At 40.3% G+C, this 288,358-nt stretch overlaps 6 protein-coding genes and 4 long non-coding RNA genes across 19 annotated transcripts; 5 read left to right on the top strand and 5 right to left on the bottom strand.

The window, feature by feature from the left end:
* Positions 1-2,093: 2,093 nt before the first annotated feature.
* On the top strand, positions 2,094-6,493 carry smim13 (small integral membrane protein 13). The gene is made up of 2 exons (XM_042435636.1): positions 2,094-2,585; positions 5,138-6,493. The coding sequence occupies exons 1-2, from the start codon at positions 2,510-2,512 to the stop codon at positions 5,326-5,328; spliced, it is 267 nt and encodes an 88-aa protein (XP_042291570.1). The 5' UTR covers positions 2,094-2,509; the 3' UTR covers positions 5,329-6,493.
* Positions 6,494-13,336: 6,843 nt separating this feature from the next.
* On the bottom strand, positions 13,337-45,181 carry nedd9 (neural precursor cell expressed, developmentally down-regulated 9). The gene is made up of 7 exons (XM_042435243.1): positions 44,902-45,181; positions 29,860-30,279; positions 18,664-18,762; positions 17,305-17,442; positions 15,308-16,492; positions 15,078-15,167; positions 13,337-14,354 (listed from the first exon to the last, which is right to left on the bottom strand). The coding sequence occupies exons 1-7, from the start codon at positions 44,911-44,913 to the stop codon at positions 13,806-13,808; spliced, it is 2,493 nt and encodes an 830-aa protein (XP_042291177.1). The 5' UTR covers positions 44,914-45,181; the 3' UTR covers positions 13,337-13,805.
* Positions 45,182-73,931: 28,750 nt separating this feature from the next.
* On the bottom strand, positions 73,932-76,644 carry LOC121912534. Of its 2 annotated transcripts, none has more exons than XR_006100081.1 (4): positions 76,272-76,644; positions 75,952-76,080; positions 74,121-74,149; positions 73,932-74,023 (listed from the first exon to the last, which is right to left on the bottom strand). It is a non-coding gene; the product is annotated as an uncharacterized LOC121912534 (long non-coding RNA). The 2 variants fall into 2 exon arrangements; XR_006100082.1 differs by having other exon boundaries at positions 76,528-76,644.
* A 16,969-nt stretch (positions 76,645-93,613) lies between these two features.
* LOC121913091 lies at positions 93,614-97,796 on the bottom strand. Its single transcript, XR_006100208.1, has 3 exons — positions 97,476-97,796; positions 95,262-95,342; positions 93,614-94,530 (listed from the first exon to the last, which is right to left on the bottom strand). It is a non-coding gene; the product is annotated as an uncharacterized LOC121913091 (long non-coding RNA).
* Positions 97,797-107,087: 9,291 nt separating this feature from the next.
* Positions 107,088-119,671, top strand: tmem170b (transmembrane protein 170B). Of its 3 annotated transcripts, none has more exons than XM_042435756.1 (4): positions 107,088-107,202; positions 107,492-107,929; positions 115,381-115,551; positions 118,111-119,671. In XM_042435756.1, the coding sequence occupies exons 2-4, from the start codon at positions 107,755-107,757 to the stop codon at positions 118,239-118,241; spliced, it is 477 nt and encodes a 158-aa protein (XP_042291690.1). In that variant the 5' UTR covers positions 107,088-107,202; positions 107,492-107,754; the 3' UTR covers positions 118,242-119,671. The 3 variants fall into 3 exon arrangements, with proteins under 3 accessions (XP_042291690.1, XP_042291689.1, XP_042291688.1); XM_042435755.1 differs by having other exon boundaries at positions 107,088-107,319; XM_042435754.1 differs by having other exon boundaries at positions 107,088-107,319; positions 107,427-107,929.
* A 26,556-nt stretch (positions 119,672-146,227) lies between these two features.
* On the top strand, positions 146,228-204,793 carry hivep1 (HIVEP zinc finger 1). 5 transcript variants are annotated; one of them, XM_042436207.1, is made up of 9 exons: positions 146,228-146,586; positions 151,098-151,233; positions 190,967-191,020; positions 194,148-199,954; positions 200,063-200,196; positions 200,326-200,501; positions 201,308-201,409; positions 202,176-202,708; positions 202,999-204,793. In XM_042436207.1, the coding sequence occupies exons 2-9, from the start codon at positions 151,194-151,196 to the stop codon at positions 204,103-204,105; spliced, it is 7,953 nt and encodes a 2,650-aa protein (XP_042292141.1). In that variant the 5' UTR covers positions 146,228-146,586; positions 151,098-151,193; the 3' UTR covers positions 204,106-204,793. The 5 variants fall into 5 exon arrangements, with proteins under 5 accessions (XP_042292141.1, XP_042292138.1, XP_042292136.1 ...); XM_042436204.1 differs by lacking the exon at positions 146,228-146,586 and adding an exon at positions 148,256-148,505; XM_042436202.1 differs by lacking the exon at positions 146,228-146,586 and adding an exon at positions 148,256-148,542.
* Positions 189,318-201,365, bottom strand: LOC121913554. 2 transcript variants are annotated; one of them, XR_006100321.1, is made up of 3 exons: positions 201,277-201,365; positions 200,358-200,487; positions 189,318-189,483 (listed from the first exon to the last, which is right to left on the bottom strand). It is a non-coding gene; the product is annotated as an uncharacterized LOC121913554 (long non-coding RNA). The 2 variants fall into 2 exon arrangements; XR_006100320.1 differs by lacking the exon at positions 189,318-189,483 and adding an exon at positions 193,995-194,153.
* On the bottom strand, positions 201,354-262,991 carry LOC121913555. The gene is made up of 3 exons (XR_006100322.1): positions 262,818-262,991; positions 256,815-256,940; positions 201,354-201,437 (listed from the first exon to the last, which is right to left on the bottom strand). It is a non-coding gene; the product is annotated as an uncharacterized LOC121913555 (long non-coding RNA).
* On the top strand, positions 208,370-211,880 carry edn1 (endothelin 1). Its single transcript, XM_042436208.1, has 5 exons — positions 208,370-208,827; positions 209,088-209,238; positions 209,665-209,814; positions 210,071-210,175; positions 210,814-211,880. Exons 1-5 carry the CDS (start codon positions 208,767-208,769, stop codon positions 210,950-210,952), a joined length of 606 nt encoding a protein of 201 aa, XP_042292142.1. The 5' UTR covers positions 208,370-208,766; the 3' UTR covers positions 210,953-211,880.
* A 9,256-nt stretch (positions 262,992-272,247) lies between the features above and the next one.
* si:dkeyp-92c9.2 (uncharacterized protein LOC571482 homolog) lies at positions 272,248-278,828 on the top strand. Of its 2 annotated transcripts, none has more exons than XM_042434490.1 (2): positions 272,248-272,591; positions 273,583-278,828. In XM_042434490.1, the coding sequence occupies exon 2, from the start codon at positions 273,797-273,799 to the stop codon at positions 274,787-274,789; it is 993 nt and encodes a 330-aa protein (XP_042290424.1). In that variant the 5' UTR covers positions 272,248-272,591; positions 273,583-273,796; the 3' UTR covers positions 274,790-278,828. The 2 variants fall into 2 exon arrangements, with proteins under 2 accessions (XP_042290424.1, XP_042290423.1); XM_042434489.1 differs by having other exon boundaries at positions 272,248-272,769.
* Positions 278,829-288,358: the final 9,530 nt, after the last annotated feature.

Here is a 288,358-nt window from a genome sequence, read left to right as displayed (position 1 = left end):
GACCTGATCATGTTTGCTCCCCTCCAGCAAGAGGCTGATGTTTATCAAGACAAAAACCTCTCGCCACAAGAAAAGTTTCTTTCCGTCAGCAGCCGGTCTCATCAACAAGGCCCAGGACCCCCACTGACACGGACTCTATCCCATCCATGGACTTATATTTGCACATCTGTGATTTTTGATCTAACGTTGCGTGTTACATTAATGCAACTTATATTATTATTATTATTAATTGCACACTGTATATACTGTTTACACTATTTACACTATTTCCTGGTCAATATTTTGTATATTTCATTTCATTCTCTTCAATTTAAAATTAAAAAACCTGTAGCAGCTCTTCTCGCTTTACGTATTTTTACTGTAAATGTCTTTCTTTCTTTTTTATATGCGTATTATATACGTAATTTTGTGCACATTTTGACTGTTATGCACCACAACACCGAGGCAAATTTCTTGTATGTGCAAACCTACTTGGCAATAAACCTGTTTCTGATACTGATTGTGGTGCTCTAATGACCTTTGAAGGGAAAATCTCTTACTCATGTGCAGTTTCAGAAAACAGGGTCATCAGCCACACCTACAAACAGATATCCTGAATAAGAGAGTTGTTGCTTGAGAAAGTTTCAGCAGCATGTTTGCAGACCTGAAGAGGTTTGACTCCCCCTGCTGGATGTAGAACAATCCTGCTGAAATACAGAAGTGCAACTGTTCCTTTTTACAGTGTTGATAAGGTACATACAGTATGTAGGGCTGCAACTAACAATTATTAAATTATCGATGAAAATCGATTCGAAAATTAATCTATTATTTGGTCTATGAAAAGTCAAAATGAAGTAAAAAACGTCCGTCACAACTTTTCAGAGCCCAAAGTATAGTAAGTCCTTAAATTGCTTGTTTTATCCAACCAAAAACCCCAAAACATTTAACTTACTATCATGTGTGATAGAAAAAGAGCAAATATTCATAATTCAGAATCTAGAACCAGCAAATGTTTTGCAATTGATTGATCAATTGTCAAAATAATCGCAGATTAATTATCTTTTGATCGATAAATTGATTAATTGACTAATCGTTGCCGCTCTACACATATGTACAGTGAAGATAGTAGTTGTGGGAACTACACTGTAAAACAGAGTTATTATTAACACTACATAGACAAATATTGAGATAATTCTCCTTTATGCTCATTTTGTTATTCTGAACTCATTTATTTTTCTGAATACATGGTTTCATTTTTATCTGCTTTTGTTTTTATATTTGTTTATCGGTACATATTAATAAGACAACAGTTGATGATTCCTGCTTGAGTGTGTATGTTTTAGTGGACAACTTTTACCTCATTTGAGAGGTTAATAACAATATCTGGTTTAAGAGTGTAATTATCAGGATGACAATGAGTCATAGCACTATTTTGACCAAATTCTATATTCACAAATCAAAATTGTTAAGAAAAAAGCCAAACTTTTCAGAGCTGATATCAAACGATGCATTTCCTCTATACTTGAAAGTACAATTTCATTGTCTTTTATTACAACCTTTAGTCCCCCTGGCGTGTTTGTAGACACAAGATGTGTACAACACTGTAAACTTGTTGTATACTGTATCAGTGAAGCTGTTTTCAGTGGCGTAGCCAGGCAATTTTTCAATGGGGTGGCACAGAAATCACTAGCCTATTATATGAACATTAAAATGCATCTAACTAGAAAATACAGTGAATCCAACATTTTTTCTTATTCCTGCAGGTAAAGTAACAAAGAAACTTACACTATAGGTACGAAGTACAAGCTTAGTTTTTATTCTGGGTAATTTCATGTAATTATTGTACTTTCTATCATGGTATTTTTGAGATGTATGAATAACTTAGTACTGTACAGTGCAGCATCGTGTGTCCACGGCAAATTTCCTTCTGGGACAATAAAGTCTTATCTTACTATTAATACTAGTACTTCTAATATCAACAGTAGTAATATTAGAGGTGGAAAAGGAGATCATGATGATAAGACAAGATATTCCAGCACTAAAAGTAAAACTGTAAAAAGGGTGACATCTTAAATAAACTACATTACCCACAAGTCAAGTGGGTCATGCGCAGGCGCAGTGAGTCAGTGTCATGACGCTGATTTTGTTGTCTTAACCCAGTTACTGTACTGCCTTGTCTCATCTGTGACAGCAAGCAGATACATGCAGCAGTTATGTAGCTCATATAAGAAGGACTTTACCCCGTTGTGACCGGCTAACGTTGGCTGATGTTACGGTCCTCTCCGGGCTCCTTCAGGACCGTTTGTGAAACTGCCGCACGTCCGTTAGTCAACCAGACAGCTAACTCAGCTAGCCACACGCTAGCAAACAAGCTGGTGTGAGTTTGCGATGTGCCGCTGTTTGTTTTTCTGTCCCTCTCGTCTCGGATAGCTTCCTAACCGAGCTACATCTTGTGTATGGTGTTAAGCAGAAAAACACACCGCTATCACCACCTGAGGCTGCTGTAGTTGTCGTTGTCGTTGCTGTCAAGATGTGGCAAAGTGTCGGACTCACACTGCTGGTCATTGTGGCCACACTTGTCTGTGCGCTGCTCTTCATGCTGTTCGGTGAGTTTCAAACACAATAACCTTGATGAGTGACTTACATAACTCTGTCTCACCATTGTCCTGACTGGGGTGTAGTAAAGCCGGGGTCACTTTTTATTTACATGCTAATAAGAGACTGCGACACACAGTAAATTAGCTTAATGATTCTGTTTAAACATCATTAAAGGCACAGTTTTCCTTCAAAAATGTTAAACTTTTCCTTGTAAAGCTACCTTAAATGACAGGTCAGAGTGTATTGAATGTCTTTGACTGACAAGTTTCGATTTCAGTAAAGAGTTTCTATTTTTATCATGTGCTGGGGAGCAGTCAGACCATAACCATGTCAGCTTCTTCCCCCTCCTTCCCCTCTGCATGTTCTAACTGATGTGAGCTTTAAACCCCGCTAGAAATAAACACGTTTCTGTGTCAATCCGACGTTTGTTTATGTTAGATTTTGTCTGTGTACATCAAGTTCATTTTGTAGTCTCAGTCCAGCCTGAGACAGACAAGACTGCAGGTGGATGTTCGCTTGAAAATGAAATGATATCAGAATGAGTCATCTTTACTGGCCAAGTGTGTTTACGCATACCAGAGAGTTTGACTCTGGTTTAGTGGTTCTCAGTGTACTTACACAGAATAACAACACAACATTCTTCAGAGGTACATGTGAGGAATATCTATATATAGGTGAAACAGTTTCTGTGAACTGTAAACAGGATACAGGTAGTGCAAAGATGTGAAAAGTGCTGGGATAAATATTAAATGGTAAAAAAAAAAAAAAAAAGTGAAATGTTACTAGGGCTGGGTGATATGGACAAAATCAGACATTTTTGATCAAATACCTCAATACTGATATTGTGACAATATTGTAGTCTGTTGTAGACTGTTGGTGGTTTCTAAGGGTGCAACGGATTGCAAAACTCGCGGTTCAGATCATATCATGGTTTCGGATTATTTTTCAGATCAGCAAAAAAAAAAAAGGGTGACAAATATAACTTTGCTTTCCATATATTCTGTAAAACATGTAAAGCAAGGAACTTTTTGCCCATGGTCTTAAATGAAAACAACATTTAAGATGTCCAATGTTAAAATATATAAAATATTCAATACTCAATCGTTAAATTAAAATGCATTATGAGGCATGATACCTTCCTCCTTTTAAACATGGTAGTGAATGAAACAATTGCCTTTGTCCACATCATCAAAACTTGATGATAACTTACAAACATAAACAATCAACTGTGTTCCATTACACCACTGGTGCTTTCACAACATATTTACACGATGAGATTTTTGATGAATAATCATCAGTAATGTGGATATAGTGACTAAGTGGGTAAAAGTAAATAATGTAACAGCTAGAACAGTCTGGTAAGTTCAGAAAATGACATCACTTTACTGTAATGCAGCCTTTAAAACCAGGAAAAGACAAAACTTATGCCGTATCACGATACTACAATACCCCTAGATGTTACTTTATATACATATAGTAGGTGGTTATGTGCAGTATATATAGCCTGTGCAAACATACAGTAATTAATGAAATGTATTGCACATTTTGTGCGTATACACTATGTGTATTATAAGTACGGTGGGTATTATAGAGTTACAGTGTTATTGCACAGTGCCTCAGTTAACTGTTTATAAGTGTGACGGCGAGAGTGAAGAAACTGTTCCTGTGTCTGGTGGTTTTGGTGTACACTGTTTGGGACAGCTCATTTATTTATTTATTTATTTATTGAGCAGTGGTGTTCACTCCTCGTCCAAGTGAGCCCTAGCAGCGCTATTTTCCATCTCTCCTTTTTACGTTTTACTTCTGACAGATCTTTGAAAAACTTACCACTGTCAAAGTTGCAACTCTGTTTGGTATCCAGGGGCCTGTTTCACCAAATTCGCAAGATGCGAGTTTCGACTTGCAAGATGAGATCATTTCCTCTCATGTTGATTTTGACTTGTCTAACTAATAAAAAAAAACAAATAACAAACTCTATACTTGCAACACATGCATGAGCATGCATGAGGATTGTAGACCTCATAAATCTATCTGAAATTTAAGAGCGACAGATGTTTGTGAAATGGGGAAATTGCAACATTTGTGATCTGCGTGTAAGCAGTGCTCGCAGATCGCTTTAGTAAAACGGGCCCAAAGTATCTTTAAGAGACGTATTTTGTTTTGAATGACACAAGAAAGATGCAAAATACGCTTTTAGGAATAAAAATATAAAGTAATAGAAATTAACACATATTGCGTATAGTAATACTTTTCCATTTTAAGTACAAATTGAGCAAGGACGTTGTATGAGGCTACCATGTTTGTTTGGCTTGGGAAAAGGGGTTAAAAATCGTTTTTATTGTGCAGTGGATGGAACATCTTTTCATCCAGACGAAAAGAGTCTTTGAAGATTCTGGGAATCATTTCAGAACAGCGTCAAATGTTTTTAAACGGCCTTCTGGGTTTTCAAAGATTTGTGTGTATTTATTTTTCATAAAAACAGATGTTTACCTCTGTGACTCAAATGGAATACTTTCTCTTTTTTAAGAGTGTTTTTTTTTCCCTCTTCTTTACTCCTCAGGTTGGTATGTAGTCTGGCAGCTCTTCTTGTCCAAGTTCAAGTTCCTGCGCGAGCTTGTCGGAGACGCTACCACACCGCAGGCTGAAACTCAACCGTCCGAAACCAAGAGCGAGCGCGCACCTAATGCACCAACACGAAATCGGCCCCGGACTGCACGCCAAAGAGTTGCCTTTCCAGAGAGCACTTCATAGATCATCCAGGCACTTTTTCCTCCCACTGGCCCTGCGATCTACACTACACAAGGAGCTCGTGGACACTCGGTAGTCACAGTCAGCCCTTCTTCTCTTCTTTTATCTAACCGGGCAGATCTCCTGGTTTCAAAGGGAAAAGCCATTTACAGTACTGTCCATTTCTGAATACCACCTGTTCATATGTTTAATAATGTACAGTCGTATGTATGGAGCACTGACTCATGGTCCTGCAATAGTGACGGCCATCTTTCACGAGTGGCCGAGCTGCTTCCTGCCACCTGTGTGGAGAATGAAGATGCTCCATCACACGAAGAGAAACAACGTGTTAATTCTCTTTATGTACATGTTCTGTATTTTTAGCAAAGTAGGCAGATAACTGTTAAAAACTATAAGCTCGTCTACATCATTTCAACAAGAACAACTGAAGATAAACGCAAAACTGAAACAGTGATGTGTACAACTGACAACTTTTATTATCTTTAAAACATAACAAAGTGCAATGAAAGGAATGTTTATGCTGTCATTTAGTTATTTCTTGCACAGTATATGTATTATGGAAACTGTCTCACCCAGTAGATAATGCCCAAAGCTTCGTAAAAGGAAGATGACGAATGACAGGAACTCATTCCAGTTGTGTACAATGTGACACTTTTCTTGCAACTTCTCCTTCGACCTTTTTTATAGACTTATACTTGAAGAGTCAGGAGAACGTTTAAAGGAAACGACTGTTGTTAGCTCTCTGGTGTTCAGAAGCTGCTACACACATCGTTAGCTGATGTCCTGGAGCAACGAAACGAGGCTCCCCTGCTGCAGAAGACTTGCCCGAGAGGTGTCTGAACCCTCTTCCCCCCCCCCCCCGTGCCTCTGTCTGTACCAGTGCCTGTCTAGATGGCATCCACTGTTTGTTAAACGGCCTCTTATCCTTTTTATAAAGCCGGCGGTAGTTTGAATTCCATTACAAATCAAAGCTGACCAGAGTCTAGTCAATGTTTATGTAATACAGTCTCCCTCCAGGTTAAACTTATGTAACTCTCGCACCTTTTTATCAGCAGTGATTTTTTTTTTTTTTTCTTCAGTGGAGCTGTAGCTTCAAATAAATAATGCCATAAATATGTTGAGCCCTGTCCTGTTTGCCTCAAGTGGAAAAGTTGCTGTTATTGGGGGGGGGGAAAAAGATGTAACTGTACATGTCATTATTTTTTTATATTAGCTATAAATTCCCTGTAAAATAAAGACACAAAATGCATCATAAATTGCTTCTTTCTACACATACAAATGGAAATAACCATGTTTAGCCACTTGGAAAATAATTTTCATGATGATGATTTATGTTCATAAATTCTTTCCAGGTGGTGCGTAACAGTAAGTACAAAAAATAAATCATTCTCAGTGCTTTTATTATTATTTTTTAAGAGCAATTTTTATTGGTTTTGTGTGCGTACAAGAGCTTCTGCAAACATACTCAAATGCAGATGTAAAACAATGAAGTAATCACACAACAGTGGTGCATTAAATCATTTAAGTATTACATAAGTTTCCTGTCCCTCCCACATGAAGCCCACCGACTGGCTCAACAGCTATTCCCTAAATATCCAAGCGATTCCATTAGTGTTCATCTATCTATAAAGGACCAAAAGAGACCTCAAAGATGTAGTTCATAGTACCACAAATATGACATAAATACACTGTAATGGTTACAATAATAATGGTACAAAAGTATCCTAAACTAGAAAGACAGAGGAGGATGGTTAAATAAATCACAAAAAGGAAAGTTATCTTTGTGGTCTTCCACATTAAGGGGTGTATGTGGGTTCTTGTTGTACAGTAAAAAAGGGGATCCAGATCCTCATAACTCCTTTTGAGTGTTTATTTCTCAAATTTCAAGAAGCACAGTGTCTCTAATCCATCTTGTGAAGTTAAGTGGAGACCAGCACTAGAGAATAATCCTTCCAGTTATTAATGAACAATATCTAGACAACAAATGGTCTTCCTCAGGTGAAGGTGAAGGTAAGAACACACCTATATGAAGTAGATGAGCTGTGATGACACACGTTTACTGGAAGTGAATCCCCTTATCCCTCCTAGTAACGAAATGATTGGTCATACTGTCCTCACATGTATCAATTACCTAATTCACAGATGATGAGTTCTGTGTCATCCATGTAGAACGAAAGAACCGACGTCTTTGGACACGTTTCACCAACCAGACTTGTTGCACAAACCTGGTGTTTTTTTAGATGACCACAGACGTTGTTGTTTGTGTCATCTTGAACAACTCAAAGTATTCCAAATATCTGGATTTGTTAAGATCCTCACTGGTGTTGTTTGGGCCCCTTTTAGAGTTTGAACACATGGTGGCAGTATCGCGCCGATAGAAAACAGCTCAAAGGAAAATGCTTCACAGTTTAAACAGCACAGGACATGTGGGTGTCACTTTGGTCTGTTATCTAAATATAAAGTAGGAGGAGGAAGTGTCTGTATTAGATTTTGACAAGTGATGATCTTCAGGTCTGTAGACGAAACAAGGACGGTGTTCTAATATATAAAAATCGTGCTTCAAATTTGGTTTATTCGTCCAGTTTCCATCAGAGAAGGGTTCATGAAGTTTCTCTGATAGTCTGGAACAAGCTATGCAGCTGTTTTGTATTGTTTGTAAGGATTTCTGTGACAAAAACAGATGCTAAAACAATAAAAATACTAAAAATAAAACAGAAAAAAGCACAGAAACACATGCCCTGATTCCTCCACCAGCATGTCAGTACTCTTATTTCAAATTGCTGCCATTAACTATACAGGTCTCTATGCAGCAAATTGGTCCTCAAGGGTCATTAGCTTATTCCTGAACTGCTCATACTTAATGTGGTGCAATGATGCAATGATTACCAGTGCAAACATGCAGAGTTACAGTCTTTTAATACAGATTTATTTATTGAGTTGGAAAGTTTGAGAAACAGAAATGTTAAGCAAGAACTTAAATACCCTACTGACACTGTTAAAGTTCAAATGTATTGAATTTCCCCACTGTGTGTGTGGTTTTAGACCCGTTTCTGTGTCAGTCAGCTCTTTTTAAACTCAAATTAGCATTTCACTCACAACTGCAGCGTAAAACTATGAGAGAACCGAAAAGAACACAGTCAAAGCTAATTAAATACACAGAAGAAATAGGTCTACAATATTTAAAGTATAGTAACTGATACATTTGTGGTATGACTCAAATGTTGAGAATCCATTCCTCCAGAATGTCCTTCCTCTAATGGAAACAGATGCAGAAAATTAAGAAACCACCCTTACTGTAAATTGACTTTGAGGCTAACCTTCACTTGTAGTTTTATTCATACTAATGATCCTTCAGATCTGGCAGAGTACATTTCTGCCTGCAGCTGGGGCCTTTTTCAGCAAACGAGGCCCTGCTGAGCTCAGACAAGCTGTAATTTCAGAGCCTGCAAATACTTTACAGGAAATGATTGTGGTAAGCCAAGGAAATGACATAGACTCTCCAGCGCTCTTCTAACTCTGTATATCTCCAGCGAGAGCCAAGCGTCGCTCTTTGCTCTTGTTGTTGGCTAAAGGTATTGCACGTTGCCTCTCTGATGACCTTTGGGTGTTTGTTCACTCGACAGACAGGTGAGCAGCTGACTTTTTGATTGCTGCTGTTCGTGTATATCACTTCAAGTTTCCATCTCAGCAGTCCAACACCTGTTTGCTGTTTCTCAGCTCGACTAGACAGTGTCTCATCGGGGAGCGTGCGGGAGACAACTGCTTCAGGGGATTGGGGCAAAATGCAGCTTCAGCTCCCAGTCTCTGCAGCACCTTGCGTAGTTGTGTAATTGTGGTAGACCAGAGACAACCATTTATGAGATGTTTGGCACGCTGCCCCTAGTGACAGACGTACACAGAAGCTTCTGCTGCTGTTGAGTCCAGGACTGTGGGTTCTGGCCCAAGTATCAGAGCTGCCAGGACTAAAATAGCTCATTGATTCACCAAGCCCTGTCAAGCTCAGTCTGAAGCGTTAACATTAGCCAAGCTGTTACTCTCTCTTGTTTAGAGCCACAAGGTGTCCTGAGATCTCATTATTACTGCCCCACAAAGACAAAAAGATAGCTAAACAATGAGATATATCAAGTGAAAGCTAGTTGTTGAGATAGTCACAGCTAGCCTTACAGTAGCTAAAGCTAAAGCTACATTTATTAATAGATTTTTCCCTAGCTGTTGTCTGTAAATCCATTTTGATGAGACAACATCTTGGTAATTCAGTTAGTTATTCCACATAACATGCTGCTAAGCTTTTGACTCTAGTGGAATTCATGCAATGTAGTGTGGTTAATTGGCTACCATTAAATTTTAAATTAATTATTTTGATTTTAATACAGATATTGACAGTTAAAGCAAAGCAAAGAGATATATATAGAGAGATATATAAGTGAAAGGTAGCTGTTAGCCTTAGTAGCTAAAGCTAAAACTAAATTTACTAATTGGTTGTTCTCTATTTGGATTTGATTGAGTTTGATAAGACACTGCGTAACCATGGTTACATAAAAAGCCTGCAAAGATATTTTAATTGCAAATGTAACTGCTTAGTCACGCTTTACATGATCTCTTTTATTTATGTTTTAGACACTGAAACAGTGCCATGGGGTCACTCAAATCGCTACTAAACATAAGAGATTTTAAAGATTATTTGAGTACATGTGGTAATTTAATTAGTTATTCCACATAACATGAGGCAGTAACTAAGTCCAATCATTATGGCGGGAAAAAACAAAAGCTAACTCCTGCTAAGCTAACTAGCTTAACAGTCACCTTTTGACTCCAGTGGAATTCATGCAAATAGCGTGGTTAACTGGCTACCATTAAGTCACACATTTTGTATTTTGTACGCTTGTATTAAGTTGTAAATTAGCCTAATGAATTACTTTAATCAAAATAAAGCCTGTTTTCTTTGACTTTATTAACAAACTAGTTAAAGTAAGACAACTGAAAGGACACATTTTATTAGTAGATGCTGCATTTTCCCTTGTGAAGTATATCCAAACGTAGAATATAATACATCTTTTAGCCATAGTATGCCCTTACAGATGAAAATGTCAAAGTCCCCAGGTGATAATTTTGAATGATTTTGGTAATTCCCTGACATTTTACCTAGTGTCTAGACCAGTGTAATATATCTACATTTACTAGATAAACTGGGACAAAATTTTGTTCAGACATTCATGGTTCTTAGAAGATATTTCGACTTTTCCTCTCTTCTGAAATGTCTTGATAACTATTGGATGGATAGCCATGAAATTTAATAGCCTACACACAATCATGTTCCCCTGATGAACTGTAACAACTGTAGAGATCCCTCAATCTACAAGCACCATCATCAGGTCATAACTTTAATTTGTCCAATTCAGTTTATGACCAAAAAGCTGCAAAGCTCCATCCCATAAGCTTCAGCTATACTTTGTGTTTTGTGCTAATTAGCAAACGCTAGCATGTTACACAGTTTGCCAACCAGCCTGAAAACTTAAACCAATTTTCTCTCAATTTCACTGTGTCTGTCATTGCTGCGCTCTTCCTTTGTAGGGCCGATTAGCAGAGAATAAGACAGACTTTTAAGATGGATCTGACAACTCCTGATTTACCGTGTCTGTCGGCGACTTGGGTTAAATGGGAACCCTTTTAAAAAGTCATTGCATTGCAAATTCCTTTCTTTCTGATCTCCCCAGAGAGCACAAAGTGGAATGCAGTGGATAATAAAAACAGTTAGATTGCTTTTAAGTGCCAGCCAGTGTGAGCCTGAAAGATTTTTAATGAGATTTTGTGATTGGGAGCTGAAGAGAGAGAGAGAGAGAGAGAGAGAGAGAGAGAGGGAGAGAGGCACAATCTCACTGTGGTCATGAGTTTCTCTTCATCACACAGTCCTATCTATCTATCTATAGAGCAGCTTCTCCACAGGGAGACACTACATTTCACTCAGATTATAATGAAAGAAAGAAAAGAGGGGCAGGTGAAGATAAGGAGAGAAGAAGAGAAAACACAAAGGGGCTGCTTTTAGCTGTATCATTTAGTTGTACACACCCAAAACATACAAGTTCCCGAGAGGCTCCTGCAGAAGACGCCCCGTCACTCTTTACATTTTATCAATTCACTACACTTGAACCAGAGAAAATGTGCTGCAGCTGATAGGGTCACTCTGAAAAACCACGTTTCTCACGGTCCAGAGGACATGTGTAGCGGTGTCTCATCCTCCGCTTGCCCCTCATTATTCTCCATGTGTCATATCTAATGTTCTACACGCAAAGTGAAGAATTATTTGGCAGAGGCACCTCAGAAATCCTTTCAGTCCCATCTTTAACGGACCCCTTTTTAAGATTAGAAGGTACAAATAACTCTGATCAGATATGACTTGAAATCAAAAATATCCTGGAGGAGTCCACGAGGATTTGATTGAGTTTGACAAGACATTGGGTAACCATGGTTACGTAAAAAGCCTGCAAAGATATTTTAATTGCAAATGTAACTGCTTAGTCACGCTTTACATGATCTTCTTTTATTTATGTTTTAGCCACTGAAACGGTGCCATCAGGTCACTCAAATTGCTACTAAGCAAAAAAAAGATTTATATTTGAGCACGCAAGTCGATTCTTGAGCTTGTAAATAGTAGTTTGACAAAAATAAATAAATAAATTAAAAAAAACTTAACTTAAGGTTTTAGCTATTTTTTTTCCTGGAGCTCCAAACGCCACCCACTTAGGAAGACTGTGAAATGTGATTGAAAGCTCAAGAAAAAAGTTCCATCTGGAAGTCCGAGGAAAAGTTACATCAGGACATTACAGTAGCAAAGAAATCATAACTCAAGGTCTACTGAACAGCTTTTATATTCCTGGAGTTTGACACGACCGCTGTACAAACTCTATTAGCTGATGAAGACAGTGAGATGTGGCTGAAAGCTCCGGTAAAAAAAGATTTATGTTGATTGTTAAAAGTTCATCATTCTTGACCTTGGAAATAGTAATGTGATAAAATAAATTCTTAACTCAAGGTCCACTTTTTTAAGCTTCTTTTGTCTCCACTTAGGAAGACTATGAGATGTGGTTGAAAGCTCTGGAAAAAAATAGACGTATAGGACTTAAATTTAAGCGTCAGAGTTAATTCCTTTTTGAAGAATAGTAGTTGAACACACACACAGAAAAAGGTAACTTTAAATCCACTCGATAGAGCTTTCTCATAGTCTTCATCAGTTTAAATGTGGAGTTATTTTGGGTTTCAGTGTCCCTTAATTGCCTAAACATTGTTTCAAACATGTTACCTTAATATGAATAAACAGCTGATTAGAGATATTGGCATGAAACTGATCGATATTTGCACAAAGTAACGTCTATTCTATTAAATGTTTTGCTGCAACTTAATTGTCTCCTCACTTTAACTGTGAATGTTTTTGTCTCTGTACACTTCGTAGTTACTGTGGTGTACATAGTAGGAGCATAAGTAGTGGTTGTTTTTTCGTGCTTCATCTTGTGTGTGGTAAATTTTATGGTATTTTTTTGAGGTTGCTTATCTACACTGTGCATCTGTTCTTGTACTTCTGCAGCTGTGACATTTTAAGTTTCCATTGTGGGATCAGTAAAGTTCATCTTATCTTAAATAAAGTTAGCCTTTTTAAAACTTCTACAAAAAATAAAGACTGTTAGAAATAAACTGATCAATTTTGTTAGAGACCAAATTCAATTAAATATACACTAGTCCCAATCAAGCTCTCCTATGTTAATCTAGACAGTCGGTGTCAATATTTTTGACTAACAGGAAGATGTTGTTGTTGTTGTTGAATGTTTTCAATGTTTAAGTGCTGTGAGAACCACAAACTGAGTCTCAAAGGTGGATTTACTAAAACCTGCAAATTAAACAGATCTGCATGACTAGATGCCACGAAAAGTAACATTCTGCTCTCTCTTTGTGCTCCCCTGGAAATATTTCATTTTCTATAACAAATCTGTTATGTCAGAGAAATTAAAAGACACAGTCACATGATTACGAACAACCCTTTACTTTGTCTGTGGTGAGAATCCACACGTATTGACATTTACGAGGAACATTTACAAGATTTACTGTCACACACCCAGCAGTAAAACATATAGACGATATTCTACAGGTGAAAATGAAACAATCTCATAAGGTGCTTCATAATATGCAACAGGAATGTTATGAAAAATGTCCACATGATCCTACAAAGACACCGATACTGCATCTACATTTATATTCATACCATAATATAAAACTATCTACACAAAAATAGAGCAAATATTTACAGAACAGAGACTATTTACAACATTCAAAACAGGCTTAAAGACAAGAGAGCAATATACATATACATATACATATATATATATATATATGTATATATATATATATAAACTGTAAATATATATATTTATGCTAGATTAATGTACACATGGTGTCTGTGGTGAAATGTACAGGAGCAACATGGCTGGAAATCACAAATTAGCCATTTGAAGCAACTGTTCTTTGAACTGCTGTGAGTGATGCGAGAGATCAGTGACTCTGTCCACCATCTCCTGGATGGCAGCTGTGTTTGGGTAGTTCAGGGCGGCCATCTTGGTCGCTGCCACCACCGTCTTTAACAAGTCACACAACACGTTACTGGAGTTCATCACCCTGTTGGCCACCTCGGGAGCCGAGGCTTGCCTGGACAGAGTGTCTCCGATGAAGACCAGTTTGTGGGCGCTGAGGATAACGAACTTGCTGTGCGCCACAAAGATGCGGGGAGGCTGCCCGGCGCTGACGCAGCTGAAGAAGGCGTCCACGGCGCTGAGGAGCGTGACAAAGTGTTGCTCACACTGCTCGGAGTAGAAGCCGAGCAGCTGGCGGTCCCGTGCGCACACATGAGTGGAGGGCGACAGGGCGGACGAGGAGTCCGACGGGGAGGCCGAGGTTCTACCTGAGTGTTGGTGTGACATCCACTGTGAGATGTCGTTCTCCACGGGTTTGATCACTTCCTGTTCCAGCTTCTTGAACTGATTGATCTGTGAAGGGTGACAGGATGTAGGTTATTTTCCGACCTTGCTTATTAGCATGTGCTGTATCTTTTTGATTTTACAGAGATAAATCGTAGGAAGTCATGCTCTAAAAAAACGCAGCTAATATTAAAATTCTGCCCTTTTGCTGGATCACAGACAAAAATAGAAATCCATTTCAAACAATAAAAACAGGAAGTGTTCTGGGCAGTTACACGACCAAAAAGGTTTATCTCTCTTTTTAGTTATTGGGTAAAACTCTTCTATAAGCCCTCCTGGTTAGCATTTATAAGTATACATTTAATTAACATTTAATAAATGATTTATAACACACTACAATGTAGTTGTAAGCAGATATACATGTTTATTAATGTATTTTTTACCAACTATAACTGTGAAGACCCATAACCAGTATATTAACAGTTGTAATAGTCTAAAATAATCTTCACAGGAGAAGTTATAATTGTAAAGAAAATCCTTAATAATATCTTAATAAAAGTCCTTATTTCTGCTAAAACTATTTGTTAAATGTTTATATAGCCTACTGTTTGAAATAGAGGAAGTTAAAGTAAAGGATTAACTTTATTTGCTATGTGTAAGAGTCTTTGCACCCAGCCAGTCAGCAGCTGTGTGTGTTTAATGATATGTTAAATGAATATATGAATATATGTGACTGATAACAGAGATAGAAGAGCCACCCTCATCACTGTAGAAACAAAGAGGAAGCCTCACCTGTTCCTGGCCGAGCTGGTTTTGACTCTGCTTGATAATGTTTTCTTTGTCCAACAGCTCCTTCTGCTGACGTTCGAAGTCATCTTTGCCCTGTCGAGGAAGACAAGGAAGTGAGAAAAGGCATTCAAATATAGAATGAGATCTACTCTCTATGGTGTAAAGTTGGTGGGAATAAAGCAAATAAAGGAAACGTGAAATACTGAAAAACAGAAGGGCTTCACTAATCTTACCTGTAGATGTACGTAATCGTAGTCCTCCATCCAGCTTTTTACACACTTCTCACTGTTCATATTGTCTTTGTCTTGGCTGGAGGGCACAGGGAAGGGCTTGGTCTGGCCCCCGTAGTTATCATTGTCTGAGGAGGGGGAGGTGAGCGGGTGGATCATGTTCTCATCAGGTGTGCTCCCGATAGAGAAAGACCCGTCCATGTGCGTCCGCCTGAACAGTAGCTCAGCGCTGCTGCCTATCGTGGAGGCCAGCTGCTTGGCGTCGTCCGGTACAGTCCTGGAGACCATGACGAAACGGTCCAGGTCGTCGCTCTTGTTGTGGTGCTTGGCGGCGGCGGAGGCGGCCAGAGTGTTCAGAGCCCAGTTGCAGTTCTCCAGGACTTGGTAGATCTGCAGAAGGATCTGCTGCGAGTCCTCCAGGCGTCCAAGCTGCCTTCTCAGCTTGCTGTGCAGGCTGGAGTCTGATAGCGCTGTAGCGTTTGCTGCAGCCCCTCTACCAAACACAATGAAGTCCCCCAGAGCTGCCCGGACCCTGTCTAGCACTGTGCGCACATCGTTAGCATGGCGCTCCATGAAGGGAAAAGTCCTCCAGTGAGGGGATGCCGCCATGGAGTGTAAAGCCCCGACTGAGGCCTCCACAGCCTGCTGCAGACGGTACAACCTCTGCACAGCAGCGTCCAAATCCAGAGCCAGACGGCCCTCAGAGCTGGAGCCTGTGGAGGACGAGGAGGTGGACATGCTGCTGCGTGTGCTGCCGGTGCTGGAGAATGACAGACGGTTCACGCCGTCTGTCACGTCTCCGACTGTGCGAGCATCCTGAGCAGGGATGTCGTAAACTCCTTTGCTTCCGTCTCTGTCAGCGGGCGAGGTTCTGTGCTGGGAGGGCTGCATGCCCCGGGGGATGTCGTATACGTCACTGTGACTCTGAGACCCTGCTCCTGAGTGAAGGGCGGGTGGAGGTACGTCATAAATGCCTTCATTGCCGTTGGTGTTTGGGTGTTGGTGATGGGCAACAGGCTCCACGCTGGGGGGGAAATCATAATGCGACTGGGGGCTCTGTGTGGGTTTGGTGAGGACGGGCGGCGGTACGTCATAGATACCCTCCTGTTTGTGCTTGAGAGGCTGCGGGAAATCGTAGTTTCCCTCCTGGAGGGCGGGGTTGGTCCTGCAGGGAGGCACCGAGTAGACCTGTGGGCGAGGACAATCATTAGTTTTACAAGCAGCTCAAATTCACAGCAGCATTAAGTCAGCTGATTTTCGCCGGATCAAGTTTGTACAGCAGCGCTGCAGTTAAAGATTGAGGAAGTGAAAGACCTTCTGGCTCGTGTAGATACTATATTTGAAACCTCAAAGTTTCTGCCCTTGATTCCTTCCTCTAATGCAGCGTCAGAGCGCAGAAAAGCTTTAACCTCCCACTCACTGTGTGTTCTGGCGTACATGGCACACAGCATGTTGGGAAAGCAGCAGGGTGAATAAAATGGTGGCCTGTAAGTGATTTCCATCATCCTTGAATTGCACTCTTAGACAGGCCTGCCCCAAACTGTAATTAGGAACGACGCAAATAACAGGTCCCAGCATATTTCAGGTTATTACAAACAAACTGATGGCTCTCTGCCTGGTTGGGTCTGGAAGTCTGGTGAAATCTTAGAGGGTCTGGAAAGCTAACAGTTATGTCCTTGACTTTTTTGTCCCTGCTGGAGAGTTCAGACACAGAACCATACTCATGGAGTTTTGGTTAAACTCTCCTGGCAGGCAAAGCTTTCATTTCGTGCAGCCACAAGAATGTCATAAATACGACATTTGACGTATTATTCATTTATTATAGACAATTAAGAGAAATACTAGGAACTGTATCAATAAACATAAAATAACATTTTCCGGACACAAGCGGCTACCACTTCCTTAATTCAACTTTATTTGACTGAAATAAACGATGTGTCTGACTGATGTTCCTTTTCATTTTGGAGGAAGATCCACTAACTGTTGAGATGTTCTCTTACCCCTTGTGAGGAGGGAGGTATGTCGTAAATCCCTTGTGTCCTAGGGTCCATTTGAGACGGGGGCACGTCGTAGACTCCCTGGTTTCGGGCACCGCCTTGCTGTGCAGAGAACATCTGACCAGGCGGAATATCGTACACCTGAAACATGAAAGTCACATAAGATAAACATCAAATACTGAATAACAAATTATGCTTAGTGAAAAAGTTACGGAAACAAAGAAGTGAAAAACTCTACTAGTTTTACTTCTGTAGAAGAAGATAATATGTTAACTAACATCAGGACCGCACTGCAAGTTTTATCAATTTAACACAAGATGACAAGACAAAACTGTAACCGTCAAGGTTCTTTTTCTGTAGAAAATTAGGTCACTGCAAAGAACAGGATATGTGGTAGATCAGAATAGGAAACACATTTGAGATCAAAAGAAAGAGACAAATTCTGAGTTACTGTTTGCCTAAAACTATTCTCGCTCTGTTGTTGATTACTGTCATTTTTGTTTTTTTTTGACTGATTGACAGCTGCGGTAGATGGAAACAGAAGATGAAACTAAACAAAAACACACAAAACAAAAGTATTTATGTTTTTATACTGTGTATATATCATACCGGTGTGTTTGCAAGTTGCATTTTCTTAACGATAGATCATGCATACATCATATTTTTGGATTTCTCTTACAATTCCAGGCAGCAATTGGCTTCCATTCATTTCATTTAGCAGACTCTTGTTATATAATCATCACAGTAAAACCTCAAGTCTGCTACACTTTTGCCAGCGTTCCACTATCTCTGCAAGTTAATGCACTTTCATTTTGCAGTACATTATCTCAAAACAACCCACCAACTTTGACCTGAAATATTAAGCAGACTTAATGTTTGCTTTGTGCGATAACACAAGTAAAGCGAAATTTCAAGAGGTCGTTAAGTGGTTTTGTGGTACAGAAATGAACAGAAACCCCCAAAAAAAGCTGGAGACTGAGAAATGCATTTAAATTATTAGAACAAAGCAACGTGTGAAGTTTGTGGTAAATGGGCTAAAACGTGCAAAACCACTGGTATAATTGTTGAAAATGAAAGAAAAACGATATCAAGAAAAGTCTGAATAAGTGCAGTTTGGCACTTTTTTATCATAAATTTTTATCTTGCATGTGTTACTTATTTTATTTTATTATTTTTTGTTCATGATTACAAATGAGTTCTGTAAGATTTTTTTTAAAAAAACAGCCAAAATGTAACATACATCCATTTGAAATCAAATCAAAATGTGCAATGATAATTATTATTAGATTTAACTTATTTTCAAGTAGCCAGAATAGGTCATACTGTTATACTGTACATGCTGTGGGAATATGAGACACCTACCCCCTGTGATCTACTGGGTGGGACATCATAGAGGTCCTGCTGGTTGTGCTGACCGGGGCTGTAGGTGTAGGACTGTCCCACTCTGGTCGGGGTCACCACCTGTCCAATCACAGCAGGGGGAGAGACAAACAATCAGGGCTGCTGTCTAGAAACGACACCTGGGGCACAGCAGTGTGCTCGAGACAAATGCTCAGTATCACAAATTGCAAACACACTGCTCCTCTCCTGCCACCCATCTCTTAGACTTCCGTACATCTGTCCTGGATCTCCGTTGTTTTGCCTGTTTCTCATTCCAAGTCCTCAAATGACCCAGCAACAGTAAGTGAGTGCAGTTGAGGCAGATAGATACTGACAACAGAGACATCCTCCCTGTTTCAGTTTATTTGTGGAGAATCTAGCGCACAGGAACCTGGAGCAGCACACTAAAGCAGGATCCTTCGTCAGGAAGTTTACACTCAAAACAGTCAGACTGTGTATCTTTTGCTAAACAGTGGCCACAAATGACAATTACAAGAGTGAATTCCTCTTAATTTCTCAAGATTTTCTTGAGTCAATTGCTTTAAGGATTTCAGTGGGATGTTCTGGTGGTCTCAGGGTTTAGTGTGCTCACCATGTAATCACAATGTCCCTGGATTGAGTCCAGCGGGGGACTTTTGCTGCTTTTGCTGCATTCAACCCCCTTATATTTCCCTCCTTTGACTGTCAGCTCTATACTGACTATATAAAAAGGCAAAAATACTGAAATAAATACCCGAAACGTCTCCTGCAAAGTACTGTGTTTATTTATTATCGAGATAAAACCAGTGAAATGTTTATCTGTGACAAACAAAACCTGCAGTGTAGAAAGTCAGCCAACTGTCTGAGTAATGTCAGTTACACAGCAACAATATTTATCAAAAGTTTGCTGACATAAGCGAGAATTAGTGCATATTAGCTAATGGTCATACCAGACAGCAAAGCCCCTTGAGTGCAGTGTGTTTTATTGGTTATTTTTTATGAGGAAAACTGTTTTTTTTCCCTCCTTCTTTCAAAAGTTATAGTCCTGCTTTAAAGGTTAAAAAGCTAATATATTGAGACATTTTGTGACTAAAGCTGGCTAACATTAGCTCGCATTAGCTACTGGTCATACCAGACCAGATTACATGTATTTTTCATCTTTGAAATGTTACAGTCATTTAAAAGGCCTAAAAGCTGAAATATTAAGCAAGAGAAAGTGATAAATATAGAACTAAAAATTGAGTTTGATGGGTTATATTTTTAGCTCTACTAGAGAGCAGAATAAGTCACAAAAAAACCAAAAAAAAAAAAGAAAGCTTAAGTGGTGCATTTGAGCTATAAAACGCGTAAAAGTTTTTATTATAGTACTGGCTGAAATATGAGTTTTAAAATCCAGGAATATTAGCTCCTGGCGAAGTAATCATTGGGTCGTTGGTACTGATGAACAACCCACTTAACATTTTGTGCTGTAGGGATTTAATGCACCTTTAAAATATTTTACACTGTGGTGCAGACAGGCTACAGAATAATGGTGCGATTACTGCTTGGAAAACAAAACACAAAACACATTTCGCTTGCTTCACCTGGGCCCGTGACATTTCTGCCCCTGTTAATGTTTTTTATCTCATATTCCCCTCTCTTTTCCCGTCAATGCTAATCAGTCCCTCCACACCTCCTAATCCCGGTGTTTCCATCCCCCCCCTCCTCTCCTCTCCTCTCCGTCTCTTAGCCCCTAAAAGCAGAGCTGCAGACCTCCTTGCTGCGTCAGACAGACAGAGGAATGCTGGGAATGTCCTTCCCTGAGCCCAGTACTGCTCCTCTGCCCCCACGCACCACTATCGCCACACTGGAACGAGCAGGGTTCATTAACAGGGCTCGAAAATAGGAACCATACGCATGGCTTCCTGGCAGAGGGGAAACGTCTCCAGGGAGGTATAAGACTTTAGTCCCAGCATCCACTCTTGAGTCGCCGTATAGCCGAGTTAATATCCTAATACCATCTCTCATACTGCACAGACATTTATCGGAGCGTGAGCAGTAGGAGCGGTAACCTCAGCCAACTCAGAATAGGATTAATGTTTCTGAGGAAGAGGCAGAGGGGAGGGAGGAGGGGGGTGGCTGGTTTGTAAAAGAGATTTATGAAAAAAGGTAACAGAGGTGGAATAGGGGAGAGTGAGAGGAACGGAAAATGAGAGTACGTCGCCTAGTATGGAAAGGAATGCCATTCATCTGAGCTGGAGTCTGACTAACAGTAGTCCATATGGTTCTCATAAGTCCAATCTGAAACAAGCCCATGGTGATTTAAGGTGTTCATTGTTGGCATTCCTGTCCGTGCATGCATCATCCCAGCAGGCCCGTGGGGTCAGAGCTGAAACATACACTGCGGGCTTTAAATGCGTCAACTCGGCTCTGAAATAAACCAGCGGAGGAATAAATAGCCTCGGCTGCTTTTGGCTCTTCTCACGCACTGTCGCTCGTAGACTCTGGGCTGTTAAAAGCTCTCAAAGCATGTAACCAGACACAGCAGATAGCGAGCTAGCTGTTCACAAAGTAACAACAAAGTGATGCTCGGTAAAAAAGGTCACTTTAGCTTGGCTGCTGTCCCCGCGGGTTCGAGTCTGCGCGCTGACGATAAGCGGGGATGTCTAGGCTCGGCTGCCGTATGCAGATGGCAGCGAGGTGTCTGTCAAAGACCTCGGTGACCTTTTTCCGCAGGTACATGTCATTGCTTTGAGTAGCACTCTGCTCATCAGTGGCTCCTCTCAGCCGCCGCCAGATGCACACTACTCATTTATTTCCCATCTCCTCCCTCTGTTTACCCAGCAGGCTGTTGCTGCGAGGCCGCCTCGGCGCTGCTATAATTGCTGGTGGGTAAATATTTACCGCGTCCAATGAGGTCGGCGCTTTTCGTGGCGGCGGTGGCAGAGAGAGAGAAAGAGAGGCGCGGCGATGACATCATGAAGAGCCAAGGCGACTGAGCAAACATTTGTTCTCACTCAGGTGATAAAGGCTCTTAGGATTCCTTCATGGAGGAGGCAGAGCAAACCGAGTGACTGAGGAGGGATCAGGTTTAAACTAGTGCCCTGAGGAGCCAAATAGAGGCCTTGTTAACGCTCCGACGCGTTGCGGTGAGTGACGACTTACGGCTCTTTCAGCAGAATACCGTGTTTACTTAGCATCCTGGCAGGCTCAGGTTTTGGCAGGTAGGACTTTTCAGCTTTACTTCAGATTCATTTGAGAGGTGTCGTCATAACGTAAACAACTACCTCATAGGCTTGTTATACACTCAGTTTTTTTTATATATTGCACAGGCAGCACGTTTTACTGCATTTAATCTGAGCAATGATTTCACTCTAATCTCATAATCTTATCGTGATGATATTATCTTATGACATTATTGTTCAAAGTCCAAATTCATAATTGTGAGTTTCTGTTTCACACATAGTTTGATCTCACATAAAGTGTAAATATAAAGCTGAAATGATTCATTGATTAATTATTAATTAATTGAAGATTAATTGGCAACTTTTTTGATAATTGTCCTGTTTAAGGCACTTTTAAATGCAAAAAAATGTACTTGTTTCAGCTTTGAATATTTTTTGAATATTTGCTGGTTATCTTCGTCCTCCGTGACATTCAAATTAATCTCTTTAGGTTTTGGACTGTTGGATAAAAAAAAGCAATTTGAAAATGTCAACTTGGGCTTTGGGAGATTACTGAAATGGATTTTTTTTTTTTTTTTACTATTTTCTGATTGATAATGAACATAATTGTCAAAAGTCTTTGCTTTGAACATCAGTTTGACTGTTTTATAGATGATGTTTGCTAATATTTGCCATATCAACAGACGACAAATAAGTGGAGGAACATACAGTAAATAACGCAAATACTTCCACACACAGTCTGATGAGTATGAAAATGATGAAAATCATATGTTATGGACTTTGCAGATCTCAGCCCAGTCAACACTTATGGAAGATTTTGGACACAGCTCTCAACCACCGTCATCCAAACACCAAATGAGGGGTTATCTTTTAGAAGAATGGTGTTCATCCATCAGAGATCTATGCCAAGATGTAGTGAGGCTGTTCTGGAGGCTTTATACAAGTTTTCTTTTACCTATCTGCACATCAAATATCAGAAAACATCTGTTATGATATTGTGATTATAGTCGCCCAGCACAGCCTTGGTATACTTTAGCCCAATTGTGTGTGGGTGAGTAATAGCACCTGTGTGTGGCGAGTCTTTATAGGAAATCATCATTTCACACCCTTTCATTGGTAACTTGCTTGCTGACATGAATCAACAACCCTAATGAGGCTTTTCCACCAAAGATCAGCTCATAAAAGACGGCGATAATGACACTGCTGACAATGTGGCAACTGCCCTCTATTGAATTCAATCCATCCATCTCATTACTCACACCTCCTCATCTCCTTTCTTTTGCTGCCACCTCTCCTGCGCTCTTATTCATCTATCTGGACAAAGTCAACCTCTGCCTGTTTCCTACCTTCAGCTCTGTCAGCACAGCGCTGTTGGCTAACCTTTTAATGATTGAGGGTGGGCAGCAGAGAGACCCAGATAGAGACACCCAAGGGCACAGGGGAGAATGAAATCTAAATCACCAGCTGTGGCAAACTAACCGTGCTATCAGTCACGTATTGGTTGATTGTGTCACTTTCTATGTGACTGCATCTCCTAAATGTAGGGTGTTTTCTGCTCTGTAATAACCTGCCCTTCTTTGCTTTGCTGAATCACAGTACAAAGACGTCTCTTGCGGTGCTGCTCGATAACATTCCCCTCCACCACTTGGAGCTGCACCAGCCTATTAATGTGCCAAACTAATTAATGCAGGTAATTAAGTCTTGAATCCTGCGAGGCCTTCAGCCATCTCCATAACACGTCCAAGTGGCTAAACCCAAACAGACAGCGAGCTTAATGAGGAGCATTAAAAGAGAACACACTGATTTTAGCACGAATGAGGATCATCTGTCATCCTCTCTGATCAAAGCGGCTTCTTAATCCTGGGGCATGATTATCTAAAAAGACGTAATGTAAGAAGATGTCTAGCACTCATTGTTTACTATCTAAGAAAGCAATATCATGAGACAATCCCCTGAATTCTAAGAGAAAAAAAAAGAGGATAATGTGTAATGAGAAATGTTTTGAAAGACCCCTCAGTATAAATCTTACAGAGTCTACAGACGTGTTAGCAGCTCTGTGAGGCTAAACTTAGCTATATGCTAATGCTAGAATAGCAACATGATCACAGTGACAATGCTAATATGCTGATGTTTAGCAGGTATAATGTTCATGATCTTAGTTAACTGTGTCAGCATGCTAACATAGCTGAGGCTGATAGGAATGTCATTAGTTTTGTTTTGGACACATTCAAATTTTGACCTGATGTTGCCACTAAAATAAATGTTAAATGGATTGTCAAAATTATTTCAACTTATCCTGAGAGAGACATGAATCATGACATGATTTCACTCAAAACCATAAACGTCAACCTCATGGTGGCATTAGAGGAAAAGTGAGGGCCTCATTGAAGTGATTAGGATTCACCCTGATGGACCATGAATGTCTATTTCATAACAATCAATCTAATAGTTATCTCAGTCTGAACCAAAGTGGTCGACCAACCAACCGACCGCCTGCCAGACTTCACCGTCCCAAAAGATATATGCTGCTAACATGGCTGAAAACTTTCCTGTCTTTTCTCCTCCTGCTTTTAGTAAAGTTCATCACAGACTCTGTTCTGAACTTTTAAGGGGGAAAAAGTCCTCTCAGTATGTAAAACCGCAGAGCAGATTACTTTCGGTGCAACTGATTTATGACCTTGCCCCTCGGTCAGATCTCATGGGCCAGCGATTCATCACAACTGTGACAATGGCGAGCAGACGAGCGTCTGAAGGAGTTGGCTCGCTCCAGGAAGAAATAACTCACTTATCTGGAGCTGAGATCATTGTGTGCATGATTAGGCAGCGAAAATATGGCCGAGGCAAACAAACAAGCCATTCATTACAGACAACCTGGTTAATTCCAAACACAGTTTTATCAAGGTAAATGGCACACCCTCGTAAGCCATAAACAGTTATCAGACCACTTCCTTGAGTTGTGTGGGAGCCTATTAATCCTTTTGTACTTCTTTATGGCACTACTGGATCTATGGGTATGACACAGTAAACGGAGGAAATGCCCATACAAGGAGCAGATCTCATGAGTCAGGAAGTGAGGAATGAAAAGGCCGTCTGGTAGGAGTAGATAAGAAGCTCAGCAGAGATCTTTGAACTCTGAACCCAACCCATCTTTGAACACCGTGACCTCAGCGCCTGAGTCAGAAGGGGAAGCACAGAGGAAGCGGGAATACCGAGGAGTGAAACAGACACACCTTTCAGAGCCGGAGAAGAAAGAGGAAATCAAGAGCAGCAGTCTCATTGGTGATAAGAAATGAGCTTTTAAGAGCCGAATGATGAAAAGGCGGCACAAGGCCTCCATGTGAGAAGACTCTTTGTGCGACCGAGAGCTCCAGGCATCTGTCCCACATGGTCCCAGCTCGGAGGCCTTGAAGGGAGGGCAGCTGTGGAGCTCTTTAGCTCACCCTCCCAGGAGGGTTACCCAAGGACAAGGCCACAGCATCAAACCAAACAGCCAGAGAGGCAGAGAGCGCCAAACCTCAGTATGCCTTTATATACCAAAGCCCCACACCACATGAAGAGAAAATATCCAGTCACCAATCTGGATTTGCACTGTGGGGCTGGCATGCAAACCCGAGGACGCATTCTGGGGGATATATGCAGACAAGAGTGCACGAATGCATGACTGTACACGCGCATACACACACACACATACATGGTGAGGAACATATAGGAACCTTTCTCTGTGGGAGGGGAGGAAGGCTTTAGCGTAATATGAGAGGGGATTATCAGTCTAGGAAGCCTGCATCAGTCTCCATAATCATTTGGGAAACGAGTGTGCGAGTGTGTGTCTGTGCTTGAATGCACTTGACAACAAGAAAATGGCTGTTTTCCTTCAGCGCCATCGGCTTTTAGCACGTTACACCGCACACAGCGTGAGTAAACACTCGCGGCCTGTCATCAATACTGCTCCGCAAAGACAAGCAGTAGTAAACAAGACTGAGTTTGGTGTTTTGAAGAGCAAAGGTCAGGGTTTGGGTTTCACATCAACAGAAATGATCCCCCCTTAAATGCTTTGACGCAGTAAAGAGCGCTTACAGAGTTACAAACTGGGAGGAATGACTTGTTTGTTTGTTTTAATGATATCCTCAATATTCCTCAACATAAAAACACAGTAGTGTCCAGGATAATTTCACAATACAATGGTTTTTATTATGATTATAAGTGTAGTTATTTTAGCTTTGGGAAATCATGTTTTTTCAGTCAGTCTAACACTTTGTAACACACATAAATTCATCATTATTAAACACGTTGCACAATTCATATCAGGGTCTCTCTGGTAGAGTTTAGAGGATTAAAACTCAATTTAATTTAAAAATAAATGATGTATTGAGGTCAACTGTAGACTGAAGTTAGTTAAGGTTATCTGTAAGAGACTGAATACTGTAGATGTTTTGAAAAATTTAGAGTAGAGAGAGAGAGTTGCTATTTCACATTAAGAAACAGAGAGTCATCCCATTTGCTCTTTGATGGATTTAGATAAAAAATTCATACTGAAGCTCACGCTGGTCTGCACCATTTTATTTTTCTGCTGAATGTTTTTATCAGGTTTCTATAAATCATAATCTTCAACTTCTGCTCTCTCATGTCAAAACAACTGGATGTTTTTTTTTTTTTGAATAAAATGCACTTTGGGATAAACTCAAGCTTTTTCTCTTTGAGGTTTTAATTAAATAACCAGATATTTTAAAATGCAGTTTTTCATATTTTATACTGAAGATTCAACCAAAACAGTTTCATATCCATCCAAACCGTGGAAGTGCTCCAATTGCTGGTCACGCAACAACATCCACTCAGGAAAAGAGCAGGACTAAAGGTAAAAAGATTAGTCGATTAATTGATTTGTTGGTAGAGAGAGAATTTGGGGACATTTTAGAGTTGCAGCTTCTTAACTGCGACGATTTATTGTTGTTTCTTCTCTTATATTATAATAAACTTTTGACTTTTGTACTATTGGCCAGACAAAAATATCAAATCTGAAGATAAAACCAAGGACTCTGAACTGCAATTTTTCACTATTTTTGAATGTTTTCTAGACCAAACAATAAATTGAATAACTGAGAAAATAAATATTATTTGCAGCCCTAAGGGGACGTCTTGAACCCCCGAATGCCTAAAATAACCTCCCATTTGGCAGCAGTATGTAGCAACAATACTTGCTGAGTTTGTCTTTTCCTGTGTCACCGCAGTTATTGCTGCTTTGGCTTAAACAGGACTGACTGTGTCCACAGGGACTGACGGTGCTTCTGTCCAACAGTCAGACGTCACTGGAAAACAACAGAGCCTTGTCTGGATTCCTGCAACTCACATGTAGACCCAACTCATAGAAATGAATGTGTACGTCTCACACACACACACACAGAGTCAAAATCTTTCTGTTAAATAGACAGGAACAACCACTGAAAATTGCACCCACTTTGATAACCACAGATCGGGGGGAAAGTTAAACGTCCCAAGACTTAATTTAATCTCTCCAATAATATGATTACAGCACAAAACACACTTTCATTAGAAGCACATTTAATTTTCCATGTTATCACCTAAGCCTTTTTAATACCAGTCCTCAGTTAAGCCTTGCAGCCTGTTAGTGGAAAAGAGAGGTGTTGGTTGACAAGGCTGCTATGTGTGTGTGTGTGTGTGTGTGTGTGTGTGTGTGTGTGTGTGTGTGTGTGTGTAGGTTGATTAACAGGTCTCTACTCTCAGCCCGCTGGCTCTGACTGACTTTATCACAACCGCTCCTGTGCAGTGAATCACACAAAGTCCTCTAAGCTCCCGGTGCCTGCTTCCTCGTATTTACCTTCTAAAATGCACACCTTATCTCGTTTCAAGCTCATTTCAATGATGGCTGAAGCTGATTTGTTAAGAGAAAAAAAAAAAAACACCCCAAGGATATCAAAAGCTCATCCAGCGTATAATTACTATCTGTCTCCTGGAGGGATGATCTGGTCTGAGGTGCTAGAACTAGTTAAGCGGTTGAATAACCAGGGAATTTCTCTTTCATGTTTGAGCACATTCTGCTAAAGACGTCCATTTGTGGTGAAGGATTTGTGGTGCGTTAAAAGCAAGACTATGAAACTATGAAATAATGGCCGCTGTGGCCATAAGTGACAGTTATTGTTAAGGGTTTATGATAAAATACATAATAATAATAATAATAACAGTTGTACAAGTAGAGAAGATTAAAAGTTAGCAATGCTAGTGACAAAACCATAACTAGCTTAACTTTGCTAATATTAGCTATGAGCGACTGGCAGACCAGTTGCTTATGGTAGCTAACGTTAGCTAACCCAAGAATGCATTTTACAGCTTGTAAATTCAACTTTTTGTACATAAAAAGGATGTTGTGTTAATTCATCTTTCAAGAGTTTCATAGTCACACGTTAAACCAGCAAAACTGAGAGGTTGTGTGTTTTCCTTGAACGTTTATGGATCAATATTGTGTTTTAATTTTGTTATTTTTGTCTATTTTTATTTTGATTTATTGAACTTTGATTTAATTTATGTTTTTATTTCTTCAGACATGAAATATTGCTTCTTTTCTATATTCTGAAATCGTTGCCACAACATTACAGCTTCATTTGCGTTGTGCGCCCTTTTTCTACGGCACTGTTTGATTTGTGACAATCACAGAGCCTGCACACTGAAGAAGGTATTGGCTAAAGCATCTATGGTTGTTATTCTTCTGTGTTGTAAATAAATAAAACATAAGACTACATTTTGTTGGGGTAATTCCTCTGCATGTGTTTCATAACAGACTCGCTGGGAAACTGGTCATCTCTGTGTGCTATAACGGGCTGTATTTTCTAGGAAAGTCTGAGATATATATGCTTTAAATGATATACCATCCAGCCAATAAAACAGCACATATACATAATGGACTCACTGTTTGGAGGATTGTATATATAGCTATACTGCAAATGACGAAGCCAAGTGTGTTTGTCAGTGATCCTTGGCACATTTAAGTACAGAAAAACCTACTTTCAATGCAGCTGGTCTCCACCAAAATCCAAAAAAACAGCTTTGTGCTGTTTGCTTTTCCACGAGTTCTTCCCATATTCACTGCCTTTCTGTGGCTTAGACTGGCTCTGCTACACACAATGTGCCAATATACAACTAAAGCCAAATGGGAGCCCAGCACAAAAACACTACCCTGCTCTGTGGTGAGCGCCAGGCCCGGCACACCCTGTCCACATTTCACATCATAGACCCACAATCTCTCCGGCCTCACTGGGTTCTGTGTGTGCAATCACACTGATGAGAGTCGTGGCAGACTGGAAGGATAACAGGTCACGGTGTAAACGTGTAAATGCCATGTCCTTTCACCTCTAATACCCGCACTTGCCGGCGCAGACCACGCCCATCAGAGTTGATGTTATGTTTTAAATCCGCTCTGATCCGAAAGAACTGTCTCCGGAGGTCAGGGAACAGACCAGCCTCCATCTTCTCTCTTTCTGTAAACCCTCTCTTTTCCTTCATTTTCTGCTTTTCTGTGCCTCAAACCTCCTTTATACCGCTGTATTTGTAGAATAATACTTTAATTGACCATTGGTTTTTAAACTCAGTCAAAGTAAATGTTGGAAAATCTAATTACATACAGAATTTCTGTTTTCTATCATTATAAATGCAATATTCTGGGATTTTTGGACTGTTGCTTGAACAAAACAAACAATTAGAACAGGTTAACTTGGGCTCTGGGAAACTGAAATGGCATTTTTTTATTTTGACTAAACCACGGATGGGGTATCATGTGCCATAGAGAGCCAAAAGGCTGCAGGTTTTCATTACAGCCAATCACTCCAGCAGGTGATTTCATCTGGTGGGGTCTTGTTGGAATAAAACCCTGCAGGCTGCTGCCTCTCCATTGTGCATCATTTGCAATTCCTGGACTAATCGGCTTATAAAAAATTTAATTGACAGATTATCTGATAATGAAATGTGATTAGTTGCGGCTCACGGCAAATGCAAACTAGAGTCTCCTTTCTTGCTCTCTTTGTCTCACCTTGCTCGGCGTGTTATCAGCAGCTAGTGTGCTCCTCGGCGGGACTTGGTAGATGTCTTGTGATGGAGGAACCTGATAGATGCTCTGCTGGCTCTGCTGCTGTGGACTCTGCAGGGACGGTGGCACCTGGTAGACCCCCTGTGACCCCGAGCCAACCTTCTGCTGGTAGGCCGCGCTCTGAGTAGGAGACTGGGCGGCGGCAGCAGCGGCGGTTGGCGACTGGGCGTCAAACATCGGCCCGATCAGCAGCTTCAGGCGGTTGCCCGGGGCGATGCCTTGGCGGCCATGCAGGGAGCAGAGCCACCAGCCCTCCAGGCCGCCTGTGTTCTGCTCAATGACGGTCAGGATGTCCCCTTTCCGGAAGGCCAGCTCCTCCGGGGACTCCGGCATGTTGTCGTACAACGCTTTGGCCATCAGGTTCTGCAGAAAGAAAGATCAGACATTCATCAGTCAAAGTTCTTTGCTTCATTATAACAGATAAAAGGAAGAAGCAACAACAACATTTGTCAGGTTTCACTATTACTTTAGTATTCCACTAAAGGTTAAAGGAATAGTTTGACATTTTCACTTTCTTGCTGAAAGTGAGATGAGAAGATGGATACCTCCTCTCATATCTGTCCAGTACAGCTACAGAGAGCAGTTGGTTAGCTTAGCTTAAAACACAGACTGGAAACAGGGTGAGAACAGCTAACCTGGCTCTACATAACCCACATTTTTACACTTCTCAATGAATTAGATATAACATGTTAATAAGTGAGCTTTATAGGTGCATTTTGTTACCTTTGTACAGAGTCAGGCTAGCTGTTTCCCCTGTTCTAGTATTTATGCTAAGCTAAGCTAAGCTAACCAGCTGCTGGCTGTGGCTTGTATCAATCTACTCTTCTGACTCTCTGCAAGCAAACAAATAAGCGTAGTTCCCAAAATGTCCAAACTGTTCCTTTAAGACACTTGTGTTGACCACCGTTGACCGTGCCTCTATAGCAGTTTAAAATGCTTTGATGAATGACATGCTGGTGAACTTCTGTCTGCACATTAAATTACCATGCAGGATCGCATTAGCCCTCAGCTCTACACCAGATGTCTTTCAAACCAATCTGAACTTGATGGGATTTTCTCAGCTTGCGCCCTGCTTCAGGGCACAGTTTACCTAAAGGGCCAGTGAGGGTTGAGGGATAATGACTCCAAACCGCAGATTTTGGAGATAGGAGAAGCCCTGGAGTGTGCCACTTTTGTGTGTGAGAGAGGCATTTACTACTAATTGCCTCGGTAAATGCATCAATCTTTTTTTTCTTTAAGCCTTTATTCATCCAGGGAAGGAATTAACTGAGCATTAATACTCCTTTTCAGCGGCTTTATACTCCCACAATAACAAACATTGCCTCCTGGGAGCTTCCCAGCACAACAGTCCTGTACTTTCAACCACGTACAGTAAGCTCTATATAAACAATTAGGGATTAAGTGCCTTGCTCAAGGGCACCTTAACATTAGATACTGAGGGAAATGTGTGTTTTTTTCATCCAGTTTTACCAGCTTATCTCTGTTTCATGCCAAAAAACTCTCTTCACCAACTTCTGTAATACCACCACCCTGTCAGATGGGTTTTGTAAAGACAACATAAAACACATCTCGTTTGTTCAGTTATAAAAATATCTTATAATGAAGATGATTGAAGCTGCGGGATTGAAGCCAAAATCTGCTTTTCGTCTTCATGAGCTCATCTCGCAACAGAGTGGAGCTGGATTAAATTCACTTGCATCAGATAAAACAGGATTCCTAATAGGACTACACACTACATGTGCATTTGTATCAAAAAGAAACATTTCTACAGTGTGGGGATTATCAGAAAGATGTAAATAACTTAACTGTTTGAGCATCTGAATACAGCGTCTAAAAAGAAAAGTAATCCATGTCGGTTTCACTCATCTTCCCCAGTAGCTTTGTCTTTTTTTTTTTTTTTGCTCCGTGCTATTAACACCTCACCCTTCTAGCTCAGTGTGGGAATCAGGAAGCCCAGTATGTGACTGCCACTGGTTTGAGACTTTCTTGAACCCTCTTTGGCCTTCCTCTTTCCTACCCGGCTTAAATCAGGCAGTTCCCATGTGAAACTCTCTCTGCTTGTAACATCGTTATCTCTCACTGTGGGCCTGGCCTCCCTGGCTATTGTCTAAGTACACTGTCAGCGCCATTAGCCAGCAACACACGCCGCACAATTACACACCCACAATCACCCCCCGCTACCAACTAGCTGGCCTGCAGGCCCGCAACAAGTTCGATTGTGACCCCAGAGGTCATCGTCGCCCCAATGACAGCGTACTTGCCTGTTTGCTCATTCCAATAATTTGATCAAGGCTGGCAGAGTCATCCATGCGGAAGCAAAATGCTGATTGCTGTGATTACTACTGCTGCTCGTTTGAATATATTTGTTCTAAGAAATGATTGACGAGTTTAAAGCAGCTTCCTGTACGCAGTGACACCCACCTGCTGTGGTTAGCACTTGTGTTTAATGATGGGAGGAGAAATTAACTCACACAAACAAAAACACCACGTATCATGCTACTCTGTTGTCTCCTTTGTCCCTGCAAATTACTGCTATAACCACCTGCCAAACCAATGCCAAACGCCACTTTCACCAACCACAGGCATACGCATCACAAAGCAACGAGTGCACTCGCACACACACGTGTAAAAGCTAACAAAATAAACACCTTTATTCGAGTGGGCATGCAGCCCGGCTACGCTTTGTGAAGATAAAAGGCTGGTGGAAGAAACTATGAAATAGAAACTGTGAATTTGTCTACTAAACCACATTGAGATGGAAGATATCTGCACTCAAATGTGTCAAGTGTGCTCAGCAACACATTCACACAAACATATTCGCCCTTTTATGTAGCCTCGTGCAGATTGAGACTAATTTTAGGACATACATTAACCCTAATGTTTTGTTTGAGACGCTGGGCCCTCTTTATCAGCTCAAAACGACACACTTAACATCATTTAATAACATTTATACTTCCCTAATTTTATGAGAACTGCTTATAAAGACGATTTTGAACTTGTTTCAAGAGTCTGCTACAGAAAATGATGCTTAAATCTGCATATAATTAATGTTCATATGCTCGACATCTGTGATTGACATTTCTTTTTATGCAATACTCCCAAATCCCATATTAGTCATCTTGGAATTCTGTTACTGGAGTTTTTTTTTTAACAGTTTGTTCATAAGTGGTCTAAAAGGGGTCTAACTGACCATAAACATACAATGCAAACAAAAGGAATATATATTTATTTATGCACAGTACCAGTCAAAAGATTGGACACACTTTCTCATTCAAATTTAACATTTAAAACACAAAATACTTCCTTATTATATCCATATTTTGTCACCGTCATCAAATGTGCATTTTGTGGTGCATTTAAATTCTTGTTTACATACTGTACTGGGTTTTAATAGAGTCAGATGAAAAAATTGGTTCATTTTGTGATTATCGTCGATATTTATTTTTTTTTACACACACAGCAGTGGGATCTGTGAGAATGATGAGAAAGTAAAGGTGATGTCATCAAAGCGCAAGGGTTAATATCATGTGCAAAAACTCAGCAAACATGCACAGATAGTATCATCTGCTGCGGTAAGTCTTAAGGCCACAAAGATCCCCAATAGAATCTGTTTGACACATTTTCACACGCTTAACCCTCATTCTCACTGCGGTTTGCTTTTATTGGGGCAGAGCTTGTGGGTAGGTTAACATACAGATTGTACAAATGGAAATTTTTATAGCACCTCGACCGACAAAGAGAAGATGGGTCAGAGTAGAGTCCAAACATAGAAGCTGATCGTGATTGTAAAACTGCTAAACTTAAGCACCGTGAGAAACACAAACATCACCCCTAATCATATCGAACAAACGGGTTGTTAGCGGTATTGGCTGAGAGAAGCATGCAGATCCCTTTGAAGTGATGCAAACGGGGGAAGACTCAGCTCCTGTCGTCTTGTTTTTGTTTGCTTCAGTCCGCCGCACCGTTGTAATCGGAGCAGGTGAAACTGACTATTAAAGCGGGCGTCAGATCTCTGGCATAAACACTGGTTAGTCACAACACGGTGACTCCATCACTTGCCACTGATCCTCCTATAAACACATGTGTTTGCCATTTGTCAGTGGGCAGGCACGCGGTGGTGGGGAGGGGGGGAGGGGGGGAGGGGGGGAGGGCCCCTTCTGCTGCACCCACAGATGAGTGCGAGCTTACAGGAAGCTATCGATTATAAGTCAGTGAGGCGAGAGGCGTTGTGCCACTTCCTCGTGTAAATATGACACCTGACCTCAAATCGTAATGAGATTCACAAATGCATATTTTCTACTATAAGAGGCCTCCCACATTTAATATATAGCAGTAGAAGACATGCGATATTAAATACATATCTGACATATTGAAATAACAGCTGTATCTACTAAATTTTGATTGTAAACTATCATGTTGAAAATCTTAGATCAATAGAAATGATATGAATGACAGCTTAGCTGGAAGAATGAGACAACAGAAACTGATGTGACGCCATCAGTTACGTCCTTCCGCTAAAGGATAAACAATCCGCTCATAGTGGAGTTTCGTTCTGACAAATGATCTTTGGCTGGGTGCAGATGCCAGCTTGCAGCGAGCACACAAACCCAACAACAGACTAGTTTAATTTGATTATCTTGATTAACCGGTGCAAGCAATGGTAAGTAGAGCAGTGCTGCAACACAGTCGAGCTCAGGAAAGAAAGGATCAGCATTTGATGGGGTTTATTTTAGCCAATAGCGATCCATTAAAACATGTCTGGATCGTCCCCAATACAGATTCTTAGGAATTGATTTGGGACATTTCTAGTCGCTGTGATCAATCATTATGTTGCTGGTATGTTAAAGATGAAACTGACCTATTTACTTAAAATAGATCAGGTCCAGAAGAAATTGAATCTGTGTTTTTGGCTTAAAAGGAATTATAAAACTTTCATATACATGTATTTTTTTACTAAAGGGGTCTCCCAGGTCTCATACTGCCCTCTGCAACATCTGGCTTCAGAGAAGCTCTCACGGCTGTGTATGTTTTTGTTGTTTGAAAGCAAGAAATCACGCAAAGCTGAGCTGTCCAGATCCGCACCTGGAGCACAATATACAGCCCCGAAGACCCAGCTGTCGGGCCCCTCCACTCTGAACCCCTCTCTGCTCTGGGAGACGTCGATGACTCACACATCAACAAGGCTTTTTCCACCAGCGTCTCGCCTAAAAACAAACAGTACAAACGTCCTCTCATTTGTGAGGAGAGCCTGTGCTGACCATTCCAAAAATAAAAACGGTCTTACGTAACTTCACCGCCTGCTAAAACGGCCCCACCTTTGCTTTCAGTAAGAGCTCTCTGGGTGGTTTTGGCTCAGCCTCTCTAGGGTACACATCCATCTAATAATAATGAAGGTGGCTTTGGCTAAACAAGCTCACAAATACTCAAATTCCCCTGCTACTGCAGCCAAAAACACAACCACACCACAGCAGAAATCCGCGTCCCCACAGCAACGAGAGCGGCCTGCTTTCAAAGAGACAAGGATGTTTTCAACCCAAACAAACACAACCTGCTCCCAAAAAAAAAAAAAAAAAAAAGTGGTACGCTCCGACTGTGAGAAACATCATGCACCTCGGCAGCGGGGCCGGTGTGAAAATTAGGGCCGTACCACTGCAACGCGTGTCCCGGGGTGGTTCGCAGAATGGGTGAACCAGCACACTCATTTGGCCTCATTTCACATGGTTAAATATAGAAAATAATTATAGTAATGACGATAATGAGGACCTGATGACTTTTACGAGCCGTTCCTCTGAGTGCGGCCTGCTGCGGGTGAGAGCCAGTTCAAATAAATGGGCCGTGTGAAGGGCTCTGGGTAGGAAGGGCTCATGGGAAGCGGTTCAGAGCTCAGAGTACATGGTAATTTCTTCATTTGGACAGTTTTCAGGAAGGCTGACCCACTGATTACAGCCTCTTTATAAGCCCTGCCAGTGGCAGTGTATTAACATAATTACACAGCAGGCTCGGTGGAACTTCACCTCCTCTATTTCTGAAAAATTCTTGTGGAAAAAGCAGCATGTCACAAGTTTTTCATTTTAATACTCAGCACACAGAGAGGCATGATCCAACACATTCATAACCACTTCACACTGATTGATTGATGTCTTATGTAAGCAGTTGTAAATCAATACATACAACTATGTTAGAGTGGCGTGACGAGAGTTGTAACTAACTATAATCAATCAAAAGCTTATTCTAGCCTTGTGATCATCTGACATTGATTGGTTACATCATAGTTTACGTTTCTGGCCAGCACAGATCAGAGCATAGATTTGTTGGATAATTTGTTTGTTGGCATCATTTTGTTTTGTGACCAATTGTTATTTATCTCTTTTCCTTTAACCACAAGATGCAGCATATAAAGTTCCTCCGAACTGGTACACGTAGGTCTATTCATTCTGCCAAATACTGCATAAAAGACTATTGTATCCAAAGTATAAATACAACACCCACCACCTTCCTCATCACATTTGTGATTCACGAGCTGCAGCATTGCGAGGAAATCTCCACACCCTAAAACATCTAAACAGCAACGGCATGACAACTGTACTTCAACAGGATACTATGTGCAATGTTGCGTCTAACCACACTGCAAGCTGTGACAACCGCCAAACGCTCAAAACATCTCAGTTTGAGAGCTGACATATATGTTTAGTCAGTGAATATGTCTGACTAAAACTGTGTCATAATCATGGAATTTCCCTGAAAATAAAGCAAAAAAAGTATAAATCTTCTTTAGAGATAAGTGTCAAATCTCAACACTTTCACAGCTCTCATCTTGCTGCTTGTGTTTGGGCAAAATTTAAATATGCACATATTTCTATATATTAGCAAAAATGGCTAATAAGCTACGACAGCTTCCTCTGTTTTAGACTCACCGCAATTCTCTGTTCCCTAAAATGTTAGCACTTGCTATTCATGTGTCAAAGTTTACCAAAGTTGAACTTGACACAAAAAAAAAGGCAAATCCACTCATCACAGTGATACCATTGGAATGATTTTATTTATTATATCTTTTATTTTTCGGCTCATTGTTTTGGCTTCCATCTGTAACATAACCATTTTCATTCACTCTCATTGTTGTTTACACCAGAGGCAGACAGCTGTTTTCACCCAAATAGGCTCTAAAAACCAACTGTACGCTACCTGCCCGGCATCAAACGACAAACAGACAAAGTTAGCGATTAGCTGGTGAATATTATGAGGCTTTGATAGCAACTACAAAGTCAGTAATTTGCCTTGGGAGTCAGTAGAGAGCAAAACATTGCTAAAATGAGAGTGAATATATCTGCATACATTCATCCTGTGGCCCAAAACACAAATCCAAAAGAATGCTTATGCTGCTCTGTATTGTAAATATGTCGCTGTTTGCTATCAAGTTTGCAATTATCAGCGAAAAAGGTGATTGTGTCTGTATTATGTTGTGTTTTACCCATTTCCTGCTGCCCATAAGTGGCCAAAACAAATCAGTTAACACAGGTTAACACAGTATGGGTAGTGAAACTCACGTATCACATTGGCAGTGTATCAAAACACTCCAGATAATACCCTCCTTACTCCTTTCATTCCTGTCATGGATACAACAGGCGGAGTCATTCCACCACTGTGACTTTGGACTTTTGTTGAATTACACACTAAAGCCAATGACACGTCAACCTCCGTTGATTACAGCTGTAAGAAATTCAGATGAATTACGTGGGCAGGATACAAGTGCAACACTGTGCTGTATGCCAGTTGATTAAGTCACAGGAAGTGGATTTGAGTAACTTTTCGGGTTAAAATTACCGTTGTACTTCAGCTCCTCCTCAATCTGTCCATTCATCATAGTTACTTTATTTCTTTACTGTCCCATAAAATACAAGGTAACCTGACATGACACCCTCCTCTCCTCTGTTTCCATCCCACTCCTTAGCCTGCAGTACTTCCTGAAGAACCCAAAACGATCCAGGCTACGACCGACCTAGTCTTATCATTTCACATCTTGGACTCCCTCGCTCTGCTCCTGAACACCAAGTACAACCTATAATTAGCCGTGAAAGCCACACTGGAGATATTCTCTCAAAAGTGTATCAAATTCTGTGAACTGGAAGGGCTGCTGGGGGAGCATATTGTGCAACGTTGCCTCTCATATTCTGCCAAGTCATTCCAGGACTGTCTGAATGGTGTGAAGCAGCATGAAGAGAAAGTGTCCTTCAAACTTATGGTTAGCATCCACAGTGCTGAAATATCTGTGAGCAAAGCCATGAATCACTGCAAGCTGACACTGACCTCTGACCTGAAAAAACTAATTTACTGCACCTACAAGAGTCACGGATGCATCAGCAACAAAAAAACAGCAGTATGGATGGTATTCATGGGGCTCCGGCCAAAAAGCGCTCAGTTTTGGCAGAGGAGAGAGGTGGATTATTTCCAGCTCGGTGTTGATGCCAAATGAGGGTACATGAGGGCGTCTCAGTAGCCCCCAGAGACACAAACTAATCCCTCCAGGGGGGTATCAGCCAAGATGTGAAATATGTTTCATGGTATCTTTGCAGGGCCACATTGCATGGTTTTACATATAGGAATACCCAATGAGATGGAGATTCACTCCAGTGTCCCCCCAATTTCACGGGAAGCAAAGATCTCACAGACACAAAAAGACGAACAACCGCGCATGTCGTCTTCCCCCTTTAAAACATGAAGGCTATCTTTCAGATAAAGGGAGAATCTTTTGTTTATTGGAGGGAAAGATCACATTTTTAACACTTTAGCACTGCTAAAAATAGCTACTGATGATGTGCAACACATTTTGCTTTCTGTTTTTAGTTCTAGATAAGTGGTGAGAGGTTGAATATATGACTAATATTTCTTTTCTCGATAAATCATTTGTCTAAAAATAGTGAAACATTTCTGTTGTGATTCCTTAAGAGCCCACAGTGATGTCTTCAAGGGTTACGTTTTTTTCTGATCAGCAGTCCAAACCACAAATGTATGACACAGAAAAGCTTCCAACTCCTCAAATTTGGGATGCAAGTATGTGCCATTTCTGCAGATTCTTTCCACAATCAATCGATTCATTGCTTGGTCTATAAAATGTTTAAAAAATAACCATCAAAAGTCCAAAGTGACGTCTTCAAAATGTCTTATTTTGTCCGACAAACAGTCCAAAACCCAAAGTTATTCAATTTACAATGATATAAAACAGAGAAAAAGCAGCAAATTCTGACATTTTTTTAAGCTGGAACCAGAGAATATATGGAATGTTTGCTTATTATAAAGTTATCAAAATAGTTACAATTATTTTTTCTTAATTGTTTTATCTACATGTGACATCTTGCTGATTTAATTCCTGCAGCTACACTGGAGTTTAATGACAGAAAAAATCTCAGATTATCCAAAATATCAACAGTAAACATCAGATATTCGTGTCATTTGAAGGGATTCCTTCTTTTTTATTTTTCACCACAAACATTCAACATCACACAAAAGGAAAAAAAAACCAATTTCTCCACCAACAGTAGCCTAAGTGAACCACAACAATGCTGCCACCACTCTTCTTCTGCACAACAGATGAATACACTGAGCTCATAGCTGCTCTGTTAGAGCTGCTGAAAGGCATTATGGAAAATGTTGAGTAACACATTACAGCAGAAGAAAGAAAGTGGGTACACCAAAAAGAATACTTAAACATTCTTAAAATATCTTAAGGAAATGAATAAAGATGGATAAGTAACAGATTTGAAGTATGTGACAGAAGGTTTTTCCTCAGTCAGGGTCAGAAAGCAGGATTACAGTGAACTGACTTGGAATCAATTTCAAGTATCTGTTGAGTCACCTTTGAGTTGTAGGGCTCTGAATGGATCATTTTGTCTATAAAATGTCATAAAACAGTTAAAAATGCCCATGTAGGTCTTCAGTTTACTATCAAATACTGTATATGACAAAGAAAAGCAGCAACAGCTAACATTTAAAGGTCCACTGTCTAGAATTTAGTGGCGTCTAGCAGAACAGACTCGTCAGAAATGGAATACAATATTCATAATTATGTTTTTATTAGTGTATAATCACCTGAAAATAAGAATCGTTGTGTTTTCGTTATCTTAGAATGAGCCCTTTATATCTACATAGGGAGCGGGTCATCTTCCACGTAGCCCGCCGTGTTGCATCACCTAAAAAGTAGCCCAGAACAGACAAACCAAACACTGTTTTTACGTTTTTTTACGAGTTTCGCGGCCACCGTAGGTTCTCCTACAAGCTCGGAAGGGGAGGGGTACTCGGTTGATCTGCGAACTCACCGCTAGATGTCACTAAATCTTATGCACTGCTCCTTTAAGAAGCTGGAACCAGACGATGACTAAATGTTTTCACATTATCTGTTATCAAAATAGTTGCTGAATAACTTTCTGCCGGTCATCTAATCAGTTAAATCGACTTATGGTTTCACTTCTGAGATGCACGTACACGGCTACATCACATGATCAGCCATCTAACAGTAGTCACTGATCTACCTGCTGGTTTATGACGCGCACAAGACCTGCAGCACACCAAAACTAAATTGCTGACCAATCTCCAAACAAATCACAAACAACTAAGTATGTGCTGCTGTTGTATTTAACACTTTTCTTCCCCGGTGTTCCCAGCTGTCAAGCCTCCTCTTATCTGCTGTGAGGACAGAGTCTCCACAGGGTTGAACCGAGCTGACAGGAGCCCGATACGTCTTTGAGAGATGACCCTGCAAAATAGTTGGCATTCTTCAGGGGAGGGAAGGGGAGTCAAGAATTATTTCCGCTAAAAGGTCAAACATGGAAATGATTATATGCATTGTTGCTGATGTTGGGCAGTCTCTCTCTCTCTCTCTCTCTCTCTCTCTGTTTTTTTGGGGAGGGGGGGGGACTGAAATGAGCACACAATGTAGTCTGTCTCCCCGCTGACCGTTTTCAAATGTTAATGGCTGGCTCACGGTGCGAGGGCTCAGCAGGGGGGTGGAGGGACCGCTATTCATGGTCGCTGGGGGAGAAGCTCTTCACGCTCACTGAAAATCTTGCACAGGAGTAAACTTGGGGCAAAGAGAAAAGAAATTCACCACTGAGAACGGCAAAAACTCCAAAACATCACAGCATGATAATAAGAAAAGTTTTTAAACAGGCCGTGGGATATATCAAACGAATAAAATTACAAGGTAGAAAAAGCCATTTCCGTGTAAAACTCACAGAGGATTCACGAAAGGGTGATCATTACGTGCAGGTTTTCTCTGAATAAACTCCGTTCCTCTTTCAGGAGAATACAAATGTCTCTTTCTAGAAGTGTTTCTCTTTCCACACAATGCAATCCCTGCACAACCAAACACGCACACAAGCACAGAAAAGAAAAGACTCTGGTATCCTGGTGAAAGCCACTGCCAGACTCATTAACAATGTAAAGGGGCACCTTGAAACAATCATGTGCATCTTCTGAACAACCTTCCCATGCACATGCCTGGAATGCTCTCATTCTCACGGGGCGCTCCTCGACCTCTCGGCTCCCATCCCCCCCCCCCCACCTCCCCATATACATCCAACTCTGTTTGCCCTCTCGTTCCCCCCACAACTTCCTCTCCCTTTCATTTTCTGCAGGCCCTTTCAGCATCAGAGATCCTCCTCCTCCCTCCCTCCCTCTCAGAACAATGTCTGCTTCGCTCTCCTCCAGCTCCCTTGCTGTTGGACCAGTGCCTGGAACCTGAACCCATAAAAAAGAAACACTGAGGAAAACACGCACACACACACATATTGGCCAGAATATGGGTTCACCTAATCACTCTTCACTGTGGTTGTGAAGCTATTTCTGCAATGGTTACATCAGCTATGAAAGAATGAGTTAAAAGGTTGTGGAAGTCTCCGAGCGAGTGTGTGCGTAAGAAGGATTTTTTCCTTATTCTGCACCAGAAAAGTTATGTCTGAACACTTCAAACTGCCTCAGGTATCATCTCTTTCTTTCTTTGTCTGTCAGGCTCTTTCTCCTCAGAAATCCCTGGGCCTCACTAACGCTGTAAGAGATCCATCTGTGTGCGGCCCCATCAGAGGGATTATACGCATTAGGTGACCTATGGAAGACAAGCCTTCCCTTCACACCTGAACACCTGTTGGAAACCATCTCTGATGTCAGAGAGGAGGGCAGCGTCTGGCCAGACTGTGGCCACCTCACCTCGGGGCATGCGAGCGGGCGCCAACCGACCTCGTTAAGCTTCTGTTGAAACATTACCACTCTGTGAGGAAAGAAGTACTTAATATAGCTGTAAATAATTCATTGCAGCTGAGATCAAGAGCGAACGCAGAGATTTGAGAGGGGACACGGTCAACTTTGCAACTATTTCACAAATCTAAAACAGACAGCTGACCCACAGGAAACTCAATAAACACAGCAGTTACGCTGACGCAAAATGTGTCATCTAACGAGGGGACAAGGCCTCCTTGGTTGCCTGATTTCCCACCTTCCTTCTCCCTTCCTGCCACCCTCCTTTCCTGTGGCAGTGTTACATAATGCAGATATGTTTATCATAAGCAAAGAGCCCTGGCTACATAGTTTCTACGCTCTCACTATCTTGCCTGAATGCGATAGGGAGGAAAGAGTCAAACAAAAGAAGTGGAAATGCAGTTTTACGTCAGAGAGGTTGCGCACTGTGCCGATTTAATCTCCACAAAGAGATAAGAGCTTGGACACGCTGGTGTTGATCAGATTTGTCAATATCCACTGATCAATTTCCTTGTTTAGGATGAAGGCAGTGACCAAGGAGACCTGGTAACAAGTGTTTCCTCACTAAGATCACTGGCCCAAACCATCACCATAACCCTTCACTCTGTTCCTGCTTTCTCCGCTCTGTGAACTGTATACTTAACAGGACAATGAGTCAGTTAGGACCATGACGCACATACACAGCGCGCACGCCCACCAATCACAACCAAACCCTCCTAAACAGTGAGACCAGGCCCAGTAGACGCTGAGGGACGGGGAGGAAAAGAAACCAAAATTGCACTTGAACTGTGTCAAGTCCAGAGTCTGAGCCAAACTCCTGGCAAGCAACAACTTCACACTTCAGAAAACAGCCAGTGAAAAGCTGGAGCCACTGCCCTAAAAAACCCTGAATCATCCAAATATTTCGCACAGCTTTGCATGAGGGAGCACAGTTTTTGCTTCCCTAATATGGTGAGACACAAGTACACGTTGCTAATGATGAATGAAACAAAGCTGGGAGATGACACTCTCTTGCTAAAACGCTCTATGTTCCCTAAATAGTGTTAAAAGCTCAAAATCATTTACACAGCTGGAGTCCAGAGAGGTGAAGGATCATCTTCCCGCTATCTGTGTCCAAGTAAAGTCCAGAAAATTAACCGAATTAAAGTTCAAATCACATCACAAGTCAATCCAAAGCTCCCTGGGCTTCATATGATGCTGACAACAGGCTGTAACATCTCAGCAGGCTGTCATCACAAGATAAACCCCAGTGACTGACAGCGAAAGACAAGACAAAGACCCTGATTGGCTTGCGGAGTCAAAACACAGTCTGAGAGTTCCCATAGGCCACAATAAACAAGGCACCCAGCAGATATCATAAGGACATGATTCATTTTTAAGTGAAAGTGTCAGTTAGAGGGTAATATGATGATATACGTGAAACAAGACGGTATAAAGAGGATTGTTGTATCGGTGTGATCTTGTTCTGTCAGGCACTTAATTCAATGGATAATCCAAAAAACAAACACACCTGTCTGGTTATTTTATCCATAAAACAGCTACTCAATTGAGCTTCAAGTATAAAGTAAGTACTACATCTCAATATAAGACAGAAATAGACAGAAAATCACTGTAGGGCAACTATTTTAATAATTGAATAGTCGTTTAAATCATTGTTTCAGCAAAACTGGGCTGGTTCCAGCTACTCAGATTTGAGGATTTAATGTTTTTCTTTGTCATACATGACAGTAAACTGAACATCTTGTGGTTTTAGACTCTTGGTCTGATAAAAACAAGACATTTGAAGACGTCACCTTGGACTGTGGGAAATTTTAATCTGCTGTTTATCACTATTTTCTGACATTTCATAGACAAAACGATTCATTGTTGATAAAACTAATCGTTTGCTGCAGTCCTGTGTGATATAACACTACATACTGTGTGTCACAATATCAGATCTTATCCATATTACCCAACCCTAACCTCAGCTAAGGTTACAAACATCTATAAAATGTAAGAAAATAGTGAAAAATGCCTGTTACGGTGCCTTAAAGCAAAAAAGTAACATCTTTAAATTGCTATGAACAGCTCAAAAGATATTCAGTTTACTGTCATAGCAAATCTTTTTGCTATGAAAATATGACTAAAATCGATTGGCAAAAGATCTTTCAGCTAAATAAATCAATAGCCAAAGAATAGAGAAGCAAGAGAGGTCAGTGAAGAAGCACAGGCAAGTGCCCATGTGTTTTTTATATACCTGCTACTTGCTCATTTGACGTTTTTTTTCGGGCTTTGTCAGCAGCAGGGATAGTGGAGGGAGACTCTGAGCTCAAACGATGAAATGAGTAAACAACATAATAGTATTTCGGTCTCTATGTATACTTCTTTTAAAAAGGTGGTGCACAGGGGAATGAGGGATAGTTGCATTTTCACGTATATTTACGTCCCTGTGATTGTAATAAACGTACAGATACAGGTGAGACATTAAAATAAGTCTCTGTAGCCTCAGAAACACACACATTAGAAGACACACATATCAACCAGAAACATCTCTCAAAAAAAAAAAACCTGACAGCGTCCTTATTTCACCGCTTCTGTTAAGTGCAGTTTCACTTTTAATCATCCCGAAAGCTTTCATATAAGTAATTAAACAAGGTGATAAAGTTTTAGAAAGCTCACCCACTCTTCTGACAAAAAAAAAAGCAGCTCTGTTGTAATGTCTCCCAGCTTTACAACAGTCCAACCTGAATCCGTTTGACTTACTTTGTATTTCATCTTTGCAGCAGCTCTTCTCTCTCTCTCTCTCTCTCTCTCTCCTCTCTCTGTGTGTTTGACTCCAGAAACAAAAATAAAAAGGGGTGAGGAAAATATCCGCTTTATCGCACCAAAGAGGCGCACATCTGAATATCTGCGGACTGAGGTGTTTTCTGTGCGGTTAACAAGCCATCCAGAGTCTTCATAGACGGAGAAAACACTCAGGCAATAATCTCTGGGAGTCCAGACAGCTTCTCTCTACTCCTCTCTACCATCAGTCCTCAACACATTCACGGTCTACCTGCATTTGCATAACGAGCCGCTGATTGGTCGAAAGAAACACTAACCCCGCCCCCTCTGTCTATCCTCCTCCCATAGTTCTCCTGCAAGTGACGTCATAAGTACGATGAACAACAGTAGATTAGATCATCAGCAGAAAATGTGGATGTCGGTAACTCCAGAAACATCTATGCAATTATTCTTCTTTTTGGTCGTCATGTAATCAATGCCTCTTATGTGAATCATCGTTTTAAATTCTCATATTGTCATACTGTTATATTGCTACTGTGACAACAGGAGTAAAAAATCTGTGGGATATGTTGTTAATTTTCTTATTTTATTGGGAAATATGTTAATTCACAAATGTGTGTATGTTCCCCAATTCTCTTTCCCTCTTTTCTTGATTGAGTTTAAAGGATAGGTTCACAATTTTTCAAGTCAGGACCTCGAATGAACATTGAAATAGGTTTGTAATTATTCCTCCTGTTCATACTGACCATTAGAAGATCCCTTCATAATCCACTTACAATATAAGTGATGAGGAGGGGCTCCGTCTGTGCAAAAATGTATTTAAAGGTTTATCTGAAGCTAATATGAAGCTCCAGCCGTCCAAATGAGTCACATCAAGTAGATATCTTTCAACGTCACAGTCTTTTTAGTGCCAAAGTCCCTCTTGTTTGTTATTATACTTCCACCGCAGCTCAACAGGGAAACACAAAGAGGGAATTTGATGCTAAAAAAAGACTGTAAATGTGGCAGATATCCACTTGATATGACTAACTCAGACTGCTGAAGCCTCATATAAGCTTGAGATCAACTTTTAAATAGCTGCGTGGGCACACTGTGGATTTTGGCCTCCATCACTTACACTGAAAGCACATTTGAAGGGGATCTTTAATCGCCAGTATGAACAGGAGGAATGATTTAGTTAGCTATCTGAAAAAAGAAAAATGAAGAAACTTATCAATTCCCAATCGCAGCTGAATCAAATCATATCGAATCGGCTTTGTATCTCAGTGTGTTATCGTTACCAATCTATCTGTATTGTTTTTGTTTCGACTCATGGACGATGATTTTAGATACGTATCGAATCATCTGAGAGGGGAAAGATACACACCTCTAGTCTCGATACCAAATTTCTAAACCACAAATTTATGTATACATGGAGAAAAAACATTCACAATGACACATATCATGGTCTGATGTAGCATAAAACAGGAGAACATAACAGTCATCATGATATCAGTTAATTTTACTGCATGTGAAGAACGCAACAACATTTTTGAAGGGCCATTTTTTTGATTTTTTAAAAAATAAATAATTGGTAAAATTTAACCTGCGACACCCTCTATGTATAAATATGTATCATATGCACACATTTAAAAAAAAAAAAGTTGAAATATTTCCATTTCTCTATGTATGTAAGGGTTAAATCTCTTGAGTTAACCCTTAATTCTCTTGTTCATACAAACAATGGAAATGGCAACAGATCCTTAAAACATTATAAAAATATGCTCGATGAAGCCTCTGAGGTCAAATAAATTGCCTTCTTCTTATCTATTTCCTTATTATTTTTAAGATTTTTTTATGCATATAATTATTTACCATTTTTTAAAATTTATTTTAATATTTTTTTGGTTTTTCATTTAGTTATTTATTTTGTTTTTATATCTAATAAATACTTACATCATGAATATGTTATCAGCACTCCTGTATTATACTGTGTACTTGTTTTGTACCTGACGTCCTATGTACTGTTATTGTTTGAATAAAGTTCTGTGAAAAAAAAGAAGAAATCATCTGTAAATTTTTCCCCATGAAACATTTATGACTGACTTGAATTGCCAAACATACATTAGGTTAAGTATGTTTAAATACTTAATTTCAGCGATTACATGTCAGGAAGTTTTTGACTTGACGATAGAGGAAAAAAAAAAAAGAAGCTGGTTGTTTTTCTGAGAAAAGTGAACCCTGAGTATGAAGGAAGTCTGATTATGCAGCATTTCCTTCTGCACAGAGAAGTTTCCGCTGGTTCAGAAGAAAATTACAACACCACCCAGTACCTAGAGTTTTTTCTTTTACCTAGTATAAATAAAATAAGACACAAAGTGCTGTAAGCCGCCCTGCACACTTTCCTTTCCTGCAGAACTCTGGTGACCTGAATATGTAAACATCAATAACTGGCGTCAGTTTACAAGTGAGAGAAGCACGAAAACAAGACATTTGTGTTTGTTTTCAGGTGAAATCACATCTAGGTACACAAGACAGAGATGAAGGGATACAGCAAAAAAGTGAGGAAAAGGTTTGACCTGTTGTCTTGGAGCTGTATTTTCCATCAAAAGACTGTTATTGCTGCTATATCACAGACATGAAATGCTCCTCAGAAACAGAGCAAAAAATCTAAATTAACTTTGAATCAATACTAAAGGGGCACTGAACTCCAAGGAAGCAATTTACTGGTCTTGACAGATCTTTTTTTATAAAAACTACAAATGGCAACAACTGCTTACAACTTGGTTTGACTCGATAAACATGAAAATTGTACCTGTAACTGGTGCAATGCATGCTTTTCAAAGACATGTATCTTGCACAAATAAATGACCTAAATCTAAAGAATTTAAATGAGACGTATTGTGGTTTATACTGTCGTCACATATTGGCAGTAGTGGGAGAAGTTAATATAGAAAAACTACAATGTAAAATGACTTGACTATAGTAAAAAATAAAAAATCAGACGTGGGTACTTGGGTAAAAGTACCAAAATATTAGCAGCAGTGTATACTTAAATACTCATTGTGAACAGTAGTCTCTTACAGAGTGTTAGACTGTTAATAAGTTAATTGTAAGCAGGATTTTAATACTGTATCTGGTCCACACGAGTCTGTTGGGGTTTTAAAACAATGATGACTCACATGCCATGAGCTTATCATATGTCTTATAACTTCAGGGTGGCAAAGTAAGTAGTTTCTATACATAGTGGAGTCATCAAAAAAAAAGGCAATGAGCTCTTGTGCCTTTTTTTGGATGACTTCATCCTCTGATGTGCACCATGACCTTTGGTGTTCATGGTGGAGTAAAGTTATGATGACACAACTCAAGTGAAGTACATATACCTCATATTGTGATGAGTAAATGTACTTTGCTTCTCTCAGTCTCTGCATAAAGATAAATAGTCACGTCTACTCAGAGGTAAACTGCTAATGCAGCAACAACTAAGTTAAGTTAAGTTTCAACATGATGACATAATAATGTAGCAAAACACTTAATGACTAAGTTAGTTATGGTAACATGATATCACCTCCTCCAGGAAAACAAATCTAATGCTTTTTGTCTTTTCTTTAAAACCATGTAGTAGATTATATTACCTTATCTTAAAGGTTATTTTAAGTGCTCACCCTGACCGGAATGAAGGCAGAGCTGATGATAGCAGAGATGTCACCTCCGTGCACCCGGCTCGGTGTCTAATCGAGGTGACAAAAAACACCCAAGCTGATCTCTGACAATCCTTCCTCTCTCTGCAGCACCGTGATCACACCTCTTCGATGCACACGAGCCGTGTCTTTGCAGAGTATCAGCTTTGTATCTCATAAGATACAAACACAAAACAGGAAACAAGATAAGAGTCCTGGTCTGCTTAAATTTTTTGCTCAAATACAGGCCCGACGTGGGTTTACCTGTTTGTTATTGAGCCCCCTGCCTGCTATCACAGCCGCTTTAAAGAGGCAGAAATCGCCTGTAATTAGCCTGCCTCTCATGTGTTTCCGAAAGCTCTAATTTGTGTCAGCTCATTTATCACAATCACAGAGACCGTAACAGCTCTCATTGTCCCTGGTGAACAGTCATATCCTCATATGAATGCCTCTTGTAAGGGCACTCAAAACACTCGTTTGTGTAATATACACCATGCCCAGCTGGAGCCCATTCTCTAGGCCACAAGTGGGTACGGGGTCTATTCTTTTCTGTGTATGGCATGTGATTATGTGCACACGAGCACCTGTTTCCTATGACAAACACAACTCATTTTCCCATCTGTTTATATCAGCGCTTGGAAGAAAACAGCCTGAAATAAGCCAAAAAAAGGCTGTTTATCCCCTTTTCACAACATTTGGCAGGATTGGATCAGTCCATTAGTGTTCAATCTCCAGTGGCGTGTCATTTCGGATGGTTTTAACTCGAGCCTGACATGCATTATCAGCTCGTTGGTAGAAATGAGAGGTTTAGATTTAGAGAGTGTCTCGTACGGAGCTCCAGCATTGCAAAAATCGTCCACGCCAGCTTGAGTTACAGCTCCAAATCCTTCTTTTGAATCTCAGTGGAGAAGTCAAACAATCAGTGGGCCGGGGGAAGATTTGTATTGGCATCTGAGCTTGAGCGGCGAGCCCCCCCCGGTCGCCATGACAACTGCCACCATGGCGGCAATATCCGTGGTCTCACACCTACTGTATTACATGAGCAGAAAGGCAGCCAGTCTTTATAGGTGCAGGGGTCTTTCAGAGTTATTATGGCACATTTCAGCACGGAAATAGCCGGTAATAGAGCGAGTGAAAAATGAGCCGGCCTCCTTTCATCTCCGCCAGGTGCCTGTGATGTTTGGGTTACATAAGCGCCCCTGCAGATCTGACCCCAGGTTTAACAGAGGGCAGAGCAGCCATACATCTTCCATAAGTGGAGATCACAGGGCTCTGTGAGCTACGACAGCGTTGCCTGAAGCAGAGATCCTCGCTGGACGGACAGAGGCAGGAGGTGGCGGCGGCGGCGGTGGTGGTGGTGGTGGTGGAGGAGAAGCCTGACAACAGCTCCTCTGTGCAGGCCGGACCGGAGGTGGCCCCTCACCGCTCCCTGTGAAACACTGTCCCTCAAACTCTCGCAAACCAGCTCAGGCAGATTTATGGGACCACCCCCCTCACCCCTTCCCCCACCTCCACCTCTACCACCACCCTTGTTGCCTAACCCCACAGCCAGCGTTCAGACAGGCGGAGGCCCCCCGCTCGTCTTCAGTGTCTCCTTCTTTGTGCCCTGTGACCTTGTGCTGCCTTGTGGCCCAGCAGCAGCAGAGAGGAATGCACTGAACACACAAGGAAAGGGAAGACGAGTGAGAAAATATAAGTCTGACACACAGTGGGGGTCATTATGTTTTTGTACCCTAAAGTTTGAGTAGATGCACCTTAAAACTGTTGCTTAAAACAAAGCAGCATCTACTTGGGACCCTTCATGACAAGAAGCATGAGCACTTTAATTTATGGCTTTTTCATGTAAAGCATGTATTTCACAAAAAAAACACAAAAAAATTATAGATAAATTTAAGTTAAAAACAAAAACAGCAGCATTTTGTGTAACAGAAATATAAGTATCAGTCATTTGACCCCAATACTCTTCCAAAAAAAACATTTTCTCTTTTACCAGTGGTGGTAACTAGACATGCAGATAGTTTTAGTTTTATGAGTTTAGGTTTTGAGAAATCCATTTTTTGAGATTTCTGAGACCAACCCAATACAATGGAGCTGTATTGAATTTTGTTTGTGGTGCTCAAAACACTGAAATTTTACATAGAAACTGAGCAGCAACATCTGTTTTCAGAAACAATCTCTCATTACTGCTCGCCATGAACAGCCTTCTTTACCTCCAAAGAAATCACTCCCTCATTAATCACTCACTACCTCCCTACACGCTCAACAGTTTACCCAGTTGAGATTTTGCTTACTTAGTAATAACCGTCATTTTGTGTCATCAGTTAACTGTATGGGTCACACAATTTCACATTTATAAAATGCAGCAAATTGTCTGGGAACTCTGGAAAGAGATGTTGGTGTTGATTTTTTTTTTTTTTTTTAGCAATTGCCAGACAAGAATGTTGACGTCCAGTGCCAAAATTTTAAAAATTGTGGCTGTCAGCATTATCTGCACACTGGCAACTATGAAATGGTTATGTTTAAGGAAAGATCATGGTTATGGCAAATAAACTATGGTTGATGTTCAGCAACTAAAGTCAAGCAAAAAACTGTAAAACAGACTGGTTAAGGATAATAAAAAGATGACCATTAATAGCAGGTCTGTGACAGGATAAGATCCCTGGTCTCCTGGATCAAAGTCTAACTTGCTACACACTCATCCATCACCCGACCTCCACACCTAAATCTTGCACTACTTCCTGCATTGGCAGTGAACGCTGTCATCAGATGTAAACCGTGAGGTGCCGCATTGTTCAGTATGGATGTAATTCCTTGTAATACTGGGCTGCATTTTTCAATCCTGTGAACACCGCAAACCAAATCTCATTCACATTCTTTGTATGGGATGGAGGCAGAAATCTCTCATAAAACCAAAATTATCAGCATGACTCGATACCACAAAGTTAGAGAGAAACTAGTTTGGGGTTAACTGAGGCTAATTGGAATAAAAACAGACTTTTTATGGCCACAAAAAGGACTGGACACACTCTCATCCATGTGCCTGAAACAGAAAACAAAAGACAAGATGTGCTTATGCAACTGGAACAAGTCTGATCCTCCCTCAAACTCAGAACTGTTTACTTTCCCTTTTCCCATAAATGCTGGGGCATTTCTGACAAAACACTGTTGCCCTCTGCTTTGAAACGACAGACTTGCCTCAGGTATTTATTTTTTGTCTTATTCCTTGGAAGATGAGTGATGCAGAGCGGTTTAGAGAGAATCTGACACTGAATTCCTGAACTGAACTGGGTGTACAGTACAGCAGAATCACTGATTGAGTCATGTATTGTGTTTAAATGCTTAATGAAAGTCAATAAGTCCACAGAAACATCTTGATGCAATAACTCTGTTGCACCAAAGTCATGACATCATGTCGGGTTAGTCTCTCTTACACTAGCTTCTGTAACTCATTGCAAGCTCTCATTTCTTTTATCTGCCTTTCTGAAAAAAATGAAGCATGTTCCTGGAGTTTACTTTCCAAATTCTAAGACCATCGAAATCCACTACAGCAGTTGCTATCAGAGAGATGTTACTACAAAAAAACTACAGCCTCAATTAAAATAACTTACTTATGTCACCGTAAATTGGTTTTGTCCATATCCATAAAACTCCCCAACACAGTCTTTGAAACTTGTAACTAGTGTTAATCTCTGCTGTGTGAAGACTTGTACAGCATTTGCTCCTCTCTGTCCTCCTTTTATTACAGACATGGCTGAACTCGCCTCAACACCTCCACTCGCTCATGGACTCTCTCTTCCGTCCAGCCGATACATTTAGCCCGCAAACATCTAAGACTTATTAAACATCTAGGCTGCTAAAAACATAAACATAGAATAAATGATATATTGTTTTCCGGAAAAATCCCGTCCTTATCTAAACATATGAAGTGAGCCACAAGGTTGTGTTCCAAGGCTGGATTTTCAGGCCTTGTTCTGACTGCCAGCCCAAATCTGTTTTTTGGCATATCCAGATTGTATCCAGATTGATTTTAGAAAGTCGGGACAGCAAAAAACCACATGAAATGCGATTTTTGCAAACCGGATCCAAGCCACATTTGGAGGTGGTTTGAAATGTGATTCCAATGGGATTTCTACAGATGTGTCTCAGTCCGGATACTTTGGCCACTCAAATTGGATTTGAAAGTGTCTTTTGCGTCACTGACAACGCAACACACAATGACGACGTCAAATCCAGAGTGACGGAGGTGCATCAGAGGCGGCTGAGCAGAATCCATGCTGCTCCTAGTAGAGCGGTATGGAGGAGAACAACAGTCCATGGACAGACGCTGAAATAAATAAAAGCCGCATCACCAGCGTATGCAGTTATTGACACCTACGATGTTACCACAGCAACCCATGCAGATAGGTTGGTGATGTCTGGACACACAAATCCGATCTGATGACTTGCAAATAACAGTGTGAACAGTCCGTCTTGAAGATCTGATTTGAGAAACAAACCTGATTTGCCTGCAGTCTGAAGAAGAAGAGTCAGACGTAGAGATCTTCACAGGTCCACTTGGTTCTTCGAAATATATCTCAAAATCTCATTTATTAGCACATTTGTTTAACCAGTACACAAAAAGAAATTTAGAAATTTAGGCTAGCTGTTTCCCCTGCTTCCAGTTATGTTAAGCTAGGCTAATCACTTGCCTCCTCCAGCTATGTATTTAATGCACACATGTGAGGTGTTGAACTTTTCATCTAATGCTTGGCAAGAAAGTGAATAAGCGTATATTCCCAAAGTGATTCTTGAAATAATCCTAAACTGACATCTGGCTTTTCAAGTCGTCATGATTTCCAAGTCTCTCTAAAGTGTAAAAACTACTCTCTGCTGTGTTTAATGTTCTGAGTCACACTGCTCAAACATTACAGTAGATTGATTTCCTTCTGCATCATTAGCTGCATTAACCAGAGATCAGAGAAAACAGTCACAGCACTATAGCGCTGCAACCTTTAGCAACCGCTCCAAGGCTCCAGTTTGACCGACCTCACCAACATGAAGGGTTTCATTTACGTCTGATTGTCACAGTTGTATTTCAATGACCTGAATAGCTCCTTGTACGCGGCTAAAGGCTTTGCTTTATTTGGCCTTCAACTTGGCAGTGATAAGTGATCCACAGTCGCTGAAAAACAAGGCCATAAAAGTCTGTATTAGACTTAGATTGTGCTGCACACGTAAACGCTTACTGTGAACGTGAATTACTCTTAACCGGGTGCCAAGGCCATCTTTTAAAACCAAGAGTTCAATGTTCACTCTGTTTTTTGTTTTTTTTTCTTCATATCCCTCTTACTTGTTCATTCATTGTACATTGCCTGGGCACACCTTCCCCTGTGAGTAATTTGCCTCTGGATTGGTCTTGTATTCTGCTGCAGAGCCAACTGTTCATCATTCTGTCACCAGCTACTGCAGGATAATGCTTCAGTGTCAAGAGCAGTTTTAAAATTCAGGCGACATACAGATCCCTGCATACAGCAGAGCTTTATTAATGGAAACAAGAGAGGTGAAAAATCCCTATTTTGCACTTGAAATGTGAGGACACTGGAGTCATACATGTAATATTGACACAGTATAGGCAGGCTCAGGTCTTGCTCCCAATCATCCACTTCACTGAACAATGAGCCTGTATATGTGTCACTCAATCCACAGCAGGAACAGACTTTTCAGTTAAATATTTGGTTCCAGACATTTGGTGACATAGAGGCTACCTGCAGGATTAGTTGGTGAACATTACCTTCAGTTATCTTCTTTCTCTTTTTTTATTGCTCCTTTTTTATCGCTCCTTAAGATGTTGTTATCAGAGTTCAATGTTCACTTTTTGTTATCAGAGTTGTATCAGAGTGTTTACTGATAGCATTTTTGCGGCTCTCCTCTCAGTTAATTTTGCCATATTCTTCATTACTGTGGATAAATACCTGCTGTACATTTAAATTTACGCTAGTTCCGCTCAAGCACTCTTAGCTCTCGCCTTCTTTTAGTGACTTTTCTCATTGATCCTACAGTAGTTAGTTATTTTAGCTCAGCAGTTAGCTTAGAAGCTAACTTAGCTAAGCAGTTAGCGATGACTCTCTCTCCCTCTCTTCCCGCTCTCTCTTGCTTGGTGTGTCATATGTTTAGTTATTCCTCTGCCTCCTTTAGTGATAATGGTAGGTGTAATAAATGTAGTTTATTTACAGTGTTGGAGACTAGTTAGCCAGACCCAGTAGCCGGTGCGGGCTGATCTAAAGCCTTCAGCTATCAGGATCCTCTCTTTAAGATTCGGAAGACACCCTCTCTACATTTAAGAATAGGCTTAAAACTTTCCTTTTTGATAAAGCTGATAGTTAGGGCCAGCCAGGCTAGCGTTGGACCAGCCCTTAGTTATGCTGATATAGGCCTAGACTGCTGGGGGACTTCCCATGATGCATCTGTACTCTCTCCATCTTCTCTCCATCTGTACACATTCATGTACCATTAGTGAATGTTACTAAGTTGGCTTCTTTCCCAGAGTTTTTGTGCTTTCTTGTCTCCGGTTATGGACGTCGAGGGCCATGGTGGCGGATGGTGGCGTGGTCCTGTGCATGTCCTGCTTCGACACCTTCTCCTGCTATTATTGCTATTATTACTACTAGTCATACCTCTATTATTATTATCATTGCTACTGTTATTATTGTTGTTATTATGCTTCTCTGTGTGTCTCTCTCCTCCCAGTCCCCCTCCCTCCTTCTCTCTCTCTCAACCCAACCAGTCAAGGCAGATAGCAGATGGCCCACCTAGAGCCTGGTTCTGCTTGAGGTTTCTTCCCGTTAAAGGGTTTTTTTTCTCCTTGCTGCTATTGCCAAGTGTTTGCTCAAGGGGAAATTCTTGGGTCTCTGTAAATAAAAGAGTACGGTCTTGACCTGCTCTGTGTGATATGTGACCTGAGATAACTTTTGCTATGACTTGGCACTTTATAAATAAAAATTGAATCAGGATTTTACGTTATTTAAAGGTGGAGTCAGTGATTCTGGAAAAAGATTATTAATATTTGAACTCAACAGCCAAACAAATACAACCCTCCCTTTAGTGTTCCCTCAGAAGCGCCGCCATCCAAGGCATCCATATATCTCTGTAGTACTGTAGCAAATGTGACAATAAACCTGTCAATATTTAGATAAGTGTTGAAGCCAAATACTTATCTATGCCAAAATCTAACCAGAGGAGTAGCTTATCCTATTTATTGATAACATTGTCGCTAGTAACTTCAACAGTAACAGTAACTTATACTCTACAATCAGTGATACATGGAACAAAGAACAAGGAAGAAAATTCATGTTATTTAGATTTTCTTCTTACTGTGGTGTAATTCCACAGAAGAGCACATAGGCGAGACAAGTAACAGGTGAAGACGTGTAATTCAAAGTGAAAGAATGTGAGGTCTGCTATCAGAAGTAAACATTTTTATACCAAGTTGGAAAGGTGATATCTCCCATGTTGTTTGCGTTTCATTACTATCATCCATTCCTTGTGGGCCAGGACGTGGAAGAGGGAGAGTAGCAGGCAGAAGCAACCTCTGCCTTTTCCTCAGTACAGTACTTGCCCAGTGCAAGTACTGGTTCCAGCAGCCTGGAACCTGGCGAGCTACAGTGTGTGCAGATGCTGCAGGCTCAAAGACTTGCAGCTGAGCAAGTATGTTGCCTTGCTTGCTTGAATTATTTCACCAGCACTCTACATAAACACCCTTATTCAGTGAACTAAGGCCCACATTACATCAATATAGCAGTATTACCTCTGGAATGACACTGGCCCCACATGTAATATGAAAACAACTGTATCTGGTCATAATAAAAAAAAATTGTTTTAACTGAGACTGCATACAAATTACCAAATGTTTGCATTGTTGTTGGTTCTGTTATGTTTTTCCCATGTCATGTATTTTGAATGTAATAAACACAGTTTACACCGTATTCATGCCATGTTCTATTGAGTCTTTAGAAAGGAGACTTTGAAAAACGTTATGATTACAAACAATGTGTCAATTTCAATATTTATTATGAATACATTTTCAATAAACAGAACCAGAAAATAAATAAAAAAGAAGTATAAAATAGAAACAGAAAAATAAATACAAATAAAAGTAGGGAAATACAGTAAAAGTGCCTACACCCTGTTAGGAATGTATGCTGTGAATTGGCCCTGGGGATCTGGGTAACGGTCGCAGATGTTCCATACACAGCAGCTTGGTATTACCACTCTATGTCCATGACCAAGTGCAACACAACAGTACAACAAAAGAATACAACACACTGTCTATAGGCTGTGTGGCTGAACTGCTGGTTGCTCTAACCAGGGTTTGGAAGGTCATGTACAGCCCTGATATCGTTCCAGATCCTCCTGGCCAGTCTTAGGACCCCTTCTTCCAAAATGTAGAGGGCCGTGTGCAGCAGGTGTTGGGGGCTTGGCCGCAGTACTTCCTCTCAATGTCGGACGGCATCTCCCTGCATCTCTGGCAGACACATCAGGTTGGCTGACCCTGGACAGGGTGGGCTGTAGGGTCTTCAAGTGATGGAGGAAAGTAGGTCAAACATCATGCTTGGGTCTCTTATCAGACAAGGCTGCAGCAGCTGATGAGATAGCAAAGTTCAGGCCCTGAATTCTCCTGAAGTGATGAAATTAGCTTTCTTCGTTACTCTCACCATTTAAGTAATTGTACACCTTGAGTTTCAAATCCATTACTTTTGTAACAGACCTGTTAGCCGCTGCTCAGCATCACACACTTTGTGAACTGTCTTGATATGGGACAGAGCTCCAGCTCTGTTGTTGTGTAAAGAAGGCAGGAAGTCAGCCACGTTCAGTCCACTGGGCTCGCTCCTGGTGTGGAGTATGATTTTGGTTTTGCCTTGGCGGTGGTGACGGGAGGCTGAGGAGGTGGCAGATTGTGAGGTTAAAGTGGTCACAAAAAGAGGTATCAAAAGCCAAATATCTAATTTGAACAGTTTACGTCACCTTTCAGACAAAGACTGAGAGCCAATGCTTGACTTGGGCAGTGGCGATGGTCTACGTGTTCCAGCTTTATATGATGTGGAAGTGGATGCCTCTTTCTCATAGCTGAAGCAAAACAAACATTAAAGAACTACACTGACCTAAGAGAGGACCGTAGCTTTGTAGCTAACAAGGACAGTAATGTTATATAGCATAGCATTTCAAATTATGCATCAATCTGAATAATCTCACTATGTTTGCAAACTTGTGTTTTTAGGTCTTCGTGGCTATAAAACTCTTTGCAAACGTTGTACAGACAAATTCGATGATATAAAGTGAACAACGACATAGCAAGTAATGTAACTAACGTTAGCTAGGTTCAAAATCAGCTAAATATTCAGAAATGACAGAGTTGGAGAGAGGAGTGCCGGGAGAAGTTTGTTATGTTGGAATACAGAAAGCGTAACTTAGTTTTATCTAAAACATTTTCTGAGTCATGGCTGAATATTTAGCTTTTCCTTGAGCGAGACTTGGTTAGACCCAATGATTAACAGACTTTTCAAGTGAAAGGTAATGAAAAACGTTTTATTTCTCTGTACGGTCCTTTCCAGTTTGTTGTCAGACACTTATGATAACAATCTGTAACTCTGTAACTGGAGTAACTGTTTCAATTCGTGATGCCAGGGCTTTGCTAATGATTTTCGTGTCTGTGTTGATGAGTGATCGCTTGATGGGGGTCTTTATTGGGTTTTAGGAAAAGAGAGATTGTAGGATTTTTGTTTCATTTCTGCAGTTAATCTGTTGAAAACGAGAACTAGAGTTTCCCAGAAGTGTTAATAGAACTCAGCAGGTAAGCCATCAGGTCCTGGTGATTTATTGTTGGTCATAAGTTTGACTGCATTGTTGAATTCTCAAGTGCATTTGCTTGGTCTTCAGTAAGTTGTGCTAAATCAATATTGCTTAGGAATGCACCAGTGCCTTCTTGGCTTGGTTTATGTATTAATGAGTATAAATTGGTATAAAAATCTTGGAAGGTCTTATTTGTTTCCTCAGATGTCTGCATGATCTTCCCTGCTGAGTTCATAATCGTTGGTATTGTTCTTTGTTTCACTTGATTTGGTTGGCCAGGTATTTTTCAGATTTATTGCTGTATTCAAAATTTTTGTGTCTGAGTCAGTGTAGGAGGAATTGAGTTTTTCTATTTGTGTGTTCATTCAGTCGTAATTTGTATTCCCATAAATCATTCTGGATCATTCTGTTTGCGAGAATGGTTGATATTCCAGGTGAGGGAGACGGGAGCATGATCGCTAACGGTAATGAGGTGTATTAGTGTGTCTGAGATTTTGGAAATAATGGACTTACTGCTTAAAATGAAGTCAGTGTGAGAGTAGGAGTGATGAACTGTTGAAAAGAATGAAAATTCTCTAAGCAATCAGGTGTTTTTAATTGCCAAACATCACCAAGACCAAAAAATACTAATGAACTGTTTAATTGTTTCTGTGGATTGGCAGTTACGTGTACTGTTTAAATTGTTAAACCTGTCTACTGATGAGTTCATGACTGTATTAAAATCTCCTCTGATTATTGTTTGGGAGACAGACAGATTGGAGAGAGAGATGTGGAGCAGTTTGTACTCCAACAGAGAAGGATTAAATCAAAGTGACACAGCTTAAAGGTTACGATAGCTTCCTCCATTTTGGCGCTCCGTTGTCTCGAAGGTCAGCGCTGTTGAGACAGCTTGATTTTGGGAACATTTCAGACGAAAATCAATCAAACTGCCCTAAAACTAGAGTCTCTCATTCCCCCCCTGGAGATTTCGAAGCTTTATTATCTGATGTTTTTTTATGACTCTTGTAACTGTTTTTATTAATTTTTTGTTGATTGTGGCTGTCTGGCCTTAGTTATGTTATTTCATTTTTCTGTTTTGTTTTGTTTTCTGATAGCGTGCTTGTCTTGTGCAGATTTACTTCGTCCCTCGTGAGTGAATCCACTAATCAAGACAATTAGATGATTTCGCTGCACAATTTCCGTTGGTATACAGTATCTCTCTCAGCTCTCATGAACCATTTCTCCTCCTGATATGAGCCCTATCCCTTTGATAAGACGTCTAGGATGTAGAGCCAGGGCTGTGATTTGAGGGTGATGATGCCTGATAACGTGTTGACACTCACATTTCTGCTGTGAGCGGCTTCTCCGCCTGGTTGGGAGCACGATAAGACTTCCAGTTGGCAAGGTGACAGACTGAGCGTATTGACCCCCTCCGCTCTCTGTCTGATTGGAGCATTTGTGTTATTCTGGCATGTGGTTGAGTGTGTGTGTATGAGCGTGTGTGTTTACTGTATGTGGTGTGTGTTACGGGGATGTGTGAGCACACGCAGCTTTAATCAGGCCACTAATCCTAGGGTGCTTTAGAGCAGCAGCATTGTGGGAGTGAAATGAGACTCTAAATCAAAATCTTTGTGTGTCATTTAAAGAGCTGCAACTAAGCTTAATTTTCATGACCAATGAATCACTGTTATTTTTTATATTTAATCTAATTGTTTAGTCTTAGTGATCTAGGAGAAAGCAGAGAGAATATGAGGAAACAATTTTGTTGTTGATGAATCTTTTATTGCCAAATGGGAGGCAGCAAAACCTGCTGTACACACAAATTTAATATTTTACCACCTTATATGGTGAACATGTTAGCAAACTGTGGCTAATTTATACACTGAGCAGACATTTAGCAACATTAGTATTCACTTAACAGCTGTGTTTCTGTTCACGTGATGACTAAGTCCAATATTCACTCTCCTTTCAGCTCCGTTTTGGTCTCCACCAACTCATGAGGAAGATATCTGGCACTTTTATTTGCTAAATGCTCCACTATGTTCAGCAACTAGTAGTTAATTTTGATTGTCTACTGTTTGGTGCTGGGCAGGTAGCGTACAGTGAGTGTGCCAGAGCTTTTTTTTTTACTGTAAACTGCTGCCTGCTGTGACTGGAAACGATCCTACAAGAGAAGTGAAAGTGAACCCAAACAGTAAAGTTGTGGCTGTCAAACCAAAACTGAAAGACACTAAAATGCTCTGTAACTCTGAGGGGAAATGGATAGTTGAGTGGTAATTATCTGAGTTTTTCACTACTTCTTCTTTCACATTACACATAGTCATTTAATCCATAGTTATAAAATATTGATTGGAGCAACTTTAAATTATTTTCTAATTGAGGGGGATCACAGGCCAGAGGAAGAAGAGAAACCAAAAATAAAAGGAAACAAACAAACAATCCAGTTACCAAGAAACAGGAAAAGAGAAGGAAACAAAATGGTAGCTCTGTACTGCAGACCATCCTGGCAAAACACTACGAATGAAAAAGTCAAATTGAGCAATTGTGGTTTGAATACAAGAAACCATTTAATACCGTTTTTAAGTTCAAAATGTTCCAAATGTCAATGTCTGTAATTTGTAGTAACATAGTAACAATATTGTGCTTTCTGCACAGTTTAATCACAGTAATGGCTGCATTTATTTTGTGTTTTAGTTATATCGTCATAGTGCCTCATACAGTACTCTGTGTACTCTGTGCAGTTTTTATCATCCCTTTAAATTTTATAACATAGCCAGCTTTTTTCCTTCATTCAGTTTTAGTTAACTATATGTGTATAGATAGAGTAATATACTATATATATATTTATTTTACTATGTATACTAAGCATCTTTGGCACCGAAAACTCCTTCAGGATGAATGACGTTCTTTATTATTCATTATTATCTTAATCAAAAAATCCTCACACCTATGAAGATGGAAGCAAATGTTTACTTGATAAATGACCTAAAGATGATTAATCTATTATCAAAATTCTTTATTGACAATTATTAATTTTGATGGACTAATCGACAATGGCTTCAGCACAAATATCACCCCATGATACATTATATAAACATGTTCTGACTTTATTCTGTGTTTATAATCTTATTTGCAGACAAGTCTAATCTGGTCATATTCATTCTATTCGCTGAATTCCATATTTGTATTTCTTCCTTTATTTAAATGTGTGCCAAACGTTTATCTGGCCGTGTGATGGATCCAGCACATTTGGACAGCTACTTTCTGGGGCGAGCTGTCCGGGGCTTTGAAACAAAGCATGGAGAGAAAAACATAGTGGTTTTGGCTTTGCTCTGGTGGTTATTTATGGAGAGGATCCATCCATCCTTTTGTGCTCTGCGGGCAGAGGCGATGCGGGTGGGAATTCTGGGAAGTGAAGGATCTAAACGCAGCAACAAACCCTCCCCCCTCTCCGAACCCCCCTCCCAACATGTTGGTGGACGTTGAGGACCGCCAGTGCCTCTGGCTTTCAAAATACGGCCCTCCAGAGTGCACCCGAGCACACACATGCTTAAATATGCACAGAAACACACAGAAAATAAACACAATTTAAAGAGGGATTCCTGACCTTTGCCTCCTCCTGCAGTACTGTTACTCACCATTTTGTTGCAAACGGCTCTCGGCCAACTGACCTACTTTAAGCTTCTTCTGACTGCACTGTACACATTAACCTTTTCTCCTTCCTGCTTTATTTAGCCAGCTCTTCTCATGTTCACTATGGTTTTGCTTCCCTGTGGCCATACCTGCATGCAAAAGCTTTCTTAACATAATCCTATCAAAACACAATCGGAACAAAGCACGATCATACCAAAGGGCTTGAGCAAATATCTGAATATACAGGAAGGAAAGTCAATGATACAATGTAAGCCATCCGTGATGGGGTCTTTGTGTGTGTGTGTGTGTGTGTGTCTCTGGTATGGCTGGCGGTGCACTGAAAATGGGGTTCTGGTTTCCTGCATACCCTGCTGACTGAGATGAATGGGTGTAGTGTGGGTAGTTTCTTAATGAACTCATAGCAGGGTGTAGTCTGGGCTGGCGGATTGCTCAACACCAAGTCTGGAGCGTAACGCTACAAATCTAATTGTGGCTGCTGAGAACGGGGTCTGACTGCTCTGATTGCTTTCTGGTTGCTGTTGTCAGGACAAGGAGCTCTGCCCAGGATCTGCGGCTGAAAAGCAAAGCGAGTTTTTGGCTTACATATGGATTTGGTGTTGGCGGGGTGGGTGGAGGAGACATGATGAGACACAGTGAAATGAGGGACATTTCTGGTATTAACGATGCAATGTTTCTTCAACGTGAAATGGAAACAAACAGATTACATCAACCAGCTGTAGGACTAAAGGCTTTGATAGTATGTCTGGAACCACCCAGAAGGTCACGCTATCTGTTGAGCAACAAAGCCATAAAAAGAAAACTATCAAAAGTGAAATTGAAATTGAAGTACTCAAGTACCCCTTCATCAACACCACCCGTCATATGGTATTTTTTTTTATTTCTTAAACTGTGGTGATGTGTTTTTGGATTTTATGGTTGTATTGCTTAGTTTTTATGTTGACTGTCTTGTGTTTCTTTATGTTTTCTTTGTCTTTTAACATCTTTGGACCATGTTGGAAATATGTGTTTTCACTTTAACATGTTATCCCTTGGATTTTTGTTTTTATGTCTGTAAGCCATAAATAAATCATATCATGTACAGTATATGTTCCAAATGTGTTTCATTTAAATTTATTTTAAACTGAGGGTTATTTCAAGTTTGCATTTGTACCACTAATGGTAGGAGCCAGACACTCCAACAATTACTTTAGCGAATTGTTTACTTCTTTGCTTGTTTGCTAATTGGTTTTCATGCACACAACCTCAACACTGTGTTCAGGTGTCTATTTTTTCAAATTAGCTCAGCTACTCCACAATCTTTCCATGTACCAACTAACCCTGGTTAGGAATCACTGCTATAAAGCGTACATATACCAGGCTAACATCCTGGTGGCCTCCGGTTTTAAGACAATGACCATGTAATTGCAGTGTTCCCATTTTAAGTCTGGCCAGAGAAATCTCTGCTGTCCGCTCTCAAATAAAGACATTAAACAGTGTAGCCTTGTAAATATTGCAGAACTTTTGCCGTGATTTGCCCGGACCAGACACATTTTTGCGATCTGACACAAAAACCTCAGAGTCAGCGCAGAATCTGTCCTTGTACCCAACAGGACGGGTCATCGAGTTTTAGTGGTTCAGTGTGTTGAACTTGCTGCAACAGTTTTCAAACACTGAGTTTTGCGTAGACAAAAACAAGATGCATTTGTAGTTCGGGCACCTTGGATATCAATCTAAGACAAGAGATAAAGAGTAAAAAACAGGAAAAAAAAACACACACATTGACCAAAACACACATGGTTTCAGTGAATATTGCAATCACTTCTAAACTGGAACAACCTTGTAATCAGTAGGTTGTGTGCATCCACGTCAACATGACAACCGCCTGTGACAAAAAATGTGTTAAGACATTTGAAGTCTTGCGCTAACCTTTAAACTCGCTTTGTTAGCAAACACACACACATGCTGGCTATGTTGTTAATGTTAAAATGTGACTACAAGGGAATGGATATCCTTCTCTTCAGTTTTATTGAGGGAAGATATTTCATATGTGTTCCCTTTCTGACCTCATCCTGTTTTCAGTGGAAGCCTCGGTTTTCTGCGCAAGTGACTACCATGAAAACACACAACTGCAGGCCATGAGCACATTAGCTAGCATTCAAAACAGATGTTTACAACAAGGCAGTGATTGTTAGAACACAATAATCAATCTGATGTTCCAGTGAGGAAATCTCAGCGTCAACAACTGCACAGATACAAAACAGGTCTTTCCTATTCTTCTCAAGACGGCTGCGTTTTATATTTAGAAAGTCAATCGGCTGCTCTCAAGTCACTGTTGCACAAGAGTAGAGGACTTCCAATATGGCTCCCATCACCTGAAAGTCCTGTTTTTGTTCCTCTCTTTCTGAACCACACACACACACACACACACACACACACACACACACATATGCACAAACACAGCCAACTTGTGGTCAGCAGTTCGATCCAGTTTCTGCTCTCGGCCATCCGGAGTGGTTTCATCTCAATGCCATGTCCCCCCATGCAGTCAGAGTCAATCTGAGTGAAACAGCCACACATACAGTAGTTGTACACGAGCCTTCAGATTGAATATGTATAGTTTTTGCAGAGTTGAGCAATGTGGCTGCTCCACAAAATATTTTTAGCATGAAGTTTGGAGCTTTTTACTTTTTCATATAGTTAATTTGGTTGAAAAATGAAGAAGAAAAAAAGAAACAGGAAAGTGGAACAGTTTGTGTTTCTGACTATAAAAACTGGCAGTACAAATATGTAGGATTAAGACACAGAACTAAAAATAAAAGTTCTTCATTGCAGAAAAGATCAATTGATTTAATACAGTCAGTGTCCTCTGATACCAATGTATCTCCAAAACATCAACTTTTATGAGCTAAGGAGAACAGCTCTGCTTTTAGCTTTACGATGATGCATTTTTTGAATAATTTGCTCAAATGTTGTTTTTTTTGAGAAGAAACCTTGTACCAGTCACTTGTAATATAAACACGTTATGCTTCTTTTTGTCCACATATAACAACAAATAAACCATGCATATACACAATACAAAACTTAAACTGGGAACAGTTTCAACAGACTCATAACACAAAACCTCAAATCCGCTCGTACAAAGCTTAAACAACAACAGACATTCGGTGGATAAATCAGTAGGCTTTTGAATGTTATATGAAACATTGGACATTGAAAAAACATGACAAAGAAAGGGCAAAAGGGAACTATCAGCACAACTTGCAGACCAAGTCGTCTATTTAAGCCTCTAAAGGTTTAGAGGCTTAAATAGGCAACCAGACAGGCAGCAATAGCCAATCTGAGGGAGGGTTATCAGCAGAGGATGTCTTTCATCAAATCATCAACTAATTGGGTGTGGATATATAAACAATACATATATATATATACACACACACAAATATATGAACTCCTATTACAGTCCTTCTATAAAGTGAATTCTGAAATGTTGACTCGCTGATGAAATTTTTTATAAATTTGATTGCTGAATGATTCCTCCCCTTCTTTTTCTATTTGAACGTCTCTTTTTGATAATTGTCCTTATTTCTTATATCGGATCCAGTAACTATTGTTTTTTGTGGATATTTTGAGATACATCGTGTGTCTCATTTACAGCCTTTAGCCTTTATTGTCATTTCTCAGCATTTAGATACATTGAAATGAAATGTGTCCTCTGCATTTGATCCGTCCTATACACTGGGAGCAGTGGGCAGCTGTACTGGGCTCCCAGGGAAGCGACTTAGGGTTCAGTGTCTTGCTTAAGGACTCTTCGACACATGGACAGGGGGAGCTGGGGAATTGAACTGCCAACTCTGCGTTTAGTGGACGACCCGCTCTGCCTTCTGAGCTGCAGAAATCAGTGTTTTCATTAGTAATGGTCAGGTGTTTGTGATTTGATTCGCTTTCTGATTAGTTGTTGCTTCCTGCGGCTCAGTAAAGCTGTTGCTTCAGATCGTGATTTAATGCCTGTTGAAGGATTATGACAGAGACATGATTTACCGCCGACACTATGCACAAGTTCATGCACGAGCCCGAATGTTTCCAAAATGATTCAGAGTTGCCTATTTTTATTTATTCTTTGTGCATTTTTGAACATTACCAAAATAAAAAAGGGCTTTTATGAGACACCACAACCACATTTTTCTAATTTCTTTTCCCTATGATACTCTAAATTCTCCACTTACAAAACTAATGCCCGCCAGGTTTCTGTACCCTCACACGACAGGAACATTTCCAGAAACTTTTACCACCTCAGATTGATGCTGTCTTCAAATTTCCAAGTAACAGATGCTGTAGAAGAGACAAAACCTTCTCAGCAGACGAAAAAGCCATTGGTGGAAGAATGTGCACAAGGCTCGCTGCCTGACTTAACCAGCCATTTGTTTTTGCTATTGAGTTCATCTGGGCGCAGGAACTTTAAGTGATGTTTATATTTGTATTCCTCTGGCTCGGGGGAGCAGCTCTGAGTTTTAATGTGGGTGAAAAATGTGCCTCACTGTAAATCATTTCATATTCCAAGTCACGGACGAAACAACTGGAACTTGAGTCAGAGATGAGATGTGTTGTGATCCTGGGAAATGGTGCTTTGTAGTGTTATTCTTGCATGAATTACAGTGTATGGAAATCTATATCGTGAGCTATTTGGTCAACATATTTTTTCCAAAGCCTTTTTCAGCTGAACTGCAATGAATATACACATTGTATAGTTTTTTTTTAACGAGAAAAGCTAAATCCTGCATAAAAATGACATAAAGAAGAATGCAAGGTGCTAACCTTTTGTGTCAGAGCCATACACTTCTGGTTTCTACCACTGTTGGTGAGGTTATTGCACTGAACAGCAGTGCAGATTTCCCTATTTAGCTACCTGGGGCTAAAGCAATTCCACCGGAGCTGGTCCCTGAGCGGACGACTGGAATGAAAACAGGGCAGGATACCAACTCGAACGTACGGCCGCTGCAGGGTATCCAGCTCCGCTCCTGACCTGATATAACCTGCCTGCCTGCTTGAAGCTCCCCTGGGGCTTTCGCTGATGCTTCTCCACTGCTGCTGAACTCTGCCCGCATCCCACTTCACCCACTTACTCAGACCTCATTTCATCTTGTTATAAACACACAAACCGTGTGGAGGCCAGAGGAGAGCCACGGTACGGCTGTGAGGAAGGAGAAAGATGTTTGTTTGTGAGGGAGAAGAGTCCTGCGGGCACGCTAATGAAATCTCCAGAGGACTGTTAGATGTTTTGATTTAAAAGGCGGCAATCTATATTTACCGTAGTTTATTTGATTGTATGATCATTTCTATCTAGAGACTATACAGTAGCTTTCTTATACTGTAATAAACTGATTTTTAGTGAGCCAATGAATTCTTCTGCTACCTCTCTACAGTCAAGCACAGTCGACTAAATATTATGTTTTATTAATAAATGTACTGTATTTTATCCTATGTGTAAACACATGAAAAAGGTTTAATTCAATCACAATAACTGTGTAATTCTACTCTACTCTGTATGATAGTACTACTATATATATTTTAATATAATTAATATATTTTACCCAGTTAAAGTTTGATATGACTTTAGGATCCAAGTATACAGGATGTTACAGGATGATATACATAGCTACCAGAAGATACAATCATGTCCTCTGTCCTCTAAAACATGAAAAAAGGTAAATATGTTTACTTCTTTTTTTTTTAATAGCACCAAATCATAACAGAAGTTACCTCAGGGCACTTTTCACATAGAGCAGGTCCAGACCGTACTCTTGATTTTACAGAGGCCCAACATTCCCCCATGAGCAAGCACTTGGCGACAGCTGCAAGGAAAAACTCCCCTTTGACGGGAAGAAACCTCAAGCAGAACTGGGCTCTAGGTGGGCGGCCATCTGCCTTGACTGGTTGGGTTGCGAGAGAAAGAAGAAGGGAGGGGGAGAATGAAACACAGAGAAGCATAATAACAACAATAAGAACAATAGCAATAATAGAAATATGACTAATAGTAATAACAGCAGGCGTGGGCATCAAGCAGGATCATGGCAGCACAAGGGTCCACAACCATGAAGCTCATGATCCATAACCAGGCGGTCCATGACCCCGATCCATAGGAACCTGTGAGACGAGAAAGCACAAAAACTCCGGGGAAGAAGCCAAGTTAGTAACATGCATTAATGGTGCATGAATGTGTCCAGATGGAGAGGGAGAGGAGGAGAGAGGAGCTCAGTGCATTATGGGAAGTCCCTCGGCAGTCTAGGCCTATAGCAGCATAACTAGGGGCTGGTCCAAGGCAAACCTGGCCGGCCACTTGACTAGTTTTAAGCCAAAAAGTGAATTAAACAAACACCATATTTGTATTCCTGGCTCCTTTCTAGGAGAGTTAAGACTTTCATGTAGCAAATGAAAATGTACATAAAATATAATTTAACAGTTATGAAGCATCCAAAAATCTAAATAATTATAAAAATAAAAATAAAGAGACCTTATTTTGGGGTGTGTTGGGGGGCCTGGACTCATAACCTCAGTCTTTCTATCACCAAATTACAGATTGTAACTTACACAGTAAATAATATTGACTTGACTTCACTAGAGAAGTACATTCACTTGCAAACAGGTGGGTCTTTTGAGGTCAAATGTCAGTTGATGGCATTGCCGTCTGACAATCGGCACATCTGAGTTTTTGAAGTAAAAATAATTTGATCACAAACTGCAGCTGCTTCAGCCGAAAGAAAGAAAGAAAACAACAAAAACAAACAAAAACTGTAGAATGATTTAACCCTTAATGTTAATATTCTGATGCCTCACAGTGTCCCTTCATAACATCATTCATAATTACCTCATCGGCCATAAATGAATGGATGATTAATCCTTAATTAAGCTTTCAGAGAGCAGAGAGAGTGTATTCTTTAGGTTTTTAGGTTTATCCATGGAGAATAACATTCACAATTACATTATATTATGGTCCAATGTTACATAAAACAGGAGATCAACCATAATGATTTGAATTCATTTTATTGAATGTTAAGAATTTTTGAATACTCTCTAGGTATAAAAATGTGTATCAGCTGCACAGAAATAAAAAGTTGATATTCTGGGTCACTTTAAGAAAAGGTGAAGGGTGTTAAAGGTGTTTTTACTGCTCTCGGATGTAAAAATGGGTCAAATTTCACTTGAACAGTATAAAACGGTTTTAATGTCAAGAGAAACAGCCTCAAAATTCATGACAAGAAAATAAAATCCACCTTTACAGCAGATGTTTAATAGCAAAAGTCCTGTTTAATGACACGTTTAACCCTCGTACATACTGCATGAATCCCGTCTGTGTTTCTTTGTTGTTTTTTTTCTCCATCTTTTGATGTTTTTGATTGTATTTGCAATTTCTTTTTTGTATTACGAAGGACACTGTTGGCTTCCTTCCCATCCACAAATGGAGCCTAGCGTTGTTCAGGCTATTCACCTTTTTTCATAGCTGACATTTTGACGTGTCATAGCAGGAAAGGCACAGATGGAACTAATAACATTAACAATGGCTGTTTTTTTCCTGCTGTGACAAGTCAAAATGTCAGCTTTGTTTTTTGGAGGTTTTATTTTTTTGACCATGATGTTTTAAATGTGCAAACAGTTACACAAAGAGATACACTTGTGAGTTATGCAATGAATTACTGGTGACACACTGCACCTTGCCTTCACATCCATCTCATGAAGCAGGCGTTGTTGTTTGGACTAGCCGCTGGACAAGCCCATGTTATGTTTGTTTTGTTGGTCTGCTTGGCACATTGGAACAATAGAAAGTTTATCAGGAGAATTTCCTATTCTCATATTATGCAATTCTGAAACTGGAGGTGTGCCGAGGGGAGCCACAAATGGCCACGTCCTGTTATAATAACAAGTCTGGTGAGCCATTCTCTCACATATCACTGCCACTCTCTCCCCTGCCCTCGCCTGTTTTCAGCCTACAGGGGCGTTTACTGTATATCGCTGTCACACCGCGGGTGGATTTGTCTGTCATTTGGGATACAACATTCCCATTATAAAAATGACCTGATTTAGTTCAGAGCCATGAACATGATTTAAGTTTGTTGACCGCAGTCCTTTTTTTGTCCGAACCATAATTCATGTGGTAAAGTCTTTATTTTAACTTTCTCTCTCATCTCTGCATTCAAAACTGGTTTTGGTGTTCCCTTCTCCTCTTTCTCTTGGTTTTTGTTGTGAGGTGAGGACGGCCGTATTTCATGCTGACAGCTCTGTCGAGGTATGGTACAGCAATACCACCACGCCCTGCAGTTAGCTCAGTCCTACACAACAAAAGACCTCCGTTTAGGGATTATACTGTACAGGATGTAGTTGACTCTAAACAACAGGGCTAACCTTTCACTCTCCTTGTTTGTTTGCTGTAGTTCATCTCCAGTGAATAAACACAGGAGCAACTTGAGCTCTTTTATAACCGAGCTCCACGTCAATGGCTGAAGAAATTCAAAGAAATTCTTAAGGTAAAAGAGAGGACGTTTGCAGAAAACACAAAGTGCTGTTTGGATGATGTTTGCTGTTTGTGTAGGAATATTAGAATCTCCACAATCTAAAGAACAAATCTGCATTGTTGTGGACGTCAAGGGAATGACGACAACGTCAAACAAAGGTTTTCTTCTCTTCTCTTGTGATCCATTGAGTGATGAACGTTCAGACTCATGACTCTGGCACACAGCTTAAATTGTTTGTTGCTCTGCCATCTAACAAGCCCTCAAAAGGACGGCGTCCATTGAAATGGGAAAATTTCAGCTGTTTTCAACACAACTAGTGTCGAACTTTAAAATTTCTCACATACTGAGTCCTTGTCTGTGTTGGTCAAAAATATCACATGACTGGTTGTGTTTCTATGTTAAAAAAACAAACACAAAAAAAAGCTCCTCTTTAGCTCTTAGGATTATTGAGGTAATTGGAACCATTTGATAAAATGAATCAGATTACAAATTAAATGCAAATTTTATTTAAGAGGACAGCTTTGTTATGGGTTTAAAAAATTAAGTAGGGCGCATTAGAACAGACTTCACAGCTTGCTAAAGTTAGCCGGGTTAAGACTGACGTTATCATTCATATCATAATTTTCTTATTGTCAACAAATTCCATAAAAAGACCAAAATCAATCCTCATACCTAAAGCCCATTTGTTCCTACTAAAGATATAAATATGGCTACAAACATCTACTGTAGTTTCATGAGGAAAAAAAGGCTAAATAATTAAAACGGCCGGACGCTGTAGCAAACGATTCTCATTCATACATTTATTATTTTCTGCTCTGGATCACAACACATTTGGTGCTCTGAGTTTTAATGGCAGTATGACTGTGTATGTGAGACTGACTGATTTGTTTTTAGTAGTTCTGTAGTACAGAGGAATAAGCTACTCTACCTGTACATGAGGCTTCAGCTACACAGACAACATATCATAGAAGGATCATTTCATTTTATGTTTTGGTCTTTTAATGAGGTTTGTTCACAATGAGAAAAATATAACAAATCCTTTATTTTGCTATTTGAAGCTTTCTCATTCTTTGAAAGCTTTTATGAAAATGTATTTGACACACACACATACCAGCGTAGCGCTCATTAGTCATTCCTGGATCTTGTGATATCAAACCACAGACGTTCAGTCAACCTCATCAAATATGTAAGTGGACTTACAGCAGTGAGGGGTGAACTCTTCTCTAATGCTACTGGTTTTAACTTGTTTGAGGCTATAGCAGAGGCTTTTGAACTGAACCTCAGGGAAATCCAGGATCTTCACTTCCAGGAACAGGGGTCACAGACAATCCTTGATCCAGTAAGGAATTTAATTGAAAGTGTGTGTCTATTACTATGGCAGCCAGCCTCCAGCCTCTGAGCCCTCTTTAACTCAGTGAAAACTCTCATTCAGCATTTCTTTCATCTTTCTGAAAAACCGAAGCATGTTCCTGGAGTTTACTTTCCATTTTCTAAGACAAATCAGTCCCGCTACAGTACTTGCTATCAGAAATGAAACATGTGTGACTTAGTAGTTAAACAACCAATCAACAGCTCCCATGGAAACTTAACTTGGAGTTTCAGCTCGTTTCTGCAAATACTTCCATCTGCATTAAAATGCCAAAACATAATTATTCTCTTACATGTACAGGCGACAGATGAGCAAGTCAGTGACAGAAAGAGGAAGGTGATAAATGGCTACATTTAACTCTAAGCAAGCTATCAAAGTAGACAATTAGGAGAATAACACTCACATGAAGCCGTCCACCATTGTTGTTATTGTCGTTGTGTTTAATCTTCGTCCTCTTCCAGTGAAACGCCATTCAAAAACAATGTGATGCTGCGCTATCTGTCACTATCTGTTATGTCACTGATATCACAGCATTTCTACAAAACTCCATTTTCTGTTTTGGAAAAGCTGAGTTTTCAGGGGAGAAAAACATTTTAGCCTGGACTGAAGGCCAAAACGGAAAGAAAAAGATAAGATACGAATTTAGCCAGTTTATAAACCAGCTACATTTGTAAACCATGTCCGGTTTTGGTACTTCTGTTATCGTAACAGAAGTTCATTCCTCTCTGTCCTGCTGTTATTACAGTCATGTCTGAACTGACCTCGAGCCCTCGACTCACCCACGGACACACATCTGTCCAGCCGTTCATCTGTGATGGTCTAGTGCAGCCGTTCTCAACCAGCCTCAGCCCTTATTTTTATATCTAAATGTGCTCAAGAATTCACATAAATAAAAAAATGCATAATTTCAGTGACCAGTTACGTTTGAATATCCAATCACTACACATCATTAGGTAGAGACAAACGTGTTTTGCCACTGTTAGCTAGCTAGCTTTCTCTGTGGATCCTGCCTCAGAAGACATGTCTGTATCCACTGTGTTGGGAAATGAACTGATGAACTACTAGCAGACAGCAGCCTGAAGCTTCAGCTCACACAAGTTGACCTTGCTTCATTCTGGATGCTTGGCTGCCAGTCAATATCCCTCTCTGTCAAATTTCTGTTGTTTTTCACCACCACCTATTTATGTGAGTCAGGGGTTTCCATTGTGACTGTCACAAAATCAAAGACAAAGAACAAACTGAAAGCAACTTGGAAAGCTACTCTGCGTGTCAGCCTCTCATCCATCTCACCACGACTTGATCTCATTATTTCCGAGAATCAAGACCAAGTGTCTCACTGAGGGTAAGCAGAATATTTATTTTGGTCATTGCAGCTGATAGTGGCATCACTCATATTTACAGCCCAGTTTTTTTTGTCACGTTACATTAATTTTTTTCATTTATTTGGGAAGGTGGTCCTCGGAAATTTTTTAACAATCAGAAGTGGACCTTAAGTTACAAAACCCCTGGTCTAGGGTTTATGGGAACTGCTGTTTGTCAAAAGCCGTGAAAAAAAAAACAGAAATATGGAATAAACAGGTGTAAATAAATGATGTTAGATTACCATCTTTGTTTAAACATATGGACTGAACAACTTAACATCCTGTTGAGAAATGATGTGAACAAGGGCTGGATTTTTTACTATTTACAGTACTACAAATGTGGGTTTCACTTCTCTATGGCAAGTTAACTTTTCTTTCACTGCAGCTGTTGTTGGGTCACTTGAATTCATGTTTTCCTCTTTCATGCATGCAAATCAGAAAACGACACAAAAAGGCAGCAAGAGCACATTTCTATTGTTTTACGAGACAAAGATGCCCTTTGTGTACAGCCACTTTTAGTTCACGACATCACAAAGATAAAACCACCTTTTGTTTTATGTCTGCTCAGCCCATTTCATCACATCAAATCCAAGAGACAAGCTACACAAGCAGAGAAGTGGGTCATGGCAGCTGTTTCCCAACCAGACGAGCCCCTCTCGGCAAAGCCCAGCCAGACTTCAGTCCCACCGGCACGACAACCTCAAGCCTTTTCCACTGCTGCTACATTTGGGTTAGAGCTCCGAGGATATGATGTCTTTGAAACCTATTCTCTATCTTGTCATGGAAATGGGGAAAAATCAATGAAATATTGGTCAGAGCTTTAACAGGAGGGAGCAGAGCAGAGTGTGTGGAGGCCTGCGAGGATTCATACCTGCTCCCCTGCTGTTCTCACATCCGTCTCTGCAGAACAGAAGAACAGATGCAGCTTTGTTTTACTGAGCTGTCAGGATGTCAGAAAATTTTCTGTTCTTCACTTATCGACTGTTTACTCCTGCCTACATTCAGTTTACAGTTCTCACAATCTGTTACCATACGTAATAACTTTAGTTTGTCATCATTTTTTAAAGTGCAAATTTTACAGTGTGAAACCAAGCTTGAAATTAACTTCTGCAACAAACAAAGATACCCAAAATTTCACCCCACATTCTGGCAGTGATTCTCTTTCCTTTGTGTGGGTAGCAGTTGACTGACAGCAACCAGTGTGAAACATAATGAAGTGCGCTGATACAACAATGCAACTTGAGCACAATGACATGAGACGATAACAGAGGAACCAAATGAAGGCTTTATGGTTATTGTGATGAAATGACTTGCTCATATACTCTGGCTCTGGCTTTGGAATTGGTTTTTTATTATTGTGGTTGGTAAATATTAGGGCTGCAGCTAAGTGTTATTGTCATTATCGGTTGATCTGCTGATAATCTGTTCTATAAAATGTCAGAACGTAGAAAAACACCCATCAAAAAGTTGCTGGATGACATCAGATGACATCATCAAATGTCTTTTTTTGTCTGAGAAACAGTATAAAACCCAAAGATAATCATTTTATTATCACACGAAACAAAGAAAAAGCAGAAAATCATCACATTTTAGAAGCCGGACTCAGGAAATGTTGAAATGAGTAATTGATTATCACAATTGTTGACGATTAATTTTCGATTTACGATTAACTAGTCATTTCAGCTCCACTTCGGAAAACTTGTGGTTTTGGTTTTTTAATTGGATTTGTTGACAAAAGGAAAAGCATCAAATATCATCAGACCTATCTGTTTATTCTTGTGATAATCATAAGTTTACAATGTAAAACAGACAAATGCAACAAATCATCACATTTGAGACGGTCGTAGTGAGGAATGTTTTGCATTTTTGCTCAAAAATGACCCAAAAATTGATTATCAAAATAGTTGCTGATTAAATTTCAGTTGACTAATCAATTAATTAGTAATTACATCATTTCATTTAATATGAACTTATTGAAGAGAGTAAAAAAGTTCTCTGTGCTAGCTAGCAAGCAAACTCTTTAGCTTTACTGTATCACTAAAGGGACATTGTTCAGTTTGCTCTTTTGTGAAGCAATTACTCTCACAGAGGGTTAAATATGTAAGTGAATGGTGCAGCACAGCTAATAGGCTACATTAGCTTCCTTAATTGAAATTCACGTGTCAAAATTTAACTCAATAATAATAATAGAGGCTCAAACTTAAAAATAAATGAACCAGATTTATTGGGAGAATGCAGGTGGAGTTTCACTCTGACTCGCAATAATGGCAATTAATTGGATTTATTCTGGACACATGGCCTGTACATATGTGTGTGTGAACCATTGTATATATACTGGGAAACCCCTTCAGCCTCAGGCTTACAGCTGAGGTCACTGACCCTGTATGTCTGATGCACAGTCGCCGTCCCAGACAACGTGAAGAGCACCCGGGGGACAGCTGAGGTTAACAAAAACGTTTTCACTGTCAACAAACTGAAGGCTGACGCCTTCATGCTGTGGCTTCTTGAAGCAACATACAGGTGATTTGAACACTGACCAAAACAGTTCATCCAATCTGGCTAAATTGTTTGATGATGCAACATAGTGTTACATCAGAGTCCTTCCTCTGGATAATGATGATAAATCATCTCTCTGTTATGGACTAAAGCCCCATTTCAAGGTCACACGCATGCAGAAGAGCAGCTGTCTGTTTCGGACTTACCTGTGGCGCCTCTCCATGTTATTTAGGAAACACCAAGAGTTTGTTTCAGTGTAAACTGCGGGTGTACAGTTTCTGTCCAGCTACAGAAGTTTGATTATCCAGATCCTCAAATGACCTTAGCCTTTAGATCTGATAAAGAGGAGAAAAAAAAGTGTTTTGTTAGTGTGTCAGCCATTAATGTCACAAATATATCAGTTTAGAGTTTGAGATTAAGAAACCAGATACTTGTTTTCATTAAAATGTTAATTTATTGACATTAATTTGTGTGCAAAACAGTTAAATTGTACTTAAAGGTGGAAAGTACAGCACATATAGTTTACCCTGAAAAAGGTGGCATATTAATCACTCAAAATTCTTAGTAATTTTTGAAACAATGGATCCTGGATTGTATACAGAGGCAGACAAAAGCTGGCGTCTCATTTCTTGTCAGCAATTCTCAGTTTTGCCAGCTGAAAAGACTGTTGCTGGTGGATTAAACAGCCATATAGCTAGCTAGCTATTTAAGCTAATGTTGTACTTGGATGTTTCCAGCTGACTCCAATCACTTGTATGCTTAGGAAAAATGCAAAATCATACTGTTATTTTTTCTTCTAACACAACCCTTTGGCTTGTTAGCTTTTATGCTTGTTTCAGTTGCAGTTTTAAGGTACTAGCTGGAGTGTAAACTGCTGCTAATGTTAGCCTAATCTCAGCATCCAGAACTGGCCTCCACACAGTGGGGAAATACTACACCGTGGATATGCTAGTTGTGAACGGGCTTTTATTATAAACTTAGTAGCCAAACATGCTCACGTTTGCAGCTTGCTCTCAGAAAACGTGCACAAATACAGACGAAATGAACACAGAGTACAGACAGAATACGTATTTAATGTTGAGCACTAATGAGCCTTCACTGAGCACACGAACAGACTGTTTAATCAGTTATTCACAGTTTTGCTCTTGTACTTTGGGTTTTTGAAAGACTAAAAAAAGACACTTTCCAAACTCTTTAAATGGCGGGTTTAGTGAAAAGTTAATAGGTTGGTTAAAGTTTCTTAATTCAAATCTAAACACAAAGGCCGCAGTACAATACTGCTTTCCTGGCCATCATCTGAGCTTTAATGTCTATACACAGGAATGTGCTTCATTTACTGGTTGGTTTTACTGCAGAACAAAACCGAAGAATAAGCAGTTGGTTTTGTGTTTGACCTCTTTGTCACATAAGAAAAGCCCATAGAATTAGCGCAATAAGATGTATTAACAAGCTTGTTTCCCATGTACTCCTCTGCCCTCTCAGCAGCCCATTAGCAGGAGCAAGCAGCGCTTAAAGAGGGAAACCAAGAATCCTTATGTTCATCCAGCGTGAGTTCATGCTGGAAACCAGTAGCTTCTGATAGTAATCCATGGCATGGCTTTATGCCTGGTGGTGGGAGTGTGTGGTATCATTGTTTTTGTAGGAGGAAGGAATTATGGTGCAGTGCCCTGCTGCTTAATTGAGGCCTCTGAGTTTTTGATTTGTAGGTATAATATCCAACAGATTTAACTGCATACTTACTGTGCTGCTTAACTTTCAAGTCATCGTCAAGATGAGCTGATTTACTAATTATGATTAAGATTAGCTTTGGTTTTAGTCTATCAGAAGCTACAAACAAATGCTGGTTGATGGCTGATTCAAGGAAGAGTTATATAGTCAGCACTATGGCAGGAGAGTGAAAAAAGTAAGATATCTAACCCTGACCCTGTTGTAAAAATAATCCATGTACAACGCAGTGGTGCCTTGAGCTAAAAACTAACATCAGCATACTAACATTTGCTAATAAGCAATAAACACAATGAGGCTAATGGGATTGTTAGTTATTAAAATTCATCCTGAGGGGGACATGGATGCCCGTACCATATTTTATGGCAGTACATCCAATATTATAGCTATTGAGACATCTATTTTAAAACCACAAAAGTGAACGTCATGATTGCACAAGAAGAAAAGTAAGGGGATCACCAAAGTCAGTAGTATTCATCCTCTGTGCGTCATGGATATCTGTACCAAATTTCGTGGCAGTTCATCAAATAGTTGAGATATTTCAGTCTGGATGAAAATGGTGGACCGTAGAGCCATGCATAGCTAAACTATGCCTCAAAGGGGGGTGGGTGTTAACGGGTTAAGCAATAGGTTGACTCCACAATAGAGACAGTGTCTATTGAGCCTTTCTCTGAAAATACACTCTCTGATCTGTGACAGTAACTCACTCTACATAGCAAAGCAGCCAGTCACAGGATGAGTCTGGCACAGTGGTGTTAAAAATTCACTTCCAGAAATCCGTTTCCTCAACACGTCTTGTTTCTGTACTGGCATCTGGTGTTACAGTTGCTAACACCTGTTAATGTAAGTATAAGCACACACTCACACATTCAAAAAAAAAACAAAAAAAAAAACCCACATACGCAGGCCCTGTGAGTCTGCAGCTCCACTGGAAAATAAAACATCCCCATTGTGCTGAAACATAAGATTCCTACTTTATATCAAGAACCAGACTTCTGGTGTTGTGCCAGAGGGCCTCATTAGGTCCCACTTGACTGAACAAACAGCAAAGCAGAGGTTGTAAATCCCCCAAAATGCAACGTCAGCATTGATGTGGTGGGAAATAAAAAGATGGTTTAAATTATTAGTCCCAGTTCTGATCATCAAAAATGACTATTCAAATATAAAACAAACAACCCATAATATTTTCAGAGTTGCTATTGCTGTCTAATTTAAACAACAGTGACGGCAGGTAAGTTTGGTTCAGCTGGTGCTACATCACTGAATGTAGGTTTAACTATTAAACAAAGACCTTCTTAGCACAAACACATGTCTTGCAGAAGAACTGAGCTTGTCTCAGGTGAAAAAAAATATTTCTGTTGCGGTTTCTCTCTGTTAAGTTATATGAGCCGCAATCCTGTTCAACTAAGCTGAGGTTGACTGTGAGGGACTCAGCGCAGTGCTCGTTTTGAGGCTGAAATGTCTGATGGTAAAAACACCTGTTGAGCCGTGACGGGCTGAGCTGAACTCAGCTGAACTGAGATGAAGGCCAGCTGTGTGTCAAACAAGAAATCCATCCACTTGAGTCCATGTTAACTGGCTTTTGTTGTACTTAGTGGTCTCCACATTACTTTATTTAAGAACGAAAGAGATCCTATTTAGTATGATTTGATTTTTTTTATTTTTTATGAATTACTTGATGGTTACACAGTATTTTGAAGCTTTCATTTATTTATTTATTCACATGCTAATATTTAGCTGTTGTCCCTTGGCCAGATGTTAGATTATCCATTAAAACAACAATAAAACAAACAGTATGAACAATTAAAACAGAGAAAAAAACAGGCAAAAACATGAAACAGCTGTAGAGAGTGAAGTGGGAGACATGCAAAGTATGAGAATGCAAGCAATGAATACTAAACAATGTTAAGCAGATAATCAAGCAGTTAAAGCTGTAATCATATAACATTACACAAGACAGAAGTGAAACAACATGAAACATCAGAACAGAAGAAAACAGGCAACAAGATGAAGCAGCTGCACAGAGGATAAAAAGCTAGAGAGGGGTTGAGGCAAGCAACATGGAAAATGTGTACAATGCAAGCAATTAACACGAAACAATGTGAAGCAGACAATCAGCACAAGCAGTTAAAAACGACTTACTGCTTTCGACTGTCAGTAAACAAATTACTACATAAACAGGGGGGGAAAGTAAGCTTTTTGCTAACCCATAGCAGATGGGAAATATACATACAGTATATGGAGTGCGAACCAAGAGAAGAAAACAATGGCATCTAGAAACAAGCTGGAGCACAGCAGGGAGAGTAAGAGCAAAAGGAAAAACAGCCGAAGGAGAAATAAAGACGATAAATACTCTTAAGTATAGCATGATGAAGCCATAATCAGTCTGAAGAGAGTACAAAGGATTGCCGATCACTACTTATAACTCAAAATTGACTTTCAGCACGTAATTTGGAACAAAAGCTCCGCACTTTTTCAGCTCTTCAACAATGAAGGTTGCTTGTTAGTGTTATGAGTTATTTTTTAAATTTATGACTCTTATTTAGCTTTACTCAAGTTTGATGTAGTTTTTATTGAGCATAAATGTTAATTTGTGACCAAATAGTAGTTTGACAAAAAAAACTGTTGAAAGCTTTTTCTGGAGCTTTCAACCACATCTCACAATCCTCCTCAGCAGATGGAGATTGCTCAGTTGTTACTTGGTAAGGTCATGTGATGACAGTTGAACTATCTCCATGACAACTGAACTGAAGTTCCATCCTCTCATCCATCACTGCAGTTGAAAGCTCTAGAGAAAGCTGGTAAAGAGACCAAATATCTTTGGTTGTATTTGTGTTTATTCACATTTTTTGACTTAAAAAACTGTCATTTCTGGGAAAATTTAATGTGCAAAAAAAAAAAAAAATTAATTTACCATACTAAAGATCATATCATATCTGCTGTGACTATAATGACCAAATTTAACAGATCATTGCCAAAAACATTTTCTGTTGAGCGAAAAAATTCAATGTTGGCACATACAGTATAGCAGATGTTTTCACGGTCAAATACATACAGTATGTTGACATTTGCTTCAAAAATCCAGTATCAGATTAGAGTTAATTATCATACCATGATAAATACATATTCACTGCACGTATCTATTGGATCTCTGCTTTAATTAGCAGGATTACCTCTCACGCTTCCAAAAAGTGAGGCCTGCGAGGAATAGACAGGTTGGTAAAGGTCATGGATTAAACCACCTGAGCTCCTAAAGCTGCAGCTCCTCCGGCAGCACCTACAGTACAGAGCTGACAAGCCTGAACCTGGCGTAGCCCTTTCAGGTAAACTCCCGCGTCTGACGTGAGAGCTGAAAAATGATCTCCCTGCGTGCTCCAATCCCTTCGGCCTGAATTGAGGAGTGAGGTGGTGTCCGGTTTCCAGTGTTTCATGCAGGACAGAACGTACCAAAGCCTCTCTGCTCTGAGGTTCTGTGGGAAAACAGGGAACAAAATGCAAGAGCCTCACCCCCAGTGAAGAGTGTAACCTGAGAGTTAAACACTTAAAGCACAAGAGGTATCAGGTATTCCCACACCTTGTTAAAAAAAATGTCCTTAGGGATAGTAGTGGGGTCACAATGAATAAGCATGACATATGCCACTGTGCAGTTAATGAGATGTTGACTCATGTAGCCAAAAGACAAAAAGGTGGTTGTTCAGGTGGTGAGTCCAATGACTAATGACTGATGTAATAATGAAACATAGGGAGAATTAAAGCTATTAGGCCTCATGACACGCAATAACTAGATTCCTATTTACACCTCTGGCTTCAAACTGCAGGAAAACAGAAGGAGAGGTGCTCTTAAAGGGGACATATAATGCCTTTTCTGGTTTTCTGTCATTTTTATACTGTTATGATGTCGGATATCTATGTTAAACATGGTCAAAGTTCCAAAACTTTGCTAAGGTTGTTCCATGGGCTGTTTGCAGTGTCCACAAACATGTACACACAGTATGTATTTGAGAAGTTGATGTTTTGGGTAAAGTTAAAGAAAAAGTGGTGAAATCCTACTGCTGTAGGTTGTTTCACGGTTCGTTGACGTAGCCTCCAGAGTGGCAGGAAGTTGGCCAGTATCAGTATAAATATGGAGTTTTTTGAACCGTAAAAAAGAGCCCCAGAATAAAAATATAGACCTGGAAATGTGTCCTCTTTAACCCATTATGACCTCAGGTTCCCTCTAAAAAAAACCATTCTAAAACCTAAGGCATTGTTTGAAAATAACCTCCTAAAACCTGAGGCTAAGACAGGCTAAGAGTGCTGAAACAAACAAACAAACAAAATTGCATCCCATAATGCATTTTGCGTTCCCCACATATATTTCAGTGAATCACAATGCATTTCATCAGTCATGTGTCTTGAAAACGATGACAGGAAAATGCGCTCACGTTGCTTCCAGCTATAAAGGGAGAGGCACGCAAATGTTGCACCCAGTCTCAAAGGGATATATATACAAATATTAAAAAATGTGTTAAATTACTCTTGAATGACACTACACGACTTCAAACATGTTTACCTGTTGCTGTCCAGCCGTCTGCAGGTTAGCATGACTGAATCCTGGTGTGTGAGAGGCAGCACAGGTACGCAGTTTAAGTTGAAGCATGCAACTAACCCTGCTTTAAAAATCACGCTTACCCCCGAACCCCGCAGGCTCCCTGACCCCTGACCTCTGCACTCAACACCTATCTCACAGACAGCTCGGCTTCCGGACAGTCCCCGGGGATTCGTCCGCAGACAGACCGACAGCACAACATGTTCTCAGAGCTGCCGAGGGACTGTAAAGCAAACGTGAGCTGACAGCGCTGCATGGGGAGAGTTTTTGTTTTAAGGGAATGTGTCCTGTTAAGAAAAAACACATTACATACGTTCTTTCTGTGCCTCAGGACAGTTCAGTCAATACTTGTGAACATGCACCAGTCTGAAAGCTGGATACTACACACCTAACCCTTGCGCCGATGTCACTCAGATGTAAAATCTGGCACAACCATGTTGATGATGACTGGAGTGCTAAGCTTGTTTACTCATGAGGTTTTTGTTTTTCCAGGTCGTGCACCCAAATGAAGTTTAAATTCTGGTTTCTGATGTGTCCCACTGAGAAGTTCAGCAGGGTAAAGTCGTAAGAGATTGATGGAACTGTTTCTTGATGCACTAGCTGCCCTTTTCCTTTATGAGTTCTCGAATCAAAGGTCAACTTTTTAACAAGCTGATTGGATAAACAGTTTTTTTGTGTTTTGTTACATTTACTTGAAGCTACAAATCCTGTCAACATATTTAAGATGGGGATATACCAGTATCTTCTTTTAAAATAATAGCTGGGGGGGACTTAATTTGTTTACTTCCTAAGAGTTAGATAAGATTGATACCACTCTCATGTCTGTATGTTTAAGGGGCCTGAATACTCCGTCAGAACTCCTTGTGAGATGGTCGAATAGCTTCGGAAAACTACATCATACAAACTAGTTCTGATCATAAACTGACCTCAAGTATGGAGCTGGATCCAGGAGATAATTAGCCCAGCTTAGCATAATGATTGGAAGCAAGAGCCACCTACTTGCATCTCTGAAGCTTACTTATTAAAATAGTGTACCTTATTTTTTAAAATCATACATGAACAGTTATGTAAAAACAGCAATTTGTGGATTTAGAGGGAGTTACATGCTGTAACTATTTCTACAATATAGTAGCCTAAGTGTTCAAAAGTAAATATTCTCAAGAAAGGGAGTGTTAAGTAGTGATAGTAGAGAAATGACAGGTTTAGATGGATGGAGCAACAAAGGTCCCTGGACAGATTTAAACAAAGGATCCGACCCAAGAACAAGTGAATCGAGATCCGACCGTGTCCAACCTGGACTAGCACAAGGAAATATGTTGTGTTTTTTTTTTATATTTGGCAGAAGGAGCTTCTTCAGGACCATCTTCCTGTGTTTATGTTCTTGGTCCCGCCCCAGACACATATCTGACCAATGAGCGGTGTGAACGTTCTCACGTGGCTGGCTGTGACGCATTTTGGTTCGCTTGGAATTTTCTCTGTGTGAAAATAAACCAAACCAAACAGAAAAACGCACCAAGTTTACCAACTCATCCACCGAGTTGGACCAGAGCAAAGAGACAGTTTTGTATCATCACCTCACAACTGCACACTGTTTCTATGGTTGATTCTCCCTTCCTATAACTATGCAGACATGTGTTACCTCATCATCCAGCCTTTGGTTCAGCACTCACAGACTGCCACTTACTCCAGCAGACATTACATATGTGCAGTTTATCATTTGACAGAAGACTAGCCAGTACTTCACTAGATTTAGTAGGTCTAGGTTTAGTCATTGGGGATTTAACATGGAGCAGGATGTGCATGGAAACCAGTGAGCCCTGTGGGGTAATTGATGGAAATATTCAGTGTTGGAGGAGTGTCAGAAACGTCAGGAAGAGAAAAATGATTATTGAGAGGCTCATGTCTGTGTTATTTCCATCTGTGTTGTGGTTCATCCAACAAAAAGCTCTCTTTAAATACTGGCATGATCTAACACACCTGGTATTTAGCAGCAAGAATAATTAAAGGGGACCTATTATGCTCATTTCCAGCTCTATATTTTTATTCTGGAACTCCACTAGAGTAGCTTTGCATGATTCACAGTTCAAAACGCTCCTTACCCACTCACTTATACTGGCCCTTTATGCAGTTCAACCTCTGTCTCTTAACATGCAGTCTTAGCTCCTGTCTCTTTAAGGCCCCCGTCCCGATGAGCTCACTCTGTTCTGATTGGCCAGCTTTCAGGAAGCCTGCTGAGGAACAGCCATATCAGAGTTGTGTTAAGTTACCACCGATGAAAACCCAACATTTCCTGCTTTACTGCTTCATATTAAAAGCTTTTAAATGACTAAATAACTGGAGACTTTTACTGTGAAGAATTTGCTGGAAATTAGTGCATCATGTATGCTTCATACTGAACACTGTCCTGTTCAATAAATTAAATAATAAAAAAAAAAAAAGAGCTTTGTTCGCAGTGCTAAAATCTGGTCAACACAACAAGATATGGAGAAATTTGGAGCTATTTGTTCATTTGGATCAGTTAGAAATAATGCAGGGAAGAACAGTACAAGCAGAAACAGCCACAGTGATGATGATGTTTGATGAAAAGCTGCAGACGACCAGCACAACCTCCAACACGTAAACTACTTATTTTACTTTGCCATGCTGTGTAATGGGAAAACGCTCACAGCGTGGCAGCTCGACTCGAGTCGTGGCTCAGCGCGACTACCCCCAAAAGAAATGGAAAAATGCCATAATGTTAGCAGAGCGGAGCAGTGAACTTGCGCGCTGTGTGTGGAGCAGATGACCATATAAAGAAATCCGTCACGAGCCGTAGTCAGTTTGGGCTGAAAGTAGAAAAAACTGTTGTAAATACATACCTCAGTATTTGACACTTTGGTCACTTTTAACATGAATATACAACATTGTAACATTATATGACTGAAAGTAAGGGAAAGCATAATATGTCCCCTTTAATTATTAGTCAGTCTGGTGGTGGGAAGAAAAAGGAAGAAGAGACAAACAGAGCAGCGGTCTGTTGATTCACATCACTTCTCGTTTCCTTGGGTGGAGACAGAGAGCTTGTTGACCATTAAGACCACCCACGGGCTTGTGTCATCACAGCGGCTGCTCTGAGAGGATTATCTCAGCTCCCTGATGTGTGTTTGTGTGTGTGTGTGTGTGTGGGAGAGAAGAGTCAGACAGAGAAAAAGAAAGAGAAAGAAAGAGAGAGAGAGAGAGAGGGATGTGGTCAGACTGATAGCGGAGACAGAAAATGACAAAGTGTGAATGCATGTGTCTGTCATCATTGGCTGGTTTAATCCTCCCGAAAGACGCGGGGGGTCTTATATGTCCTACTAATTCCCAAACCAGCATTGGAAAAAGTTATTAATATCCAATATTTCATGTTGATATTCAATATATTTGAATATGCCAAACCATAGCTCTACTATAATAGCTATAGGTCATAGTGGTCAATTAATGTGCATTTTTGAAGACCAATAATATATTTAAAAGGGTCTATTTTCATACATGTACAGAAAAGGAAACAAACTTAGTGCATGTTCACACGTCTTGAAGCGGAAGCAATGTAGACAAGCATGTTATAAAGATGATTTGGTGAATGTGCTAGCCAACAGTTGCTTATTTATACCTCCAGCAAACACAGAGCAGCATTAGAGTTATTTAGAGTCAGTGTTTCTGACCACTTGGTGAATATATAAGTCCAATATTCACTCTTCTTTTAGCTCGGTTTTGATCTCCAAACATCTTTCATTATAGCTTCACTATGTTCACCAGCTGGTTGATAAGTTAACTGTCTTCTTTTTGTTTTGGGCAGGTAGTGTACAGTCAGTTTATCAAAACCTTTTTGCTGTAAAATGGTGCACAGCAAATACAGAACAACATCCAGATGAACAATTCTCCACTGAAATCCATGAAAACAACTTTGTTATTCTAGAAATCTTTAGAGGGTTGATTTACCATTATCATTATCGAATCATTAAAAGACAAAACAGCTAAAAATAATATTTACAATAGTTACTCCTTGATTGTACAGATAAACTTATATCATGTGAGAAGACAGCCACACTGTGAGGCCAATATCCAACTGAATTTAAATCAGATTATGAAGAGATGTATTGATAATATTAAGCTCTGCTGAGACAGAAGAAGCAGGACAGGAAGCAGCAGTGAGCGCAGGAGGCCGCCGTCTCTGTCTGACCTCAGCGACTGTCTGTGGTTCCACCTGAAAAAGCAAAAACCCGGCCATTAGCCTTACTGCTAGACTCTGAGACAAGCCTGTCTAAACACGGACAGAGGTTCATCTCTGTCATCGGCTGGGCGTGCGTGTCACACAAACACTGACACACATGTTGGCTCTATTAGTAGTTTAACTGAAAGTCTCGACATAAGTGACATCTGTGATAAACAACTAGAGGTACATCTATAAATGTCACTAAGTCATGCAGTTCTTTCCACTCTTATAACCAACATGTTGAAACTGTCAGCAGCATGTTTACGTACAGTAAAGTGAGCCCAGAGCTTATTATAATGTATTTAACTGCTTCATTTGTTTTATTATTTCTGTGATTTATTGTGTGTTTTACATTATAAATGTGATTTCAATTTTCTTTTCACCGGCTGAATCATATTACTTTTAAACGCGATTTAGTACTTTAAGTAAAACTTGATTTATGTTGACGGTATGTATTTAATGGAAACCTGTTTTAGCAATGATAAATTGAAGGATAATGAATTGATTAGAGATGGAAAAATACTTTTAAACAAAGCAGGTGATCTAAGTTTTTGACTTGGTTTGGTTACAGAAGAATAATAACGTTTGTAAACCTGAAAGATCATAACCGATCAGACCAACTATGTGACAAAAAACCTTATTTCCCCATGCAGTTACCTCTAGTTGTACATCATCATGCAGGTATTTTCTCCCAATACTCCTTAGAGTGTACATATATGGTATTGATTGTAAAACCCTTTGAGGCACATTTGTGATTTTTCACTGTAAAGTTTGCTTGACTTGAGCTATTCGCAGCGGCTCTGAGATACCAGCTGCTGCCACTTGAACACACTGGGGGAGAGTGGACTTTTTTTCTTGTGGTGTTAAAAACATAGAAAGTGTATAAACAGGAAATCCACTCCAAAAACAGTAGTTTCCTGTCACCTCTGTGTGCTCCTTTTTTGGAGTAACTCTGCTTTTCTATTAACAGCTTCTTTTTTTTTTACAGGGATTATTTCTTCAGTAAAAAATAGCAAGTATATGTTTTAATTTGTATATTTGTGATTTAGGTGAAGTGATGCATCAATTAACTTCTCAATGACTGTATTTATTTATTTTTCCCTCCCATACCACTCCTGATACCTGTAAATATCAGCTAATCTTTATGGTTGACATAAATCTTGTTGAGTTAAGCTGATATCATAAAAGTAGGTCAGTTAATTATTGTATCCTGTATCATAAATCACTAATTGCTTAAGTGACACAAAGACATCAACACAAATCTCTATATGCATGTGTGTGATTTATTCCTGATTACTGTGACTGACATCTGCTGTGGGACAGTTTGACGAAACATCTGTGTGGGATTTGAATTCATTTTCACGCCAATCTGTTAAAAAACATTCAGCTCTGAGTCACAGTTACCGAAGGTTTACTTTAACAAAGACGAGCTAATGACTAGTTGATGAACTTTGCTCTAAAAGTAAACAGTTAATTCTGGAGAGAGTTAAGAATTTAAAAAAAAAGAACAAGAAAAAAGGCAGAGAGAGATTTTGCAGACAAATAAAAAAATAACGTCCCAAACTATTTATTCCTGGTGACGCCATTAGCAATGCAAAGGGAGCTGAATTGCCGATGTGCAGCACATTTATTTTCCCGAGTTGTAATTATTTCTACGATTTGCATTTCAAATTCAATTCCCTCTCATGGAAGACAGATTACATTCACTTCTCTTTTCCCTGTCACAGTGTAAATAATTCCACATTTCGTTTCACAGACGGCGGGATAATGAAATGCAAATGAGTTCATCAGAGTGAGAGAAGAAAAAAAAAAAAAAACATGATGAGGAACTGATAGCAGAAATTTTCTTCTTGGCACTGCAGATAATTTGGGAGACTGATGAGTTTGTTTTACTGTGACGGGTGGAGACAAAGTAAGACTTCCAGTCCAAATTGTATTTTTAGTTTTGGGAATACGTAAACATTAAATTAAAAACTGTGTGGTTTCTTCATTATTCTCTGAGGAAATTTTTTTTAAAAATTGCATCCAAAAACCATGTCTGCTGTGTCAGATAAGGTCTAACTTAAGCAAGCAATAATACTCATATTTAATGGTGGGTATCTTGGAGAGAAATGTATTTTTACAATTCAACTTTTCAATTTCATCATAACTAAAATTTCAGTTACTTTCAGCTCTTAAGGTCTGTACAGTGAAAAACATTAAATTTGTGGCAAAATAAGTAAATTTTAATGGAATTGCTGCAATCTGTGGATTCATTTGCCTGGGGCCAGAGTGAAATTGCACAATTTTTTTGAGTATAAACTGCTTCACAAAAGAGCAACAGTTTGCATAATAAACTGAATGTCCCGTTAGCTAGCGAGCTTGCTAGATAGCTCAGAACACATTTTTACTCCCTTCAATTACTCGTTATTAAATAAAATGATTCAGACTACAATCCTATCGTACTTTCTGTAAACTGACAATTCAACCACATACTTCAAGCAGCATATCATTTAGTATAGTTTAGTTTTTATTTTTATTTCTGTCATGCCAAACATCTGGCCCATCCCACCTCTATTTTACAAAAAACATGCATCTTCTGGTAATACATACAGTATACAAAGCATATACAGAAATATGTAGAAAAAGAAAAGAAAAGCTAACAAAACAAAACAATATATATATATCACTAGAATTTAAAATGCTTTCTGCAACAGCTTTCAGTGCTTCAATTTTAACTGACGCTTAAACTGTTTTAACTACTTCAGCTTTAACAATCTCACATGCAAACAATTAACATTTCAAGTCTGTTTTGCAGAGTTTGAACCTGCAATTAGCATAAACAAGAACACTCAGAAAATTCTACCTCTTATAATGAATTGTTTTTACATTCATATATTCAATTTTAATTTCTTTTACGCACATATCATTTTAAATTTAATTTTTTAAATGATTTCTATACATTGTCTTGTTATATCTGTATAACAAAGAGTAAATGTATTTTCTGTTGTCTCTTCAAACTAAAATCCACTTCAAAGCGTCTGACTCCAGCTGTGATGGGCATGATGTGTTGCATGTGTCCGTTAAGACCTCTAGTGGATTGTTTTTTCAATGTACTGAACACACACACATACACACACACACTGTAGGGCGGCACATTGATGATCTCAGGAACACAGCTGGTTACAGGAACTAACACACTAATGATTGGCTTTAATTGAAAAATTAGAGCTTTTGCAGCGGGGGCACGCTCAGGTTAAGAGGTGAATGACGTACATTCTCATGACCCAGTTTGCTCTAATACGCGTCACCTGCTCATTGCAGACTGAAATAGCTGCGGCAGGCCTGATAATTAGGCCTGTTTTTTATTAAACAGTGACTGAGGATGAGGATGTCAGTGCTGCCTGGCCTGCTCTACACAGATAAACGTCCTTTTACATCTTCTGTAAAACTCTGGGTTTTGCAGGCCCACCAATGCTTCCAGGAACAGTATGTGCCCTTCAGATCCAACCCACCGCCACCCCACCAACCCTCCCCCCCCCCCGGCTGAATAAAAACCTCACTGCCTGCCTCTCGTCACATCACCACCAAGCACTGAGCGAACTGGTTTGAGGCTTTGCCTTATGTTTATCCAATCATATTCCTCTGCCATGACCACAAATCTGGGCTTCCTTGCAGTGTCCAGTTTAATTTTTCCATGGGGCCTCGCTGGTGAAAGCTTTGTGGCTTGGGGTTCAGGAGTGTCATGAAGTTAAGATGTGCTGCCTGGCTGGTGATCCATGAGGGTGGATCTCTGAACGGGAGGGAGGGGGGGGGGGGGGTTACGATGGGAACCCTATTATTATGGGCATCTGGGCAGATAGTTACTGTACTGGTGCTGTATTAAACCTGGTAACTCCAAGGTTCAGGTTTTCATGGCTATTTTTCTTTGTTTTCATTGATGACCAAAGGTTGGAGGTTGTTCTTAATTAGACGCTCTCTGATGCGTATTTATGGTGACCGAGAGAGTTCAACACACTGAAAACACGTGCAAATGCAGAAAACATCTTCACCGTGCATCATGTCCAGGAAGAAAAATATTGCAAATAAGTAAAACACAAGCATATTAGGTACAAGTTTCCCAGACTGACAACTCATGCAGCTTAATCAAATACAGAAAAGCAAACTAAGTTACAAGAATAGAAGGTTCTCGGGGACACTATAAACCGATAAACATGTTAGTAATACATTTAATGGAAGGCTAACTAAGTGTGGAGCCAGTACCTCAAATAATAACAGAATCACAAATCAGTACGTTAAAACTAAAACAAACAGTGGCCGACGTGTCCATTAGATTTTAGTGCTTTTTTTATTTTCAGCGTCTCTTTCTAAATACTTCTACTGTGTTGTTAAAGTGGTGGAGATGTTTGCCTCATTTGTTTGTGTTTTGTTGATTTGCATTGGTTTCCTTAAAGTACAGGGCTGATTAAGATCAATAAACGTTGGTTTGTGATTTTTCATCCTTTGACTTTAGCTAAATCTTAACAAGCCTTTTTATAAAACCTTTTCAAAAACAAGCAGCGACCATTATGGCTGAACGTCGAAGCCAAAGCTTTAGTGGCTTTAATATGCAATTCCTGCAATTGTTGCTGGTTCTCAATACACGACCCCGAACTCTCTCTACTGCACATAGAAGTGAATAGAGGAACTCATTCACTCCCTTTATATATAACACCAATACATTTTTACCACTAGAGACTGATTATTGGCCCTCTAATACATATCTTGTTACAGATTGTCAAAATGAGTGTTATTTTACATGGTTCTTATTGCCAATAAATCCCTTAAAAAAGACCAAAACATACAACGCATTAGTCCATCTTCTGTTATTTTTCAACTTCACTATGAAGTCTGTGACACTCAGCCTTGAGCCCATTTGTTGGCACTGAAGACGGAAATCTTGAAAATAGTTCAATTTTTCTTCAAAAGGTTCAGTAATTTCATAAAACACTTGAGCACTGTAGTTTTTAGTAAATATTTACTCAAGAAGGAGTAAATGGTGCATTTGTTGGGGACTATTTTCAGCTGCAGATTATACAGGTTTGCTATTTTAGAGAGTATTTATGGCAGTGTTTGTGAGATTGACTCAAAATAAACTACAGTGCCCATGTTTATCATAACAAAGTCATGACACACAGTGTAAAGATGTGACTCGGTTATGTGGTTATTTGTTACGGAAAACGATGGAGCGTTGTAGCACAGAGGAATACTTGCTAGCAGATAAATTTGTTGCTGGTTTATGTGTCTTTGTAAGATTTTTTTCAACAATAAGAATAATATATAATATCAACTTTAAAGAGGGTCATGTTTGGAGGTCTAGATTGGCTGCATGACGAGTCAGATGGATAGCTGAACTCTACAGGTGATATGACAGGTGCTATATCCGTGTTTTTTCAGTGGTTTATGTTCAAGACATGTTTCTTAGTCTCTGAAAAGTCAACTTGTGGAAGAGGACGGTTCACCAAACACACATCTCCAGCTTTCTCTTGACAGCAGCTTCTGTTAATAGATCTGCTTTTCCTCATCTGGCGAAGCGGACAGATGAGTGCGCTGGGCAGCTTCCAGGGAGGCTCGTGGACTGTGTCCCACCAGCTGAGGTCTCGCTCTGTGAGGACGAATAAAGACTAAATACCTCAGGACCTGAGTCAAAACCCCCTGATGTCCTGGTCTGGTCTGCCTGACTCAGATTATGCAGTCATGCAGGACGAGCTGCGGCGTGGATCACACAAACAAGAAGACACACAAACATACATGACGACCGAGCTCACTGAGTCAGTCTCTTTCTGTACAAGTGTCTTCACTTGACTGGCTGGTGTCCACGCCGGCTTTTAAGCGTGGTGACCCTGGGATCAGAACTGCATGCTTTCCCCTTGAGCTCAGCCCAGATCAAGAAAATACTCGGCATTCTGGGGGCTTTAAGATGGGGCAACTCTGTTAAACATATCAGATGGTGAGGTGGAGGGGGGGGGGGGGCGTTTTATGATGAGGAATGTCTCTATTCTCACACACATAAACACACAAAAAACCTTTTTTCCAACCTAGTTTTAGCCCCTGGTATGCTGTGTTTCATCCAAATGGGCCCGTTGTGCCCGACCAGAAAGCCTGCGTGTTTCTAATACTCTCTGAGGGACGCCGTAAAAGAGCAGTGTGCCTCGTCCTTTGTGTGCGATCCCATTATGTTTTAAAGTCCTGGCGGAGGTATCTATGGGTACTTTGTGTTCTTCGCTGATGAAAGACACCGAGGGTCTGTGTGAGTGAGAGAGCAGCCACCGGAGACACAGGTAATGCAGATGGAAGAAGCAGTCATCCTCGCCAGGCCTCCCTTCCTCCTCATTTGAAGCTCCACCGCTGAAGTGTGACCCATCAAGTCGCTTAGCCACGCAGCATAATGACCCTCACCTCAGCCACCACCACATCATGCATACAAATAAAGAACAAAGTGAGAAGGGGGCATCTGTTGTACATCCGATCCCTCGTTAAATATTTGAAGGCAAAGTGACAAAAAAAAAGGAAGCAGAAACTACAAATGTTCTTCTGGAGTAAGTTATTGTGACTGACAGTGAATGTGTGATTGTGCAGTTTTGATAAAACATCATGCAGCAGATAGTAAATGTTTTGTGAACACAGGATTAAATTGGATCATCTGTCTGAGGTCAAAAAAGCTGTTAATCCTCTTATCCTCTAAAATAACTCTAAAAATAGTACAGTTTGTTAAGAGAAGCCGATGCAAACCATGCATTTGTCTAGTTTGAATGCCTCTATGCACAATCTTGCAAGTTCCCTCTATGACACACTGTGTAAGATGCTTTTAAGAGAGTCATTCATCAATTTTAAGGCATGTCAGATTGTGTGATGAATACCCGGTGAATAAAAAAAAACATGAGCAAGCAGAAACACATAAATGTTTCCAAAATGACACTCACAATGTTGCATTGGCCAGTGTGGTCTGTTATTGTTTGCCTTTGTGCAGTTATGATTGGTTGGTTTGTAGATTCGGTTCATCACATTGTTAGAATTTGGTCCTAAATTTCAACGTCAAAGGTCAAAAGGTTGTCTTTGGACGCCAGAGCTCTAAATCAGACTCACAGCACAATCTAGGACCTGAGTTTCACATTGACGACTGAAAATTTCACCACGCTTCTCTCATGATTGTCAACTTTCATCTGGAACAGCTTCACATTGTACCGCCTTCAGTGCTAATGACACATGCCCATACAAACAAAGATTTCAATTGTACAAACAATTCTAGAGAAAAAAAACAGTCAACACTCAAAAATTTCATGCACTTTAATTAAACCAACACTTCACCAGACAAGCATTTCTTCATCAGGGTGCCTGACATGACAAAGCTTATACAGGCTGCATTCAATCAATTATTCATTCAACTGATCTCTTGCATTATACACACGGATGGAAAATACAAAGAATATATGTACAAAAACAAGTTGCAAGGTCTAATTATCATCAGGGGATTATCTGGGATTAAAAAAATAGGCCACAAGAATCAAATTCAATGCTCTTTTGTACAAACATTAACAAGGCTTTTTTTGTGTTATGGAAAACAGTTCTTCCCTACGAAGACGATGGAAAAAATTACTTTATTATCTCCATCATCTCCTTTGTGAGCAAAACTGCTTGTCACACACAGTAGAGGTGGGATTATATATGCGTTTTGGGTTCATTTTTTTTGCTAAAATGGAGCCAAAACACACTAAAAATGTCTGTTTGCTTCATTACGTGCGACTTAAGCCATCTCGTAGCTCAGAGCTGCTGTTTCCAAACTAAAGGAAATTGACGCACATGTTTGTCATCCTGTTAACATTCTGTTGTTGCTTTCCAGAAGTTATGAAATGTGCTGCTATTTATGTGCTTCTATTTATATGACTTTGTCATTACTAATGAAAATAGTTTCCAGCATTTTTGCTAAACCCGTGGAACATGGAAACACTTTCTTTATGTAATCATCTTTAGTAAACATGGTATTTTGTAGAGCTTTTTTATAATGACTATGGTTTCTCTATTGTGAATTTTTTGAAAGAAGTAACAGAAAATATTCGAGTGTCAGCAGAGCGTGACAGAGCTCCAAACTGAACATTGTTTTTTGTTGTTTGTCCTTGCTGTGTATCCATGTTTGTGAGTGTTGTTGTTGGTGACGGCCTGTAATTTTCAGCTGTGCTGCTTGCAGACTGGCACCGCTCAGCGCCCGATGACATCAGCTCTCTGGGCATGAAACGCAAAGTAGAAGAAGAACACTGTTAAACTCAGCAACACTCGCTCATTGAGCAACACAGGCAGGCACACCATCCGACTGTTAAAAGGGGGAAAAAATACAAAATGTGCTTCTTCTATTGGGTAATTCTGGGTTGAGTTGTGTTATGCAATGAAGCTCAATCAGCAGCCTCATGCAGAGGTGGGGGGTGTTTGTCCAGTTAGTACATGCCTCTCCAGGCCCAGAAACACTGCTGAATTGAGGTTTTAGTAACAAACGAAACTACTGTAGTAAGATCTTTAAGTTTCATTATCTCTAAATGTGCCCCCAGGCCTCAAAAAATTCAGGTAAGACAGCATAATTTGACCTCATAAGTTGACGCCTTACTCAGTAACAAGTATAATAGCCTAAAAAACATCCATCTATTCCAGAAAAAACAGAGCAGAGTCCTCCTTGCAATCTCTGTTTTCTTTTTCTCAAGATAAATGGCTGTTTTCTGTGACATCAAGTCAGACTTTGGTTGTTTTTTTGTACTTTTTAATGTGACTTTCAGATAAACGCCAGAATGATGTAGTCTGTATTCATTAATCTCATGTCCTGACACATTTGTACATTCATTTATCACATCTACAATAAATCATTACCCTCATCCACACCATGTTGATCCTCTCTGCTGTTTTGAGTTGTGTTTAATATGTAATAGGACTGCTTTCTTTCCTGCTCGGGCAAATCCTCGTCTCACCTGGAATGAAACGCTGCACCTGCCCCCAGGCTCCACTTCTGATTAAATTGGCCAGGCATGAAACAAAGGCTGATCACAGATCTGTGAAGGAAATTAAATCGTTCAGAGGAATATTTCACTGCTGGCACGTCTGTTTCGATATGACTCCTAAAGTAAATATCAGTCCATATCCATGGAATAGGAGGAGATTGTGTTTATCCTGGTGCACAAGCTCACTGTAATGATCTGAGCAGATATGCAGGTTATAACAAGAACAATGACTTACTACTCGAAATTCAGAGTCATTTTGGGTCTTCAATTTCACATTTAAATGAAACGAAAGCAGCTACAGTAGGTTTCTCATTTCTAACTCTGCCTCCATCTGATGTTTTAATGATTTCAGCTGATTTCTTTTAAATGACAAGTCAGGAAAAGGGTCTTGAATGTGCACATGATTGCTACATATGTGATATATTGCTAAAAGACTGAAGCTAAAGCTACATTTAAGCTACAATTAAAAACTTAGCATCCTTACTAGCTGATGATCCATTTAAGGTGTTGATCGTGTGAAGATAGTTAGCCCTTGTATTACTGTACAGTATTTAAAATACAAATGTAATTAAAATAGGTTTGTTTTGAAAGCTTACTTTAGAAAATCATACTTTGACAAGCAACATAGTGGTTAGATTTATGCTTTAATGTTCATATTTTCAAACTAAATGCTTCACTTTTAAAAGGTTTTGAGAACTAGCATGAGTTTAGCTGCAGTTGCTTGAGTGTAACCGTCTTCAAACCAAATAAAAAGCAGAACAGAGTCACTATTGTTGCCCGTGACAGGTCTAATGTAACCTGTAACCCTTAGCTAATTATACGCCCTTTGCCTTTGAAAATAGTGCTAGATTACCACTGTAGGTTATTAGGCAGGTAATTATTATTTTCATTAGCAATTCATCTACCAATTATCTTCTAGATGAATCAATTAATATGTTGAGGAAACAGAGAAAAATGCCTCTGAATGCCAGTGACAGAAATATTAGAGCTCAAGATGACAGTTTTGTACTGTCTATAAGCAACAGTCTAAAACCCCAAAATATTTAATTTCATATGACACAAGGAAAAGCTGTCAATTTATCCCATTTAAGAAACTGAACTGTGAAAATGTTTGACTTTTTAATAACTATTTGATTATCAAAATAGTTGCAGATTAATTTTCTGTAGATTTACTGTAAGTAGTAGGTAAGTAAGTAAGTACTGTAAGTAAGTTAGCCCGGCATGCTCAAAAAAATGAACTACTTTGATTACAGTTCATATTCTTGGATATAGATCTGTATTGTGCAGAAATTTACTGTATTTGTAATCAGCTGGTGGTTCTCATTTTGGCCAAAGACAGGTTTAACAGAAAAACACAAACTCTGCAGGTCTGACAATCTTTTAAACACACAGTTTAATCAATTCCTTACACTTTTGCTCTTGAGTTTAGATTCTGAAAATAAGACACCACCTTCCAGACTCTTTAAATATAGTATTGTTCTTACACTGTTTGGGTGCTTGACCAGCCAGTTAGGGTTACAAAGCTATAATTGGACACTGTTGGGGGACGGAGTTTAGGGAACAGTTAACTGTATGATTGGGGCAGTTTTTAATGGTAAGTACATTTTGTTTTAATAGTTTTAAGCTTCTTTTTCTCTACCGAACATTAGCATTAGCATTAGCATTAGCACAGTTAACCATAGACTGTAAATGCGATGTGCTAACCAAGCTAGCAGCTAGCACCTAGCATAAGGGTCAGCCCCAATATGATCACTTCTGGCTCCAAAAATCCAAGATGGCGACAGTCAAAATGCAAATTCCACACACATCCATTATTTTTTACAGTCTATGGTTTCAACCGGGGCTCAGGTGAAAGTTAAACAAGGTATTCTCAGGTACGGCAGCTGACTGAAGCCTCTGTATCTGCTGTGTGTTTTGGTGATGAATTGAGCTGATTGTGGGACTAGTGACACAGAAATAGCTCCAGACGATTCAGGCCTTCACCGATTACATCACTGCTGGGAACTTGTTTAGTCTCACTACTGCAGACTTTAAGGATGATTCATCAAGGTTTTACACACTAATGAATTTGGGGGGAAAATGTACTGAGCAGCTAAGAATAAATATTTGCCTGAAGTCATAGATTTTACACTGACAGGATACACCCGTTACTGCACACCCACTGTATGTTTCATAAACACTCACTCTGAGAAGAATCAGACAGGAAGTTGTCTGATGGAGTCTTTAACTCTGACAGGTTTATCAGTGAAGACCGCATCTCTGGGACTGACGGAGCGAGACAGAGACGAGTGACTCCATCTGTCACATCCTTAAATCTCAAAGTCACATTAGCAAAATAAACACAGGATGGACTCAGTGCTCAGAGGCTTTTTTCAAGACTTAACATTGACTTTGAAAACATAAAACAGTGACTGGGGGACATTTTGACAAGTATTACTCCAAAATACACAAATAAAGGCAGTGTTTTACCCAGTATAGATAAGATTTTCAAGCAAACACAATGAAAGTTTGTATGAATTAATTTGTTTGCTAATAGATTTCACTCTCCACCATATTTGTGTTCCTCTCCTTATACTATAGAGATAATTTTGTCCTAATAAAATGCAGTTTAGGTGGGGCTCAGAAGGCAAAATATTATAAATATATTTTCAGGGTTTCATGTACAACACAAATTTATTTTAGTCCTTAATATGAAAAAGTATGAAAACTCAATCGTGAGAATAGATCAGCAGTTGTTTCATAGAAACCGATTTAAAATCATGGTTTCTCTGAGTTTCTTTAAACTGGTAGTTTAGAGGTGGTTTCATTTTCGAAGCTGGATGCTTATTTTAGCTCGTCTAATGGCGTGGCTCTGGGGATTGCAACGCTGGTGGGTTGGATCATCTGTTCATCACTTTGGTCCAGACTGAGATAAGGAAATGGATCATCATGAATTTTGGTACGTTCATGTGCCCCTCAGGATGAATCATAAAAACGTTGGTGATTCTCTGACTTTTCATCTAGTGTCATCATCAGGTCAAAATTTAAATTTATGCAATATTTTGCTTTAAGACTAAATAACTGCCGAACTTTTCCCATCAGCCTCAGCTGTACTTTTGTGTTAAGTTCTAGCATGCTAACATACTAAATTAAGATGTTGAACATGATAAATATTACCTAAACATATGCAAGTTTACATGCACACGTGTATCATCGTTCAGTTATGTGTTACACCTGTAAATATCATATCCTGGTATGAGAGAACGATATGTTCACAAATACAGATACAGAGCAGAAGGCAAAGTAGTGAGCTGTCGTGAATCTGTAGTTCTGTGTGTGTTGCGCTGAGTGTGTAATTTACATACTCTGCCCTGACTGGACGGTTGTTTTCTGATGTAGCCGCCGTACTAATGAACCAACAATATCGGCAGTTTCAGCTTTGTGTGAACAAGGTTTGAGAAATGCAACCTGTGACCTTGAGTACTTCAATAGAAACTGGGATACTGTAGCGTTTACAGTAAACACCTTCTCCAGGTATCCAAATGTTCTCTGTTAGGGAAATGAGTGGCTGAGATATTAAGGAATCAACTCCACACAGACGATCAGAAACCTAGAATCACGTATGCACAGACATGCACAACCAGGTTTCTCATGTTCCAATGTAAACATCATGTCCCGAATGAGATCAAAATCAGGATAAGACTCAAAGCCAGGATACTAATGTGCCTATAAACGCACTCATTGTGAAACGAATATGTTAACATGACACTTGACAACTACCATTTATAAAAACCATTTTTCCTAAGGACCAAAACTGAACCTCAATTTTCATTCATCTTAAAATGTGAGTTCCTTTTCAATGAGCATTGCAGCCTCACAGAGCCTCTAGCATGGCTGTATGCCTTGAATGAGACATCAATGTAGGTCAAACTCAACCTGCTCTTCTGAGACTGTAATGCACTACCAAAGAAATGTGTGGTTTAAGGCATAAAATCATCTGGAGCAGCGGTAGTTTAGCCCAAGTATCTGAAAATCTGAAAACATGGGAAACAAATGCCTGTATATTTATTTTGGGACAAAGGCAGAGCACAAAAGCATTACACTGCTCACAATACCTAACCTCAGTACCTTTGTAGTGTCCATTGAGTCTATCCAGTTGATAAGGCTCTGACACATTCTTAGCTAGCGATATGGGTGCTGCTCAGGTATTTGTCCTCTAAATAATTCTCATCTCCGGTCCAAGACCTGAGCAACAAAAACATGAGGGCTCTTATCTCAGTGGAGGTTTTTGCTAGTAATTCAAGAGCTTTTTGTCACAAACCGTAGACGTCTAATCAGCGGAAACCATAAATGCCTCCAGGTCCTTTGTTGAGGCTGTTGGCATTTAACCAACACAGCCCGCCGCATTTTATAGCTTACCTGGACTTTCAAAAGAGCTGTGATGGAAACAGCCCAGCGTGCTGATAGCCTGAGTGTAATCTACACAGCAGTTTTATATGGGTCATTGTGTCCTCCCTCCCCTCCCTCCTACAGGAGGATCTGTAAGGCCAGATTCCAGACGCTGATAAGCCTGTTGGGACTGGATGGTTTTGGCTGCTTGTGAGAACACTGACTCAAAACGTGCCGGGAACATTTGTGCTTCTGGAAAGTTTGGTGTTAAGCTTGTCTGCATCACCCACATACCACTGGCATCTATTTCTTTCCCTTTTTCCCCCCCTAGCTCCAGACGAGTTATAGTGACCCTGCGAGGATATTGGCCTCTAGGGGAGAGTTAAGTACAAATAAGTGAAGTTTCAGATTTTGGCTGTTTCATTGTATGGATACACAAGCTGCACTGCAGTTTGTGTTTGGAATGAAATGGAGCATGTTGCATTTGTTGTATAACCTTTTTTTTCCCCCCAAATTTGAAACATGCATCAAGACATCTGTGACTATACTTAACATATTTACTGGTTGTCTTATTTTAAACTTGCAGTTTTTGGTTTCCTATCACATGCTACTACAATTTATTTTTGCCATAAACTTTTGTACAGATATTCTTTGTCCCCAGAGGATGAATCCTACTGACTTTGGTGATCTCTTTACTTTTCCTCTAGCACCACCACAATGACATTTTTAGCACTTATTAAAATATCTAATATAACTATTAGATGAATTGGCATTGAATTTGGTGCAGACATTCATCTTAAAGGTGCAATGTGTAGAATTTAATGGCATCTAATGGAACGGACTTGGCAGAAGTAGAATATAATTAGTTTATAATCCCATGAAAATAGGAAACATTGTGTTTTCGCTACGGGAGTGGGTCCTCTTCCACAGAGGCCACCATGTTGCACCACCATGTTTCCACATTAGCCCAGAACGGACAAACCAAACACTGGCTCTAGAGAGGTGTTTTTTGTGAGTTTTGCGGCCACCATAGGTTCTCCTACACGCTTAGCAGGGGAGGGGCAGGGATTATTGAGGGGGAATTGCAATCTGCAACTTTACCACTAGATGCCACTAAATTCTACACACTGGACCTTTAACTTTTCATCCAACACCATCATCAGGTCATAATTTTAATTTGTTAAATACTTTTATGATTTTTAGGAGTGTTTTCTAATCTGGTGTCCCTGTCTGCAGTAATTGGCAGGACAACATTTGTCTGTGCTTTTCAAAATTGTTATAAATCACTGTTAAAAAATAATGTTTTTTTCAAGAAGTGACAACGCTGTGGTTAAGGTCTGATTAGGTTTAGGCACAAAAACCACCTGGTTAGAAAAAGATTGTGGTTTGGGTTAATATGATCACTTTGTTAAGGTTAGAGAAACATGATGTGGGTTAAAGTTACTTTAACTACATGGTTATGTTTTAAAAAAAAACTGTCCTCACTCGTGGTTGGAAATGTGACACTCACAGTTAGAAACGGGGAACGATGGTCTCCTGTTACAAAATCCACTACTGGGTTAGTTATTTATCAGTTATTTTCTCTTAAAAGTTTCTGTTGGCTTTTTTTCAGATACTAATACAGTTATTTTGGCTTTATATTAACTTACAGCTCAAATACTATTTCCTCTTTATACTACCGCAACAATGTGGTGTTGTTGTTTCCTTGCAATAAAAAAACCTATCTAAGTAAAACGTTATTAATGAAGACAAGTAAATTACACAGCTCCAGTAATGATTAACTCACTGTTCTAACATTGACCAAAACAGAAAATCCGTGCCCTGAGGGAAAGTTTCCTCAATGAAAGACCAGATCCACCCACGTGCAGGGGCATGAAGCAGCTCGTTCTCTCTGTAATGACTCACCCGCTGCTCGAGTCTTGAGTCTTAGCTAAACATTTCTAAGCAGTAGCAAAGGTTTGGTTGTCTTTCATCGGAATTACATTGCCTGAAGCAATATAGATCTCAATCCGGGCTTCCCACAGTGGAGCAGCAGCATCAGTGGTCTCTCAACACTTTTTTTGATGTAACCCTTCAAAGAGTCAAGATCCCTCTAATCACATAAACCCTGAGTTCGCCACTCACTGCCACTGCAATAAATTTCCCCCTTTAATACGTAGCTGTTTGTCATTTGTTTTGTTTTGTTGTCATTTCCCAGGAAACAAAAGAAACTGAAAATAAAAATATCTCAAGCAGTGGCTGCAGGATGACAATGAAAAATAAGAGCAAAAAACAAGAGGTTAGACGTTTGCATGAAGATAAAGGAAGACAAATGGTAGACAAGATGAAGGCAAGTGCATCCTGGGGGCAGACTTTGTCAGATGCAGGTGTAGCCGTTGGTTGTGGTCAAGCGTCGATCCTCTCAGGTGCAGCTATTTTCATGTGGAGCCAAAGAGAGATCAAAACCTCTTTCGTTCCCTCGGTATAACTCGTGCCACTTCAAACAGACTCGATGTTTAAACCGTGATTGTGAACACCTGCCTTTAGAGAGCCATCAAAGGTGAGCTACAATAACGCTGCTTGTGATCCTCTGGGAACTCCCACTGCTCACTACAAAGGGAATCAGGTGCTTGTCCTGGTGAACTTTGTTTGACTGTGGATTTGTGTACCAGGATTTTACAAAACAATGGCAGTTTAGTGTCTTTAGCCATGTTAGCGGCTTTGTAAATAGCTATATTGGTTGGTTGGTCTGTTGGTCCACCAATTGGGTCCAGACTGAAAAATCCCAACAGCTACTGAATAGATTGCCATGACATTTTGTACAGACATTTGTGGTCTCCAGAGGATGAATGGTTTTGGCAATGCCCTGACTATTCCTGTGGTGCCACCAGCAGGTTGACATTTGAATTTTTGATTGAAATATCTCAACAGTTATTGGATCAATTTCCATGAAATTTGGTGCACACATTTATGTCCCTCTGAGGATAAACAACTTTGATAATCTCCTGACTTTCCATATAACACTATCATCAGGTCAAAATTTCAGTTTGTCCAGTGCTTTGGTTTAAGAATAGCGTACACTTGTGTTTAGTGCTAATTAGCAAATGTTAGCATACTAACACATTAAACTAAAATGGTGAACATGGTAAACATCAGCATGTTAACATTGTCATTGTGAGCATATTAAGATGCTGACATTAACATTTTTCAGTACAGCCTCATAAAGCTGCTGCATGGCTGTGGACTCTCTCATTCTTGTTCTTTTACATTCACCAGGCATACAGTTGTTTACCTTTTTCTTGTGAATATCCTCCTCTAAAAAGATGTTTAATTTAAACAGCTGGGAGACAACTACATGTCTTTGTCTATGTCTGAGGCGGCAGTATCTTGAGTCATCACAAAGCCGGTTGGTTCCAGTTAATGTCCTCACTGTGACAGGGATGTTAGCCAGATGAGGGGGCTTTGCTGATGACTAGACTGAGTCAAGGCCATCTGCCTGAGGGGGGCAGAAGAAAGAAGAAAAATGCGGTGAGAGAAAAAATGGCAGAGAGACCACAGCACCCGCGGATGAATAGGTTCAAGGGGGAGATATTTCACCTTGCAGATTCAGTTACACCGAGGCAAAAATGAGCACAATAGGCTCAATATACGTGGGATCAAAAAAAAAACCTTTGGATAAAAGGTCCAAAATGCTGCAGGTCCGTACACAACCTCAGGCTGCTTGTGGACGAGTACAATGCCAGCATGAATGTGTCCAGGATACTGTGACATCTCATGTTGCCCCCAAAAATCCCCATTTGACACTAAAACATTTGTCAAGGCCCCTCATGGAAAAGGGGATTCACAAGGCCATTGCAAGTTACTTTTCTAATTTCAAGAGCAGAGGCTGACAGTTCAAAAGTATGTAATGACAGATGTGGCAAAGCCTCTGCATGGTGACACGTACATGGAGATAATGACGCATTGAGGCAAGAGACACACCAAACCTTTGTCATAATGGCAAGCAGAAAATAGTCAAACTGTAATTTTAATGACCCTCTAACCTTTTGTTGTTTTGTTGTGTGGGTATCTAAACATAGGCATCATTGGTGGAGAAGACCAGCTGGCACTGTTATGGAAAACTACAGGCGAGGAGACATTGGAAAAGTGGGAGAAGGAATCCACCTACTGGTCAACTCGAGGAATCATCAAATGGATCAAAGCAAGCAGTTTTCCAGCTGGGATAATATTTCAAAGAAGGGAGACATTTTACATGACATTTTAATCTGTCTGCTGCCCTATTCAGCCACGATCATTAATTATGTTTCTGACCCATTTCTTGTTTGACCTTTATTTTAACATTCAGGCAGTGGTTCATTAAATCTATACAGCACATTCTGCAGACTGCATTTGATATGTTAATAACTTGTTTGTTTTCCATGTGATGAGAACTTCCTTCTTCAATAAACAAAGCTGGATTCTCTTGAGGATATAAAGGAAAAGCAGAATTATCTTTCACAGCGTGTATTGTAGTTATTAGCTGACAGTAAACTAAAAGGCAAGAGTGCAGATTAAATACATCTTTTGTTCTCGGATCCATGCGCCGAGACAGTTCAGATCAATTCAAAGATGCAGCAAGCTGTGGGGGAGTCAAAGGACTCTTTCATCCCACTGCCATGACCATTGATGTGTCTGCTCCTTCATCTCCCCCCACCCACGTAGCTCCACCTCTCTCACCACGGTTCGTTTCACCCTGATGACCCTTTATGTGGGATGAGCAACCGAACAAAAACTTCCCCAATAAAATATATTGAACATCAATTTTACATACCTTTGGGATAATAAATACAAGAATAACACAGCAAAGGTGCTTTAGGGGTTAAGCCTTGGCCTGTAATGCAAATATTTTATATAAAAACTATAATGCAAAAGCTGTAAGACATTATTATAAGCAGGCAAAAGTAACAGACCCACTGTCAAATTTACAGCATGGGTGATAAAAAAAACAATTAAAAATAAACAAAGCTCTTTTTCTTGAGTTTATTGAGTTTGTGCCTAAAAACCTGAATATCTATCATTTTAAAAAATATGAAACTGCAAGTCTAAAATGATTGTTTGCATGAAAACAAAACTAATTGTGGGTCTAGATCAATGTTTTCTGCCATCAGATATCAAGAATTTAATGCAAACTAAAAAAAAAAACGTTTTATTACCTGTTTAGTTTATCATCAGATCAATTTCAGTGGATTTATTCAGTCACTTTTTGTTAATTCTGTGGTTTGAAAACTTGATGAAGACTTGAAATAGCTGCTCTTATCATTTTATTATTATTTTTTACTCTATAATCCAAATGAGTGTCTGGGGATGAATTTATGTTGTAACCACACTGGCAGGGCATTATTTTAACTTTTCTGAATGAATGTATGCTATTTTAGAGTGAAGCCTTTTAATTACTGTAGTGTTTATATGCATTGATTTTATGTGCTGGCGTTTTTACCATCACACATAGCAGATTCAACTTGAATAAAGCTGGGTTTTTTTTTTTTAATCACAGCAACTCTATGCCAGACAGAAAGTTTTCCAGACTAAATGAATGTTAATTATTCACTGAGAGTCATGAAAGTTTAATTGTCATGCTCTGGTCTGAGAGTTAATTGGTTATTTGTGCATTAATTAATCTAAAACAGAATAGTAATCTCAACTCTTAAGAGTGTGGACACCATCATGGTGGTGAATTTTACATTCTCTTGGTAAAATTATGCCGTCAGTTTTGCTGTAAAGTAGCCTGGAGGGAAATAATGAATGGACAATTGTGCTCTGGTGTTGGATTTTGTTTGAAAAGTCAAGCTTCTACAGGAAACAAAGGTTGACATTTGCTTTGCAAACCAAACATTGCCTTCATTGACTCTTTGCTGTCTCGTCTGCCTGTTTCCCCCTGAAGACTACCAGCCAGTGAATAATGCATCTACATTCACGCTCGACCTTCAAATACAAAGCAAAAAATTACCGCAGGATGTTCTATTTTCTGTGGCTTCTTTATGCTGTGTAATTCCTCTTAACATCAATGAGGAAATGTTTGGTAATGAGTAGGGGTTTAATTACAGCATCATAGTAAAGGGTTTTACAAATGACCACACAGAGATGCCTGAAAACAATCATCTCAAAAAATACCATCAGTGTCTTAAAGTTTAAAGTAAAAAAAGTGAAAGTTTTTCATGTTTGCCTGAACTTTTCTGAGACTTGTCAGTCTTTTTCAAACCCTTAGGGCAGAGAAAGATGCAACAGAATATAACAGAAAAGTTGTGATGAATCTGCATGGGTACAGGTGAGGTGGGAAAGTAAGTATTTCACCAGTTTTTGCAACACTTCCTGTTCCTGATGCTCTGATTTCAATCCCAGGGTATAAACTTGTGAATTAAACTATGGAAGTATCCAATAATATTGTATATAAAAGTGAAAGTAAAGTACTGTGACATATAACTACATATATTACTACTATATATATTATCTTATAGTGGATTTATGCATTTACAGAGGATTAACGTGTACTCTATTTTGCAGCTTACTACATTGTGATACTCTTTCTCTAGCTTATTGCCTCTCCTGACAACATCAGCTGAACTTATAAGTTCTCCTGGAGTCCCTCATGATCCAGCAGGTCTATTAAATCTGTTTAACCTTTGCGTTTAGAGAAAATTCTACAGACTCAAAAGATGTCAAATGTCAGACGTTTTCCTCACCCTCATACCTCTGAACTGGGACACTTCTTAAAATACCGCATTCCTCAGAGAAATGTTCCAGAAAATTCAGTGTCGACATAACACTCCAAGTCCCCCTCCCTTTCTCCCTCCAACTTTTTTCCTCTCCTTGTGATGCTCAACCGCATGAGAAAAAGATGTCAGAGAAGTGTAAGGCTTCACACTATTTAAAATAGCTTTCATCTGTTCTCAGGTGCTGTCTTAAATCCTATTGGGGCTGACAGAACAATTCAATTCTCACTGTTTCTGACAGATGCTCCTGTGAAAATAATGGGGTCTACTGTATTTTCTAGTCCACCTTACCTCATAAATTATGATTTATTTCAACATTTAAGCTCATTATGCTTCAATTTTAGCTTGTTGTTAGTGTTTGTTTTGTATTTCTCTGTCAGAACCTGCCACTAACTCAATTACCATTCATTTTATACTTGCTTACAACCATCCCACCATATTATTTATTACTATGTCAGGCGTTTTGGGGTGACATGGCAGGAACGAATCAGCACCACGGAGAGCTCCTGCATCTGTCCGTCGTCACGGGCAACGCCCCGGTAGTAGCCTGGCACCTCCACGTCATGGCTTTCTGGATGAAATTTTTTTGAAAACAAACAAACAAACCAACCAATAAACATAATTATACACAAAACATACATTTGTATAAGAGGTGTATGTATTTAAAAATGCTTATAGCTGTGGTCCTCGGTTCTGATTGGCTGAGTCACATTCGGTACCGTTGGAAGAGCTCGTGCCACCTGCGCTCGTAGCCACATAACGGTTCTTGCGTCGCTAAGCAACCACGTTGTTTGGCTGCCGGTCAACAGATAACGGTTAGCGAAAAAACAACAACAACGTTAAATTAGCTTGGAAATTCAAATTTATTATTTTTAGTTAATCACAATTAAGTGTATAAAGACAACCGTTGTTTTGTTGAAGATAATTTGACGGTATGTTTTATTTATAGCCTAATATCGCAGTTTGCCGTGATCACGTTGCTACGTAATATTTTAGACGCAAACGCCACTGTCTTCTCTTTTGTTCCCCATTCATAAAGCGACTTCTGTATCCTGAAGATGTGTCAACGTAAACTGTAACCCCCCCTCCCTTCACAAAAAATAGGCGGCTGTCCCTTTAAGGGTTATGTAGCAGAGCTAGCCGATGTAGGACGAGCCGACCGTGCGTCTGCCTGCCTGCGCTCCCGCTGCCATCCCCATCATGGCCTCCACACAGCCGCCACCGACACCACCGAGGATGAACCGACCAGCCAGCGGCCCTTCACTTCCCGGAGCGGAGACGGACGTCAAGCCGAAGCAGAGGCACCGGTAGAGGCGAGCCGCGCCGGGGAGAGCCGCCTCACATCCCATGCCACCCCGGTCTCCTCCATGCCTTCGTGTAAAGCCAAGTACAGCTATTCGATAAAGAGGGGTGCGAACCCGGGCGGCGGCGGCGGCGGCGGCGGCAGAAACATGACAACCACCAGGGATTATTCTGTTAATCTGTCGGTGCAGCAAGTGCTGAGCCTTTGGGTGCAAGGGACGACGCTGCAGCACTTCACAGGTATGCGGAATGAAAGGTGCCGTTATTCTGCTATGTTTATGTGTTCAGCTGCTCCATCAGCAGCATGTAGCTACTGTAGAGTTTATGCAGCCTATAACGGTGGCTTTTTTTTTGTGCGCGTCCATTTTTAAAGCAGAATAAACCGGCACGATATTTCTGCTCACATGCTTACTGAGCAGAAAAGGGCAGAGCTGTCCCCATGAAAAGGGGGCATTTGTACCACCTCAGCCCCCTCCCCTCCCCTCCCCAGCCGGTGAATAATTGCAGGAGAATGTGATGCCGGCCGGGCTACAACAAAAAAAAAAATGCCACTCCTCTGTCCACGCGTGCGGCGTCAGTGGATGCAATAAAAAATATCACTACATGCAGCTAATCAATCTTTCTGCTGCGTGAATGCGCCTCGGCTGTGTAGTAAATGAAGTGTTGTCCTCCCACCCTCCTCCTCCTCCTCCTCTCTTTGTCTTGCAGTCCTGTAATCAAGGGGGGCAATTAGAGGTAGCATCCAAAACTCTGTCTGGGATGTTGAAGAGTCCACAAATAGTGAGAATTAGTGAAAATCCACGGTTTTCTCAAGGTAGTTTTGAATGATACAGCCAGCCAGTGTCAGCTTTTAACGTTGTGGGTGTTAATAAGCTGTAAATATATGATTGGAGCATCATGATGGACTGATACATGTCAGTTCTCACAACAGATGGTGATGCCTGTCAATAATTATGTGCACCAAGAAAGGAAAAATGTCCGCAAACTGTTCTTTTATTACACATGGACCTGACTGACGAAAGTTTTAACTACAAATGGCCTTTCTCAGGTAAAGGTGAGGATCTGAACCTTTTCTTGAGGATGACGATCCGTACGGAGGAGTCTCAGCTTTACCAGAGGAAAATAGTCTGAGGTCGAAACATGAAATAAAAACAGCATGTGGGCATTTTATCTTTTCCTCTACAGGCAGGAGGCACTTCCTCAGCAAGAACTTGATACAACAAAATTGCTGGCCACCATCTGTTCAAAACATTGTCATTATTTTCTCACTTTTGAAAGGACTAAAACTCTAAAAGTAAAGAAAAAAAAGGGGCGATGTATGTAGGAACAACAGGATTGTTCTGTTGCATAAACACAAGATTATAGAAATTCTTGAATTCCTCCCTACAGCGTGAGAGTGAAGCAAAGGCGGACATGTAGTCATAGCTGACTTGGCACAGAGCCATCTTATGAAATGCAGCTGACATCCTGTGTTAAGAAACACATCAAGCCGGGGCGAAAAAAGAGGTAGTTAACGATGCTGAGTCAGCAGGAAGCTGCAGCGCATGTAGAAGTTTGCGGAAGCGAAGGTGCAGCAGCAAGTAGAGAGCTGTGAGGAGCTGACGCCCGGATTTTGGTGAGCAGGGTTTACTGAAGCTGCCACCTGATCCCCCTCAACCCCATAGTTCACCAACCAGGTGAAAAACGACCTCCTGACACATGAGATAAGGTCAAGGGGAGAGTATGTGAGCTCTGAACAACAAGAGCAGTATATTCCAGAAGCAGATTTTTAAGATATGTAAACCTCATTGCCCTTTCTTTGAGGCTCTGGGGAGTCAGTTAAACAGATGTATTTCCTGTTTATGATTTATGTGCTTGCAGCAGTTTCATTTCAGCAAAACATGAAAGGGAGGTGTGTTTTACGCTCTATGGTTTGCAAATATTAGGGCTCAAGAACACAAAAGTATACTCATGACTTGACTTGTCATCCACCCAGGTTTACATTTACTGCCCTTTATTAACATCGCAACACATACTTCTATTGAAAATAAGGCAGAACAATAAGATCCATAAGATATAGATCTACAAGATCTGTATCACGTTAACCGTCACATTTATCTCAGGTACATTTACATCAATACATGACATTTCCACTCTCCTTGAATTTTACACATTTGTCTGGATTAATTCCAGTTTGATAAGTTAAAGATTCTGGTCTTTATGCTGATTGGTTGCTTCAAATTCCTGGTTGGATGACAATTGTTTCACTTTGATTATACTAGATATAGACTATTTATTTATAGTAAACTGTGATGAGAGTAAATTTAAGATGTTGTGAATTTGATAAATTGGGTTTATTGTCAGGTAATGGTGCGACATATGCATGGAATCCTTTATAACGGCATAGAACATGTGTTTTTATTAACATGATATCAATGATATTAATGGATAAAATAACTAGAATGTCTGTTTTTGGCTAATCCAGCAAATTAAATACCTGACATATTAAGGTACTTTATCACATCAAATCATAAATTGTATAAAAATACAAATCCATAAAGCAGTTCTGCTCATTGATCAGCAACATTATCCACAACGGCTTCATTCATCCAGAGATGTTAAATAGAGTTAAAAAGTGAGCAACTATTTCAATATCCGATTTATCATTTGCCATTTTTCAAGCAAGTTCTTTGATTGCAGCTTCTCAAATGTGATGATCGGCTGTTTTTCTTTGTCATATTTGACAGTAAATTGAATATCTGAAGGTTTTGGACATTTCATCGACTACATGGTCAGTCGATTAATTGAGAAAGTAATTGTCAGATTAAAACAACTGTTGCAGGCCTAGTAAAACGTCTCTGTTGACAAAATACGTATATAATCTGTCAGTATATCGTCCAACCGTGACTGGAAACAGCTTCTGCAGGGTCCACTCTGCAGTGTTCATCATGGGACGAAGTCAAGACAGGAACAGTTGTATCTCTACCAGCCGGCCATATCTGCCTCTCTCTCCATGCTGTGACAAATCCATCATTCTTCCTCCTGATAGGTGAACTCAGCACCCCTGCAGAACTCCTACTTTAGGATCCTGCAGTCTTACCACTTTGACTCGCTCATGTTCTGCAGAGGCCTGTGCGCTCCTGTGAAAACTCTGACCTCTTATCGAGGGACCAAAAACATGATCCCCTGCTTTTTTTTTTTTTGCTTTACTGTTGACATGCAAGCTCTAAAGCTGCCGTGCTGACAAAGACCTTGGTCTGTAGTTGCGGATTAGCAGAAGTTAATGCTGTGCTTTGACTGTGTTTGGCCTGTGTTCGGTCGTATCTCTGAACATGACACAGCACTTGTGCTACGTGCATCTCTCGCTCCATAGGTGCGCTTTCTCAGCCATGACCACCTTCGCTGCGGTCCCCTGAAATTAAATGTTCGCCTCACCTTCCAACATCTGCTAAACTGAAAAAAAAATGGACCTGCCAAAAAGGATTTATATCAGCCAGAGTAAATAACAAGCTGTGTACTTTCTCTCCGTAGTTGTTCATTTAAATCTTGATCACATTACATTAAGCTTGTAATTCATCAAGAAGTGCAGCAGAAATTCATCTAACCGAGGCTTTTAAACGGTCCCGGCCAACACGGCAGGTTACTGTTACAGATTTATACACTGAAGACAGATTTTACTGACATTTGGTTCTCGGCGGGTGTTGGTGTCAAACCCCGCCCATCAGTAGTCCCTCTCAGGGTGCAGTCAGTCCGTTGTGGTCACGGGACATGACAGAGGAGGAGTTTGTTGGACACGTCCTCCTGTGGCCCTGCATGCTCCCACGTGGAGCACGGTGTAAATCTGTCCAGGCTTAAGTTGAGTGACAGATGCCCAGTCCGTGCAACTGGATCCAGATGAGGGATCATTACGGAGCGGGCGGGGAAGTCTCTGTCTCCCCGCACTTCCTGTATCCATCTCTCTGTCCCGTCTCAGACGTCTCCCTCCTCCCTGGCTTAATGGATGGAGATGATTGTAGAAAGACGACAGTGGAGGCCCTGTGATCTAACTGTATACCGCGTCCAGTCATGCAGGACAAAGAGCCGTCCTGTTACTGAACTGTCACATCTCTTTCTGCCCGGCTCCACGGCTGACTGCCGGATCAATAAGTAGATGTAGGCAGTCAGTCGACTGTGGAACAACTAGGTTAAATGGATATGCTAAGGAGCTCCCTCTGGGCTTGAGCCTTGAGAAATACTGGAGATCGTTAAATGTTTACACCGCACAACAATGTCCCGTTTCCTGTTTATATTCCACCGTCCAAACAAAACAGACTCTGTCCTTTTACACAACATTCCTTTGCTTTGGATTGGTCATTCTTGTCCACGGACGCCCCCTTTCCTCAGTCGATCTCTTTTCTTCTCAAATAATCTCATGGCCAGCTGGCTATTCCTCGCTCCCACGGTGCCAGTGGTTCTAAGCAAGGCCCCTCTCTGGCGAAATGTGAAAGCCAGCCTGTGAGACAAAAAAAGAGAAGAGAGAGGGATGAGGAGGAAGAGGATAAGGGAGATTTCGAATTGAACTGACCTCTGATTAGGTCCTGCGTGGTTGTTCTGTTTTTTGTTTTTTTTTTCCTCATGAAATCAGTTATTAAGGCAGCACCGTCTGGGCCCTGTAGGGATGCATGTTTTCTCAGAGATAACAATTGTGTTTGGTGGAGCTCGGTGCATAATTAGATGATTGTTGGCAGTTTGGGAACTGAACAAATTCAGCATTTTTAGTTTCGCAGCTGGAAGAGCAAAACTGCGATTACTGTTTCAGTAATGTTGAATTGTTTACCTTCAGTCCAGATGAGGACGCTAACAAAAGCCTCCTGTAAGCTATTGTTTCAGGCGAGATATTCCATTTAAAGCTTAATGTCTAGCTCGCAGCAGCTCGTCTGGAATCTCTCTCCGAGCAGTTTTATACATCCCACCTCGGGTCCATTACCATGGTCGCTTGCTTCTTTGATGAGCCCTGACTTAGACTGTGGCTGCTGTAGATTGAATCCTCCCTCGTATCACAGATGTGTGCAGCTCCAACTGTGTCTCTGTGTCCTGATCTGTTGCTGCAATATGTTCTCGCACAAAGAATTTAATTTGTAAATCTTTAAACTGCATCGGGGAATCTTCCAGTGCCCACAGAGCAGCATAGCGTTTTTTACTGAGCAGTGTAATTTCTGAATTTGCATGACAAGGAAATAGTATCTTTACTGAATCAGTGAAGAATATTTATCCTTTTCTTCACTGCGATGAAAATAAACCTGCATTAACACCATAGAATGTGAGAGGTAATGGACGTTGCCACCATGACGTCACCCATTGGTTTGTGGACTCCCATTTTGAAGCCTCGAGTTAGCATTTTGACAGTCGCCATCTTGGATTTATGGAGCCAGAAGTGACTATATTTGGACGAGAGGGTGGAGTTGACCCTAATGCTAGCTGCTAGGTTGATTAGCACGGTGCATCTAAAGTCTATGGTTACATAACAGGCCTACAACCATTAAAACAAAACACACATGCAAGTCCGTAGAGGGTCTTTTAGTACAACCAAAAAACACACTGAAATAGCGACGGCTACAGCTACACCTATACCCTGTGAATATGGGGTTACACCATGGTTACGTTACCTAACCGACATTGTCACCATTGTAGCAACTTGCCTGTGACGACACCCACCTGTTCCTCAAAGCGGCCACGCCCTTAATTATGCATAACTTTAAGCCTTAATAAAATTTAAACAGGTGAGTTATATAAAAATTCACCCTCGTACAGTTGTCTCATGAACGGTTAATTAGCTATAGAGACCAAAATCGTTCTTTGTACCAGGCTGTAAACATGTTTATTTGTGCTGTAAATTTGGGCATTTTAACATGGGGGTCTATGGGGATTGACTCACTTTTGGAGCCTCAAGTGGCCATTTGAGGAACTGCAGTTTTTTGCACCTGTGCGTTGGCTTCATTTTTCAGCTACTTGATTAACACAGATATTTTGGCCACTTGGGGGCAGCAGAAACAAGCTTTAAACACAACATACTGTATTATCACCTTACAAAGTTGATGTTGCAGGCACGGGGTTTCCAGCCAACTAGCTCTGTTTTAATCTCCAATTCCTGATGCAGCTTTTTTGCAGCTTCATGATCCACTACGTTCAACAGCTACTCGCTAACTTTGTGTCGTTGGTGCTGGATAGGCAGCATATACTGGGTTTCTAGCTTTTATTGCTAAAACAGCTGTCTGCTGCATCTGACAATGAAGCACAGGAGCGAATCATGATCCCACTTTGTTTAACTTCCTGTTCTAAGGTCAAGAATGAACCTTCAAGCTCTATTTTTATTCCATCTTGTCTTTATCAAAGTCAAGCCTTGGTAGCTACCGGTGTTGGTTGTAGGGCTGCAACTAACAATTGTTGTCATTATCGATTAGTCATTTAATCTCTAAGATCTGGATAGATATTCAAGATGTTTATATATTTAAATAATAAAAAATGACCATCACACTTTCCCAGAGCCCAAGGTTTGCAATTTTGCTTGACAAATAGATGATTTCTGTCAATCAACTAATTGCAATACAACAATGTAGAAGCACTCCATTATAAATAGAAGTCCTGCATTCAAAATGTTACTTAAATAAACTTTTAAAAGCAAAATGTACACAATGAATCAACGATAAAAGTACTCAATATGCAGCAGAATGGCATAAGTGTACAGTATATTATATAGTGTGTTGTTATACATTCTAATACTGGATTATTAGCACTGACGCGTTAACATGTAAGAAGCACTTTGATTTTGCAGCTGATTGAGGTTGAGAGACAACTTTGCATATGGTTGTGTAGTTCAATATAAAGCGATGTATCATATCTCATCTGATGATACAGTTTTTATATAAAATCCAGCTGTCAGATAAATATAGCGGCTAGAAGAAGATAGAAGTGAAATACTCCAGTAAAGTACAAGTTCCCCAAATTTGTACTTAAATGCAAGTTGAATACAGTCCACCACTGTTATTGAAAGACTCTCTATGGCCTTCAAACTTTCTGGTTCAGTATGTTTAGTAGCCACAGATGTTTAATCAGTGACGAGGCATAAAATAGTTGCAGCTCAATACAAAAGAAGAGATAAGCGAAGGTATAAGCTCAGCATATTCAGCTTAAAATGATAAGTTATCTTATTATCTTTATTAGCAGCAATGAAAAAATATGAAACATTAAAAAGGAATACAAGCAGAATTTCTACACAGGCTCTTAAAACTACGATACTAAGCTGTGAGGAACACGCATATGAAACATTTCTGCTGATAATAAGACACAGAACTACTGATAGAAAAGTTTGGCACTTAGAAAGAAACTCAGCAACTAACAAGCCAACTCTGCTCATTGAACACCTGCTTGTTAACACCTCACTGAGCTGGCTCAGTAAGCGAAAAGTCCCTGACAGGCTCGGACCTAATTGGCTGTCACTGATAAGGAATTATGAAGACGAACAGGTTAAGAGGACAGCGTGTGTTCGTACGAGAGAATCTGGGAGCTTTTTCCACAGTTATTTGACTCATTTCAGCAGAAATCGCTCATCCGTTTAGTTAGAAATTCTTGGAAAACACTGACGTTGTTTATTCTTTTTCACATTGCATGTTTTTGGGTCTGTATCTGATGAGCCCTCCCGCCTGTGCTGTGTTTTGTGTCTCCCTCCCTGTCAGAGATGTGGTACTGGGTGTTCCTGTGGTGTCTCTTCTCCTCGCTCTTTGTCCACGGGGCGGTGGGGCTGCTCATGTTAGTCATGCTGCAGCGCCACAAGAGGGGCCGCCTCATCACCCTGGTGCTGGTCAGCGTGGGTTTCCTGGCCTCCCTCTCCGGAGGCGTCATCACCAGTAAGTCCAGTTACTCCACTCTTTTTTTTTTTTTTTTTTGTTAATCCCTTTTCTAAAACTGACCTCAACTGCATTCAGCATGCACTCAGCCAGAAGAAGACGGGAGGTGACAGGGAGGGAAAGACGGCGGGATGTAGGAACTGTGTGTGTTAACTCCTGTCAACCAGAGGAAGACAGGAGCTGACAGAGAGATGGAGAAGGAGGGAGGAAAAAGATTTCACTCTCGTGTTAACCTGGTTTATGTTCCTCTTTTGTTTACGTGGCACTGAAAGCTTCAACTATGTCTTGGTGATACTAACAAGACTGTTTTGTGCTCATTTAAAGATGCAATATGTAAGAATTATGTATGAATTTCAGATGTATGAACATTTAAAAAGTAACTAAAATTATCAACAGAATGTGAAGAAATAAGAAGTTTTGACGTCTATGTATTGTGTTGCAGAGATATCTACTGAAGTTAGCATGCTAACCAGCTAGCCCTGGCCCGTCCTGTCTCGTAATACCACTTTGTACCTCAAGAGGCGATAGTGAGTCACTGTAGCGTCCAGTCCAACATGAGAGGATGAAGAAGTAGCACTTCCTCTTCTGGGTTAGATTTATTCAAGCAAACGTTAGCTCAACTTTAGCACTGAATTGATATTATTATCACACTTAGTCAAAGTCCTAATTACTTAGTTTGCTAGCTAACAGATCACTGATAATGCACCATTGATTTGGCGCTATCATAGCGTAGCGTAACATAACGGACACCCCAACTTTCTGGTGACAAAAGAAGCCGACGTTCTCTAATGTTAAATGTTGTCTAAACACAAGCAACTAATAACATTTTCTAAAATTTACTCTGTTTGATCAAACAATAGGATTATTAAATCAGACCAGACATTCAAGACCTACATTACATCAAATCAAATCCCAACTAATATCTTGTCTCAGTGTGTAGGGTTGCAATTAATATCATGACATTAATAAGAACATTTTTTTCTGATATTGATGTGCTTTATATCACTTTATGGCAAAATATATGCAAATTAACATGTAAAACAAATCAATTCTGTCCTGTGCTATGAACAGTAATGTCTTATTTAATGCACTGTTATGTAAGACAATAAAAAATCCAATCTGTCAAACAAAACCTTCAATAATTCATTTAGTTTGTTTTCAATTGCATTTGAAATTTTATTCCACTGAAACTCCATAAATGGAATATTGAACTTATAGCCCGACGGAGGAGGCTGATACTGATATTGATATTCAGGAGTTTAAAAAATCTGATAATGATATATCAACTGATTTTTTATATAATAGAAACACATATTATAAGAACATAGATTCTTGATACAGGCCCCACAGATTTGTGCTTTATATTGTTTTGTTTTTTAGTGATAAATACATACTGAGTGTTATACTTTTACGGTTAAAAAATCAAGTTGCCAGCTCAGTTGTCAAGTCTGGTGGATAAACTATGTAACAGAGACACTGTATCTAAATGATATCAAGTTAGTTTGACATTTCTGTATCGCAATTCCTTGTTACTTATCAGTCTGACACTTTCGCTGATATCAGTATATCTACGTATATAATATCAACCTGGATGATTTTAATGGTGTAGCTCTAACTGAAATATCACTCAGACCGCCTCTTGCTGTCTGTCTTTACTGCTGGCCGCCTGCTTTCTGTCTGCACTCTCTGGTCACCTTTTTGGCGTTTGTCTAGTTACCAGATATTATTTAAGCATTATATCCCGTTTCGTTAGTTTCAACTCACTGTATCAGTGTGTGAATAGACCTAAATCTATCAGATCATGGGGCAGAAGCTCTCCAGGGCTCACCGAATGAATCATTCTCCATCATCAGATGCAAGCTGGCCCCCAAAATAGAAAGGCACTTTATTATTAATGTGTAGCAATCAGGGAGAGCAGACTATTGACTGTGTGCGCACCCCGCTCTCACCCTCGCTGTGTACACTAACCTGGCTTAAAGTCAAAGAGCGGCGGGGCAGAGCGAGGCGATCTCAGCCGAGCAGCAGTAAAGGCAAGGTCGTGTTAAAATCCAGTGTTTTCTCTCTGTTTTGTTTAGTTTTTCAAAACCAGGCCTCTCTGTTTCAGATTAAAGATTCATAAAAAAAAGCTCCCCTGCGATGTTCCGTCACTGTCTGTCTCCATGACGATTGCTCAGACAACATATTGTGAGGATAAGCGTGACAAACTGTTGTGGGAAGAGCAGCGAGGCAACACAGTATGTGGCTGGGCACTAAATAACGTCCCCACAAGCTGTATGGAGCCACACATGAATGCTCCCCATCTTTTAATATTCACACACACACACAAAAAAAACAAAAAAAACGTCTGCGGCTTTTGTGCAGAATACTTGACTCCCGGCGGGAAGCTGCGCCGATGGATAGAAAAGACGAGGAAGGATGTGTTTGTCCTTTGTGCTCCTCGTTGTGAGCGGACAATCTGCGGTAATGTTGACAGGCCGTGACAGACAGCTGTTTGTGCTTCTAGCCCATGTGTTTACTGGTGTGTATTAATGCACGCGATGTGTGTTTTTCCTCCCACAGGCGCAGCGGTGGCGGGGGTGTACCGCGTGGCGGGGAAGGACATGGCACCGCTGGAGGCTCTGGTGTTCGGCGTGGGCCAGACTACCCTCTCTGTCATCATATCCTTCTCACGCATCCTGGCCACTCTGTGAACCCTCGACGAGTTGAAGGACAGACGCCGCCACAAGAGGAGCCGGTGAATCGAGCCAATCAGAGACTTTAAAAGTGCTCATCATCGGGCTCCCGGGTTTGTGGAGGCAGAGGAGGAAGCAGAAATGCTCTGGACCTTTGGGGCTGGATGCAGCACACAGAGAGAGAGAGAGAGAGAGAGGGAGGGAGGGAGCCCCCCAGTGTCTCTGTTCTGTTACTGCCACATTCACAGGAGCCCCTTCTCTGCAATTCAGAGGGAACTCAATGCAGGCCGGTTGTCTTCATATCAAAGAGCAGCACCAGGCGGAGACGGCGCCATCCTCAGCTTCTGGACTGAAAGCCATGTTCGGGGTGTTTTCCAGAGTTACATCAGTTCTTTGTGCCAACGGCCTTCTCTGGGACATCCAGATGCCTTTGTGGCCACTGACTCTTGAAGGCTTTCTGTTGCACTTGTGGAGAAAAGATTTTTTTTTTTTTTTTAAACAAAAAAAACAAAAAAAACAGCAACCTGTAATGATGATCTGATGAGTTTGTGATCCTTTTAGTGATCAGAATGCATTTTAAGCGCCGCGTGAGAACAAAAAGTTGAGCAACGAGGGGTGTTTTAGGGAGCGACAACCCAACAGTGTTCATCAGCAAAAACACCTTTTTCGTCAGTGTTAAATATCAGCCTCACCTCTCAGTCATCACGTACAGATTATCATGATCATTCCTTTTTCCTTAAATGGCTTAAAAGCTGCACCATCCAACTCACTAGCAAGATGCAGCTTTGAATTTTGCACTTTGTAAATGTTGGAGACGCTCTTTGCCTAAGAGGTTTGAAATCAGTTGACGTGGAGAAGAAAAACCAGCATCAGTGCTACGTTCAGTTTGTCTTGATTGATTCATCGTGTGCCAACGACAACTGTGATCAGAGGATCAGAGGAGTAGTTCAGCATTTTGGGAAATATGTTTATTCGCTTTCCTGACAAGATTTTGATGAGAAGATCGATACCGTTCTCATGTCTGTCCGTTAAATATGAAGCTGGAGCCGGGAGACGTTAACGTAGCTTAGCATAAAGACTGGAAACAGGTGGAAACAGCTAGCTTGGCTTTGTGTAAAGGTAACAACTGCCTACCAGCACATCTAAAGCTCACTAATTAACACGTTAAATCTCAAAGAAAGAAGTTTGTACAAAAAACAAAGTGCAAAAATGACCATTTGCTGTTTTATGGAGGGCTTTGTTGGACTATTTTTTAGCTATAACCCACTGTAAAAAAGCTAATTGTCATTTTTACACTTTGTTTTTTGTACACATTAAACAAACAAGATATAACGTGTTACTTATTGATCTTTAGAGATGTTGATATATGTAGACGTTGTTACCTTTAGACAGAGCCAGGCTATTTCTTTCCCTCTGTTTCCATTCTTTGTGCTAAGCTAAGCTAACTGTCTTCATATTTATAGTACAGACATGAGAGTGGTATCGATCTTCCCGTCTAGCTCTCTGCAAGAAAGTGAGTAAATGTATTTCACAAAATGTGGAAGTACAATATACTTTTCCTTAAACACAGACAGAAAGGCCTGTATGAGCCCCCGATAGTGCGACGACGTGGTGAAATTTTCTTCAGCAGGCTTGATTCAGGTCTAAGATCAGGATCGGATTCCTCTTATTCAGGTTTAAAGAACGGTGTTTTGGCATTAAAAAAAAAAAAGGTTGTTTTGCTGCTTGAGAGTCTGCTCTGACATACAGTATTTCAGACAAACTATTGTGTGTCTGTGAGTCCTAATGCAGATTTTTTTTTTTCCAGCCCTCTTCGGCCCGCCATAGTGTTCCTAACATGTCTGCACCGCTATATAAATTCCCCCCCCGTGGAAAGACAGATTCTGCTGCTCATATCGCCATTTTTCTATGGCTCCCTCTTTAACTGCCAGTCCTGTCTTTGTTTTTATTTATTAACCCATGTTCCTTAAGTTTAACTTTCGCATATTGCACTGAATCTAACCTGCCTTGTTATAGCACAGTGTGCGATGATACTACTCTGGTGTGACCTGATCCAGTAAACAGCGATAACACACGGAAATCAGTGATAATATACGCTTATAATGTTGTTTACTGTAAAGGTTAATTTATCAAGAATGTGCTTGAATGAGCCTGTATTTACTGGCTGATACACCAGTTTGAGTTTTTCACTGATAGTTTAGTCACTGGCTTCTTAATTTACTTCTTATTATTTTACTTTCAGTGCTCATTACATGACCCAAACATAAAACAGATCCCCCTTCTACACAGCACCAAACCCAGGGTGGAAGGAGTTAGGTTGTAATGCCAAAGTATCGCTCATATTCTAGCTTTATTTATCATCTTTGTCTCATTTTATCGATTGATATCACAGCCAAGATTTTAGTTTTATTGCTTTAGAAACATTTTGCACATCGGCTCGGGTATCAGAACCCCCCCGCCCCCCCCCCCAGACTCATGGTAAAACTTTATGAAATTGTCAACACAAAAAAAAAAAAAGAAAAGAAAAGAAATGGTTGTTCGTGTCGTTAAGTGTGCGTGCTGTTTGTGGCTCTAAAGGTAAACACCGTGTATTTATAGGAGTTATGTAATTGACACGACTCACCTTCAGTATCGGCTCAGCACACAAGAGGGCGATATTGCACAGAAATGAACTGGCAGCAGGAGCCCGAATGCAAAGATGATTGTGGCTACAGAGTGTTTTGATACAGACGAGATGTTTTTCTATCTAATCCTGTTGTTTAAACTACAGAAATCTACAAAAATTAAAAGTGTGAAAAACCCCTATTAATATTCGGAAAATGAGAAGTCATCCTGAACCCCTTTTTATCCAACTGAACATCGTCCATACTACCCTTTTTGAATGTTTTAGCTCAATTTCAGGGACCAAAATGTGAGTTGCTGCTGATGACTCGCCTGCTGTCATAGCAATGAAATCTCTGTGAAGCTGTTTTTTTTTTTTTGGGAGGGGGCAGTTTCTCTGCATGTATGTACGTATGATTCATTAGGAGACGTGACAACGTGAGTGTTGTTGTTGCTGTATTCGGTGTTGGTCTGTGTGGTTGTGCATGTGAGTACTACTAGTATAACAGGATATTAATTTATTTGCTTTCATTAGCAGGGTTGCTCACATTCTTTAGTGGGCGCCCTGAAGCATCAAAAAGGGTGAGGACCTAATTGTAAGTGACACCGTGTTCAGAGAAGTCGTCAGAGCAGCTTCACTGTCTTACATAACGTGTTGGAAACCTTTTTTTTTTTTTTAATTTGCTGTGTTATTTGCCGGCAAGCACTTGCAAACTAAAACGCTTACATCCTGAGCTGTATATAGCCATACAAAGTGGACAAAGTCTTCACCAGAAGATAAAAGTGTGACAGCGGACATGAACAAACCAACCACTGGATAGTGTTTTGATATCCACACTGTTCGAAGTATTCACACCCAGTGCCATGATCGCTTATGAGTTTTGACGAGTGAGGATATTGTTTTTTATTTTCCACTCCAGGGCCTGTGATTCAGCCGCCGTCTAAAGTGGCTTGATGACACCGTGAGTGTGAGTGTGTGTGAGTGTGAGTGTGAGTGTGAGTGTGTGTGTGTACTGCAATATCTAAGGAGACACCCAGCAACTAATAATCCCTTCTAGACTTATAAAATGCCAACGCACTGCGGCGAGATGCCCAGCTCAATAATCCTGTCTCTTTCATAGGCTTATATCTAAAGCTGCCCCCCTCTTAAGTCTACAGTTGTCCAAATGCCACATATTCCCCCCGGACACATACTGTGTACCCGCTGTGATTGCATGTGCAGTGCAGCTCAGATAATGTGTGAATGGACTACGGACAATCCAACAAGAGACAATGTTGTACAAAAAAAAAACCCAAAGTGGCACTTGTAGATAATGTACAATATGTTCTTTTTTAATTTTGTACCAGCCAAACAGCTGATATTTATAACTATTGCCTATTTATGTACAAATTGTTCTCCTGTACATACTCAACTGTCAGTTGAAATAAAAATCTTTTTGCAGTATAAACGCTCTGGAGTGCTGTTTCTATTTCCTCAGTATGTATAGAACCATTTCTTTTCTTTCTCTGCCAGTAAAAGCTGCAGCGGTGACCGTGTTCTCGCTTTCCGCATCAGTCTTTCACACTATAATGGAAGAGCTGCTTTTACCCCTCTTCATCTATCTGCCGTCCTCCACCTCTGTGCTCTTGTGGTTTATCATCATTCTCCCTCCACTTTCTGGCTGCCTTTCAGTTTCCTCCTTCCAGGTTTTTCACCCCTTCCCTCCCTCCTCTTTCCCTTCATTACATAGAAGTGGAAATACTTTACGAGTTGAGGAAAGAAAATGTTCTCCAGCTTTAGTTAAACTTGTCAGATACACAAACTTTGGCGTTGACTTTCACATTCAGAAGAATCATTTGAATTCTTTCAGATAATATTTTTTCTGTTAAGAGCCAAATCAGCTTTTTAAAGGCTGGAAAATCTACTGTGTTGTGTGGATTCAGTACGATCCTGAAGATCAGTCATGACAGCAACAGCAGCTTTAAACATCAGGAATGCAGATTTTTCCGTTGTTTATTTGAGATTATTTATTTAGAGTTGACAATTGTTGATTTTGGCGTTATGTGTCTACTCAGAGAGCTGATAATGACTCTGGAGAGATTGTGTAAAAGCATCTAACAACAGTGTTAAATGAACTCTGACATTGTCCGTCTTGTTATATTAAAGTAAATAAGCATTGATACTTTTGTTGTGTACTAAACTATTCAAAGCAAATAATAACTTGAGGGAACACTCAAGTACTTGTGAACAGAAGTAATTTTCCCCTCAGACACTGCCACTTTCAAATTTAATCTATCGTGACTCCAAACCGGCTGCTTGACTGTAAATGTAAAGAATCACACTTGATGCAGAGGCGGCATCAGGCTGGCACACAAAGCCCGGTTTGTGATGTGTCTCTGTGTCTTCGAGGGGTCGGATCCGTCATCTCTATCTGTGGCACGTCTCCCGGTGGCACGGGGGGGCAGACGTGTCGTGCCGTGAAGACCCAGAGATCAACAGAGATGAGACCGCACGGCCCCTCCTGGCGCAGCTGCGAGACACTCAGGCTCTTCACCCTGCTCTACGTGCTCTCCCGCAGCAACCATTTTTAGAGAGGCAAAAGTTGTGTTTTGTCTTCCCCGGTCTTGAGGAAGTTGGCTGTTTTCTTTTGGTGGTATGATACCCAAAAAAAGCTTCCAGTACGTGATGCCTCATCATTGTAATTACAGGGGCAGGACCTCCTAAAACATTTTGATTGTACCCATGACTCCATGACTGAACAAAACACAATTCAGAGCCAGACACAATTGCTTATTCTCATATCTGATTTGACATTTCTTTGACATTCCAGCCGTGTGATGTGCTTTCCTCCCCGTCTTGAAAGGATTTGACTGCCAGCTAGTTTTTCATGACATTTTTGGATCCAAACCTGCAGACAGTTCAATGCTGTTGAATGTAATGTGTTTACATTGCTGAGAAGAGGAGGAGCTATGAATAACTGTGATGGAATTTAATCAGCATGTTTGTGGGTTTTAAAGGACAAAGGTCCTGAGTTGTTATCACCTTGTTTTTTGTTATTTTATTCTTTAATGGCAGAGAACGGGGCCTATGACTGCATGGGCTTCTGGTTTCCACTCATCAACGGCAGCTACAGTATGTGAACGGGAGTTTTATAACCAATGGGAGAGAAAGGCTGAGCTGAGCTGATAAGGGGTCAGTGGCTGCATATGAGGGCAGGAAGTGTTTCATAAGAGCCAGGGAATGTGGCTTCGGTATTTATGAGTGTTTGATTAGTGTTTGGTAAACTGGGAAAGTGAGTGTACTGTGAAAAAGAAACAGTGATGTTTGACCTTAATCACTGCATGTATGTGAGTCCTGCATCTATGCATTAACATGTGTGTCCATGTAGACTTTATGTCTCATTTTCCTTAATGGAAAATTATGATATTTTTCAACCTGGGTCTTAATCTTGTAATTGTGGCAATGTGGGTCATGCTAACTTAACCTCCGTTACAGAGATTTTGGAAATGCAGCTCCAGAAAAGTAATCTATAAAAGGGCAGGCGGGTCAGCCTCCTAAAGCTTTCCAAATAAACTTAAATTATACATAAATCACTTCACAACCTTATCTAAAAGGCCAAGTCAAACATGTAAATTTCCCCCCTCGATCAGCTGTACTAGCTAACTGCATAAGGACCTACTTCCAGGGCAACTTGCCAGCTAAGCAAGAGCAATAATAAGAGCAATTCTGTACCTCTGAATTATTATCTTGCCATATTTATGACACATTAAGAAATAAACGTCTGTTATACTGCAGATAAGCAGGTGTAGGTTGTTTGTTTATTAGCTAAACAAACAGCTTGCTTGGTTAGCTGGCTGGTTGCCACATAAGTTGATTTTTAAATATCTGTTTACCTCTGTTGAACTAGACTCATGCTACACATGGAACAATAAGTAATAAATGTTTATTACCGCAGATGAAGTTTGCTACTTGGCTAACTGAACAACTAGCTTTATTAGCCAGTTGGTTGTCCCATATGTAGTTTTTTGTAATATCTGTATTCCGTTGATGTCAAATCACATTATATATGAAAAGATAAGTAATAAATGTTCTTAATTACAGTAGATTAATAAACAGTTTGCTAGTTGGCTAACCAAACAGCTAGCTAGCTTGGTTAGCCAGTAGGTTGCTGTTTGTGCTTTTAGCAAAAATAGCTAATCCAGGAGGCTAATATATCTGTGTTTGGGATTCAAAGACAAGCATCTTAATTGATTTATATGAAACTGAAGTTTATTTGGAAAACTTTAGGAGTCTTAAGTGCTTGTCTCGACATTTTTTGCCAGTTTAATTTCCCAAATCTGCTTATGGAGGGTTGCGAGTCCAAATTAGCAGAGTCAGAACAGCCACATTTATGAGAACAAGACTTTAACTTTTCATGTAAAAAAAAAAAAAGGACAAACATCTAAGTTACTTTTTCCTGTTTGAAATCCTACATGATTCTCAAATACATCATGTCTTAAATCTTGGAAATATTCACTATTGAATCTTCCAGAGATAAATGTGATTAGGAAGCCATGTTTCTATTATTGAACTTCAAACAGAAACAGTGTCTTTGATGCTGGATTCTTTGGGTCACAGCTCTCTAAAACCCAGTTATGTCATTGTGTTTCCCAACGCAGAACATAATAGTGATGTTTATGGAAACCTTTTTTTGTCTGGATATTAGATTGTTTAGAGCTTGTCACAGCCATTTTGCATATCAAAAAATGTAATCATAAACTAAAAACTCAGATTTTCTCAGAACTGCCCCCTCATGCTGACCACTGAGCCACTTGCTGCTATTGTCTTATTGTTTCCTCCACAGGAAATACTCAAGAGCTCAGCGTCAGTGCAGACAAGGGCACTGCATGCTTGCTTTGAAAAAAACACCCCTTCAACAATGGCTGGAACCAGGCCAAGTCTTTTGACCTGGCAGATCACTTCACATTATTGACCTTGCCTTTGTGCTCGGTGACTTGACTACAGTTGCTCATAATGTACAGTATATAAAGCTCAGACAACAGACAAACAGTCCATGAGGCCAGTCTCCATCAGAGACTCGGCCCGCTGTCAGAGCAGCCGCTGCCCTCTGGACGAAGCTGTGATCTCTGGCTGGGTTTATTTTAACATCCTCCGTTCCGACCTCCCTGTGTTGTAATATCCTAAACATGGAGCATATTTTCCTGAAGTGTCAACACAATGAAACATGAGTAAGGCAGGGGGAGTGTGTCAAATGGATGCCAAAAACCTACTTTATTCTTTTATAGTCAAGGTTTTTTTAGGTGATAAATTGATGTGGAACGTGTCAGCCGAAGTTCAGGTGATAAAATGAAGTGGAAGTGTTGTATGAACAGTTGAAATTGTGTGTGTTTTTTTTTTCTTTTAAAGGTGAAGACCTGAGACCTTGAAAGGGTTTGAAGCTTCAGTCTAAATGTAGGCACTGAAGGGAGATAAAATGTTGAAGAAAAAGAGATAAAAGGAGATGAGTGGAGTCAATGACATCAAATTTGGACGTCACCTCCTCCATTTAATGGTAACTGATGATGATGGTGATGAAAAATAGCCTTTTTCTCTGCCTCCATTGTTCTGCGGAGCGTCTGCTCTTCGACATGAACAATGTGGGACCACGGCCACCAGCCGCGTCCCTCCTTCGTCAGTGATTAGATTCTGATGAGGGACTATTGTCTTGAACAACAGTAGTCGCGTGCAAGAGACAGTGTGACAAACATCGGCAAACACCCCTCGTCTTGGCTCTGTCTCCGGCACCAGACAGGAAGGACTGTGAAGTTTGATGAATGTAAAATTGATGACATACATAAAACCATGACTGTATTTTGAGGGTAAAAATGGGTTTGTCTTTGACCTATTTAACAGTAGAGACAGATAACCTCAACAGTTACTATTGGCAACAAAAAAAACACCTCATTATTCACAAATAGTGTATGACTTTTTCCTTTTTGGACACCACCCTCTGGGCGGTTATTACATTTATTTCACTAGGACTGCTAAAGATCAAAACAAATTTAATCTTTTATATATCTAACATTTTGGTTTTCCTTACAATGAGCATTAAAGCCTCACAAGAGCTGCTAGTATGGCTGTATATTCTTGATATTGACAGTTGTAGAAATGATAACTCACCAGATGCAGATCATTAGCAGCGTGCAAAATTAGAGTATAACAGCTTTAGGAACTTTAGGAAACAAGGTATGCCACATTTCTGTAGCAGGTTTTGTAGCATTATGGATGAACAGCTGCAGTGTTTCAAAGCTGCACACCAAGTGTTGTTCTCCATAAAAACCACAAGAGAGCAGCATCGCAACTTTTACCCAGTGGCTGCCTGGCTCCCCACAGTGATTCATCCTCAGAGCCGCTGGGACTGACAACTGAGTCAGAGATCCCATCTCTCATTTAGCCGGTCAATATCCGATCCGGGCAGTGATGATCCCCTGTAAATCGAGGCATTAGCCTTATATTCACCTGTGGCACAGTGGGAGTGATGGCCTGCTCACACATCTTGAAGCGTCACGCTCACACTGCTGTGGCACCAACGGTAATTGGAAAAAAAAAAAAAAAAAAGGAGGAATTGTCTGTTGAAAGTGTGCTTGTCTTTTTTTTTTTTTATTATTAAACATTATCTATTGAGAGAAATGATATCACACATTGCACTCATTGCACCTGTGAGCTGCCCTATCGAACCATCACAAAGTATATTTGCACAGAACATACAGTAACATCTATGTAAAGTAGATGTTCTAGCCAGATAAAGTATTTGACTATGATTAGCGATTATCCAACCATCCATTATCTATACCTGCTTATCCTGTGCAGGGTTTTGTGGGGGGCTGGAGTCGATCCCAGCTCTTACTGGGTGAGAGGCAGGGTACAACTGGACATGTCGCCAGTCTGTCACAACGCTGACGCATATAGACAGACAACCATCCACACCTGCAGGCAATTTTAGAGATGCCATCTTAATTTATTACCTATAAGTGGAGCCACCGTGCACTTTCAGAAACCTTAAAAAGAAATGACGCTGCTGCATGCAATCTACTGATTAGAGGGACGTTTATCACAGAATAATCTTTAAACCTGTATTGTTTTCAGCAGAAACAAGTAGTGAACACAACACTGACATATCAGCACCTTTTAAGTTGATATGTTGAACTTATTAGCAAACAGTTACTTATTTCCACATCCAGCAGTTACGGAGCAACATTATCAACCATTCGGAGTCGTGTTTCTGTCCACCTGGTGAATGTAAGTCCAATATTCACTCTCTTTTAGCTCTGTTTTTGCTCTCTATCAACTCCTGAGGGAAATATCTGGCTCTTTTAGCTGCTAAATGCTCCACTATGTTCACCAGCTAGTCTACAGCTAACTGTGTCTGTTTGCTTTTTAGAGTTTTTTTCTCTGAAAACAACACAATGAGAGAAACAGAACAGTAAAGTTGCAGCCGGACAGCAAAACAATGAGCTGAAATTCACTTTAAAGTTCCTTAAAGCCGAGTAGAGCTGCAGAATCGCTGGTTCATCACCATGACAACGCCTCTCACGTTACACCCTGTCATTTGATAGATTGTTATTATGTGAAGTATTGATTATAGCCACTTTAATAATGTTTAATTATTTAGTTAATCGAGTTTAAAAGTTAATTCTTGACCTTGGAAACAGCAGTTGACAAAACAATCTCACCTTAAGCTCCATTTAGTGGCTTTTTCTCGTGTTAAAGCGCTTTGTAAGAAAGGATATTTGAAAACATACATTTCAGACAACTGGAGAGAAAGTCTGCTGATAAAGATTATGTGAAATGATTAAAAGCTCTGGAAAAGCTGCTATATGAACCTCAAGGGGGATTTTTGTTTTATGGTTTTCTTTCCAACAAGTGTGTTACCTGTTTTTTTTGTCTGTGGCTGCTTTTTCTGAGAAACTGGTGACCAGGTTGGTGTTTTTCCAGACACCTTCATGCTTCTCGCAGCAAGGGGACTTCTGAATTTACTGACCTTGTTAATTTTCCTCTCCATTTTAGCTAATCATACGGAGCTTTTATCCCTGCTTTATACAATATTTAACTATGAAAGAATGAGCTATGAAATGACTGTAGGGTGTATTCTTGTTCCATTAGCTCTTCTCATAAAAAAAAGCACATCAAACATTTTAGAAAAGACAAGATAATACAGACTAAAGGGTTTTTTGTATTTGCACAAATTGAAATCAGAAAACAACAGCTTGCACAGCCTGAAACCATCAAAATAATCACAAGAAAAAAAAACAACACCATCCAGGAGCAACAGGATATGAAATATTCAGTTCACACTTGTGAAACAGCAGAAATTTGAGAGTTTCTGTTTTGCTGCCTTCAGTTCATTGAGTTTTCCTTGCCGGGAGCTGAACCTGCAACTCGTCTCACTCTACTTCTGAAACCTTTTGGCAAAAAAAAAAAAAAAAAAAAATCTGCAAAAAATGTCATCCATCTTTTGAATTAAATCTGCTTTGAACTGCCTTTTCTTTCATTTCCCCTCTGACTGAATTTAGTTTCTCTTTCCTTTTCAGATGGACAAAAGTGATTTTGGCGCGGCGATAAGATTCTCTATCAGATGCAATGTGAAACTCTGAGGATGACAGAGACATGTTTTTACACTATGTGATAAGACAGGGCCAGATAGCATCACGCTGCACTGTGAGTGATGCTTTTACAGACAGAAGACTAAAGGATTTCCTCCTTCATCCACTCTGCTGCTCTGTTATGTAATGTGTTTGTATCAGTTGTAACTGCAAAGAGTCTGCGGCTTTCTTGATCTAAATGAGTTGTGCTATAAACAAGCTTCATCCTCATCAATAATGGATTCGCAGTAAAAACGTTTGTCGTCCCTGCTCTTCAGGACCGCTCTGTCTAACCCGACATCCTACCAGAACAGTTATGCAACACGAGGCTGATAAGCAAAATGCCACAGACAGGCAAGATGGCATTCTTCAAGATGGAGGGGACAATGGCCCCTATCAGGCCCCTTCCAGACCCGCCTGCCCGAACCTCAGCCTTCCTGCCAGGCCCGGGCCCTGACATTTTGATTGAGCACACTGGGTCGGTGGCAATAACAAGCCACCGCTGAGATGTCGCTGCTGATTTGGGCAGCGACTGCTGTCCTGTGACTTTCACTCAACCATGGGAGGGATAGGGGCACTTTAATCCCAGCCATTACTCTCAGTCGGCTGGCTGGGACGCTGACCTTTTCCGTTCGTGTTGGTTTGGAAGTAAATGCAGATTAGGTGCGGTGGTACTGAGCAGGAATGTGACAGTGATGGCTGGCAGGTGTGAGCTGAGCCTGCAGGTTGCTGAGCACCGGATGAGAGAGTTTCAGGCAGGTGTAGCGTTATGTAATAAAACATAATGTTGAATTTGTGCTGACTGCAGACTCTTAAAATAGTGACTATGCACCAAATCTGATCAGTTCATGTCAGAGACAATATAGGGAGAGAAACAATTAGTGTATGCTGGCTAAGAGGATAAGATAAGCTACTTCTTATCTAAGTAACTAAACACTAAATTAATCATGTGTTCACACAGAGAGGATGAATTTCACTAAAATGGGAGATTTTAGGTTCCTCTCAAGAAATCTGCATATATTTGTGCAAAACAATATCTCTACTTTTCAGCATTACTGATGAATTATGTTTAAAAAATGTGTGTCAGACTCATTAAAAGGGGAATTCCACTAATTTTACACATCAAGATCAGCTAAACTCTTCAAACTTAGTCTACTTATAACATCAGTGTTTACTAAATCTCTTAATTAAAACCAGCTGCACCTCAAATACTAGTTCTTATGTAGAGATGAGTTGTATATACAGTATTTATATAATATTTACAGCCACTAACTGACAGGTGGAACTGCTGAGTAAACAAGCTGAACAACCAACTAATATCTGACTTGTTTAGATTGAAAGTAAAAGAGGTTGGCCTACGATGGAATATGGTCGTCATACGTGACCTGACACAATATAATGATACACCTTAAATTAAAAAACATGATTCCCATAACATTCATAACACACATATTCCTCCAGGTATGCACATAAATTAAATAAAGTCTTCTGCACATTCACAAAGACTCGGCAGTTGTTTATTAAATTTAAGCCCCTAAAACTGTTAATGTTTGGAATTTTTGTTGCAGCTTGTGATGCTATCGTGACTTTCTGTTTATATACTTGGTTTCCTTTTAGTTGGTTTCCTATCGACCGATTTACTCATTACGAAAGTATTTACTCGAACAGACCTTTCTTAAGTTGTAAAAACTGATTTTGAAACTAATTTCTAGCTACTAAGAACTTCGGAAAGACGTAACGCACCAACTTAGTGATGCATTTGCAAACAGCTGGTGCTGTTGGGATCCAATACTCTCCATACTAGGGACTAAAAGTCAGGATATCTTGACCTCTGGTGCTTAGATTTTAACCATTCGTTTGTGTTTTTCTAACGAGTCCCCCCATTTAATGAACGTGTTTATCTTAACAGCTGGAGTGGAAGTTTTAGATCTGATATTTGTACAGAAAAACCTGTGATTGAGGAAAACAATAGTTGGAAGATTATATGTAATCAATATACGCGTCCACTCGTCATGTTTCCGTAGAGGAACAAAGATTATAGTCGATGTCTATGAATCCTTCTACTCTTATTTATATTTCACCCTGTAGCATTTTTTCAGTGGGGGGATTTGATCCTATGGGAGGCTGATTAACTTTATTGTATTTATTTTCATCTTCCTGAGAAAAATGTCTTTGGTCTCACTTGGAAGAAGATGCGGTGGTATTATAACAACATTGTACAGTTGGGAAATGTCTAAACTAGTATCTTTTCTTCTTCTTCTTCTTAGAAATAGGCGGTGGGTGGGTGGGCAGATTGTGGGGTAAAAATAAAGAGCAAAGAGAATGAGTCACCGTTCCCTCAATCCCAGTCTGGATAAAAATACATCCACATAGACACACGTACATGCATACGCTTCTCCACGCGTGGCTGACATTACATAAGCTGGAGCGTGGGAGGTGTGATGCGAGGCATGTATAATTCATCAATGTGGGACTGAACTGAGGGGTAGCTCTTATACCCAAGTGAGCCCCCCTGAACACATCACCAATGTTTTGGTTGGATTTAATGCTCCAACTTGAGAATCAAGACTCGAGGGTTGAATTGGTCAGTTGCAGCGGTGAGTTTAAAACTGACAGACGGCCCAGAGGCTTCACGCCGCAGCACAGAGCGTATACATATTAAATATGACAGAAAAGTGAGGAGAAAGATCCGATTTTCATAGCGGTGGAGAAGATGTGGAAACAGGAGGATGTTCTGAAAAATATTCCTGGAGTAGGAGGTGGAATATAAACCAGAGTCAGTTCAATTTAAATTCAACTTAAAGCTGCATTAACTGATTTGCAGAAACAAGCTGTGAACACAACACTGAAATATTATCACCTTTTACGTTGACGGCAAACTAGTTTTGCATACAGTTTTGCCTATTTACACATCCAGCACAAGTGGAGAGTCATAAGCCTTCATTTGCTTTGTGCGTCTGATCACCTGATCAATGATAATTAATTCCTCATGTCCAATATTCACTCTGCTTTTGGTTTCCACCGACTCCCGAGGGAAACATTTGGCTCCACAACAGGTTTTAGAGCTTTTTTGATTAAAGGATAAAGTTTTCAATTTTCTACATTTTTCTTATTGTCAACAAATCTCACATGCAGAGCCAAACTCACGATGAATCGATCTACTTACAAATATTGTTTGTGTATCCAAAGCCTGATATATCTGATTCCTCTGTGCTATTGACCATAAAGTATTAAAAACACATTAGTGAGGCACAACGTTGCACTGGGTGATGTGTCTCTTCGCCTCAAAGAGTATGAGGAGCTGGAGAGTTGGGTGATAATGCTCCGTGATTTGCTGCTTTAATTTAGTTTATTTCAAACTATAAGTTCATAATAATAAACATTTCAAACATAAAAAAACAGCCATCAGTAACACAAAATGCATGTCACATACAATGATACACTTACTATCAATACTGCTTTCCAGGGAGTCCTTTATAAGATATAAGTAGATAGATAAAAGTTTAAAATAATCTAAACAATATTATAAGTATTATTGTTTAATGGCTAATCAAATGGTAAATGAACAGATTTTTTATACTTCCAGAGGCCTTGCACATAATATAATTGCTGTTCTTAAAACTAAGGGCTGTGAATCATCTCTTTATAAATAGTTCAACAAAAATGTTCACAGCAAAAATCCAGACATTCAATTATCTTTTATTAAAATTAAATCAACTACATAATAATGTCAAGTAGGTGTAATGTGAAGTGCTGGGTCAGGTTTCTGTTTCTGTTTTGTCCACAGGGGGCGCAAGAGTGCTGAGAACAACAACAGCTGTATGAATCTCAACTGCAGTTTCCTCCAACTGTAAACTAAAGCTCTCATAATATATCCTTTATATTATCCAGTATATATGCTGTATTACCTTAAAACAAATTTATTTTTCAATGAGAAGACAGCAGTGGTGTCAAGGGAGCAGTAAATATTTGAGAGAGTGTTTTTTTTTTAATTAAAGTTAGTTATTTTAAGTAAACTGCTTAAAATCTCATGTTTCCAGTCTACAGTAAATAATTTATTATCAGTTAAGATGAAGTTGCTTCACTTGAAAAATATTTAATTTGATATTTAGAAGAAACTCATTTAAGTTAAACTATGATCAGATTTATTTGAGGGTGATGAGAAGGTTAACACGATTTAATATTATGATTTAGTCACGTAGGTTGATATCTACACACTGACGGGAAGTGCTTAAAGCATCATGTGTGACGCTGATAGTAAGAAGTACCCGGCTTTCACACACTCTTTGGGGAAACACTGTGTTTCATGTGTCAACAACAGCAGCCAAGAAAGTTTCATTTCCTCTTGACTGTCAGATGAAAACCAAACCAAAACAAACCAGTTCAACCACCCATTCCCAAATCAATGAAACCGTGCAAAAAACAAAGCAAAATAAAACAATTCAGACCCACTAAAACAAAACCAGACTGTTCTCATGCATGTGTGTCGAAACTCTAACTAAACACTATATTAAAACTGCAGCCAATGACGAAAGAGTCATAGTAAGGTCGACCATTTACTGTCACACTTCTCGTTCACTCGTACATGCTGTGGTGAATGACTCAGTGAGTGGCAGGAGAGAGATGAGAACTTTGTCATCTAGTGACTTGATCTGAAATCTTTCTGCCTTCTTGCCGGATGTTTGTATGATGCCAGAGCAGGGTGCTGTGAGAAAGGTTTGCTCTCCACACTGAGCAGCTCGAAGAACTCTGATCTGAGCGATTGGTCATCCAGAATCACATAAGCTTTGATGTGCACAAATACAAATACATTATTCTGCAAAGCACAAATAGTGTTTTGTTTTTTTTTACGAATATTTGTTTTATACAAATATTTTAAAAATTATTTGTTTTCGGGAAGAAGAAAAAAACATGTCAAATACCAGCGCTCAGGTCAGCTACATCGCTATCTCAGTCTCTCTCCTCTGCTCTGCTGTTACGTCTATGAGCAGGTCTTAACGAGGGGAGTCAACATCCACCTGCTACATGACGCACTTTTCCTAATTTGGACATCACTCTTGTTTTGGGAGTGTTCCCCAGAGATAAAGCTGAGCTACTGACACATGTAAAGTGCTCCCAAAGGACTCCCCATAACCTGTTGTTCCCTTTCTCCTCTCCACAAAGTTAGGTTGTAAAAAAATAGGCAATAATTGAAAAGTGCAAAGCAATAAACGCCCTTGAAGTTCCTCCCTACACGTTACACGCCGTGCTGTCTCTGTGTTATGGGTGTATAAATAGATAGAGGTCTGTCTGCAAAATTATTTGTATTTGTATTCAAATACAAATACAAATAATTTTGCTGCCTCAACAAACAAAGATACAAATACAAATACTGGGCCCTCTGGACATCCCTACTTTGGTGTCCTTGTCCTCGGCACTCTTGGGGTAAATCTTTGCGAGGCAGATCTCTGAGCATGAGCGACTCTATTGACTTGGACCGCAAACTTCTGTGCAGCTTGTTCTAACAACAGCCATGTTAGAGTGATCCTCTCCTTTCCTGCCGTTCTCTTGTGACGGTGAAGGAGCCTTGGCGGTTTGAGGTGATGGGTCGGGATGCATGGCCGCATCATTATAGGTGCTGTCGCATTCAGAGGGCTTCATGGAGGACTTGCAGTCTTTGGTGAAGTGGATGATCGAAGAACAGCATTTGAATATATATTCCTTTCTCCTTGAGGGAGACCTTTCTGTCATTGAGGAGTTTGTTTATGAATGTTCTGCATTTTCTGAGAGGATGAGGTTTGTTGTGTAATAGGCGGTTCTTATCAGGGTCGTCTTTGGTTGTAGAAACATCCGTTTTGTGCACTGAGATGGGTTTGTTGGTGTTAAGGTTTTTCACAATGTACTTGACTGGTTTTGTGGGTGCTGTGGTGCGGCTTTGATGCATAAAGCTAGAGTTGTTTCGCTTCTTTGTCTCATAGCACACAAAGTCACAAAAATACTCAAGGGGAGGAAAGTGACCGTGGTCCTGTTCTTTGTACCGTGACCCAGAAGACACCCACTTCTCTTGAAGCCCATATGGAAGCTTATCAATGATTGGGCCAATTCCAAATGAAGTATCCAGATATGACAGGCCGGTGAGATAACCGTCTTCTTTAGCGCCTTGGATCTCCATAAACAAATTTCCAAGTTCACATAATTTGCATAACTTTTCAATGATTTCAGGGGCAGCATAGCACTCAAGTAGTCTCCCCCATGTTTTGTGTGAAGCCAATTCGGGGTTGACCACATGCACTGATTCCTTTCTCAGCCATTTAGTCATGAGGTCCAATTCTTAGGTTGCTGTGAGGTGAACTTCACCAGCTGCATTGATGAATGAGGAGTGCCATTCATGGTAAAGCCTTATTATTAAATTGGCACATTCCTGAACTGACAAGGTCTCATTATGCCAAATACTGTGCAAAAGGCTCCACCAGAGGTGGTGTGCTAGCTGAAGGAGTGTATGACTGAGCATGTACAGTATGTTCATGGTGGAGTCTGTTCTCCTGACTTCAGACTTCATCTCCACTCTATTCAGATCAGGTAAGTTTGGTGCAGCTTTTTCAGACTTTGGCTTGTTTGGCAGTTGAAACAGATTGGACATATTCACTGGTGCTTTCAATTTTAACCTTTTTTTCCTTCAGATTTTCCAGTTTAATCTAAAACTTGCATTGCTTCAGCATTTTCCAGCCAACTCTGTGTCTATCTTTACTGTTTCCAATTGATTTTGAGCATCTCTTGTGATCTTTTCCGCTTCTCTGGCAGCCTTTTCCATTTTCAGTTTAGCCTCTTAACTAGCATATGATGCTCTTATCTTGGCGTCTGCTTTAGCTCGGGCGCCAGCCACACTTGCCAATGATGCTGATGTTCTGTTGCTACAGACGACTTGCTGCTTGTGGCCATCTCGACCAGTTCAAAACCTTTTCACGGTAGCGTTCCTGTGCAGTGTGTTGAAACTCTGACTAAACACTAAGTTAAACCACAGCCAATGGAAAGAGAGACACAGTAAGGTTGACCATTTACTGTTAATTGAATTCAGATTGTACATTGCGTATATCTGTGAAACCAGAAAGCCATTAGACAGGAAGTGACTAAACCCAAAGTGAATGTTAAACTGTGAAGTTATCAACTACTTATATTTAAATACAAATAGTTACCAACAATAATTTAAAGTAGAAATTTTAGACATAGAAGCTAAACAAAGACAATAAAGACAAACAGTACCTGCATTCACCAAACTCTGTCGCAATAATTTGTTGTATTCAGTTTCTTAACTCAGCCTGACCTGAATGTTGTCTGTAGTTTCTGCTCTCAACAAACATCAACAAAGCCCTTGGTCTCCCCTATTAAAGGAGAATTCTGCTTTATTACAACTTGGATCTTATGTTGAAATGGACCAAAAACCATGAAAACCACCAAATAAAAAAATTAAATTCAAATTAAGGGGACAATTCAGGGGTGTTTTTTCATGGGTTTTGGTCCATTTAAAGGGTTTTTGGTCGCGTTTAGTTTTGTGTTAGTCTTTTCACAAAAATGACTTTGTTAGGTTTATGGAGAGATCATGTTTTATGTTAAAATAAGTACTTTGATAAGGTTAAGAGACTTTTGTTGTCATGGTAACAGTGATAACCATGTGATCAGACCCAAACTCATGCGGAAGAGAAAATACAGACAAACAGTAAAATTATTACCTAAATTGTCTGTTGTACACATCTGTTGCAGTTTACAGTCCAACTTTCTGGTTCAACATTGAGCTTCATACTTACTCTAAATTAAATTGTTTTACCTCTAAATAAAGTGTTTCTTTGCCCCATCAAACTTCGAGTTGCAGCAATGTCACCATGTTTCCAGATCACAGCAATTAACTTGATACATTTTGATAATAACCGAAAGAAATGAGAGCAAAAATTACAAAAATAAGCCCCAAACTTTAATAATAAACCAGAATTTTCCATTACTGTTATACAAACTTTAATCTGTAACACACAAGGGTTTTATCTCCAGCTCAAGCTCAAAACATTTACCTTCCAGGTCTCAGACAACATTTAATTGATCAATAAATTGGATTCTGGAGGTTTCCTCAACACAGTGGCCTCGGGGTCTCTTTGCTGTCTGATTTAGGCGCTGCTGTACTGCTTTGATGTTCCCCAGAGCCTGTGCACACAGGGACAGTAGAGGGTTATTAATGCAATGTGTAAACCATAAGTCAGCTGATGTATGAAATACCAGGGGAGCTGCATCCGGCTCCTCCTCTCCTCCCTGACTAATGAAGCATTTTTCCGAGCAAACTGAGTGTGTTTCTTTGTTTCCTGTCCTTTTTCTTCTTCCCCAATGAAGGGTCTAAAAGTAGCAACAATACAGCTGACATCTTTTTTCTTCTCCTTCCTCCCGCAAAATGTTTTCCAGGCACTTAGAGTGCAAACAAGCGGAAAGTGCCGACACAAGACTTCATTTTAAAGGATGGAATAACCACTTTATATAGTTGTTCCTTTAAAAAAATTATTGAATATTGTATTACACAAATTCTATGATGATTTGTGATTACTGTTAGGTGCTTTCATGGTGCTTTGTCATACTTGAAGTATAAAATTAGAGTGAAAAATTGCCTGGGAAAATTATTTCAGGTTGCATACATTTGCTCATGTGATGCTTTCTATAAAGAAGCAGAACACATGCCAGTATTTAAATCGCCTTTTTCAGTTTCGCTTCAGTTTTCCCCGAAGTAATCTGCAATCTTTTATAAGCTGGGCCACATAGACAGGATTTAAGAAATAGTGAGGTGACAAGCCAGTGCAATACCCCAACACCCTGAGAAAGTTTCACATTATTTTCATGTTTTCTGATTTTTTTGTGCCTAAAATCAGTTAAAACTGAGCCTAAAAATGATCAAAATCAGCATTAAAAACGCATTAAGTGTCTTTTTTTTGTGTGTTTGACACAAAAAAGTGTCCTCAACAACCCTGTTTACAAGCACTGCTATCAGAATACAGTTTCTTATAGTTTTTTAGCCACAGTATATTATTCTTTAATATTTTTTTAGCCCACCCTGGAAAGGAATTATTGCATTTCTGCTCCTTCTTCTCCTCTCAAAGTGGTGCATTAACAAGGACCTGTCATATAAGCTGACACTTAAAGTATTTTCCCTTATTAGCACAGCCAGGCCTTCCCAACAGCAGGGATTTTTCCCTCTGTGGTAACGTCACTGGAAATGTTGACACAACACCAGGCTTCTCCCTGAAACACTCCTCTGCTTCAGGATCCAGGATTCCAGTCTGGCCTCCCTCCCCGATCCCACATCCTACTCAGCGATGCTGTCAAGATGTCGACACAGCTCCAACTCGTGTGGTACCCCGGCCTGCAGGTCAGTTTCTGCAGCTGAATGGAAACTCCGCAGGACTGTAGTAATTCACTGGCACCGTCTTGAGGCAGTGACTCAACGCAGGGCAACAAAATCCCAGAGAAGACGGATGTTGGACATGCTTTAAAGAGCAGCTTAAAAAACATTTTATTTTTTTCCCTTTGGACTATATGTGGATCACTTGGGAACAGTTAAAAAAAAAAGGGAATTTATTTTTCCTAAGGGCTCATTTTGCAGGGCATCGAGAGCTGGATTGAGGCAGTGGGGACACAGAAACGAAGTTTACCTCAGCTATACTTTTCCGAGAAATGCTGCATTTAAAGACGGCATCATGCAAGGTGATTTTCTCACCAGGGATTAGTGTAGGGTGTAAGATTGTTTCACTTAATGCAGTCAACAAAATCTTTTCACTTCGGCTCCACTGATTAAATATCATAACCACATACTGTACGATGCTTAAAGAGGGTCTTAGAAGTGGCTTTAGTTTGAGTTGATTCCAGCTTAAACCGAGGAGATTTACACAAACTTTAAAATAGATCTAAATGTCAGCTTTATTCACACATTTCACACACAGTTTGCATAATCTTACCTTGCATATGTGTAGAGGTGAAACAGAAGGCAGCTGCTACTCTGACTTGTCATCACGTATTCACTGCACGGCACTGCGCAATGCACAGCCATGATGGATGACATGGGGATACGGTCAAATGTGCTCTCTCTAAGGGCCAACAATCACACCCTCACACACATATACACACACACTGTCCTTCCTGCTTTTTTTTTTTTTTTTTTTGATAAGCATCTCTGGATTGGTGCCCAGCTGCTTTGGGACGGTTTTTATGTTCCCTACTGTATGTGCCAGAAGATGTCTGCAGGACATTGAGTGTTCATGGTTTAGTTTATTTATATGTACAGTATGTGAGGATTCTGTTTGTGCAAGGAAACATGCATAACATACCTGAACACATTACACACACATGCATCTACAATATAAGGAATCTTTCAGAGGTTTAGCCAGCATGATCTGATTTGAACCTGATTTAATTTTCTGAGGAAATTTCAGTTGAACTTTACTGGCTGGGAACTAAAGACAAGTTAATTTCCAATGATTCAGATCTCTTCTCCTCTAAGAGTTTGCCTTTACATAAGATACAATCATTTTTTTGCCATGCATGACTCTATGGTCAACGCTGGTCTGTTGGTCAGATGGTTGGTTGAGACTTAAAATATCGCAACAACTATTGGATGGATTGCCATGATACTTTGTACAGACATTCATGGTCTCCAGCATGAATCTAACTGACTTTGTTGGTCTCCTGATTTTCCCCTCTAGCGCCACCATGAGGTTGGCATTTTGGTTTTGAGTGACTATTGGCTGGATTGCCATGAAATATATGAAGATATTCAAAGTCCCCAGAGGATAAATTGCAATAACTCTGGTGATCTCTGACTTTTCATCTAGCGCCACCAACAGTTCAAATGTTTAATTTGTCCAATACTTTGGTTTATGATCAAATATTTTCAAAACTCACAACATTTACATCAGCTGTACTTTGTGTAGTGCTAACTAGCAAGTGTAGCATGCTAACACACTAAAATAAAATGGTGAACATGGTAAACATTACCTGCTAGACATCAGCATGTTATGCTGATAGTTCAGAGCTGCTAACGTGGCTGCAGACTCTTAATCTTGCTTTTATTTAACCTTTGCTCAACCAGGAAAGTGCCATTGAGATTAAAAATATCTTTTGCAAAAGTTTCCTGGCTAGAACCCTGAGTTACAGTTAAGAGAAAATATGCCACAAATTACATTTAAATGTGATTGGCATGCTATTATATAGAAGATGTAAGGAAACATTGCAGATGTCAACTTTATTCTCTGAATGGATTGCTTACTTTGAAACTGGGAGTGGATGAAATAATTGTTCAGGGAAAAAACTTGATCAGTTTTGCTGACTGATACAGTCAAGGCGGCGAAGGCCCAGAGCTTCTATTTCTGCCTCTTGGACCAGAAGCTGGTTCGATGGACTGTCAGATGGCGTGTGAATGGAGCTTTGAGCCGGCATTGAGAGCTGAGAGTGTACTCAGCGCTGTACCCTTCAACACAAAGAGACAGCTCTTGTACGGGGATGCCTGGTGTTGTTATTGTAGGCTACGGCTTGAGAAGGCAGGAGTGCCTCTTTGACCTTGAATTCATCTAGTGGAGCTGATTGTTCACACGAAGTAATGAAAACTGACTCACATTGTTGCTATTCAGCCGCTGACAACTTGCACATTGTATTGTGCGACCTGGGTGAGAGCTTACATCCTATTTTTGTTGGATTTTTATTGAAGTTACACAGGACATGGGCGCGGCCACGCTTTGATGGATAGCCATAAATAACGGGATCGTGTCAGTGCAGGTAGTAAAATGTGGTGAATGTTTAATTTGTTTATCAAACAACACTGTGGTGAGCCATCATTGCGGAGAGATGTTTCCCCTACTGGTTATTTTGAAATCCCTCTTAGGAACAACATTTCTGGACACTGGAAAGAGGTCAAGTCGTTAATAGTGTGTATGAACGAGGGTTAAATCAACCAGTCAAGTCATGTGGTTGGAAAATGTCCTGTTGCCCAAGCGCTGTGTGTGTGTGTGTGTGTGTGTGTGTCTGTGTGTGTTTATATGTGTGTGTCTATAGCTGGGTGGGGGGTGGAGTCTGAGTGGTTGCCCAGGCAACAGCCTCAGTTATGTAACATCATATGGTGCGGTGTAAACAAAGCATCCAGCAATGTGTACACCCCACCTTTTATCAGAGCTGTGGAGAATATATGGAAACAGATATTTTGCTGTAGTTAAATTTAAAATTGCAACCTATTTCCATTCATGATGCAAAAACTCCCCCACTTTTTATGGATACAAATTACACAGAGACCAGTGGACATTATAGCCTCATGATTTACCTTTTACAACCATGCATGGCACCTCTAATTGAAAATCCTGAAATATAGTTTGTTTGGGAGGCGAGCAGCTGTTTGAGCTGCGGTTCGGGATTCTGTAATGGTGCTTAACTGGGAAACCGTCCACTGTGATATGTGTATATGTGAGGGCTTATCTTCATAGGACAGCTTGAGTGCCTGAACCATTGTCCCGTATTTATATAGGGTGTTTATGACCAGTTCCTTGCATATCTGCAGCAATAGGAAACGTACTGAGAAAAAGGGATAGAAGGACGCCACCCTATAAATACTTCAGCAACATCAATCTTTATCCAAACGCCTAACTGTGAGCCAAGAGAAATAGGACACTCAGGCATTCCCTTATGAATACTCTCTTTCTTTGCAAGGTCGCGTTCAATAAATATCTATTTTTGATACTGAGGGAAACCAAGTCAGAAAAACAGCACAAGAACCCCCCACGAACATGAGTTACAGAAGGACACAAACAGAGAGGCCTTCCCCCCCACATAAGAGGCTATTGTTCAGGGGACAGTTCTGCTGGGCAGCTGTGCTTATTTTCTGTAACCACTCCAGGATATTAATAGCCTCGCTGCCATTCGCTAACACTGCTGTGGGGACAGTTGAGGAAGTCCCCTTCTTTAATATGACCAGTGATTATATTGCTGCGCTGACAAAGGTCTAAACGACATGGCAGAGTTTGGGAGCTGCCTTTTTGGTCAAGAAAATTCCTCCAGATACTCGGAGACATCTCGTCAGTCTGTATAGTCAGATTTACTGTATCTACAGAAACGTGATAAGGTGTCAAGACAAATCAAAAATTTACCTCAAAAGGGATTTACAATCTGTACAACACATAACATCCTCTGGTCCTTAGACCCTCTGTTCAGATAAGGGAAATATCCCAAAGACATCTCAAACAGGGAAAGTGAAGAAGAAACCTCAAGAAAACCCACAGAGGAGTGAGTCCTCTTCCAGAACGGACAGACATGCAACAGATGTCCTACTGTATGTACAGAGTAGACAGAAATAACAATAGTAACAGTAGACTCATGAGAAACTGGGCTATAATTTTATACAGCCAAATTCTGCATTTGGCAGGCCTGAGAACTAAATGTTAGAGTAGTCAAGTCTACACATCATTCATGGACAGAAAAGACAGAATTTTGAGCAATGTTGTGTAGGTGGAACAAATTGATCTGGATGATTTATTTGATGTGCAGATCAAACAAGACTTGGAGTCGACAGCCATGCTAGCAGGTCTGTGAGACTGTACTTAGCCACGGCAGTGCTGCTTTAAAAATTCAAATACATTGATTTTTTAGCAGGTATAATGTTTACCACCCTCACTATCTCAGTTTAGCGTGATAGCATTTTATCATTTACTAATTAGCACTAAACACAAACTACAGCTGATGGGAATTGTCATTGTCAATGTCAAGTATCAGTCAAAGTAAAATCTGAGCTGGTGATGATACTAGAGGAAAGCTCACGGGATCAAATATATTTTAAATAATGCTACGAGGGGACTTGAATGTGTGTACCACATGCAAAACATTCAGTTGTCATAAAAATTTCACTCAAAACCACAAATGTCAACTTCATTATAGGACACCATAAACGTCATTATGATACTTCGTCTGAGAACCACTAATGTATGTACAAAATGTTTGTGCCAATTCAACTTCTGGATGTTGAACTATTTCACAGGATAAATGAAAACTGGTGGTCTGCTGGTGGTAGATAAAAATCAAGAGATCACCAAAATAATTATGATTCATCCTCTAGTCATGGATGTCGATACCAAATTTCATGACAATTCACTCAATACCTGTTGAGATTGATGACCAAAGTCAGTAGGATTCATCCTCTAGGATCATGAATGTCTGTACAAAATTGTACAATTGGCAATCCAGTTCAGTCTGGACCGAAGTAGTTAAAACCCTTTAACATAGACAAAAACACCAAGATTCTTGGCTTGTCAAAATCTGAGAGATCTCACAATCGTCTCTGTTAGTTGATCAAACGGTGTCTGTGTCTGACAGAGCCGATGATCAGCAGTTTATTCTGAGTTTAGAGGCAGGAAGTTATGTGACATCCAGTCTTTCACAGCAGTCAGACGAGCCTCTGATTTACCAGCAATGGTGCGATCGTTTGCCTTCATGAGCACGTACAGCTGAGTATCATCAGCGTGTTAGCGGAAATTGAATTCAGTGACTGACTTTAATTTGGCTGAGAGGTGAAATATCAAGAGACAAGCAGAGGGCCAAGAACAGAGCCCTGAGGTCCAGATCACCTCTTCTTCATTAAACACTTCCAGAGAAACACCACATTTCTGCTTAACCTTAAAGACACAAATGTATCTTGTCCAGCTGCAATCACAAAAAAAACTCTGATTTGATCTGCACTCGCATTGACTTTGGCTAAGAGAGTGGCAGCTGAGGGCTCAATTAATAAACAATTGTTCTATTATTGGCGTTGCATTAGCTCAAAGCAAACAAGCTGTCTTCTTAGGAAAAATGTGGTTATGTAAACAGGTTTTAACATCACACACTGCAATGCATCTTGCACTGAAAAACCAAACACATCTCAATTTTTATGTGGGTGTGCAGACAGCCTGACTTAAAAAAAAAAAAGAGCCAAGTCTCATAGAGAAAACTGAGCAGCCTCTGTGATAATGATAACCATCATTCATTCATACAAAATAAACCAACATACAGACAGAAATGCTGCATTAATGTTCAGATCTCTTTGTGGAAAGACAACCTCTTGCAAAAAAAAAAAAAAAAAAAAAAGTTCCACTATTCAAATGTGCCATTTTAAGTTGTTGTAGCAGAAACAGGTGAGTCATAAAGCTCAACTGAGCCAGGAGTCCCACTGTGCAGTCTGCAGGAAGCTTGTGATATGATGGTGGGCGGCTGTCACACAATCACTTATTAATGAGTAGATTTGCTTCACTGCAGCAAAGTTTTCTTTGGGTGACAGTGTGTTTCTCAGAGCTAGTTTGCAGCAACTGCAGCTACTGACTCGATATATAAAAAAAAAGAAAAAAAATGTAAAAACTGTTCAGGCTGCAGTTTAGTTTAAAAATCTGGGTCATCTGTTCTCACACTAAAATTGTTTCCAGTTTAAATTAAATTAATAAAGCCTGTCGATAGCGTGATGCATTCTCATTCAAGTAGATATCTTTCAACGTTAGTCTTTTTAGTGCCAAAGACCCTTTTTTTGTTACTTCCACTGCAGCTCAACAGGGAAACACAAAGAGGGAATGCTGCTTAAGCCTCATATAAGCTGCAAATCAACTTTTAAATGCATTTTTGCACAAAACGACTGTATTGACGCACTGTGGATTTTGGCCTCCATCACTTACACTGAAAGCACATTTTAAAGGCATCTTTTAATAGCCAGTATGAACAAGTGAACCCATCCTTTAACATTTTTTCATCACATGTTACTGTTGCTCTGCTAACCAGGTGCTGCACATGGAACCGGTTGCCAGGTGAAAACGTTTGATTTATTTACGCATTTAACCGAGAGCTATTTCTGTCTATATGGCAAAAAATAGCATGGCCTTTTTGGTTCGGTGATGTGTCATAGATGGACTCACTCACTCTCACGGTCGCCATAATTTAAGGGATATAGACAGAGGATAAAAATTAGATGCACTAGTGCACCCAGGCAACCATTGCAGGAGGTTATCCCAGAAAATATCCACCTTAAAATACTAAATAAAATAGATATTCACAAATAATAATAAACAATAGTTGCTGCAAAAAATTCCATCTTACCACCTTATATCAGTAAGTCTAAAACCTTACTTTTTTAAAATGACAAAATCTGTCATCTTGTTTATCAGAACTTTCTCTAAGTGAGTGGGATGTGAAAACATGCTGCATTATGGGGTGGCCTTGATTCATGGCACTCTCACATATTTATTAAAAGAAATGTGAAAATGAGCAGGAGTTAAAATTTCCCTCCCCTGCTGTTAGATCTTTTTGTCACTTTTTGTCACTTGTTAGCAGAAAAAGCTACCGTGGAAAATGTGAGTTGGACACTGGGGAAATACTAACGTGCAAAAAGTGAGAGTAATTCAGAAAGGTCATCTGAAACGCCACCTTACTCATTTGATTCCACACTATGTATTCACATATATACGTTGTAACCAAAAGATCTGTACATTTGGAGTAGTTTTCCAACTGATCAAATACACAAATCTGTGGTGGAAGAAGTCCTCAGATCCTACACTTAAGGAAAAGTACCAATACAGCAACGTGAAAATACTCCATTACAAGTAAAAATCCTGCATGAAAAATCCTACTCATGTAAAAGTATATAAGTATTAGCAGCAAAATATACTTAAAGTATTAAAGCATAGTATTCATTTGGTCCCTCTGACTGGCATATTACCATATATGACATCATTAGATTATTAATATTGAAGCATCAGTGTGCAAGCAGCATGTTACTGTTGTAGCTGCTTGAGGTGGAGCTAGTTTGAAAAATGCTAACTGTTTGCATCAGCTAATATTGGCTCAAGTCCTTGTTTAAAACATTAAAGATTGACAGCAATTATGTGTTTTGTATTTTGGTGGCACAGAGACCTTTACAAAAGTTTTTTGCAGTCAAAAAATGTTATCATATTACTGACAGAAAAGTGTATTTTCTCTGGAGATATAGTAGCTGCTTTAGCCTGACTGACAGTTGAGCTAACAGGGAAACACAATGATAATAAACTGGTTTTGCTAACTGACAGACTGTAAAAATGTTGGCTGTGATACTGAAGAAAACATTTAACATATTTCAGCTTCTAAAATGGTCAATCTATATGACTAAAGGTGATCTTTACACCTGGAGGTAAGTTTTCAAGCTGTTCACATACAAGGTGCTGCAGCTAACTAGCTTAGCTCATAGCTAGCTAGCTAGCTATGCTACAAACTGACATTGCTAGCTCGTTAAACAAGCAAAGTGGAAAGACAAAGATGTGTGTTTATGTTTGAGGATAAGAAGACAGCTAATATTTACTGCTTTTCACAGTTCAGTGCTCTTTTGTGGTTGTTTTAAACCAGTTTGTTTTGAGTTAGCTTCCTCTCACCCTTAAAATGGTGTGATGGTTACTTCTTTAATAAAATTAAGTTGAAAATGAAATGTTTGATTGGCTATATACATAAAAAAACCTTAATTCAGGTAAAGGCATGGACAGGTTGGACACAAAATGCATTTGACACAAGAAGCATTTGAGCATTCATTTAGCTATTTGATTATTGATTAATCTTCAGATTTTCTCAATTAATGTATGTGTAATTTGCTCTATAAAATGTCTGCAAATAGTGAAAAATGATCTTCACATTTTCTTGTTTTATCCTACTGACAGCCCAAAACCCAAATATATCCCATTATACTATCATAGGAGACTAAGAAAACCATAAATATTTCCATTTGAGAAGTTGTTGCCATTTTTGTTTTAAAAATCACTTTTAACAATTAGTTGATTATTAAAATTGTTAGTTTATTTTTTATGTTGTTCAACTAAATGATTATTTGACTAAACTGTTTAAGTTCTAATTAATGAATTCAATTAACTATATTTATTTGTCAGGGACCATGTATAATATACATGTATTATTGCAAACAAACAGAAGAGATGCTTTGTTCTTTTAGCTAAAACTACTTTCCATCTGCAGTCAATACAAAATACATTACAGAAATATATTTATTATTATATATGCTGTATACATTTAGTTAATTTCAAACACCATGCAGACATTTTAATGGTTTTATGTTTTTTTTTATAACTTGGTCCTAATTTTATTCTGCCACATTTTTCATATGATATATTTTTATGTTATATATGTACAATTTTATATAATTTTTAAAATGACAAAATAAAAATTAAATACTAACTGCAATGTACAATAATAATAACCATAATTTAAAAAAAAAATTACCTACCTTACTTTTATTAATTGCTCCAATTTTATATTTTACATAATTTCATGTAGTTATGTTGTGGATTTATACTGTATTTATGTATCCATGTATTCATGCAAGGCTCTGTACAGACTGTGGCAACAAATTTCAAGCTATTTAAATAGCAGATATACAAAATAAACACCAGAACATGGTTATCTGGGAGGACAAATCCCATAAAATAATCCTTTTCGTGCAGTGTTTTTGAACTGTAGTTACATCAGTGGCTGATTAGCATCAAGTGGAGGCTACAGTTCACCCATGTTTTTGTTATTTACCACCACGGGCATCAGTGCCGGTGCAGAAAGGCCCACTGTTATGTCCCTGCTGCGGGTTTGTGCATGGGAAAGCCCGGTCGGTAGTGGCGGAGGGGCACAACGTGACCTGACAACAAGGAACCTCCGGGAAAACCGTCAGTCCTAAACTATGTGCCGAGGAGAGGGCGGGTGGGGGTCCGCCTAGGGGGGGAGGTTTACGACAAACGACGCGGCATGCGGCCACTCGTTTTCGGACAAGAAACGACTCGTACCGCGAGAATTAGGAGGAGGCTTAATTTTAACGAACATGGATCCAGACCAAGACAAATTTATGGTTCTGCTGTTTTTAAAACAAGTTATCAGCTATGCGACTGCGACCGTCGGGAGCCCCCCGCTGCCCGGAGAGGACACCCCGTGGCTGGGAGGCGGAGACGGGACCCCCGTTGACGTCAGTGGGCCTGTCTGTTTCCTGCAATAGAAAGTGAGAGACAAGGTGAAGGGAGAAATACAGAGCCGTATCCCCCCCCTCTCTTTCTCCTTACACTAAAGGTGTGTTACAACCCTGACACTAGCTAAAACTGCACCTGTGAGTATGAATAAATTCAGTTTGAGTGCGCTTGTTTTGTTTTCCTGCGTGTGTTTTTGAGTGAGAGCCGCTTGCCGGAGCGGGGTTTCTGTCACTGTGATATAGGTCGCTCTCGGTAGCTGCAGCGCCTCAGAGAGTCAGACATGCTTCTATCGCTTTTCCACCGTGTGTCTCTCGTCCGGGGTTTTGGCCTGTCGTTAACTTTAAACGGTCTTTAAAGTCTAGTTAAAGCAAGGCAAGAGGTTGCGTAGCTGGCCGGTTTTGGCGCAGTGTTGTTTTTGTTGTGTGTGTGGACTTCTGCAGCAAACCGTGCAAAAAACCACCGAGGAGAGGCAACTTGTGCTCCTCTACGCTGCGCTCTTTGTTGCTCCGTTTTCTTTTAAAAAATTATTGTGCACCGTTATAGGTAAGCCAGAAGCTATTTCTGTCAGCTCGGGTACCTCTCATGTGTTCACTGTCATCGCTAATGTTGTGATTAAATGTGCATGTGTGGAAAGGGCTGAAGGGGAGCCGTCGCGGCGGGGGTTTATGTCGGATGAACGGGGAAGTGTCCCATTCGAGCGCTGTTCCAGAGACAGTGAGGGGTTTTCCCTGGCTCCTCCCTCACTTACAGGGCGTTCACGTGTTGCAGCAGGCACAAAATACGCTATTCCCACGCATTGTTTTTGCTGACTTCATTCCATGCAGCTATGCCAATAATTCCCTTCCCTTTTAGCTGTGTTTACCATGACTGCACCAGATGAACCTCACTCTCACTCACCCCCCCTCAACGCCTTCTGCAACGTGGAGCAAGAAAAAACATGTTCAGCATCGCTTTATGTTCATATGTTATGATTTTTTACAAGCTTTCAAATCATGCCACACAATCAGATTCCCGTCACAGTGCGTGTATCGTCGCTTTCCTGCTTTTACATAACGCCGGTTGATGATCCTCAGGTGTGAATTCATCATTAGTCACCTGCCTTTGCATTCCAGCCTGACTCGGTTAGGACATAGCGTTACAGCGCAGCTTGAGTCACCGGTATGCTTTTTTTTTTTTCTTTCTTGTGTCACTTGGGTGTTTCCTCAAATATCAAACACACATACATACACACACACACACACACACAAACACACACACACACATAGATGCAGGCAGGCAGGCAGGCTGGCAGACGGACTGACAGACACCCCAGGGAAAAATGCGCACATCTCTCTCCTCCCGCCTCATCCGCGCCGTCGAACCTGCACCAAAACAAAAAAAAAATGCATTGTGCATCATTGACTGAAGCAGCCAGGTGAGAAGCTCTTCATGTTTCTGTCGTGTGACTTGAATGTGTGTGTGTGTGTGTGTGTGTGTGTGCTTTTTTTTTAATGTGTGTGTGTGCGCGAACCCGGTGCAGCTATAAGGCTCCCGGCCGTGCACAGCGAGTCCACCGAAATCCACCGTAAGATGATGTCATTGCTCTAGCGCCACATGTACCAACTGTATATGGAGAGAAAAACCATCATCCAGTTGTAGTAAGTGTTATGTAATAATGGTGAGGGGGAGACAAAAGGCTGATTCCTTAAGCACTGCAACGTGCATTGCACTGGCATGGGTAAGAGTTGTCGTTGGGGGGACCATGGGAGAGATGATGCAAGGGGCAAGAAAGCATAAAAAATATATATTGATATGAGATATTTACTTCATGATTTGATGCTTTTCTGTCTAAGATCTCTCATTGCAGTGGTGAGCTTTTCTTCTGTGGTTGTTTATGCATATCAGGCAGCTCTGTGGGCTTCACACGTCCTTGGTAACATTTAACTTGAGCGCCCACCTTTTTTGCCTGACGTTGCTTTAACCCTAACCAGAATTTGCATGACACCTTTAAAAGCTTTTAATCTTTTGTTTTATAAAAGGGCAACCGAGTTGAAACATTTCCCCTGTGAAGGTGGGTTCAGTCACTGTTGTTTTGTTTTTTTTTTTGTATGTTTTGCGTAGACTTTCTGCAGTGATCTAACGTGAGCAGGGAGATAACTCTTGATAGTAACCTCTGTGTGGCCCGGTGGCCCCGAGCGATCACTGCTGGTACACACACAGAACACACTCACAGGACCTTATTGTTTGCATGATTTGTCATCCGGGCTGACATTCATCAAAGTGAAGAGCAGGCACCCTGTATCAGGCGGCTGACATGTCAATCAGACATTTCCCATAAACAGCAACGGATCCTGCACCTCTCTCTTGTCTTTTCTGTTGAGATCAGAGTGGCAGATAGCAGCTGCTGCAGAGGTTATATTGATATGGGGAGAAGATATTCACACCTCCTCCCACTGACAGCAGACAGTAGCCTGAGCCCACCGCACTTGCACATTATTACAGAGCAGCTCAGAGAGGAGAGGCCTGAAATGAAAAAGTCCAGCCTGGGCACCTGTTAGAGGAATAAACTCAATCAGTGGCTCTGTCCTGGACTCCCAGACAGCTGCCAAGTGAGAGCAGGAGGAGGCTACACGCTGCAAGGCCAGTATAGTGCCTTATTGATGCGTTGAGTTCATGTTCAGCTGATTCTGACTCTTGTTTTTCTTTTCTGTAGATGTACCCAGACTGCGGCTCAGGAGTCTGCTCTTCTCGAGGTCCAACATTAGACCCCGCTTTCCCCAAGATGCACCTGTGAACTGAGGCGGAAAAGATGCCGCGCACCAAGCAGAACAACCCGAAAAATTTAAAAGGTGAGTTTGCGCTGCACGTACTCACGTCTATGCTGTGTTCGGAAGTAGCATTTCAAATCGATTGGCGGATTTGTTGGTTTGGATGCAAAGAGGAAATGCTCGGTTGTCTCGCCTAACCACAAAGCAATTAGATCATCACTTACTTTTGGCCTGAAAGATGTGATGAGAATAGCCTTTATTTCCTTCCTGTGTGATAGAGGTGGAGCAGGTGTTCTTCTTAAAGACGTAAAGATACAATCATGTGATAAAATACTGAATAATATTGACTTGATGTGTTAAAAACAACTTGTTGTTGATGTCTTGTCTGGTTGTTTAGACCTCACATCAGCTTTTTCGCTCTCCTCATGGGATTTCTAAGTTCCACTCACACTCATCTGGGTACCTCTGCTTGAAATAAGTCTTTTGTGGTGTCGTCACTCTCTTCTTACACTGTTGAAATGTTACCGTGCTTTGTTTTAGATCTTTTACAACCAAACCACTTCCACACTTCAAAAGTTGCTTCCTTTTATTTTTGGAGCAAACCAGTGTTGCCAGTTTTGGTGGGTTTTTTCTCCACCTAGTTTAGCTATTTTTTTTATTTGATTGTTCAGGTAAAAATCAATTTTGGCAGCGTTTGATTGTTTGGACGACTTTTTGTAACATTTGGACGGTTTCCTGGTTTCCTTCTCTAACTTTTATAGAGATAAGGTTGACATGGATGCTGGAGAGGATGTAACTTGCACATTTCCTGGTCTATATTTTTATTCTGGGGCTCTACTGGAATATCTCGTCATGATTTACAGTTCAAAAAAACTCCTTATTTATCTTATACTGGCCATTTATGCAGCCCATCAGTTCAGCCTCTGTCTGAAACAGGCAGTTTCAGCAGTCCACTGTCTCTCCTGAACGCTTCATTTCTCCTCTTGCACTCAACCACAGAACATATCCGAGAGGCCTGATGCAGCCATAGTTAGTGTTACTTTAACAAAATATCATCATATCTCAGTTCAGACTTATTATTTCAACCTTGCATGTGTTGGAAGGAAAAAACACTCAATCTGATGCAAAAAATTTGGATATATTCAAGTCGATTGAGCAGTTTTGAGGCTCTAACTGGGCTACTTGTCAGTCAATAGTGGCAGCACTGTAATGTTACTTCCTCTTTCAGCTGTGCTTGAGTGTTATCGTGATACGTGGACGCACATATCATGACACATCAACCTATCAATGATACAGAAGCTTAATTTTGATCAGATTAAGACTCATGCTGGTATTATCATGAACAATACGTTCACCCTTCTGTCATATCACACTTTCTGGTTTTTATGGTGAGAATCTGCTTTACTGATGTTATATATTGTCTTTGCCAACACATGTAATAACACACAGCAGAGTGTGTGGCTGCATTGTTTGCTTTTGATCCCCCCTCACTGGCCATCATGTGGTAATACAGTGACTATTGTCCCAAATCTGATGAGGTCAGAGCGGCGAACGAAGACGCGTATTTATCCAAACAGTATTTAGCGTGTAATTATGTGTCGACACGAGAGGGAAAATACATTTTAGATGAGGTGAATCTTTAATGACCCTCACGCAGCAGCAGCAGCAGCAACAAAGACTCAAAAGACACATATTACAGATAATGGGGCTGACAGAGCATATTGAAAGCTACAGCATCCTGCCACGCTAATACAAGGACACCAATTGGCTTGAAGGGTTCCGTGTTATGTTGAGAATTGACAGATTTACGTGTCAACAGACGTTTGCAGTTCACAGATCTCCGGTTTTTGCAGCGTTACATGCTGGGTGTGAAAATGTGCATCATTGCCATTCCCCAGCAGTAGATCCACACAGCAGATTTCCTAATGTCTGCGAGCAGCGAGCCAGAGTCCTCTGTTTATTTATCTTATAAACACTTCCTGTGCGCTCTTTTTTTTTTTTTTCATGCAGCTTACTTGGCCAAACAACATAAATAATTAAGTTTTCAGAACAGTACATTGCATCGCCCAACAGAGGACAATAGAAACAGCAGCCAAATGATACTTGATTCTATTTTTAATGGTAATCGGTCCCCTGCTTCTTGTGGTGCAGACAGTAGCGCTGCAGCTGCTGCAGTGTTTTTGGATTTTTTTTTTTTTTTTTTTTAAATTGAGGATGAAAGACTGGACTTGAAAAGACTGTAATTGGCAGTAATTTGATTTGCATGGTAAAATCTTTAATGGTGATTAAAAAATGCTGGTGCTTTTCCCTTTTCTGCAGGGATTATTCTGAAGTTCTGTTCTTCCAAATCCGAGGCTTTACAGTGTTTTTAAAGGGTAAACAATTGAGTTTAAATGCCTTTTTAGGAAAAGCAGAAGTGTTTTATTCTTTTGCCTGAACAGCATAATAGTATCTTGGAGTGTTAATGTGAACTTGACGTGACTCGCCATCCTCAGTTCTGGTGAAATTTCTCAACATTATGTGGGGACTACCCAGTTCACTTCCTCATCATCTAATAACTTGTTGAGACATTTGTTTGGCTTCTTGTTTGTGGCATTTGACCCAGTTCATCACCGTTCCTCACAGCCAGCCTGCACTTAAGGCGTTTCCTTCATCAGACAGGAAATGCTAATTGCATGGCATGCTATCACATGCTTAAAGTCTGCTGTGGAGAATGTCTTTTTCCTGGAAACTCAAAAAAAAAAAAAAAAAAATCCTCCTCATACTGCCTTGAAGCCATCACATGATGATGCTTAATGCCCAAGATTGGCTTTAAAAAACACTCAGCTTGAAGCTAAATGGGCCTTTAACACAGCTATAAGAATTTTTATATTCCTGTTTTTTTGCTAAAACTTTGCAGCAATTAATCTTAGCAGAGATTATAACCCCCAAAGGTCGTATTTAATTCAGTATTCTGAGTTTTTGGCTGGATGAGAGGAAGCCTCGTCTCTGGGCTTTTCTGCCTCAGAGGCTTGGCAGCAGTCTGACACTCGTATAAAAGGAACCACACTAACGTTTTCTCTCTCGCTCGTCTGAAATCTTGACTTGACACACTTTGTCCTGTCAGGGGGGACACAAAGACCTGAATTGTTTTATTGACACCATCCAGACCCGGCTGCATTGCTGACATCTATCAGGTGAATTTAAGGCGTCCTTGCAGGTTTGTGTGAGAGCAGAAAGAGAAAATGTACAAGCTTGCTGTCAGTAAAGCTGCTCTAGACTAAACTTTATATGGACCATGGTGAGATAGAGTGAATATATTGCATTATTTAAAAAAAAAAAACCCTGTGTAAATGTTACAAAGGGTGTTTACTTTTTGCATTTTATAGTTATAATCTAACACAGCAACCCTGCAATGAATCCTTATCTGATGAACATATAATGATTAGTTTTTGTTGACACTGTGGCAGAGGGAAGTAAAAAATCTCAGTTGATTGACAGAAAATTAATCTGCAGCTATTTTGATAAACAAATAATTGTTTGATTTATCTTTTCAAGCAGAAATGCCAAGAATTAGCCGGTTCCACCTTCTTATTTATGAGGATTTGCTGCTTTTCTCTGTTTTTTTTTTTTAATATAATTGTAAATTGAATATCTTTTTGAACTGTCGGTCGAACAAAACAAGAGATTTGAAGACGTCACTTTGAGCTCTTGTGAAAGTTGAGCTGGATAGTTTCACAGAGTTTCATCATCACGACAATTTTATAGACAAAACAAATAATCGGAAAAAATTAGCAGCCGATGAATCAGTGGTGATATAATCGTTAGTTGCAGCCGTAAATTACATTCATAGTGGTGTTTTTTTTAATGCCACCCTCCATTCACATCGTCAAAACATAACAGTGACGTTACATACAGTATATGAAGTAACACCAGTAAATGAAGTAGTATTCTCCGTCAGATAAAAAGGCTTTGATGCTGTGTTTAACATAAAATAATGAATTACCTAAATTAACTGTGCTTATTAGTTAAATGTTCAAAAGTAAAACTGGTTTATATTTAAGGACAAAACTCTACAACCTGCATTCAGGTTGTTTTTAAAGGGTTATTTGTCGGTTAAAGTGGGCGAGTTGTCTCCTCACTTTACTCCATTGCAGCATCTGCAGCTTGCGTTGCAGCCAGTTCCTTTTATGTAAGTGAACGAATCAGCTGTTGTTCTTGTGGATCTGATCAGGTTTGGTTGTCTCACACTGTGTCGAGGGGCTGAGATTTGATGTTTTTGAGCTCATTTATAGCGACAAATCTTTACATTGCTTTCTCTGACTGTCACCTTTTTGTGCACCAGTGTGCATATTCAGGATTGTTATGTGGCTTTGTTTTGTTTTTTAAACGTAGAGAAACATTATTAAAATATCCTAAAAGCATTCAGGTCACTTTAGGATGCACTGCTGTAGAAACACCTGCATGGCTGTAGATTGTTGCAGGTGTACATAATAAGCTGGTAACTCTGCGTGTAAGTGCACAAATGAACAAAACAAACAGCAGAGAGGAAGGAACTTTGAGTCTGTTGTGGTTTTGGCTAATCTTCGGGCTACTTTTGGGAGAGCATACTTGGCTGTATTTTTTATCTGAATCATCACAATAAACCATCACATGCTGTAAACAGTAACAGAGGAATTGTCGGACTCAGTTATTTTCTGATCCCTTTTTTTCTCTCCTTTAGACGTAAGGAAAGAAAAACCCCAGTCACAGGCAACAAGTGATTCATTTACCCTCGAGGGACAGTCGGGAGATTCATTCATGATACTTGGCAGCTTAATAAAGTAAAGGTCAAAGTGGTGAAATGCAAAAATATTAAAAAAAAAAAATCACTCACTTGCACAAGCATTTTATAAACCTTAAAGGCTGCACATTCCACATGTTCTGAAGTCTGCCAAGTGCTTGTCAGTATATTCATGTGCTCCTGTGTCTGTCTGTCTGTGTGTGTGTGTTTGCATTGTCAGGAATGAGTCTATGACGCAGGTTGCGGGTAACAATGCAGGAAGTTAGGAACTCCTGTCCCCCCACCTCTCAATGTTTTGTTTACTTTTCTCAAACAGCTGGTCTCCAAGCAGCTCTGGCGGGATATGCAGTGGTTTCCCCCTCAGACAGACACTCATTCTCTGCGGACATCAGCAGAAACACAAAGCTCACTGCTGGCAGGAGAAACTTTGAATTCGTGAAATATTATTTTACTGATATATTCAGTACAAACTGTTACACCAAACTTAAACTTCAAAAACAAACTAAACCGTAGAGTTCTACCGACTGTATCACAAGTGTTTCTCTGTGACTCTAAATTGAAAGTAAATGCGTGTCGCTCATGCCTGTTGAGCACCCACTGATGAAGACGTGAGATGTATTTGAAAGCTCCAGAAAAAAGCTAGACAGTGGACCTGGAGTTTAGTCTTAACTATACGTTGCAGTCAGTGTCTCCAGGTAATTAATCCAACCAATTTAAATGTCGGTCTAGTAGGCCAGCCTACAGAGAGTTTCACTGTGTTTTTCCACCCTGGAAAAAAAAAAAAGTCTGTTGTTTCATAAACCTAAAATAATTTAACGTTTTGTTCCATGCTATGAATCACACCCGCGAACATGTCAGCTGGAAATTTTCAAGCTGAACAATTTTAGCTTGTGTTTATATCTTGTATGTTTGTATTTATCAGTGGTGTGTCCGGTTTAAAAGGGTGTTTATGTGTCTATTTTAACAAAATGTTTGTGTACGTTGGAAATCTCTTGTTGGATGAGTGAAGCTAACTTCCTCCTCTCATTGCTGCTAACACAAACTACTTCAGAAGCTCAAGTAAATACTTTAAAGAGGACGTATCATGCACATTTCCTGGTCTATATTTATATTCCGGGGCTCTGAAAGTAAATCTTAACATGATTTACAGTTGAAAAAACTCCTTATTTATCTCATAGTGGCTCTTAATGCAGCCTCCGTCTGAAACGGGCAGTTTTAGCTCCTGTCTCTTTAAGGCCCGCCTCCCGATGAGCCCGCTCTGTTCTGACTGGTTAGCTTTTGGCTAAGGAGGCTTCAGTCAGATTTAGCTTTTTTTTTTCTTGTTCTTAACTCGAAATGGAAACTTCTCAAATACATCCGTACATGTTCGTGCCCGATCAGAATCTGATTAGAAATATGCGAGTATTTTAACGTAAACAACCTGTGGAACAACCTTAGCAACAAAGGCTAAAAACAGATGTAGGCGATCTGACATCAGTTTCGATGAGGAAGTGGAGTGTCACTTTGCAAAAACAACAGGCTAAAACTGGCAGGGAGCATTTTTAAATACATTATATGTCAAGTTTTGGACCTTTGACCATGTTTAACAAAGACATCCAACATCATAACAGTATAAAAATAACAGAAAATCAAAAAATGCATGATATGTGTCCTTTTAAATTTAAAAAAAAAAAAAAAAAGCTATGCTGTGGTGCATAGCTGGAACCATGTTGATAAATCTGTTTGTGAAAGTGTTAATGTGTGTGTAAAACCATATGAATAGTATTCACCTCAGTTTTAAGTACAACAGTTGTGGCATAGGATGTGTGGCCTAGTTAGGTGCAACGGAAAAATGTGACCCAAAGTTGAAACCCACTGATTCAGAAATGAGTGCAGTATATTAACCTTTTCTCACAACGTGCGCTGAGCTGCTTTCTCTCTCTCTTTCTGTCTCTTTGTACATTTAGTCTCTGTGGTCCGTTTCTCTTTCTCCTGCGGCTGTAAGTGGCTTCATCCAGACGGTACCTCCACCGTCTGTGTGTGTGTGTGTGTGTGTGTGTGGCGTTTGGTTTTTCCTCTACCGTCCTCTGCAGCGCCATCCCTCCTCTCAAAGTGCCCCCCCCCCTTGAAAATGCCCAGACTTGTTAGCAACACCAGTGTTTATAGAACTGACTCTGCATTCCTCTTGTCTTATAAAAGGCTGCTTGCACCAAAGCCCCTACAGGTCTGGTCCCCTGTTTTAACGGAGAACATGCTGCGTGATAAATGGTGAACAACTGCAGTGAAAGGGGGTACATTTAACAAGGTGGAAAATGTTTACCCTATAAAGCCGATGCAGGGAGACGGAGATGGAGTTTCCCATCCCTCTGACATCCTTCACTGCGCTGACAAGGATGTTTATGCAAAGAAATAAAGTTTGTGTATTTTATTACATTAACCTGATGGCTGATTAATGTTTAGAAGTATAATTTGCAGGGACGGTGGATTTATTACGCTTTAATCAGGTGCAAAATTGTCTCCGCGAGCCAAAATTTGGGGAAGGATGACGACAACCAGATAAATCCAGTTCAGATCTCCATCTTTTAAATTGACAAAGTTCAGCTTGTGTTATTTTTCACCGCCTCAGTTATTTTCAACAAACTGACAACAGTTTCCTGTTAATGATCAACCGTGACTCTGAGCTCAGCGCTGACTGTGGTTAAATATCCAGGGTCAGAATCAACTACGCCGGCAACCAACACTAATCAAAGTTACACGCTAACCTAGAGACGGGCCCGACTCTGGACACGCACACACACACACACACACACACACACACACACACACACACACAGGCGTTTGTTTGTTGCTTTACAGCTACAGCGGGCTTTTCTGGCCTTGTCTGCCCTTGTTACAAGGAGCTTCATTTAACCCTCACAAGTATCTTATAACGAATGTCTGAGAGGTTTGAGATGCCTGTTCCGTCAGCTCTTTAGTTTGGCCTTTTACTTCGTCTCTGACCTGCCGTCGGGTTCCTCCCAACTTTATATAATCTCTGAGTCAGGCCACAGTTTGTGTTCCTGCATACCACACAGGCAACCATTTGCATTGTAGAAAACTGAATCATTGAATGACTGATGAGGAAATAAATCTTTAACCCTGTGCTGAAGTTTTTGAAGCCACACTGAAATTTAAAGTATTTTCTTACAGAAATCAGTGTTTATACACTCTAGATTCTTGGTGTTTGTTCCTATTTATGAAACTATCAGGTCAATTTTTTTTATTTTTCCGCTGTGATGGTGCAATACGGTGCAATATCTGTTTGGGTCATCACTAAAAGTAGTTTATAATGTCTAGGGCTGCTACTAGTTGTTATTACCATTATTGATTAATCTCTCTTGAGTAATTGTTCAGTAGTAATTCAGAAAACAGTGAAGTGTCCACGTTGATGTTCTTCAAATGTCTTGCTTTGTCCGACCAACAGTCCCAACACCTCACACAACATATCCAGTGACTGAAAAACCGAGAAAAGCATCAAATCCTCATAAAGTAGCTGCTGGAACTAGAGAATTCTTGGCATTTTTTTCTTAATAAGGGTGAAACGATCAATTGATTATCAGAATAGTTTCTGATTTGTTACAGCTCTGATAATATCAGTTCAACTCCAACAGCCACACAGGCGGTTAACAAGGTCAGCGGCTGATGTTGTTAGTTTTGTTTTGTCCCGTCTGTGATTTTAAACACTCCCTTAGTTACTCTTGTGTTTACGTTACAGGACTGCTTGTTGCTGCGAGGTTTGACAGGTCTTTTATTTTGCTGTCAAGACATCTGGACACGTAAACAAGGGACGGCTAATGCTCTAACGCTAACGAAACACAAAACAGTGTGTGTAGGAGCAGCTGATGACTCATCAGGTGTTGAAATAACATGAATATAGTGGGAACGCGCTAACATTAGCTAGACTAGCTTCCAGTTTCATAGTGGAATATGAACATAACAGCACAGTGTATCCGTCCAAACGTTAAATGTAAAGAAAAACGTCTTAAATAATTAATTATATAACCAACGCGGGTTTGTCGAACAATAGGGAAAAAACGTGTATCAGCATTCGTGAGCTAAAGGGTTATGATGTTCTCCGGTTGGTAGTTGACACTGCGTCTCCTAGCAACGACTGTTCTCAAGTGTCATTCAACCGTTGCCATGGGAAACACCCACCCAGAAGCTCGAAGCTTAAGATGCTATTTCCACATGTCCAAAAATATATGGATGTATTTGGAAAAAATTAAAAAATCTGCACATTAATTTCTGTTTTCTTACACAAAAAGTGCAAAGAATTCAAATTTCAGTTGGACTTTAAATGTGCTGTAAAGTAATGAGCTACTGCGGTTTAGCTTATAAAAAAAACAAAACAAAAACAGTTTGCTTATGTAAATGGCCGAGCGGTGCAGAGAAAGAGTTAACAACCTGGCCTCAGCGAATGGATTTTTACATGTTGTGTCATGCTTAGGCAGCCAAACCAGTGTTTCCGTACGGTCCCTTCAAATTACAGTGTGTGTGAATGCGGCGAGATTCACACAAAGGGAACTTCTCTCCCAGAGGCAGGAATAAACCCGGGTTTTAGCAACAGTAACTACAACAGACAGGCTGAAACTAGTTCAGGGATGTCTGTTTAACTTGGTGGTAACCTCAGAGAAGCTTTCACTTTGACAGAGAGGCAGAGCTCGGACAGAGAGGGAGGAATTTTTATGGCCATATTTTGTGTGAATGAAATTGAATATGATGAAAAAAAAAAAAAAAAGAGAGAGGGCTTCTGCTCACTTTGCCATCCTGAAATGTGGGTTAATGTCTATTCCTTCTTTTTAATGGAGTAAAAGCATATACTTTGGTCCTTTTTCACTGTGTGCTGGCTTTAACAGCAGGCGCATTGCACAAAATACATTTTTGATGATGGAAAATGTGATTATGAGCTTCAGCTTTTTAAAGTGTCTTGTGCCCTTTTTTTCCATTGTGTGTGTGTGTGTGTGAGCTCTAATTGTGAGGTGATTCTCACAAATGGAAGTGTTTTTAATCACCTCGGGCCTCCGCTAAGTGGAGGGCAGTCGCTCCCTGACAAATCAGCCCTCAGGGCAACGATCGCGATTGTGGCCAAGACGGGAACCTCCCCAACACCTGGTAACATCTGGTTTTGAGGAAACCAATTTGTCAGTTAGCTAATTTGCAAAGATTTCAGATGGCAGCTTGTTGTTGTTTTATTATTATTTTAGAACTTTTTTTTTTGCATCTACATTTCAAGGCTTGATGATGTGAAACAAACTACCAGTGAAAAGTTAACACATTTCTTGTCTTTCTTGTGTTTATATGTACTTAAAATAAGAAAATGTTGAGGATAAATATGAGGATTGATGATGCATATTTATAAATGAATAAGTAAAGTTTGTTGGATATTAATTAGGTGCTGAAGCAGTAAAACAAATCAATGTGTTTTTATGTACAGTAGCGATGCCAGACCGTTTGATTTTAACAGGTCTTTCTAGTTTCGAGACACATCTTGATGATTTTGCCTGCGGTGCTCAGAGATAAGTTGTTGGCAGTTTTTCTTTCATTCCTCACAGTAAGAATATCCTGTTTTTTTTTTTTTTCCTATTGTGAGCTGAAATTTATCTCCCATAATAACAGCTCTGTGTTGAACCAAAGACCTAATATTGAACAATCTGTTAATCCTAATGTGCGTCTTTAATTACTGCTCTGGAAAAGGTCAACCAGTTGAACCTATAAGACTGTAACTGAATGAATGATCAATAATTAGGCCATTTTCAATCAAATAAAAAGTATAAAAAAACCATATAAATTCACTTTAATTGACATATTTTTTACATTAGATCTCCTGTACAGTGACCGTGATGCAGATAAAGCAGGAAATGTTTTAAATGTCAAACCTCACAGAGGCTTTCAATTTCATGATTGTGTTTTAATGATACTGTTACAGTTCTGTGGTTGTAAATTAGTGTCTCTCAGCCTCCTTCTGCTGAAGTCCTACTTCAGGTTTTTCTTCCTCCCACCTCACCTAAACCAATTTCCTCTGTGCAGACTCTCAGTTTGAATGTCTGTCAAACTCCTGCCTGTTTATCAGACGTTGGTGACTAATACCATAGCTAACACCCCGCCCGCCTGCTTGTGCAGAGAAAGGTCTTGCGTTTGTGTGTTTCAAATGTGAGCACGTATATATATATATATATATGTGTGTGTTTGTGCGTGTGTCCCTCTGTTCGTTAAGCCGTGAAGCTTCTCATCTGTGCCGTGAGCGTCGCTCTGTGGAGGCAGAGATGTATTTTTCTTGCGAGACAAAATGTTCTACAAATCATCAAGGCATCATTCATTAACGGCCTGTCAGAGCCCTTTTTACCTGTCGCTGATAAAGACGTCCACGGCTGAGGCAGATGTGCGTTCGTCTGTCACCGTGAGCCCGCCACCCACTCTGCCATTTACGTACGAACCCCTGAATACCGATGACCTGCCTGTTCATAGCCTCATGTGTGCGTCCCGGCCTTCATCTCGGGTCTGTAACAAGGACTGCCGCCCAATCAGTCAAATTATTTGGCTTAAACTTTTCAAAGTGAAGCATTAGTGAAGGGCTCAGGCAGTCCGAGTTAAATTGGAGCTAACGAACGGTGACCTTCTCGTACTTGTTAGCCTCATAAACCTTTTGCGTGCACACACACACACACACACGCACCTTTTCCCTCCACAGGTGAGCTCTTTGCGGCCTGGGGAGCCACTTCCTGGAAACTTGGTTGAGCAGCATTGATGTTGGCAACTCAGAAAGGTGAGCGTTGGCGTCGGAGCGGGAATGATGAGGGGAAAAAACAGGGTGGGGGCCGGCAGGATTTGCCTCTGCTCGCGTCAGCACAGAGACTCTAGAATAGTGGAACAAATTCTCCCTGCGGTGGCGAAACAGGACCGATGCAGGGGCTGGATGTCACATTATTTGGAGATGTGCTCATGACACATCGAGGGGGTGGAGAGCTCCTATACACACTGAGGATGTATGTCATCTGCAGCAGTGAAATGCCCCTACAAAACCTGCCTCTGTTAAGACGGGGGCTGCTGATTCCCGGGGGGTCCTTTTTTACGATTGTGGGGAAAATGTGACGCGAGTTAAGCTGCTGGAGTTAGAGGTAAAAAAAAAAAAAAAAAGAAATAAAATAAAAAAGCTTTGGAAAAACTGCTCAAATTTTTTAAAAAGAAGCTATCGTCTGCCAGCCGGAAACCCTTAAATGGGTGGTTGTGTGGGGGCGCTTTTCTCTGTGTGTTTGTGTGCAGCTGCATGTGTGTGTATGTGTGTGTGTGTATGCAGAGCTGGCATTGCTTAATGGTTTGCACAAGCAAAGCCCAATGTAGGGGTTGCCAGGGAAACAGAGCAGCATGAGTCTCGGTCTGCAGGTGCTGTTCCTTGTGTCCTACTGCTGGAACCTCCTACGAATACGGAGGGAGGGAAGAGAGAGAGAGAGGGGTAAAAAAAAAGACGACTGAGGGCAGAAAAGCATTGAGATAGAGTTGAGATAAAATGTTAAAAAAAGAAAAAAAAAACAGAAAAGTTGGGAATTTGATGACTGTAACATTGAGCAAGAGTTGAGTAGATGTAGAGACACATACTGAAGCATGTGCAATGACAGAAACGGGGTAATTTCACACCAAGGGAGTCTTTGACTATAAGTCGAGGACCTCTGCAGCCTCGCACCAGGGGACCGTAACCAAAGTCACACTCATGCTGTCAGAGACGGTTTTGGAGAGGGGGGGGGGGGGCTCTAAAGAGGAGGAGAGGCAACAACAATACTGTCAATTCAAGCCCGAGTGTCTGGCAGAGAGAGGGGCAGTGAGGTCTGAGGTTTGACAGAGGTGGCTCCGTTAACAATCGCTGAATGTGTGCATGTCAGTTTAGATCTGGAGGGGAGAGAGGGAGGGGAGGGAGGGGGGGGGGGGCGCCGTTTCCACTTCTGTCCTCTCCTTGGCGAGTGAGTGACAAGCCCAGAGGTACATTCAGACACTCCTAGCTGCTTCAAAAAACACGCTCCACCATGAATCCCCCACCTCCCCCACTCCCCCACTCTTTTTCCTCGTCATCCTTTTTCCAGTCAACGCTCGTCTGGTCCAGTCAGACTCCCGCTCAGATCATGCATTGATTCATAAGGCCGTTTGGAGAGCTGCTGACTCTGATTTCCCCCTACGAACGTTTATGGACACAGCCATCCTGCTATTAGTATTAATGGGAGCAGATAGCTGCAGCAATATAATAGATCACTACATAATTAATTCAATGTCAGTGTCTTAATTCTGCACACGGCACACACATTAGACATCTGGGACTTTAACCCTGATGTATTCTCTTCAGTTATTACACATATTATGTTGAATTTAAGATCATAAAAGATGTGAAAGTTTCAGTTTGTCAGTCCGGTCAGCCTTCAGGGGACCTCGTCCTTGACTGGAAGCGACAGGTCTTCTGTTGCAGTGCCCACCAGATGTTGAGGGCTAGGTGGGCAGATGGGTGAGAAGCCTGTGTAGTTTCCTTAAGGTCGGGCCGTGGGCTGTATTTATCAACACTGACACTTGCTGTTTCTCTGCTGCGTGGGACGTCTGCCATCATCACTGCAGCACACCAGCCAATCAGAGCACAGCTGTGTGGTTGTGTGCTGCTTAAGAGTCACATGCATCAGGGGGGGGAATGACTAACTATCAGGGGCCCCCATGGGAACGGAAGCTGTTGCTTTGCTTACAGGCGACAAAAGGCCCTCTGTAGCGACCCCCTCTAACATTTAAAACCCCCGTCAGAAGACATGTCAATTTAGCTTTCTTAAAAATCTCCACACAACAGTTTCTCTGCTCCATTAGAGATTATCCTGCCGCCTCGCCTCACTGGTCCTTTCAAGTGTTTTTTTTTTTTTGTTTTTTTTTTCCTCCCTCCTAAACACTTAGTGATCTGTGAAGATGCTCGGGAAGGGGCGGGGGGGGGGGGGGGATTTTTAAGAAGGCTATGCATTTAGCAGCACAACAAGCAATTTGAAATGATTAGAGGAAATTGCAGTGAGCCTTTTGTGGTGTGCAGTGAAGGATATTCTGCTGTGTGTTTGCTGATATGACACAGCTGAGACAATAGTTACTTATGATGGTGCTGCTAACACATCGTGTCTGCTCTTACTTGCTCATTTTATGCATTTTTGCCCAAAAAAAAATTACCAGGGTTTTTGGGTGCTGATACCAAAACAATACTTTTTTGATTACTTACTCTGAGAGCAGCGCTACCAGACGCTGAAAACTAAATTATTGTACAAAGACTGCAGAATTATCATGTTTCAGTGTAAATATTGTACATTCAGGACCAGGCTGCAGCACACCTGGAACTGACTTTGCAATATGTATGAATTTGTGTCGCTCTTGAGTTCAGCGAGTAAACGTCTGTGAGCTCCGACTTCAGGCCAGCGTTTATTATGTAGGCAGGGACACCAGGACACATAGCGTGTAAGCAAATGGTTTTCAGCACCATGAACCAAAGGTGACTTGTGGAGTTTTTTGAACAATAGTTGTGCCATGAATTTATTAGAAATCACCATTGTGTTTGTATTGCAAAACATTGCACGCACACACACGGGTGACACAGGTCACATCCTTCCTGGTTTCTCACCATTCTGCTGATTAACAGCTGGTGGTGGTAACACACAAAGAAACCTAGCAACAAAGTCAACATTGATTATAAACGTTGCAGGATTTGAAATATTCAGAAAGTTGAGTTCGTTAATATCTTATGAAGAAGGACATGCGTGTGACACACTCGTTAGGCGTCGGTGCGTTTTGGTGGTAAATACTGAATGTAAACAAAACTTGTTTGTTTACAAGAAAACCGGTTTGTGCAGCATGCCGTACACTTTCGGTCAATCTTTGCTCGCAGGCATTCATGATGTTTGCATGCACTCGTTTGTACAGATGTGTTCTCATTATCTGTTAATAGATTACATACTTAATCTGCACAGATAGAAAACAGATAAGAGTAATTGATTAGTTGTTTGGTCCATAAAGTGTTAAAAAATGCTGAAAAATGTTGATCACTGTTTCCCAAAGCTAAAAATGACGTCCTCAAATATCCTCTTTCTTTGTTTACGGTACAAATATGATCATTATCATGCACCTGGCAACACTGTTTGAGAAAGAGAAACATTTATTTTTCAACAAAACACTTCACACATTTCTTTCTTCATTTCATAAAAGAAGCCAAATTCCTCAAATGTAGATGTACATCTGCTTGTGTTTGGACAACAAGACTTTTTTCTTAAGTAAAACTGCCAAAAACTTGATTTAAATCAGCAACTGTCTGATCAAAGAGTAAGTAAACAACTCCAGGAATCTGACCAGATATTTGATGTCAGCTTTCGCTACGTGACTGTTTTTGATACTCGATACAATGGACGCCCTCAGCCTGTCATGGTCTGGATGTTGTTCACTCAGAGTCAAGGGACACATACGGGTTTCACTCGTCAGTCAGCAGAAAGCAGGATGCTGAATAATGAAGCTGAAAGCTATATAACTCCAGACTGGGGGCGTTTTACTGGAATCACTGGACCCTTCGCATGTCAGCAAACAAGTTCCGTCTGTGTGGCCTCTTAAAAAAAAAAAAAAAAAAGAAAAAACAGGGGCCCCGCCTCATATCGCTGCCTGTTCATTCATAAACTCTGCTCTTTGTTTTGTTTCCTCGCTGCTTGTGTAGGCCAGTTGCCATCAGCAGGAAATCTGTTGTTTCATCTGTGCGGTTTGTGTGTTTGTAAGGTATTGACTGAGCGTGGAGGCGGAGGAGTGGGAGGAAGTGAGCGTGTATGGCCTGAAGAGTTAGATGTCAGAGGAGAAGGAGTGGACGGGTGAGGAGGAGGGGGAGAGGGGAGAGAGTTTTGTCCTTGACTGGTCAGACCTGGTGGATTCCAGCAAGTCAATAGTGAAAGATTGAAAGCCCCAGGACCGCTTGTGAGTCATCAGGAAGGTATCACGGGGTCAGCGAGGTCAGGTCAATATTTTAAAGACATACATGTAGTGGTGTATGTACGCACGCACACACACGTTTAGAGAGAGGTCAGGAGGTTGACGACCATCCTCGGCTCGTTTCAGGAGTGGAGACAGCAGTGACAGGTGGGAGTCAGGTGCGAGAACATGATACATTGTCTGACGAAAGCTTTGCGATCGAGGGAAACTCGTGCTACGCTCCTTTCGGCGGGGTCAATCGGTCACGTCGAACATCCGTCAGGCGATAGCGTCGAGCCGGTTATCAGGTCAGTTGACTGTAGAAAAAAAAAGCTCTTTCAGACGGAGAGCCGCTCAGCCGTGCAGCGATGCCGTGTTTCTGCTGCCACGGACAAAGATAAATGCCACCCACCTCTGTCGACACCCACCGAAAAAGCCTCGACGAGAGGGGTGAAAAGGAGTGAAAATGAAGAGAAGGGCGAAGCAGCGGTTGAGGGCGGGGAAGGGGACGTGGATGGCAGAGAGCCAGAGCCGAGGGTGTGAAAGAGAGGGAGAATGATGTCAGGTTAGGAGAACGATAGGGATAAACGTAAAGAGGGTTAATAGGGAGGCTGTGAAAATATGTGTAAGAGGGAGGAAAGAGGAGGAGGAGGAGGAGGAGGAGGAGGAGGAAGGGGTGCTGCCTGCTGGCAAAGCTTCATCCTCTTGCGTAACATGGGCCATCTCTTCCTTTAGCTGCTGTTGCCATGGGGAGAGATGGTGGTGAGGGGGGGCAGGAGGGGGGGGGTTCTCAGCGCCGTATCCCTCACGGTTGGGAGAGACTCTGGGGAATTCTGAGCCGAGCGACGATCCCCGACCTCTCCGCCAACAGCGCTCGCTGAGGAAAAGCAGGAGGGAAACAGGGTTGATCTTAAAACCCGCCGGTTATATTTTTAGACTTTGCATTCTGGAAGATTTCAGAGGAAGCACTAAGTGAGGCTGCCAGCCACCGACTAAAGAATTTAAAATAAAATTAAGGAAGCTACTTGCATGTGAAACTGGCATGTGAGGGAGTTAGAAGTTGTGTGTTTGCCTGTTTGCGTGTGTGTGTGTTTATGGGAACCTGCAGGGCGTTGATGTGTGACTCAAGCTCTGATTCAGGTGTGTCTTTATAAAATTAAATCCTGGCATTGTTTATAACCGCGTTGTTGATTTGCATGTGCACGCCATGACTGTCGGTGAGTTTCAGCAGCGTGTACAGGTGTTGCTGCAGTTCAGGTGCTGTGTTTCTGAAGGTGTGTATGTGTATACTACATGTATCCTGGGTAGTAGTGTCATTACTTACAATTAGTAGAAATATTGGTCAGTAAACTAAAATGAATCCACAGCAAGTCTGACCATCACTTAAAAGATTTCAACATTTTGCTGCTTTCTTTCTAACACACAAAGCTGGAGACAGGATGTGGTTAGCCTAGCTTAGCATAAAGACTGGAAACAGGTGGAAATAGCTAGCCTGGCTCTATCTGAAGTGGTAAAAACAGGCACCTCTTATCAACACGTTATATCATTTGATTTGAAACAGAATTGGAAAAAGTGGTTTTACTGGGAGTTACATGCTGTAATCTCTTTTTGTGAATGACAGCTGGAGTCTTGTCATCACAGCAAGACTAAACACTCCTGACCTGTGACTAATGCACAGACATGAGACTGATATCTATTTTCTGATCTCGCTCTCAAAAAAAAAAAAGCAAAGCAAAACAGCGTCTCCCCCCCCACATATTTTCCTTTAGCTATTGTGTAAAATGCTAAACATTCTCCGGTTACAGCTTCTCAAATATGAGGATGTGTTGATTTTTTTTTTTCACAATATAACATAATTTTAACTAAGTATATTTAAGATTTTGACTGTTTGTTGGACAAAACAACTGTTGTTTTTCACGTTTTATAGACTAAACCCTTATAGGCATCACAAAGGCGCAGCGTGTGACCCATCAAAACACCCGCAAGCATTGTTTTCTACATAAGCCCACACACTGATGGTGTCCTGATGCGCGTCAGCTCGTCAGGATACACGGCAGTCATGTTTCCCAGCATCGATCCACATCATCTCTTCAGAAAAGTATAATTTTTAAATCACATTTGCCTCATTGGATTGACACATCTCGGCTACTTTTTCCGTCTGGTGTGACTGACGTGACACAGCTGGTTGTGTGAAAACTTCAAAATGAATCATAAAGAATTAATTAAGAGTTTAATAATTTATTTTAAAGACTTGGAATATGTGTGGGATCAATTATACAGAGGTCACCATCCTTTTAATACCGTATTCCCTCAAATAAAAGACAATAGTCAATTAAAAGCTGGGTCTCCTAATAATGGCCGGGGGCCAAAAACAAGAATGGATAAACTCCTGGTGACTGTTATATAATGTGCCAGTTAAGCATAAATAGTAGTTACCTGGATGTAAGTCCAGGTCTATGAGTACATGCGTAGCTCTCTAACTGACAGAGGGGAGGGGCACAGAGGAGACGTTATATAATTTAAATACGGGGATAACAACACATGTTTTAATAATAATGATGGCAGCGACACTACAGTGCAGATCAGACAACAAGGAGGCTTTGTACTAAAATATGAGCAAATATGCTTATCAAACTAAGAAATAAAGGCCTCTCTCTCTAATATAAGCCTGCTTCCAATAAAGGTCTGGTCCCCTCTGCTGGGCCGCTATTAGAGGAAATACGGTATCTCTTGTTGCATTTAATTTCTCAGGTATTAAATTCACTTAATTGCTCCCATCTGGTTATTTTATCTGCAGCCTGTTTCTGAATTGTTTCCATAAGACATCATGATACTTATTAACATCTCAATAATAAACTACATACAGCGTGACAGAAGATTATTACAGCTGTACTCAGCAGACCTCTCTCCCCGTGTGTCGATGCGGAGGCGGGTTGAGGTTAACCCTGTGCGTCACACGTCCCTCTCTCTCTCTGTCTGACTCTACAGATTATTTTCTTTCAGGTTCTTCTCCTATTAGCGCCTTCATTAGTCCCACCGCGGTACGTCGCGGCTGTCCCCGGCGCTCGCACCTCACCCTACACAGATAGGATCAATGCACAGAACAGATAGATAAGTATTTATAGCCTCTGTAGGGGCGTGGGAGGTTGAATGCCACAAGTAGGTTAGCGGCTAATCTGATGTTGACACTATGTGTGTGTGTGTGTGTATGAGAGCGAGTTGCATATAGAGGAATTAAAGCTGTTTTTAGAGCCTCCATCCTTCTTTGTTTTTGCTTTTTTTTTTATTGAAAGAGGGCTGCTCTGCTCGGGGAAGTCAGTGCACAGTGAGGCAGGCAGGCAGGGCTTTCCCTGATTTAGAGTAGGGATTAAAAAAAAAAAAAAAAGGAGGACGAGGAGGGAGGAGAAGAGAAGGAGGAGGAGGGGAGGGGGGGGGGAGAAGGAACACGAAGGCAGGCAGGCAGGCAGGGAGGAGAAAGAAGCGTGGTTGCTACACTGACAGTGGAGAAACCAGGCAGAAGTGGGAAGTGAAAGCTCGGCTCTCGACACACAAACACAGCTGTGTGTTACTGTGTGTGTATGTGTGTGTGTGTGTTATTGTGTGCGTGTGTGTGTGTGTCTTGAGTGTGAGGACAGACGGCGGCCAGACGCTCGGCTTTCCGCTCTGCAGTGGCATTTCAGTTTTTCTCCTTTTTCTTTTCTGTTGTTTTTTTTTTTTTTGGGTAGAGGGGAGAGAGAGGGGAGAGAGGGTGTGGAGGAGGAGGAGGAGGAGGGCGGCCCAGGAATGTCAGCGGTTATTGGTTGGGAAAGTGTCTGTCTGAGTCGGGAATGTCAGGTGTTCCCCCGTAAGCGCGTCTGACTCCGGGAGGGAAAGCCAGCCTGCCAGCCGCTCTCTGAGAAAAGTGTCGACTTGAAAACACAGCCGACTTCTTTGGTTCACTAACAGGTATTGTGCAGCGCTGCGAGAGCTTGTCTGTGTGTGTGTGTGTGTGTGTGTGTGTGTGTGTGTGTGTGACTGCTGCTGATCAGTGTCTGTTTTTATTCCTCGCTGCAGGCTTTTGTTTCAGTGTGGGTAGTTCAGTTTCATTGTCTGTTTATTTTATTTTATTATTATTTTCAGTCTTTCTCCTCATTTTCTCTTGTGCTGTTGCATCATATCAAAATGTAATTGTTCCCTTATCAAACTTGCAGTTTTTAGTGTTGTTTTTAAAGAGTGCTCGATCCTGCTGTTGTTGGGTTTCACATCTTTTAAGGCTCTGATTTATTGATTTAATTTGCCGATAATTTTCTTGATTATCATTGGTTGATAAAGTCAGGAAGTGAAAAATGTACATCACAATCTCCCAGATCCCAAGGTGAAGTCTTCAGATTGTGTTTTTTTTTTTTTTGTTAGACTAACAATCAAAAACCTAAAGATGTCCAAGCACTTTTCAATAACAGGGTAATTCAAGACATTTAAAAAAAGCATTTTTAGACACATGCACATTTATTCAGTTTATTAGAATATAAGTAAGATAAACTGGAACCGTCTTTGGCATCTTTTTTGGCTCGACTTGATAAACTGATTATTAAAATAGTTGATTTCCTTTTCTGTAGATCATCTAATCAACTAATTGTTTCAGTTCTTTTCATTTTATATGATGAATTCAACAGAAAAGAAGCTGAATGTCCTAAAATGCAAAAGTTTTCTCAAGAGTTTTTCCTTATTAAAGTATGATTATCACGTTTATTATCACACACCAGCCAACAAGTCTCCTTCTGCTCGTCCATCCTTCTGCCTTTTTTGCATCTTTTTCTAAGTAACAACAATGTCGGTCAAGGGGTTAATGGCTCCAGCGGCTCAGTAACCCGGCTCCAGCGCTCGTCTGCGGCGTTGTATTCCTCCTCCTCCTCCTCCTCTTCTTCCTCCTCCTCCTCCTCCTTCTCCTCCTCCTCCTCCTCGGCCAGGCAGCAGCAGCAGTAGCAGCAGCTTGACGTACTACAAGAGCGGGAGGACAGGATAAGCCTGTGTACTGCAGCCGGGGATGAGCTGTAGGTGTTATGCAACAGCTCGGTCCAGAGATAGAGCAGAGCTGAACTTAGACACTTCTGACTTCTTCCACACACCATGAGATCATCAGGCTCACTTAGCTTCCCTCCCGCCCGCCCGCGAGCTGCTCCCCCGCTGGGCTGCTTCATGTAAGAATAGATGTTCCTATTATAGAAGAAAAATACTACCAAGTCAGGTACGAGCGCTGTTGCATTAGGACGTCCTTTTTTGTTAATTGCTTTGCTTTTTGTCTTTTCTGCTGTAAATGCATTACGATCCTTTTTAAATGCATCATCTTATTAGCGCTCCTGGTAACATCCACCTCAGCAGCTGCCTCCGTTAATCCCCCCGGTGTTGCAGGATTTCCTGTTTGCCACATTGTCTTAATTAGAGAAAAGGATGTTATTAGAAGTTGATTAGTTGATTGATGAATCTGCAACCATTTTGATAATCGTTTAAGTCGTTTCTCAGGCACATTTGGTTCCAGCTTCTCCAAATGTGAGAATCTGCTGCTTTTGCTTCTGTTACATTAAAGTGAACAGAAAGTCTTTGTCGTTACTCAACTGGCTGAAAACGGATGAATTCAAAACGATCTGTTAGTAGATCAACAGAAACTTAATCTGCAACTATTTTGGCAATTGTTTCAAGTCATTTCTCATGCAAAAATATCAAAAAATGTTCCGGTTCCAGCTTCTCAAATGTGATGATTTGCGGCTTTTGCTTCTCTTACATTAAAAGTGAACTGAAATTTCTTTGTTGTTACTCAACCTGCTGAAAACAGATGCAGATAGAAAAAAGGATCGACAGGCAGCAGGAAATTTGTTAGTTGCCATTAAATGTGATAAAAAAACAAACAAAATACAGACTTTTGTACTTTGATATTCATCTTTTCTGGCTGAATTCAAAATATGAAATAAGTAGAGCTGCAACCATTAGTTGATAAATCAACTAGTCGATTCAGAGGAAATTATTTCTGCAACTATTTTGATGTTTGATAAATCATTTCAGTCCTTTCTTGGGCAAAAAAGGCAAAAGAATTCATGGTTTCAGCAGATGAGAATTTGCTGCTTTTGGGGTCTAGAAAGTTGTGATTGGTTGTTTTTCATTGTTTTCTAATGTTTTATTGGCCAAACGATTCATCAGTTACGAGAATAATCATCAGTTGCATCAACATTTTTGTGCTCGGATGGACGGATGAACATTTGAGCATAACAGTTTTGTTTCGTAAGACACAGACATGATGTTTGTTACCACTGTTGTAACTCTGATGTGAGGAGAGAAGAACGGGCAGTTGGAGGGCTGGAGGCAGGAAGGAGACGGGGAGGGGAGAAAACAAGGGGAGTAAAAGAAGGGTGATGATGATAGAAAGAGGCAGAAAGAGGGAGGAGAGCTGGAAGACAAGGTGGGGAAATTGAGGATTGAGAAAATGAGGAGAGGAGGAGGAGGAGGAGGAGGTGGAGGAACATGAAAAGACAGTGAGGGAACGCCATGTCTCCACACGGCGCTGCGCTGCGCTCGGTGCAGTTATGTAACGTTACCTCCCGCCTGCTACTGATGGCAGAGGAAAGCACAGAGTAACAGCAGTGAATGGCGTGGAAGTGGGCGGCAACAACAACAACAATAACATCATCACAGAGGACGAAGCGGTATCCATCAGAAACATATCAAAGGTCAAAAGCAGCTTTTACACCCTCTGCTTTTTTAGCTCCATGTAATTCCCCAGAAATCAACCTGCTACAGAGGAGCGGTGTTGTTCGCCAGATTGTCGAAACCCTGAACATCACCGAGGATCAGGGACATGCGGTCACAACGGGGCGCTTTACTAGAATAATATGTCATTTGGCACAATCTTTGCAGGGTCATGCGGATGCACAGTCTCACTCTGGCTGACTGTTACATTAAAACACCTCTCGTACAAAAAAATTAGCTTAACCGACTTATTTCTGTCACTGGTTTCAAAAGGTGGATTTCTGCTTCACTGGTTGAGATCTACAGGGGCTGTCTGTTGCGGCCGCTGTCGAGACACGTCCCTCTGTGTTTACATGCAGGACCGGCCATGTATATGTGAGAGCGTGTATGTGCTAAATGAGCTATAAAAGCAGATGGTTGTCTGGCGGCATCCACAGAGAGAGAGAAACCAGAGAGAGCCTCAGAGCAGCTGCAGGAAAGCCCTGTGGGAGTCCACAGAGCCGGCCACCGGTCTCCCTAGGCAAGCCGACAGCAACACAACACGCTGTAACTACACACTGTAACTACACACCGCGCGCCGCTGCAGAGCGCAGGAACACACTGCTACGTATATATAAATCTCCCTTTGAAAACACTGCGTCCGTGTTGGATTTCATCACTAAATGCCTTCGAGAAGTCGCGGCGCATGAAGACTTCAGGTGTTAATCTGACAGATTCTTGACAGTTATTTATTAAATGATATACTGTATGTTGGGGGCTCATACTGTGATGTTTTCATACTGCATTTCCCAGAGGTCTCCTGTCAGTCAAAACTGTTCTGTGATGTCTTTTTCTTTGGATTTTTTTTTTTTTTGTTGACAAGGTGTCTGTAAGTGGCGATGATTGCTCACTACGACCAAGTTCCTTATCCGCCCCCCCTCCCCCAAAAAAACAAAAACAAAACCGAAGACTATCACTTCCTTTGTACTGTGCCAATTTTACACGAGGTTTAGTTTACTGGTCACAAGGACAAGTTACTCACTGAAAATAGTTGTATAATGTCTTCTGTAGCACAGGAGAAAATAACCCTCATTATGTCATAGTGATGTCATCGGGGTTGATGACAATGTTGGACTGGGGACTTTAAATTTAGAACAGAAAGCCTTCATCACAAACCGAGGAGTTTTTAAGATGTTAGTGTTTACAGGGCAGGAAGGGTTCAATGAAATATACTGTTAGTTGCATCATGGGAAATGTAGGATTCAATGTTTTTCGGATTCTTTTTGTCACAGTGCAGTCAGGTAGTTGTGTTGAAGCTGAGCTGCTGCTGTCAACAGACAGAATGATCCAACTTCCCATCCACGGATGTTTGTACCCCCAAGTTGAACTTGCCATGTCTGAGCTCGGCGTACTTGGTATTGAGAAAGGTTTGATGTCAGATTGGCCCATTTACCAGGTTTTGACTTGGTCTTGTTACAGTAAGATCTGTCTTTTGAAAGTATCCCAACTTTATGAAAGTGCAACACTTAATTGCTGGAGAACCCCTCTCACTATTGTGCTCGAATGATTTTGTCGATCGACAGAGAATTAATCAACAACAATTTTGATAATTAATCAATAGTTTGTCATTTGTAAAGCAAAAATGTCAAACATCTGCTGGTTCCTGCTTCTCAAATGTGAGGATTATTTCAGCTTTTTGTTGTTTTATATCAAAGTTTTTAGGCTGTTGATTGGGCAAAACAAGCATTTTGAAGATGAACCTCTGGCTCTTGGAAATTGTGAAAATTTTCTGACATTTTATAGACTTAATGATTAATTGATAATGAAGATAATCCTTTGTTGCAGTTCAGTTAAGTGAGTAAGTAAGTAAGTAAGGTAAAGAAATGTGTCTTCATTCTACAGTCAGGCAAAGGAGAAACATTTGCTTAAAGTAAATCATAATGGGCATTTATGGTGTTAACAGGTCTCACATATTTCCATGTTCAACACTTTACACACACTCACAGCGATCACAACAGCCCTCGTTAACATCGTAGCTCCTCCCCTGAGGGCGAGCAGTGGGAGGCAGCGGGTGGAGGAGAGTGTGATGGTTGAGAGAGAGAGCCTTGTTTTGCAATCTCAACAGAGGAGAGGAGGAGGGGGGGAGAGAAAAGAGGGAAGGAGGAGGAGAATGTGCGGGAACCGAGATACTGAAGCCGAGGCCGAGCGGGATCCGATTGCTGTTTTGTAACATGATCAATGACCTTGCGTACCTTCAGATCCTTATTTCCTGTACAGGCTCGTTGCCTTTTTGTTACACTCACTGATTCTCACTGTAACAGCCTCATAAGCTCCAGATCTAATTAAGAGTTGTCTCTTTTCCTAGAAGGCTCTGTGTTTGTAATAGTCTCTCCTCCCATAGCGGGGATGGCACTGTGATTAGATTCAGAGATACGAGAGCAATATCTGTCAACCAGTTAAAACTTATTGGCCAAAATTGTGTTAGATTCCTCTGATTGGACTGGCGGTGACATCAAAGCCTCTGACTTATAGATCTGTCTGATAGTGAGCGGTCGTGTACCGGCTCCTCTGTGACGATGCGCTGAACTTCTTGACAGTTTAACCAAAAATAGCCGTCAATAGTCGGCCGTTAGTGACTGCGCTGGGTCTCAGACTGCAGTCCGACATTTGGGTTTTGATAAAAGCTTGAACGAATCTGCTCATTTTAAGACGCACAAAAGAACATTTGAATGTGGCCTTTGTGCTCGACTGTATGCGTTTAAGTTTTGAGACGAAGCCAAGTGAAAAGAAGGTTATGATGGGAGCTTTCTGAATAGAAGTAGTGATAAAAAAAAAAAAAAAAAAAAAAGGCAAAGAAAGTGTGTGATTGAGTTTTGTTATTCATCAGCCTTTCCCACATGGTTTTGGATTGGTTTTCCGTTCGGTATTCAGAGTATGATGGGGTCACCGTGGGCGGCTGGTTGCACTTATACTATGCAGAGAGAGGACATTTTTGGCAACAAAGACGGTTCAGTTCGTGACTATTTTGCAGCTGAATGACTGCGAGGGTGAGCGTCTGTGTTCTGTTTGTGGACGTCTTTAACCTAATGGACACCCGGCACACAGAGGGCAGGGTATTAGAGGTTACTAGCTGGATTACTTCATTCAGGCCTGTTGCATTATCACCAGCTCAGCTGTCATTAACTCAGATGTTCCCACAGGGATGAGACGGCGTCCTCCACTGCTCCCTGCACTTTCCACGCACGCACACATGAAGGGGTGCAGTGTTTGCAGAATGATCCGTCTGTAGGTCATTTTTAAGAACAGTAGAGACTCTGCGCTAAGCCGTCGAAGTGAGTCAGTGCTTATTTTTTGCTTTCAACTCGCCAACACCAACTTCACGCTGTTGCTTTGGGCAGCCTAATTACAGAGCACGATGTTGATGGTTGAGTTTTTGCCTGTGAAGTATTTATCTTCGGTACCCCGGCAATGACACTGCAGAAAGTGCTTGGTCACACTGTTTGTTGTCCCTGGCCTCGGTAAATATTTACCAGATTTGCTGAAACCTCTTTTGCGGCCAAACTGTAAAACCCTTAGAATTCCCCTCAGTGACTAATCCAAAAATAAAACGAGAGGGAGCTTCCTCTTTTTTTTTTTTGAAGTTTCCCAAAGTACAGTACAGCGAGGGGAGATGTACAGACGAGCAGGGGGATGCTTTTGTCATTTAACGCCTGGCCGGTTGTGTTATGTAACGCAGCAGGCCGAGCGGGGTGAATCGTCCTCCTTTAAATATCGACCCCGGGCCTTTTAAAAGCTCGCTGTGAGCCCTCACACAGTGACCCGGAGGCTGAATCTGACTGAGACCCTGCAGCTTTATCTCATCCTGTTAGTGTGAACATCTCTCTCTCTCTTGTCAGTCAGTCAGTCAGTGTTTACCAGGCTGCTCTGCAACTCCTTTTTAAGAGCTTCAGCTGAGTGGCACAAATAAATGTTGACTTGAATTCTCACAAGATCCTGCAGTTTTCATGGCCACGCTCAGCCTCGAGTGTCTCTTTCTGGAGTTAAAAACAATAATGCTGCTGAGTGTCTTCATTTTTCACAGATTCAGCAGCAGGTGTTTACTGTTCTTAAGGCACAACGTGACAAAATGTATTTATAAATGGTAGAGCTGCAATGATTATTTGATTGAGAGAAAATTAGTCTGCAACTATTTTTTAAGAAAAGATACCAAATATTTGCTGGTTTCAGCTTCTCAGATATCATCTTTTTTTTATTTATATAGCAACAAATCATTTACAATGACCCAATGTTCCCCCGTGAGCAAGCACTTGGCAACAGCTGCAAGGAAAAAACTCCCTTTTAACGGGAATAAACCTTGAGCGGAACCGGGCTCTAGGTGGGCGGCCATCTGCCTTGACTGGTTGGGTTGAGGAGAGATTTCAGATATGAGGATTTGCTGCATGTTTTTTTTTTTTTTTATCATATATGATAGTAAATTAAATCTGTTTTGGTTGAGGAGGTCATTTTGGACTCTGGGAAGTTGTGAGGGGGGGAGGGGTTCCCCACTTTCTTATTGATGTTTCATACACTAAACAATAATAATCTATTCAATTGAGAGAATAATCTGCATATCAATCATAATGAAAGCGCTCATTAGGGGCAGCCCTAATATATGGAGATTTTATAGAAGGGGAAAATTGAATTTGACTTATTTTAATTAAATGAAAACACATTTAAACTTGACTATACAAAGAAGGAAATTCACAGGTCAGAGCTGCCAAAAATAGAAGCAAACGGATGTTACAGTTAAAGAACAAAAGCCCCCTTCGCTTAAAAAAAAAGTTTGTTTTTTTTCTTGTTCCTTCAGTCGGATGTTTGAGCTTCACTGTGTAAAATGATGTATGTGTTTGACACTAGAAGACTGTTTTCACATCCATCTGCTGAAGAAGGAAAGTTCCTCTGTGTTCACCTTAAATCTGAGTTTAAAACATTTACATAACAGCATGATTTGCGACATCACAATGAGTTAGGAGTTAATTGTGGTCCAATGTGCAACTCACACAAGTTTAATGTTTAAACTTAAAACCTCCAGTGCAAGTAGGAAACGTCTTGAATCCAGAACAGCCAAACTTTTAACCTGTATTTAAAGAGGGATCAGGAGTAATCTTAACTAAGTAATTTAACTTTTGGGGGGGGGGAACCATATCAGACACAAATTATTATTCAATGCAGATATGTTTTATGTCTGAAACCATGTCTGAAGAGGAGCTTTAAGGAAACTCTGTCACATCAAGCACACAAACCAAACACAAACAATACTACTGCTAGAAAAGCAATCTCACTATTAAAAGGGAACAGAAAAAAAAAGACGCTGTAGGGTCAGAATTTGAGGTTTTTAAAAAAAAAAAAGAAAAGAAGTCATCCTCTGGTGAGTCGTCCTCACCCGTTCAGTGAGCTGTTGGGCAACCAGCAGCAGTTGGCAGGGCACGTTAAATCCCTCCCCCTGCGAGGCAAACGGAGAGAAGGAGGGAGAGCCAGAGAAGGATCCCCTGGAGGGTGCCAAAGCCTTAAGTGACGTCACTGGCCTGCTCTGTTTGGGCAGGCCCTCCTCTCCTCCTCCCTCCTCCCTCCTCCTCCTCCTCTGCCCCCCCCCCACCCCCCCACCCCTCTTCCTGGGCCTTACAGGAATTCCCCTCCTCGTCACATTATTCTGAGGAAACCGCTGGCAACGCCCTGAACCGCTGAAGAGCCACAGCTGATAGGGCGGAAACACAGACTTGTGACTGCCTGTGTTGACACAGGAGTATGTATGCACTTGTTGTTCTTTCTCCAGTCGCCTTTTGTTCCCGAAACAAAAGGAGTCGCTGAGTGTTTGTTCCATGAAACATCAGCAGAGTCGGGGGTAAGAAGTGAACATTTTGTCCTATAGACTATTGTGAAACACGCTCAAACAAAGCACACACTGAGGTGATGCATTATTTACTCTTATATAGTAACTGTTTGTGTTGTTTGGGACTCTGACGTCAGATGTCTGTGTGTGTGTGTATATGTGCGTAAAACTCCAGTTACGTTTTCAGCGTCTGGGATGTACAGATTTGACTTGCTGCTAAAAGCCACCGTCCACAGAAACATCTCTGCTCTCGTCCAAACTGAACAAGACAGCTGCCGTCAAAGTGAACAACGCAGACAGGAAGCAGTGTGCTGTCACTCAACCGTGGCGCCGTGGTAACCAAGAACAAGTGGGCAGTGGGACAGTCGGGCCTGAGGGAGCCTGTTTTTTTTTTTTTTTCTTCTGCTGCTGCTGCTGTGAAGTACAGTTCCTTCAATGTAAGGCTTTCAGTTTTGATTTGACAGATGCTGTGGGAATCAGGCTGTTCTGTAGAAAACAGACTCATGTCTAAGTTCTGGGTTTAATTTGTAATGAAGTTTGATTTTTATTACCGTTACTAATTACTGTACAGCTTTTCTCTCTCTGTGAGGCAAACATCTGGCAAGCTTTACCGAAATGTTGTATCGATTTAGTGCTTAGCTTTTGTGCATAAAAACAAGTCAACCTCGGGCAAAGTACTGATTGATTTACAACTGTTTTCTGTATTTATCTCAATTTTTTTTAATTGTTTGGTGTATAAAATGTCAGAAAATAGTCCAAATTGCTTGTTTTATTGGACCAACAGTCCAAAACCCAAAGATACTAAGTTTAATTGAAGTTGAAAGTTTGTTCTTGACGTTGGAAACAGTAGTTGACACAAAACCACAAGGTCCATTCAGTAGCTGTTCTGGAGCTTTTGATCATATCACATGATCTTCCTCAGCAGACAAAGTCGCCCTGTGATGGAAGAAGACATTTTTTGAGCATTTAGTAGACTTCTTGTCTTTAGCTGCAATGATTAGTTGATTAATCGATCGATAGAAAATTAATTGGTAACTATTTTGAATCATTTATTGACTCCAGCTTCTTAAATATGAATATTTCTGGTTTCTTTAATTGTCCGTGATAGAAAGGTGAATATCTTTGGGTTGTGGACTGTTGGTTGGGACAAAACGAGAAATTTTGGGTTGCATCTTGGGCTTTGGGAAACTGGTGAGCAACATTTTTCACCATTTTCTGACATTTTATAGACCAAATAACTAATCGATTAATCCATAATGAACATAGTTGTTAGTTGTAGCTCTATTCTAGTCCATGTTGGCTGCGATCGAAAGCTCCAGAACAGCTGTTGAATGAACCTTGTTGTTGTGAGATTGAAGAACTGTCACCATCATAGACAATGAAAAGCAGAAATGTTCACATTTAAGAAGCTAGAACTAACAAATTTTGGTATTTTTGCAATCAATCTTTTCAGCTCTAATTGACATGAAATATATTAAAGGTCTTTTGAAGTCTGGGCTACATGCGACGCCCCTTCCTTCCTTAGCTGAGGTATAGAGTTTACTGTATATGCAAAATATGTTTTCGCACAGAAACACGTTTCCTGTCCCACAAGGCGCGTCGATACATCGTTTGAAAACACTCTGGCCGACGCTCACTGAGCTCAGTAAAGTGAAACCGCCGCCGCACTGTTGGTTCTGTGTCACGGTCCTCACGATCCCGGGGGGGAAGTGGAGACACTGACTGGATAGTTTGACATGCAGCTTGTTTTGGTTCCACTTTTTTTAGCCTCCACAAAGAAAGAAGTGGGTGTTTGTGTACAGTCGAAGGTTTTGTTGCTGGATTTCAATGAGTGTTTCACTTCTTATCTGAGACAGTTTGGCTCAAAGGATGACAAAAATCAGAACTGAGAAGTTGCTCAGAGTTGAAGACTTTTTATGGATTTTATAGAACAGTAGACGTGTAGTAGAGCTGAACTTAATCTAATCTAACTGTAATAATAATAATCTAATCTTATAATAATAAATTATTCAAACAATATAAAACACTAGATGCAACGTTACGCCATAACTCATGGAATAATCGTCCACCATCTTACCTTGGTATTGTTTACAGTCGCCACCTATGGGCAGCAGCTATGGTTGTCAGCTGTGCAGCACCTAATTTTACTGCCATCATTTTCCACTCATATATAATATAAAATATAGTATAGAATAAAAAGTCTTTACTGTTTGCTACCAAGTAACGGACCGGCCGAGTTGTGAGCTCTCAACAGCATTGATCTGTTAGCTAAACAGATCAGTTATAACCAGCAAACATTGTTTTAATGTTAGCTACACTAACTTAGAGCTCAACGCTAACGTTTAGTAACATCATAACAAAGTCATTAATATAACCCAAACTGCTGATTCCATGCCAGATTTATTTTTTGCCAGAATTTATGACGTTAATAAATATATTAATATATTACAGCAGGTTTGGTTCTCTCTTGTAATTGCCTGCCAATATAGACCATAATACTGAATCTATTTAGGACTTCTACATAAAAGATATTGCTTAATATAGTATAGTAGCCATTCAGAACACCAAAGACAGTTCTTACATATTAAGTTAAGGCAAAATGGAAAAATTAAAATCACTGTCTGCAATATTAATGCACAATTATGAGATTATTTTCATGATTGAAAGCATGATTTGTTCTCTTGGAGCTAAAATAATCAAAATTCTACTAGATTCCCTGTTTTTTGGTTCATTGTAAACAGACACAGTCGTCTCATTACTTTGAATCAAAAACAGTGTTGGTGTATTGGTAGAAAAATACAATAATTATAAAGACAACATAAGCCTCTTTCACTACAGGTTCCAATTACAGTGAGTTTAAAACTGGATCCAGTTAAGATGGCTGCCATATGGCTCCATCCCAGAATTACAGACATTATGACACATCACATCTAGTCTTTTATATCTATGAGTGTTACAGCCACTATCTTATATCTATAGACTGAAGAACCCAAAGCTGACACTCAGACACAAACAATAATCTTGTCAACCTGTTTTTTTTTTTTTTTTTTTTTATCAGATAGCTCCTGATTTAAATCAATTTTTTTTGCCATTTTAAAACCGTTATTGCTGCCACCATGACAAAAGTCAGTTAAATATCAATAAAAACGAGAAAGGTTTCTCATAATAACATGAAAAGGATCGTGTTATAAGGAGAATAATTTGTTGTTGTAACAAGAAACTGACCACTTTTTTTTGTTAAAGTGCATCTGCTTGTGTTCAGAACATTTAACAGTAGCAGACAAACATGTTTCGGTATCATTTCGGTGATCGTTACTTGCAGCCCTGCTGTGTGCTGATGTGCAGAATGTGGGGTCTGATTGTAAATACCTGATTCTATTCTTAATTTTTCTGGGCAGCTTGTGATTTGTTTTACTACGGCTGAAAACAGGCTTTACAGGCTTCACACCTCCGTGATTTTTGCAACTGCGAGGGAAGGAAATCATTATTTTGTGTTTCTTGGCACCGCGTTTCTGTATTGTGTTTTGGAAGTCTGGCTTTTTATCATCTATTTTGGTGCAGGCAGATTTTTTGGGGAAGGTTAAATGTGCGTGTTCTGAAAACGATGGAAGAGGGTAATATTCACATTCGTCTCCGCCTGCACCATTAAACCCCTTACATACATACACACACACACACACACACACACACACACACACACACACAAACACACCTCTGCCCACCCAGTAGATTTCTCGTTATATCAATTTTTCACAGGGGTGCCCACGCAGTCCCAATAATCAGTGGCCTCCAGTCTGCTGCTTCTTCCACCTACAGTTTCCTGCGGGGGCAGCAGTACTGTACAGATACCGCACCAAACCACTGTCTTTGTCTGTGTGTGTGTGTGTGTGTGTGTGCAGGAAGAGAGAGTGTGATCAATATTTCATTTGTTGACTGGGTGTTGGCAGTTTCATCACGAATTATTGGGAGGACAGAGTGATAACGACGCCTCTAAACACATCCTCTAATTATTATCATTATATAAAACAGGGCAGGTAATTCAGACAGGTAAATCCACATAACTATATTGTTCATCATGTGTGTTTTTGTCGTTCTGTGTACAAGATGTGCATCTCTCCCCCTTTTATAGCCATATATTATTAAAAGGTGCCTGCCCGAAGCTCTAGTTAATGCTGTAATTTTTTTTTTTTTTTTTAAACTCATACCTGGTCTGGCTCCGTCGTTACCGTTCAACATGCTGTTTCATGCCGCACATAAACAGTCTCCCTCAGTCTTTCCCAGCGGAGGGTAAACAGCCAGAGGGGCTGCTTCCCTCCACCTTGTGGCTCCCAGTAGTGGGATGTTTAGCAGTCAGCAGCTGATCTCCAGGCTGCAGAGAAAGCAGGACTTGCTTCGCTTGAATGCTTTGTTTTTATGCCGAGTATGAAATCTAAAATCTTTCCTTCTCTCCCCTTCTTTCTTTTGTCTGTATTTAGGGATCAGTTTCAGTATCATTTCTAGCGCCAGTCTTACATGAAATGATTAATCGACTCTCGGATTGACAGAAAATCAATAGGCAGCTATTTTGATTATGGATTAATCGTGTTTCCAGCCTCTCCAGTGTGAGGATTTGCTGCCTTTTTTTCCATTTTGTATCATTGCACACAAAGTATTTTGGGTTTTTGGACAAAACAAACAATATGAAGATGTCAGAACATTGTTATGGGTTTCTCTCATCATTTTTATAAACCAAAACAGTTCATCCATTAATCGAGAAAATAATCAGTAGATTAATCTATGATGTTACAGCCCTAAAAAGAAAAGTTTTTTAAACATTAAATGTTATTACATCTAAGCCTGAATAAAATAATCCACCTGATCAAAGAATAAGTAAACAACTTTTCCAATCTAACCAGATGTGCCAGCTTTTGGTACGTCAGTGTTCAACGTTCTGTGCTACAAAACTGAGCTGCAACTAATGACAATTTTGTAAATATTTATAAATCGATTTACCACTTTGTTTGTAAGATGACAGAAAACAGTGAAAAATACCATCACAAGCTCCCAGAGACCAAGGTGATGTCTTCAAATGTCTTGTTTTGTCTGATCAAAACCCAAAGATATTAAATTCACAATGATATAAAAACATAAAAGTAGCTAATCCTCACATTCGAGGGACTGGAACAAACAAATATTTGCAGTGTTTCCCTTGATAAAAGACTTAAGTAATGAACCAATAGTTGATGGTAAATAAACGATAAGTTTTCTATTGATTAATTTTTTCAGCACACATAAGTTGGCACCAAAAAAGTAGCTCTATCTGTATCTTTTCACTCTCTTTCCTCAGTCTCCATCTGTCATCTGTCGGTCGTTCTCTCTATCTGTGTCCTTTTGTGTCCATTAGGTTTGATAGAGCGAGCCACTGCAGCTCCCAGTCCGGCTAATATGTGGAAGGAGAGGGGGAGGAAGTCACTTTGCGCTCTCCTCTAAGCAGGCTGATGATGATAGACTGCAGGGTAATAGGACACTCTCGCTATGGCGGGGGATTCCTCTGCTCTGCATCATCATCTTAGCACACAGTACTTCCTGTAGCCCCCCCCCCCCCTCCCTCTGCGAGTCTCTCAGTCTCAGCCTTGATTTTCGGTCTGGTTCATCTCCCTCGGGGCCGCTGGGAGCGTCTTTGTACGGGCGTGTCCGTGAAGATAAAGAATGTGTCAGATGCTGACAGTAACCCTTATGTCTGCTTACTGCATGGGTCAGCTGCTGAGGGCTGCAAAAACTGCTGCGTCTCCTCTACAGGCCACAGAAAGAAAGCTGAGATAAGATCAACAGACTTCCTCTAAAGATGACGAGGAATTCTGCAAAGCTCATACATCCCCTCTGCTGTACGAGCCGTTCCTTGTTGAATAATCCCATTATTATTGAGTCATGGTTGCTATTACGTGTGTGATATAAAAATGTAATTATATGAAAGAACAAACTGAGTATTTGTCAAAGTTAACAAAACTCTGGATTTGGCTACAAACTACTTTCTTTTTTACAGCTGGTGCAACTGGCAAGCTGTCAGCCTCTCTGTCTGTTTATTCTCCTCTAATCACAGCTAGAAAATTTAAAACGCTGTCCAAAAGCCGTGTAGGGTAGAGCTGTAGATACTGCGGTACTTAATCAATTGTCTGGTTTATAAAATGTCAAAAATAGTCCTGATGTCTTCAGACTGCTTTGTTCTGTCTGAAAACTTCAAAACCAAAAGTGATTCAATATATTATGTAAGACCAAAAAAAAACCCAAAAAAACAGCAGGAAATGTTCACATTTGTCATCAACCACATGATTTTTTGTCATTTTTGATTGAAAAATAATTCAACGTATCACAATTGCTGTTGATGAATTTTCTGTCGATCAGCTAATTGGTAAAATGATTAATCAGAATTGTCGGTCCTGTTGATAGAATTTAAATGTCTTGCTGACTGCTCTGTTTGTCTCTTTGGAAAATGACCTTGTTTGGCTGTAGCTGACGAGTATTTTTTTTTTTATCAGTTAATCTGCCAAATACTTTGTTGATTAATCGATTGTTTGTTCCAGAAAATATCTTTCTATTATGTCACAAGTTCCCAGGGGCTGATATGATAAATTTAGATAGCTTTTTTTTGTCTCAACAGCATTTAAAAACACAAAGATCACAAAGACCAACTAAAGCAGGGAATCTTGACATTTAAGAGGCTGAAACCAGCAATTTTGGCATTTTTGCTTTGAAAAACAACAAATTTTCTGTCAATCAGCTCATGAATTAGATGTGCTGTGATGTAGTTTTCAGTTCAACCAGCAGCATTCAAGTCTTCCTGTACGGCCTGTTTTTGTTGAGTTGGAAAATGTCCTTGTTAGTGGCTGCTCTAAGAATGCATCACCCTCTGTGAGGGTGTGTTTGGTGTGTGTGTGTGTGTGTGTGTGTGTGTGTGTGTGTGTGTGTGTGTGTGTGTGTGTGTGTATGTATGTGTGTGTGTGTTTGCGTGTTTGCACACAGCCGGGCGTGTACAGCAGGCTGGTGGAGGTGCTTGAGTTACATAATCTCCATCTCCCTCCCGCACAGTGACAGGGAAGAAGGGGGCAGCTGCCGACTCCGATCTCGTCATCTTCAGCCTGCTGAGGCACTCCTTTTCCTTTCCTCTCTATAGTTTAGTACGCTACACTGTGCAGCCCGCATCCAGCTGGCGGTGCAACCATCCCTTTGTCTCCAGACATCATCCTGTTATCATCCAAACATCAAACTCAATCCACCTGGCTGGTCCTCTCCTCGCTGTGTGTGTTTGTGCGTCTGTCTGAGCTGTTATATCAACGAGCGCTTTATCTGCACTAACAGGCAAATGACTTTAACCTTTAACTCTTACAATATCATTTGTTCTAGTTCATTAAATATGCCGTGATAAAGTGTGAGATGATTTACTGCAGCACTTGCATCATTACTGCTGGTGGACGCCCATCTGCCCGCACACAGTGGTCCTCTGGTATTGTTCAGGCTTGTTGCTGGCATACTGGTGTTTACAAAACAACGATTCCTCCCTCCCCCATTCCCCCCAACACATATCTTTGATGCTAGCAGGAAGAGCCAAGCCATCAGGGCCATCTGAAACACGTGAACATAGTGCATATGGACCCCGTAAAAAGCTGCCACTACGTCGTTGATGGCCGCCATTTGGCATGGTGAGGCCCAGCAGGGCAGGCTGTTGAACAGAATATGAGTGTTCCAGGCTGGCTGGGAGGGTAGGAGGGTGTGTGGAGCCTGGTGGTGATTTGTCGGCCAACAGGCAGAGAGAGAGGGGAGGGGGGGGGGCAGTGCCAGGAAGATGCAGTTGTGTTGCTGCTCCATGTGGGCTGCCACTTCGCTGTAGTGTAATATGTTATTCATTCGACTGGCAGAAGTTTGGTTTATTAGGTCCATTTTCCAGAAGCGAGTTGGCGTTCCAGCTCATTAGAATGTGTTTGTATCTGCGGTTGTTACGACCACGTCTTCCCTGATTATTGTCTGTCAAACGCCTTCACGTAGTTTTGGATGGGCTTCCCCTCCCACTGAGCTGCCCCCCTCCTCCCCCCCAGCCATAGCTGATGGGTTGTAGATTTACATCAGGTGGGCGTTGGGATTCAAAAGCCGGCATGTTTCTCATGTATTGACGTCACTGAGGCCCTCGAGGCACGAGTGATCACATTTCCCACTCGGAAGATGCGGGGGGGGGGGGGGGGGGGGGTGCATTAAAGATTCGTGGTCGTCATGACAGCGATCAGTGAGGAGGCCGACTCCCTCGCCCACAAACTCCTGCGTAATTGACATGCACTCGCCCACTCTAGTCCCTCCCATCCTGATCCTCGCATATCTTTTAGATATCACGTTGCGTAGATCAAAGATCACGAGTCTGCCACCTTGAGACCGAGGGCGAACCTCGATCTGCAATTCACTTCCCTCCTGTTCTCTGCTCAAAGACCCAAAACTATACGCTGCATTACAAGAGTTATTAGAGGGGTCAGGTAGATAAGGGAGGGATAGATCAGTAAACAAAACAAAACAGGCATTTATAATTTATCTTTTCTATGTTTTTTTTTTGTTTTTTTTAACAGTGAGTAACAGTTATCAGATGTAGATCAATCTCTTTTATGATTTGAGTAAGATGGAATATCACTTCCACATGTTTAAGTCACATTAGAGGAGAGTGTTGATTTAAAGTCTACTAAATTATTAAAGCCAGTCAGACAATTCACATGCTTTTTGCTTACAATACAGCCGACTTAAGCATACCAAGCCCCTTAGGCAAGAGGTTCAATGTCCTTTTCAGAGCCTTGATAATTGTTTGTGTCATTTGTTGGTTGGAAGGAGCTTTAACTCTGGTAAAAAAAAAAAAAAAAAATAGTTTGTCAGTACTGTACAGTATTGTTAAGTGGCATCCTACAAACCTTTTCTCTGTTTTGTTTCAGACCATACTTTTAAACAGTTTAGTTATAAGTGGGGCCTTTATGAGTTTAGTACCCTCTGACTGTTTTCTCTCCCTGCCCTCGCAGTTTCGTGGTCATGTTCCACAGTGTGCTCTGGTTTTCATCACGAGCAACACGCAACATTTGTGTACATTCCTTTCCGTGTTTTCCCATGGGTACGGGACAATTACACGCTTTTCAGATGGCATGCCGAACGTCTCGAAGCCCCCATACAGCCGTCGTAAAGACCACCTCGGCAACCCCAGCAGCCCTAACGAGGGAAATATGAACAACCGTATAATCATTCCCTGCTGTCTTAATAACGGGCACTGTGGATGGAATATTTTGTCCTTATTGAAGGGTGAGGGATGAGGGGGAGTGCTGCCTTGTCCCTTTCCACTCATTGGAGCTGGTGTTTTCCGTTTTTTTCCACGGTTCAGAGCTTGACTTCATGGGTGTCATTCAGCATGAGGGGTCTTGTTTGTGGTTTATTATGTAAGGAGTGCAATCTGATCTATAATAGCTTATACTCTGCTCTCCTACCATACACAACCACTAATAAGATTTTTGTTGGGCAGTAATCACTTACGCCTTGGTTTGCCAGTGCGGTCTAATACAAGACATATGTATCAAGCTGTGCAAACAATGAAGCATATGCTAGCGAAAATCTACCTCCAAATCTTCTAACCGCTAAAATAAGCATTTATTATCTCAAATTGGTTCGCAATAACATAGCCATTTACTCGAGGAAGCTGTGAGGTTACAGTGTGGTAACTATGACACAGAGGAAAGCTCCAGGAGCCGCTCTGTTTGGAGAAATACCAGCTTCATTGCCAGGAAAACACAGCCTACCTGATTCTTTTGTCGGAGGGCGTTCACCGTGGTCATTTATATGCAAATAGACAAGATACACAAGCACATAGCTATCTCCTCTGTCTGTCTACCTTTTTTTTTTTTTTTTTTTTTTTTTTCCAAAGGCTCACAAATAAACAAACACTCTGCCCTCTTCTCATGCGCCTCCGTTGCTGTGTTTCTGCTGGCAGGGTGCCTTTGTTTTGCTCCACGGCAGCGCAGGGGTGGGGACACATTATGTAATCTGTGGCGTGTGCCTGGGATATAGAGAGAGAAAGAGAGAGCGAGAGAGATGATGAAGGGTGTGACTGTGGTGTAACACACACACACACACACACACACACACACACACACACACACACACACACACACACACACACACACACACGTACGCGCGCGCGCAAACGCACACACACGCGATGACATAATCCACTGACCTCTTCTGTGGCCCGCTCGTGTCCACCCCTCCTCCGAGTATTCCCGGCATTGCATTACTGTGATTTTTGGGAACCACAAGAAGAACATCCTCTTTCACCCTCCATTAACATTTGTGCAATCTAGGACAAAATTGTTACCATTGGTCCTCGAGGACTCTAATGTCATGTGCAGGGCACCGAAGCCACAGTGGGTTTATTTTTCCGTCTATTTTCCGCGGTCACGGGAGGCAGAAACATGCTACAGTCGTGCTGTGCTCGTTATTTTCCTCTGTGCTTAATGTGTTGCATGCACACTTGCACTTTCAGATGTAGAAGGCTAATCATTGTTGTTGTTTTTTTTTTACTGATTTTCATGGTGCAATACCCGATTTTTAAAAATTCAGATTGGCTGAAACTGCAAGAAGACACAAATCTCTGTAGTTTCAAGTGGTTTTACAGTTTTTTAAGTTTTCTTGCAGCAACCACAGCTCAGAATGTATTTCAATTAACAGCAAAATGGGGAGAATATAAAAAAGCTGCTGATTTTGCATGAGATTTTTTTTAAGGTAATGAGAAAAACAAATATTATTTTTTATAAATTAGACTTATACATTCACAGATTTATGTATGCCTCTTTCAACAGCCTGTAGAAGTGCAGGAAAACAGAGGCTTTACCTCTTCTCTCTCACTTTATTCCACTGTGTGTGTAACGGGTTCACATCACGTTGAGCCAGCGTATATAATTAATATTGATTACAGTAACACACAGTCAGTGCTGTGTCACCTCCCACACATCCATATGTCTCATACAGAAACATGTTCTTCACCTGCTGGATTGTGGGTGATGATTGTGACTTATAAAAGGGCTGAGTGGAATGAATTTGTCTTCCCCGAAGGGTGTAAACAGCGTTTTGATATGTAAATTGATCTGTGGGTTTAGTGCTCACTCAGTGATAATGAGAATGAACCCACCATATTGACTTGTTAGTAGACTTTAACCTTTATTTCATACAGGTTCACACTTTTATTTCTGTAAGTGGGTGTGCTTGTATGGTTGTATTTTTATGTGCACGCACAGGCGTACTCTCTTCATGATTACAGTAGTTTCCATAATAGAATAGTGCTCTCTCTCGGCTATGGAAGAATATCTGTTTTTCATTTAAAAGACCTTCATCCTGCTACAGCCGTGTGGGAAGCATCCCCAGTAGTTACATGTAATTATATCACATTAGTTACATTCTGCACTGCCTTCACCGTGGAGTCTGTGTGCATCTGTGCAGCAATGTTCCTCGTGCTCAATATGGTTTCTATTCTTGTGTTACAGATAAAATCGAAGAAGCACAGAAAGAGCTTAAAGACCCCAAAAGCTCACAGAAAGGTAAGATCTTTTTTTTTTTTCTCAACACTTTGGATTAAAAGTAACGAATTAAATTTATTTTTAAAGAAGAAATGAATTGAATGCCTTCTCTTTTATTTGGAAGGAATTTTGTAAGAGATTTTCTGTTTTCTTATTCACCACCAGCTTAAAAGGAATAAAATTAATGATGTAACCTAAAATAGGGTTTTCACTAAAAGCACAAAATAATTCAGTGGTCTGGATTGTAAAGGATTTACACACAATAATCAAATTTATTATAGGGTGTGTTTATCATTGCAGTGTTCTTTTATTAAAATTAGCTTTATTTACATGTAAGTGGAGTTAAAAATACTTTCTGGTTACCACTTGTTGCAGTAGCAGATCCAGCTGCTGTGAAGCATCTGGATTTTTGCGGCACTTAAATGTTTCTGCTTCAGTGAAACTATTTGCAATATATTAAAAGTTTCATTTGGGTTGCACATTCCTTAGAGAATATTTCACAGCAGTGACCTGTCATAACAACAGTTTTAAATTCACATTTAAATTTCTCTGACACATTGAAATGTGAGGACCAAGTTAATGATTAAATACGATAGTTTGCATCCGAGGAAGTAATGATTATACAGGAAATGTTTTATCACTTCAAGAAAACAAGAGATATCATCAGGTAACAATGCAATAACTGTAGTGTTACTGCAATGTACAGCACTAACGCTACAGTAATGGTAGTATTATGTAACTTCATTCAAATAGAAAAGTCATCTTGGTTAAGCAATTGGCAGCGTCATGGTGTCTGTTTAAGCTTTGCCTGAGAATTAACCAGCTGAGCAAACTTTAAAACTGCAACGTTGTCATTTAAAAAAACACCCAGCTTATTTGTAGGACATGCAAGCTTTGATTGAATCATCCACTGTAAATGAGATTGGGAGGAGACGCTAAATAGAAAGGATACAAATAAGAATATCTCAATCCCCTTCTCAAAGTACAGCAAGTACTGATGACCCTTCCTTACCAGTCAAAGGTTAATCTCCATTACAACCCTCTTTAAAAAGAAGTTAAATCTGTCAGTAGTTCCTTCACACAGGATCGCTAAGGCATGGTCTTTATTTTACATTAAAAATTAGCTTCAGACAGTCATGGAAAAAGCTTAGCTACTGTTTGAAAGAATTTGCTGATTGGATGATTTCTTATTTTTATATGAAAATAGCCTTAACAGCTTTTTCTAACAATAAACATTATAGCTGAGGATTGACACTGACACATGTTTGTTTATGAAGTACTTTTTTATGATGGAAAACTTGCGGTGAAGTCATGGAATCTCTTTTGCAGACGGAGAACTAATCCTTTTCCCATGTCTCTTAGCAGTTGATATAAATGTGTTTCTTTGTAAGGCATCTTTCAGACCGGGTTATTGTAGAAAAATCACAGGGTTTACTTTGAGAGCATTTCATATTGGTTTTGTGCTGCCTTCAAGGCTCTTTGGGTGCATGTTTGTGTGGAGAATGGATTAACTCATGTAAAGACAAGGCGTTCCTCAAGCTAATTATGCCAGTGGCCCCGAAGGAGCCCTGACCTCATCCTGGGAAATACCTACACACGCCAGGAAACAGTGACAGGGCATTGCTAAACTTAAGCATCGTGTCCTTTTAAAAACACCTGCTTGAATCAGTATTGCAGGGACAACATGACAAATTATGGGACACCATGGTATGGGCGTGCCCTTTTAAAACAGTGCTGCTTTATTATTAGTGGCAGTGTTGAAATCATACACATGCAGTTTGTCTGTGCTGCTTTAGTTAATTGTTTTCTTTTTAATCGGCCAATCCTACGTAGGTATTTGAACAGCAAGAAAAGGAAGAAAGGATTGTTTTCTTATGTAATGAAGTGTGGGCCTCTTCAGCATTAGTCACACAGCAAATAAATAAAAGTAAGGGTGATGTGTCTAAGTTGAGTATATCCCACTTCAACAAAAACAGTTACTGATGAAATCACTGTAAACACAGAGTAAAGATTAAAGAGATTTAATGTGGTTATGGTAATGTGGTGGTAGGGTTATGCTTTACTTATGCTGTAGAGCACAATATCTTGTTATATAACAGCTGTGAATGTTATACATAAATTATGTCATTGTATTGAACTATAATTAAAATGCTGCAATCATACATGTATTCTGCATGTTCGTCAGCATTGAATTGATGGTTTTAAGAATGACTGTATGACATTACAAAGCAATTAGAACAAGATTATTATTTGTGTTTCAGTCTGAAAACAGTGTTAAGTGTTGTAAAACCATAATGGTCACCAGAGCTTATGTGTGTGTAGGTGTAGAAATAACATTAAACAAAGTTTTTACAATAGGGAGTAGTAATATAAAGTTAAAGCAATGAGGAGGTAATGCATATATAACAATTAAAAATACTGTAGTAATTTAAACATTAGTGTTTTGTTGTTTTCTTTTTGGGTCTAACAAAGAAATATAATGTCATGTAGGTGTACCAAAAACTTGTTTTTCATGGGTAATGTCTTCATTTTGTCCTCTGTTTGCCAAAAGAGGTTTTAAGGAAAATGTGACTAATAGATGACAAGTGTAGTAATTAGACTTGATAATTCCCTCTACAATTAGTTGATGCTTATCACTGGATACTAAATGTCTGGGATAGAATCATGTTTGTTCATCATTATGGGGAAAAACTGTACTCATTGTTTTCTTTCATGGGTTTAACTGTGGAAGTAAATTTTGGATGAGAATTCTATTTAATATTACAGATAGACAGAGCTAAAAAAAAAAAAAAAGGAGAAAAAAAACACACCAGGTCAAGCTTTGAGTCTTGGTGGACTTTTGGACTCTTGGAAATAGTCTCTCTATTTTTAAACCAAATGACTAAATGTCTAAAAATTCTGATCCCTTAATCTAATATAACATGCTACATTTATCTGCAGTCTATTTTTTATTTATTTAAGTGTGTCAAGTTTCAAATGCCAATAAGGAATCCAATTCAGCACAGAAAATAGAATTTATTTTCTCAGCAGGGACTGTTGTGCTCAATCTGCCCATATGGTACAGTGGAGAAAAAGGTTTAGAAAAAGATGGTGTTTTTGTGCCAACTCTGCTTTTCTTTGTTTCTCATTGTTGTCTGTTTGTCCACAGGGATATCTGAAAGCAGTCGAAGAAATGCAGATAACATAAAAGGCCTGAAGAGGAAAAAGGTTGTTGCAGAGAATCAGCTGAAGAAAATTCCTAAATCTCCAGTGAAGAAGCCTCTGCAGTTGAAAACATCTGAAACTGCTCTCCACGGATCATCGTCCAAGGAAACTACAACTTCTTGCTCCTCCTCCTCCAACAGCCCTTCCCATAATCCTTCAACATCACCCAGTGAGAAAAGAGACCAACAGTATGCCCAATCAGTTGCACCATCCCCTGATAAAGGGGCATCTTCCACTGACCAAGAAAGGCTGAAGCAGGAGGAAACGTCTTCTAGGCCACCATCACATGAGCCTGCAGATGGTGAGGAGGGCTCTTTGATAACAGCTGAAGTGTCTCAGCACAAAGAGAGCAAAGACCCCAGCTTTGAGGGAGATCCTTACCACACCAGTGCTCCACTTGATGTCCTACTTAAGGCCATGGAGCCTGACTTTAGTACTCTGGCTGAGAGGAAAAACTCTTTGCAAGTCACAGCCATTGGAAAACCAGTTTCCACCCTTGATGCTCAATCCAGTGGTGAACTAACAACAATGCCAGCTGCCAATGTTGGTCTCCAGACCCAAACTTCCCATATGCAGACTTATTATATTGACAAACAAGGCAACTTCATTGGCATTGCAGCACCACTACAGGGAAATGTGCAGACATCTACACAGGGTACCCCCTTGCAGTCCTCTCCGCTTGCCACACCGCATTTTATGCCCGTTGCTTCGAATCCAGAAAAGCCTGGCTTGCACATGAGCTTTAATACTGGACCATCCACTATAACTCATGCGCCTGTTCCCTCCGGCTCCAATGCTTTGCCACAAAGCCAACCACCTATAGTGCACACATGCCAGTCCCTCTCAGCAAGTGTTCCCAGCACCATTCAGGTCCCAGTTACGCCTGGAAGCAACCAAATTCAGATGACAACTGTAATGAACTTTGGTGCTGAACAGGTCTCAAAGGACCAAAAACCTAAGAAGCCAGGAAAGTATGTTTGTGAATACTGCAGCCGAGCATGTGCAAAACCCAGTGTGCTGCTCAAACACATAAGGTCTCACACAGGAGAGAGACCATACCCCTGTGTTACTTGTGGCTTCTCATTCAAAACCAAGAGTAACTTGTACAAGCACAAGAAATCCCATGCTCATGCTATAAAACTGGGTCTCATTGCACGCTCTGAATCTGGAGGTGGATCACTATCACAAGAATCTGACAAAGCCCTCGGAACACATTCGGAGGCGGAGGAGAGCGGGGACAGTGATGAGGAAGGTAGCACTGCAGACTTGGACCCTGAATCATCACAGAGCAGTGTGGCAGCTTTATCGGAAAACAGTTTACAGAGTGCAGGTACAACTCAAGTAAGCCACGGGGAAGCGGACTCGTCAGCTGTGTTTGACTCAATGAAACCAGCCCTTGGTCAGAGGGCTCATGAGCCCAAAGTGACGGCTGCACTTCCAAAAGTTGTTGTATATCCAGTTAATGTCTCCCCTCTGAGGGCAGATAGCCCGAGAGTTACAGGTGCAGCACCTGAGCAAGCTGCAGCACAACGGCAACGAGAGTGCCAGACTGGTAATCTGAGATCAAACATCACAGTCCTGTCATCTCTGAAAGAAGTGGATGGTACAAATCAATCACTAGATACTGTAAGTGAAGATGAAGACCAACAGTGCAAGTCTCCACTGTTAGTTGGACACGCACAGCTTCAGAGGCAACAAGCGACAGACTTTTCTCAACAGCAACAGGCTAAGTGCCTACTTAGTCCCCGCAGTTTGGGAAGCACAGATTCTGGCTACTTCTCACGCTCTGAAAGTGCTGACCAGGCCATGAGTCCACCTAGCCCATTTGTAAAGATAACTCCCCCAGACATTGACATAGCCAAGAATACTCTTCCCATTGTCCCTCCTGTGGTTGCTGCAGTAATGCATGTAGCAGCTGAGCAAAAGCCGAGGGCCATAGAAGGACAGATGCGTCCACCATTAGAAGCAAAAGCACTCTCTCTGGAAGAACGAATTTCAAAGTTGATATCAGATAATGAGGCAGTGGTTGACAACAAGCAGCTGGACAGTGTCAAACCAAGGAGAACATCTCTCTCAAGGAGAGGTAGCATAGACTCCCCTAAATCATACATATTTAAAGACTCTTTTCAGTTTGATCTTAAACCAATGGGAAGACGGTCAAGTTCCAGCTCAGACATCCCTAAGTCCCCATTCACCCCCACAGATAAATCAAAGCCAGTATTTCTTCTCTCTGTACCTTCTCAATACCCGCCAATGGATTGTTTGCCAATAACAAGGAGTAACTCTATGCCTACTACACCAGGACATTCTGCTCTTCCCCTCAATGTTGCCCCCCTCCCCCACCCTTTGCGAATTTGTCAGTCATTTGATGACAAAATTAGTTCATTGAATGATGATGTATTTTCATCAGCCCCGTCAACCCCAAATCCAGCAATACATTCTCGCACCTTAGTCAGACAAGCAGCAGTGGAGGACTTCTCCACAAGTGAGGGGCATGGCCTCCCTTCTGTTCGCTCTATGGATGAAGGCTATCATGGTCTAAGCAATTCCACAGAACTAATGCAAAGAAGCAGATCTTTTGAGTACAACCAGGACAGAAACAGAAAGCCTCAGCAGAATAAAGGCACAATGTATGAGTGTGAAACTTGTCGTAACCGGTACAGAAAGTTAGAGAATTTTGAAACTCACAAGAAATTTTACTGCTCTGAGCTCCATGGTCCAAAAAACAAGCCAAATGCTGTTAAAGAAACGGATCAAGATGTTTTTCATGTTAACATACAACAGCCTCTAGTCCCTAGATCAACTATTGGTTCAGGAATACTTGATCAACAGACATCAATTAGGAAGAGAAGGAAAATGAAAAGTGTTGGAGATGAGGATGATCAATCTCCAACTGACACCATTCCACCTTGTTCAGTTAGTTTTGATTCATGTCAGCTACCAACAGCTCTGGCAAGTCGGACTTTTTCTCAGCATGCTGTAATAGTAGACATCCAGCCCAAAAACAACCAGTCAAAGCTACCTCAGATTCAGCTCATAGCAAGAGGTATGAATTCTTCAGATTCCAGACTGTCACCAATACGAGAAACCCAAATCAGCACCTCTAGTAAAGGAGAGATGCAAAGGCAAGGCAGCGGTACTTCAGTCATTAGACACACCAACTCTCTCAGCAGACCCAATTCATTTGAGACAGAATCTATTGACAGGGCCTCTCCTGTTGATGGTATGGAAAAAGATCCCTTAAACAAGCCCAAAACAGATGCAATTATAAATGCTTCAGCTGACAGCTACCATGAAAAAATGTCCAAACCCAAGAGTGCTGACTTTGGAAAACAAAGGATGGAACAATGCACTGATGGTACAGTAGCAGCAGTTAGTGAAAACTCTACTCCTGTCCATCAGTCTCGTCTGGTTCGTCAAAACAACATCCAGGTCCCTGAGATTTTGGTCACAGAGGAGCCTGACAGAGAACATGAATCACAGACTTCTGAGCCAGCAGATAAGCCTGCAGATCAATTCAGCTGGCCTCAGAGAAGTGAGAGTTTGTCAAAGTTACCCGCAGAGAAACTTCCGCCTAAAAAGAAAAGAATTCGTCTTGCTCAAATGGACCACTCCTCAGGTGAATCCAGTTTTGAGTCCAGCCTCTCACGAAGCCTCAGCAGGGACAGCAGTCTATCTCGCTGTTCGAGCATTTCAGCCTCTTTTGACAGGGATGAACAATCTAGGTCAGAGAGTCCATCTAGAGGGGAGTGTGTCAGCAAAATTCCAGAGGCTCAAGGTCTGCCAACAGCCTTCAACACTCTTGGTGTGCCTGGAATGATGAGGCGTGCCGCATCTGAACAGATCACTTGTACTCAACCCTCTGTGGAGATTTCATGTGACTATCGTAGCAAGTCTTTTGACTGTGGCAATGTATCTCCCAGCAGATCTCTGTCACCTGTTGGCCAGCCAAAAAGTGGACAAATCTCGCAACTTTCTCAGGTGCCACTTATTGAAAGGAGGCGGGGGCCATTAGTTCGCCAAATGTCTTTAAAAATAGGCCCAGAGAGTCAGCAACCTGTTCGGAAAGCTGTCATACCTCTAGATAAACCTCCCATTACAAATGTTAGCTCTTTATCTCAGAATAGATCCCAGCAAATTCATATTGCCAATAGGCGCAACATGGCTCAACCTTTTATCTTACATTCTGGAGAACCACCCTTGCAAAAGAATGAGCAAATGGTGCAAAGTATTCATTTGGGCAGCCCGACTCAGCAGCCTCAAGTCCATGGCCTTCCACACCCTTGGCATCAAACATCAAGGGTTCAAATATGCCAAAAGTTACAACAACCTCTGAGCCAGATCTTAGTTTGTCGTGAGAATGTCCAAAATAAGCCAGCTGACTCTGAAGAAAAGAAATGTTTTGTGCCCAAATACCAATTGCAGTGTCCTGCCATGAGAGCTAGCCAAACATTTTCATTCTCCAACACACAGGGAACTCAGATAGCCTTGCCAGTTTTAACAATACCTATTGCCAATCCAATTTTGAGCATTTCAAAATCATCAGATGTACTCCAAAATGTATACGTTGCTCAACCCAATCAACGGGTGTCTGAGATTAAGACCAAGACTGGAGTTTTGCCAGGTGAACAGCAAAGGGATCCATTCAGTCAAACCCAAGGTGCTATAACATTGCCACAGATCCTGATCACTCCTGAGCAGATGCACCCTGCTCCCTCTGTGTCCAATAAAAATACCATCTCATCCAGTCACAGTGTAGATAGTGATGCCCATGCTGTACCAGCTGTTAAGAAGGATAGGACTCAAACTCAAATTGTTAGCAGTCATAACCATACAGGAGAACGAGCACCTTCTCTTGGGTCTTTACATTGCACACAGAAACTGGCATCAGTAACACTCTGCCCACAGCAGGAACCCACTGCCTCAAGTAAAAGAATGCTGTCACCTGCCAACAGCTTGGACATCTACATGGAAAAGCACCAAAAACGAGCTAAAGATGAGCATGGTGTGGCCTGTCTAACTGATGGCAGATCAGTCAATTATCTTAACTCCAAGATGTCAGAAGTGACCCGACAGCGGAAGCTAACACTTGTTAGGCAGGTTTGCACAACTGAACCAGTGGATAGTCCCATTGAAACTGAGACACCACCTTTGCCTCAGGTTAAAACAGACAGAGAGAAGGACTCAGAGGCTATTGATGACATTAAGCCAATGTCACCTGACAGTGCTGGGCTGGAAAAAGACATAAGCACTGTTATTCCTGAAGAGGCTGGCCCTGCCCTAAATACTACACCTGGTGGCCAGGGCAGCTCCATGCCAGCTAATAACACTCTGAAGCCTCAAGAGAAAGCTGAGGAACAGAGGTGGACTCCTACCAAATCTCCTATTAGGCCCTCCAGCTTCCATGGTGGTCAGGTGAAACTGACCACATCTGTTTCTGTGGTTAACACAAAAGACAGCCATCGCCTGTCTTTCCCCAGCCTGAAGACTGCTACCACTTTCACATGGTGTTTCTTGATGAAGAGGAAACCTCTTCATGTGCCACAGACTGACCTGAAGACTTCAGCATATGCTGCCTGGACAGTCAGCCCAAACAACCCTAACCCACTTGGGTTGCCCACCAAGGTGGTCATGTCTTTGTTTGACTCCAAGCAGAGCTCTAAGAAAATACACTACACCTCGGCCATAAGAACTTGTGGAAAATCTGATATCTTGTCTTACTCAGGCAAGCTGAAAGACATCATGCCAAGGGTAAGAACTAATTTCCTGCACAGTTTAGACAATCTTAATGTTTCTTGTATATTACTGCCTTGTTTATTGAATCATATTGATAAACACATCAATTACATCTCTCTGCAGCTGCCAATAACCCAGAAGTCTGTATCAATTGAAACCAGAAGTAAAGTGCAACCAGAAACTCAGGCCAGCAGTGAGTCAGACAAGGACTTGGCATCTAAAACAGAACCAAGACGGGTCAAAATATTTGATGGCGGGTACGATTCTAAACAATTAATTAAATGAATCAATTAATTAATTTAATATCAAAATTAGAACTCTTATTTGCTTAAGTTTTATGTGTTTGTCTTCCATGTTATGTTAACCTTATGCCTGCAACCCCACAGATACAAATCTAATGAAGAGTATGTCTACGTACGTGGGCGTGGGCGCGGTAAATACATCTGTGAGGAATGTGGGATCCGCTGTAAGAAACCCAGCATGCTGCGTAAACATATTCGCACCCACTCTGATGTCCGGCCATACCACTGTGTCCACTGCAACTTCTCCTTCAAGACAAAAGGTTAGAGCTTAGTGGTTAGTCAGTGTTTAAAGCTGTAAATCTAAAACCACAACTCCTTTATTTGGGTACATATGTTATGATATAATAGAGATGTTTTTTTTTGGCAATGAAATATTTTCCTATCAACCTTTGATTAAAATTCCAAGTTTGAATTAGTGAAACTTAGTTTTTCCCTTCTTGCAGTGCATAGACAGTGTCAGTACTTTCACACTAATCAACTGTCTAGAAAATAATTGAAATGTATTCTCAAGTCAAGTTAATATAGTACATCATCACATAGTACATGATCCAGATATTACCCATATATGAGATTTTTGTCTCTTTTTTGCATTATTTTATGATATATTTAATTGTATGTAGTTCTAAATTACTGGATACACTCACCATGATGAATTTAGTTCCACAAATCTTAATTGGAAAAAAAAAATGTTTGCACACTTCACTTACATCTGAACATACAATTTTTTTCCACCACAATTTACATCTGAGACTATATATTTGAATAGACTTGAACTGCTACATTCACTTATTCTTTTTAGGAGCTATGAAATTAAAGATGTGGTTTCACCATCTCTTAAACCAAGACAGTATGATTCACCATTCTTTATCGAACTTGCCTACCCACGCGACACTGCAGAACAGTACTTGGTGTCAGAGCAACCCACGTTCATTTAAAAATGTCTTTATCAGTTACTCACCCTTTACATACAGCTTGCCCAAAGACCGTATTCTCTTACATAAACTCCTTCTGTGCTATTGTTCAAGCTCTACCCACCTATAAGACCTTTCTGCCTCTCTTCTTGCAGGAAATCTGACCAAGCACATGAAATCCAAGGCCCACAGTAAGAAGTGCATGGAGATGGGGGTGCCTGAGGGTCTCATTGAGGATCAAGATGCAGAGGACTCTGGTACAGTGCTCCACCGCTCAGCCTTAGCCTAGGGGAAAATATAGTAGGATTATTGTGTGCTTGAAGCCACAGTTTTTAAAACAAAATTTAAAAAAATGAAGGGTTTTTTAATAATTAAGGGTTTCTTAACAGTATCTTATCAGATATGTATTAGTGACTTCTACAGAAAGGTCTTGTTTACCCCATTTGCTTTGGTTTCAAACAACAGGATCGCCCTTCTTTAAATAGTTCTGTTGATGGCATGAGATATAAAACACAGATTGTCCCTGTTTGTGCTCTGTTGCTATGTCGATCAATAGCTTTGCCATGGTCTAATTAGAAATTCTAAATGCAGCTTCTTCCTCTGTTAACTCAAAGCGCATGTGGGCGGCATGCACAGCGTTTAGAAAGAGGAAATTGCTGCGTCTAATTTTAGAAAAAAAAAAAAGAGAGAGAGAAGCTGCCTGAAAGCATTCTATGGTCCCAGTCTCTAAGAGCATATTTGTTTTTCCTCCTCTGCCTGTGATGGAGCTCAGGGGCGTATAGTGGTCTAGGGTGTAAAACACTAGTGCTGCACCAGCACAAAACATCAATTTTATTCTTAGTGGTGGATTTTCTCACCGTGAGAGAGAAACCTAGATGATAATGGAAGACTTTTAATGAATGAAAGTGATAGAGATGCTTCTGAAGATGCTTTCTTTTTTCATACTAGCTGTGATGACTCATATTTTCTGCAGAATACTGAGAATAGACATCCCCCTCACTTACAGTATTCTCTCATCTGCAGGAGACCGCAGTCATGTGAGCAGTGCTGACCGTCAAGATTCAGATGGTGATGACTCCGATGGCCCTGATGATGAAGAGAATGACGACAACGAGGAGGAAGAGGAGGACAGCCAAGCAGAGTCTGGCCTGTCTACCAATCCTTCTGTTTCTGCCAGCCCGCAGCATATTCCTTCCAAAGAGGCTGAGATACCTCCTAGCGCCCTCCTCGCCCAGATGTCAATCAGCTCAGTTTCCCTCCCTCTATCCCAGCCTCCAGCCCCTGAATCCCACACATCAGACTCAGAATCTGTCCCCATGATGAGCCCTGTGTCCCTGAGCAAGCAGATATCCATCTCTGGGTGCTGCTCCAGCTCAATGCCCCTTCCTTACTCTCCTCCACCTGTTGCCACCACATCAGACTCCTACATCTCAGACACAGAGTCAGTGCACATGATGAGCCCAGTGTCACCATGCAGGCAGATGTCCATCGACTACCCTGACTTTGATGTGCCCCCTAGTCCCCCAGTGCCAGGCAAGGGCTTCAAGCTTGGCCAGGTGAGACCCATGTATTCTCATTGTGTGTCTCTCCACCACCCCCTACCTGCCTCCCTTCTTTCCTATCCATACCCTTACTTTGAATCCTGCATGCGAGGCACTTCCACAAAGCTCCTGTGAATGCTCTAAAAAAAAAAGAAAAAGGTGAATAGTCTTATAATAATGATTTGATTAGGCTTGGTGGATTGATCCAAATATGATTTCATCTTCTTCAAATCTTCAAGGATTGTGCCACAGCTAAGTCGCAAAATAAGATTGAATATCTATTTTTTTTTTCTCTCTTTTCATAGGACACCATCTCTGCCCCTCATTCTGTGCCAACCAGTGAATCGGGCATACCAGTGGACCGGAGCACTCAGACTTCCTATGCTTCTCAAGGTCCTATGCACTTTCCCCAACATGGTCTATCTCAAACACCAGGAGCAGAGACACAGACCCACCTGTTCAGTCACCTGCCTCTGCACTCCCAGCAGCCTTCTCGCTCCTCTTACAGTATGGTCCCAGTTGGGGGGATCCAGCTGGTGCCCGCTGGCCTGGCAGCTTACTCCACCTTTGTACCGATCCAGGCTGGCCCTGTCCAGCTCACCATTCCAGCAGTGAGCGTCATTCACAGAAACACGAGCCCGTTACCAGCTCCCAACACTCCACCCCAGCCGGAGGGCTTGCAAACACAGCCCCTTGTGGTCCAGGAGCCAATCAGTAGTGTTGTGCCCTGCTTCCCCCTGGGGCAGGTCGCTGGCTTGCAGGCTCAAACAATACAGCCAGTGGGTCTGGAGACACTCAACCTCATGGGGCTGACCAACACGGGCCTGGCACCCACCCAGCTGCTACCCCAGCAAGGGCTCACCCTCAATGCCACCCTGGGCCTGCAGGTTTTAGCTGCCAATCCCACCTCCCAAAGCAGCACCGGCCCCCAGACACATGTGCCGGGCCTGCAGATAGTTAACATCGCCCTGCCTGCCATCATTCCTTCTCTAAGCCCTCTGTCTGCCCTTAGTCCTCTCCCCGGGTCTTCTGAGAGGCAGGGCAGCCCAGACGCTCTGGCAGCACAGCCATCTCAAATTGAACATCCTTCAAGGAGTTGCATGCCTGCTTCCCCGCCGGCCCCTTTGATGGTCAACAGCCCTCCAGAACTGACCTCAGGCAGCAGGCCCAGCCCTGGAGGTGCAGCAGAGCTCATACAGACTTTGGAGAGGGAAGAAAGAAATAAATCCCCACAGCAGCATCCATCACCAGCTCCACAGAGTCGAGCAGACAGTGTTAAGGATTCACCAGTTGAGGGAGCTAGTGATCCTGCACCTCCCAGACCACTGCCAGTGTCCAGCTGGCAGAAGGTAACTGATGACTATAATGAGGTATCCAGTGATGATGAAGACAGACTGGTCATTGCCACCTGAAGACCCCCAAGCGGAAAGCTCTTCTATGTTCTCTTTTTGTAATTCTTGTCACTTTGTAAGACTGAAAACACTTCTTCAGGGGTTTGTTTCTTTGCAAATCACCTTTCAAAGCACAGATGCTGACCTTCATATTGTACGTGCAATCATATGACAATTATAATGATGACCAATCATTTTATTTTTACTTTTTTGTCAGCTCCAATTTTTTTTGTACATGTTGTATAGACAATTGTGCCTTTATGGAGTTTCTTGTTTAGGAACCTGTACATAATTCCTTATAAATTCAGTAGTTGCTTGTGTTTATTTCAAAAAACTAGAAGTAAAGAGAGGCATAACAATGGAGGATATGAGTTTTATTTTGGAGGACTTGTCATTCGTAAATTTATGGAATTATAAATGTTGTACTGGTATATGTACATTTCTATGGATTATGGGGCAATGTTTCTGTGTACAGATGTTGTGTTCAACTATTTATTATAATCCATCTAGTGCCCATTATGATTCATAAGTCCATAGGTATGTGCATTATGGTAGCTTTACATTGCTGTATCAATATTCTTAATTGTATCAGTAAAAATTTGTTTACAAACAAAGTGATGTCACTGTATTTTGTTGGTCAAACACTAAAAGTATAATACATATTTCACTGGACATCAAAAACAGATAACACATTCATACACTAACATTAAATCATAGACAATCAGAGTATTAATTCTAATTAACAGATGAAATTGATCAATACAAATTGTTGGAGCCAGTGTTAACAGTGGGGCTGTGGAGTGGATCAAATTCTCTAAATCGTTTTGAAACATATCATGATTTACTCTTATTGATATATAATATTGTAGTGATCATATTTTCCATATTAAAACATAAAAGAATTGGAGGTGCAACAATGAATCGATTAGTCAACTGTCAGAAAATAAATCTGCATTAATTTTGATGATCAAGTTATCATTTCGGTCATTTTATAAACATAAACTCACTCATCCAAGCTTTGCAAATGTGAATATTTTCTGTTTTTTTAAGTCTCCAGATTTGGTGATAGTTTACATACCAAACGCTTTATTGATTCATTGAGAAAACAATTAGTAGGTTAATTGATAATGAAAATAGTAATTATTTGCAGCCTAAATTGGCTGCTGAAAGTCAAGTAGAAAAATAAAGCATTTCACTCCAAAATGAGTTTTGAAGTAAGTGATAATGTTAATAAGTATATACTACATAGAAAGTAGGACTGTGATTAATGGCTATTATGTCCAGCTCAATATTAAAAAATGTTTATAACCAGCAACAATAATCTGATTAATTAATATGTGCACTTTTATAATATACTACAAGTTACTCTACAGCAAATTAGAGATACTTAGTTGTTAAATCACTTACAGCATCTGCATGAGGTCTGACTAATCAACCACTGAGATCCTCTGCGGAGCCCAAATAAAGCCTCTTGCATGACAATGAAACATTCAGCATAAGATGAACCAGTTCTTAAAATAAATGACTGGATACGTGTCTGTAACAATAGTTGTGACATTTGTGTGTCACTCAAAATCATTTTCCACCACTATAATTATATACTGTACCATTCTGCTTTCTAACATTTCTATGGAGCTCAACAGAGACATAAACTGAAATATTACTATTGTGTTTTTTTCTGTATGAAGACAATAATGTAAACATTTCACGCCGCATACAGTAAAAACAATTACATCTCCTTCAACATCCCACTAACTATAAAGGGTGACATGTACTGTGGAGCAAAGATCATTTAGATTCAATCCTCAGGAGACAACTTCATGATCCTCTCAACATCACACTGATAACAGTTAATTAAAAAATCACCATTTGGCCAATCAAATGAGTGGCACTTGATGAAAAATTATATTTGTTTTAATTTACACCTCCAGGTAAAGTAATGGTTAAAGAGCTCTCAGAGGACCAGGACCAAACATAACAATCTGGCCTCAATGAGGGAAATTCTACTCTCATCTCAAGAGGCTTTACTGTGATAACCTGCTTGTTCCCATTCAGAAGGTGACTCATCCATCTAGAGTATAGACCCCCTCCTTCCTCAGGGCTGACTGAAACCTGTAGAGGATGCAATAGCAAAGTGAACAGAGACCTCTAGAGGTGAATATCTGCTAGTGCTGAGAAGACAAATGACGGCTGATGGAAGTCCACTAAATCCCAAGCATAGTCAGAACAAAAGTCTTACATAACACATCATCACCACAGCATCACAGCAGCTGCACGGTCTCACTAGATAAACTCGAGAGTCCAAATTTGAACTGAAACATAACAAATCTGCCAGCTCTGCTCTGTTGTTTCTGTCCTGTATGAAGAGAGAGGACAGCTACTCCTGCCAGTAGCACAAGCTGTTCCCCTGGCCAGTGGAAACTCCCAACACTAGCCTCTGATTAGGGGCCTCAAAGGTGCAGCATGTCAGGATACTTTACTCAAGACTTTCCCACTTTATGCATGCACGCATACACACGAACACAGTCAATTTTCCACCACTGCCTTACACACACAATGTCTCCGTGTGTGTGTGTGTGTGTGAGTGATTTATGGAGATGAAGTACCCCTCAGTTTCCACAGTTTTTCCCTCCACCAACAACCATTAGATTAACAGCCACTTTGGAACCAGTTTATACGTTCAGTAATCAGCATCACTTCATTAATCAGTTAATAAAACACAGCAGTTGTGGAGCACAAGGTACAGAGCCAGCAAGACCTTATATTCATCGCAAGGGGATGATGTAAGACAACATGCAATCAGCAAGACAGACTGCCTAGTAGGTTAGATTTGATTATACATATATGTTTTGGATTTTAAGCAGAATTAATGCTCTATAAATAAGACACTTCATCTAGTTATAGCTCAGATTGTTGTGAAGAGTTGTGCTCAAAAAGAACAATATGTAAAAGATGTGTTGTTATGTCATACTGGGTGTCTACTATAAGGCTTTAAGACTAAACTACTATATTCTTAGGGTCAGTGAATAAGGTGCATTACACTTTGATTTATTTTCCAACTCAGTTCTCCAGTCCAGATCATGCAAAGGGCAACATCCCCTCGTACCAGGCAGCTTCTTTGTCTGCAGCAGTGCAACTAATGTATAGAAACAAAGTTCAAACTCTGATACGTGACAAGATTGCTGCTTTAGAACAGGGTAAAATATCTATCCAGAAGTACTTTTACTGCTGTAACTAAGTGAGTTTATAATGTACTTGCACTTTTTCAGTATACATTTGATACCATTTTCATTTAAAATTATTTTTATGAACATATTGAGGTTTGTTACTACTGTTTTTCAAAAGGCAAGAAAAATGGTGAAGACCACATTGTGCTATTGTCATCAAATCAAGTGGATTTTATATTGATAAATAATATCTCACCACTTTAAGACATACTAGTGATATGGATGAATTCACATTAATGGAGTTACAGTCAGGATGCCCCACTGAGGCTGTTGAGGCACTTTTGTACTTGTCTTGCACTAAAAATGTAGTTTATTACTGGACACTATGACTGAACTGTACAGTGTATATTCAAAACATAACTGTAGTTATAGTATGGACGTAGGTTTTAGTCCTGTCTCTATTCTCAGATTGTTTATTATTTATGTCATGACATCTCTCTGAGTGTCCTGATCTCAAATGTATTGTGATTTTAATCTGAGGAATCAGATCTCTGACTGAATTTGAGGCTAAATTTTATGGTAAATGCCCCCTTGGTTATTTTTCTCTGTTCTTAGTGTATTTTCTTTTCCACTTTTGTTTTTTCCATTTTAGTACTGCTTTACCTGCATTTTTTATGCCTATTTTTATGTCTCCCTTCCAAAAGAGGTTTCCATCCTTAACAGTTCTTACCTGGTTAAATTTAAAAAAAGAAATAAGATAAAATATGTGACTATGCTGCTCTAACACGGTAGTTTTTCTCCTACCTCTACTCAATCTATCTATCTATCTATCTATCTATTAGTTGAGTAGTTTTCAGTAAGACATATTGTATGTAATCTCATTTCTTCTGGAGTGATGTTTAAGTCAAGTAACAACACCTCATATCTAAATTTCTACACTTCTGCTTAAGATTATAATTGATCACATCACATAAATCCCATCAGTCTACATGCTCCAGTAGTACTTCTGTATGCAATGCTCACCATAAAAACTGAAAAATGCTGTCACTTGACTGCCACCTGCTGTTTGAAAAGTAAACTCCACATCCAAGAAGAGCGGCGGCAGTGTGGCACAGGTCGCATTCAATCACCCGGCGTCCCCTTCCCCTCCTCCCATCCCCTAACTCGAAACCAAGAAATCTCAAAGTCCTGAAGTTGGCTTGCACGGCTGCTTATCAGCGACCGACTACTAACAAACAGCATTGTCTGGGTAAGAGCCAAAGGACAAAACTGTGCGGCGCTGCAGGAGGAGGAGGGGAGGTGGGAAGCACTTGTATAAAGTCAAAGGGCTGAACATGTGGGGCCACATTGACAGAGAGGCTCCAGACTGACGCCTCTGCGCTCCTGCGTCAATCTCTGAGGACGCTCATTGCAACATTTTTGCGAAGCAGGGATACACTGGATGATTTTTATTTCACTTGTTGTGGATTATTTATTTTCTTGAGCAAAATTTTTATTTTAGAAGAGCCTGGAAAGATGGATACATACATTTTGATTACCGTTTTGTCAGTGATGTACTCCTGGATTTTGTGCACAGGTAATTTTTTGCATGATCCTCCCAACAGCCAAAAGAATAGATTTAGCTGTTTAATCTAAGCAACAACACTAATTGTGGGTAAAATACAATTACTTGTATTATGTAAACGTTTAAATTTGAATCATACCTTTTGCATGAGTGCAGATCAAAATCTTGCTGCAATTGCATCATTAGGCTACCCTTTCCTATACATATAACATAGGTTAGTTATAGGTTTATAGTTTATGGACTCTGTTTTGATAACGATGATTTACTTGCAGTCCTATCAGCACCAGCTGGAGAGACACCCACCGCCTCCACCGTCACCCAGGGGCGCCATGTACGGACCAAGCGCTGCTCCTGCGCCACCTTCCTGGACAAGGAGTGCGTCTACTTCTGCCACCTGGACATCATATGGGTCAATACACCTGAGTAAGTCATCTTTAGCGTAATATTGTTTGACAACAGTTGCAGAAAAATTTAGTTTAACCTTTAAGAGGTTGTTTCTGGTAAATAAAAATGTATTAATAATTAATTACCCATATTGGATACAGTATACTTAAATATGATAGACAAGTAGCTAACAGTAAGCTAACTGTAAATTAACGTTTTTGCGGGTGAGGACGCTAAGTTAACTGTTTTGAGGGGTAAATTAACTGTACATAAAGTGCTGTTTTTCCTACCTTGTCAGTCCTGGATACATGTAACTTTGATAAATGGACTGTCACAAGCAGATTGAAACGTATTTTACCGTCATACATTCCTCGGTTTACCTAAATTGCTCGTGTTTTTTTTTTTTTTTTTTTTTTAACGTTTTTTTCAGTTATTTGACTCTAACTGTGTCCCTGTCTCATCTAGGCGCGTGGTCTCCTACGGACTGGGCAACGCTCCCAGGACGAGGCGCGCGGTCGCGGACTCCATGGCAACCAACAGCGGACCTCGCTGCCAGTGCCTCCGCGAGAACGACAACACATGCAGAAACTTCTGCCGACTGGAAAACCACCTCAGGTACTTTTAACACTGCTTCAAACCGCATCGTAAACAAGCAATGACAACCGTAAGCAACATATCTATCATGTTTATTGTCGATGATAACCTACTAAAAAACGAGTCTATCATTTTGTGCTTGTTTCCACCGCATGTTAGAACAAGTTTCGTTTCTTAAATGGGCTCCTAAATGCGTCGAAACAGCGGGATGAGTAATTGAAATGTTATCTAGCTGTCATCATCATGTGTGTTTTCTTTTTTTTTGTTTCGCTCACAGGTATGAGACATCGCCAGACACGGTGATCCGCTCCGCCGAGGGCGATGGTTGTGCTGGGGAGCAGTGCAAACACAAGCTGGCAGCCGACACGGGCAGGATTAAGAGGTAAGACAACCCGCTCAGACTGAAGAAGACTGAATGCCTTAAAGTGTGTTTGCAGAAAAAAATATAAATGGACACGTTAATTATATAACCTCACGCAACATTGAGGTCTTTTGTAGGGCACGTCATTTCTGCATGCATAAAACCCTCTGAGAGAGTCCTGAGAGATAAAAACAGTCAGCACGTGTTTTAGAGGCAGAAATTTGGGAGATTAACCTTCAAGCAGGGAATTCCCCGTATATTATGATGACTAAGCACCATTATGAATTCCATAAAACCTCTAAGATTGTGTGGAATTTACTAAAAAGTAAGCTGCATCACTTTTTCACCCTCAATTTAAGAGTAATGTGGGTTATGGCTCCTCTCTTCACTCATGTCCCATCTTGTTACAAAATTAAACCCTCTCAAAGTTTGCGGCGCCTTACGTCTGCACTGTGACACATTAATAAAAACGGAAAAATAAACTTCCATCTACTTGAGACATTTAGAAGTGTGTTGTGCATGACACTTGGCATACTTGGCTGTTTGAATGTGAGTGACAGACAGCTCGAAATCCACCTAGCTGTAGGCTTTACCTTTCGCATAACCTGAGAGCTCAGTGGTTCGGATGTCTGATTGCTTTTTCTGTCTTGTGTCTGCAGGATGAGGAGCAGCAACAAGAAACGGGTGTCGCCTCTAGCTCTCAGGGCTGCGTTGAAAACCCGCCTGCTGCTCGAGAAGTGGAGGGTGAGACAGCGCCACAGGGCAAGAGCATGGGAGGGCGAGAGCTCAGCCTCCTAAAAGAAGACAGATAACCTCCGCACCTTGTCATACAGAGGGGGAAAGAGTTTCATAACCCTTCTCTAAAGCCATCTGCCAAAGAGGAGTCCCTCAAGAAGACACTGGAGAGCCCCACGCAAGGCCGGAAAAACGTTCTCCGTGTTGGCTCGATGGCCGTCCTGAGGTGTCTGCAGCAGAGCAGAAAGCATTTACACCTCGACTTGGTTGCACTTCATCAGACAGATGAACGAGGTCAGAGACAATACAAGGGGAGTTCAGGTGAAGACAGATAAGCTGAACAGAGGACTTGGCCCCCACTCTGCAAAAATCAAAGACATTTATTGATCTTTTCAGGTGTCACGGTCAGACTCAGTCGCTCTACAGTCGCTGTAACATCATCTGGACTCAAAAAACCCCACCAAATAGCATTTCAAAAACTTTCCTGACATTACTGGGAGCAGTTAATAGAAATCTCTCAACCAAACACTGCCATATATGGATGAAGGCAGTTCTACTTATTATATTTCAAACATGCCATTATATTTCTCCCACAGATGCCTCCGTAGAAGGGATTATGTGTCTTGTGTCATCACTTTACTCAAGACATTTTTTCACTGACTGAAACTATTTACTGCATTTACGTAACAGGTCGTCTCCTGTATGTCAGGACACAGGTCATTCTAGCTGTGTCGTACTGTAGCTCCTGGGAGTTTTCCTTGCTATCACAGATTGGTTTGCATTTAGCATAATTTAATTTTTCACTAAATATGTTATGTTTGCTGTCGCTACTACGTACTGTGTGTTATTTATTTATTCATTTCATACATTGTAATCTGATGGCCATATTGGTTGTATGTTTGGTTTTGTCATTTCTATGAAATGTTTTGTCACTGAGGTGCCATATTCTGGCCAAACTTTAATAAATTTTTACACACTTATTTAAAACTAACTGATCAACTCCTTCTTCTTCTTTGGATCATAATTACGCCGATCTTTGAAGCTAAAATAGATGACGGACAGGAGAGAAGCTTTGACTCTCGTAAATCATTGTAAATCATAAAATAGAAAAAGCAAAAGTGAAAGAAAAACGAGTGAGACGGTGTGAGAGATCTGGATAAAGAGAGGGACAGACTCATGTCATAACAAGAAAGTGTTGATGTGGAAGACAAAGAGGCAAAAAACAATAAAGCCCTGCTAACTCTGCTCTTTTATCTGTGTGCCAAACCAGTGTATACACAGCAATTTCTGAATCAGCTGAAAGTGGATTCAAGGTTTTTTCCAGTAGCTTGGATTTCAAAGAAATCCAACACGTTGTTTATTTTCAGCCCTGCGATGATCTTATTTCTCTAAAATATCTTCTGGATATCAACAATCTACCACCTTCCAGCTTGAGCTTTTCCATCCTTTGCTAACAAGTGACTCAGCAAAATTCAACAAAGAGTCACTCTTATGTTAACCTCTTAACTACCTGACCTGGCCTTTAGAGACCCACCTATCCACTCACCTCTGGCACCTTATTGCAGATAACAGCTATTATTAACAGCTGCTGTCCCTTCATCAACCTTTACCACTCTTCCTTCAGGGGCCTTGCATCTGTTTTTTCTCCCTAAATGAACTCAGACCTCCTGGCACTTCCGCAGATATTTTTAATTTCGACTTGGATCAGCTTCATTTCATTTCAGTTAATCACTCATCCAGCTAATATCGCTGCTGTCAAAATAAAACCTTGGGTCTTTCTGCGAATGCCAACTTCCCAGGAACTAAGAGAAATGCCTGTTTGAGATAATCACATTAGTTTTCTTTTAAAAAAAAGTTTTAGCCCAAGATGCCGAATTTCCCAACCCATAAAACAAGCGTGTTATTCTTCAGTTCATGTGAAAATGTAAAAACCATAAAACTTGGATTTCACTGAACAGCAAAACCATTTCTACCAAAAAAAACCCTGATTAAGACTCACCCAGTAAATTTGGACACTGTTAAAAAACTGACAAACGTTCAAGCTCTGTAATTTCTTTTAGGTATAAGAGTCTTCAAAGTAGAAAGTCCTTCAAGGCGTTTTCTATCACCACAAACACTTTTTTCAAATTTTGCGAAGGAGAGATTAAAGCAGTGTGAACGTGTCGCATCAATATGTCAGATTCGTCCCTTTTGGATCTCGGCTCTTGCAGATGAACGTCCTACGAGTTATTCTTGGGTTCATTTCAAACAGTGGTGCTCCCATCACTCGTCAGAGTGCTGCTTGAACTGGCAGCGGAGAACAATCCAATGCAAATTGGTTGAAAAGTCTTATCTATCCAGCCCATTTAGCAAACAAATCCATGCAGGATTTTGTGCCTCGGGCTTATTGTAAGAAACACTGTTGTGTCCCTCTTGCGTGCAGAGTCCAATAATAATAATAATACTGATGTCATATTTTCCAGACAGACCTAGTTTTTGTTTGCAAAACAATTTTAAGACATGTCTGGTGCAGCAGTCAGTCAGGACTGCAGATAAAGACAATAGAGGATGGCAGAGAAAGTTTAGACATGCAAGAAGAGTGTTCAGCTAGATTTCATCCCACGATAAAGGTACAGCGTTCGCTGGTTTATGTAGCCAAACAAACATCTTGTTAAAGGAGGGGGATCTGCTGATGTGTATCTTCTCTCTTGTATAAGGAAATGCAATCAAGTCAACAAGAAACCGGCATTATAATGCAGAAAGTTATTTATCTACATGTTGCATAACAAGAGAAAGCAAATATAGATGCCAACACAGATGATGCTTTTCTATTTAAAAGTGGTTCTTTTACAGTAAAAATAAAAGTACTGCATTCAAACTTTTATATAGGTAAAAGTAAACAAGTATTATCAGCAAAATGTACCATAAGTACCAAATATAAAAGTGCACATTACGAGGATAAATGGTCTCCTTTAGCATGTGAGCAACTACTTTATACACTGTTGAGTAGTTCTGATCTGTGTAATGTAATGTAGTTTTATCATATGACTGAGAAACTGTGTGAAAGTTAGCTGTTAAATAAATGCAGTGGGATAAAATACAGTATTTGCATCTTAAATGTAGTGGAGTAGAAGCATAAAACATAAATAAGAAAGACTCAAGTAAACTTCAAGTACTTCCAAACTGTAAGAAAAAACATACAGCATTTGAGTAAATGTACTTATTTACTATGCACCATATCGCTGCAGCCCTTACACTGATTGAACTTGTTATCAGATTACCTTTATCAACATGTCTGCTGCATGTTGGCGTCTATGATTTAGCTCCTTCGCTCTTATCTTCAAGATCATTACAGGCCGTTTTACGTCATGAGCCAGCAATAACTTTTATTAAGCTGTCAGTTCTGCAGAGGCATTGCTAAAAGGAGATGCCTCCATGTACCTGCACATTGAAGAGGTTAACAGAATGTGGACGGGCCCGGGACCCAAAACAATGGCACTTACCCTCTGAGCTATGCAGCTCTATGCAAGAAACTCCCCTGAGACATTAGCTTTTGGCATAACTCATTAGTCTATTGAATAGAGCGAGCGCTAACATAATAGCCCATTACACAGCAAGGAATCTCCTCAACTCGACAGGAATTCTCCAGCTCAGGAGCCGAACAATAGGACTCTGTGCAAGGAACATCTGGGCGGGGCGGACTGGCCTCGATTTCTGACGTCTGACCAACACCCTTCTCTACCTCCACACGCCCAGGTTTCCAACTAACACTCCCCGCTGTGCCAAGACATCTCACGAAACCCTGCCGCAGCCCAACCAGAGGGGATTAATTACTTTGGCTGGTGTAGTCAAAGTCAGGATTTGGTTGAAAAGGTCACCAGGAGTCAGCTGGATGACTGAGCACCATGAGAAACCTGACAGGGAGGTTTACTTGAGGAGTGGGGGTTGGATCGGTGGGGGGGCCGCGGGGGGTAAGAGATGTCTGCTAGGCAGGAGAAAGTCAGACTGGCAACTTCAGCCTTGAGTGAATTTGATTTGTCGTCACGTGGAGATGAGAATGGAGTGGGAGTTGGATCGGTGGGGGGGGGGCAGTGGGGGGTAAGAGATGTCTGCTAGGCAGGAGAAAGTCAGACTGGCAACTTCAGCCTTGAGTGAATTTGATTTGTCGTCACGTGGAGATGAGAATGGAGATGACACACTTCTCAGACAGTAGATTAAGGGAATCTGTACAGGTATCTCTCAGCACTCTGTCTGCCTGTAATCCTGCTCTCAGTCCTACCCAACCCAACTTCTCCCTCCCTCCCTCTATCCCTCCCTGCCCTGCCTGCCAGGAGCACAACAAATACTGTAAAGCATTACAGAATATCCCCTAGACATTTAAAAAATGTTTTGCTGACGAGCACAAATGAGAGGATGAGTCGTGTCTGCAGTTATGCTTGGGCGCTTTTCCTGGCTTTATTTAACTTTGCTGCACTTTGAAATCAAAGAGAGTGGGGGGCCCTGTCACCCACTGCTCATATACACATTTGGAGGGAATGTTCAGAATGCGAGGAATTATACACCATGTTTCATAAACCAGCCACGGTCTGAACTATGTCATCCGAAATTAACTAAGGGATGATGAAAAACACTTATTCCATAGAATCTAAATATATACATATTACATAAGACATATATACAGTTGATACGTACAGATAGTAAATGCATTGGAAAAGATGCATTTATTTGGCACTTGAAGTAATTATTTGCATTTTTGTTGGAGTGGCTAACAGGTGTTAGTCTTAGAGCATACCAGATGGAGTAATTCCCCCTGTCGAACATTCATCAATGTCTGACAAGAAAAGGCCTGAGGGTGTGCTATCCACAAGTGCAGTTTTCTCTCGGTGCAAGCTTTAAATAGCAGAATTAACTTCACGGGGTCATATTTTGAAGTTATGATTCCCTTGAGGCTTTATTCTAAATAGAATTAAAATGGTTCAAGGTTATCTTATTCCAATAATAATGTGTTGCTGATAGGAATGTCCCTTTCGGCTTGAGAAGTTTTGACCCATATTTCTCCTTTAATTGTCAACATTAAGCGCTGAGATATTGGACCTAGATAAACATTACATTATCTGGGAAAACACTTTGCCGTGCCAACACTGCACACAGACAGATATCAATCTGATTTGGGTTTCCAAAGATAATTTCATAGACATATACATAAAGAAATGGGGACACTCGCTAACAGTAGCATGCACAGTGTTATTAAGGGCGTCTGTGTTGCTGTTTGTTTTGCTCTCCTTTGTCACTGTGTTTGTTTACATTGGTAGGTAGGTGGAGATGAAACTCTAATTCTGCCATTCCCTTTTTTCTTGCTTTGTCTCTCTCAACACATGATGAAAATCCCTTGTGAAGGATGCACAAGGTAAACGTTGATAGACAGTGATGGTGTGTAAGAAGCAGTGAAGGCTTCTCCTTTGTGTGTAAAACATTTCAAAACAAACTTTTCATCAGCGATTAATGCCATTATCTCAGTTCTAATTTGCTAATGTGTGTAAATAGCAATGCCATACTTCAGTCTTTAGACTAAGTGGGTTTGGAACAACAACTACTTTGTGTTAAATGATTTACCTCTGTAATTTCATTTGGCGCAGCTTGTCCAACAACACACAAACTGTGTGTCGAACACATTTTGACACAAGGCCAACATTTCCATAAATAACATGGACTTTTCTGGGTTTAAATTTATATTTTGGGGCTCTGCTGGTATATCTTTGCATGATTTACAGTTCAAAAAACTCCTTATTTTTCTTATACTGGTTCTTTATGCAGCCCCTCAGTTCAGCCTCTGTCTGAAACAAGCTGTTTTATCTCCTGTCTCTTTAAGGCCCGCCTCCTGATGAGCCCACTCTGTTCTGATTGACCAGCTTGGGAGGCTACATAAACAAACAGTAGCAGTAGGATTTCACTTCTTTTTCTCATAATTTACACAAAATTTAAACTTCTCAAATATATCTGTACATGTTCGAGCCAGAATCTGATCTGAAATATTCAAGCAGACAACATGAACAACCCACGGAACCAACTTAGCAACCACCTTAGCAACAAAGGCTACGGAGCTGACGGCTGTTTTTGGGCATTAACAAACTGACATCTGACATCCTCACGAAGTGGAGGTAATATTAATATACAAACGAAGCGTTCAGTGCAGGTTGAAACCCTAACTTTTGACTTGCAGGGAACATTTTACAGTACATACGTTCACCTCAAGACTTTTGATCATGTTTAACATAGACATCTGACATCATAACAGTATAAAAATAACAACAACAACAACATCAAAAATCACAAAAAGCATGACATGTACCCTTAAAAATTCTATAGTTTACTGTGCAGTAAATAGTTTGGATATCCAACATGTCAGTAACTTGTATAACAAGAAAAAAATCTTGTTTTTTGCTTCATGGCGTACTAGTTTTCAAATTATGTAATATTTTCCAAAACTATTTCAAACACCCAAGAGCTGGGAAGACATTTAACTGTTTGAAAATCCACCAAAATTTGAGTTACACAATCAGCTTTGGGATGCAATTCAAAATACAGTGACATCCAAGAAATAGTTTAACTTTGTGTTGCTTCCTTTATGAGAGTAAGATATCAATCTCATTTTTATAAATATTTCTGTACATATTTAGACATTTTGGGAAAATATGCTTATTCACTCTCTTTTAGAGAGTCAGATGAGAAGATTGATACCACTCTTATGTCTGTATATTCAATATAAGGCTAGAGCCAGGAGACTGTTAGCTTAGTTTAGCATCTGAAATCAGGAAAAAACAGCTAGCCTGGCTCTGTCCAAAGGTAACAAAAAAAAAATCCACCTACCATCACCGCTAATGCTCACTAATTAACATGTTATATCTTGTTTGATTGACCTGCACAGAAACCAAAGTGTAAAAAAGACAAGATGTCTGCCAGAAGCAGTGACTAAGCTGTTAGTTTTATCATACTCGTACTCATACTTACAGACAAAACTATTCCTTTAAGGACGGAGCTGGAGTCAGGACATGTTTAACCTAGTTTCACATAAAGAAAGCAGTGAGTGAAACAAATACACCCACCAGCACCTCTAAAGCTCACTAATTAACACATTGTATTTTGTTTGTTTAATCCCTACATAAACAGAAATGTGAAAAACAACAATTTGCGGATGTTATGGTTTTATTTTTAAACTCTGGACAGAGCAAGAATAGCGATTTCCCTGTTTCCAGTATTTTTGCTAAGATTAAAGCTAAAATTAGATTAATATTTATCTTCTCATCTCAGTCTCAGAAAAGAAACACATTTCCCAAAATGTTGGACTCTTCCTTTAACAACAGCTTCACACACTGACCCTGAACACACCTAACCCAGTTTGTTATGAGAGATAAATGACCTGAGCCAGTCTTCAGAGCCTCCGCCATCCAGCTGCCAGCGACAGCAAACCTGGGCTGGGACAGCACCGAGAGTCCGGGTTGTTGTTTTGACAGGACGACTGCCAAGTGATAAACTTCGGGGTTAGACTCATTGTGTCAAGTCTTTTTATACTCCATCATCATCCTCTTTAGCTCAGCCTTTCATTGTATATGGCTGTGCCAAGATGATTGTTCATGTTGTGGCCTGGAATTTTTAATTCCCCTCTATTGTCAACAAAAAATTTAGTGGTTAAATCAGACAGCAGTCTCAGCCAAAACAATAACACATGTCACTAGCTATTTTCAACTCTGCATTGACAGTATTCTTAATATCTCTGGAGATATTTTTATAACCTCATGAATTCAGCTGCATTTTGTCACATAATCATTATTCAATTATTTTTCAAGGAGTGACAGATAATCTTTGGACAATCAGATTACATAACGTGCTGACATTTCTGCTTGTAATAAATGTTGTTTGAATGAGTCAGAACTTTGTCCAAGCCTTGATTGCGACAGGTAGCACTATATCATCGTGTCACTTTATTATACCATCGCAGACTTGCAATATTTAAGCAGATTTAATAGAACAAATAAGCTGGTTGCAGCAGCCTTCTATGTGTATCCAGTTTCTTAGGTGTGTTAAGTTAGATCGATGTAGTTCAGTGGAAGTTCAGAGATTTAATCCCATCCTGAGGCGGGAAATAAGGGAGGAACAATACGGGATGAGCTGCAGAAAAAAAGTGCTCTAAAAATACGGGATCTTGCAGGAATGAGAAGACTGTTGACATGTGTGCACTGGCACAATGTGGATGCAGCCCGAGATGTAGACATCCAAATTCTTTGAAGTGAGGAGCAGCGCAGGCCAACAGGTCTGTGCAAAGTGCAATCAGAGGAATGAGCTGGGGCACTTACAGGTGAGGCCTTATTGGAAGGGCCACTGCTCACACTCAATCTGTTTAAATTTGGTGTGTGATCTGCTGTAAACTGTGAGCTTTCAGGACTGAAACATATCAGTACAGAGAGGGACATGTGGAACATTTGGAGAGGATTCCTTCATGTTATCATAAGGTCTGCGACACCAGTTTCTCAACCTTTTCAGTATGTAACCCCTTAAAGTTACCCTGTGCAGTTTTTGACCACTAGTAGCGCTATGGAGCAATGTTTTTATGAGCTGGTCCCCATTGTGACACTGGTTTGTGTTGAATATTTGCAAGAAGCGCAATTCATATCCTGTTGTGGTGACGCTATCAAACCAATCGACATTTGGTGATGCTAACACTCCAACAAACAGAGCGATGTGCTAACAAAGACAGTGACGAAGAAGAGCGCGTGCAAGTAAACATAGAGGTGAATGATGCACAATTTAAAATATTTTTAGAAGCAGCTCTGGAATGTTTTATGAGGAAAGAAATGCATTCAACACGTTTGTTAGACCTTATGCGTTTTTGTGAGAAACAATGAATGTAAACGTAACTTTTGTTTGTTTACAAGAAAACTCCAAATGGCACCTTTAATACAAAGAGTGGCATCAAGCTTCTTGTGAAAGCAAATAGGTTTGTTTCAGTTTGTTTTTGGAAATTATTTTTACAACAGAATTACCCTTTAACTAATTTCAGTTTGTAATTGAGCTCACATAATCCTCAACACTACAGTACCGTGTACAAGGATGTACAATAGCACAAACCAAAGAATGAACTACATTATATGGAAGACATAATCCATTACCTTGACCCCCTTCAGTAAAAGTACTGTACATACTGTAGATGTGGATGATATCCACAGGTTGGCTAATATCCTTGAAAATTATCTGCAAGGCCGAGGGGTTAAACACTTACATCACTGATAAACTGGAACTGTACCGTAACTGTTAACCTTTATTTGGTTGGTTACGAAAGTTTCTCTTTTTTCTCTTTTACTCTGTAACACATTCCAGACATATTTGCTGCAAGACTTTGTCCTATTTCCCAAAGAATCTGTCAGTCTCCACCGAGGCCCCACACGTCCCCACTCAACACTGAATACCACACTCGCAGCACCAGCGGAAATATAGACGGTGCAGACAGCGCAGCTGCACTAGAGGCCCGCGGTCTGACAGGTCCTGTGGTCCCATCACGTGAGAGATTGAGAATCACAGAGAGATGTATGAGTGGTACGGACAGAAAGAAGAGCTGCTACAGATACATATAGGTCTTTTTTCATAAAATTTAAGGGAATCAGGTGTAACCAGACTAAATGTGTGTTCAGACAGAAATTGGGCACATGAATTTGCATACCTAGTAAATGGAAAAACTTGGATGCCAATCCACCTGGGGCAGCGCAAATTAACAAGAAGACGTGTCTGTGAGAGTTGAAAATATCCTGGAGCTTTATGAATCTGTTTCATGAACCTACAGAAAGAACTGGAGTTTCTGGTGAGTTCGGAGTTCAGTCAGAGGCTGCATCGAACACAAACACAGGCCCGCTCCTGTATCAAAGTCATATTAATGACCCGAGGCAAAAATTCACTTTGCTCCTTGTCTGAACAAACCTCAAGAGCCTACAGTCACACTAGCAGCTCTGTGAGGCTATAGTTAAGTACAGCTTTGCTTTGAGCTAAATGCTAACATCAGTATGCTAACATGCTAACAATAACCACACTGACATGCTGATGCAAACATTCCCGGAGGATGAATCATGCTGATTTTAGTGATTATCTGACTTTCTATCTAGCGCCATAATGAGGATCATGGTGTTGTTTTTTTATTGAAATGTTTCGACAGTTACTGGATGGATTGCCATGAAATTTGGTGCAGACATTCATGTCTCCCTCAGGATGAATCAACTCTGGTGATCCCTTAATTTTTCATCCAGCATCATCACCACATCAATATTTAGTTTATGACTAAATGCCTGTAAAACTAATGACAGAGCTGCTAGCATGGCTGTTGACTCTTAGTCTTGTAATTGTTCATTTTGTACATTAACTCATCTTCATAATTTATCTAAAAGTACCTTGCTACTGTTTGCACTTTCTGATTTATTATACAGTTACTTTGTGCAATTACAATGAATCAACTCTAATCTAATATGAAGGACATTGAAATTGAACAAAAATGTCAACAAAGCTTTGCAGAACTAGATTTTAATAATATATGTATGTATGTGGGCAAACATCAGCATTAGTACAGGGATTAATTTTGTGCTGTTGTGCAAAACCCTGCACCCTCTTGCAGTTTTGCAGTCTGAAGTGCTTCTTCTGTTACACAAGCATGAGCAACCAAAGTTTATGTAAACGTCCAATTATAGTCAACTGAAAGGTCAACTGTTGATGTGATTATCTGACTGTTTGTGTGAATTGGTCCATTTTTCCAAAGTGTAGTCTGGACAATACAATTCAGCTCACTGCCAGTAAAACAGCCACCATTTTGATGCAGTGTGTGTGTGTGTGTGTGTGTGTGCATGTATGTGTGCTTGTTTATATGCATGTGCATTTGCATCTCACTGTGGCCTGTCATCACAAGCAACAGCCACTGACTTCCAGACAAAGTTGCGCACAAACTGAGCTCACTGACACTAAAATGATATGTGTTTCCACATTCTGCTATCATTCCTGACTGTCAGCAATAACCGAACTACTACAGTCTTATAATGTTGCTGTGACCCATCGCTGAATAATATACCCTCTCCCTCACTGCTTTGGTGCTATCTCCCAGAAACAAAACATGATTGTGTGCACCTGCAAGATGTTGAGGCAGTCGTTCCCAAACAAAACTCAAACTCTGTCAACAGCGTGTGAGTCCGCTGACAACTAACACACTGTCAGACAACTGTAACCCAAACAACATGAAAGATTATCACAACCGAAAGTGAACCCCCACCTAAACTGATGTATCTAACGAGAAGATTTGTCATTTAGAGTAAATGTTAGTAGAAAATTATGTAACATGCTTAAAATGAAACTGAAATTGTAATACATTAATGTTTTTTTTTTAAATTGTTATTCAACAGTGTGCTGCCAATGCAGGAGATGTTATAAATTCAAATGATTCAGGAGTTTGTGTTCACAGTTATTAAAAGCACCAAATGTGGATAAAAAATGGATTAGGATACAAATCATGTATTCATTCCTCCTTAGAAATAACAGGACATGGCTTTTTGCACAAAGATACAAATGTTGTAGACTATGTTGTTGCTGCACGCTGACTAATTTTCAACCCAAAGTTAGCCAAGCCATACCCCGTGGGAATCTCTGCTGCTTGTTCATCTCAAAAATGAATCACAACTTACAAAAAAGAGGAAGAGGAAAACATGGCTCATAATTTGTTAACAGCAATCTACTATTTGTCACACATTTCTGTGGTAAATCATTCAGTTAACTGTTAAAAATTAATCCACATACCTGGACCACACCTGTTGGAGTGAACTGAGATTTAGGAGGGTTTTTTTAGGTGCCAAAATTCTTGTGACCCTTGTGCAACAGTGTGGTCAAGTAGTCATGAGAATTTAAGTATGGTAAACTTTTGTATTCAATTTTAACAGTATGTAGGAATTGCAAAAAAAAAAATGGTGATATATTTCAAACCTGCTTTTACTTCTTTATTTGACACGGTTATATGGTATGAGTCAAAGAAATGATCTAACAAATGTCCTGTCCACTTAGAGGTCAGGACCCCAACATTTGGACAGCAGCATAAGGTTTGTTCATTAGGAGGTTTGGTTTAGAAGATCTGGACCAGACATACGATATCTTTCTTAAATAATAGCGCTCACATTTACAAAATACATGATAATGACGCAGTAATGTGACAACCTAGCTATAAAAATATCTTCTTACTATAACTTTAACCAAAACATCTATAAAAAAAGATGTATTGTTTAACAGAATGCGTAACTGCCCTGTTATTGGTGGTTGTGATGATTTATATAGCATTTAGACAAGTTACAATCTAAATTTTATTGACGACAAGTTTCGTAATTAATGCTTTAGGTCAATTACCAGAAGCCAAAGTGTCAAACATGCGCTCCTCCCAGCTTCTCAAAATGTGAGGATTTCCTGTTTTATGCTGTTTTGAATCATTGTAAATTAAATACGTTTTGGTTTTTGACTGTTGATTGGCCAATACAAGTAATTTAAAGACGTCACCTGGCTTTGAGAAGTTGTTATTTTTTACAATACACCAACATATTCCAAACAAAAGGTTTAATAGATTAATTTAAAAAATGCTAAACAGATTGATCGATAATAAAAATAATAGTTAGTTGCAGCCTTAATAGAAACTACAAATGAACTAAGGATGGCAGCATGCCTGTTGGAGGGTCAGATCTCATCCCTCCTCTCCCGCCTCGACTGTGGGGCCCAGATGTTCTACCTGATCCCCAGAGGGGTCCCACACCAACCATGCCTTTATGAGGGCTATTTGGGACGCCATTCAGGCTGTGATGACCTTCCCTTCAGGCCAGGGCCTCGGGGCAGAGAGGGAGGTGCAGAGAAACAACAGGGTCAATCAAATCCCCTCCCTGCTTTGAATGGCCTCCATTCGTCCAAACTTCACAAGCTCGAGAGAAATATAATGGTGAAACACTGGGAACGGACACATGAAGGCAGCAACTGTGACACTGTTGCACTTCTAAAACAACTGAAGAGGGTGAGAGGTCGCAAGTTAGGTGTTGTGGTTGTAACTAAGACAAAGATAAGCTCTGATTGTCTCTGAACTCGACTTTAGTCCTGTTAAATATAAACTTCTAATACAGTACGGCAGCTGTTACATACATAAACTACTACTGTAACACCTGCAAACCCACAGATGGTACAGTAGCAGTTTGCAGGTGTGACCTCAAACGCTATATTATCTATGACTCTTTGACATAAAGCTGACAAAAGATAAGAATATTACAGCAAATCTGGAGGTTTATGTTTTGGTCTGGGATAAAAGGAAAATGTACATCATTCTTGTTTGGGTGCTGTATTAAAATTAAATATTATGCACTGCTTTGTAGTAATCGTCTGACATCACATACTGTACCAAAACACTGCTCCTTTTGATGGCAACATGAAATGTAACTGATGCCTCTTGTCAGCTTGTAAACACTGAGCAGCATGGTCCATAAATATTTAATTTGTTCTTATGAGTGTAACATACATAGAACATGGACAAAGTCTACTTCAAGCTTATTATCAATTGTATAGCAAATATATTATACAGTTATAAAATTATGCAGTCTAAATAAAAAAAATAAAAACAAGATCTAAATTTTGAAGCTCCAATAGCGGCCCCTAGAGGTTGTTCCTGGGGGATGCAGCCCTGTTAGCGTTCAGTACACAGTAAAAACTAACTTTAATAGTATACTGTTTGAGCAGGTTGTTGGAAGTCGTAGTACACAAGAAATCATTGCACTTTTACATTTTGTGTGCAAACAGATGTCATGAAACACAAAAAGAAAGAAAAATGTTTTCCCAGGAGTAAAACTTTCACTTTCAGTCTCTCTATTCAGCATTTATAAGCAGTATTCAAACACTTAAGAACTTTATAACACACTATAATGTGTTACGAGCTGATATATGTAGCAATTGTAACTTCTCTGAAGACATTTTATTATTACAACTGTGTTTTACTATATTATCATTCATCATATTTTAATACACCAACATCAACATTATGGGGCCCACATGAAGAGTAAATGTTTGTATACTGCTTATAAATGCTAATATTGGGGACTTGTAGTGGATACGAAGCAGTCAATAAAGTTTACATAATTTATTACAAGGATTTACACTCAAATCAACAATTATATAATAAACATGACAAATATAAACATATAAATGAAAAGAGAAACCCTGTTATATCTTTCGTGGTGAGAGCGCCACCATCTTACAGTACTATAAACTGTGACGTCACAGGGCTGGTTGGACTGGCTGAGTACATTGATCAGCATTTTATATTTTCCGCCAAACACAACCACCTCCTCACACATTTCCTGCAAGATCGTTACTATAAACTGTGACGTCACAGGGCTGGTTGGACTGGCTGAGTTCAACAGACACAAAGATAGAAACAGTGAACGGTAAAGACAAAGATAGAAACAGTGGATGTCTGTGGAAAGTTTAACAATCCAGAATTTCATCATATCAGTACGATCAATTAAAACACAATTTCCAGTCATATACATATGTCACCAGACAGGCAACAGAAGGCCAGTTTTCACTTCCAAAGGCAAACACTCATTTCCTTAAACGCACAGTAGTAGGTAGAGTAATGAAAACATGGAATTCTTTACCACTGGTACTGACTAAATTAACACAGAAATCAATGTTTAAAAAGCAAATAAGGACACACCTGGCAACAACATATTTGTAGGATGCTTCGCATATGCAGATTTGTAGTTTTTTGCTGTGTAAGTTGTACTCATACATATTAATGTTTTCTAATATATGTCTCATGTATGCCATTTGTGTTGACTGTAATGTTTAATGTATGTTTTAAAATGTGGACCCCAAGAAGACTAGCTGTGATTTAGGGCACAGCTAATGGGGATCCTAACAAATAAACAAATAAACAGTGAATGGTAGAGACAAAGACAGTGAGACAGTGAAAGATGGAGACTGGGAAGCCACAGGACAGAAGAAGACAAAAAGGAGGCCACTACTGTATTGCTCCTGGATGTACAAATGAGTTTTATAGGGTGAAAGCCACGGACAAGCCCATTTTCATAAACTGCAGCTGAAACAGAGAACAGTACTGCTGCGCTGGGTAGCGGCACTAATGAGAGAGAGCCCTCCGATGGGCATTGACTCCAGGGTTTGAACATTTTCTGGAGGGAGATTAGATAGAGAAGACCTTTGAGGTGGGCAAGCTAGTGGTCCGCCGGACCAACAGACTAAAGCCTCAAGTTGCTCCGTCTGTTTTAAATTTCACCGCCTATAACATGAGCTCTACTGACCACCCAACATACTCTGACAACAGCGGAACAGAGTCATTGATCACATCTTTCACTCCAAACAGAAGCATTCATGAACAACTGGAGGATTGACTTGTTTTTGTTGTTTTTTTTAACCACAACTAAATAAGCATTTTAATGTCAGCTCAACCTGCTCACTACTGCACTGGTTTTATTCATGACCAACATGACCATAACACTAATAAATCAATATCAATATGAGCCAATAGTAGCAGCAGTAGGCTAAATAATATATTTATGTATATGGAAATTTTTCAGTATTTCAGTCTAGTCTAGCTTTTGCCTTTTACTGAACTTATATTTTAGATACTACCAGTTGATAATCAGTCTCTAAAAACTAGTACTAGTAACTATTATAGAAAACAAAAAAAAAATCATTGGTTAATTAATAAAATCTAATAAATTAATAAAAAAATAATGATGTGATTTCAAACGTACATTAAGTACACACTAATGTTGTTGATGCAGCTGAAAAATCAGCCTGCCTACTTAGGTGACAGCGACAATTAGATCATCAAGTATATGCTTATAGGCTTTCCGAGCTCTGTAGCAAAGGAGAAGTACATTGATCAGCATTTTATATTTTCCGCCAAACACAACCACCTCCTCACACATTTCCTGCAAGATCGTTAACAATAATATAGTGTCATGTCCGTTTCGTACAGTTCCCGGTTCTTGCTAAGTTCCCCTTTTCCAACAATCACTTCTGAGAATCTGGGTCACCATGTAAAATGCACCTCGGATAACCTTTCTATTTCTTCTTTCCTAACAGAATAGACATTAAGTCCCCTCGACAAAAAAGTGAAAAACACCTTGGCAAGACATCTTACTTAAAAACAGAACAATGTGATGACAACATATAAAGGTCAATAGACAGGTTCGAGAGTCGAGAGTTTTATTGCACCTGTGAGAAGCTTCTTCATTTCCCTTTTGCATTTTATTGCAGGACAGTATTGTTCATGGATTCTGAGTCCTTATCTGTACAAAGCTGAAAAATCGACCCATTAAAGGTAAATGTTTGCTCGTTCGATTTTGATACTTTTAGTGTACAAGTGGACATTTGGACTGAAACATCAGGAAGTCACTAAGAAAAACAGAGTTGTCCTATGGGATTAATATCCATAGTGAATGTAAATGAAAATGTGGCCATTAGTTGGACATAGGTGCCTGGTTATGTATTAAAAATGGGGGAGCAAACTTGGAAAGGTACATAATTGGTGGGGGGATCTAGGGGTCCTCCCACATTTAAAAAAAAATTGTAATTTAAAACAAATTTCCTGCATTTCTACACTACCTAACCTCTTGCTTTAAATCAATAAAGAGCCACCTGCACTAGTCTAGATTAGTTAGATTGAGGGTGCTATGGCAACCAGGAATGCATGAAGAACAGTGTATAATTGGGTGGATGACGGCAGGAAATGATCATTAGAAGAATGGCTATTTCATATTATTAATTATATTCATAAAAACATTATGTAGCCTTAAATGTTAGTAGGTTGCAGGCTACTAGGGCATCTTCAAAGTTAAACAAGGACAAACAATTTATTTAATGAAATAGTCTTACAACACATCACTATATGACTTGTATAATTAAACCTGGTTAAACAATGTTAAACCTGAGGGCTGCTATTCTCAATACTCACATGGCCATCTTCAAAGTCTAACAACTGCAATAAAGTAAAAACAATTTGGATGAATGAAATGGCCTCACAACAACTATCTAATTCCAATCCCACACACAGGTTCTAGTGGTAGCTATTGTAGTTGTAATGTTATACAGGAATGAATAATCATAACCTAAAAAGCAGATTATTTTAATCTACATTATCTCAAATCAAGGACTATTTTAATGTACAACTCAGAAGGTGATTTTTGCTTCTCGAGACTTAAAAAGGTGCCATTTTAGTTGAGGACTAGACCTTACTTGACCTTAGAGTAAACTTGTAGCTCTCATTTAGCCTGTATGAGAAAATGAGAGAATAATCAGAATAATGACAGCTCAGCACAGAGCAGCCGGATGAGGGATCACTACACCGAGTGATGCCGTCATCATATTTAAACATAATTCCATCCAAAGTCTGGTCTGGCTAAAACTGAAACTACAGCAGAGTATTTAGCAGAAGTCTAAACAAGTTATTTTCCCATGCTGAACATCTGACTGTTTGTTAATTCAGACACTTTCACGCTGTGAGGAAAAGCTTTGCTCTGTCTGTTTGTCTCTCACAGGTTGGACTGAACAAACTCAAAGAGCGGTCCGAAAACATCAGATTTTTTATTACTTGTTTTTGTCGGTTGCTGAAAATAGAAAAATGATCATTGATATAGCCTGCTTAAATATAATCACCTCATTGCAGGGACTGTATGATGATAAGTTTATTTTTAAAAAGACAAAAAGGGGGGTAGCAAAACCATAACTTTGCTTCCCCTAATTAAATAATAGTGATGCATTTGCTCCACTTGCTCCATTGCTCAGGCGCCTATGGTGATAAGGACCCTAAACAAAAGTTCTGGAGGTCACCAAAATTATTCAGAATCATGCTCTGGGGACCATGAATATGTATATCAAAGTTTAAGGTAATCTGGTCAGTAAATGTCACAACATCTTTGTTTGCAGGGCTGACAACTGGTGGGACAAAAAAAACTACACTTAAACCACAAAAACAATAATTACAAGGATTTTCTGATTCTGAAAAAGCAAAACAACTAGAAAAAAAGAGGTGCAAAAATGGTAAAAATATGATTTTGTCCAGTTCTGCCCTGTGTTCAGCCTGTGTGGTCCTGTGTGTTGTTGTTCGGCTTTGTGTTTATTTAGTGATAACAGCAAAGACAACAGCTCTTTGTCTTCTTTTCAGTCACTGTACTGAACATATAAGCTTGAGTTGAAGCACAGCTGATGATCATATTTACCGCCCTGTGAGACACTGACACTTTTATTATACATTATTTGCTGTAGTTTTTAAGTGTTAAGATGTAGGTTTCTGTGTTGTAGGTTTTATTACATCCCTTCACAGCATGTGGCTCACTCTAGTCTGCCTCAGGCGAGGTAATTGAAGCACAATGCCGACACGCTTTTCACGGAGAGAGCAAACTTATCTAGATGGTTATAAATTATGCCTTGACATTTTATGCTGACGCTGATGTATTATCACTGTCATTGTCTTAAAAATGGTGATATTTGTGTTGTCTTGCTCTAAAAAACAACAACTGACTCATATAGAGACTAAGTATTTGTAGCATAAAGCTCACAATCTTCTCTCCTCTTGGAGTTTCTCTCTATGGGCTGAATATATCCTACAGACTTTATGGTTTCCCCAGACCCAACATCCACTTTCCAGACCACACAGGTCATCACTACAAGCAACAAGGGAGTAAGAAACCACCAGAGGTTAAATACAAGCCTCTTTTGATCACAGCAGTATGATGACAAGCCAAATATTTCCTCAGTAGTTTGATGAATAAAAGTCTAAAGTTTCCCACAATTATGTTTTTTCATGGGAATGTGGTAACATAAATGTCTAAATAAGGTGCATGACAACATTGTGCGGTGATATTCTACTGTATAGCTGCCACACCTACAGTAAAACTAATCAGATTAAAAGATTATTTCTCTGATGACAAATAATCCGCACCCAGTTTATTATTTAAGCTTTCAGTCATAAACCTTTATCAGAATATCTCTCCATGCACTTTGTGACTCATAAACATGGGGTGCAAAAGATTTCAGTATTCAAATTTGCATAAAGAAAGTGACTAAAAATTTGCATTGACTTCAATCTGAACACACCTCAAGAAGCATTGACTTTCATGCAGGGAATGTGAGTCTCCGTCCGGTAACAGACCTGCATTGATGTGTGCCTTTCATTAAACAAAGCCACAATGTTTTAGTCTGAGATTGTCCTCCCAAGAATAACTACAGCATCAGTCGTTTCAGTAAATGCCCAGAAAAGACATGTTTACGTTCAAGTAACAAAGCCCTCTAGTGGCCGTAGAAATTACAACTTTTGTCCGCAGAGTCATATCCGATTAATGTTGTTATAGAGCTACAAAGTACACAAAGTCAGAGTCAGGGGGAATGGGTGGGTCAACAAAACATCAATTGACATGAGAGCAATTGAGAGCAGAGCGGAGCAGAGGAGAGAGACGGAGACAGTGATTTAACCTGGTTGCTACGCAACGATTCCCGACCTCACACCCTGCGTGCTGTTATTAGCTGGAGGCTATACACCTGCTGCCTAAAGGTTGACGCCCAGAAACATCCCTAACACAGCAAAATAATAAGAAAATACAGGCGGAGGGCGGGGTCTCTGCAGATAAATACTCCACATATAGTGGGTCATAAGTGTTGAACCTCAACCAGATCAAATAACATTTTTATTTTTGCAACAGTGGTTTAACAAATGACATCAGTTCAGAAAACACTTATGTATGTTGTTCTAGAGGGCTTAAATTTTGTCTGTACAATATGTATTACTGCGTATTGTTGTTAAATTGTTGACCTGACTTACATAATCCAGGATTCTGCAGAAGCAATCGATACTGATATGATGAAAAGGTTCCTGTAGGTCCAAACAACCGATAACATTTTAAATCGACATCTTTTTGGATGGGATTCTTCAATGTGTGTAATTAATGAGACAGAATATCCAAAAACACCATCATATTCCTTTAATAACGTGACAACACTTAAGTTTGGTATTCCAAGATTATAAAAAGGAACAAAGTTGTGTTGTCTGTCTGAGTGAGCGGAAGTGATAATGGTATTGTGACACATTTATCTTTTATTTAATGCACTGGTCATATTTATTTAGCTGAGTGTATCCTGTCAGTTGTTCCTATTCAGAGCTGTTGTGTTCTTGTGTCCGCCGTGTGGCCTGGCCAAGCTCTTTTATCTCCTTAGTAAAACACCTCATATCACCGTTCTGGCCGTTGTGATGCAGACATCCGGACAGATCAATGTAAATTTCCCTTTCATGCTCACTTGCCAAAAGGCACAGACAGGAGGATGCAAACTGGCTGTGTGTGTGTGTGTATGTGTGTGTATGTGTGTGAGTGTGCAGCGAAGCCAAAGGACAGATCGCTTTCTACACTCTCTTAGTCTCTTGACCCTTTATCTGCCTCAGGAACTGCACTGCGAGGATGACAGCAGCATGATGAAATGGCAGCCTTTAGAACTGGGAGTGAAAAACATGGCATGATTTATCTTGGCAGCTTGTTTGTTATTCTTAACAAGGCATTTAGAGAGCGCAGAGAAAAAAAAAAAATCTAATGTCCCTTTGTAGATAGGAGCAATTTCACCGCCAGAATCAAAACAGCCACTTTTCAAAAGTGACTACCCGGAGGAATGCCAGAGCGAGCCAGCATCTAGCCTCACCTGAGTGACTCGTGTTGTTTTTGGAGAGGCAGGAAATGAAAGACAACTGATGATGTGACAGTTTGGGGCACAGTGGAAGACTGGTGGTTAAGTGGAAGAGCTCGAGCTCAGTGTCACACTTTATATCTGTCTGCCTTCTGGCTGTCTCCAAAGTCTATTATTAGCCTGATTATTGACTGAAATGCAATTTTGTTTCCATTTAATTCACTCACCTTGACTTTTTTCTTCCTGTTAGCCAATTTCTGGTAGCAAGGGGGGGTTATTTTGTCATGTTTTGCCCTATTTGCCCAATCAGTAGCTAGTAACATACTGTATCCATCGTAGTGCAGTTATTTTCAGTTGTCACGAAAGCTGTGATCGTGGTTGCTAGGAGCGGTAAACATTTTTCATGACAATCCAAAATATATGCCTATTTAAGAGTTGGTATTTCTACAAATCAACTTGCAACAACTTGTACAGCTTTGTCAATTTCTTCCAGTGCTTGTTGCTATTTTTCTGTCACTATTTTTCTTGGATGTAGTTAGCAGGCTAGCTACTGTATGTGGGAAGATGATGTCCCCACTCTTTATCTAATCATTCTTAAGCCAACAAAAAAGCTCTCACTGGTCAACCAACCGAGGAATCTGTTGTCAATGAGCACAAAAAAATGTTCTCGTCCCCTCTGTGCTGAGAATCTAGCTACATCCCTGTATTTGAATCTCTCAACTAATCAAAAATGTGGGTGATTCAGAGGTCTGGAACAAAGCTGTGTCTATATTAAACCTGCATAAGCTAGGTTTTTTGTGCTACTTGGGAGCCAGCTGTAAACACAACAGACATATTGTTTTATAAAGTTTATATGGTCAACAATTACCTATTTACATGTCCAGCGGATACAAAGCAACATTTGCATTCACTTGGAGTCGTGTTTCTGTCCATCTAGTAAACATTACTCCAAAATTTCACCATTCTTTTAGCTCTATTTTTGTCTCCTGAGGGAAATACCTAGCTCTTTAGCTACCTAACGCTCCACTGTTTGTTAGCTTGTCACTAATTTTATCTGTCTGCTGTTTGGTGCTAAGCAGGTAGTGTACAGTGGGTTTTCAGAGCTTTTTTCACTGACAACAGCAGCTTTGACGAGAAAAAAAAACAGTGCTGAATAAAAACAGTAAAGTTACGGGTGTATAACCGAAACAATGAGTTGAACGATGCTAAGACACAATTTTCTGTGGGTTCGTCACTCTGAACAACTGTCACATTACACATACGTACATATACACATACTTTTAGATTAAGAGATTAAAATGAATATGTCAGTTACAAAATATGTACATTTACATTTCATTCTTTATACTTTTCATTACAGTGCATTAACCCATTACCCATTATGTTTGATTGACTAGCATTGCATAATGGACTTGTCACCACAAATACATTATAAACACCACTTAGAAAACGAGTGTTTATTTCCTGTCATTTACAAACTGGAAAGAACTGGATTTCTCTGCACAGGAACTAAGTTGAACCCCACTTCTCAGACTTATTGTGTTAGAGGCTTGTTGGTCACTGAACCTGAAACGAGCATGCTCTCCTGAAAGGCCAGAGGAAGACAAGAGTCACGGACAAAAGGCTGAAAGAAAGAGAGGAATGAAGTGAACAAGAGAAGAAAAAAACTTGTCCAGGAAGGTTACAGTGCAAAGTGTCGGCATGGGGTGAAGCAGAATCAAGTGGGCTCAAAGCAGAACTACAGGAGGCCTGTATTAGTGAAAATGCTTTTTTAATATGCCAATACACCTACATATGACTAATAATTACTGAATTTACAGTTAACATGCTGTGGTGTGATTTTAACACCCCGGCGTGCTTCTCTGTCTAATTGCCTGGACTACTTTCTCCCTGACTGGGGTGAGATCACACCAGTTTCCACCAGTTTCCTGTTGTTTTTTTCATACACATTTCGCCATGTTGATGTTATCTCTTTCTCAGAATGAACCAGGATGGATTCTCATCTGATCTCGAGATTAAATGCACAAAATACCTGAGTTGGTATTCATTCTAATTGTAGGAATACACAAATAGTGGTGACAGAGGCATGAAGATACAGATCAGTATAAGCAGTTATCCTGAATTTCATCTTTATGTAAACACATTTAAAATAAACATGAGAAACACAACAGCCATTTTCATTCATGCCACAGTCATCACAATGATCTGCACTTCGAGTGATGCAACCTCAAGTCAATAACGAAAATTCTTTAAAATCCCAAATAATCCAAGACGTTGGACATATTCGATTCACTAAGCTTCATTTCACTTCTTCCAGCTCACTTGATTTGCTGAATAGACGCCTGATTCTGTGTTTGTTCAATGTAGTTCACCTGCAGATGGTGAGAACAGTTGTGTTGCTAACCTCATATGTTTTGTTTATTAGATAACAGGCCGCTTTATACTGAAAAGACATTCATAAAGATTACATTTTTCTACAGAAGTCCAACATTTTGGGAAATACACTTATTTCCTTTCTTGCCAAGACTTAGATGAGAAGATTGATACCACTCTCATGTCTGTACACTAAATATGAGGCTACAGACAAATACTGGTTACCTTGGCTTTGCATAAAGACTGGAAACAGAGTTAAACAGCTAGCTTGATTCTGTCCAAAGGTAACAAAATCTTCTTGCCAGCACCTCTAAAGCTCACAAATAAACGCGTTATATCTTGTTCGATTAATCCATGTCAAAACCGAAGTGTAAAAAAGACAAGTTGTGGTTTCACGGAGATTAATGTGCCGGACAATTTTTTGGCTACACGCAGGGACTTCCTGGAGACTTGTCATCATCGTGAGGTTACCAGGCAACCAACTCCAGGAAGTTAGTCCAGTGCACAAATCCCTGTAAAATGTCCAATTATTCCTTTTATATCAGTTGTATCATATTGCAACTCATTCGATTTTGCATATCGCTGTTGTCAATGCAGTCTTGGTCATTCTCATGTTTCCTCTGTAAGTTGGGAGAAAATCAGACACATTTAGCCTTGGATACATTTTTTACATTGATTGTGCACACAATTTTTTATAAGTGTATACCCAAATTACACAAAATCAAAGGGTTAAAACTCTGTAACAAGCAGCAGCCTGCTGGTAGGTCAGTCATTACAAACTCATCTCAAAGATCCTAAAGCTTCTACTGATAACAAATGTACAAGACTAAATTTTGGGGTAATGTGTCCAAAATATGTGCAAGAAATCTACATATTTGCACCTGATGAAATGGCACAACCATTAAAAACACATAGTCTTGGGTTTCAATATTTTCCTGTAAAATGATACTGTAATATATATATATATATATATATATATATATATATATATATATATATATATATATATATATATATATATATATATATATGATCAGACAGAGATGATTTCTCCAAACTTAAAGCCATTTAACTGGAAATAAAAGAGGAGAACAGGGTTTTAAAAGTGATACACTAGTATAAGTTTCATATCAATTTTAAACCAACATGGACGAGAAGTTCTGAAAGTCTCAGAAAATCTACAGTTGGGCGAACTCCATCTGCCGAGGAAGATTGAAAGCTCCAGAACAACTGCTAAATGGACCTTGTGAGATATTGCTTTATCAAGTAGGATATTTAAACATTAACTGAAGAAATAGTATCCCCTTCAATGTTTCCTCATGGTTAACTGTTATAATAACAAAACAATAAAAAGGATAAAGAGTAATACATGCAGGTCTAGAAAACATTGATGTTTAAGATATTTTATGTTTTCTCCCAGCAGCGTCATTATGTCTGCATGTTGTTATTGTTGGACGACAGCAAACATCAGCAAATCCCTGTTAACACCTGCTGAAAGAGTTTATAACTCCTGATGACTCCATTTGGACATTTGTTATTTTTTTAATTTCTATGCAGGCAGATCCTTACAAAACACCCTTATCCACATTCTTCATCTCGGCCTGATGCTGGTGTCACCGGCAGCTCTCCCCTCCCTCCCTGGACGTACTTAGGTAACGAGCTTTGGGCAAGCCTGGCTAAGCATGAAATATTTTGGCAAAGCGCTGGTGTCACCGCCTGTTTGTAGAACGAGCCTAACTCTCTCCTAATTCCTGACCTGTCCCTCAGAGATCCCTGGCAACAACACCATAGATCAAAGCTAGACCCAAAGGTCGCAGAGTTCAGGCCCCTGGTGGGACGATTAAAGCCATCAAAGACCCTGTGGAAACAACGGCTACACACACACACACAAGCACATGCAATAAACTTAATAGTTTCTCTGGTCGCACTATGAAATATTTTCTGGTGTTGCTGAGGCGATCAGAAAGGCTAATGGCATGCGGTGTGTCTCCATCGACAATGAGGTCAGTCAGTCAGCTCAAATATGAGGAAACAGCCCCTTCGCTTCTCTGTCACGCTAATCCCAAAGCCATGAGCCTGCAGCATCCCGCGCTGCCTGACAGATACACACCTCAAAACACTCTTAACTGCTCCATTACCTCTCTGCCACAGGCCGCAGGCGTCGACAGACAGCTTCTTACTGGGGTAATCCTGCAGCTCACAGTGGGTTCAGTCAGATGAGGGGGTGAAATGGGTGAAGGCGTGTGCGGGGGAAGGTTTAGGGTGACAGAAGTCGGAGGCACCAGTGATGCCCAGAGGGAGCAGGGATGACTGACGCCACTAAGCTTCTGACATGTTGTACGTGACTTCTTTATTAATGATAATAGTAGTATTATTATAAAGCACATTTAAGAGCAGTTACAAAGTGATTAAGAATGGGTCTATTAAAAACTGTGACAGCAAAAGTAATAAAAATCAGAGCCACAATATGAACACTGGACACTACGTCAAACTACAGAGGCTATGATGAATTATCACTATGGAAATAGTTTTTCTTGCTGTGCAAGGATGCAGGTCAGTAAAGGCTTCGTCTCAAATGGGAAAACAAAGTCCTGATATTTGGAACTGTCTTGACTATGTATAAACCAGAACTGCAGCCTTGAGACTTAAAGTCAGTCACAAAAATGAGGACGTGAGAGGACATGAGAGGACGTGAGAGGACGTGAGAGGACGTGAGAGGACGTGAGAGGACTACTAACACTTGAATCTCTAAAGATTTGACTCAAGAGTTCAAGTCTAAAGTTTTAAATCCAAGAAAAATAAATATACATGCAGCACTGAAAGGGCTCAGTGATGTAAAAATGCTTTGACAACTTTGACATGCAAGTTTCTTCTTTTTAAGACTTAATTTGGCTTTGTCTCGCTCTCAAAGACTTGTGGCATGACTTCAGAGACTCGGGTTTGACTTGGGCTGGGTATTGAACCTCTGTACTTTTCAGGGTACAAATTCAAATGTGTCTGTTTAAGTTTGGCATTAAATAACAGGTCAGATTTGAAGTCATGCATCAGATATTCACAGATTTAAATGATAATTTAACCAATTTTGGATTATTTTATTTAGGTAAAGCTCTTGTACGACTGCTTGTGTTTAAGCAACATTTAACATCTTACAAATTGTAAAGTTTCTTAAGTTAAATGAGTTAAGGTGTTGTTGAAACATTTTTTATTTCCCTCAAGGTAAGGTATTTAAAAAATAAGTTTAAAGTTGGTGTCAGTCCTGAAACTCATTTATCGTATCTCCATTAGTATCAAAACATTTCAAACAATACAAAGCCCAGGTGTAGACACAAACAGGAACGATGTAAAAAAACGAGGAAATCAAGACATAACACAGACCATTATTCATCAAATCTCTTGTTCCAGTGAGAATCCACTGCTGCATTTTGTATGAGTTTAAACCAAACATTGAGAGTCAGAACTTTTGCCAAATCTCCCATTTCTGAGTTGAGGGAAAACTTTAAAACAGGAGGAGGAAGAGGAGTGAGAGAGAGAGATGAACAATAGGAACCATGACGGTAATGCTTGGTAATGCCTGGCATACTGACTACACCTCAGTCACATAAACAGGCTGAATGTGAGTACAGAAATTGGGGGGGCGGGGGGGACAGCTCCTAACTGGTCCAAAGCAGTTTGTGTGGGCAGCTGGCATCATTCAGTCACCACCACACTGTGAACAGCATCCTCTTCCTCAGCCTGCTGACTCTTTCAGCATCATCCTAATGCATCCGAGCTTGTTTGTTCAATCAACTGTTACAGGTGACAGACCTCCCGTGAGTTCTGCAAACTTTCCACGAACTGCTGCGTTCAAGTTGAGTGAAATCAGCCAGAAAAATGCGGATGGATTTGCTTGCGTAACTCTTTAAGGGTGTCACTTCAAGCATTGTGAACATTTTTATGCTTCAGCTTCAGTCCCAAAAGCTCCTCTGAAGCTTCGCAGGTGGGGTCTGGGACGTCTCAGTGTGGAACATAAGACAGTGTTGTACAAGTCACTAATCGCTAACTGTGGCTTAATGTTTAGCACGCAGACGCGCTGGGAGAGCGCAGGTAAACCAGACAAAGAACGATATGACTAAGACTTGCGTGATATCAGGGCCGCCGCAGTCCCCTCAGGGAATATTACATGTACAGTAAGTATGCTTGCAGGCACCTGCTAAGGATTTTGGAAAAAGAAATTCCTCACATTCATGTTCTCTGCGCTCCGCACTGACCCCTCAGTTCACACACCAGCATTCCTGAGGTACTGGAGGAAAGAATGATAATTTCTTTCCAGCTTCACTAATGCAACAAGCCACAGCCTTTGTCCTGCGCACATTCCTCCGACACATGGAGCAGATTTAGGCAACGATGGCCTGACAGCTGATCTTTAGCTGATGATGTTTGGAGCCACAGGCGAGTGTTGTATATGAGAAGGCAGGCTGATACACACATGTCAACATCTGCAGACACAAGGAGCGCAGTTTGTGATGGAAAGAGACTAAATCAACCGAATCATCATGCATCAAACTGTCTGATCAGCTCCTTTGTAATAGAAGGCACAGTTGCTTAGTTTCCACTGTTACCTCACAGCGGGAAGGTCCTGGTTTGAACCTGGGCGGTGTGGAGTTTACTCTCACACAGTCCAAAGACACACAGGTTAGGCGAATACGAAAATATAATCTTATTATGTTTTTATCATGGTTTCATTTATTTGGCAGTGAGGATAGACAGGAAATTGGGTGGGAGAGAGACTGAGAGAGGGAGGGGATGACGAGCAACAAACCAGAATTCAGGATGCACACTGATCGTTATCAGATAGCTCAGGTTTTTACACTGCTAAATGAATTGTTTAGCAAATAAAGTAGTTAACAACATATTTATTCTTATATAACACATAGCATCCAGAGGAAAGACTGTCCATCTTTGGCAGCAGAATATGAATTCCTAAACTTTACTGTGTGGTAGTAGTGCTGTGACCATCGGAAAAACCTTTAGGTCCAAGTCAAAAGTTTGGACTTATAAGCTGCCTGGGACACTAACTTCAAGGAAGAGCCCCAAGAGATATTAAAGCACTTTTACACTGACTCAGTGATGCACAAATGCCATACTACAGTACGTATCACTGCTCTTTCATTCAATGAAAGGGAAAGAATGTTGAAAATAGGAACTCACTAGTTCTAGTTTTTAGTGACTTTTAAGGTGGAAAAACATCTACATAAGGAAAGTGTAAAATAAAAATTTCATGAACGCTGAGTTCCATAAGATGTTCCTGGATCCTGGACTGAACACTGGAAATTGCCCAGAGGGGAGTCATTTAATATAACGTTATATTATGATGGAAAGAGAAATTTAAGGAGAGAAAGAAAGACAGAAAGTGCTTGAGTGGCCTAGCAAGAAAGAGAGAGCATACAAGAGATGGAAACAGTGAAACTTAAAATCATTTGGTGCTTTTTTTAACGTAATTATATATATATATATATATATATATATATATATATATAGTCTAACAATTCTATATAATTCTGTGTCTTATTTGTCTGTTTAATAGACACTCTAGCTCTTGGTCTTCTCTCAGTTAATACATAATAAAAACGTCAAATCAGAAGTAGAGATAGTCAGAAAGACTGAAAACCTGACATCCTTCCCTGTTAAGGAGCAATAGTTGTATGAAGAAAATTATAATTTCCTCATTAATATGTAAATTTATGCCAGAAGGTGCTCCAGCATCTAATTAAATGTTTTTGACACTGTGGTGCAAAGCTGCTATCGTGTTTTGATTTTGAGGTATTGTGTTCACATGAATACAGCTACACACACACACAGACTAATTGGAATCACCATGGCAACATAATGTCCCACATACCAGGTATCATAGTGAAAGATATGATCACTACAGATATTTTTTTTTAACTAGAAAAGTGATGTGTTTTAGTATTACGACAATCAAACAGTCAAACTCTTGATCACCCTCATTATGAGTTGACTCTTTTTGGATTTTCCCTTCTTGTCGCTCCGTCTCTGCATGACTGAGTCGGCATGTTCAGGGAGATCACGTGACATTTCTGAGCGGTCAGATCACTGTTTGTTTAGCGTTGGAATATCTGTGTGTGTAGCTGCAGGAGGTCTCTGCTCTGTGTCGGGGTGAGACCAGAGAGGCCCCACCTGGAAGTACTTCTCCGGGGTCAAAGGTCAATGCTATTGAACCTGAGTGACAACGTCTATACACAAACAAAAAACACTGAGTGTAATGAGAGAAATGTTGAGGTTCACAGGAACACAGGAAAATGTAGTCTTCATCTGTCACATTATTCTTTGTTCTTTCTTGTTTGCTTTTCCAAAATACTTTTTATCAAAATACACAATGCTTTGATGTTTTATTAACTTTCTTACATCTACAATAAATGATAAATATTGGAGTTATAATTAATTAATTAAGTATTAATGCTCAATGCCTAAAAAACCTTTTAGTATATGTGTCAATATTTGCTACTTTTACATAGTAAATGATGCAGGTTTGGTTTGATTTTTTTTTTTTTTAATTTGGAAAAATCCTTTTAAGTTTTAATGATATATAGATGTATATATGGAATCATACCAAAACATAATCAAAATGCACTATATAAATATATATAACATTAACAACACAAGAAAATGAAAAATTGGGGAAAAAAAAGGAATAAAACTAATAATAATTGTTTCCCCTTTAACTGTACAGATCTGGCAGGCCGTCAGGCGAATGAGAACCCCCGTCAGGCCAAAAATATCTTTTTTTAATGCCAAAAATAACACCAAGTACAATAGCATTTGGGGGCGTCTCTGTGCAGCGCTGTTCCGAAATGTAAGTCAACCTGTGTCATTGCCCGGGAAACTCTTGGTAGCGTAGCTCCTTTAAGGAATAGGGTAGTGCGTAACGTGTGTGCGTAGCAAGTAAGCGAGTGTGAGCGGAGCAGAGGAAAAGGTTAGCAGGAAGTTGTCGATCTGGCAGTAAGTGTACAGTACAGACTACAGTGTGTCAGTTAATAAATGCTGCAGCTTCTCAAGACAAAAAAAGTCACATCTGCTGTTTCCCCAACTGCTGGAAAAGTAAAGGGGGTTAGCTCCAAAGTTAGCAACAATGGGTTAGCCTGACCTGAAGACACTAAACAGAGAAATAGAGAATGGAGAAATGTGTGGCTGCTGCTCAGTGCACACCCCAACGCCCCCAGACCACCGCCGCCACCATCTCAAAGCAGTCAGCCTAGAGGAAGCGCTGAATTATTATATATAAGTGGTGCAGAATTAATCAGTTAATATTTAAATAGTCCTACAGATTTCAGTGCATTTCATTTGATTTAGTTTTGAAGTGGGATCCCGTAAGTCCAAAATTTCACAAGGTAACCAGGTATCATAATGTAACAAACCGTCATTTCCCTTTAAATCAGTAGTGATACTTTCCATCAGAAGAAACCTGTAGTTGAAAGATTTTGACGCATAAAAAAAAGTTTGATTGATTGTTTTTATTTGAATTGAAACAATTGATGTATCAATTATAAACCATACTCCTTTTTTCCTCATTGTAGCTTTGACCTCAGTGTAGCCCGATTGTTTCACACAATAATAGGAAGCATTAAAGAGTTTTAATATCAGGAGAGGCATCTCTTGTGACATTGTTTATCATGAGGGTAGGAGCACAAAACTGACAGCTACAGGAAAGCATCCGCCGGGGAGGTTCCCTCACATGAACAGAAAAGAATAGGTGTCACGTTGTTTAGTTGCTCTGTTTTCAGGGTGTGAAGGATGCCAACTAACCTCAGTATTAGAAAAATCTGCTCGAGGATGCCAGCCGTGCCAAAATAACACGGTGCCACAGGAAGCGCAGGAATCTAACTAGAAACAACAACATCAGCAACTGCATGAGCTCCCAGATTTCTTTCAAAACAACAACAACAACAACAGAGCTTATTTCTGCAGACTGAGTCCTTCTCTCTTACTGTCTGTTTTGCCTGTTGGCGGTGATAAGACATTTTCCAAGAAGCCACGCTCTTTGCGTTCGTGTAATTTCTGAAACACAAAGCAACGTGATTCAGAAAGCACGACTGATAAAAGTATTGTGAAGATAACGGTGCATAAAAGAGGTCATGATGCTTTTTGAACAATCATCATAAAGACAAAAGCAGCAAAAACCATAAAGTCACAAGCATCAGCAGCACTTTGACCCACATAGAACATGAGCCCAGATTCAAGCAAGGTCACCGAACCATCTCGCCGAGTATTTAGTCTATTCAGCGATCGCTCCTCATAACATCCACGGGGGGTTCGCAGTCTTCGTGTCTCTGCTTATCGAGGCATGCCAGACATTCCCTCCACTGTGTGTGTGTGTGTGTGTTTGTGTGCGTGGAAATGTTTGTGTGTGCATGCTCTGACCTGAGCACAGACATGAACATAACATGTGAATTCACCTCCTCAAAATTCCAAACACTTGTTGCACCCACGAGCCAAAACAAGGGGATGGTTTCCTGTTTTGTTCTCGGACCTTTTGAAAGGAGAGACTCCCACCTTTCCACCACCCACCGTCCATCTAACCTCCCCCCTTCCCCTCAATCCCCTCAAACACAGACTCCCTCCTTCCCTCTTCAGTTTCATAAGAAAAAAGGATGGAAAGTTTGGAGAGGAAAGCTGAAAAGCTTTCAATGTCTCTATCAGTAATTAGTTTTCCATTTCAGACAGTTTCTCTGTGGGGCAATTTAATTCACAGCTTTTGTGTCTTATCTTGCTCACAAAAAGCTATGTAGCCTGTCTGTAAGCTACCTGTTCCATAAACATGCAGCGTGGCTTCCTGTTGTTCACTCCACACTTTCCTAAGATCAAGTGGTGCTGAAACATTAATGAAACCACTAGAGCTTAAAGGTACAGTACATGATGTAAGACTGGCCTACACGAAGAGCTGTGAAGGCTATTTTTTTTACAGCACATCCCACAGGTTGTGCAGTTAACTACTATTTAAAAAGGTGCTTTACACAAAATCTAGTCCATCAGCCTCTTTGCCCAAACTCTCAGACTCTGGTGTGTTAGGATATTATGATAGCAGATATGTAATTTTAGCATGAATTCAAAAGCTAAAGAACTATTTAATAAATCTGCTGATTGTGAACTGTCAGGGAGGCGATTTGTATAAGCAGCTAGTAGTGGCCCAGGCCTTTATTTAGCTCAACTGCAGAGGGTACCAAACCTTTATTGGAAGCAGGCTTATATTAGACAGAGGCCTTCATTTCTAATTTGCTCTGTTTGATAAATCTATTTGATAATATTTTAGTATGAAGCCTCCAAGTTTTCTGATCCGCTTCCGTTTGTTTACCGGTAATTACAGTAATCCGCACCATCTAACTTCAGGTTAGCCCTCTGCTAACTTGAATGGGGATAAAATAACTGAATCGTGCGGCTCCTCTAGACTTTCCAAATGTAATCAGACGAATCGGTTGTGTGTGTTGTGTTCCATTAATAACATAATGAGTGCCAAACAGGCAGCAGGTTGGGGGGTGGGGTCGACACGGAAGATGCAACTGTGACTCGAGACCGTGGATGTTTGTGTCACGGTTCGGGTCTCAGTTTCACAACCGTTACACCCCTATGTGAGAGTGAGGATTTTTGGCTATAAATCCAAAAGTGAAAAGGACTTTGAACAGGCAGGTGTTGAGCCTGTTCACTACTCTGTATTTGGCCTCATTAAAAAGTGAGTGAGATGTAATTATTCCTCCTGTAATATTACTTTGGTCGAGCCAGTCGCAACGTTATATCCTCCTCCTCATGTGTACAAGTGTGTTATTACGGTAATGAGGTTTTTCCACTTGGAAGAACTGAATAATCCATCGACAAAGTGCGGTTAGTCTTCGCTTTCATTTACTTCACATTCGACTAATGATATTAGGGTCTGATTCAGACAGCGAGATGAAAAAAACACACTATTGTTCTAAACGCCAAATCAATTTCACTGGCTCCAGGAGGTTATGACTCAAGAGAATTCACTGTGGAATTAACAAGGTATCATATTCAACATATTATGAAAAGGAAATGGTCTGTTTCCAATCACTAATTCCACTTCAGACACATTTTAGAGGACCTCAGGTAGCTGCATGAAAACTTCCAGAACCTTTCACTGTGGAATCTCACAGTACAGGCCTTTCAAATATATTATGAACTAAAAGACAAGTTGTTCTACTCAGAATACTTTTAAAAAGACGTAGAAAGGCACATGTACGCGCAGGAGGAAATAACGTGGCAGCTGGCTTGACCGCAGTGTAATATTACAGTACAAGATGCCTCTTTTTCATCCTGTTTCTGCCTCTTCATCATCATTCATAACATGAGGTGGATAATATTAATGCTCATAATCAGTTATTTCTTTGTGAGCTCTTTGTGATACCAGAGAAGATAAATAAATAAACAGATAAAAGGCAGTGAAGTGGTGCATGAGTCATTTCCCTACGTGTATGGTGTTGAACAATATATATATATATTGTGTCTTTTAGACACAATATATATATATATTGTATATATATGTGTTTACATATATATATATATATATGTAAAGTTGGTAAACTTTTATGTAAACAGTGTCACGGCTCTTGTCAATCAGATGTAATTGTCTTTTTAATTATATATATATATATATATATATATATATATATATATATATATATATATATATATATATATATATACATATATATAGCAGAGATGTTGAGAGAGATACACTGTGAGAGATCGCCCGAGTGTTTTCAAAGACACAGCAGGGACATTGAGAAAGGGGGAATTGAGTTAAGAGAGAGGTTTCCTTCTTTGTGTGATTATAATTCCTTTACAAAATATATTTCACATGCTTGCAATAAACATTTTTATGTGTTAAAAATGTCCAATTACGTGCTCAGAAATGAAACATAAATAACTCCAGACATGTGGCTTCATGTAGTGATGATGATGCATGATAACGTCACTAAAGTTCAAACTTTGCTATTTTACAAAACAGTTGGTTTTACCTCCATATTTGAAGTAAATGTTTTATAGTCAGTATCTTTAAATCATTATCAAATTAATTCAGACCTGCATGTGGACGGCAACACAACAGAACAGGAATTTCCTTCTTTGGGTGTGTCTGAAATTACTCCTTTGTTTATTTATTAACTGCTCTCTATTTAATAAACACTAAGTAGTTTACTCTGTAGTGAGCAGTAAACTGAGATTCCAGACACTAATGAATCATCACTGACAGGTGGTCTATCACATGACTGTAATTCTTCTTCATTCATCTATTAAATGTGACATATTGCATTGTGGGATTGTTACAGAAAGTGGAAACTACACATTTTTTAGGGATTCTACATAGACCACAAATTTTACACACAAAAAAATGGCGGACAGTAAATTTAGAGCACAATAAAGTAAATAGGGAATGACTGCAGATACTGCTATGGCTTTCAACCACCTCACAAAGTTAATATTATTTGGCTAGATGAAGAGCACTAAATCAGTTAGAAATGAAGGAGAAGAAGAAATAAGAAGCCTTCTGTTGTCTGCTTGCTGTTTCAATAATAAATATTACACCATTATCATTTTAAATTGCGTATATGTGCTGTGGTAGAACGCAAAATTTGGCAAGTGTAGCGACAGTAACAAAGTTGGGAGGACTTGGCAAACGGTTAATTAAGGAAGATTTCCTGTGGTTACAAGTTAAAATAGATAAAACAGGACACTTCAATGCACTAAATGTGGGTTAAGTATCGATCACAGTTACATTGGATATATATGTACTTGTTAAAAGTCCAGTCTGCATTGTTCTTATAAAACAAATTGACAGGACGTTCATTTTACATTCATATGCAACATACTATTGTGTTTTTTATTTCCCTCATTTCATTCTTGTGTAACACCTCATTAAATCGATATCAAATTAAATCAGACCTACTGGTTGACAGCTGTCAACACAGGAAATTCTTTCTTTGTCTATTCCACATAATAGTAAAGGTAGAGGTGTTTCCGTTGTTCCAGTAAAAGTAAAGAATGAGGATCTGACATTTTTAGAGGAATCCTTGCTGTAAATAAACCGGGAAGGGAAGGGGGTTAGACGGGAGGTGGTGAGCTGTGCGGGGAGGGGAGGGAGGCTCTTTTATTGCAACAGTTGATTGTTCTCAGAGTCAAAACAACGCACGCTCAAGCCACTGTGGACTGGCATTGTAATAACAAACAATCCTTATTTTCTGCCATCGAGGTTTACACAATCTGAATTGTCAGGCGGTGGAAAAGGCGAGAGCTCGGCTGCAGCCAAAGTGGGTGCAAGTATCTGCCTGCACAACGCGGGATCGCAATAACAGGAACCACAGAGTGGCTCCTGCAGCGCTGCAGATAAGAGCCACGCTGAATGAGGACCTGAGGCTGTTTAAGCTGCCTCATAAAAAGTTCCAGTAATGAATAATGCTGGTAATATTCTACTACTATTCAAGACAAAACACTGCTTGGAATCTGAGAGGACAAACCCAAAACGTTCCGTACATGACGCATCAAAACGTCAACCTCTGACAACCGTTCTGAGTGCATCATGGAATGACTTCTTTTTCTTAAACAGACAACGTCAGCGCTGATGGTGACATGTGTTTGTCTCAGTAATTGACAGCGATTTTCTCCCCTTTATGCCTTTCAGACAGCTCTGATGTCATGGAAAACATAGAATGACAACAACTTCAGGAATGCCGCTCGCTTTAAATCCTCATGTGTACTCCTCTATGCCCTCACAAACCATAAACTCAGCAGGACGTCGCCATGAATGTAAAGGTGAAATAATAAACTCTGCCACGCCAGTTTCCATTTCCTGTGTCTGCACGCTGATTGACTGTGATTATCTGTCCGATGTTTTGGACAAGATTCCCGGGCAACTACCAATTAATGTCAAACGTCTTGGCTGTTGGTCTCTTAAAGTGAAAATATTATGAAATTACTAACCAGTATCTCAAAAACAAACACGCTTATCTGCCTTTATCATCAGTGAACAGAGGTTGCCCGAGGAAAAGACCTTCCACCGTGTTATGTAATTCTAATTGAGACTTTTTTTTGCAGTAAAGCGAGGTCAGGTTGAATTTGTTTAATGTGTTGTTTAACCTATAATACAAGTTGGCATGTTGTGTGTGCGTGCTCCTGCTGACAAACTGCAGTGCTGAATGTAGACACCACACGCTGTGATTACAAAACGCTAAATGAATGTGCTCCTCCGAAGGGTATACTTGTCCATAAACAAACCTGTGGTTTGCACTGACTTGCATTTCAAGGTCTTTTAATCATTACAAACTTAGATTAATCATTTTAAATATAGATAACAGCTCTTGCATAAAAGCCTCCTCATGATGCAGGCTTACAAAAATAACACCAAAGAAAAGGAGGATACAGCAGGTATATCTGGCAAATGCTAAAATTGGAACGTAAACATAAATTAAAATATAATTTCAGCTGAATTTGAGATGTATGGCCTACATAAAATTGTGGAGATATGGATTAAATCCTGTCTCCTAGAAATTACATTTACATACTACTAAAGAGTTTTGCAACACACATTTTGAGGGAAATATAATTGCTCCCTGGATTATGTTCACTGGCAAAGTGTTTTCCAATATAGAAACGTTTATCTACCACACACAACTCATAGGGAGGTGGTCAAGGTGGAGAGTGGTTGCAAATGCATGAGGTGTTGTCAACAAAAGCACTCTTTGAGTTAGAAATCTACATAAACAGTCACTTTATTACACAATCCTCATCCTTGTAGTGTTCATTGCAGCAGAAGTTATTTGCATTTTTTCCTGAGGAAATCCAGTAATTATGTATTACCAGTATTATCTTAACATGTTGTAACACTGCAGCAGACCGTTCGTCACCCTGTAAAATCACCACTGGTCATTTTTAGATTTCTGTTTGTGGATTAAAATAGGACTGCAACTTTTGATTAATTTGTATTAATGATAATATGATTAATAAACACCTCTTATTATTTCACAGTCTTTAAATGTCAAAACAACAGTCCAAAACTCAAAGATATTCAGTTTCTATCATGTATGATGAAGAAAATAATTAAATCATCACATCTGAGAAGCTAAATATATTGGCATATTTGCTTAAAAAATGACAATTATTCAATTATCAAAACAGTTGGTGATTGAGTTTCAGTCAGTTGACTAATTGATTAGTTGATTAATTGACTAATCGTTGCAGCACAAGATTAAAAAAAGCTTTAGAGGTGTTGGTGGGTCTTGAACTTTAGAGAGAGTCGGGGTAGCTGTTTAGTCCTTATGCCAATTTTTATGTTATGCTTGGCTAATTGCCTCCTGGCTTCAGCTACATATCCTTCTGCAGCGCACAGACATGAGAGCGGTATTGATCTTCTCATCTAACTCTCAGCAAGAAAATGTCCCAAAATGTCAAACTATTCCTTTAACATAACCATAAAAATGTTTGCAAAAATTCAAGAGATGCATACTTTTGTGCTAAACAATGTCAGTCAACAACTTAATTAATTTAATATTCAATTAATAAGTAATTCCAATTAATTTTGAGCATCGTGGCCTAGATTCTAAACCCATGGTGATATAAAAACACAAAAGTGTGGCAGAAATCTCTCTGAACTATGGGTACCCTGAGGCATACGAGCCAAAGCCACATTCTTACCACTCCTCATGAGGAGTTCCCAAACAGTCAAAACAACAAATGCGTTCAGGGGAAGTGAAAAGATGGTGGGCTTCAAATCAAGGGTTTCTGAAGAATTTCGGTAAAACATAACAAAGAGAGCGAGAGAGAGCTGCTCAGCAACACGGTGATTCAGAGTAACAGAGTTCAAACAAACAACAATGACCATCTAAACTACTTTCCCCTTTGGCTGTGCTGGTGTTTGCTGTTTGCTTGTTATTCAGGTTAAACTGGAACACGCACATGTGTTCCTCCTCATTATGGACTCTGCATTAAGGACAAGGAAGTGCGCCAGGTTATTATGAAAGGCAGACAGGTTCAGTTATGTTGGAGGTTTGCAGTTATACTGACTTTGATCTGAGTTTTACTGTATTTCTCATTTGATAAAAAAATGTTGCTATGGGCGAAAAGGCTTTCACAACAAAACACTCCCTCTAAGTGTTGTAGCTGAGTCACCAAATCTTCAGTACAAGTTCAGTCTTTAATGTTCAAATCAAAGACACCAAGTCAAGTTTTAAAGGGAGAACTACACCAATTTTTACACATCAAAGTCTGTTTACGGATGTTGTGGAGTACTACTGCATATGTGAAAAAAGTATACGCCTTTTGTGGCTCCTGAGGGAGCTGCGCAAAGTCTGATAAATTGCCTCAAGCGATGTCTTGAATCAGTGTCAGCTGGGGTTGATGACTACTGGTTGGTATGGAGCTAGAAAGAAGTGAGGTTACCAGACCTCTGTAGCCCGCTCTTCATCTCTGCTTGAAGCTAGCGGCTCGAGGCAACATTAGCAACTACTAGCTTACCATACTCGAGTGTCCAACTGAACGGTCTGTGGTCGAGATGCATTGTGGGCACTGAATAAAAAAGATGATATTCTCTGATTCTGCTGCATCAATTGTCATCTTTTTTTTAAACCTTCCATTGTGAATGCTAAATCGGTAGTGCTCCTTTAAGTCCACATAACTCAAGTTCACGTGCGATTGAACAGTTAGCTCTAAAGTTAGCTCAAACATCACTTGATTAAGTTAAACTTCAAAGCAATAATGTAGTTTTCATGGTGCATAACACAAATACAAACGGGGTAGAAAATCTAATGGAGAAGCACGACTAACGCATGTGCTTCCATACATGCCTGGATGCATGACTACAGAGAAGGTGTCCAGTGGTTGTGTTATGCATTGATGTGCATTGTGCACAACTATTCTGATGGTAGTGGTTTCTTCCGGGATTATATCGCCCCCCCATAACTGGAGCACGAGTGATCACTGAGTGATTTGATGAGTCTGAGTAGTCTGTGTGCTACAGCCTTCAAAACATAATCACAATACATCAAAACCAAATTAAAGAATGATGGTTATTGGAACAATGCCGTTCATCCCTCCAGTAGAGTTCAGAGACTTCATGTTGTTTTTTCCTTAAATTTGTCACTCATCTTTAGGTTGAAGGTGCACAGACTTGCTGCATTATTACATCATTATTATTATTCACTGCAATACCGCATGCATTACATGCCACACCAGGCACCCTTATGTGTGTCAGTTTGCTTTACAGTAAACATTCATGAAAACTTCTATGAGAGTAAAAAGTGATTTTATAAACTCATGTCAGACACTGTTGACAGAAACTCCAAAAAAAAAAAAAAAAAAAAGTATATGTTCAGTGGAGAAACAAGCAAGTATGAAACTAAAAGACAATAACAAGTTATGAGGACATGTGAGAAGAAGCCTTTTAATGACTTTGGATCCTCCTTCAAATTACTGGGTTATATAAGTAATTAGGGATGGGCTCTGATAGCTGGCTGCATTTAAGTGAAATAAATCTTTCATTTTCTATTATGGCAAAGACCAATGTGCTAAACACGCAAGTAGCCATTTACTGGAATAACAAATGTGTAATCTGTCTGCCACAATTAATGTTTTAGATCTCTGAGTGTCGATATTTTGACTTTGGTTATTTAAAAATGAATGAAAACTGAGCCTAAATATAACTGATAAATGATTTTAAATGACTCAAATTCGATAAAATGCCTAAAACCCAAAACGCATCTAAATAAAACTGTTAAATTGAAATGTGTTTTTTGATTAGTGTTGAGAATTTAGTTAATTACAGAGAATTAAATGTCTAATCTAATTTCTGATGGCAGATTACCTTTACCTTTTCATAGCCCTATTTAATTATACACTACATAATAGAAAAATATTAGTAAAAATAGTAAAAATTTATGAAACTGACTTAAAATGCCAACATGTCCTGGGTGATGAGTTCACTGTCCTGCTGCTCACTGATAAACCTTTCAGACCTCGATTAGAATTTGGGACCACGTGCATCCCTGTTCTCTTTGATCTGAGGGATATTTACGAGCATGTTTGACATTTGGGACACAACGCACATATAGTTCATGTAAAATCAATTTAAACAAAGCTCACAATAAGTGGCAGAGCCATCTTCATCAAAGTTATCACCTGACAAGCATCTGTTATGAGAAACAATCTCATCTGGTACTCTATGTCAACACGTAATCTTGATGTTGGCCAAGAGACTATGCACACTTTCCGATTCAAAACTCTGATAATATGTGTAGTCATGTGAATATTGATTGAGACTCAAGTGTAATTTCAAGCTCAGAGTCTGTAAGACTTAATGAGAAAAGTACTTCACTGAGGTTACATTAGCGTCCTGGTAAAGGGCTCAAGAACAGCTGGGAAGGTTTGCCCAAGATCCTTTGGTAATCAGAAAAGTAACAACCTTTAAGGGGACATATTAGGTACATTTCCAGGTCCATATTTTTATTCTTGGGCTCTACTGGAATACCTGTTGCATGACTTACAGTTAAAAAAACTTCTTACTTAACATGATGTTTTACTCTCCGGGAAAGTAAAAAAACAAACAAAGCATCCAGAGCAGGCTGAAACCTGGGCTTTTGTCTTACAGGGAGCATTTTTACATACGTTCACCTCCAGTTTTGGACCTTCAACCATGTTTAACATGGACCTCGGACATCAACAGTGTATAAATGACAAAGCATAATATGTCTCTTTTAACAATGGTGTTTTATTTTGGTCAAATTTAAAAAAATGTTATTGTTTGTGTGTTTTAGCAGTATAGTATATAGACCATACAGTCATGGATGTCCACTTACAGCACACTGAGTTTAACAAGTGAAGATTTCATTAAGAGTTCCTACATATGCTTCTTAATCTTCACATCTGTACTTCTGATAAAATACCTTTGGGGGTTCTGATTAGACCAATCTGTCCCACGCAATGTCTGTTCCTCAGGTTTTCCCTGCAGACACACACACCCACACATACACATACACACACACACACACACACTTCACACGCGCACAAGCACATCACACTATTAATAACATCGCGTGCCGGCAGTTTCTCTTTCCCGGCTCTCACGCCATGACATCACGGGGTTTAACATATTCGCAGTGTTACAGGGTGGCTCGCGTTAAGTCGGACTGACAGCGAGCTGACATTAAGCAGCATTCCATACATGCTGCCCTGTTGGGGAAAGCAGTTAGAAGATCATAACATATTTGAGTGAAGTTTGATGAGCGTGCAGAGCTGAGGGGACGAGGCTTAAAGAGGATTTCGTTGATCATGTTAGAAGCCAATAAACGGTGTCGCTCAGTTCAGAGTGGAGCACATTTAAAGAATGACGGCAGAATTGAAAACATTCATAGATTTCACGTGTTTCAACATGTCAAATGTTAAGATTCGCAGACTGGAACCTGGTGTTCAGATCTGTGTGTTCTTCTGACATAATACCATCTAATTTTACAGCTGTTTGAGTCATGTCTAATTGCTGAAACTGAAGGCAATTATACTTCTGACTACAATGGTTGCATGCCAGAAATGTCTTCCATCGTGGCTGGTATGCATAATGCTTCTAAGAAACGGTCCTGAAAATGAGCCTAAACTTTGACTTATAGGAAAAAAAAAAAATCTTAGTAAAAAGTAGGAATGAAGAAATGAAGATTAAAGTAACTTTTAGCATCTGATCCTTACAGTAAGTGCTGCAGTGACTTCTAAGTCTTAAAAAATAAGGACTACAGTTATGTCTGCCCAAAATGCCCTCCCTCAAGCATCTGATCAGCCAATAGCAAACCAGTTGTGAACAGGGATTTTTTTTAAACGTAGCCTGTAACCCCACAAAGTTATATAGTTACTTTATTACAGGGGACCTATCATGCACGTTTCCAGGTCTACATTTATATTCTTATATCACTGGAATATCTTTGCATGATTTACGGTTTTAAAAAAAATCCTTATTTATCTTAGACTGGCACATTATGCAGCCCATCAATTAAGCCTCCTACTGAAACTCTTTTAGCTCCGGTCACTTTAAGGCCCTGCTCCTGATGAGCACGCTCTGTTCTGATCGGTTAGCTTCTGGAAGCTGCATCACAGCTGACTTCTGCTGGCTCCAGAGGCTACATAACCAAACAATATTAGTCAGATGTCACGTCCTTTTCTTGTTCTTTACTTAAAATGTTCTCAAATGCATCCGTGCATGTTCAAGCCCGAATCTGATTTGAAATATGTGAGCGGACAACGTGAACAACTCGTGGAACAACCTTAGCAACAAAAACTACGTAACATACGGCTGTTTGTGGACATGTGCGAACAACGTGATGTCAGTTCGATGAGGAAGTAGAAGTAACTTTGCAAACAATACATTCAGAGCAGGCTGAAGACCTGGCTTTCACTTTAAGGGAACATTTTACATATATTTACCTCAAGCTTTGGAACTTTGACCATGTTTAACATAGACATCTGACATTGTAACAGTGTATAAATGACATAAAATCACAAAAAGCACATTATTGCCCATTTAAATGCTCCTAACTCTTGGAAGTAACGCTCAGTTACTACTGTAGGTAGTAAGCTAGTTAGCCAGATATGCTAACAATTGCAGCTTATGTTAGAGTAAATAAACAAGAAGGACAGCACCCTCCAGATTCTTGAGACAGTACCACTCTTACCACAGTCTCATGCTTACCGCCTCAACGAGTAAAGAAATCCAAAGTTTGACCTGTTTTAACACTCACAAATGTTTAAGCGTGGACTTTCTAAGAATAGGAGCAAAATTACATCATACCTAAAATGATGAGCGGCTTCATACATACCTGCCCTGGACACAGTCTGAGAGACCGTCATAGTCAATATGATTGGGAGTGCCAAAGAGATTTCAGCACCATCTAAGATAAGAGATCACCTCCAATGATTGTCTACCTCCATAACTTTATATGATACTGATACATCATGATGACGTAGGTAAAGAGGAGGAAAGACAGGGTACCGTTTAAGTTTTTTTTTTTTACCCAAGACCCTAAATATGTCCCATAAAGAAAATACATAACGTCCGTACATTCCTGTTGCTGCATTAAAATGTTGTTTGTGTATGTTTGGGAGCGGTCGTGTAGGGGTATTTCATGAAAACAACCTGATCTCAAGAATATCCTCAAGGTAACTGCATCCTTGTCGAGACGCATGCATCCGGTATGCCATCTGATACGCCTAATCCAAAAGGCGTGAAAACTCCTCAGCATGACATGATACGGGATGAATCGTGAGGAAAAGTGTACAGTCACGAATACCCTCATTACCTTCACGTTACTGCTTTGGCCACCGGATGTCAAAATCTCTTTGACTCAACTGTCAGCAGCAACGTGACACAATATAACAATTAACTGGATGATTTAGGAAAACATAGGGGAGGAAAATATTCCAAAGCACTGTAAAAGGGAAAGTTTGAGCTCATTCCAGCCAGATCCTATCCCAGCTGTCTGGATGATAAAAACAAACCTAAACAGAGTCTGAACATTCCTGCACTAATACACAGAGAGGCGGTGTCAGCCACCATGTTTACCAGCAGCAGATGGAGGTGGGGTGTGCAGTCTGCTGGCAAACAGGTCGACTCCCTAACAGAGGCGAGGCGGTATCACCTTCCTGACGCATGATGTCATGGGCTGCCACCTCTCTGTCTGCCATCTCTGTCCATTCCAAGTGTCTGCTCATCCTTATCCCATCAGGGTATGAGGGTTTGTAACATCACTCCTCTGCTTACAAAGCTGGCGCTGAGTTACAGGTAGGTTGCAGGTGGGGTTCACGTGGAGTGACAGTTAAAAATAAGCCAAATAAGTTAAATCAGACTTTAAAAAACACTTATTCTCCATTGTGAAAAAACGTCCAAATCATTGGACCTCTTTAACATCTCTTTAAAACGGGCCTGCTGCCAGTCTGACTTCCTCTGGCTTGTGGACTCTTGGAAAGACGCAGCGGTGCAGGAAGCAGAATTGAATGCATCCCTCCAGGGTTAGTATATACCCAGGAGAGCCTGCTTGCTTTCCGTCTTTCACTCTCTGACAAAGCAGCATGAAAGTTTGGCCAGGACTGCCGTGCTGGAAGCTGACAAATGAACACCGAGCTGGCAGCAAGTATGTGGTTATGAAACAAACCAAACTTAATTTAGCACTCATCCAAAAAGCAAATATACAAGGTCAAAAAACAAGATTTAATGAAAATGAGCGAGCCATAGTATTTTATTTTTCCTCTCCCGAGTTCAGTTCAGCATCCAAACAAGGACTTTCTCGGTCGATGCACACTCTAGCCTGCACTGTTCGTTTCATAACCAAAGACTCTGCAGAAGGGATATACAGAGCCAGTGCACAAATAAAACTACAGAACATGAGTCAACACATATATAGAAGTATACAGTATGCATAGTCACACTATACACATTTACGTGCTCAAGACTACTGAAAATTATACATTAAATTTTGAAAATCAGGCTGCACAGATCCTTTCTCAAACAGGATTTTGATATGACGCACATCGGAACACCTGCACCCATTGTTTTATATGTGACGCTGCACATCTGCAGCCTTTTTGTCACTGCAGGTCGACAAATGCCAACAGGTCAAAATATGTCAACTCTCAAGAGAAGCAGCAGTTTTATGACATTTGCTGCCTGAATCGCCACATCCCTGCTCCTGTACCATGACAGACTACTTCTTCTGTCTGTATGACGTGTCTGATGTTTGCTACAGGTGTCGAATGATGCATCCTGGCCACTGCGCCTCATGTGACCCCAAAATCAAACCAAGCAAAATATGCGTTATCGCATTTTTTGAATAAATGTGAATTCAAATGGAATTGTGGCTTCAGTGCATTAAAATGAAGTTGTGAGACCTGACTTTCATGTATTTATATGTACCACACTGTGACTTTTCTGCCTGAATTTCCAGTTTACCATCTTAAACCCTGTTCACCTGCTGGTAGGAAGTCGTTATAAACTCATGCTGTTCAGGGAAACACTGTAAAACTTAATTTAAAATTCTACTTCCCTAAAGTAGTTCCCTAAAATACTAAATATGTCCGGTTGGATTTTGGGGAAATGTGAATAAAATGATGCACACGACATCCAGAATATTTCCATTTGATGGAACTGTTATAAAAACATGAAGTTTTGGGTTTGAATATTTCACTCAGTGTAAACATCACATATCCTAAATGAAGGCTGATACAGAATATATACATGATATTGTCAGACATTGTAGAATAAGATGATTTAGCAGCCTTAAAGAAAACAAAAACTGGATGCCAAGAGGCTGAAAACCAACCAGAACCACTATTAGTGCTCCGAAGCTTTGTTATCATGCCAATATGCACCTTACTTAGACTTTAGATGGAGGTCTTGAAAGTGCACAAACACAGCCAACTGATGCCAGCATTTCACTGTGAGACTCTTGCCAGATCTCTCACTCATCGCTCTACGATCATCCAAGCGTTTACCTGTTAGTGTGCCTATTAAGCATGAGCACAGTGTTTTCCAGTGGCCATGGCAACGAGGAAGACTGATTGAGCTGCATGAGCAGGAAGTGCTGCGAGGACAACAGGATGTGCCCTGGCTCCGCCGTCGAGGGTCTAAGAATTCTAGGAAGTTATTGTACTTTGTGGAATGGGCTGAGGAATGCAAGATGTCTGCCGTTTTTTTTTTTTTTTTTTTTTAGGTCTGAGTCGTATCACATGTTGGAGGCGACAGGCTTTGAAGATAATGTGACCCTGTTTGATGCATGCGTGGCACCGCTTTGGCACACGGATGTTTGCGGTCACCCACCTCTACATTCTCCTCTGACAGCCTGAAGGTCTCGCAGACATGAATAAAAACCGCCCTCAGCAGTTATTCAGCCCATGGGTGCAAACGTTTGGGCAATTCAGCAAGGTGGATGGCAAAACATGTCACCTGAAAAAATAAGATGACAAATATGGAACTTATGACCACAATGGAAGGCAGCTATCAGCAAAAACAGTGATAAATTCTCTGAGCCCTTAAAATCTGATGGATGACGAGTTCCAGATAAAATAAACTGCAAAATAGATGTAGGAACCTTGACCACTCAAACCACAATGTTGGGTTGAGCTTTGGATTTAACATTCTTTCCAAACTGTAAGACAATGTCCCATATAGGTTGTGCCACTGATGCTGAGTGTTTTTTTCATGCTGTGCTGAAAACAATGGTCACGTTGCTGTTAAAGTGAGGTGAAGTGATATGGAGTCTGTAGGCATGTGCTCAAAATAAACACTGAACCTGCAATGTTTCCTCAAAACAGTTGAAAAGGGCAGGACTCCAGTGGTATAAAAGGTAAAATAAGCATCTCTTGTCTTGATCATTTTGGTACATTTGGAGTAAAATATTCCTTCCAAGACACCATTTTTAAATCTGCTCCAGTGCATCATTGTGCATGATTTTATTCTATTTTTTAATATTCAGCCTCTTTTGAAAGCCTGAGACCTTAGAATAACAAACAATAAACCGTTACTTGGATTTTAACTTTGCTGGGACAACATAGCCAACTGAATACACACAATTTACATAACTGGATTTATAAAAATGTTGATAATCGACTGATCATATAAGTGATCTATCAAGCAAAAACGACAATATTGTCAGTTCCAGCTTTTCAAACATGAAGATTTGCTGCTTTTCTCATGTTTATATGACTGTAAATGGAAAAAATGTGCATATTGGACCATTGGTTGGCAAAAACAAGCAACATGAAGAAGTCACTTTGGGCTCTAGCAGAGTGTAAATGAGCATGTCTGTATTTTCTGACATTATCAAGTTATTATCAACTAGCTAATTGCCAAAATAATTAACAGATAAATCATGAAAATAATGTTGCAGACCTAAAATATTACATCTGATACACTATTTTTATGGCTTTATCATAACTTCAAATGAGAAATTTTATATATACTGCGCATGTTTTTATCTCCAGACATTTTGTGTATTCATTGATATTAGAAAGCTCAGGGTGTTTGTACTAACAAATATTGTTTAATAGTAACAGATTCATTTGGATTGGAACTTGGGAAATAACAGTTCATAATTTGGATCAGTTATCAAGCAAAACTGAAAAACAATTGCTGGTTTCAGCTTCGCAAAACGACTTCCTGCTTTTTGTTTGTTTGAAATTGTTGTAAATTGTCAGGCTTTGGTCTTTGAAGATGCTACCTTTGACTGTGAAAAACTGCAATGGGTATTTTTGACAATGTTCCGACATTTTACAGATTAAATCAATTCATCAAATATATAGCCAATAGATTAAGCAATAATGAAAATGTGCATATGTGTCTTTATGGTACATCACTGCAGACAAACTAACAAAACTGATGCTTATTATGTTGTTTCTTAGTTCTAAGTTGATTCAAGATTTTAGTGTAAAAATGAAGGATTGCTTTTCTGCAGTTGTAAACATTGAAAGGTTTTTGTATCCAGCACCTGACCCACTGATGTTTGAGTATCTTTACTACTAATAACACTGCAAGTTTAATCTGTCATTTAACTTGCTCACTGCACAAATCAGTTGGTCCAAGAAGCCAAGCTCTTAATCCGCACTCTCCTCTTCCGCCTGTGGCATCTATTCACACTTTTCCTGCAGACAGATTATGTATCCGGTAGCCTGACATTCTTAACTCGCGCGGTGTTTTTGATCTTGCGTTAGCCACACCGCTCTAATTGTCCCTGCCTCGCCATCGGCCCCTCCCCAGCAGTCCTCCCTGTGTGCTGGATGTTTCCGTTGTGACAGCCCTTCTCCCTGACGCGTGGATGGAGCTGTCCCCCTCAGGGTCAAGGGGCAGCAGGGTCATGGGTTAACACCACAGGCTGCGCTCCAACAACAAACAAGTTGTCCTGAAATCCCAAAACAGGGGCTGAAAGGCTTAATTTTCTGGTCCTATAAATCCCATCACACCCTAAATACACAGCTAATGTCTTACTCTTTTTCTACAATGAAGTCGCCACCGTGAATGTTTCTTTTGAAGCTGCTCGGTGATGGGTTATAGCTGTTTATACGTGTTGCCATCAGCTCTATTGCATCTGTTCAATCTGTAAACGGTAAAAAACAAGCAATGGAGTGAAACACGTCGAGCTAATGGGGGATGAGGGTTAGTGCGCTGATCCCCTGCCGGATCAAATGTTTGCTCGGTGATGAAAGCTACGTTCTGCCTGTGGGATCAGGGTGTCTGTTTGTGTGCCTAAAGGTGTAGCGAACAGCACATCGACCCCCCCTGATGATGTGTTCTTCAGTGGAAAGGTTAACAGGTTTGACCCCCCCCGAGTCCCCACCAGGCATGATGGTCAAAGACAGACAGGTTGGCGGACAAACTGACAAACATACAGGAAGACATGAGGTAGAGACTGGAGAAACTTTAGCTACAATGAAAGCCAAGCTAAAACTGAACCTCTTCTATAGCTGCATGTTAGACCATGGACCCCCATTTGATCTCCTTTTATATAGTACAGTGTTGCAGGGGCTGCAACACTGGGCTGCAACTAGCAATTATTTTCATTATCAATTAATTGTCAATTAATTGTTGGGTGTATAAAATGTCAGAAAATGGTGAAAATTGTTAATTACTGTTTCCAAAAGCCCAATGTGATGTCCTCAAATGTCTTGTTTTGTCCTGACCAACCCAGAGATGTTCAATTTACTAAAGAAACCATAAAAAATTCATTTCAGAGACTGGAATCAGAGAATTTTCACTTTTTTTTTCTTAAAAAATTAAGAACAATGATTTGACTAATCGATCAATCAATCAATCTTTGCAGCTCTAGTATTTTTCATATCACAGATCATCCTAAAAACAATAAACAATGATTTCCATAACTGATAATCCTGTCAATCAATAAATAAATAAAAAGAAAAAAGAAATTGGTCAATAAAATGTCCATCACAGTTTCACAGAGCCCAAGGTAACATCTGCGCCTTACCCAAAAATACTCAGTTTACAATTATTCAAAATAAAGAAAAGCAAACAATCCTCACTTCTGAGAAGCTGGAACAATGGATGTTTGACATTTGTGCTCAATAGATGACTTAAAAGGAGTAGTTACACTTTTTTGGGAAATACGTTGTTTTGCTTTCTTGCTGAGTTTGATGAGAAAATTGATACCACTTTCATGTTTGTATGGTAAGTTAAATCCAGCAGCCGGTTAGCTTAGCTTAGCACAAAGACTGCAAACAAATGGAAACAGCTAGCCTGGCTCTGTCCAAAAGGTAAAAATGCATCTACCAGCACCTCTTAAGTTCACTAATTATCTTGTTATATCTCATTTCTTTAACCCAAAAACATAACATTGTGGTTTTAAGGGAGATTAGTTGCTGATTATTTCTTGTCATCTCCTTCTACTAATCTATTAACTGATTAATTGTTTGGGTTCTATTAAGGACTATCTGATAAAATTGATTATTTAATGTGAAATTATAAAACAGTTCACTCTAAGAGATAATAATGCAGTCAAACATGACTCAAATGTGTTTCTAAAAAATTCTTGTTAATCATTATAAGAGTAAACTATTTGTCTTGTTAGTGGGGGGCCCTCATGAGTTCACCCAAAGGCCCCTCAAGCTTCCTGGATCCTAGTTTAGTTCCACTGCATTAACATAATAGTCACATCAGTCAATCATCTGCCAGGATTTGTGGTAATGTATGTACATAAACTTTGCCGGGGAGCATTTCTGATAGCAACAGTAATGTGCAGGGTTGATAAAAGCAGAGAAGCTGGCAAAATAGGCCAACAATTAATTTGGGATAATGGATTACTGAGCGTTACTACTGCTGCCAAGCCCAGTGCTTCTATAAAAAGCATTCAGTGTCTTGCCAGTACAGGTTAGGTTAGTTCCAGGCTAAACTGGCACCGGAGGCTTTAAAGGATAGGTTCAAAAGTTTTCATGTCTGTCAACAGTGAGGTGTCCAAATCAACAGTCAAAAGTTGATCTGAAGCTTATGTGAGGCTTCAGCAGTCTGAGTCAGTCATATCAAGTGGATATCTGCCATATTTACAGTCTTTTTAGCATCAAATTCCCTCTTTGTGTTTCCTCGGACACTGTTTTCCTGTTGAGCTGCGGAAGTATAGGAACAATAAGAGGGACTCTGGCACTAAAAAGACTGTAACGTTGAAAGATATCTACTTGATTTGACTCATTTGGACAGCTGAAGCTTCATATTAGCTTCAGATAAACTTTTAAATACATTTTTTCTCAGAAGGAGGACTGTGGATTTTGGCACCCATCACTTACATTGTCAGTGCATTATGAAGGGATCCTCTAATGGTCAGTATGAACAGGAGGAATAATTACGGCAAGAAAAACATGTTTCAGTGTTCATTTGGGCACCTGACTATTGTTTTAAGAGAGACTTGAAGACAGAAATTGTGAACCAGTCCTTTAACACTAATCAATGTAAAGAGCAACAAATGCAAGCAGCCAGTAGAAGACAACATGACCACATGTATCTAGTGCCCTCTACTGGGAAGTTCTGTCAATTCAGATGCAACATACAAAGTGAGCATAGAGGCAAAACCCAGCACAACATTTCATATTGCTTCAACTTTATAAAGTCTTTCTGGATCTGAGCTGCTACCACTGAATTTCTCTGGTATGAAACCCATTTTACATTGTTTATTCATGTAAGTGTTAATTTATATTGTCTGTTACTTATTTCCAAACATGGAGGTCCAGATCTCTCTCCACAGAAATACAACTGTGCTGGGGAAAATACTAGAGCTGCAACGATTAGTCAATTAATCGCCAACTATCTTAATAATTGGTTAATCCTTTTGAGACATTTTTCAAGAAAAAAAAGTCCCTATTCTCTGATTCCAGCATCTCAAATGTGAATATTTTCTGGTTTCTTTAGTCCTTTTTGACAGTGAACTGAATGTCTTTGGGTTGTGGACTGTAGGTCCGGACAAACAATACATGTTGGGGTTGTGTCTTGTGTTTTGGGAAACACTGATCAACATTTTTCACAATTTTCTCACATTCTATGGACCAAACAACTAGTCAATTAATCAAGAAAATAATAGACAGATTAATGAAAATAATAGTTGCAGCCCTAGAAAATACATCCTCTATTTATTTATTAGCCTAAAAGTAGTAAAAAAATAAATAAATATATTGTGTCTTTATAAAATTTTGGAATCAGCCTAGAAAATATCTACCAAGTGTTGACTGAAATCCCCAAAGTAAAATAAAAAATGGAAATGGAAAAATAGGAGGACATGACCTCAGTTTCCTCAGTTGTAGCCACAGCCCTGTTTGAGATATTTTATTATGAACAACAACCTCAACAGAATGTTCCTATTAATATTTGGAAGATATCAACACATTTAAATGCAGTTTTGGTTATATAGGTGCACATTAATTTGATGTGAACTTGTGTACAGTGCCAGTACAGGTATATAAACAAAAGACCTGCAGTGCAGAGGTACAGTAACTAGTATAAGAGGTTCAGAGGTGCTGCACTACTGTAAACATCCCCAGCATCCCAACTACATCACAATGCCATGAATTAAATAGTGAATGATAGGAAACTGAGTTTGTAAAGGTGAATTTTGCATAAAGCACATTTGAAAGGTTCAAAAGTACTAATGAATACACACTTGCCACTGTCCCTGCACTCTGCAGTACTTTTCAAAAGGCTTTATAGGAGTCATAACTGATATAAAGTGAAAATGAAACTGCATTGATTTGAGGAGCCAGCACTAAAAATAGTTTACCTACACAAAAGCTAATGACGCTAGCAAACATGAAGTAGCTGAGGTTATTATCTTACCTGGTGGCTCTTCCTCCTGCTGGGAACAGGCGGATACTGGGAACATACAGCTAAATCTTCTAACTCGTCAATCGTTTTAATCTGGGGTTATTTTGAATAATAAGTAGGCTAATTATTTTCACACCTGTGTGTTGCTTTGTTTGTTTGTTTAACAGTTAAGGCCGCACGTTAGCTTGAAATACGTCACAGGGCACGCCCATTCCCTCCTAGTTTAACGCATGATTTAACGGTCCATTTTAACGGTTTTTAACGGTTTTACTAAACGCCTTTTTCCCATCAAAATGCAACAAAATTCATCCAAACGTCATCAAATTTAATAAATAATGAGCCCAAAAATTTACTGATTTGTTTTAGACAAGGATAAAATGTAAGTGGTTGCCAAATTATTTTAGGAAAACAAACCTCGCTTTTAAAAATTAAAAAAAAAACTTTTTATTTATTGTCTCCTTAGAGGGAAAGGTCACTGCAAATCAATATCCTGATGGGAGTACATGGTCTCTTCCAGGAAGACAGTGCCCCAATTCACAGGGCACAGGGGTCACTGAATGGTTTGATGGGTATGAAAATGATGTGAATCATATGCTATGGCTTTCGCAGTCACCAGATCTCAACCCACTTGAACACCTATGGGAGATTTTAGACTGACGTGTTAGACAGCACTCTCCACCACCATAATCAAAACACCAAATGAGGGAATATCTTTTGGAAGAATGGTGTTCATCTCTCCAGTAGAGTTCAGAGACTTGTAGAATCAATGCCAAGGTGTTTTGAAACTGTCCAAGCACACGTGGTGGCTCAACACCTTACTAAGACACTTTATGTTGGTTTTTCCTTTAATTTGTCACCGGTCTGTGTGTGTACATATATATATATATATATATATGTATATAAATAATAATCTCCCTCTCACCCCCTCCCATGGGGGGGTGGTGGTGTGTCTTCCTCAAGCTCAGATCCTCTACCAGAGTTTGAGGGTTCTGCGCAGTATCTTAGCTGTTCCTAGGACTGTGCTCTTCTGGACAGAGACTTCAGATGTTGTACCTGGGATCTGCTGGAGCCACTCTCCCAGTTTGTGAGTCACAGCCCCCAGTGCTCCAATTACTACTGGCACCACTGTTGCCTTCACTCCCCACATCCTTTCTAGCTCCTCCTGTTGTTTGTCGATCAACACGATGTCCAGTTGGTTAGCCATCACCAGCTTGTCAGTCTGGATCTGGAAGTCCCACAGGATCTTGGCTTGGTCAACCACCTTAGGAGGTGTCTTCCATTGTGACCTTGGGTTCTCCAACCCATACTCAGTGCAGATGTTCCTGTACACTATGCCAGCCACTTGGTTATGGTGTTCCATGTACGCTGTTCCTGCCTTCATCTTACACCCTGCTATTATGTGCTGAACTGTCTCAGGAGCATCTTTGCACAGCCTGCACCTGGGGTCCTGTGTCTGGGTATATATATATATATATATATATATATATATATATATAGGAAACATATAGTGATGATGAAATTATGTCTGGTTTGATTGTTAAATGATGTCATTCATGTTCTGTGTGACATGTTCTCAATAAAATATGAAGAAAAAACATATGTCCTGTAAAATTTAAGTGCTTTCAGTTCAAATGGTGATAACTGCAGTGATGACCAGACTTACTTGAATTTTTGGATAATTAACACTTGTGCATTTTTTCTGGATATGGTTACCTATTCTAAAAATGATGCATCAAAATAGACATTGTGGTAGAGAATCAATGCTTATTGGCTAAAAGCATGAAACATTATTAACATGAACTAGATGTTTGCTCAGAGCTGTACAAAACCATACGTTTATGCATTTTGACAATGGTCACCACAGTTTAAAGTGCCTGTCATTACCTGTTAGTCAATAGAGCTTCATCACAGTTTAACAAATTAATTTGTAATTTGGACTTTTAGTGCTGAATAACTCCAATAAAACTAACTTCCTTAGCCCAAACTCTGGATCTGGGTCAGACAATATATTTCTGAAATTGACTTAAATTGTCCACTAGAGTGCAGTATTACGACATGTATGCAGAACATTGGCCCAGTTTCTGAAACCCTTTAATTCATTCAGCCAGTCATGTATACAATCCTATATCATTCATAAATGTGTGCTTGATTCAAGTTATAATCTTAGGTTTATAAGCTTGTACAGTTAAGGTTGTAGCCTACTTGTAAAAGAATGCATATTCCATCAAGTTTAATTGTGATGAAAACACATTTTCAAATGACTCCTTATTTAATGAACATTCCTGCATCTGAACTCACGAACAAAACTGTGATCAGACAGAAATGCCACAAGTCTTTTTAATACATGTAATTTAGATTTGATTGTTTCCATGCTGAAAAAAATTACAGCTGCAAATGTCTGTTTCATCCAACAATCATGCACAATCAACAATCACTCTTTTAGATTGAGTGGTATGTTTGCAGGAGATACTTTCAGACACAAAAAAAACAAAAACACAGGCTGTGACCTCCAACATGTCAGCAGTGGACAATAGTAGGGCTGGCAGTGTTGCCTCACAGTAAAAAGGCACAGGGTTCAAATCCTGGCTGACCCAGGTACCCCCTGTATGCAGTTTGCAGCTTCCTCCCACCATCAAAGACATGTACATTAGGATTAGTACTCGAATCAGTGCCCTTGACTACTGGCACTGGCAAAAAGAACTGGAGTTAGTCCCTTGGTGCTGCACCGTGGCTGCCTGCTGCTCCTATGGGATGGGTGAAATGCAGAGGATGTTTAATAACATAACATAATAAGCGCGTCATGTCTTTTGTCTGTGCTGTCTGCTTCTCTGTGCAGGTCTTTAAGAGGGAGATTAGTGAGTCTGGTGAGTCAGACGGCCAGATGTGTCATCAGGTGAACCTGTCTGACTCCAACAGCCACCACAGCCGAGCTTATTGTCCCTCTCTGCCCGTCTGTGCCCTCGTTCTGCAGCACCCATTATTCTCTCTTCCCCCTTTTGTTCTCCTTTTCCTCATCATTTCTCTCCTCTCTGCATCTCACCCTGTTCCCTTCTGTCTGTGTCCTCTTTTTACGCCTCTTCACCCACTCCTTTCTGTGAAGTCACTGCCCTGGTTTCCTTTCATGTCTGATGTCTCCATCACTTCTGCTTTTTCTCTTGTTCTCATTTTGATGCTTTTCTTTCTTTTTCATGCTGTTCGTCATTTTGTTTTGATTGTGGCTTCCTTTGTTTCCTTCTTTCCAAGAGCTGTGAATGGGATAATTTTCCAGGTGACTGACTGAACCCAAATCACCTGAAAGTCAAAATGAAAAGAGACAACAGCACTCAGGCAAGCTATCAAGTGACAGAGTATTCAATTTAGGGAAAACAGAACAGATAAATAACACTTTAAGCTGTATTACATCAGCTTCTGTATAAGTAAAACAAGCTAGAAAGCCATAATTACACCAAAAACATGAAATAAGACAGCAGAGGTAACGGTAGCCCCTGTTGGTACAAAAAAACTAATTTTGGTTTCATTTCAGTGCATTCATGCTGCTACATTAAACAAAATGAAATCAGTGGGTGTGTGACAGAAAGGCGAGACGGATCCACTGTGCATTTGGATCTGGATGAAAGTGACTGAGATGAGACGAGAAAAATACAGCTGCTGGGCCTCATTTGTAACAGACGCCCTGGTGCAAAAAAAAAAAAAAAGAAGAAGAAGAAGAGGAAGAAAAAAGGAAAAAAAAGCAGGAAACACTTTGTTTTATCGGATGCAGCAGTCTTTTTCTCTTGCTGCAAAATGTGGGATATGACAGTGCAAATCAATTACACAATTACATAATCTAACTGGGTCAGACAGCAGCAAATGATATTAAAAAAGATTTCTAAGCCAAAATTAGGAATGTAAAAGAAGTACAAACCAGTGAAGCTTCATGGATAAACCACAATTTAAGAATATCTAGGGCAACTTTTTTTGAAAGATAACAATTATGAAAAGCTTTAATAGCAGTTTACTCAGAATTACAAATGGTTAGACATAGTTTCGTGCCATTCATCCACATTTAATCTCAGGATTTGAAACATAAAATGTCAAAAAGGGGGATTAGGATGGGAAGTCTGACACCAGCAACAGCCATCGCAAGTCTGTCCTCGTGTCTGTTAGTGCTGTAAAGTGGTGAAACGTGTGTGTTCTTCATCAGTGGACAACAACAGCTCTTTTCATGGCTGTCAGTGTATCCGGGTCAGCTGTGCAGGAGATGCTGAGAGTCCTGCAGCTGTTGGAGGGAGCGAGAGGGAAAGAACAGCAGAGAAAATGAGGATAGAGAGAGAAAAGAGCGTAGTGTGGTGTGTATTGAACGAGGAGACCTCCCCTATAGAGCTCAACTATGATCCAGTTCACAGTGACATAAAACCAGAGGAGAGAAAAAACAAAGATGGGTTTATGCCAGAAGAGGACTGCTTCTGATTGTTTTGTCTGCATCTCAGGAGTGAATGAGTCATTCTGTATTTTATTTGGGTTTCTACATGTGATTTCATGTCTCTTAAAGACATGTGCACAGTAGGGGAGTTTTGTCTTTGTGTGCGATGAAATTAAGGTTTCACTTATCTGGAGGATGACTCAGTGATAAATGCAGTGAACAGCTGCGAGTTTGACAGCTTATTTGAGATGCTGCCAAACAAGCTTTTAGACATATCCTGCAAGGTTATAAACTGATTTATGAGCAATCACATGAGTGGTTTTAAAGGATATGGCTGGTGATTTTCTATATTTTTCTTACTGTCAACAAATCTCATGTGCAGAGCCAAACCAACAATGAACTCATCATACTTACTTATGAGTATTGTGTGTGTATCCAAAGCCAGATATATCTTATTCCTCTGTGCCTCAGGCCTCTGTTGTTATCCAAAAAAATATTAAAAACATGTCAGTTAGCCATAACATTGCACTGGGTGACATTTTCCCTCATTATGAAGATTGCGGTCACGTTAGTTTGTTTAGAAATGGCCCCAAGGACTAAAAGTGATCACGTTTTCAGTCTCCAGAGAGTAATTCTGTGTAAGGCAGACACGACTGAGCATGTGCAGGAATGCAGTTCTGTTTACAGTTTCGGTAGCTTGTTGTGCTACATATCACATCCTCTTGATTTTGTACTACATTGCACATTGTAAATAAATTTAGTATAAAGTCAAGAGGTCGTGATATGTAGCACAACAAGATAGCCTCACACGGAACCACTCTCTGGAGACTGAAAACGTGATTGCTGTTATTCCTCTTTGGAGGCGTTTCTAAACAAATGACGATAACCATTGTCCTCAGGGATGAAGTGTCATGTCATCCAGTACAACATTGTGACTTGCTGACCTGTCTTTAATCTTTTTTGGACATCAACAGGGGTATTTGACAGAGGAATTAAATATATCAGATTTTGGATACACACACAATACTTGTGAGTTGATTGATTCGTTGTCGGTTTGGCTCTGCACATGAGATTTGTTGACAATAAGAAAAAATATAGAAAATATCCAGCCTTATCCTTCAACCAACAAGCTTCAGATAGAGAAACTCTTGGGAGGTGTTTTGTTATGGTTTTCTTATTCACTGTTATGATTGTGTTGTATTAAGCTTAGGAAAAGATTAAGATTCCCATTCAGTCTTTTAGAGTTTACTAGTGTTTACTTTAAACCTGTTTCGAAGAAAGATCTGTATTATACCTGTATTAAAGTGTCACACTAATGCTCTATGACAGGTTTGAAGGTGTCATGGTGGTCTAAGGGTTTTTTTTTTGGTCCAGTGTCTTCTCAGAAAGGCTAATTACAAACCCAAGATTCTGCATGGAGCTTTAGCCTGAAGAGGGTATCTACAGTCGCACACTGGGGACTGACCTTTTGTACATACAGAGAGGCAGACTCCTATGTATTTGCACAGTGTTACATGCTTGGAGGGCTGTTGCCACTTTTAGAGGGATGATACCATGGTCTAAGGCTATTTTTATTGAAGTTGTTTATTTTTGGACCTAAGCACAGTGCGAAGAAAAGGCTTCTCTGTGTGCTGATTAACTTGCTTAAACAGATCAACAGTCGAGAGTCAATTGACCCAGAGTCAATGTTGGTTTATCTGCTTGTGGTCCAGATTAGGCTGCAATAATTATTTTAAACACTTGGGATACTTTCATACACTAGTGCCAGACAGTATGTTTTAATGTTTGATTCACTTTTTTGGTGTCTGAGTTGATTATGGTTGAGTACTCACAATAAAAGGGACTTTTTAAAATTCAGAAGAATCTCTCTCTTGTCTTTTCTTCTCTTCCTATGAATTCTGTCTATGCCTGCTTCTTGCTACTACCCTTCTTATCTCATCTGTCCACTATCATTTGTTTAGTCTTTTTTTCTCTGGCTTCCTACAAGTCCTCACTCCTAGGGAATCAAGTTTACATTTCCTCCTCATTTCCCAGACAGTCCTCAGCCATCCCTTGATGTCAAAGTGCCAAGGAGGGCCATGAAGCCTTCTCCATGAGGAGTTCACAAATTACTAAAACATTTTAATAATTGTTGACGCTGGAAACAGCAGATGACATAACAGTCTAACCACACCACATATCACATAGTTTTCCTCTTCAGATGGTTTAGTTAACTGCTGTTTCCATGCTCAAGACAACGTGTACAAAAAGTCCTTAAACTACTCGGAAAAATCAACATTTGGTGAAGATGACACATTAAAAGCTGCAGAACTGCTACTATCACTTGTAGTGGGATTGATTTTTTTCAATTTGAATTATTGAGCAAAAAAATAATTGCTTTGGTTTCACAACACATATGCTTATTGAGTACTGTAGAAGGCCAGGACCCTGAAGAGACTCTGCAGGATATAATACACAATGTTGTCCAAACAAGTGAAATTCTAGTTTCGGTTCATCCCTTTCAGAATACGTATTACGAACAGATGCTGTAGTGGAAGCAATGATTAGTTCATTGATATTTTATTGCCCTTCCTTACGCACAATGTATCTGATCCTCTTATACTCGTCAGTTCAGACAGCTCCATGACCTACAATACAGGATGGACTCATGAAGACAGTTACATAATCAGACCTGACCATGTGAGGGAGGCTTATTCACTCTAACCGACAGTAAACCCACTCAGGTGTGTGTCACAACTACTTCCTGTCATCTCATTGTTATATGATATTTCACGTTCAATTAAACAAGCTTTATTTGGCCCCGAGGGGAGCAAATATTCAGCCAGCACGAGGACAGAGAGGAGAAGACATATGAGGATTATTACGACAACGAGGACTGACACAGAGGGGTTACAGCAGCAGCAAAGACGGTGTAAGCTTTCTCTAAAATAAAATAAAAAAACTAGTAAACAGTAGCGCAGTGACAGCACAACAATAATAAATATAAGATTTTAAGGAGGACACGAGCCGTTGCTGGCAGTTCAGAGTTTCATAGAGCCGAGGAGGAGTCAGTTCAATTCAAGTCAAGTCAATTTTATTTATCTCAGAGCACCCTTCACATAGAGCAGGTCTAGATTGTACTCTTTGGTTTAAAGAGACCCAACATTCCCCCAAGCACTTGGAGACAGCGGCAAGGGAAATCTCCCCTTTTACAGGGAGAAACCTCAAGCAGGACCAGGCTCTAGGTGACATCTGCCTTGACCACTTGGGTTGACAGAGAAAAAGGAGGGGGAGAGGGGAGAGAGACACAGAGAAGCACAGCAACAACAACAACAATAATAGCAATAGCAATAACAACAATAATAATAATAATAGAGATATGAACAATAATAATAATAATGGTAGTAATAATAATAGCAGCAGCGGTGGGCGTCACGCTGGACATCCGTCAGTCTGCAGCCGAAGGTCACCTGCGAGATGAGAAAGCACAAAACTCTGGAGAAGATACCAAGTTAGTAACATGCATTAATGGTACATGAATGGATGGAGAGAGAGAGGAAGAGAGAGGAGCTCAGTGCATCATGGGAAGTCCCCCCGGCAGTCTACGCCTATAGCAGCATAACTAGGGGCTGGTCCAAGGCGAGCCTTATTTAATGCAAGGAGATTATTTAATGCAACATTTGTCAGTTAATGTTTCTATAAATCAATATGGAGCTATAATTTTACCTCCCTGTGTTTGACATTTATATTTACAGGCTTCTTAGGGACTATTGTATAACGTTCAAGTCATTACGCCTTTATTGGACTGCATGAATTCTGCACCATTTGCAGTTTATGTTGCAGAGTGTATTTATTAGACAACCTCATTCTTTAGCAAGGGAAGTGCTGCTTTGTGCAGAGCTGGTAAACAGATATGTACAAATTTTACTTAAACTAATGAAGGACAACTTTAAACAAACAAGTAGTACTGCTGCCACTGCACTACTGCTACTACTGCTACTGCTGTTAAAAATAGTAATGCTATGCTGTGTTACTGTTACTTTACTCACCTGCAGTATGTATTGTTAATTATTCAGTATTATTCAGTCTTATTTAGTTTTCTCTCATTTTTCTCTCATCACCATAAAGTCTTTTTAGTAGCTGATCTGCAGCTTTTGATCATTTCATTTGATCTTCATCAGCAGACGAGAAAAGGAAAGTCCCATGAGAAGTCCTTAAAATGCCTTGAAAAAAATAGTATTTGAAGATCTATGACTAAGTAGGAAAACTCCATCTGTACTAATGAAGCTCATGTGACATGACTGAAAAGATCTGGAAGAGCTACTAAATGGACCCAATATTGTTTTCTCAAAACCTTTTATTTTAAATGTAATTTCATTCATTCATTTAATTTCAAGAACATTGTGGTAATTTTATTTAATTTGATATTAATTTTTCATTTTTTATTTTATTTTTTTATGTCATATTGTTGTATTATTAAGCTTATTTGCTTTTTAAATTTAGTTTGGTACATTTAATACATTTTTCATTGGATTCAATTGAATTAGATGAATTATATTATTATATTTTTCTAAAGTTAATTTAATAATATTTTCATTTATTTTCCATATTTTTGTACTATTTTATTTTACATTATTTTTATTTTATTTACCTTAAATAATCACATTTTTATTTTACTTTTTTTAGTTTCTATATACATATAAGTTAATCTTATTATGGGCTCATCTCTAAAAATACAACTACCACTACTGACTACTAATAGCTGTACTACTAGCTGTACCTACTGCTACTACTGTAAGTTAATAGCATAAAATAGTAATTAACTGTGTTTGAAGATGATGATGATGAATGTAGTTTATGTGTGATATGTTGGTTGTAGTTTACTGAGGTTGTGTGTGTGTGTGCGTGTGTATGTGTGTGTGTGTGTGTGTGTGTGTATGTGTGTGCGCTCTGTAGCAGCTGAGCCCCCGTTAGGAGGAGTCTGTGTCGGTGGGAGGCGGTGCGTTGAGCCGCTCTGTGCGCTCACTGGCTGCTCAGCCTAATGTCTGAGAGCCCGTTCAGAGGTCGGACTGTCGGGACCGATGAGCGGTCAGTAGGCGTCTGAATCTCAGTGTGCGGACTTTGAGCAGCACCAGAGAACCGGACAGCACCCGGAGAAGAAGTCCAAAGGAGACTTTTACGCACGGATCTGTGTCGGTGAAGAGATGGAGTGCATTGAAAGGACTCAGACACTGTGAAAGTTTTGCATTTCGCCTTCAAACATGGAGACACAAATGAAAAGACAATTAATTACACTAATGTCAAACATCAGTCTCGCCTGGGTTTGAGGTGCAGCGGAGGATGACACCTGCACCCCTTCCTTGGCGAGGACCGACGCGTTGTTCCAGACTTTGCATCTTTGAACAGTAGGTCAAAGCTTCTACAAGAGTGACTTTCTGCCTCTAATTCTGCATCCTGCTCGCTGTCATCGCCTGTTATCTCCTGCATAAACAGTGCATCCTTTATTGCGCTTCTTCGCACCATCGCTGACTGCGACAAAGAAAAACAATATTCGTCTCGTACCCTGACACCTCGTACACACAGGTGAGCATCAGAGCAGCTATGAGGAGGACAGCGAAGCAGATTAAATGTTGACATTTGTAGTGATGCCACTGTTGTAATCATTTTAAACTAACAGGATGTTTAAAATATAAATAATCTGTTTTTGACGAAGGGAATTCATGTGTAAACATCATAAAGTAGCCTGTTCTGTACACAGCGTTCAATACATTTAGCGTCTTGGCTCATGCATTTGTTCATTAAGTAAGAGATAGAAGGAGGTTCTTTTAATAGGTTAATATCCAGGAATCTTCACAGGGTTCACAGAATATAATCAGGCTGTTAATTAACCTGTTTATATCCATTTTCCTCTCATATTTCTCATTTAAGGTCGGAAGATTTTATCTTATCTTTCTCCACAGTGTTTGATAGTATGGCATATACAGTATATTCTATATCAGTATGTTCCAGCTCTTCAATTAAGCTACATGATGTTTCCAATGAGTGAAATATTCAAACCTTAAGACCTCATGTTTTTAGGCTGCATCGTTCCGTCAAATGACATCAAACATTAGAGCCTTGTGTTTCATTTAATGCACATTTCTACAATATTCAGCCTAGCATATTTGGTATCTTTGGACAAGTTGGGGTCTTCACTAGAATTAAAGACAAAGGTTTTGTGGGTTTGAACGGGCAGTGTGGTTGAAGAGGTTAATGTCAACCACAAGGTGCGGATTACAGTTTATAATCTGAACACATTTACAGTGAAATGTGGTTAGATGTCATTAACCGTTTTATTGTCCATTTAAACTGTCCATTTGTTTAAATTCTGTCTTCCTTTGTGTTTTGATGTTACAGGTAATGTCTCTGCTGCCAGAGACGTTTAAATTGTGTCCACCGTTCAGCTCACCTTGACATGTCTGCACTGCTCATCTCTTCATGCTGTTTCTCTGTTGAGAGTTCACATCCTCTGGATATTAAGAAATAAAAGAGCAGAGGGAGCTCGGCTTCAAACGCCTCCACTCACTACAACACCAGTAAGGCTTTATAATCCTTGGAGCACTGACTCACCATGGGCACAGTACTATCACTGTCACCCGGCTCTCGCAAGTCAGGGTACTATGACAACCGGCCGGGCTCACTCAGCCACTACCCGAGCCTCAGCAGCCGCTCTCTCAACAGCCAGAAAGACCGCGGGCTGAAGAGGGGCCAGTCCATCTTCCTCCCGGCACTCACATGGAAGCGACTCGTGGCCTCCACCAAGAAGAAAGGCAACTCTAAAAAAGGCTCCAGTGGTCTGGCGGCCCTCAGTGACCCACTCAATAACAACAACAACATCAACATCTACCAAAAGGACCCCGTCCTGCACCTCAACTGTGAGAATGTGAAGAAGTCACTGTCATGTGCCAACCTGTCCAGCTATGAGGGCCCAGCAGGACTGGGTCTGGGGCTCGGCTATGGCCTGGGGATGGGCCAGGGGCACGGATACGGCTACAGCAAGTCCCAGCAGCTTTCCTCTGTGAAAAAAGTTCCCCAGGGGACAGTGACCTCGTCCCCCAAGCGTGTCATCGTCCAGGCCTCCACCAGCGAGCTCCTCCGCTGCTTGGGGGAGTTCCTGTGTTGTCGCTGCTACCGCCTGAAGCATCTGTCTCCGGCCGACCCGGTGCTCTGGCTGCGAGCTGTGGACCGCTCGCTGCTGCTGCAGGGCTGGCAGGACCAGGCCTTCGTTACACCGGCCAACGTGGTCTTCGTCTACATGCTGTGCCGAGATGTTGTGGATGGCGATCTGGTGGCGTCGGAGCACGAGCTACAGGCCATCCTGCTCACCTGTCTCTACTTGTCCTACTCCTACATGGGCAACGAGATCTCCTATCCACTCAAACCCTTCCTGGTTGAGGCAGGTAAAGAGGCCTTCTGGGACCGTTGCCTCGCCATCATCGACGCCACCAGCTCCAAGATGCTGCGCATCAACGCAGACCCGCACTTTTTCACACAAGTATTTGCTGAACTCAAGAGTGAAGGTGGCTGTGGTCCTCAGGACTATAGTCGGGTGCTGGATCGGTGAGAGGAGGTTTGAACCCAGCTGCTTGCTGACCGCATGCCTTTTTGTACGCTCATGCACACAGACACACGCATTTTGTCTCATACTGATTCTCCTCCACTTTGTCTGCTTTTGCTGCAGAGGCAATGACGGCCTATCTTGAGTTATTTAATCATTCCATCTGTGTTTGTTGCCATTGTCCCGTCCATCCACAGATAGAAAGTAGGAATTAAAACATTTGCCCCCAAAAGTTCTCTGCTAATTGGCTAACAGAGACACATTTGTTTTTGTTTTTCTCCTGGAAAATCTGCCTGAGTTTACTTGAATGGAGAAACCATTTGTTCCACCTGTCCCATTTGACCTCCCACCCCATGTGTCCCAGTCATCCCAGCTGCCTCTCTGGATCTGCACAGCCAGGCATCCCAGCATCCTCACCCACCTATCTGAATGTGATCAATCAGTGTGCACGGGTCACAGAAGATGGCATCAGCACTCACAAAGCACCATATAGGATATTTCACCGGTCATGTTCTAAGCATTAAAGTGGATTAAAAAGACATTTTCATTTATGACTGAAGAATAAAATGTGGCACAGACAATATAATCCACCTAAGTTATATTTTCCTGGACAACACAAGGAGACATCCTGATATCCATCCGCTGGCTAAGCCTCATGTATCAGCAGTGAAAAGTGACTCAGACTGATGGGAGCAGCTGAGAAGTCCATGTCAGGTCCTGCTGGTCCTGCTGTGCGCTGTGTAATCAGTAAAGCAAGACGAACAGGCAGTGTTTACGCGGAGCCTTTTGAGGGTCATCCGGCCTGAGGGGACAGTTGCCAGTTTTTATCTTTACTCACTCAAACCTGCCAGTAGACTCCTTTGTGTTTCTATCTCATCTCATCTAAGGAGAGTTTCCTGGTGAAAGCTGAACACATCCTGATTTAGTGTGAGTGCGTGTGAGTGTGTAGTGTGTGCATGACTGTGCGCGCGTGTGTGTGTTTATGTGTGTTAAGGCATTGTGCTGTGGACAGCAGCCAGGGTCATCAGCTGTTTACCCCGTCCTTTGTTCCCTGCGTCTTGTTGACAGGGCACCCACAGCCATGGTATTAATGAGATTAGCAGATTACTGCGGCCCCTCCCCTCTCTCAACCTCTGCCCCTTCTTGTCCACTCTGCAACCCTGCAGAGATCGGCGGCTAATCCAGACCGGGCTGGACCAGGTTGGACTGTAAACACACACACACACACATGCAACAATACACACGTTTAAATTCCTTGTCGTGTGCACTTTATTCTTCTCGGTGCATGAATAAAACCACTGTGTGGACACACGTGTGCAGCTCAGGGTGCAACATAGAGGCTCTCCAGGAGGTATCCAGGCAGGAATGACTGTTGTCGTTACTTCTGAATTTGTCCCACTTTCTCATCAGTCACCTGCGCATCCTCATCTGCCATCAAGAGGGACCAGGGACGGGGAGTTCTCCTGTCCCCTGTTAAATTATTCCCTCGAACGAACCGTGGCATTTGTGCTTCAGTGGCTTTAATCTCTATTTCCCCATGTGTTTAAATACGTGTTCATCATGCATGTCAGAGGTGGGTTACAGATTTTCACTGCAAAATATACAGATTTTTTGAAAGTGGATCAGTTTGAACATATTTCTAGCAGGATTTTATGTCCCCAGACATCCAAAAGTTTGTTAGCTTCCTGCTTTAAGAGGTCACGGATCACTGCAGTTTACAAAGAAGTAGGTAATTTTGTAACGCTGGGGGAAAGCATAAATTAGCCATTTATCCATCAGAGTGGCTTTCAGTATATAAAAAAGGCAATAGTTAAACTACAAAGGTTATACATTGCAATTATATATTTATATGTTTTTGTATTATAGAGTATTTTTCTGTTTTGAATCAAAACCGATTACGTTTTTTGTGGGTGAGTTGGGGATAAAAAAACAACAATAATGAGCCCTACCTGTGGTAAAGAACAGTGGTTTCCAACCTTTTTGACATGTGACCCCTTAAAAAACAAACAATATCTACCTTCGACCCCTCATTGTTGGTTTCATATGTCTAGTAGTTGAGACCAGTTCGACCAAAGAGTGGTTTCTTCCTTGTTTATCTGAATTCCTCATAAAGAAGTAAAATTTTCCAGTGATTTACAAGACAAATATGAAAGAAATCAGCATAACTTTGTGATGCAAAAATATTTTCCGCTTTTTCTGCTTTCCTCCTCTGTTAATCATCTCAAATTTATCTTGCAACCTCCTGTGTCAGGTTGGGACACACGGGTATAGCATACTGTTGGTTCAGGAAGCTGCTTCAAATTTAAACACATTTCCACCATGATGCAGAACCCACAACAGCATGTGGCAAATCCTTAATCTTATTGTGGTCAGGCATCTGGAGGTTTCTGTGAGGTTTCTGTGCGCCACCTCCCTCCTCCATGTGCTCTTGCACACTTTGCTGCGCCGCTATATACTCACCCACAAAGTCATATGATAAACGACATGACCTTTACACACATGTGGGTACACATACAAACAAACACACTCTCTGGTACGCATACCCTCCTTGGGTAATCCAGTCCTAATCCTCCCACCCAATCAAATAGAGAGAGGGGGTGAGGGATGAAAACATGGGGAAATAAGTAAACGGTTCAGAATCCGATGAGATTTGGTGTCACACTTCCCGTACAGTTTTGGCCCTTGGCTCAGCCTTCAAATCCTGCTCTAACAAACCGGAGGCTTCGGAGACCCACAGCTCAGTTCTGCTGCCTATTCCAGCTCACCCAGGCTTATTGGAGTCAAGCCTGCCTTCCTGCCCGCCTGGGGGATCTCGCATGAGCTCACACCAGTCAACCAGAGAGGAGCGGCAGCAGTGATTCACGCTCAGAGAGTAGAGCTGTCTCTTTTTCTGGAGCTTTAACTGGCAGCCATTTTGGTGCTCGTTGTTGCGGTCACTGCTGCTCTCTCTCTCTGGCCTGGACTCGGCTTTGACAAGGACACTTGTGTCTTGACTCAACCCTCTCCCTCCTCCTCCCCCTCCAACCCCATTTCCACACACACTCAGCTGTTGTTCCCTGCCTGTTTCATTAGATTTGACACCCCACACCCGCCAGCCATTGTCAGGACGAGGAAGGGCAGAATGGAACTGTTTGTTGGCATTGGGTTCGTTGTGCTTGTGTGTGTTTGTCTTGGAGTGAATGTGGGTCAAAGTTAAGGGCAACATCTGCTTCCACCACTCATCTCCTGTAGACCTGGATGTTAATTAAATCAGAAGATACAGTGCAGCATGTTAGAGTGATGATGCTGATATTTACGTGCGGCCTGACATTAGTGACAAACAAGGAATAATCTGCTGCAGGTTTCTTTTAGCCGCACGTTGATAAAAACAACTCTTGCTAACATTTGGTTCTTTCTTCAAGCTCATCAATGGCTCAGACGCAGAGGAACCATGTTCATTTAAATCTAATTGAGCATTAACGCAATTTGTGACGCAATTTGGTCCTGATCAAAAAGGCAACTGTCCCCTCTTTCAGTACCTCTGTCCAATCAGTCGCCAAGCTGGATCACATAACTGCTCCTCCAATCGTTTCACAGAGCAGAGCGGCTTCCAAGTCAATTAACTCACATCTTAACTGGAGCTCTAATTGTCTTCAACCAATCAAACCCCTCGGCATGACTCCTGAACTCGACACATGATGCCTGTGACATCTCTGTGGATAATTTATGACTCTTGTTACATAGATTGGTTTTAAATATTTAAAACAGGATTAAAAAACGTGACATTGCAGTGCAAACTGGACCTTTTTCTGTGGATGGGACTTTGGCAACTCTGCTTTACAGAATATTTCAGAAGGGCCTTTGACCGGCTCTGTTTTGGACACATTTGTTTGTGTGAACAATGTGATAAAAGATTTAAAGAATAAGTCTGGTGTTACTTGATGTTTTTCTTACTGTCGTCAAATCCCACGAAAAGACCAAAACTAACAATGTGTTAGTCAGACTCTAAATACTGCTTAAGATGTAAATCCTTAAAAACTGGTCACAAATATAAAGTTTAATTTTTTTTTAAAAAGGCTCAGTAATTTCTTTAAACAGCTGGGCACTGTAGTTTTTAGGAAACACTACTCAAACATGAGGAAATAGTACGTGTTGGGAACTACTTTCAGCTGCGGATGAATACACATTTGGTGCTCTAGTGAGTATTTCTCGGAGCAGGACAGTGTTTGTGGGATTGACTCAAAATAAACTACAGTGCCCATGTTCACTGTAATGAAGGAATATGTTACCCGGTGCAACAGTGTGGCTTATTGATGTTTTTAATAGTTTCTGGATTATTTTTGAGTATTCAAAGCTAATTTTGGATAGCTGTGGATGCACAGACAATACTTCTTAGTAGATAAATTAATTGTAGGTTTTGGTCTTTTCATGGGATTCGTTGGCAGTAAGAAAAGTATGTAATGGTGCCACATTTATCCTTTAAGTTGCCACAGCTCTGTGAGTTGTGTTAAGTTATTTCAGTGTGCTGCTGCTGCTGCTGCTGCTGCTGCTGCTGCTGCTGTAGGTTGGTGTGAAATTTCAATGGCACACCTTAGACTGGTGAGTTTGATGTAAATAAGTTGGTGTGTTACAAAAGGAGCTGTCAAGAGTGAAAAAAAAAAAGAACAAAAAGAAATTGTCTTGCTGTGTAGTAGCATGCATGCCAGCCGGGTAGTTTAGAAATGTTTCTTCGTTTTGTTTTTTTTGTTTTTTACCTTTTGTTTGATTCGCTTTTTATATGTGATGGTTTAAATGAAAGATTATTTGTTCGGTAACTTAAAACTGGATCTTATTGGAAACATGATGTCAACAGTATTAAAGTCTCTCATGACTGCAGGTGTAACTATCATCATTACGGTTCATGTTTAGAAACAATACAGACAAAAAAAAAAAAGATCAACGCTCATTTTCTCACGCTCTGTCCTGAAATAGCAAAGCATGTGAATTCATATGACAGAATTATAAATTAACATCTTTTTTTGATAGACTCAGCTATCTTACCACCATCTCACACATGACTTCAGTGGTCACTTTGCTAAGTTAGATGTGGTCAGTTTTTTAAAATCCTGAGCTGTTTTTTTTTTTTTAGCTAAAGTGTCATTTACAGCAACAAGAAGCCTGTTAAATCTCACTGGCCCGGTATACATATAGAAGTGATCAAGTTATCAATAGCTTTTCTCATCAGTGCACCAGATAGCAACACAAAGGCGGCCATTGTGCATGTGGCGTTCGTCTCAGGCAGCTCCAGCTCGGCCTGCGTCCTCAGTGATTGTGGCTTTGATGCAAAAAAAAAAAAAAAAAGGCTTCGGCTTTTTCCTCAGAGAGCTTTCTAAATTTCACAACTTCACATCTATCAACACCTCACCTGTGCCGTGTCAACACTGGACAGATGTTAATACAGAGATAAATATATAACTTGTCTAGTGCCCCACCTCCCCCCTTCCTCCTCCGCCCGGGTTCCCCTGAGTTTCCATGGTTACCTTCCTCAGCCATCAATGTAACTGTCACACCAAAATGAAGCAGCACATCACCTTGAATGACTTTTGTAAAGCCACTACAAGCGTGTGTAGCTCTGAAAGTCAAATACTGTTGATGGGCAAAACTTGAAGAAAAACAAATGTGACTGTTTCATTTTTTCAATTTTTTTTTTTTGTTGTTTTCCTTTTTTCATGATGATGACGATGTTTACTATGTTGATTATTTAATAAAGTATTTGAGCTGAAATACAACACTGGTGTCGATGCATCACATCCTGCACAGCTTTCACACTTTTGCATCTGCGAGGCTCACACACTTAACTAAAACTGCCTTTGTTCTCTCCACAGTACACATGGTATACTCTCTGCCTGCAATCCAGCTAACTTAAGGCTGGCAGTAAATTCATGTGGGACATAAAATAGCTTAATGCACCGCCACACAATAGCTCGGCAGTGCAGATGGCCTTTTGGCTTCCTGTCGGCTGTTGGAAGGAGGGAGGGGGGGGCTGCGCTCCATCTGAGCATGTCTCTGCAGTCAATCACCACCCTCTGCTCCAACCACAGGTGGAAATACTGTGATGCCGCCTCTGCAAGCTCACAGCGACAGCCTCCTCCCGCTATGATATGAAAAATTGTGCAGCTCAGAAAACATGAAAGAACAGAGGCAGTGCTGCAGAGTTCAGAGTGCTTTGTTCTGTGAGGGTTTAAAATGAAAAACGAAGAGAGGAAAGCAGGTTTTCTTTGCACATTTAGTAGCAGTGGTCAGCAGTGCGTCTGCCTCAGGCTGCCTTCCTCTGTCACTGTGTGTTATCACTGATCTATACACATACAAAGCTGGGTGTGTCAACTGTGCGCCTAAAATCTTTGCTTTGGCAAAATCTTCAAAACACTATGAAATTTTCAAATCCATTTGTTTGTTTGTTTTTTACTCACAACAGTTTATGTATTTCAAGCACAACAACAAATATATCTTCAAATGATTCAGTGATGCATTGATTTAAGAGCTGCAGTGATTCAACAGCAACTACTTTGATAATCGATTTATAATTTAAGAAATTTTCTGTGCAAAAATTCAAAATATTCACTGGTTCAAGGCTCTAAAATGTGCGAATTTGTTGCTTTTCGTGGTCTTACATGACTGTAAATGTAATACTTTGGAGTTCTGGACTGTTGGTTAGACAAGACAAGACGTTTAATAACATCATCTTTGACTGCATGATGTTGTGATAGACATTTTTCTGATGTTATAAACCAAATGATTAATAAAAAAAAATAATTGGAAGGTTAATCCATAATGAAAATAATTGTTAGAGAGCATTTACTGTGAGTAGATATACAAGATAAACACTAATATAGAGATAGCTGTGAATCCCTTTAAAAAAAGAAAAGGCTTTGGTTTCATTTGCAGCCTCTCAATTAGCATTAATAAGTATACAAACTACCTCAGTAAATATGAAGCTGGAGCCAGCAGCCATTGTTAGCTTAGCTTAGCATAAAGACTGGAAACAGTAGGAAACAGTTAGCTTGACTCTGTCCAAAAGTAACAACCTACCAGAACCTCACTACTTAACAATATATCTTGTTATTTTAATAAAAATATGGCCGGGCGCATTACCTGGAGTCTCTATTGGTTGCTTGGCAACCTCAAGGTGACAAAAAGACTCCAGGTCAATTTTACACTTTGGTCTTTGTTCAAACAAGACATAACTTTTTTAAATTCGTGAGCATTATAGGTGCACAATAAACCTAGAATCGAAATGGTTTTTCATTTTTAACAAACACATTTAGCTTTTATCACATAGCAGATGTCTGCCGTAAAACTAAGACTCAAAAATGACTTTTCAGTCAAAGCAGCTTACTTAGTGAGGCGTGATGCTTCTGTCGGGTCTCTCTGTCTGATGGTATTGGAAAATGATTATTTAAATGCCATTTGTAATCTGTTCACAATGCCTGAGTGAGAGAGCAGTGGGGGAAAAACCATATGGTGCTGGTCAGAGATGGGGTCAGTGGCCGAGGCTGGGGACACCTCAGAGGGCAGATTGGTGAGGGAGGTGAGGCCAGGATGCTTTGATAAAACATAAAAAAAAAAAAAGAGGACAGATGAGATGAAGTGAAGAGGCATCGCTGCAGATGGCTGCCACAGCCTGAGTGAGCCCTTTCCAGCTTTCTCATGTCCTCCGAGGACACAAATCACCCAGCTCTCTGCCTCCCAGTGTCACACTTTTATAGTGTTTGTGTGTGTTCCCAGTGGCTTTTTGAAAGCCTCGGCTGCTGCTCGCTGGCTTTTATCAGCCCTCTGGGATCGGACATGTTCCAACAACCCCCCCGTCAATGCTTCCTATAGATGGTATCCAGAGACATTATGTATTCAAGCTGTGTTGTAAAACCAGTATCACTTTTCTAGTTCAGTCTCACCACAAATGATACATATACATATAATTGTGGTAGAATTTATGGCAGAGCTATTGTATTGGATTGCATTCGATCGCACAGGTGTTCCAAATAAAGTGCTCAGTGAGTGTATATATATTTACATATATTCTATTGAATAAATCTTTTCTTTTCTAATTTGCAACAATATTTTATGGCACAAGCAGGCACAACAATTGACTTTAATGAGCTCCCCACGAGGATTTGATTAACTGTAACTAGGAACAGTGAACAGCATGACAATGTGCATGCGGCTGTATAAAAACAATACACTACTTTGCTTTTTAAGAGTTTGGCAATCTGGATTTGTTTTATCTTCCCACAACCAAAAACATAAAAGCAACAGTGGAAGGAATGATTTAAACATTTTGTTTGCTGCTCTAATGTGAGCTGCAATCGTTAGCATGTCTGGCTAACTAGCTTACTTTTTTTCCCAACTTTATTGGCCAAATATTGAAATACACAACGCACACAGATAATACACGAATACAGAAAAAACATCACACAAAACAGTCAAACAGTTTAAACTCCAGCAATCATAAAGGGCATTTTTCTTGTAACGTTAAAAGTTAAAACCTATTTTTTGAAAATACAAGTTTGTAAGCTAATAGCAACCAAAGCCAAACTATGTTAGAAGTTATGTTAGAAGTACGGCATTTTTTCTATTTATAAAACTAGCTCACTGCAATCCAAGAATAATGTTCTTTCTTTATTTCCCAATCTGATGGATCATCAATGGGAGTGAGATGCTGACTTGAATAAAAGGTATTATTATTAATTTTTGCCTGGGACACACAGCTTTAACGTCATTTAGCATAATATGCATCCATGATTAAGATCCCCTCTTGTGCAAGATTGAAAATGACTCACCTGAAACATTAAAAAAGTCAACCTGATAGTGTTTTTAACCAACTAATGGAGCTAACATTGGCTAACGGAGCTTTAAGGCTAAAGAAACATTCTAAACATCTAATCAACACTTAAGCTAGCTAGTTACAGCTAATAAAATCTGCTAGCGACAGCTGTCTTAGCCTGCAAAATCAACGGTCTCCAACTGAAACTTCCTCTATGTGAAATTAATGAGCCATTGTTTCAAAAACGATTATGGATTTTGAGCGGTAAATCTGCCATGTTATCATTATAAACTGCATATGAAAACTTGAGGAGCAACATGTGGAGTGGGGCTTCATGAAGAGCCACTTCTCAAATTACAGTAACTACACTAGATGCCCTGTGATCCATAAATGCATATTTGAAATGTAAATTTAATCACTTAATCTGTGGTTCTGGCACAGCTCCAATCATCAAAACAAGTTAGGAAAAAAGCATTTCACCAAACCATAATGGGAGAAAAAAGATCACTGCACTGCAGCTTTAAAGAGAATAATATAATTTGATATCGGGGTCAGTCTCCGCTGTGAGATTCTTTACAGATCGTGGTACAGTTTTGGGACCTTGGAGGGCAGCAGCCTGCTGGTACATCCTGACTGAGTGAACAGATTGTTCACTTAGCCATGCACCCATAAGTCGTGGGTGAAGGACACCACCGTAGGGGATTGCAGAAGATTCTGCAGGGACGCCAAATTCATGAGTCATCAGAAAACCTTCATAAAGTGCTTAAAACCAAACAAACTGTTGCAGTGGTGGAAGTAACTAAGTTCATTTATATAAGTACTGTATTCTGTAGTATTTTTTAGCATGGTATGCTACTTTTACTCAACTAATTAAACTTTATATGTCTTTTATCACTACTAACTAACCACAGAAAATCGAATAGCCAAAGCATCATTTGACTGACATGCTGTAAAGTGGTTTTACATGCTGCAGTTTAGTTATATCAATGAAAAACTCAAGTTTGAGTGATCTTGTTTCTCAAATATTTCCTGATTAGGAAGCATTCAGGCTGATGGCATGTTGATTCAGAGCGAGCCAAGCAAAAACCAATCTCCCCCCTCATGTTACTGTAATCTCCCGCATGTGACCTCCCCTTGGGCTGATGACGGAGAGATGCTGGAAAACCTGCAGCGCTCACCAAACCAGTGGCCGGTCCGCCCTGAGAGGATTTGGAGAGAAAAACACAGCAGTTCTGGGACACATATTATATTCCCACTGGTAAATCCTCTCCAACTCATTACCAAATCCTCGCTGCAGGGCTGCTAATCTCTAAAAAGAGACGGACCAGGTGCCAGTCTTTCTGTAATGGAATTGCACGCTGCTTTAAGTGATTGCATCAACAATTGCCAGTCCTGATAAATTAGATTAGAACTAGAAGAATCCCATTTGTACAGCACGACGGGAAGAAACCAAGAAACGTCATCATAACCCAAAACAAACATCGGATGAAAACCTGTTAGAATTGATTTACATCTGCATCTGTTTACGTCCACAACCATGCATTATGGTTTTGTCTAGCCAGTCACTCTGCAAAATGGAACAGCAAGTCTGCTTTCCATTCACCAGGCGAGGATGGATGTGATTGGAGCTGTCAGAGAAGAAAATGATTGGAAAAATTATGCGGAAGAAAAGCTTGGCGGCAGCGGCTGTGAGTGTGATGAGGAAACAATTGGAGAAATAATTGTTGCACTTGTGCGGATGGAAAAGCTGCCATCAAACTAAACCTTTCACAGTTTGACAAAACCCAGAAAAACAAGAAGAATAAATCTTCTGCCTTTGTGAAAAAGATCCTGCTTTGGTGATTCCAAATGTCCTCGTTTGATCTGGTGATTAACTGTTCATCTGTTTAGGAAATGTGTATATGAGTATGTATCACACACACACACACACACACACACACACACACACACATAAAATGCTCTTATTAATCAGTGATGAAGAAGATATGCTTGAATTTGCATTTTCAAAGGCTTTCACACTTAATTTATAAATCATGGCTTTTACATCAATGATTAAAGGATTACACCAAAAAAAAAACCCGACAATCTGTTTCTTATTGAATATGACGCACTAACACATAGGGTCAGTGAATGATTCATCTGATTGGTGGAGCTGTAACTGGGAGAAGAGCTGTGGTGTCCATTTTATCATCCAGCTAGCTGATGGTACTCTGCAGAGGAGTGACAAGAGATTAACTCGCAGAATCTGGAGGACTTCATTTGGCCAGAAACACAGAGCCTCCGCAGCAACAGATATCAGTCCAAGACGGAGGATGAGACGTTTGTGTCAATAAACAAATCTTGTTCATTTGCTTGAGCACGAGTTCAGCACACAGCTGTAGTGAGCACTCAATGAGACGCTGGCTCATGAAAGATGCGAGCTGTCTGACCAAATCAGATTTTAAATTAGATTCACAATTAACTTTGTTTTGCCACTAAACTTAATCAAGTGTCAAAATAGGGCACGAGGGCAAAGGGATGAAATGTGTGGAGGACAGTTATTTCTGCCGTTTGTTTACTTGCTCTTTACTCTGACTAATGAGATCTCAAAATAACTAAGCACACCAAAAGAGCAGGAAAATAAATGTGTTGCTGCACAGCTGCTGACTCAGGTCACCTAGTTTATCAGACCTGAAGGCAAAGAGCATTGTGGGTAATGCTGGGCACTGTTCATAAGTATAAAGAGGTTCATAGCAGAAGAAACAAAGTCACATAATCACCTTGCATGCTATGATAATTCATAGTAAAATAATATATTTGTTGTTGACACTGTTGAGAGTCTCTACTGACATGACTGAACGCTAATAGTGTTTATATTAGATTTTACTAATGTAGCAACACACAGAACATCAGTATTATGAGACATAGCGTATTAAACTGAAAGGGGACGTATCATGCACATTTCCAGGTCTATATTCATATTCTGGGGCTCTCTAATATCTTTGCATGATTCAGAGTTCAGAAAACTCTGTATTTATCTCATACTGGCCCTTTATGCAGCAACTCAGTTCAGCCTTGGTCTGAAACAGGCCGTTTTAGCTCCTGTCTCTTTAAGGCGGGTTTGATGAACCTGGTCTGCTCTGACTGGTTCCTTCGATTCTGGAGGCTACGAAAACAAACATTATTAGTAGGATTTCACTTCTTATTTTGGTGCTTTACTCAAAACTTCTCAAATACATCCATACGTATCTGAGCCTGAATCTGATCTGAAATATGCGAGTGGACAACGCAAACAACGAAGGCTACAGAACGGACGGCCGTTTGTGGGCATGTACAAACAATCTGATGTCATCACGAGGAGGAAGTAGAGGAAACTCTGCAAACTAAGTGTTCAGAGCAGGCTTAAGACCTGGCTTTTGACTTTCAGAGGGAGCATCTTACATACGTTCACCTCAAGGTTTGGACCTTTGACCGTGTTTAACATCTGATATCCAACATTATAACCGTATAAAAATAACAGAAAATCACAAAGAGCCTGATCTGTCCCCTTTAAATTAAAACTAGATGCACAAGCTCTGTTTCACTGTAACTGATTGCTTTGTTGCCAACATGTAAGGAAGAACAACAGTTAAGCTAATTCAAATATTCCTTTATTTTCTATGCTATTGTTAACCACCAATACATGTGTTGGTTATTGCAACAAATCGTGTCCATAGCAAAAACCAGGTACTCTTGTAAACCACTGTCCTCCTGCTTGATGTTATCAGAGAAACTATAGACTTTAGACTAAGATTTCCAATTCACAACAAGGTTTCCCAGTAGAGGAAAACATGTAGGTGGGGACTGGTGGATTATTTTCCACTGAGCGCATTCATTTCTTTTTTGGGACACCATAGAATATCTCAAAGTACATAAACACTAAAATAGCTAATTGTGAAAATGCCTGTATACACGCCCCGCTGTTGCAGTCCAGCCAAAAAAAAAGAAAAAATGATGCAATTTTAAATTTAGCCGGCTTAGTGTTGACGGCAGATCAAAGGCAAGCGGTTTTCCTGTTTTATTCTTGAAGACATTTCACTTATAAAACAAGAAGTGTTGTCCTGACAGGCAGAGAGTCTGAGGCGTTTTAACCTAACCGGGGTCGTTCACACATTGATGCCACCTGAGGGTCGTTAAGGTCACATGTGAGTCATCAGGTTACATCGCGGTCATGTGAGAGTCGTTGGAGCTACAAGAATCAAGGTGTGAATTGGTGTCAAAGTGTCTGAGAAGGGATGTCAGGATGGCATCGCAGGTAACTGATAAGTCGTGTCTCAGGCTTTGACCTGGATGACGTAACAACACCATGAATGCGTTATTGTGGTGGTACTGTACCATGGCTACTTCAAAGGAGAAATGAGAAGCTGTGTTCAAATTGTCATCAATTAAAACTTTGTTTTTAGCCAGTTTAAAACTATTTTTAAGTCAGTTAGGTTGCATTAATGAACTAATAAATATGAAGCATGAATTGTTGCTGCAGTAACTTCAGCTCAAAATAATGTTACATTTATTTTGCAGACACTTTTATCCAACACTAAGTCAAAAATTGTAAGTTGTAACTTACAAATTCATGCCTCAAGTCCATATTTAGAACGGATGAACCAATCAGAAACAAGTATTTTCTGTAGCGATGGTAAAAACATGAAAAATACAAGTAAGTGCAGCACAAAGACATAATAATATCCAGTTTTTGCACAGATGTATATTTACAGTCTAAATACCAAGATGCACATTTGTTTTTGCAGTCACAGTTATTTTAAGTTGAGTGTTGATTGAGG

Source organism: Thunnus maccoyii, chromosome 15, assembly GCF_910596095.1.
Source record: "Thunnus maccoyii chromosome 15, fThuMac1.1, whole genome shotgun sequence".
Taxonomy (NCBI): domain Eukaryota; kingdom Metazoa; phylum Chordata; class Actinopteri; order Scombriformes; family Scombridae; genus Thunnus; species Thunnus maccoyii.
This window is presented reverse-complemented; position numbering and strand designations above follow the sequence as displayed.

What these genes read in the sequence shown, in the direction of transcription:
- smim13 (XM_042435636.1), top strand. Translation starts at nt 2,510, where the DNA reads ATGTGGCAAAGTGTCGGACTCACACTGCTGGTCATTGTGGCCACACTT. An exon ending in GCTGCTCTTCATGCTGTTCG is followed by an intron (nt 2,586 to 5,137) that starts GTGAGTTTCAAA and finishes TTTACTCCTCAG; the next exon opens with GTTGGTATGTAGTCTGGCAG.
- nedd9 (XM_042435243.1), bottom strand. An exon ending in CACCCAGTAGATCACAGGGG is followed by an intron (nt 17,443 to 18,663) that starts GTAGGTGTCTCA and finishes TTCATGTTTCAG; the next exon opens with GTGTACGATATTCCGCCTGG. An exon ending in ACGATTACGTACATCTACAG is followed by an intron (nt 15,168 to 15,307) that starts GTAAGATTAGTG and finishes CTTCCTCGACAG; the next exon opens with GGCAAAGATGACTTCGAACG.
- tmem170b (XM_042435756.1), top strand. Translation starts at nt 107,755, where the DNA reads ATGCCTTCGTGTAAAGCCAAGTACAGCTATTCGATAAAGAGGGGTGCG. An exon ending in GACGCTGCAGCACTTCACAG is followed by an intron (nt 107,930 to 115,380) that starts GTATGCGGAATG and finishes CCTCCCTGTCAG; the next exon opens with AGATGTGGTACTGGGTGTTC. An exon ending in CTCCGGAGGCGTCATCACCA is followed by an intron (nt 115,552 to 118,110) that starts GTAAGTCCAGTT and finishes TTCCTCCCACAG; the next exon opens with GCGCAGCGGTGGCGGGGGTG.
- hivep1 (XM_042436207.1), top strand. Translation starts at nt 151,194, where the DNA reads ATGCCGCGCACCAAGCAGAACAACCCGAAAAATTTAAAAG. An exon ending in TGAAAGACATCATGCCAAGG is followed by an intron (nt 199,955 to 200,062) that starts GTAAGAACTAAT and finishes ATCTCTCTGCAG; the next exon opens with CTGCCAATAACCCAGAAGTC. An exon ending in GTCAAAATATTTGATGGCGG is followed by an intron (nt 200,197 to 200,325) that starts GTACGATTCTAA and finishes GCAACCCCACAG; the next exon opens with ATACAAATCTAATGAAGAGT.
- edn1 (XM_042436208.1), top strand. Translation starts at nt 208,767, where the DNA reads ATGGATACATACATTTTGATTACCGTTTTGTCAGTGATGTACTCCTGG. An exon ending in ATATGGGTCAATACACCTGA is followed by an intron (nt 209,239 to 209,664) that starts GTAAGTCATCTT and finishes TGTCTCATCTAG; the next exon opens with GCGCGTGGTCTCCTACGGAC. An exon ending in CGACTGGAAAACCACCTCAG is followed by an intron (nt 209,815 to 210,070) that starts GTACTTTTAACA and finishes TTTCGCTCACAG; the next exon opens with GTATGAGACATCGCCAGACA.
- si:dkeyp-92c9.2 (XM_042434490.1), top strand. Translation starts at nt 273,797, where the DNA reads ATGGGCACAGTACTATCACTGTCACCCGGCTCTCGCAAGTCAGGGTAC.